The sequence below is a fragment of the Falco rusticolus genome, chromosome 4 (genome assembly GCF_015220075.1).
Source record: "Falco rusticolus isolate bFalRus1 chromosome 4, bFalRus1.pri, whole genome shotgun sequence".
NCBI lineage: Eukaryota > Metazoa > Chordata > Aves > Falconiformes > Falconidae > Falco > Falco rusticolus.
The window spans coordinates 43,861,931-44,137,338 of record NC_051190.1 but is presented as its reverse complement, the minus strand read 5'-3'; the positions used below and the strand labels follow the sequence as shown (position 1 = coordinate 44,137,338).

Sequence of the window (275,408 nt, the reverse complement as noted above, 5' to 3'; positions counted from 1 at the left end):
GTTTCTTCTTCTGCTCCACCTCCGCCTGCAGCCGGGAAGGAGCGGGGGTCAGCGCCGCCCACCCCCGGGGAGGCCGCGGGCACCGAGTCCCCCCCCCCCCCGCCCTCCACCGCTCTTTTCCACTGCCAGGCCCAGCCCGCGGGCCCCGACTCCTGCCGCGGTGCGGCCTAGCCCGGCCCGGGCGGCCATCGCCGCGGCAGGGCCCCGAGGAGGCCAGATCCCGGGCCCCACGGAAGCGGCTGGGCCGGACCGCGGTGGCAGCAGCGCCCCCGGCCCCGGGCAGCCGCCGCCGCGGCGGATGGAGCCGGATGGGAGCCGCCGGCCCCGCCGCCCGCACTCACCATCTTGGCCGGGTCTCCTCGGAAAGGACCGTGCTTGGGCCGGAAGAGGCGGATCTCGCGAGAGCGACGATGGGGCGGAAGTAGCGAGAAGCCCCGCCCCCTGCAGCCTCGGGCAGCGCTTCCGCCCTCACTGCCCTTAAAGGGGCCGCGCCCCGCAGCGCAGTGGGGGAATCGAGTTTCATGGTGGGGAGCTGGAACTCGCTGCTTCGGGCTGGGGTCCTGCTGGAGGGGCTGGCCCTCACCCCAGCAGCTCTGCCCGGGGACCCGCCTTCGTGCAGGCTCTGAGACACGCTCCAAAGGGCCCCGATCCTTCTGCCAGAAAAGCTTTCCAATAAAGCTTTTCCTCCAAAACCGGGGAAAATAGATCAAATACAACCTAGGCACGTCGCAGAGCAGCACCCTTCTACCAAGGAAAGTCTCAGGAGATGCTACAAGGGAGGGACGACCCCAAGTAATCCTTAAAACCACAGGATTTTAGGAGTCTGGATGGTTTTTTAAGTGCAAGACAATTTTGGATGAAGGATGAGGATGAAAGCTGCTGTTAGTCTAACCTCCAATGGAAATAAATGGATTTAATTTGTAAACCTGGAGCAGGCTCCACATCTCTGTGAAGAGGGAGCAGGCTCCACATCCCTGTGAAGAGGGAATCAGTCCCCGCGGCAGGGGAGGGAGGGGGGGGGGAGCTGCGGGCAGCGGGCACGCTGCTCCCACACCGGAGCATCCACCCCAGCAAGAGAGGAGCAGCCAAAAAAGACTTTCCCCCAGGGCCTGAGCTGCGATGGTGGCTGGGAACCGGCCAAGAAAGCTCTGCTACAGGCTGGGGTTTGGTGGTGAATATCCATCTGGTCTCCTGGAAGGCTGGAGTCAGGTGATCAGGTACCTCCAAGGAGCAGGGAAAGAAAAACGTGGGCCATATGCCATGGTGAGGAGCCCCAGTGTGGGGAAATACCCAGCCAGAGCATCATCCCTGCTGTGGGAAGCTCATACTGGGAATTGCCCGCTGTGCCGGGAGACTGGCCATCCCCAGCCACCACAGGGCAGCAGATCCCAAGCTGGGACCTGCCTGCACATGCCTTCAGTGAAGGCAGCCAGGAAAATTCCAGCAGATGCACAGCCGGGAGTTCTGGTGGAAGCTCTGGGGAGCCCTTCAGCTGTCAGAGGGTGGGCGCTCCAGCACTTTTGCTTGGGCTCAGCTTTGATTTGCGAGCTGGGAGAACGCGGAGGGTGAGCAGCCTGCCAGCTGGATGCTGTCCAAAAATCCCACCTCATACACGAAGCGTCTGAGGAGTCAGGGAGGAAGAAAAGAGGGGAAACAGACCAGGCTGTTACAAGGAAGGATTAAGATCTATGAGGAGCCAGTTCGCCAGAGATCTCCTCCCTGGCTCTCTGGATCTGCAGCCAAGGAATCCAGGTGGGATGCTCCACGATGAGCTTCCTTGCCCCCAGCCAGCCAAACTTCTGATCCCTTCCTCCGGAGAGTTCTAGCTGCAACATGACCTCATCACCACATGGCTGACCCAACCGTGTGACATCACTCTGGAAGCGCCACCTTGCAGGAAAAGCTTTTCACCTTATAAAGTGAATTAAAATGAGGGTGATTTCACCAGGCTTTGGCTGCCAGGAGGAGCTGTCTCCTGGCTCACCGGTGAGGAAGGTCTCAAACCCCCCCAGCGCCCATCACATGCTGGGTATCGGTGGGTGTCATCAAAGCTCCATCTCTGAAGAAAGGGCTGGTGAACTCAGCAAGATCGCCATGGCAGCTAAGGGGAAAAACCATTCCCGGCTCTAGGACATGAAAAAAAAGACAGAGAAAAAGCAGAGATTCAAAAGGAACACTGAACTTTGCCTTTCTGATGCCTCCTCCAGCCACAAACCGCCATTAGCTCTGCAGACCGGGAGCCTGGTGAGTCATCACAGCCCCGCTTTGGGACCAGGACCACCGCCTGACCCGCCAGCCCCGTCCTGCCTCGCTACATTGGGCTGGCTCTGAGCTTTAGCCCTCAGTCGTAGCCAAGCTGCTCCTCCTAGTAATAAACACAACATCTAACCTGCTCCGTGTGTAGTCCCCGGAGCAGCCAGTGATGGGTGAACACTGAATTGCCGATATCCTTGGTGCAACCACCACTCGCGTTGCGGGGACCCAATGCTGTTCCTTCGCTGCTGACAGCTCCTCTCCTCCTAGCTCTGCAACATTAGAGGTGGTGAAAGCCGGGACCACAAGAAGCCCCCAGGACCAAGCTGAAGCTGTTGAGGCAGTTGTACCTTCAAGGCTGTCCCAGTCCAGGCTCCGGCCTGAAGCTGTGCACCATCCGGCTGTATGGCAGCACCGTCTGGCGGCACCAGCCCTCCTCGCCACTCCAGTTTGCTCCCAGTCAGGACCAGTAGCAGCAGAAACAGGGTTAGCAGCCTGAAAGCAGCCAACGCAGGATTTCTGTCTGTCCTCAGCCAAAGCCAGGTTGTGTCACGTCCCAACTGTAGCAGCCAGCCTCCAGCGGCACGCAGCAGATGATGGAGCAGCCCAGCCCAGTGAGAAGATGCTCCTGGGGGAGATGGGGAGAGCTCCAGGGCTCACAACTTGCTCTCTAGGACAGCAGTACGTGACAGTGCTTGAGTTCAGTGCACCCAAACAGCTTCTGGACACGCTGCTCATCATCCCACAACCCTCGAGGGAGCTCTTCCTCTGGAAAAGGAGCCGTGGCAGAAGAAATCAGGCTAGAAAATGCCTTACAGCAGGTTCCTGAGCATCTGGGGAAACTCACGAGGGATTTGCAGCCTGCAAATCAAAGTCAGCTTCAGAATCACAGCAACGCCTCCTGCCAGCAGGTCACCTGCTGCATCCCACCAGGCTTCATTGCTGAAATCCCCTTTGGTCAAGATGACATCCTTGGAGATGGGGAGAACTGCTGCTGCAGCTTAAGGCCACGCGAGAAGAGCAGAAGACATGTAAAGCAGAAATACTTTATTAACTGCCAGCTCTGGAAAAGTCTGAGAAGATTTAGGGTCCACTGGGCAACGCAGACTTTGCACAACATGCTATGAAACTCAAGTGAAAAAGAAAATGGAGGAAGTCAATCGATGAGCTGCGATCAGCAGCTCCTTCATGCATCTGACATTGGCATGCCTTGCTTTTTCCAGACTTTAACACTGCCCCCCAGGAACACGCCTGCCTGTCTGGCCCTGCAGGACATGGATATCTCCAAAGAAGATTTGGGAAGATTGTTGAATGCTGCCAGAGCGTGCGATTCCCCTTCTTGTCTTCGGAACAGATGGCTGCAGACGGACCCACTGGCTGGCAAGTCCCACAGCCCGTCCAGCCTCGCTCTTCACTGACATGCAGCACAGCCTCTTGCTCCCGCTGCTGCGGATCCCAGAGCTGCTGACGTGCGCAGGTTGGGCTATACAGGTACCCCATCCAAGAGCGAAGAAGGAAGAGTTATTTTTGTTTCTTTAAAGTAACACCACGGGGAGGAGAGGGGATAAAACCAGTGCGTTTTGTCCCAATTCCAGCTTAGGATGCACAGAGGCAACTGATTGTTGGAAGACTGTGGCTCCAAACTCTCCAAGACTCAGAGGGCTTCTATCAAGCCTTTCCTCCTGAATAAAAATTTAAAAAAATCTGAGCAAAACTGGTGGGTTTTAGCCCCTGTACAAGGGGGGGTGATTAATCAGATCCTTTCACCACTGCCTCCTGGAATTATCCAGCTCTGAATTAAATGGGCAAGTCTCAAACTCACGAATCAAAACTGTTAAGGAGGTTTTGCTCCCCAAAGGTGTCAGGATTACAGGCTCTCAGGAACTAACTGTGCTGCTGCATGCTTTGATGAGTCTCCGTTGAATCAGGGGAAGGACACGCTCCTCAGGCCTCTGTATCTTAATAGTAGTAAAGTTTATATAAAATTTGTTAAATATTTCGGTGCAGCACACTGTTTAGAAGGGCATCTGCTGCTCTGTTAGGCTCTGTGGTCTAAGTTAGGGCTGGAAAATTCACCTCAAAGAAAGAGCATAAAAGAAACACACATACATGATGATGGCAAGAGAAAACTTCCAAATACTTTTCTGAATAAAATTACTCAGACATCCAAGACATACGGTCTGAGAGAATGAGCCTAGCCAGCATCTGTTCCCATTCCAAACGAGAGCTACACAGGACGTGTAGTCCCAGGGCTCATCTCCAACGGCAGCAGGTGCTTCAGGGATGGTATAAAACCAAATACGCCGTTATCTGGCCAGTCTGTGATCATTGGTAAGTAATTACCACCCTACAAAAGGCATCTTTAAAAATTACTTCTTCCCACAACTGTTAAAGACAACCAGGAGTCAGAGTTAAACTCTTTTATTTACTTTGAAACATCAGTTTAAGTTTTCAGTTACAAAGTCCAGTCTAGCAATAGCAAGCTGAAAGAATGTTAACGGTTCTTTATTACACAGCCCTTTAGTGACACACTAGATTGTTTGGTTTTACAAGGCACTGCAAGAACACACTGGGAAAAACAGAAGCCCCAACAGATTTAGAACTGTAGCTCCAAGAGTCCTGGTAAGCATGAGATCAGCAACACCTGAGATACCCAGACAGACGACTGTTTATTTCACCACAATTAACGAACAGAGGACCCGAGAGGCTGAGTGACACTGTAACATGCATAACAGAATCCGAATGAAACACCTAACCTTGAAGAAGAGACAAGACAACCTTCACAAATTGGGCCAACCCAACCAAGAGTGACAAGGAAGTAGCAAACACTTTGTTTTTTCCCTTTGTCGGGTCTGAGCGGGTGTCAGAAAACCTCGAGAACTCAATTCAGTGCAGTTTCTGAAGAGCATCCTTGGATCAAGGGGCCACTGACCGAGCCCAGCAGTTTCTCCTGGTGCTGAAAGCCCAGCCTTTCCCTCCACCTTACGAGCAAATGGCTCGTCTGTCCCCATCACCACCACTCTGCTTTCCAAAAGTGAGCCCAGCACAGGACAAGGCACTCCCTGTTTAATCAAAGTAAACATTTGCGATTTAAGCAGCTGGTGCAATAGAAAACCTGAAACGTGTATTTAAGTAGCACAGAGTTTTATTTAAGGGCAGTGTGTAGTTTCATTTCCTATATTTAATTCCTATCTAGGGGGAGGCATTTTCTTCTCTACTTTGTCTTAAAATAGACTGAGCAGAAGTGGATCTCAGCTTTCAATTAATATGCAGAATTAACAATATCCTCAGCTTTGGAGGTTTGGCAGAGTATCACTTTCACCATGTAAGCCACTAATCTGACATGAATACAAGGGTTTTTTTTAAGAAAAAGTGCACTTTATACTGCAAAATGTTAGGGTTTCTGGTGCATAAATAACAAATCCATCTACATCAAGACGGGTACTTATGCTATCAACTTGGGGTGTTTTATTCAAGCTGACAGATAAGTTTGAAAGGAAGCCTTCGGAACTCAAATTCCTCTCATTAAAATATTATTGGATAGCATATTGAAGGAGACAATAGGAATGAAGTCACTTTGTGAAAGTACGCACAAATTAATTGCCAACAATTTCATTATCTGCACTGTGGGATGGAATCTGAAAATCATAATTAAAACTCCCAAATACACGTGTACTTTCTATGTCTAAACAATCCAGTCAGCTTCCAAACACTACCACTCGCTCGAAGAAGTGCCGGAGCATCAGCTGTGTGGTTAGAGAGTTAGAAAGAGCCTAGAAGTTAAAAAAGATGCACAAGTCACAACAAGTTAAACCATGAAATAACATGGCCAGACCATAATCGCCGCTTTAGCCTAGCGCTAGCTCTCCTGTTAGCTGGGAATTACCAATTCAACTCGTTTATATGGTTTTCACATTTTTGGTTTTAAGAAGCTCCTCCTCCTGCCGTTCCTTTTATACGTTTCGTAAGGAAGCCTGCATGTGAGGTCAATGAATCATGCACTCCTTCACATGAAGATTATTTGAGTATCAGAAGAAACTTCAGTGGATTATTTAGACTTTTCACTAACAAAAATAACGACACTGGGAGTCTGTGCTGTCCATTTGCGAGTCTACAAGCCTGGAAGCTCCCGGGCTTTTCTTCCAGGCATGGCACTGTGTGACAGTGGCCTGGAATAATCCCCTTTGCCAGCTGACCGAGGCACTAAAAGGTTAAATATTGCCTGCGCATCCGGCAGGACAGTGAGAGACAGGTGGGAGTTTGAATGCTACATCTAAGCGTAACTGTCTAGGTAAGTAAATACAAACAGCACGGTTTCCTACCCGACTTACCACGGTACATGCTGCACAAACCCTACGGAGATAAAGTTGACGTATCAGCTCAGAGCCCTGGTTCAATGAGGCTGTTTTTCTGCTACGGGCAGCAGGCAGTACCCATCGCATCAGGCTATGCTTTGCAGCACGACGCTGTGTGCAAACGCCTTCTCTGTTTCCGCAAGGAGTCAGCCAGGAAGCATTTATCTCAAATTTACTCCAGACGCCTTGCTTTTGAATCCCCCTCCTCTTCGGGGTGAAAGCAGAGCAACCGGATAGTTTTCATGAAGTCTTAAACTTTTAAACACGCTCAGTCAGGTCCCTCCTGGAAGGACTCTGGAAGCTCAGCAGTTCTTGGCTGCAGCCTCATGTCACAACCACACTCAACACCTCTAACCATCTTCATGACCTTTTCATCCTTTCCCATGCCTACCACATTTAGGAGGAAGCCATCAGGTTGGGGAATACTCCAGATAAGTGTGAGCTGCTCTGTATGAGCTTAGAGATTCCATCATCTTTTCCAAAGCTGCCAAAAAAATTACAAATAGCTTCTGTACAACGGGTGTTCACCTTCAGCCATACCATAAAATCACAGAATATCTCAGGTTGGAAGGGACCCATAAGGACCATCAAGTCACCCACAAGTCTTTATGAAGAAACTTTCGAGTTCACAGTTTCTTTTTGCTGTGTTTTATAATGTAGATTACCATGTTTAATTCAAAAGAAATATTTCCTGACAGCAGTGTTGCCAAATTATGAAGGAGTTTACGAGTATCTGGAGTTCCCCAAAATCCTCCGCAGCATCCAGTAACTGCAACAATTACACTGTCATCACCAAACTTCACCAACACGTTAGCCAGTTCCTACTCCAAGCTGTTGGCAAGCAGATAAAATGACATCAGACCCGATACAGTGGAACCTCCCTAATTCTCTCTTCCCCATAAAATATTCTCACCCCCGTTTCTCCGTGAAGCGTATCCCAGAGACAATTTTGCAGTCACAGGATTCTAAAAACTTTACCAGCTTTTACATTTTACAAATTGCAGGCACAGTAATTAACACTAAACCTGAACTTCCTACACTTACTCACTAGCACAAAGTTTTTTGTGGTTGGCAACAGGTCTCCCAGTCAGTGCAAATTAGCAAATCCTATTTATTGATGATCTGGAAGAGAAAGCAGATAGTAAGCATGACACAAAACATCAGCTTTTTGAAGCTCTGCATCAGTTTGACATATTTCCAAAGAAAATATCCACCTATTGGAAAGGCATTATGAACTGATGAATTTAACAAAAAACTTTCAAAAAACCAAAAGTATTTAATTTAGGTCAGATTAAATAAAATTAGTTTAATGCCATTTTTAGAAGTTTCACTACACAAAATTTCTCTACCACCAAGACACCCTTTACAAACATAATCTCTGGGGACTAATTCTCAAAACCTCAAAGAGATTATAAAATAAATTATGTTTTCTAAGAAACTGATCAGACGGAAGCTTCACAAGAACAGATTACAAGGAAACGCACAGCTCAAAGTGACGCCCAAGGCAAAGTATTTCCAAAACCGAGATTTTTAACGCTGACACATAGGTCAACCACTGCAGTCCACAGATGAACAGCAGTCACAGAAATTGGCTCAAGACCAGAGAGCACCCAAGAAAGTATCTACAGGTGTGGAACAGGCTGAATAAACCAGCGTGGAAACCTGCTCTCTCCACACAGCCGCCGCCGTCTACCTTCCCCAGATGAATTTGGAGCCACTCCTCCTCAGCCACATCCAGGGGGGTCTCTGAGGCTGCCCGCTTGGATGCTCAAAGGAAGCACAAACATTTGACAAAGACAGAGATGGCACATCTCGCTTAGAGACATTTATCACCACCAGAGCCCGACCAGCGACCTGCTCCAGCCCTCACTGCTCAAGGGGAGGGACAGCCAGCAGAAAACCCTCCCCACCGCCGGACCAAACAGCCCTTCCTACAGCCGCTTCAATCCCATACTCTTTTTTGTTATGGTCTCGCTAAACTGTTGATCTTCCACCCCTGTGTTGTTCACAACTACATTACACGTAAATTAAATAGCATTACTAAAAAGTACTTAATTGCCGAACATAGCAGGATACGTGAATTACTCCTCTTTTAAAAGTTTAGCAGCTAAGGTACACTGATGATGAAAACTCTTTACCAGATAAAGGAATAAACATACAAGATAAGTAGCTCAACTATTTGCAAAAATGTGTCAAACCACAAAAAATTAAAACAAAATATTAAATATAATAAATTACTAATCAGAAAGTCTGCGTGCCTGCTGACAATCTGACAAGTGCTACTTCATAGCTGAATGCAAAAGAGAATATTTACTTTGAAGGCAAACTCTTTTGACCAGGAGAGCCTGCAGAGTAAATACAGCGGTAATTTCCCTGGTAAACCAGAAGTCTATCCCAACATTTTCATACACAGGTCCCCTTAGCAAAGTTATCACAACTGCAGATGTCTTCGTCCTCTCTGCAGGGTTACAAGGAGAAGTGGTGTTTCTTTTGTTGCTAGACTTCTACTGGAAAACAGCAAGTTAACGGCAGCTCTCACTGAGAGACAGTATAGCAGAATCATTCATAATGAGAAAGATGAAAATAATGGTATTTTAAAACATTTCAAAATGTTGGGGTTTTTATATATATATATTTATATTTGTAAAAGTCTCAGAATCAAATCACCACCCTCTCCATTTAAATGGCCCCCTCAATGAGACCTACCGGTCATCAATTATCAATTTTGTGGCTGTTCCCACTGTAACATCATCCGTCTTTCACTGGAGCCTTGTAATTTGGCAGCAAACCTACACGCATGACTAGTGTCAACCACTTGAAAAGTCCTGCTTAGAACCTGCATGTACACTTCCCCAAATTACTGGGAAAGTTCACACAAGAAGCAGCACTTTGTACCCTCCCATTGGGAGGGAGACACGAATAAACAGCCTGGAATACTCATTCTAAGCATAATCCCTAGTTTTCAAATAATTGCCTCTGGTTTACAGACAGTGAGACTAAGTTTAAGATTTTAGATTTCATTTGGCAGAGTGTCTTCAAATCCACACTTTTGCATATTTACACCTATAATAAATCAAGGTGGCAACTTAGAATTTAAGTTAAACAGTACTCTTCTAACCTTTAACACAAATGAAAATTTGTAACTAAGGAAGTTACAAATTACTCAGCCTTCACCTTAAAAATAACAGCTAGCACCAAGAATCTAGGATAAAGATCTCCCACGGAGAAAGTGGCCTTTAGCAAAGCTATTTAACCGCTAATGATTTGTTTTATACACATATGAAACAATGTGTTTTGTACAGGAGGTATATGGTTGACTTGAGTGAGGAAAGTGGCATCGAGAGCGTAATAAAAAAGACATCTGGAAATATTTGGCGCAAGTTAGGCTCACACTGTGTATAAAAGAAGAAAAAAACCAAACAAAACTATCTCCTGCTCCACAACAAAGGGAACCCAAAACACATCCCTTCTATTTGCAGCTACCAGTTAACCAGCACATTACAGAGGACCCTACAAATATTAGGACCATGTGGGGTGAGAAATCAGTGCCTAAAATATTTTTCCACTTCAGCAAAACAATTTCAAAGACTCCTCGTCTCCACCGAGCGCTGTTTTATAACCGACAAACCCACACACCATTCCAACGCTTTTCAGATGTACTTTGATGTTATAACCTATAATTTGGGACAAAGAGGGGAAACAAACTGAACAAACTGAAAGCAAACCTTTCAACTTAAGTCTAGTCTTTAGACAAGTCATTAGAAGACTGGGTTATCAGTTCCCTGCACCTGAACGCCAGGTCCAGATGAGAAACTTTCTGTCTGCGCTGTATTAGACCGGTCAGTAGCTGTCACTTGGCTGACAGATAAGCTCTGGATAAAGCACAGCACACACACTTCAGTCACTTCAGAAATGAGTGGTTGCAGGTGTTTTAAAGAAGAGATTTTGAATCCTTTGTTGCCTAGGCTGAAATGCACACATTTGACAAAAAACGTCAATTTCTAGAAGTGGAATTTTCCTTTTTTGAAGTCTCCAATTCTGGGTGTCTACGTTTCAGACCATTTTCCCCAGTACTTCAGTAGCAGGGAAAATTATGGAAGTGCAATACTAGGACAGCTTCTGCCCCCTTTCAGTGTTCATGCTGACAATTTATTTCATCTTTAGAATGCTCTAAAACATCCAGCATTTCTTCTATTATAGCCTGTAGTGCTCGACCCAGCTGTTCTGCGCTATATGGTTTTCCCAGCGGAGGCACGTGAACAAAAGCTGACCTCCCGTGGCTCTGATATAAGGAAGTGTAGTAAGTGAAGTCACAGAGGTATCTGAAATACAAGAGTAGAGCTCATTTAGCAACAAGTGACAAACACAGCATGCAAACTGCAGGACAGGGTGGACTGTGTATTCTTATCATTCAGCGTTACAGCAACATCCTGCAATCACGAGTCGAATACAAGCTGGGTACTGTGCATCTGTGTGGTTACTTTAATCAAATATAGGACAAAGAAGCTTAAAAGATATTCCCCCCCACCCCCGATGACTGGGTGACCACTGAAAAATAAATGATATTGCCAGCCCCATGACAAGTGAAAAGCATGTGAATTTGAACGTGAATTTGGACACGAAAAGCCTATGAATTTGAGTACGACTGCAACATGCACTGCAGAGTGAGTCTGTTTTCCCCATCGATCCCATACCTGCCGGCATCCTTAGATATAGTGACCGTGACATCCAGCCCCAGTGCTGAGACTCTCTTGCAAACCGTGTCCATGTCAATAATGGAATCGATGCATTCGGGGCCACCTTCTACGCAACACTGAGAGCCTGGGCAGAAACGGCAGTTGTCTAAGCCTTTATAACCTACATTATGGCCGCACTTCTCCAGAGTTACAGTCGTAGCCATACCCGAAACACCCACATGAACCACCAACTACAAGAGAAAATAAAAAAGTTAGATCAACCAGAATACAAACGGTAGAAAAGCAACTGCCCACTATTCCCAGTTAAAGACTGATGGAGTTCTTCATGTGAGAGCTCCTGTAATATACCACTGTAACAAGTCATTTTACCAATGAACTCGTGGGTCCAGTACAGAACAATTCTTGTTTCACCCCCTCCTGGCCTAAGTTATAATTTAGGCAGGCTGAAAATGAACGTTGGCACATTCACAGCCACTGCTGGAACAGCCCAGGTGGCACAGACTGACTGCACGCTGTCTAGACAGCCCTTTGCAGTGGCCTCTTCACACCCACTGCTCCCATTAATTAGAGCTCTATTCGAGCTATAAAATTCTACACGTTCACATGTTCTCACGACAAAAGAGGAAAAGATCTAGCGAGGGGCTACCAATCTGAACATGCATTAAAAATGGGACTTCACACTATGCTTGTTGCTGTAAGCATGACAGGTTTCAACTGTTTGCTGTCCTCCTCCCTTTACCCACTTACTTGGGGACTGTGCTTTTTCCATAATTCAGGAATGAGACTTTGCACTGTCTGGTATTCAACTGGGACTTCATAGACGTGCAGATCCACATCATCTCGCAACCCTAGCTTCTCCAGCTCCTAAGAACATAAAGGAAATGAACAAAATCAAGATGGTCAGGCATGAGCTCAGCAGAAGATATAATTCTGGAGGGTTTAAAGGCAGAGCAAGTCTGCTGTGAAGGACTAATGTCAGCTTACACTACAGGCTGTATATTGTAAACAGCACTGCAAAGAAAAGCCCCCAAATCAAACATAACGGGGAACAACAAAGGCATCTCTCCACCTGCGTTAACAGTTCACCCACAGGACCGTTTGTTTTGCTCTGATGTGTGCATAACAAAGAACTCAACGTTTAACTGACAATACTTATCAGCAACACCCACACTTGAAAGGTTGGCTGCATTATTTATATATAGTCATACTTACTTCTTGAAAGAACTACATATGATGCAGAGAAAGTAGAATTGGCAGAATTGTATTAATAGTCTTATTTGTCCTCTTCTCAGGACTGCTGGCCTGGAGAGCAGGTTCACATTTGTTTCCTGATCGAGAGCTCTCAGGGTTAGGTGACGGTACTACCAGGCTGTGATTCTCCACAAATATTAGCAAACACTCCCCATATGAGAAGCTGAAGCAACGTTGGCACGCCCTCCTCAACATATCTGTCTTATTTTGGCAGAATCTGGAATACAATACAGCCCGTTTCCCAAATGTAGAATGGGTTTCCATTGTTAGCTTTACCTATACCTGAGAGATTTTACTTAATTCTGCAACGCGAGCTGTTACCATTGCAGTGATTCAACTAGTGCAGTAAATTATTTCTCCCTCTGTAATGTTAACTAAAGTCATGCCTTGAAAACATCCCAAATATCCAGGCAATACACTTAAGCAATTTCCTTTAAACCTTTTAAACCACAAAGCGTCAGTTCAATACCTTGCAAAGACTTGTTTAAAACCAGAGGGAAGAGGAAAGATCTTTTTTCCCTCCTGGTATACCTGACTGGGAAGCGCACAGTTTCATCCCAGCAATGCAGGTTCCCCCTACGTACAGCCCACGGTCCTGGCCGCTTCTCCCTTGCTCTTCTCTGGTCTCAATTTCAGCACTCTCTAGTCTCACCAGTAAAGCTTCAGTTCCAGGTTTGTCCATTTGGTACTTCAGCCTAGCCCCAAACCAAACCTTTCAGAGCCATCAAACCCAAACTTTCAAGAACCCAAGGAAAGGATACACACATGGTCTGAAGGCTCTGAAAAAACCATGTTCTTAAAATCATCAGCTGAGCTCAAACCTAGGAGCCTCATGCAAGTCTTACACTGGGAGGCACTTTTCCAGCAGCTGAAGCAACTTCAGCTATTGTGTTTAATGACTTCCAACAGCATCTAACTCAGACCAAGGTTCTTTCCAATGAGGACAACATTTTTTGGCACTCTGGAAAAACTTTACAGCTGATTTTCAAGTCCAGTAAGTGACTGTATATGCCATAAAGTGCACAGCCTTAGTCAGAGTCTGCCCACAGGTCTGTCTCCTCTGGAAAGAAGCTGCAGGTGCACCCTTTCCTCTGAAGGCAGGATCCGTGTGCTCCAGCATCTCCGTCACCAGGTCTGCATTTCAGCTAAAAGAACCAGCCCCAGCTTTCCACAAGTTAATACACAGCAGGAGCTTGTCATCTGGGGCTGCTCTTCTCCTCCGAGATGTACATCAGCTGAAATATGCAAGCTTACTGGCACTAAAAGCTCGGAACGATTACTTGTGCTAACATCAAAGGGGCTGCACGCACAGCAAGAAAATAACCTGCTACTCTCACACCCCTAACCCCTTGTTCTTATGGATCTGAGGTAGAAACAGCAATGTGAGAAACCATCAAACTATCAAAATCACTCAAGAATATTCTGAAATGTGCTAAGTTATCTCTATTTCGGGTTTGGATTTGGTGATCAGAGCCAAGAGCTGCTCTTTCATGCAATTCTTAGGCTTTATTTTCCCTCACATAAGAGATACTTGCAAACTTCAGGCTAAGTTAGCTATTTTCAATGAAGCTTACTCAATTTCAAAACTTGTATTTCCCTAGGTTTAAAATTATTTCAAATTTAAGACAGTTGAGAGGACAAGTTGAGGTTTTTGGACTACCCCATTACAATCCTACCTCCTCTATACAAATGTGAGCAGTACCTGAGCATCCTTTTTTCTGTAGTTATCAGCATCAGTCGTTTCTCTACCAAGAAAAAAACCTTTCACACTTGTACGGACAGACCAAAGTGTAACAAGATTTAAGGTGGCTAAAAAATGCAGCAAAAGCAAGAGTAAGACTTTCACGGACCAGCAAATATGAGCAACAACAATGATAAATCACTTGCTCTGGCTCTGAGGGCAAGTCTGATATTAAAGGCTTGCTGTATTGATTAGTGTCTGGCACACACAGAAGTTCATTACCAGAGATGGATGCTAAGTGATGTTTCATCACATCTTTACACAAATCTGCCTTCAAAACATTAGCTGGTTTATGTAGTGCGTTAATAAAGTAAGTAGTTTACAAATGAGAATATTCAAATACAAGTTGAAGATCTCCAGAGTGTTAATTGGTAGGAATTCATCATCACTTCTCTAAAGAGCGCGAAACACAAATACAAGTTGAAGATCTCCAGAGTGTTAATTGGTAGGAATTCATCATCACTTCTCTAAAGAGCGCGAAACAGCTCCTAAAGATGAATTTGATCACAGAAAGTTCTACCGGCTGTGCTGAACGAGCATCTAGAGCGAGTAAGAAACCTCGGGCCGTATGAGCTGCGCCACCCCCGTGCCAGCTACCTTCTCCAAATGCAGGCACGTTAAACCTCAGCTTTACAAATTCACAACCTTCTTTTAACCAAACACAGCGTTCGCACGCTTCCATTCAATAATAAAGATGTATGCTGGCCCCCAGACAACTTATTACCCACAGCCTTGTATACCTGACAAATACAGAAAAACGAACATGTTTGACCGATTCCCTGACCCCTCAACAATGGTCGTCTTTGTGAGCCTTTAATATCCTTATCAGGTCTGTCTAGACACCCTGACAGCAATTGTCCTTAGTAATGTCAAAATGCACTCTGACCTCTGTCCTCCTCCTCCGGCTCAGCCAGAAGCACTCCGGGGGGATGAAGGCAGAAGCCCGTGAGCTTCACAGTCCACAGGGCACACCTGTGTCTACACCTAAGTCACACCGGGGAGGCCAGAAAATGCGCTGAACAGAAAGCCTGTTTCATTACCTTCTTCTGGCAAGGAAGGTCCCTCCCAAGCGAAAACTGCAGCTGAAAAAATTCCTCCAATAAAATACCAAAACAATGAAAACGCAGAACAGCAAATCCACATTAACACAGTATATTTTTACTGTAAGCCTTAAAAAAGAAAGCAGAAAGAAGTTATTCTTCCCTCTGAATTTATAGGAAATCTCTTCCCCACGTGTAAAAACCTCTGAACATTTCATCTTCACATTACTAGGTTGCTACCGCCACTACTATCTAAGGTACGCACATGTAAAAATAGTTAGCTTTCAAAACCAAACAGCTACATTAGAAATCCACTGCAGTTCAAGGGAAAAGACATACCATATCCACGTTCTACATAAGAAACCAAATAAAACCAAAAAGAGGACTGGAAAGAAAAGCAGAGAATTTTATCCTCCGGATGTGGGATAATAAAAGATGTAATAAACCAGAACTACCTTAGCCCTAAAGCTAGGAAGGATTTACAAAGATTGTTTAATTGATTTTTCTTCTATTAAAATGCAGATCACACTGTCTGGGATTCAGAAACTCAGACACGCCTTTGTGTCCACTCAGCTCCATGAAGTCCCCTGTCTGAAACTTGCACAATGCCCAACTCGCATGTGCTCAAAGACATGCTGTTCCTTTTTGTCTGGGCCTCTCAGGGCTGAGACAGGGTGAGGAAAGGCAAATCCTCCCTGCTGCACCAAAGTTGATGATTTTAGTCAGAAGCCATCAGCTATTAAACACGACTCAGGGGAAGATGGGTTCCAACACGGCACATCACACACCACCAACTCTAGTTTTATACTCTCTAAACACCCCCAAGCCCATAAAATGAATTTAAAATGCACGTGATTACTTCATCTATCAGCGATGCAGCTGAGCAGCCATCAGTGCCTCGAGTTGCTGGGCTGAAGGAACAACACGCCATTTCTCTTGATAGGAATTATACATCAGGTTTGTTTGCGTAAGCAACATCAGAATACCCACCACTCTTCCTGTTCCAGAAGCACAATACCTTTTTGTCCATCTCCTCTAGAATAAAAGTAGCTGGCTTACAATAACTGACATTACATGAGGAAGAACGAACCAAATCAATTAGCCTCACCACTAAATTTCAGTAACGTGCATATTTCCCCCCCCCCCCCGTACACAGCTTGCGTTTTTCCCCAAAGTTAAACCAAGCAAACCCTAACTCAAATGTATTCATTTCCAAAAGGCTCTTGGAGGCAAAGGTTTCGTCTTCTTATATCAGACAACACATTAGACATCTGGACATCAGTTGACTGTAATTGATGAGAGTTTGTGATTTAATTTAAAAGCATTCTAAAGAAGATATTAATCTCAGAGCCCTGAAGGGAAGAGAGATGCATCAGGGAGAAAAGTAGATTTAATTCCCTGGGCAACTGTACTAAAAGGTACCCTTGAATTCCCAGTAGCTTTGTCATAAACCACATCCACAAGTGCCAAATGAGGAAGAAGCAGGATAATGTGGCAGCACTGTCCCTAGCTGATGTTTTTACAACAAGCAGCCTTGATACCTTAGGTTAGCATCTAGCATGAATGTGATTTCTTCTTCTTGCCTCACTTGTGAACCTATCGGCGTTACAGACGAACATGCTCACGCAGATACACAGCTACAAGTGGTATAAACTTGATTTTTTCGAGCGTGTACGATCTGCTGGAGCAACGACCCTTCTCGAGCACTCCTGGCTCCAATAAGGTCCAACCCCGCCAGTCGAGCATCACTTGCTGCTTTCTCAGCAGAGAGGGGGCTGGCTCCGCAGCCACAAACACTGCCTGATCCCCCCACACCTCCTGCTTCACCTGCCACAGCCCACTGCCCAAGGCCGGCAGCTGCAGAAGGAACCAAGGGGAGAACAGAGGCAGCAGCAGCTGCTTTGCCGTGGAGTCAGAGTCCTGATATTCAGAGCCATGTTGGACAACTCCGCGGCACGCTCGACTCCACAAGGCTACCAGGTGGAAGTCTTATTGTGGATGAGACTTGGCTTAAAGGTTAACCAAGTTCCCCAGATTGAAGCTAGAACTGAGAGAAAAACATAACAATTCTTCTGGGTTTGTTTGTTTATTTATTTTTAATTCTCTACAGCAGAGGAAGATTCCAGGCTCCCTGCCCCATTTAACATCTTTCAAACCTAGGGAGTAAGCCTATGAATTCCTTACTTGCCTTAGCTACATTAACTCAATCTCATTAAATTCTACTAGCTAAGGGATTGTTTTCCGAGAAGTGAATAAAACATTATCCAGCTGACCATCCGGATATCTGGAGCGAGCTGGTTTCAGTTAATAAACTGGGAAGACAAGTTATAAAAGAGCTGCAAACTAAGATCTGTATGGATACGTTATCAGCACGGCTCTCTTAACTCGCTAAGAACAAAGTCACAGCATTACCTGAACTGCAATCCAGCTGGCGTTAACAGCATGCTCTCCAAACGGACCAAACCCTGGAAGAGAAGTAAGAATTCTGTGATGAAGTCACCCTTACAGGTGTTACTAAACTTACAAGTTGCAAAGCAGCCTGTGCTTTCCTGCTTTACATATCCTGAAAGAAAACTCACTTCTTCTAATGCCCAATCCTTATTTACTTCACACCCAAGTACTAAATAAGAGACCTTCATGGAAATATTTGAACTATACACCTTTTATTGTGAAGGAAAACAATAGCTTGCCTCAGAAGATACTCTTTTTTTTTCCCAACAGATGCTGGGGAAACATATTCTTTTCCTTCCTGACCAGGTTAGAAAAACTTGCTATTAACAGCTAAGTTGACCAATGTCACAGAATTAGAATCATTATTGGATTTTCTGTTCCTGATTGTTTTAGCCCACAGCAGATGCTTCCACAAACGCAGACAAGCCTGTCTCAAACAGTTCTTCTCTGTTCAGCTCTTCACCAAGATCTCTGATAGTGTCAGTTACATCTTACAAGGAAATAAGCAACACAGTTGATGACCCACCTACACCAAGCAGCAAAGGTTATGATAGCATTATCAAAAATTCCCACCACGTCTACATTTCCTAATGAATAACTTAGAGTTAACTAGTAATCCATAACATCTTTTCCTGAGCAAGCACAGAAAGGTTAAGCAATTTATCTGGCTGCAACGTCAATATGCTTTAATTTAAAATGTCAGAGTTACCCTATGAGCCTAATGCAATTAGGAGACATAAATTCTAACTCGTGAAAGGATTTGAGAGGGACTACAAATATTATATGACACGTTAATGGAAACATTGTATTTGCTATCAACATTAAGTCTGAGGTTATACTGCACACGATGACGTAAGGAATTTGCACAGCATCGGCATGTCCACACCAATGGATCTCCTAGAACCTAACCAGCGTCGGTATCTCCCCAAAATAAATCTTTGAAAGGTTTCCACAAAATTAAAATATAGGTGTGTCCTCCTGTGAGCAAACCTCTGTCTCTATGACCGCAGCACAGGCAAACAAGTCAAGTCATCAAAATGCACAATCGCGACCTGCCAGGTTTCATTCCTAAAGGAACCTAACAGTCTTACAAAAGAAATAAACCACATAGATTTCTTTTTAACAATTCAGCTACCAGAAGGCTGAAATTCTACAGGTGCCCACGCACCTAACATACCCCTCTCACTCTGAAGCCAAACGCAAATTGGCATGAACACAACTGTGGGCTACTGCTCCTCTGACTCATCTCCTAGACAGATCCCCTGTGTTATCTCTTTCACAGAAGATAAGCAACTTTGTCAGCAGCAGCAAACTCCACCGAGCATGCCCAGGAGTTCCTCTGCATCCACAATAGGGCCCTCCAAGGCTCATTAGCAGTAAACCAGCTGCAGAGATCTTTATGGGATTATCTCCTTAAACAGTTCTAAAAAAGAAATTGTGCACGAGTAATACTTATCCTCAGCAAGTACATGCTCGTAACTCAACGGGAACACACCACCTCTCCTAGTTTTAAAAAGGAATTTAGCATGACATTGCCGACAGATTATGAAACACGGGTAGACCTGACAAGATAACCAATGCATTTTAGAAACAGACTTCCCCTGAAAACGGGGGAAGAAGAGAGAGAAGTATTGCAAGCAGCAGAGTATTTACTGACGCAAGTTTTCTGTTTAGTCACCACCAAGCAAGCGCAGCTGCTCAGCACTAGATACGGGTTTGGGAAAGGCAGAATTTGCCACCTGCTTCCTCGCTCTCCGCAACTGTTCTCTGCAAAGGCACTGGCTTCCAATTAAAACCGCTCCAGCGCATCAACGACAACGCACCCCTCACTGGTTATTCAAACGGCCTCAACTTCAGCTGCCGAGGGGAGCCCTGAATAGTTTCACCGAGTTCCCCATTTGTCACAGGACTGCCTTCCCCACAAATCAAGCCAGCCGGCCTTTGTACCCCGGGCAAAGGAGCCTGACAAGCTCTCGCCTGCGAAGCTGGGGCCTTTCATTCCTTCACTTATTCTTCCCCCAGGCGCTTCGGCCGTGCTGCGTGAGCGATGTGGATCACGGCTTCGACACCTCAACGGCTCCGGACGGGGCAGCCAGCGAGCGAGTGGCCCCCACTGCGCCTCAACCGCTCATCCTGCTCCGTGGGGATTCCGTCCCCTTCCTTCCCCCAACCAGCAAACCCTTGGGGGAGGATCAGGGGTGGAAGAGGGGGATCCCAAAGCCCCTCTCCCCCTCCCCGACTGGCTAAGCATTAGGAAAGCCCCTCACCAAACAGCACCACCCCCCCCCGAGCCCCTGGTACCATCACCCACTGCAGCCCCTGTGCTCCCCCAGACCCTGCCTTCCACCCCCAGCGCTCCCGCTTATCACCCCACACAGGGGACAGCCCCCCACCCCCTACTTAGGCACCCCCTGACAGGACAGGCCCCCCGCGCCCACCTGAGTGAAGGGCTCCCCCATTCTCCCCTCACCTCCCACCTCAGAATCCCCCTCCACCCCTGCCAGCTCCCCCCCCCCCCCCCCCCCGTACCCGTCACCACCACCGCCCGCCGCGGTTTCTCCATCACGGCTCCGTCCCGGCCCGCCGCCGCCGCCCCGCACTCAGAGCAGCCCCGCCCCGCCACCGAGCGCGCTCCGCCCCGCCGCCTAGAGCGGCCCCCCACACCACCGAGCGCGCTCCGCCCCGCCGCCTAGAGCGGCCTATACCCGCCGCTTCCGCCGTCGGGCCGGAAGTTGCTCAGCGGGAGGCGGCTTCGGGAAGGGCTGGGCCCAAAGCCGCTTCCTCAGTAAGCAGCGCCTCCCGGGCCCAGAGGAGTCTGTAAGGGGCTCCGGTGGATGTTGGTTAACACCGTCACAAAACGCTCAGCCTGACCCACGCGCAGGGCTGTCCTCCCCCCAGGAAGGGGGCCTGGGGAGAGCACCAACCAGGGCCTGGATCCGCGGGTACCGGGAGGGGCCACCGGGAAGCCGGCGCAGGGCACTGCATGCGACACCGCTTCCCGCTCCGCTCTTCAATTTGCGGCGCTGTCGTAAAGACGCGGACCGGGAGGCGCGGCGTTGCTTTACGGCCGATGCCGTGTTCCGCGCTCTGATTGGCTCCGCCGGGCCGCGGCGCGCTCTGATTGGCCCCGCGCGGGGCCGGGGGCGGTTTGAGCGGTAGCGCCCGGCGCGGTGGCGGCTCCGCGACTGAGGCACGATGGTGAGTGGCGGTGGCTGGGCTGGGCCGGGAGCTTGGGGGGGGGGGGGGCAGGAGCCGCGGGGAGGGGGGCTGGGCTCAGCGCTGCCCGCCGCCGCGGGCAGCGTGCCCGGTGTAGCGGTCAGTTTTCCGGTTCCCGGTGGTGCCTGAGGCCTCTCTGCTCTTTTCCCCTCTCGCAGCTGCCCCTGTCCCTGTTGAAGACGGCGCAGAACCACCCTATGGTGAGTACCGGCAGTACGGCCCAGCCCCGGGCCTGCAGCCTGCCCCGGCCTCAGGCTCACCAGTGCCGTGCGGGTGACACCGGCGCAGGTCCCTGTACCGGGGCTAGACCAGCACCCCGTCACTCCTGTCTCTTGCAGCTGGTGGAGTTGAAGAACGGAGAGACGTACAACGGGCACCTGGTGAGCTGTGATAACTGGATGAACATCAACCTGCGGGAGGTCATCTGCACGTCCCGGGTAAGGCTGGGCTCCCCCCTCTGCCCCGGGCAGGGGGTCACCCACCCTCTGTGAGCCCTCGCACAGTGTCCCCAAGGGTGCCCGGCTGTGCAGCCACGGCAGCTCTGCTATAGCTCAGAGGTCCTCGCCTCTGTGGAAGCATGATTTCTGCCTGAAATGCAAATATAATATAGTTATTTATAATATCCGTAACGAAGGAATGCACTTATGCACCCACTCAGTTGGAGTGGCTTTCTACATGCATCCCCCTTGCAAAAGCATTCTCAGTGCGGGGATGGGGGCCACAGGAGAGGGTGCCACAGCCTGTACTGTGATGCTGAGCTGGGTTTCCCAAATGGAGCCTTCATCTGTCAGACGCTGTCTGAGAAGTGAGGTCTGCTTCAAACACTGCGCTGACTTTTATTAACGTGCTTGTCTCTCACACTCTTAACTCTCCACATCAAAACGGAGGAGCCTGTTTGCCTGCGCCGAGGCTCTGCACCGTCTGGTACTTTTGCCCTTGGCCAAAGTTGCTCCAGAAGATTGTGATCTGTGTTTTGGGCTTTGACCTCAGTCAGAAATGTCTGGTCTTGTCCCTACCAGCATATGCTGTGGGAAGCAGCAGCTGGATGGATGTTGGCTGTCGCTGCTCTTTCCCTGCCCCAGAGCATCAGAGCTCCCTGGGAGAGATCCTCGTTCTTCTGAAAATCTCTCTGCAACCCCCCCATACCTGTTGTCTCCACAACAGGAAAGTTTTGGGCGAAATTGTTGGGGCATGGAGGCACATTTGCATGTCAATATGACAGAGTAAACATTTGGAGCGAGGTTTGAGAGGGACCTCTGGGGCAGAGCAGCAGGGTTAGATATTTGTGGGCGCACATTGAGTTGTGGTGGGACAGACAGGAAAGAACCGCTGTTGAATTTAGCAGGAGAGGGCCTAAAAGGAGGTGACAGGCAGCAAAGCCTTATCTGTGCCGGTAACAGGTGGTGATCTCCTCCTCCTTGGGATGTCGCTTCCTATGCACAGTGCTCTGCTGTGGAAGAGCAGTGGCTCAGGTTTTATTCCCTCTGAGCGATCTAGAGGGATCCAGTCACCCAGCAAAGCGGCCGGACTCATCAGCTCTGCATCCACCCACCTTAAAATGCCTCCGGAGCCTGGGTGAAAGCCGAGCTGGAGCCGCTGCCAGGGCTGTACTGGTGGCACTGGTGGGACTGGCCGCTAGATGGCACGGGGCGGCGGCGGACGGGCGGTCCCGGCCCGGGAGGCGGTTGTTTACTCTGGGGAGGCCGGAACGAGGAAGCAGGGAGCCTGGCTCCATCCCTTCCTGCATCCCGAGCCAAGGAGCAGCCAGGCAGATCCAAGGCAGGGTGGGGTTTGCTGGGTGTCTCTTGGAAGAGGGCTGGTTCGCTCTGTCTTGTCTTGTGCGCGAAGGACTTGTCGGTACAGGCAGAGGTGCCCCAAATAACTCCTGGGTGGAGGGGGGGAACCGACTGTTTTATCCCAGGAGAGGAGGAACGAAGTGTTCTTGTTTAACCCACTCTCCTGGGACATGACAGATGCCTCGTCCACATGCTGCCTCTTGAGAATCGCTGGGCTCAAGCGATCCCATCTGCAGCCAAACCCTGACAGAGCCGCTGCTGAGCCGGGGCTGCAGTGGCGGAGCGGGACAAGGCGGGTCCCCATCCCTCCTCCCAGTTACATCATGGGCAGCTGAGTTGTTGTTCAGCTTCAGACTCGATTCGTATTCCCACAGCTGCACTCGGGACGCAGGAGCTGAAGCCCTCATAGGTGGTGTCCTAGGAAAGCCCCAAAACTGCGTTAAACAACACACAGAGGCAGCTGCTCTGTAACTGGGCACCTGAAGACTTCTTTTTTTTACATATATACATATAATTTTTAAGCTTATTTTCCACAGCTGCATTTACTGTGCTCTGGTGGCACACACCCTGCAGCCAGCTGGCTCCAGACCTGCCTTGCTGCTCCATCCACACCCCAGAGGAGGGAAGGAGTGAGGTGACTCCCAGCTGAGGCTGCTGGAGAAGAAACCCGGCCATGCTCACGCCTTTGCTGCAGCTGCATTTTCGTTCGTAGCCGTTTTAACTTACCACGCTTGCCTCTCTAGCCCCGCTTTCGATTCCCTTCTTACACAAGAAGGGAAGGGGGCTTGTTTCCTCAGCCTCTTCTTCTTTCATTTTCTGTGAGTGTTAGAGGCAGTTGTGGAAAAACTTGAAACCACAGTTGCTCGTGGCTCAGTGCCCTCCCCACCCAGGTAGTAGGGCTACATGTTTTGGATGGAAAAAAAACCCACAACACCCTTTTTTTTTTTTTTTTTTTTTTTTTTTTTTTTTTTGCAACTAGCTACAGATAATGCTTTCAGAAAAGATTGGTGGAGCTGTCACATGCTTCAGAAGTGGCAGAAATACTCAAATGTCCCAAAAGTGATACAAAAGCACCGGGGTTTTGTTCATAGCCTAACACGTTGCTCCCCAACAGGATGGAGACAAGTTCTGGAGGATGCCAGAGTGCTACATTCGTGGCAGCACGATTAAATACCTGCGTATCCCTGATGAAATAATTGACATGGTGAAAGAAGAGGTGGTGTCCAAGGGCAGAGGCCGTGGTGGGATGCAACAGCAGAAGCAACAGAAGGGCCGTGGTGTTGGAGGTGCTGGACGAGGTAATGATCCTGTTTGTTTTTCAGCTCGGAGAGGGGTGAAGGGGATCCCTGGCTTTAAATTGCCCCTCTTGTGCAAGGAATGGCTCTCACTTCTTGGCTTTAAACCCAGGACCATGTGTCTGGGAGAAGCTGGAGCCGCTCCTGCGCAAGATCTAGTCGAGCAAGTGTCTTGCCTCGTTTGCAAGGCAGCCTCTGCCAAAGAATAGAAAGGATTTGTGCCAGGGATGTGCCTCCCTCATTATTGGGGTTGGGCAGGAGCTTAAGAGAGTCTGAACTTGGCTGTTTCTACCCCTCCTGGCTAGTTTGGGAGCCTGGCCCTACAAAACTGGTGTCTGTTAGCTTAGCGCATCAGGAAGGGAAAAACAAATGGCTATTCTATTTGAAAATAGACTGGGCTCTGACCATGGCAGTGATAGGAAAACATCATCTTTTCTGGCATTATAATGAGGCTTTTGATGTCCTGACTTGTTGATTTTATTTTTTTTTAAACATCTGAGTGTTTGTATTCCTCCTGCTCAACACAAATAATTCATGTTTCTGGTAAAAGGGGAGGTTGCCACTTACGAAGAAACAGGTCACCAAAACAATGCTTCCTTCCCTGTCCCACTTCATGGGGTTAGGTGATCTCAGGGTGCTTCAGCTGGGGGGTATGTTGCTCTTTTCTCCCCAAACTGTGCTGCTGGAAGCCCAAGAGCCGTCGCTCTCCTTTCGTGCTCGCCCCTCCTGCCACATCTTTGCGATTCACTTCGTGGTCACCTTGCTCAGCCCCAGGGTTGCTGTCGGCGCAGGCTTAGCCTGCAGTAGGAGCTTAAAATCCCAAGTGCGCTTCCTTGCTACAGCGGACTCGGGTTTGGCCCAGGAAATCTTAGGTTTTAAAAGGAGTCCTGGGGACCGAGACACTGGATGAGCAAAATCTCTGTGGAGCACCCTTAAGGAGCTCCCTGAGCTTTGATTATGTGAGGAATCCTGGTAGGACAGCTGGGATGTACCTGGGGCCATCTCACCATACTGGGACGCATGGCGTCTCCAACTCTCAGGGACTTCTGGAGGAAAAAACCCTGCGATTTGTGCTGCCTGTGCTACCTCCTGGAAGCTCCGAGCATGCAGTAGTGACCTTTACAAATCTGAAGGCGCCTTTATTTTTCCTCCTTCCCTTTTCAGTGTCCAAAGCACTTGACATAACAGCTTTTTGGATATGGTTATTTGGACAAACATTTTAGCTGAAATATTTTCTCTGCTGTGGAAATACCCACCTTGTGGAGAGCAGAGCTGAGCTCTGTTTGAGGTGGAGTTCCCTGCTGTTTTGATGTGCAGCTTAAATTCGCTGATGGAATATTTTAAAGGGAAGCTTCAGCATTTGCTAATTAGCTAAAAGGTTTGGCTCTCATTACTGAGACATGAAGGGAGGGGGGGGGGTTGGAAAGGCAGGACAATTTTGTTGGGAGGCCAGCAGGCAGAAGTAAAGCTATAATTGTGCACACAGTTGAAAGGATTATTGTTTCTGACACTGGTAATCCTTCGTCTTTTACTTCTCGGCTTGCCAAGTGCAGAAGTATGGCAGTCTTTGCTCGGCTTTGCTGGGAGCAGCTGGAGCCCTGCGAGCATCCCGAGCACTGCAGGGTTAGGAGCAATTATTTTTGTTTTGCCTCTGGTTTAGGCACATCGCCTCAATGAGGCAACCAGAGCAGAGGGCTCCAGAGAAGCTTTTCTGCCTGGTGCCCGGACTGGGTCTCCTTTGGGTTCTGCCATTTGTGTGGAGGTTGGTTGGCAGGGTAGATCCAGAGTCCCTTTATCGCTTGCATGCCAAGATAAAAACAACTGCCAAGAATTGCTTTCGGTTTGGGATGAATCTGAGCAGGGAGGGGAGAGTGGGGGTGGGCTCAGCAGCTCCCATGACAAAGACAGCCACAGCTTTTGGGTACAAGGATGCTCGTATGTCTGCAGCGGGTCTCAATGCAGCCTCCTGCTTCCTGCTGCCTCCCTGGTGGCGTGCTGTACCCAGCGCCCTCTCCGCAGCGCTGGAGCACTCCGTTGCGGCTCGTAGCTGAGCGCTCTTCAAACAGATTTGTCCTCTTCATTGCTTTTGGTTTGCCCTTATGGGTTTCAGGGATTGCAGTATCACCTACTCATCCCACTGGATTTAACATGTGGTATTGCTTCTTTGGTTCCATTTTTCAGGAGAATTCTCAAATCATGGAGTGGGTTGGGTTAGAAGGGACCTCAAAGACCACCCAGTCCAACCCCCTGCCACGGGCAGGGACACCTTCCACTCGCCCAGGTTGTTCCAAGCCCCATCCAACCTGGCCTTGGACACTTCCAGGAATGGGGCAACCACAGCTGTTCTGGGCACCCTGTGCCACAGCCTCACCACCCTCACAGTGAAGAATTTCTTACTAATAACTCATCTACATCTCCCCTGTTTTAATTTAAACCCATTACCCCTTGTGCTATTGCTACAGGCCCTGCTAAAAAGTCTGACTCCATCTTTCTTACGAGCCCCCTTCCAGTACTCGGAGGTTGCTATAAGGTCTCCACAACCTTTTCTTCTCCAGGCTGAACCACCCCAGCTCAGCCTGTCTTCATAGGAGAGAAGAAGTTAACGTCAGTTTAGGATGATGGCACAGCTCTCACGTTAACACACCAGGGAGGTATTGCTGGGCTGGTGTGGGGGAATAAGTTTATGCACCTCGTAATTGCAGGGTCTGGAGCTGACAAGGGAGAAATAGAAAAGTTCTGTTACTGCTTGTAAGACTAGAAAATAGGCGTATGTTCGGGTAAAACGTGAGTAACCGTGAAGCTCTGAGCGGTTGGGAGATATTGCTGGCTTACAGTGATGCTGTTACATCTGCGCTCTTTCTTTCTGCCCCGTAGGTGTGTTTGGTGGCCGTGGCCGAGGAATACCAGGCAGTGGAAGAGGCCAGCAGGAAAAAAAGCCAGGCAGACAATCGGCAAAGCAATGAGAGGTTGTCTGCGCCTTGGCCGAGGACAGTGCTGCACCGCTGTTTGGTTTTGTCACCTCAGGATTGCCATGTGTTCAAAAGCATTACCTTTCTACTCTTCCGCCAGTTGATCAGTGCCCGAATCGTGTCGTTTGGAAGCCCCTCGCAATTTAATCTGGTAAAGGGGAGTTATTTGCTCCTTGTAGTCAACAAGTCATTGGCAATACTTAAAAAAAAAAAAAAAAGTCATTCATGGGTAAGGACTGAAGTTCTGCCTTCTCCTGAGGGTGAAAATACTATTTAATTTTTCAGGGTCACCAGGTTTAATTTAAAAGATCATCCTGTACAGTGGTATAAGAACGAAGGCACACACTTTCTGGATTGGTTGGATATTTTTTTTTTTTTAACACTTGAAACTTGGGAAACTTGTCACATTTGTAACAGGTGCAAGTGTTTTGGTTTAAAAACACTGAACTTTGAGGATGTTGTATCTTTACACGAATAGTCTTAAGGGTTTGGGTTTGTTTTTTTTTAAAAAAACAACAAACTTTTAAGCTATTGCTTATCTTCTTTTTCTGGCCAGCTAGTTCTGTCTCCTGTCTTCTGGCTTGAAGGAGAACTTAGGATGAACATTGCATTGGCCTTCAAGGGTTCTTTCCAAGGGAGCTTTGTGATAAAAGGTTTTCCCAGTTAGTCTATTACTAATTTGACTTCAGATTAGAGGTTTCCTTTACAGGAAAGGGTTTTCTGTGTTTTCTTGCAGAAGGCCGATGTGCCCCTTAGTCTTCATGGGTGGATAATTTTTTTTTTTCTGAAAAGCAACCTAGCTGCTGATTTTATTTTTTTTTTCTCCCCGCTTTGAAAATTCTCTCCCTTGTGCCTGTGACACAAAGTCCTCCTGAACCCTGACAGTATTTCTCAAGCTTATTTCTTCTGGTACCTAGCGACTGACTTCACTATACGTACTTGTCATTCCCTTTTCTAGTCACTGATTATCCTTCCCTGGGGACACAGACCAGTGTGTGAGCATGTCCCCCAGACCAGTGTGCGAGCATGTCCCCCCACCCCTGTAAGTTAAAGCTCTCGTGAATTCCCAGGTCGGGTTGATCCAGTCTTCCATCCCACGGGGTGCCAGGGTCCCAGGAGCAAAATGCACCCGCAAAATATCCTGGCTGAATTGAATGGGGTGCCTGCATGGGGGCACAGGGGGAAGCCAGAGGCTCTGGCTGTGCCTCAACCCCCTGAAAGGATGAAATAGCTTCATTTTAGGGGACAAGCTGATATTGTGACTTCTTCTGAATGGATTTTTTGAGTTTGGTTTGGTTTTGGTTTGCAACCTATTTTGAATTCCTGTATTGAAGCCTACTCTGCCATCACCACTGTGTTGAAAATGAGTAAAGAACATGCTTTTATATATACTTATTTTTTTAATGTTTATAGAACTTGTGTGCAGTGGTGAGTAGGAATAAATCACCAACCTCTACGAAATGCCTTCCTCTCTGTCTGCAGCAGTGCTGAGCCCTGCCCGACTCCGCGTGCGCTCCTGCAGCTGGCTGCTGCCTAAACCCGTGCTGGACCCCCGGTATAAGTGATGAATCCCCAAGGAGAGGCTCCATCTCTGGTTCCTAATGGTAGCCACATGTTTTCTGTGGCCTTCTTTCCTCGTGAGGCATTAACCGGCAGTGCCGGCACTCAGTCCCCATCCCAGGCAAGCTAGCTTCCACCAAGGAGCCAATTCCAGGCGTTGGGAACGGGGCACATGTGTCCTCCCTCCTGGAAACTTGGTCTCAGCATAAACACCCGTGTGGCATTTGAGCAAAGCCCAGGCCGAGCCCTGTGTCAGACTTTCCCTTCCCAACCTGCTCCCTCCCTTTCAAGTCCCTCCAGCTGCAGAAACGCCATGTGTTCCAGCTGCCTGGGTGAAAAAGGAAGCAACTGTGGTGCTGGCTGGATTGAAGGTCTGTTCTGGCCAGATAAATCTTCACCGCAACAATGGGAGCTTTGGCTTCGGCTCAGGGTAGAGTCCTCCAAGTATGCCTTATCTCCTGGCAGAGCTCTGGGGACAGAGGTGGGAGCTCGTTAAGTTTTGCTTTTGTTTAATGACAACCACAGGCTTTAGCAGCCTTCCCTGCTTGTCTTCCCCTCCCCCCCCCCCCCCTTCCTTTTTCCACCTCTGGCAGGAACATTTTTGTCCTGAGCTGTGGCACAATCCCCCGCGAGGGCAGTCGGCCCCATGTGGCAGCAGGTTGGGTGGAAGATGGCTCTGTGCAAGTGTGGGATCAAGCCTGGGTGTTGGTACATGCTCATCGGTGGCTTTGAGCCTTTCTGCCCCAAAAGCGAGTGTCTGGGACCATCAAGCAACGTGTGCTTCAACCTTGCCCCATAGCAGCACAGAGAGGGGTGGGGGGAGGTGAGCTGCAGCTGAGGGGGGGGGAAAAAAAAAAAAACCACCACCACCTCCAAAACAGGGAGGAGCGAGATAAAAAGCAACAACCAGAGAGGAGGAAAAAGTTCTGGGCCTGGCTGCCGGCGTGGGTGGCTGTGCGCAGCCTGGCAGGGCGAGCGTGTCCCGGCCAGAACGACGGGCAGGGCTGGGGGGCACCCAGCAAAGGCCACCGTGGAGACCCTCCCCACGCCCTTCCCGGGACTTTTCAGTGGTGGCCGTGCTGGTGGCTGCTCTGGCAGCCATGGGGCCATGTCAGGCGCTGGTGCCACTGGCCGCCCCGCGGTGACTCATAACTTCTGTGCCTCGCCGGGGAGGCAGCACAGGAATAGTTACACACCAGCCGCCTGCGACGCGGAGGGAGTGGCTGCCAAAATATTTCAGGGCTGCGCTAAGCAACTAAAAATACATGTCAAACCCTCCTCCTCCTTTTTCCTTTTTAAAGTGTTTTCTTTCCTTCTTCTTTTTTTTTTTTTTTTCTTTTTTTAATTCTTGTTTTTGATTGTTGGAGGCCCCTGTGCCCGGGGGGAGCGCAGCCCCTTGGGGGCAGGCACTGGTGACCAGACACTTCTTGTTTTCCCAGCTCGGTTCCTCTCTCCCTCTCTGCAGCGATGACTAAGAGGCGGTTTCCCCTGTGTGCCCGGTGCCCGCGGCGCAAATCCTGGGGTGCCAAACGCTCCCTTGCTTTTTCCCTTTTCGGGGTACGTGGGTGCATCCATGGCAGCTCATGAGCATCTTGCTATGGGTCCAGCCCGCGTCCCCGGTCAGGGCGGTGGCACAGCACCTTGGCTCAGCTCTGCAGCAGAGCGGGATCGGGCACCACCAGTGTAATGGAGCGGGTTGCGTGCTGGGAATGTTCCCAGTGGGGCCAGGGAAATGGGGAGAGCAGGAGCCATGTGGGGACCAGCCGCGCTCGGAGGTGTGAGGATGCTCTGGGGAGCATCGTCGTGCCTCGCCATGGTCTGGAGGCGGCGTGGGCACAGCCAAAATCCTTGCCGCCTGCTCCGGGGGTAAATATAGCCTGGCTGGCAGGTGGCAAGGCGTGGCGTGACTCAGTGGGTGCTGGCGGGACCCTGCAGGGCTCCGCTGCCTCTGGGAACAGCAGCTTCGGTCCCCAGCCCCCAGCCAGGGTGATGGTGGCACTGCCACCAGCTCCGCAGATGGGGACCGCCCCACTCGTGCTCCCCACGGGTCTGCCCTCCTGCAAGGCGGAAGGGGCAGCTGAATCATGACCCTCATTAAACACTCATTAAGAAAATAAAGCTGCCGGCTCGCCGCGGGCATCAGGCTACCACCGGCGAGACATCCTGCGGCATCTTTGGTTTGGGGACGAGGGACATGCTAGATGAGCACCGGTTGGTGATGGGGTGGGAGCACGTGGGGACACTCAGCAGGCCGAGCCCCGGGCGTGCTGTGACCCTTAGGGAAGGACACCGAGGGGGGTGGGGGGGTTACCAGTGGGTGCTGGCGGCTGGGCCCGGCGCGGCTGGTGGCTCGCGTCCCTGGCCACCAGCCAGCCACGTTCGCAGGACGGCTGTGGGGCCGGTTCATTCCTCCCTGCAACTGGTTCAAGCATCATGGTGGCGTGGGTGGCAGTACGTCCGTGGGTGCCCGTGGGGCGCAGGCAGCCATGGCCACTGGTACGTCCCCAGCTGGGGGGTCCCCATGCGGTGCTGGGGCAGGGGTTGCCACCCCTAACCGGGTGCCTCTGTGTGTATCATGTCCCCTGCCATGTCCCTGTCCCTCGCCAGCTGGGTTTCGTCAGGATGGAAAGTCTGAACCTGCCGGTCCGGCTGCCGCCGCACCCCTAATGACAGGTTTGCAGCGGAAACGGGAACGGTGGCTTCACCTGGGAGCTCCCGCCGGCCTCCTGACACCGGCGCTGGCACCGCCACCTCAGCCACCCACCCCGGGCCAGGGCACCAGCGGGGCCATGGGATGGGGACCCCCGGCATGGGGACCCCTGCTGTGGGGCTCGGTTGTGCTCTGGGTCAGTTGAGGTTTAACCCAGTGGGTTTATTTGAGATTTAACCACGGCTGTGGGGGAGGGGAGGGCCCTGTTGGTCCCAGCTCCCTCGTGCCTCGGTTTCCCCGAGGCTGGCAGCGTGTGTCGTGGCCCTGGGGGCTGTCTTGTCCTGGTTGTCACCTGTGTCCCTTGTGGTGTCCCTGCAGCCAGGCCCGAGCCGTGCCATGTCCTGTGCTATGCTGTCCGCATGCCTGGTGCTGTGCTGCGCTGTGCCCCATGCCATGCTGTCACTGTGCTGTCTCTATGCCATGCTGTGCCCCACGCTGTACCCCGCTGTCCCTGTGCCGTGCCCCACGCTGTGCCATGCTGTCCCTGTGCTGTGCCCCATGCTGTGCTGGCCCCATGCTGTGCCCCACACCATGCCACACTGTCCCAGTGCTGTACCCTACTCTGTGCCTCACTGTCCTCATGCTGTGCCCCACTCTATGCCCCACTGTCCCTGTGCTGTGCCCCATGCTGTGCTGGCCCCATGCTGTGCCCCACACCATGCCACACTGTCCCCATGCTGTGCCCCACACCATGCCACACTGTCCCAGTGCTGTACCCTACTCGGTGCCTCACTGTCCTCATGCTGTGCCCCACTCTGTGCCCCACTGTCCCTGTGCTGTGCCCCACGCCGTGCCACACTGTCCCCATGCCGTGCCCCACACCATGCCAGTCGGCTGCAGTCGGGCACGCCACGCCGCGGCTCGTCACCACCCTTGCCCACGCCGGGAGATCAGAGGGCGTGGGGCCGTGCGGCACCGGCACAGCCGTCGGTACGGGTCCCCCTGCGCCCCCTCCCACTCGCGGGGCTGACACCGCCTTCGTTAGCGCAGGCCTGGGACCATCTGGCTGCAATTAGAGGCAGCTCGGCGGCACCCCGCCGCTGCGGCCCCGGCGGCCCCGCCATGCACCGCGTGTCCCGGGCGAGCAGCGGCGGGAGCCCTGGGCCTGCGCGGTGGGGGCCGCATCCTGCCCACGCGGGGGGTTATCGTCGGCCATGGCGCTGCTCCCCCCCACCCCCCCCCGCGCGCGGCCCTGACGTCAGCCGTGACGCCGATCCACCCCCTCAGCCGCCCGCGGGCTTGGCCGGCCGTGACGTGGGCCGCCGCCGCTTAACTCCTTCCCCACTACCGGTTGAACGGGGGAGGGGGGGTGGCCCAGGCCCGGCTGACCCGCCGCGGTGCCGGAGCCATGATGGCATGACCCCCTGCCACCGGCGAAGGCTGGTTGGTCACCTGCCGTGTGGCCGCCAGGCAAACACCACTGTCCCCGGTACCGGTGGGACGCGCCGGTGGCAAACACCGGGGCTGTGGAGGGTGCCGGGGGCCATACGGGGACAGGCTGGGACCGGGAGGTGCCGGGGGCGCGTGGTGGCCCTGGGCCACCGGAGCGAGGGCTGGGGGCACGATCCAGTCCTGCCACCAGTGTCACCGCTGGCCCAGCCCAGGTCAGGAGTGGCCATCTCGGAGGGTGCCACCGGGGCCCGGCCCGGTGTGTGCCTTTGTTCATTTTTTGTGCCCTTTTACTGCTGGTGCCCGGTGCCGGTGCCCAGTGCCCCGTGCCTGCTCAGTGCTGGTGCCTGATGCCCGGTGCCGGTTCGGTGCCCAGGGCCTGGTGGCTGGTGCTGGTGCCCAGTGCCTGATGCCCGGTGTCTGCTTGGTGCCCGGTGCCTGTCCAATGCCCGTGCCTGATGCCCGGTGCCTGCCCAGAGCGAAGCGCCCAGTGCTGGTGCCTGCCCGGTGCCGGTGCCTGCCCGGTGCCTGATGCCCAGTGCCCAATGCCGGGTGCCTGATGCCCAGTGCCTGGCCGGTGCCCGATGCCCGGTGCCTTCCCGGTGCCTGATGCCCAGTGCCCGGTGCCAGTGCCCAACGCCCGGTGCCTGCCCGGTGCCAAATGCCCAGTGCCGGTGCCTGCCCGGTGCCGGTGCCCAATGCCCGGTGCCAAGCACCCAGTGCCGGTGCCCGATGCCAGGTGCCCGGTGACTGCCCGGTGCCCGGTACCGATGCCCGGTGCTCGCCCCACCCCTCCCCTCCCTTTGTGCCCATCAGCCCTGTCGGGGCGCGCGGAGCGGGGCCACGTGACCGCCCCTCCCCCGCGCTGACGTCAGCCCAGGCGCCCTCGCGCTGTTGTCCCGTTTACTCGCCGGTCGCCCCGGCGACAGCGGGGCCAGGGGTGGGCGGGGCGCCGTCTCCCCGGGGCGGAGGCCCCGCCCCTATGCAAACGAAGGCGCGCGAGGACGTCATCCGGAGCCAATGGGGGCTCGGCGCGATGAGGTCACCGCCGCGGCACCGCCTATTTAAGGCGGCGCGGGGTCGCGGCGGTGGCAGATGTGTGTGTGCGCGCGCGCAGGAGCGGGGCCTCAGCCGGTTCCACCGGCGCCTCTCCCCGCCCTCCCCTCCCCCCCGGCGCGGCGCTCGGCCCCGGTTGTTCCTTCCCTCCCTTCCCCCCCCCGCCCCGGCCCCGTTCCCCCGCAGCCGGGCGGGGGAGGAGGATGGAAACACCCTTCTACCATGATGATGTGTTGAGCGGCCTCGGCAGCGGCTTCGCCCCGTCCTCCGGCAGCAGCGGGCTCCTCCTGCCCTTCCCCGGCGGCAGCATGATGAAGAAGGACGCGCTCGGGATGGCGCTACAGGAGCAGGTGGCGGCGGCGCTGAAAGCCCCCGGGGCGGCCGGCAGTGAGGCGGCGGGGCTGCTTGGCTCGCCCGAGCTGGGGCTGCTCAAGCTGGGGTCCCCCGAGCTGGAGCGGCTCATCATCCAGTCCAACGGGCTGGTGACCACCACGCCGACCAGCGGGCAGTTCCTCTACCCCAAAGCGGCCGCCTCCGAGGAGCAGGAGTTCGCCGAGGGCTTCGTGAAAGCGCTGGAGGACTTGCACAAGCAGAGCCAGCTGGGCGGCGGCGCGGCGGGCGGCGGCGGCGGAGGCGGCGGCAGCGGGGCGGGCGAGCTGCCCGCCGCCGGCCTGGCCCCGGAGCCGCCGGTGTACGCCAACCTCAGCAGCTACCCGGCCGTCAGCTACGCCGCCGAGCCTGGCCCCTTCGCGGCGCCGCCGCCGCGGCTCCCGCCGCCGCCGCCGCCGCTGAAGGACGAGCCGCAGATCGTGCCGGAGGTGCCGAGCTTCGGGGAGAGCCCGCCGCTCTCCCCCATCGACATGGACACGCAGGAGCGTATCAAGGCGGAACGAAAGCGGCTGCGGAACCGCATCGCCGCCTCCAAGTGCCGCAAGAGGAAGCTGGAGCGCATCTCCCGCCTGGAGGAGAAGGTGAAGAGCCTCAAGAGCCAGAACACGGAGCTGGCCTCCACCGCCAGCCTGCTCCGCGAGCAGGTCGCCCAGCTCAAGCAGAAGGTCCTCAGCCACGTCAACAGCGGCTGCCAGCTCCTGCCGCAGCACCAGCACCAGGTGCCGGCTTACTGACGGCGGGGGGCCAGGGACCCCCGGACCGCACGAACTGAGGGGCCCGGACTGAGGGGCCCCGAGGGGAGGACGGTGACCCTCGGGGGGGGAGGGGGGCGCGAACGGACTGAGGGGGAGCCCGGGCCGCCCCCGCCGGGACTCGCAGGCCAGGCCTCCACCCCCCCGTTTCCTTTCGCCTTTCCCCGGCCCGACACATTCCAGTCAGGCCCCAGTAAAACCCCGCGACACGGAGAACCGCCTCGCTGTCTGCTGCGCCGGGGGGGCGGCGGGGCTGCGCGGGCAGGAAGCGGCGCGGCCGGCTGCCATCTTGGGGCGGGGGGGGAGGGGGAAGTGGTGTGGGCCCTGTTGGGGCGGGGGGGGTCGGGGGTGCTGGGGGGGGGTATCATCAGGTGTTTCGGGGGGTTCCCTTGGGCTGAGGGACGTTGCGGGGGGTTGGGATCGGGTTGCTGGAGCTCCCTTGGGCTAAGGGGGGGGGCCTCAGGGGTTGCTGGAGCTTCCGTAGGTTGGGGGGGTGTTACCGGGGCCCTCCAGCAGGTTTGGGGTGCTGGGGGGTATAAGAGGTGTTTGGGGGGGCTGTCTTGGGCTGGGGGGGGGGGGTTACTGGGGCTCCTTGGCAGGTTTGGGGTGCGGGGGGCTCCCTTGGGCTGAGGGGAGGTTGCTGGGGCTCCCTGGGGAAGGAGGTTTGGAATCGGGTCACCAGGGCTCCCTTGGGCTGAGGGGGGTCGGGTGGGGTCACAGGGGTTGCTGGGACCGAGTGGGGGAATTCAGGGGAATTGGGGCTCCCTTGGGCTGTGGGAGGGTCAGGGGTTACTGGGACACAGTAGGGGAATCTGGACTTACTGGGGCTCCCTTGGGCAGAGGGAGGGAATCTGGAATTGCTGGAGCCCCCGGGGAGGTGGTGGTGGGGGGGGGGGGGCGATGTTTAGGGCTTACAAGGCTCCTCTGAGGCTGGGGGGGACGACTCTGCACTTACTGGGTCTCCTTTAGTAGGGGTTCGGTGTACTTACTGGGCTCCCCTGAGGCTGGGGGGTGTGTGTCTGTGCAGGTGGGGAGGCGAGCCCAGCTGCTCGTGGGGCTGCTGACCCTGGCTGGTGCCTCTGGGGGGGGGGTTGTATGTCACTAACACCCCCCAGGCCCTGCCCTGGCACCCTGGGGTCACCCAGGAGCACCCAGCTGGGCTCCGGCGGTGAGGCTGGGCCTCCGCAGCTCCTCCTCAGACTTGGGCAGCCAGCCATGGCTTCCCGGCACCACCATCGCTCCCCTTCCGTGGCCCCCACCTGCGGGGCTGGGTACGGAGCAGCACCCAAGGGACGCACCCTCTTTCCCGGGAGCGTTTGGGGACGGTGGCACCGGTGGCAGGAGGGCAGCCCTGTGGCCTGTTTGGCTGCGGCATGCCGTGCCAACGCCGAGGATCGCCCTGCTCCCGGGGAGGCTGGTGGGAGCCTGGCACACGGAGGTTCTGCCGTGGGGGGTGCGTGGGCTCCCCCCGTCCCGGCTGCGGTTCGCCGGGAGGAAGCGCCTTGCGCCGCCGTGCGGAAGTGTCCCTGTCCCGGTGCGGCCGCGCTGCGCCCCGGGTGTGCTGCTGTCACCGGGTGTCCTGTCCCTGCCCCACGGCTGCCTCCAGCGCCAGGGCTGGTGTCCCCGTGTGCCCGGGTTCCCAGGGTCCAGTGTCACTGCATCCCTGTGTCCTCAGATCGCTGCGTGCCCAGGTTCCCATGTCCCCAGATCCATGTGTCCCTGAATCCCCGTGTCCCTAGATCCCTTTGTCCCTGTGTCGCCATGTCCCCAGACCCCTTTCTTCCTCACATCTCTGTCCCCCCCCATCCCCAGATCCCTGTGTCCCCATGCCCACAGAACCCTTTGTCCCCAAGTCCGCATGTCCCCAGACCCTTTTGTCCCCATATGTGTGTCCCCACAACTCTCTGTCCCCATACCCCCAGACCCATTTATCTCTGTGTCCCTGTCTCCCCAGACCTCCTTCTCCCCACATCTGTGTCCCCATGCCCCCAGACCCCTTTGTCTCCATATCTCAGTGTCCCCCTTTGTCCCCAAGTTCCCCACATGCGCCACCCCGTGTCCCCACCGGGACCCTTGCCCTCCCCGTGCTCGGGGTGCTCCCACGCTGCGGGGGGCGCTGAGGCGGCGGGGGGCGTGGCGGCTCGAGGGGACCCTCCCGGGGGGCCGGGGCTGCGGCGCTGCCCGGTGCCGGCAGGGGGCGCTGCGGGCGGGGTCGCCCCCGCCTCCCCCGGGGCGGATAAAGGCGGCGGCGGAGCGTGCCCGGGGCGGCGGCATGGCCGGGGCCGCGCTCCGCCTGCTGCTCTGCTGCGCCTCTGCCTTGCTCGCGGCAGGTACCGGGGCATCGGCAGGGGGGGCACCGGGGGGCACCCGAGGTCGGGGTGTCCCGCAGCACCGGGGCGGCTGTGTGCTCCCCGGTGGCACCGGGGAGGGGGGAGACTGAGCATGGGGGTCCCCCGGGGTGGGTCCGTGACCGCTGGGAGTCCCCGGGGTAGGTCCGTGCCCGCCGGTGGTCCCCGAGGTGGGTCCATGCTGTCCAGGGGTCCTGTGGGCGCTCAGGGTCTGTGCCGCTCCCCAGCACCGGGGGGGCCGTGGCTCCCCAGTGGCACCAGGGAAGGGTGAGACTGGATATGGGGGTCCTTGGGGTGGGGCTGTGACCCCCTGGAGGTCTCCGGGGGGTCCTGTGGGCGCTCGGTCTCTGCATCCTGCTGCACCAGGGGGGCCGCGTGCTTTCTGGTGGCACTGGGGATGGGGAGACCAGGCATGGAAGTCTTCTGGGTGGGACCGTGCCCCATGGGAATCTCTGGCGGGTCCTGTGGGCACTCAGGGTCTGTGCATCCCACAGCCCCCGGGGGTCCCAGGAGGCCGCTGGGGGCTCACCAGGCCGGAGGCAAGCACCCCGCTCCTCCTGCTGCTGGCAGCACTGTGGGACAGAATGCGGCCCTGCTGCTGCCAAACTGGCTGGTATTCGCGGCAGTGTGGGTGCTCCGGCACCACTTTGGCACTCCAGTGGCACCCCGGTACCCTGTCCTGCTGTGGGCTGTGCTGTACTATGGTCCCCCTGTTTCTATCTTGGGACCCCAGAAGCCCCCCCCAGTGCCCCGAGGTGCCTCGGCTCACCCATCTCTGCACGGGAGCTGGCACCCAGCGCTGGGTGCTTGGCCCTGGGTTCACGGCCATACTGGCATAGGGTGGCAGCTGCGCGGGAACAGCCCGCTCTGGAGGGCCTGGTGGCTGTGGGGACCACCAGGACCCAGCCACGCTGACCCCCCTGGGTGTTGGCGCTGGGTGCCAGCTCTGCTGTGGGGCATTTTGCTCCTGTGTGCCCCGTGGGGCTGGGCTGGATCTGCTCCTCCTCTTGTGCAAACAGGACTTTGGCAGGTAAGGGCATCACCGGCACTGCCTGGCACACACTGCCATGTCCTGCATGGCCATGGCAGAGTCCCCCTTCACGGCCTGGCCCCGAGGGTGGCTGGTGGGCGCTGCAAGGGCTGGGCTGGCACCTGTCCCTGTGCCATGGCACATGTCCCTGTGCTGTGGCACGTGCCTGCCACCACTGTGCTGCTCTGCTCGTCCCCGGCAGTGCTATATCTGTGCTGTGATGGCTTGGGAGGGTCTTCCTGACCCTGAATTTCTGGGATCCGATATTTGGCTAAATCCCAGTTTTCTGATGCTCTGTTCATGGTGAAACCACCTGGAAAATGAGCCCCGCGAGGCTGGGATTTGGAGCAGGTGCCACTGCCCTTCCCAGGGCACTGCATGCCCCTGCCGGGGCCTGTGTCCTTGCTCACCATCTCTCTCCTCCACACTTTAGACGCAGGACATGGCTTCAATGCCAGCAGCACGGTGTCCACAAGCAGCTTGGGGACAGCCATGTCACCATCTCCATCCAGTTCAGCCACAGCCACCAGTATGGGGACACTTGATGTGTCTCTGTCCGGCTCTGACTTGGGGGTGGCTGGTGTGCCTCCATTCAACACAAGCATGGTAGCATCTCCATCCAGCAAAGGGAGCACAGCAGCACCTACAACACCTCCCACTGCAGCCATGGCAGCATCTCCGTCCAGGACACCGGGCTCAGAGGTGCCTACGACACCTTTGGCTGACACCGCTGCAACATTGACTCCAGCAGCACCTACATCTTCATCCACCCCAGCCACAACATCATCTCCCTCCAAGACAACGGGATCAACAGTACCTCTGACACCCTCATCCAACTCGACCATGGCACCGTCCAGGACACCGGGCTCGACTGCCGCAACATCTCCATCCAGCACGACCACGGCACCATCCAGGACACCGGGCTCGACTGCCGCAACATCTCCATCCAGCACGACCACGGCACCATCCAGGACACCGGGCTCGACTGCCGCAACATCTCCATCCAGCACGACCACGGCACCATCCAGGACACCGGGCTCGACTGCCGCAACATCTCCATCCAGCACGACCACGGCACCATCCAGGACACCGGGCTCGACTGCCGCAACATCTCCATCCAGCACGACCACGGCACCATCCAGGACACCGGGCTCGACTGCCGCAACATCTCCATCCAACACGACCACGGCACTGTCCAGGACACCGGGCTCGACTGCTGCAACATCTCCATCCAACACAACCACAGCACCATCTCCGTCCCACCCAGGTGAGCCCAGCTGCCTGGCCATGGGGCATCCATCCAGCTCAACGACACTGACCATTGGCACCATGGCCAGCAGCTCGGGTGAGAGCCAGGCTTTGGGGGCACCATGCAGGTAGCAGCCCCTGGGTCCCCCCTAGATCCCCTCAGTCAGGGGTTGCGCTCACAGGGTGGGGCAGGTCCTTGAAGAGCCCAGAGCCCCCCTGGGCTGCCCCACCCTCCTTTGGGGGTGGGTGGGAGCTCCCCTGTTTTCCCCCAGCCTCTGCGTTGCAGGACCACGGTCAGGGAGGGTGGGAGGGCCCTGGGCTGGTCCCCTACGGGTGGAGGTGACATGGGAGCTGGGTGCCAGGTCTGTGAGGGGTGGGATGGTGATGGAGGGGGGAGTTGGAGCTGCTCTTGAGTCCCCTCTCGCCCCAAGAGCCACCACCGGTTCTTGGAGCCCAGGCACGAGGCTCGGTGGTGCTGGAGGGTAACGGGGTGCCCATCTCGCTCCCACAGCGCAGCCCCCCACCATGCCCAGCTCTGGTGTGGTCATCATCATCTGCATCTTTGTCTGTGCGCTGGTGGGGGGAGCAGCAGTGCTGCTGGTTTGGCTGTGCCGGCGCAACACCCCCAGCTTCCACCACCTGGACGAGGTGCCAATGGTGAGTGGGGGGGGACGGGGTTTGGGAGGGAGCAGCGGGGCCAGGCTGTGGGCACTCACTCCGTTCTCCCTCTCTTCCTTAGAGCAAAGCGATGGAGGGGTCTCCCACCACCAACCACACACCCAGGTGACCCCCCCCCCCGCCCCCCGCCACAGCCGCCCCGGGCTCCCTATGCTGCTGAATAAAGAAGCCGCTGCCTTGTCTCTGTTTTCCTGTCTACACCCTGCCCAGGGAAAACCCCGGTCCTGGGGGTGGCCTTGACGGCTTTTGGGGTCCCCGGCCCTGGGCAGGAGCCCCTGGGGTGCCCCCCGGCTGGGCAGGGTGGGTGCAGGGTGCGGTGCGGTGGTGCACGGGGTGGTGGGGGCCAACGCAGCCCCCCCCGGCGAGGTGGGATGGGAGGGAGCGAGCAGCCAGGCACGCACGTCGCCTTCCTTCTGCTCCGCTGCACTCGGCCGGGGCCGCGGCACGCTGCGAGGACCGGTGCCGGTAAGGGGCTGCGGCCGAGGGGGGGGGGCGCTGGCGGTGGCACAGATCCCCGCGCTGGGGCTTGGCATCCCCCGGCCTTGGGCTGTGGCTGCTGCCGGTGGAGGCGTGGGGGGCTCAGTCCTGGGGGACGGGGGGGTTGTGGGTACAAGTGGCCGAGCAGCACCCGGTGTGCCCCAGTTCCCCGGAGACGGTGTGTAACGGGTGCCCCTGGTTGATCATTAACGGGGCATCGGCGGGTTCGGGCTCGGCAGGCACTGGGGGCGGGGGTCCATCCCCGTGGCCTCGGGCCCGCATCCCGCGGGTGGCCCATCCTCATCCAGCCCTTGGGGGCACCGGGGAGGGGGGGGACGACACTGTGCTGGGGGGTCGGTGTGGGGTCCTGAAAGCCAAGGTGGCAGCTGCCACGGCCAAGACCCGGTGCCCATAAACCACGGGTGGGACGAACCAGCGTGTCCCGGCCCCGGGGTGGGTGGGGGGGTGTCCCCCGCTGCAGACCCCCCCACCGGCTGCTACTCCCGGAGCTGCCCCCGCAGGGGCGGTGATGCGACGGAGCCGAACGGCGCTGCCCTTCCTGGGCGCGGAGGTGAGACCGGCACCGGCACGGGGGGCACCAGGGGGAACCGGGGGGGGCGCCGGGGGGTGTGTGTATGGGGTGTCCCCTGTACGAGCGTCCCAGCGCCGGGCCCCCGGGCAGCAATAACCGGGATGGCGGCTCTCAGCGAGAGTTAATTATCCCCTTAATGGACGGTTAATTATTATTCACCTCTGCGTAATTGCGCGCCGGCTTCTGGGTTTTTTCCAGCGGGGTCCCGGGGGAGGGGGGATGTCCCCCCCAGTGGGGTCCCGAGGATGGGGGGCGGGGTGTGTCCCCGGTAGGGTCCCGGGGATGGGAGGGGGGTGTCCCCTCCGGTGGCGGGGGGAGGCGGGGGGGGCGGGAGGGGAGTCCCAGCGGCTTCATGCGCTGCGGGCCGAGCCGCTCCCGGTGCACCGGCTGTGCCTTTGGCCCCGTGCCCCCCCCACCCGCCCCCGGTACCCCCGGGGTGCAGCGCGCCACCGTGCCCGGCAGGGGGAACCCGCGTGCTACCGGTAACGGCGCGGGACTGGGGGGGCTGCCCCGGGGGAAGGACCCCCGTGCTGCCGTTGGTGGGGGCACACACGGACACTGGGCAGCGCCCCGGGACCGCACCCTGCAGAGCTCCCCGGTACCGGTACCCGCGACCATCGCCGCTGCCCCCTTTCCCCGCAGCGCTGTCGCGATGCCGCCGATGCCGCCCCGTCGGGACCGGGAGCGGGAGCGGCGGTGGGCGCCGTCCGCCGGCGTTTCTCCGGGAGCCCGTTGCTGCCGCCGCTGGGCTGCCGGTTGGCGGAGGCGGCCCGCGGCCCCGAGCCCGAGGGCACCCGGGTGGTCTTCACCATCGAGGAGAGCGGTCCCAGCAGCGGCGAGGAGTCCGAGCCCCCCCGGTAAGAGTGGGACAGTGAGGGGGGAGGTGTTTGCTCGCCCCGGTGGCACCGGGGTGGGGTTACCGGCTGGGGCGCTGCCGTCGGTGCCGTTCCCGGTTTCAGCACCGGTGGGCGGACAGCGGCACCGGCACCGGCACCGGCACGGGCAGCCGGTGCCAGTGGCTGCTGCCGCACTGCTGGACTTGGGACAAACCCTTCTGTCAGTGTCCCCTTACTCTGTCCCTGTCCCCTCTGTCCCCATCACCTCCATCCCCATCATCCCTGTCCCCATCATCCCCATCCCTGTCACTCCTGCCCCCATCATCCCCATCCCCATCACATCTGTCCCCATCACCTCCACCCCTATTATCCCTGTCCCCATCACCTCCATCCCTGCCATCCCTGTCCCCATCATCTCCATCCCCACCACCCCCATCCCTCTCCCCCCCAATCCTCTCCCCACTACCTCCCCATCACCCTATCCCCACCACCCTGTCCCCGTGACCCATCCCTGTCCCCACCCTTGTCCCCATCTTCTTCATCCACATGCCCTGCCCCAGCCGGGTGTCACTGCAGGGCTGGCCTGGCCCTGCCCAGAGGTGACCTCGGTCCCTCCTGCTGTGGCTTGGCCATGCCACTGCGCGGTTATTTTTGGGCCATTCTACCCCCTGGCTCCGTGCCTGTCCCAGTCCAGCTTGCAGGGACAGCATGGGGCTGGCACAGACAAGGGACACGGCTCCAGTGTCGTCCACCCCTTGCACAGACACGTGTCCGATGGGGACAGCCACAGCTTGGGAGGGGACAGGGACTGGCTGTCCTGGGGACTGGGACTGGCTGTCCTGCGGCCAGTCCTGCCCCAGCTGTCCCCAGGGGCTGCTGGCTGCCAAGCAGCCCAGGGGAGGTGGTGCTGCCCCCACCCCACTGTCCCCTGATGTCCCTCTGTCCTGATGTCCCCATGATTGTGCTTGCGGTCCCTTGGAGGCAAGGGGGACCCCTCCACCAGGACTGCTGTCTGGTGGGTTTCGGGGTCCCAGCAGGTGCTGCCATGGCAGGGGGGGCCCGTTGCTGTCTTTCCTGGACCCCCGCCAGCTGCTGGATATTTCTGTGGCCGTCGGGAACAGCAGGTATCCATCCAGCTGTCTCAGCGGGGCCCTGGCGTCAGGCTGGGCAGGCGCCAGCTCCCACGGCCGGGCCAGCAGCTCTCCTGTGGGTGACACTGCCATCAGCCGGGCCTCATCCTGCTGCTTCCTCTCCCTGTTGGGCATGGCCCCAGGAGGGGGCTCGTCACAGCAGCAAGGAGGGGCTGGGGCACGGTGTGAGCCTTGGGGCAGGTTTGGCTCTCACAGGGTCACTCAGTGGCACTGTGGCATGGCCACACCATGTGTCCGGGATGCTCTAGGCTCAGCCATGTCCCTCAGTGGCACCATGGTGTGTCTGTGCCACGTGTCTGGGATGTTCCATGCTCAGCCACATCCCTTGGTGGCACCATGGTGTGTCCACACTGCATGTCCGGGATACTCCATGCTCAGCCACATCCCTTGATGGCACCATGGTGTGTCCACACCGTGTGTCTGGGATGCTCCACGCTCAGCCATGCCCCTTGGTGGCACCATGGTGTGTCCACACCGTGTGTCTGGGATGCTCCATGCTCAGCCATGTCCCTTGGTGGCACTGAGGCACAGCTACTCTGTGTCTGGGTCACTCGGAGCTCAGCATGGCATTTCACCCTGTGTCTGGACAGACCACCCCTGCCCTTTCAGGAGCAGCTGCCTCCTTGGGGACAGCAGGGTGGCTGGTGGCACGGGGCCAACGAGGGACCACGTGCCTCAGCAGCCGGGTGCACACCGTGCTGGCGCAGCCGGGGGGGACCCACTCCATGTGCCGACTGCTGGAGCCAGACAGTTGTTTAATTTCCCAGGCGCGGGCGGGAGGGGGATGGAAAGTTTCCCGAGGCCGCCGGGGCTGGGACGGCCGCACGCTTCCTGCTCTGCACCAGCGGGCAGTGTGGCCTTGCCGCTGTGCTGGGGGGTCCCTGAGCTGTGCCATGCTGCCCACCGCACACTGCTCGCCGGGGGCTTCGCCGGCGGCATCCCCCCGCAATTCCCCCCGCAATTCCCCCATCCTCTTCAGGAAGCTCCTGATGAACCAGAGCATCCGCCTGCAGCGACGCTTCACCGTGGCGCATCCCCTCTGGTAAGGGGGGGGACGCTGGCGGGTCCCCCACAACGGGCCACGCTCAGCCCCGGGCGGGCGGGAGGCGACCCCCGGCTCTGCTGCCGGGACGAGGTCAGTGCGGACCCCCGCAATGCTGTGGCATGTCCCCAGGGCTGTGGGCCCACAGGGACACGGGGGATGAGCAGGGGACAGCGGGGGTCCCATATGAGCCTGGCAGGCGGGAGCCACCGGCTGGGTATGGCTGAGCATGGACACACTCATTGCAGTGATGGCTGCGCAGGGACCCGGCAGGTGCAACTGGTGTCTGCCCCATGGCAGGGGGCTGTGGCAGGGGGAGAGAGGGGCTTTTCCCTGCGATAGCAAGGCACTGATCCGCCCACCGTGGCACAGCCAGGCACCTCACTGCCCTCCCCACCTTGGGGCTATATAGGGTTTGTTTTGGGGTGCCCCCCTGCCCGCACCCCAGGGTGCTGGTGTGTGCCAGCTCCACCTGTGTGGGCGCCATGGGGATCAGCAGATCCCTTCTCAGCAGCAACAACATCTATTTATAGTGGCCCCCAGCCCCCCCCCGCCATCCAGCCCCGCATGGTTGGTTATTAATGCCGACAGCCCGTCACTGAAACAAGGGGGTTTAACTTGGCATCAGTCCCATGGCAGGGGCTCGTGTCCCCCCTGCCCGCCCCAGGGGCTCCGGGCTGTCCCCTGGGATGGCAGCGGGGTCAGAGGTGGTGGCATGGGGCCGGGAACAGACACGGGCATCACCCGCGAGGCCGGCAGAGCCACAATGCGGCTTTGTGTCCCCGGTACCATTGGGGACACGAAGCAGAGGCAGGAAAACAAGGGGCTGCGGGACAGCATGACGCGGTGCCTGGGCAGCGCTGCTGCTGCCGGGGACAGCCACGTCGCAGGGACCAGGACCACTGGCAGCATTGCCAGAGTGGGGAGATGCTGCCAGGCAGCCGGTGCCCGTCTCGGAGGCACTCCTGCATCAGGTAGGTGCTGGGCTCCCAGCGGCACAATGGGAACAGGGTGGCCCTGGTGGCACCTGTGCTTTCCCAGTTCACCCAGTGTTCTGGGGTGGCTTGTCCCTGTCCCTGTGGCGGTGGCGGCTGCAGGAGGGGACAGGCGCTGGGTGGCCTATGCGCAGCTTTTCCCATGACCCTGGGGCTAGCAGAGCCAGAGCGGGGGGGGGGGGGGGGGGGGGGGGGGGGGGGGGGGAAGGGGCGGGGGGGTGTGAGGCAGCTGCAGCCACCACGGGGACAGCACAGGGTCTGTCCCCACATCCCTTGTCCCCCCACGGACCCGCATGGCTGCCAGGTGGCTCTGGTTGGGGTGTCTCCAGGCCACCAACGGCATGTCCGCAAGGGCCAGGGCTTGACTTCCCCAGTGGTTTCTGTCCTTCGATGTCCCCTGGCTCTGTGCCATAGCTGGGACACTGTTCCCCCCATGGGACATGGTGCCCCGAGCAAGGGATGATGGAGGCTTTGGGGCTTTCGAGGACTTGGGGCAGTCAGGGACTGTGGTGCTGGGGACAGGAACAGGAGGGGACGGGCCCTTCCCGGGGTCTCTGGAGCCAGGGGCTTCAGGGCAGGAGGAGGTCCTGTCCCACTGGGTGACATGGGACATCCTGCCTCCGTTAGCTGATGTCACCAGTCCCAGACACTCCTATGGCGAAGGGGTCTGTGTGCACAGAGTTGCACCCGTTCTCAGCATTGGGGTGAAGGAACTGGCAGGCCAGGCTAGCGGGTGGCTGGTGTCACCACAGGGGCCACGGAGCTGGGGTGTGCTGGACCGAGTGGGACGGTGGCACTGAGAGCCTGGCAGACCTGGCGGCATCCTCCTGGCTGCACTCCCGCACCTGTGGGCTGAGGTCCTCAGGCCACCCACCCCGTGCCAGCCTTGTCCCCTCTCCCCTCGCAGCTTTGACCTGGAGAATGGCCCCCCGGGCCGGGGCGTGCTGGACCCCCAGGCCAGCCCGGGTGCGGGGCTGGTCCTGCAAGGCACCTTCCCCCACGGCCAGCGCCGCGAGTCCTTCCTCTACCGCTCCGACAGCGACTACGACCTGTCCCCAAAAGCCATGTCCCGCAACTCCTCCATTGCCAGCGACCTGTGAGTGTGTGTGTCCCTCCCCGCCGAGTCCCTCGGCACCCCTGTTCCCCTCCCTGATGCTCCCTTTGCTCCCACAGGCATGGAGAAGACATGATCGTCACGCCGTTCGCCCAGGTAGGTGCTCTCCCCATGCCCTGGCAATGAGGGGACACGGCCCTGCACCCAGCGCTGGTGTGGGGGTCCCAGGGGGGTCCTCCCAGCCCCAGCCCCCTCTCTGCCCCCAGGTTCTGGCCAGCCTCCGCACCATCCGCAGCAACCTGACCCATCTCCAGGACCGTGCCAGCATCAAGTGAGTTGGCCGTGGGATGGGGAGGGTGAGGGTCGTGCCTGGGTGGGGGACTCTGACCCACGGCAAGGGATGGGGCACTGCCCTGGGGGTCCCAGCTGCTCAGCCCCCCGTGTTTCGCAGGCGAGCGTCAAGCAGCAGCCTGCCTTCTGGGAGCAAGGCCAGCCTCACGGGTGAGTGCCAGAGGGGAGATGTGGGGATGCTTTCAGGGCGAGCTGGCTGTCCCTGTATCCCCAGAGATGGGTCCCACTGGGCCTGGGGGGGTGCAGCAAGTGCCCTCCCAGCCAGGGCAGAGCTGCAGTTTTGCCCTTTGGGATCCATGTCTGGTTTTCAGCAGCTCCTCCCGCCTGGCCGCCCTTCGCGCTGTGGCGGTGGTGGAAAGGCTCCCGTTGACGTCAAACCTTCCATTAATAAAACCCCGGCAGCGAGCGAGGCCCTGCGGGAGCCCGGCTGCCCCGGGGCTGGCTGTCACCCCACGGGGATGGCGTGGCATGCCGTGTGCCAGGGCTGTCATGCGATGGGGACAGCGTGACAGGGCTGAGCCCCACCGCCCAGGGATGCTTGATCCCCAGCCTGTCCCCTGCATCCCCCTGTGCCCCCCTTTGCCCTGCTCAGGGGGGGCTGTGAGTAGCCGAGCTGCTGAGCCCCCGGGCTCACTGCGGCACAGCCTGCTGCCAGGGCTCGGGGTGCCACGGCTGGGACCCTGCATGCGCCCCCGTGCCGGGTCGCCGTGCCATTGGCAGGTCCCTTGCCAAGCTGTTGGGTGCCCCCGGCAGAAGATGCCCACCAGAAGCTCTCGCGGGAGACCCTGGAGGAGCTGGACTGGTGCCTGGACCAGCTGGAGACACTGCAGACCAGGCACTCGGTCAGCGAGATGGCTTCCAACAAGGTAAGAGTCCGTGGCATGGAGACATCCCCCATCACCCTGGGGCCACGGACCCCCCCCCCGGCATGGGCAGCGGAGGGTCCTGCCTGCCCCGCGCACTGCTGAGCCCTGCCTGCTGCCCGCAGTTCAAAAGGATGTTGAACCGGGAGCTGTCACACCTCTCAGAGACCAGCCGCTCAGGGAACCAGGTCTCTGAGTACATCTCCAGCACCTTCCTGGGTGAGGACCCCCTCAGGGACACTGCCTGGTGTCACCTCTCTGCCAACAGCAGGGTGGGCTTCGCACCTGCAGGGACCTGAACAAAAATCCTGTGGCACTGGGTGGCTGTGGGGATGGTGCCAGCAGGTGGACCCACTTGGTTCTTGCAAAGAAATTAAATGGAGGGAGCAGGGGGAGGCTTTCCCAGGTGTCCCTGTGAGATTTTCTGCCTTCGGGGTGTCACAACCCTTGTCCTGTCTGGGAATGCTGGTACATACTGGTGCACTGGGGCTGTTGGGGCCATCCCTGTGGCCCCAGGGGGGTGCCCAGGGCAGGGTCTGGGTCCCACAGCAGGTGGGTGGCCCTGTACAGGAGGGTGAGGAAAAGCATTAGGCATCCCCCACGTGGCTCCCCCCTCCCCGTTGCCATGGTGTCGCAGTGTTATCCGTGCCAGCTGACATCATCGGAGTGACCTGGGGGATGCCGGAGTAGGGGATCGGGCTCCCACCCCGCTCACGGCCTCCTGTGATGGCCCAGACAAGCAGCACGAGGTGGAGATCCCCTCAGCACTGGCCAAGGACAAGGAGAAGGAGAGGAGGAAGCGCCCCATGTCCCAGATCAGCGGCGTCAGGAAGCTCACGCATGGCTCCAGCCTCGCCACCACTGGCATCCCCCGCTTTGGGGTGCGGACAGACCAGGAGGGGCTGCTGGCCAAGGTAGGACACAGCGTGGGTGACTCAGCTGGCTGTGGGGTCCCCAGCGCTGGCCACACATGGACCTCTGCCCCTCTGGTCCCCAGGAGCTGGAGGACACCAACAAGTGGGGGCTCAATGTGTTTAAAGTTGCTGAGTACTCAGGCAACCGCCCGCTGACGGTCATCATGTACAGCATCTTCCAGGTGAGCATCCCAATGGGATGTCCCTGTCCCCATGTCCAGATAGGGACGAGCCACCTCCCACCTCCCCACAGGAGCGCGACCTGATGAAGACCTTCCGCATCCCCGTCAGCACCTTCATCACCTACATGCTGACGCTGGAGGACCACTACCATGCCGACGTGGCCTACCACAACAACATCCATGCTGCTGATGTGGCTCAGTCTACCCACGTCCTCCTCTCCACGCCCGCACTGGAGGTAAGCCCTGATCACCCAAGGCCACCAAGCATGTCTGGCGGGGGCATAACACATCTGCAATGTCTTTTTCCGCCATTCCCAGGCTGTCTTCACAGACCTGGAGATCATGGCTGCCATCTTCGCCAGCGCCATCCATGATGTTGATCACCCCGGTGTCTCCAACCAGTTCCTCATCAACACCAGTGAGCTGGGGGGCAGGGATGGGACTGGGGGTGTGTGGGGGACTCAGGTGTCCAGGAGCCATCCCAGGGTGACCAGTGCCATCTTTCAGACTCAGAGCTGGCGCTGATGTACAACGATGCCTCAGTGCTGGAGAACCACCACCTGGCTGTGGGCTTCAAGCTTCTGCAGGAGGAGAACTGTGACATCTTCCAAAACCTGAGCAAGAAGCAGAGGCAGTCACTCCGCAAAATGGCCATTGACATGGTACGGAGGGGCCTGGACCACTGCAGGGTGAGGGGTCCAAGCTGGGGGGGCTTTGTGGTGGGGTCAGGCTGAGTCCCGTTCCCGGCTTGCCCTGCCCAGGTGCTGGCCACAGACATGTCCAAGCACATGAATCTGCTGGCGGATTTGAAAACCATGGTGGAGACCAAGAAGGTGACCAGCCTGGGGGTACTGCTGCTGGACAACTACTCCGACAGGATCCAGGTGGGTGCAGGGATGTGGGTGTGGAAACCTTCCCGGCATTGCAGGTGTTGGTCCTGGCTCCAGCCATGGCTGCCAGCATGTCCCGTTTGCTGCCACCACCCCTCCCAATCCCAGTTGGCCATGGCCAAGGGGGTTCCTGGCACAGGGGTGGTGGCCCTGGGGGACAAAGGACTTTGGGTAAGCGACACTGTGGCTGTGTCTACAGGTCCTGCAGAACATGGTGCACTGCGCTGACCTCAGCAACCCCACGAAGCCGCTGGAGCTGTACCGGCAATGGACTGACCGCATCATGGTGGAGTTCTTCCACCAAGGCGACCGGGAGCGGGAGAAGGGGATGGAGATCAGCCCCATGTGTGACAAGCACACTGCCTCCGTGGAGAAGTCCCAGGTGGGGCAGTGGCGCGGGGCTGGGGCAGGGGTGGCGGCACTGGGCTGGGGGCTCAGCTCTCCTTTTCCCCAGGTGGGTTTCATCGACTTCATCGCCCACCCGCTGTGGGAGACATGGGCCGATTTGGTGCACCCTGATGCCCAGGAGATCCTGGACACACTGGAAGACAACCGGGAATGGTACCAAAGCATGATCCCACGCAGCCCATCCCCACCACCCGAGGGACCTGGAGTGTCCCCTGCCAGCACTGACAAGTTCCAGTTCGAGCTGATGCTTGAGGAGGAGGAGGAGGGTGAGTCGGACACAGAGCTGGAGGGGGCTGAGAGCCCCTTGGATGAGGACAACAGTGGCTCCAAGACACCAGCCACAGATGACTCTGAGTCGGCCGACACCAAATGCCTGTCACCCAGCCCTGGGGACCAGGACTCACCTGTCACCCGGCCCAGGGATGTGGACAACCGGCGGGCACTGGAGGGGACGCTGCCGAAGGATGCCAGTGGTGGTGGGTGCTCGGTGCCAGGGCCAGAGGGCAGCCAGGGGCTGTGCCTGGACAGAGAGGGCAACGTCACATTCTTGCCCCTGGGCACATAGTAGCATTGACTGGTGGGTCCCCTCGCTGCCACAGGGATGTGGGACTGGATGCTGCCCTGGTGAGGGCTGGAGACAGTGGACGGCAGGCAGTGGAGAGCACCAGCACCACAGGGACCAGGGCAGCCGCTGGGATGTGAAGGGACCCAAAGCATGTCCCTCTGCAAGAGCTGGGCAGGTCCTAATGGGCATGAGGACGCTGCTTGCCTTCTCCCAGCAACTGTCCCCTGCTCCTGCCCAGTGGCCCCAGCTGCTGAAGGTCCCTGTCCCCTTCAGACAGTGGGGACACTGTGCTTCTGCCCCATCACAGCCTTGGGGACATCATGCCACACAGGGCTCCAGGAAGAGGTCCTCCACGGGGCAGGGCACAGCTAAAAGCATTTTGGTGTCTCTCTGGGTGGCCCGTCGCAGAACAGCAGCCCCACGACAGGACAGCGAGGTGGGCAAAGGGTGCTGGTGACAGCCCCCAGCACAAGGAACCTCAGTGCAGCCAGGCACCGGGGCACAGCATGGGCATGAGTCAGTGGTTTATTTATTTGGGGACATGTCCACTTTTTAAAGCCTTTTATAGCTCACTTTTTAATACAAGCCTCACCTAGGTGCACTCACATGCGTTCTGGTGGCTGAAAGACGAGTTTCTGCTCCGTGATCAGCACGTGAAATGCTGCGTTTGTACTTTGCACTGCGGGCCCTGGCAGGTGCTGCATCCCCCTGTGTCTCTGCAGGGGCTGGGGCAGCCCCTGGGGTCCTTTCGGTTTCTTCTTTCACCTTCCAGAGATTAAACCTGGTTTGTTGCCCCACAAACACAAGCCTTGTAAGCGCCTCTTCACCATGCTGTGGCCACGGTTGCCGCAGTCCTGCTGGTTGGGCCAACATCCCCAGTGTGGTTGGTGCCCCTGTCTCCTGCTGGGGCACCAGGGAGGGCCCTGCTCCGTGTTTGAACAAAAGCGAGCTCCTCCCTGGAAACGTCGATCCATCACTGGCAAACACAACTGGCTAAGGTAAATATTTAATCGCCGGCTTGGCGCGGCACAGAGCCCATTCCCCCGCTCTTCCGCATTGCTCCCAACGGTGATTTATATCTGCAAACATGTCCCCACCCGAGGCACTGCCCTGGCATGCGGGGCCCTGCCGGCGCTCCCCCAGCGGCAGCGGGGCCACGGGTGCTGGGTGCTGCTTTCCCAGCCCAGCCGGTTTCCAGGGCTTGGCCAGGAGTGCTGGGGTGCCAAACGGGCTGGCGGGTGGCTCCATGCCATCCATGCCTTGCGGGAGGTGCTCGGCATCCCTCTCCTGATGGGGAGGGGCTGGGTGCCGGCAGGTTGACAGGGACCAGATGTGCTTCCAGAGCTCCCTGATAGCCTCACGCTGCATCCAAAGCCGGCTCCATTCTCTGCCAGGCTGGAGCTGGGCAGGAGCCAGTTGAAAAAGCCTGTTTCATCCGTTGCTTGGCCGAGGGGCTGGATCCATCCCTGCCTCCGGGGGGAGGCTGGGCCGTGTCCCCACTGTGGGTGCCCCTGCAGTGCCCACCCCAGGGGTGCACAGCCATGGCTGGTGGGCTCCAGCCCCAGAGAGCCAGGGGTGCCCGGCTCCGTCCCCCCACGGGCTGTGGCACCCTCGGTGAGGCCCCTCACTGGCCAGGAGCTGCCCCAGGACAGAGGCCGCCAGGCTGGCACAGGCAGGGCAAGGCCAAGCCGGGAGGCGCCTGGGGCCTGCCAGGCTGCGGCCGTAGCAGGGGCAGGCCCGGCTGAGGACAAGGCCGGTGGGCAGGGGCCGGCCGCTGCCCCTGCCACCCTCCCGTGGGGCCGCCATATGCCGCCTGCCCCTAATCCCCGCTGATTGCCTCAGGGCGAGGGAGGACGCAGGGCAGGACATGGCCGCCCACCTGCGCGCCCTGCCCCAGCACCGGGCCTCGCCTCAGGGCAAGGAGCCCCTGGCAGGAGATGGGGGCAGGCTGCCCGTGGCTGCAGGCGTGGAGCAGAGGGGCGCTGGCCGTCGCGATAGGCCGTCATGTCATGACAGGGGAGGCTGTGAAAGCTCGTCTCGCCCCCACCCAGAAAGAATGGTCTGCCCCACGCCCCCGCCTGAGAGCAGATGGTTCAGCCCACGGCACCTCGGGCGCCGCCGGACCGCACCACCGCGCGCTGCGACGGGGGGGATCGGCGCCCACCACACCTCCAGGAGGGGGGCGTCTCCTCTCCCCTCCCCACCCCACCCACCGTGGGACTCACCGGATGTCCATCACAGCGCGCTGTCAACCAATCAGCTTTCTCCCCTGGGGCCCAGCGCTGACGTAAGAGCTCATTTACATGCCTCGCCCCACCTAACCCCCTCTCCCCTCCCCCCCCTCTCCCCCCCCGCAGCGACGTCATCCGGGCTCTGCAACGGCCGGGGCGGCGCGCGCCGCTGCTGCAGTTGCTGCAGGAGGAGGCGGCGGCGCGAGCGCGGGGTGAGGTGAGCGCGCGCCCCCGGTCCCCCCCCCCACTCCCCCCCCCACTCCGGTACCCCCCGCTCCCGGTATCCCCCGGGTCCCCGGCACACTGAGGGTGGCGGCTGCAGCGCGGGGAGGGGGGGGCGGGGGGTGACGGATGGGGGATGCAGCGCGGGGGGGCTGCACTCCCCCCTGCAAGGCGGGGTGGGGGTGGGGCGCGTGTCTCCCACCGGGGACCGGCCGGGTGCGGTGGGCTCGGGCCTGTGAGGAGGGGCAAGGGTTGAGCTGCCTCCCTGCAGGAGCCTGCAGCCCCCCCCTCTCGGCAGAGCACCCTGCAGCAGCCCACGCCCCTCCCCCAGCAGAGCACCCTGCGCCCCCCCAGCGGAGCACCCTGCAACCCACCCTGCAGCATTCTGCGCCCCCCCAGCAGGGCACCTTGCGCCCCTCCCAGCACAGCACTCTGCAGCCCCACCCCCGGTAGCACTCTGCGCCCCCACCCCAGCAGCAACCTGCAGCACCCTGTGCCCCCCCCCAGCACCCTACACCTCCCTGCCCCAGCAGAGCACCCTGTGCCCTGCAGCACCCACAGCCCAGCATCCCTGCGCTCCATTCTGCAGTCCTGGGTGAGCACCCACCTCTGTGCACCCCAGCCCCTGCATCACCCCCCCCAGCTCTGGGCACCCACCCCACCACAGCACCCTGCCAAACAGCCGGAGCAGCAGCTGGGCTGGGCATGGCATGTGGGGCACGGCTAAAGGTGCCATTTTGCAGGGGGGGTGGCATGCAGGAGAGGCTGCAGTGCTCAGCTGCACCCCTGCCAGGGTCACAGTTCCCCAGGCACCAGGGGCTGTGCGCCCCACATCTGCTGCAGGTGCCTTGGTTGGGTCGCTGCGTGGGGGGTGACAGGAGCTGGCCTGGCAGAGCCCTTGGGGACTGAGGGACCGCACCGGTGGCGGCACACCGTGCCCGCAGTGATGCTCACCCATCCCAAAGCGATGTATGGCTTAACCATGCCCACACTGGTGGGAAATGGCACGGATTGTGGCACCAGGGCCTGGCCCTGCGTGGGTTTGCCACCCCCAGCCCCACTGCATCCCTGTCACGGCTTGTCCTCCACCTTGCAGATGGCGTCTGCTACCGACTCCCGCTATGGGCAGAAGGAATCCTCAGACCAGAACTTCGACTACATGTTCAAGATCCTGATCATCGGCAACAGCAGCGTTGGGAAAACCTCCTTCCTTTTCCGGTACGCCGACGATTCCTTCACGCCCGCCTTCGTCAGCACCGTTGGCATCGACTTCAAGGTCAAGACCATCTACCGGAACGACAAGCGCATCAAGCTACAGATCTGGGTGAGCCCCTGGCACTGCCGGTGCCCCTGCACGGCACAACAGTGACCAGTTGCCATTTGCCAGGGCTGGAAGCACCGGGGGTGATGCTGGGGGGTGCCCCCGGCTGGGCTGCATGGTTGCTGGGGAGGGGGGGTCCCCACCTGGGGGTGACGGGTTGCTCTCCCCCTCATTGCACCCAGGATACGGCCGGCCAGGAACGGTACCGCACCATCACCACTGCCTACTACCGCGGTGCCATGGGCTTCATTCTGATGTACGACATCACCAACGAGGAGTCCTTCAATGCCGTGCAGGACTGGTGAGCGCCTGGATAGGGCTCTGGGGACCCCCAAACCATCCCTCCCTCTTCACCGGCAGCCCCCCTGTGCCGTGCTCTGCCCTCTGCTTGATTTCCCTCTCTGCTTTCCAAAGGTCCACCCAGATCAAGACCTACTCCTGGGATAACGCCCAGGTCCTGCTGGTGGGGAACAAGTGTGACATGGAGGACGAGCGTGTCGTCTCCTCGGAGAAGGGCCGCCAGCTCGCTGAGCACCTGGGTGAGTTGGGGGGGGGGCGGCCTGGCGCAGCCATCTTCCCACAAATAATTTAATTAGGGGCTTAATTCCCTTGCTGTAATCCTTCCGCTTCAATGGCAGCGGTGACTTGTCACCCAAGGAAAAAAAATAAGGTGTAATTAACCCGCCAGCGCCGGGCTGTGATGGTGGTTTCTGTTACTGCCTCGTAAACCTGCTGCTGGCTGCTGAGAGGTGCCGGGTGGGGAAAATTGGGGGGTCCCGGCGGGGGGGGGGTCAGGTTGCAGCCAGGTGGTCCGGGTATGTGGCACATGCAGCTCTTCAATATTTCACAAGGGGAGGAGGAGCTGTGGAAGGTTTCTGATGCTGGGCAGCGGGATGCAGGGTTGTAGCGGGGTGGGGGTTTGCCGCTTTCATGTGTGTCCCCCCCTCCATATTATTCCCCCCGCTCCCAGGTTTTGAGTTTTTTGAGGCCAGCGCCAAGGACAACATCAACGTCAAGCAGACCTTTGAGCGGCTGGTGGACATCATCTGCGAGAAGATGTCGGAGTCGCTGGACACGGCTGACCCGGCGGTCACCGGCGCCAAGCAGGGCCCCCAGCTCATGGACCAGCAGGCCCCCCCGCACCAGGACTGTGCCTGCTAGGGCCAGCCCCCCCCCAACACACTCCAAAAATTGGTCAGTGCACCCCCCACCCCTCCCCGAGCCCCTCTTCTTGGGGTTCCCACGGGGGCTTTTGCTGCTGATACCTCCGAATGGGCTGCTGCCTCTCTAGGAGCCCCCCCAGTTCAGTTAGGCTGTGTTCCCCCTGTCGCCCTCCCCCCCCCGCCCCATTTATTTATTTTTTAAGCCTGGGCTGGTAGAAAACTCCCCCTGTTCTGCTTTTAATTGCTCCACAAGTCTGAGAAATATGATTTTCTCTGTCTGCTTGCTGCCACTGGCTCCCATTGCCCCCTGTCCCGTCCCTCCCTGGGGAGCAGGGATGGGCCTCCTCCCCAGCGTGGGGGGGCTACGATGGGACCCCTAAACCTCATGTCCCAGCTGGGACTCCCCCCACCCCCCTCCCCAGCCTGGTTGTGGTCCCACCTGCCCAAAATGCTCCTGGGGGCTTTCTGTGCCCAGCTCTTCCCTGCCCCCTCCCCCCCACATGGATGGATATTTCCTAACTCTTGTTTATTTGTATAAATAGATGCTAATTTATGCTCCCGCCGTCTTCCTCCTTGTACATAAGAAAAACTTGTAAATAGGTGTAGGAAGTGACGCTGTGCGCGTGACCTGCTGTGCTGTGGCCGTGTTGGTGCATTTATTCTTTTTTTTTTTTTTCTCAGTGTGGTAACCTTGCTTGTGAATATATCACTTTTAAAAAAAAAACAAAAACAAAAACCAAAAAACAACCAAATCTATTATTTAAAGGTTAAAAAAAAAAAATACATGAGCGAGGCCAGCCAAGCAAGCTGTAGCAAACTAGTCCTAGTTTGGGGATGGGGACCGCTGTAAAACCCCTGGTTTTGGCTTGTGGGGGTGTGAGCGGGGCTCAGAGGAGCATCACTAATTTGCTGCAGGGTGTTCGGCTCCTCATGTGTTCCTGTAGTACCGTGCTTCTGTGGAGACTGTGAATAAGTGGATGTTCCTGTAGCAATGATGGACCTGGAGGTCTTGCTGCCCTCTTATTTATTTTTTTTGGAGCGCTGTGTCTTTGTTTTACAGATTTCCCCCCCTCCACCCCCCCCGACCGTGACACCATCTTCCTCCCTTCCTCTTTCCTATTTTTTGTGAAGTTTACTTATGGAAGAGTTACACTGTACTGTACAAATGTCAAAAGTGTCAAAAGAGTACAATTTCCTAAAAATCACTGTATTTAAAGAAATGTTGTGAAGAAATAAATCAATGCTGATCACCGGTTCCTCAGGATCATTGCAGGCGCAGAGGGGTCAGCATGGTGGTCCCTCAGAGCCTCAGCTCTGCGCAGCCCTGCATCGACAGGCTCGTTGCTAGAGAGGAGCAAAACCGATCTGGTTTCTTAATTAGCAACCACCAAATGGCTCCTGCCGTGGCTCAGCAGCTTGGCTGGCTGTGGTGGGAGGGCTGCTGTCCCTCCGGGGGTGTGTGGCAGGAGGGATGAGGATGGAGCTTTAAGGCACCGCTTTAAAAGCTTTAGAAAAAAAAAAAACTACATTTAGGCAGTTTTCATTGGTGCTGGTATTAAATAAGTTCCCAGGTTACAGAGCAAGCATCCAGCTTGCCCAGGAAGCTGGGGGAAGAGAGATGCCATGGTCCAAACCCTGTAAAAACTTTGCCTTAAAAACCCCTGACTGCCTCCGTGCCGATCAAACGCGGCGGCGAGCAGGCGGCCGCGATCACGCCGCTATTTTTATCAAACCAGGGTGGCTGCAGCCCAGCCCAGCATAGCCCACGAGTGGTGCCAGGTGGAGTGAAAAGCAGCTGAGGCAGCGGGTTGGGGGGAGCTGGGTGACGTCTCCCTTGAGCTCCAAGGCAAAAAGCAAGGAAAGGGCTGGGGAGGTGCAGCGTCTCTCTGCCACGCAGCCGAAGGGGGTGCCCTGAGCGGCTGGCTCTGCGCAGAAGGGTGGTGGAGGGGAGCAAGGTGCCAGCCTCAACCCTGGAAAAGGGAAAGAAAAAACACTACAGCAGAGGGGTGAGCGCTGGGGACCTTCCCTGGGGTGCTGAAGGCGAAGCGCAGCTGCAGCAGCTCCTGCCCGCCCCAGCAGCATGGGCTCTGGGGGTGAATACAAAAAGAAATGGTTTTAGAGGGTAGCCTGCAACCCCAGGGTGGGTTACAATGGCAACCCCAACCCATCAGTGCAGTCAGATGAGTTAATCAGCCAGATCTGCGCAGGCTGCGGCAGCCGTGGGGGTCTCCAGCCATCGCTTGCGTGGGGTGGGTTGAGCCACGTTGGCCACAATGCCCAGAAAACCACTCACCACGGGCAGGAGCCTTCGCAATCAGTGAGAGCCTCTACGTCCCGATACTGTGCTGGTTCTCCTGTGGCAAGTCCTTCTCAGTGCTCGGGGGGCTGCCAGGCTAGAAAATGGGAGAGACGGCGCGTTCGGCACGAGCCCAGCTGGCCGTGGTAGCGAGGCATGGGCGCGTGGCACCGCGGTGCCGGTGCTCACCCTGTGTTTGAGGTAGGAGAGGTAAGTGTCCCAGCCCAGCGTGATCACGTTGATATAAACCACCCGGTACTTGGGCGGGACGAAGAGGAAATTCATGAGCTGAGCCACAGGCCAGATGCACCAGTCAGCCTGCCGATAGCAAAGAGCGGCCAGGCCCTCTCCACCGGAGCTCGGTCTGCACCGGGGGCAGGAGGGAGAGCCTGTGGGGGGTGTATTTACCTTGTAAAACTCCCAAAATTTCTCCTTCAGCTCCTCCCAGCTCTCCTCTAGAGACTGGCCCTCCAGAGTGCCCATGCCTGTGGGGACAGATGGACGTCAGTGGGGATGGGAGCGCACACAACGCTGGGGATTGTGGATGGGAATTACCATCTTGGCTGTGCCAGACACTGAAAAATACCAGAAAAACCCAACGTGAGAGGAAAGGGCAGCACCAGCACCAGCCAGAGGGAGGGAGCTCTAGGAAACCCACATCCACCCCACCGCGGGAGGGTGACGGGCGTCACGCCAGCACCCGCACACCCGCAACACGTCACTGGCAGCGTGGGCCACCCTCAGTATTCAGCGGCATTGCCACAAGGCGGGTGCCACCGCGTACCGAGGAAATACCAGGCGCCCAGGGTGGGCGATGTCACCAGCTGGTCGATCAGGACTTTCTTCAGAACCGTTTTCAGCCCCCGCACGCCCCGCGCCGGGAAGGCAGCATCCAGCCAGAGGTACCAGTAGTGCATCAGCGGACCCATGCTGCAGCCGATGGCGAACATGCGTCCTGCAACACAACACCGCCCGGTGACCCATGCATTATTTATGTGACACCCTCCCCCTGCCCCCCCCCCGACCCCCGAAAGCGGATCCAGCTCTGGGGAAAGGCACAAAGGGAGTGTGGCTCCAGGGGCTGCTGGGCAGCCGGACCCCAATTCCCCCACCGTGCTAACGATGATGAGTGAAACGCGTACCCCCTCACGTGTACTGCCCCCCGCCGGGTTGTCACCTGTGCGGGCCACCTGGATCTCCGTGTCTGGGTGCCGGCGGCGGTGCCAGGTCTGCTGCAGTGTGTCGCCGGCGGCCAGCAGCGCGCCACAACTCGCCGTGTTGGTCAGCAGCAGCAGGCGGCCGGTGAAGAGCGGCTTCCAGCAGCGCAGCAGCCGCCGGCCCCGCGCCAGCATCCTGCAGCCAGACACCCCCCTGCCAGGGGCTCAGTGGGGATGGAGCCCCCCCCCACACCACCCCTGTCACTCCGTGCTCCCCAGTCACACCTGTATGTCCCCAGATCCCCCCACTGACCCCAGTTATCCATACTGTGTTCCCCAGTAAAGCACCACCGTACCCCCCCCAATTATCCATGCTGTGTCCCCCAGTTACCACTGCTGTGGCCCTCAGGTTTCCCATGTGCTTCCCAGTTACCACGGCTGTACCCCCCCAGTTCCTTCCATAGCCCCCAGTTAGAACTGCTGTACCCTCCCAGTTCCCCCCATAGCTCCCAGTTATCTATATTGTGCTTCCCAGTTAGCACCACTGTGCCCCCCCGTTCCCCCTTTGTCCCCCCCATAGCCCCCGTTATCCATACTGTGCCCCCAGTTAGCACTGCTGTACCCTCCCAGTTCCCCCCATAGCCCCCAGTTATCCATACTGCGCCCCCAGTTAGAACTGCTGTACCCCCCGAGTTCCGACTTTATCCCCCCCATAGCCCCCACTTATCCATAATGTTCTCCCAGTTAGCACTGCTGTACTCTCCCAGTTCCCCCCACAGCCCCAGTTATCCATTCTGTACCCCCAGTCAGAACTGCTGTACCCTCCCAGTTCCCCCCATAGCCCCAGTTCTCCATACTGTGCCCCCAGTTAGCACTGCTGTACCCTCAGTTCCCCCCATAGCCCCAGTTATCCATACTGTACCCCCAGTTAGAACTGCTATACCCCCCCAGTTCTCCCCATAGCCCCCAGTTATCCATACTGTGCCCCCAGTTAGAACTGCTGTACCCTCCCAGTTCCCCCCATAGCCCCCAGTTATCCATACTGTGCCCCCAGTTAGAACTGCTGTACCCTACCAATTCCCCCTTTGTCCCCCCCATAGCCCCCAGTTATCCATACTGTGCTCCCCAGTTAGCACTGCTGTACCCTACCAGTTCCCCCCATAGCTCCCAGTTACCCATATTGTGCTCCCCAGTTAGCACCGCTGTACCCCCCGTTCCCCCTTTGTCCCCCCCATAGCCCCAGTTCTCCATACTGTGCCCCCAGTTAGAAATGCAGTACCCTCCCAGTTCCTTCCATAGCCCCCAGTTATCCGTAATGATCTCCCCGTTAGCACTGCTGTACTCTCCCAGTTCCCCCATAGCCCCAGTTATCCATACTGTGCCCCCAGTTAGAATTGCTATACCCCCCCAGTTCCCCCCATAGCCCCCAGTTATCCATACTGTGCCCCCAGTTAGAACTGCTATACCCCCCCCAGTTCTCCCCATAGCCCCAGTTATCCATACTGTGCTCCCCAGTCAGAACTGCTGTACCCCCCAGTTCCCCCCATAGCCCCAGTTCTCCATACTGTGCCCCCAAAGAGAACTGCTGTACCCTCCCAGTTCCTTCCATAGTCCCCAGTTATCCATACTGTGCCCCCAGTTAGAGCTGCTATACCCCCCCAGTTCCCCCCATAGCCCCCAGTTATCCACACTGTGCCCCCAGTTAGAACTGCTATACCCCCCCAGTTCCCCCCATAGCCCCCAGTTATCCATACTGGGCTCCCAGCTAGAACTGCTATACCCCCCCAGTTCCCCCCATAGCCCCCAGTTATCCATACTGTGCTCCCAGCTAGAACTGCTATACCCCCCCAGTTCCCCCCATAGCCCCCAGTTATCCATACTGTGCCCCCAGTTTCTCCATTTATCACTACTGTACCCTCCCAGTCGTCGGCCCCCCCGTTACCCTTGCTGCCCGCTACCCTTGCTGCACCCCCAGTTCCCCCTGCTGCACGCCCCCCACTCACTCCAGTTACTCTCGGCCCCTCCATTCACTCCCTGTCCCTCCCAGTCCTCCCAGTCCCCCCCATCCCCCCGCCCCGTGCCCTCCCGCGCCTCCCGCTCACCGCCGCGCGCTTCCGCCCCCCCGCCGGCGGAACTGGGGGGCGGGTCGTCACGGGGTGTTTCCGTTTCCGGTGTCCCCCATGGCACGTTCAGAGGCGCAGGAGGCCGCCATGACACGTACAGAGGCGCAGGAGGCCGCCATGACACGTACGGAAGCGCTGTCGGCCGCCGTGACCGCTATGGCGGCAGCTGGAGGAGGCCAGGCCCGCGCCCCTGGGCCCTAGCTCCTGCTCTGCCCCAGCCCCGCGCCCCGCAACACACCACTCCGGAGCCTCTTGTTTTACCACAAAACTATATTTTTTATTCGCCTCTCGCTTGGTGCTTCTACGTCGTCCCTCAGTGCCTGCAGCTGCCTGCGGCCTTGTGGGCCCTCGAGCCCTCACAGGCTTCGGGCTTCTCCCCCTGCCAGAGAGCGGTGGTAAGGCCATGCCCCCCAGCCCCGCCAGCCCCCCCCGGCTCCCCTTCCCACCTGGTAGAGGCGGCAGATCAGCCCTAGCAGCGAGGCCTGCGCCTGTGCCTGCAGCTCGTCCGTGTGCTTCTGTATGTGGGGGGACGTGGAGCAGATCAGGGGGGCTCCCTGCCATGACTCGGCACTGCCCAGTGCCCCGGTGTGTCCCCCACCCGCCCCCACCACCGTACCCCATTGATGACGATCCAGGGTACGTATTGGTGTGGGGGGTTGAGTGCCTCGGTCAGCTGGGCGTTGCGGTGCATCAGGGCAGCCCCTGTGTCCCCCTGCACGCAGGCAGTGATGCGGCCCCCATCCAACTGTGGGGCATAGACCTGCAGGCACTGCCAAGGAGAGGGGGACACACACAGGGAGGTCAGGGGGACTGGGACGTCCCCATAGTGGGGCACGGTGGACGGGGCGGGGGACACATACGGCCTCCAGGTTCTTGGTGACGGAGCTGCCTGACTCCAGGCAGAAAATGACGGGGAAGTAGGTGCTGAAGTTCTTGGCCTCATGCATCAGGCAGGTCTATGGGGGGAGGGCAGGTGGTGAGGGACCACCGGACCCCCCATGTGCTAGCACCATGGGGATAGGGACTATCACCGTCACCTCGATCATGTTGCCCAAACACTCCTCCGGGCCGTGCTGGCACTGGAAGTTCCATTTCCCGCTGATGTTCCTCTCCTACGGGACCAACTGGTCTGAGCAGGGCTGGCGGTGCTGGGGTGAGCGCCTGCGGCACTGGGGCAGGTCAGCTCCTACCTCAGCGTTGCCATAGGGCACCAGGGTGATGCTCAGGGCCTCGGCAGGCAGCAGCAGCCAGGTGGTGAAGAGCTCCTGGACCAGGAACTCACGGCATGCTGGGCACAGGCTCTCATAGTACAGGCTCAGCTCCACGGGAGCAGCCGCTGGACGCGAGAGGTTGGTGCAGTGGCTCTCCACCTGTATGCGGGAAGGTTTTGGGGGGTGCGGGGCAGGGCTACAGCTGCAGCCGCCTCCCCGTATTTGCAGGGGATGGGGCAAAGTTGCTGGGATGTGGGGCAGGAGGGGGATGAGGGTGTACAGCGCTGGGAAGGAAGTGAGGGCAGCTTTGTGATCCTCTGTGCTGCCAGCATGCAGCACCGGGGCTTTCCACAGGAACTTCCCCAAAATATTTTGGTACAAAACATATCTGGCATGGCCGGGACATGCCTGTGTGGGGGTGCAGCCCAGCACCCACTGCCGGGTGGTGGCTGCAGTCCTGCGGGGCTCGCAGGGTGCTGCCGGACCCACTGCTGCAGCAGTGTCACCGTTCAGGGATATTCAGGGCAGAATAAGCTGAAAAGCTGTTTTATGCAGAAAAAGCAGAAGAGCCAGTGGCACCCGGAGAAGGGGTTGGGGTCCAGCTGCAGCACAGCATTTCCCCAGGGGTGCTGGGGAGTGCCGTGGTGCCAGCGCGGCACTGGGTCTCTGAGCATCCCTGCGGCGTGCCAGCCTGTGCCACAGGGATGCTCAGAGCTGGCACTCGCACCAAGTACCACAGCCAGGCGCTGCCCCAGTGCCATCCCCCCAAACCCCAGCCCCACGCGTGCTGTTTTGGTGGGACATCTCCCCACGTGCTGGGTGACCCTGCCCTGCGTGGGTGGCCAGGGCAGCCCTGGCACGCGTGGCTCTGACCTGGCAGGCGACGGCGATCTCCCGCGAGCTGCACCAGAGGTGGACCGGGTAGTCACAGCTGGGGAAGGCCACCCCGAGCCGTGGGGCCAGCAGGGCCACAAGCACCAGGCGAGCCAGCGGCACCGTAGGGGCCATAGGGACGGTGTGGTGGTGTGTGGAGGCGAACCCGTCCCGGCAAGGTCTTTTAAAGCCCGGCTGCGCCCGCCTCTGCATGCCCTTCCTGCCCTGCTCAACCGGCCTCCTCATGTGACACTGACGCTGCTGACTCACAGGGGGCCGCCCGGCTCCGGCCACCTGGTCCCTGCTGTCCTGCAGCCCCAAACGGGGGGTTTGGGGTCACAGCCCCTCACCCACCCTGGAGCAGCTGCCGCTTCCCGACCGGTTGGGGACAGAAACCCAACTCCGTGCAGCCCAGGCTTGGCGTTCCCCAGACAAGCAGGAGAGTGGCTCCCTGCCTAGGCCCCCCCGAGCTCCCCCGCGGCTGGGCGCAGGTGCCAAAGCACCCCCAGGCTGGCAACTGTGGGTGCAGGCAGGGTGTGCTGCCCAAAACACCCCGGGGGCTGAGCGTGGAGGAAACTTTGTACTTTCCCGACGGTTTATAGCTGCTGTTTCCAGACATTTCTCACCCCTTCGGGCTCAGCTGCCACCTCCTCACCCAGCTGGGGAGCCCGGCACCGGCCCTTGAGTGCCCCAGCTCTGCAAGACCCCGGGGAGCAGAGCCCTGGCACAGCCCAGTGCGACGGGTCACATCCTGCCCCAGCCCAAGAGCTGGGGCACAGCCCCAACACCCTTCTGCCTCCGCTCCCCTGGCATAACACCCTGCAGCCATTTCATTAATTCTGTTTATTTCTTTTTTTGTTGGTTTGGTTTGGTTTTTTGTGGGGTTTGTTTTTTGAAGTACCATACAAAAATCCTCTTACAGTAACAAATACTGGGTTTACATTAGTAAACATCAACAGAAAGAGCATAGAGAACTACTGCTGGTAACGAACAGCTGAAGTGGCAAATTATTTATTATTGCATATACCTAGGAACTAAAATCTCAGGAGCAATCACGCAGCCGCCACATCCTCTCCGAGAACAAAGCCTCTGGTGACATGAGAGCCCTCGAAGGGGTTACATGGGGGAGTACGGAGCATCCCAAGCTGGACAGGGAGGGGACAAGACCCCAGCTGTGCCCCGGGGAGCAGGAACAGCCACATTGCACCCACGGGAGAGGGGTGTGTGGCTTGGCTGGGGGGACACAGGGAGGGCCACAAGCAGCAAAGCACAGCCCAGGGCCTTGAAACACATCGTTACCGGGTTCGGCCGGCGGCATGAACAGCACGAGCAAAAGCATCAAAGGACAAATAACTAGCTTATTCTGGGGGAACGGCACTGCAGGGAGCTCAGGGCTTGCAATTCTACCCCAGTGGGGGCAGAGGAGGGAAAATCTGCATTTCAGGGAGCCAAGTCAAGCACCGTCAGGGGAAGGCAGCCCTAGGGAAGGGCATTTTCCTCCTTGTCGTACACAGGACTCGTGAGCAGAGCTCTGTCTGGGATGGGCCACGGGGATGGGTGCTGGCGGGCAGGGAGGGCACTGCTGGAAGATGCAGGGGGTGACCAGGAACCCCTGCGCTCATGCTGAGCTACCCATGCTCCTGGGGAGGAAAAGGCTCCAGCTGAGTGACGGGAAGGGACATCACAAGGGAGAACAGCAGAAATTCAGCTGGAAGGATAAAAAAACCTAACCAGTCAAGAGAAGCTGGAATTTCCCCGGCCAGCAGAACCCAGGCAAGCACCAAGCAAAGTGTTGACAAGCAACAGCTTGAAGCTGGAGACTCTCCCGGATGCTTGGCAGGCCATGGCACGTGCCGGGAGCAAACCCCCTGGCAGCACCGGCCCCGAGCTCAGGCTGTAGGAGCCCATCTGCCTGCAGCCTGCCCCGTGGTGCAGGAATGAGCACAGGACCAGCATGGAGTCCCCACGCTGAAAATGTGCCACCACGACCAGTGTGGGAGCCTGGCAGAAAGCTCTGGGGTGCTGGCACGGTGCTCTCAGCCATCCTACAGACCCAGGGAGGCCCCTGCAGACAGAGCTACGAGCGCCGTGCCTCCCTGCCCCATCCTCACATGCTCTCATCTCTCACCTGCCCCAGCCCAAATTATTCCCTTAATTATCCGTAACAGCTTTTCCCAAGTGATCCCCAAAGCCAAACACAGCTTCTCCTGGGCTCTGCACCCCGCAGCTCCTATTGACTGCCCCTTCCACAGCACTTGGGCACCTGAGCTGCGATGGGTCAGGGACAGCACTGCTGCCCGGCATCCTCAGAGTGCCAAACACCAACAAACCAGAACCAGAAAACACGGCCCGGGGCCTGGAGAGGGCATGCAGAGCAGCGAATGGGGTCTGTACAGTCAAGCATAGGAGTTGAGCCACAAGCAACGGGAATGGGATGCTTGCTCCATCAATCCCAGATCCAAAAGGATCTGGGCACCAGCTCAGAGCAGGGCAAGCAGCAGAGCTGACCAGGGGAGGAGGGACAGCGTGGTCCCCGACGCAGATGGGATGTCAAGGACTCTCAAGGACAGGATGCAGGCAAAGCATGAGCACGCAGCACCCTGCAGATCCAGTGGAGCCCTAGTCGCAACACAAAACAGAAGTGGCAAAGCCAACAGCAACCACCAACCCATCCTGAGGATGCAGCCTCCAAGAGGGAAAGAGCCTCTCTGGCAAACCAAGAGGACAATCAATGCTTTCTTCAAGGCAGGCAGACAGGACAACCCAGTAAAGCAAATGCCACCACAGCCTCAACTCTCAGCCCAAGCCCAGTTTTTAAAGCTCTTCCAGGCCACCTCCATTGCCCTCGAGCCTTCTGAGCTCTGAGACACCAACCCCCTGCCCATGCCAGCCAGCTATGATGGGCAGCACTACAGCAACCCCCAGCTCCTTCACCCCAAGCCCCCATACAGTACTCATGATTATAAGTGCTTTGCATACATAGTTCGACATCATGCATATACATTTCTATGCGCTAAGGCCCTTGGCCCAGCAGAGATACCATCCTCCTGCAGCAGAGAGGTCCTTCATTTTGTGTAGGGCTCGTAGTGTGTGTTGGACTCCGGCCCCCTCCTGCTTCAGCTGGCAGGACCCGAGTCTGCAACAGCCTGGCCAGCTGCTGCCCACGCGCTTGTGTATCGTAGTGGCAGTTCAGCAAACACCAGTGCTAAGTAAGCAGCCGATTACAAAAAGAACCATATTTACAGAGCTACAGTTAGCTTCAATGGGTTACGTTTGCAGAGATTCACCGAAGACAGCCAGAAACAAGCAGCTGTGCATCCCATCGATTCTGCCGGGAAAAACACGGGTACCAACATGGATTTCACAGCTTAGTTGGCACAACTAAGGCGAGAGATTCATCGCTAACCAGATCCTCCCTCCCCAGACAGCAACACTCAAGAGGTGGTTATGACACTAGGGAACAGGACTGTGAGGTGGGGCACAGCATGGAGCAGAGGCCTCACCCAAGAAGCCCCACGGAGGATGGGGTTTCTCCTTTCTAAGTAAGTCTCTGCACGGAAGAGCAGCACCCCTCGTACCAGACATAACCGCAGCCTGCAAGATCACTGAGGGAAGTGAGAGTGGAGGATGCACACACTCAGCAGAGCCTCCTCCTCTGCTTCCTCCGGCATTCAGGCAGGGAGCCCCTGGGTCACAGCAGCGCTCGTGACTGCTCAGCTGGGGTGGTGACCAATGCCGTAGCGCACCAAGGAATTGGGAACCTAGCTCTACAGTGATACACAGCGGGGCGACCTGCCAGCAAGAAGGGGATCTGACCTGCTTATCAGGGAAGGGGAGGGGGCTGTGCTCGCCCCCAGCAATTCAATCACAACTGGATTCCACCTCCTAGAGGCTGGAGCCCACTGGTAATCGACAGCCCAGCCTTTCTGTCCCACCAGCCAACACGGGTTTCAGCTACTGACCAAAAGGGACATCAGGAACGGTCACAAACATCTCAGAGGCTCTGGAGGGGCAGGAGCACAGAGACTCAACTATACAGGGTGCAAGAGTCCAGAGCCAGAAAGCAGCGCCCTGGGGAGAAGCTGAAGGCAGCTGTTGTGTTGTGCATGGGCTGCTCATCTGGCTGGTGGCTGGGAAAGGACCGGGTGAGCCAGCGTGACATTCAGGGAGTCATTGTGCTGCACCAGGGACGTGTGCTTGTAGTGCAAGACCAGGTCCTTGAGGGAGGCGTAAAGGTTGTAGGGTTCAGCAAACCCGTAGCCGGTCGCTGTTTTGTAGATCACGCAGTGCTTGGTGTCACCATCCACCCTGCCAAGGAGACAAGCACAGGTCAGCAGCCCACCAGGGAGCCCCATTGGGACAGGGATGACAGAGGACAAGCGGGTATCACCGAAGTAGCCCAAAGATACATGTGTCCCTGGCAGGAGGAGCCAAGGCACACGGGAGACCTCAAGCAAGCCCAGCCTGCCAGCTGACGCCTCCAACAGCCTCCAGCATCTGGCGAGAAGGGCAGAGCAATATGGGGGCGCAGCCTGTGCCAGCCCCATCCCACCACGCCTGCACGGGACTACTTACACCACGGAGCAGGCGTAGCATCCCTTCTGGCTGCTCTCGCGGATCAGGAAGGTGCCGTCCCGCTTGCCACACAGCATCTCTTCTGCCTGCAAGCGGTTGATCTTCCCCACGTACCATGTTCGTTCCTCGTGGTGGGGCAACTCCTCCTCCTCATCCATCATGGAGTACTGGCTGCAGTCGAGCACAGGTGGGGTCAGGCTCTCTCAGCTTGGGCACACGGCCCCCACATCTCCCCTCCCACTGCTAGCTGCTGTCACCCTTTCCAGAAGGAAGATGTCCTCAGCTCCCAGGCAGGGCAACAGGACTGGCCCGCAGCCCTGGAGCAGGCAGAACCAGCTGCGCAGCCTTGCGCTCCTGCAGCCCCCCACAACCCACCACACGCGAGCAGGGACACTCACTCCTCTGTCTCGTTCTTGATGCCCAGCCACTCGTTAATTTTCTTCTGCCTGGCACCCTTCTGCGTCAGCCACCTGGGGAAGGAGGCAGAGCTCAGCGCAGGCGGGCCCGGCCGGCGCCTGGGCCAGGCACCACCTGCGCAGCCACCACCAGAGGGCAGCAGCCGCCCCCCGAGGGCCGGCCATGCCCGCAGGCCGCACGCTGCAGGGCCCGCTGCTGCACCCGGCCAGTCCGACAAGCCCCCAAACCCTGGAGGAGCCAGCTGGATCGCTCCCGGGCTGGGCTGGAAGGGTGGCAGGGCCCTGTTCCCAGCCCTCAGCGAGGGCAGGCACTACGTACACCAAATACTGGTCTCGCAGTTTGCGTAGCTGCATGAGGTCTGGCTTGAGGCTGTTCATGCGCTTGTCGATCTCCCGGTTCTCTGAGGCTTGTTTCTTCAGGTCCTGCTCCAGCTTCATCTTGCTGTCGTGGATCTCCGTGATGCGAGACTTGAGCTTCTCTGAGTTCATGAGGATCCTGGGAGAAAGAGGGGGGTTTAGGCTGTGAGCCAGAGTGGGGGAGGCAGAGGAGGCTGCCTGCCAGCTCCAGCCCGCAGCACACTGCTGGAGACAAGGACTGCGCATGCCTCGGCTCTGTGCTGGGCCAGGATGATCCTTCCAGCCCCCAGAGCCCTTCCCCAAGCAGGGCAGGTCACCACCCCGCCCTGTCCTCACCGTTGAACCTCCTTCTCGTTGCCCTCCCGCCGGAAGCGCTCGATGTACTCCTTGCTGCATTTCTCCTGTGTCTGACACTGTTCCTCAAAGATCTTGATCGTCTCGTTGAAGGCCTCAATTGCTGTCCTCTTCATCTGCAGTTCCTGAGAACAGAGGGGAGAGCTGAGGAAGGGGGAGCATTTGGGCAGGTTTGGAGCCCATTTGCATCCCCTCTTTCCCCCTCCCCAAAGCAGCACCATCCTTGCTGCAGCCAAAATATCCTCGTCTTCAAAGCCCCTTCTCTGGGGAGTCCCCTCAAGTCCAGCAGCAGACAAATGGGAGAGCAGGTGCCCGATCTCTGCTCTCCTCTGTGCATAGCGGTGCAGCTGCCACAGATATTGGGTGCTGTCAGGGCAGCCCGTGGGGAAGGCAGTGCCTGCCTACCTGGGAAGTGCGTGTGTACTCCTCATACAGCAGGTCATACTCCCAGCTCTTGTCCTGGTACTGCTGGTGGTAGACCTTCAGCTGCTCCCCAACGGCTTCCACGCTGTCCTCTTTCACCACTTGGTCCTGCCATACACACAGCCTCCGTCAGGACCTGCTCCTGCCCTACAGCAGCCCCTCTGCAAGGCAGCTGGTCCCACAAAACCCCAGCAGCCCCGCGGGATGGCTGTCACCCCACAAAGCAGTGTCCCAGCAGGCAGATGGACACACATGGATGGACAAGCAAATGCCCCTGGTTCAGTCTGTGCTGGCCAGCTGCGTCCCTGTGGCGCAGGCCTCACCTGCTGGTACTTGGAGATGGGGTAGAGCAGCCTGGTGTCCAGCTTGGCATTGTACTGGGCAAGTGACTCATGCCGGTAATGGGTGATGAGCTCCACCACCGAGCCGAAAGTCAGGGGCTCTGAGAAGCCGTACTTCCCCTCCCGGTGAAAGATCTTGATCAGCTTGTTATTGCCTCCCTTCCTGTAGTGGGGAGGGGAGAGGAGAGGGCACTTGTCACCATCCCAGCACCCTACACCGGTCTGACGTCTCAGCACCCAGGGGACACATGCCGACAGCTCCAGCCCAGAGCAGTGGAGGCTCTTGGGGACCCCAGCTCCCTACCTGAGTGTGAGTGTGTACTCCCCCTGGATCTTGCTGGAGGCATCGCGCACCAAGAAGGTACCATCCGGTGTGTCCCGTAGCTTCTCATTCACTTCCTCCCTGCAAGGAACGTGATTGTCACAGCCTGTGAGGTGCATCCAGAGCTCCCCTAGACAGCTTGATGGACGTAGCACCCAGCATGTGAGCTGCCAGCCCACCCCCTTACCGAGAAATGTCACCCCAGTACCACTCGGCATCCTGCAAGGACACGCTGTTCCCATTGGCCAAGCTGGCTGCACTGGGCTTTGGCTTAGGTGGTTTTGGAGGCAAGGCTGTAAGAGAAGGAGGGTTGAAACAGGGGGAGCCTAAATCCCAGCTCCCCACAGGCAATCCCTTGGAGCGCTGAGCCCCTCTCCCTGCAGTGACTGTCCTGGGAAGCCCCCTTGGCTGCCACACTGCCAGGATCGCAGCAGAGGAATTTCTCCAACTGGCCTCCAGGCACAGCTGGGCTACAGAAACACCCTGAGTAACCCGCTCGCTCACGGGGGCAGAGACTCCACACCCATGGAGCACAAATGCCTTGGGCCTCAAGGAAGGGGCATCTCAGTACCTGGAGGCAACTGTTCTGGCTCCAATTCCTTCGTCTGCAGAAGTATCTCCAAAAACAGCACGGAGAAGTCAGGGCTCAGCTCTGGGCTGCAGGGAGAGAGAAGCCAAGTAAGAACAGCGGTTGTGGGGGAGAACTTGGCACTGGCTCCTGTGCCCCCTGGGCAAAGGGGCAGCCGGGGTCAGCTTGTTCATCCCAGCTGCCAGATTCCAGGCTGACACAGAAGCAAAGGCTCTGCCCTAGCTTTGAGTCCCACCTCTGCGTGCTGCCAGCAGCTCCAATCCACGTGCAGCGAGGCAGGGGCTGTGGGCAGACCTGCTGTTACAGGCTGGACTCCCTGTACTGGCAGGCACAGCGGCCAATGCTGGAACCCAAAAGCCTCACGTACCTGGCGCCAGGCAGCCGGAGAAGAAGGGGGCCGAAGATCTCTCCCAGGGCCCGAGGGTGGAGGCTGTTGCTCTCGGCCTGCTGCGATACCTTCCCCAGATGCCGAAGCAGGAACTGCAGGGTGAGCGTGTTCTGGAGCGGGACCGCAGGCGACTCCAGGGCCAGCAGCAGCTGCTTCCGGCAATTCTCTGGCTGAGGGATCTCTGGGGAGAGAACAAGACACGATGGGAGGGCTGGGATAACCGGCACCGCTCTCCACACTCTGGCTGCGTCACAGTGCTGTCAGCAGCAGGGGGCATGTACCCCATAGGGACAGGACTTATTTTAATACCCCACACGCGTCCATCCCACCCAGCCACCCATTCCCAAGTGTGGCCAGGGGAGGCTCTTACCCTGCAGGATGCGAAGGATGTCTCCGTGCACGGACACCGGCACCACAGGGGAGGGCAGGTCCTGCAGGTAGCCTCGCAACGCCTCGCCCAGGGAGTGCATGTCAAAGGGCTCCAGGTCACCCAGGGTCCAATCTGCCAGGGCACAGATTTCCCATGGGTGATGGGCGCAGCGCCACGCACCCAGCCAGCAGCTCCAGTGCTGCCGGCACCCATCCTAGAAACTACCTCACACCACCCGGCCACCTACCACAGAACATGGCAGCCTGGCACCCCAAGAGAGGTCAGGCACCATCGTAACAGAGGATGCTTGGAAGTGCCCCCTGCACCCCAGAGATTCACTCTGGGAACCCAGGCAGGGTCCCCCCTGGTGGGGGGTAGAGGTCATTTTGGGTGCTCACACCCTTTGCTCTAAGCCTGCCACACGAATTCTGCACACCCACAACCAGGGTGACAGTTTTGTTCCGTGCTGCTGGTACAGACCAGCACAGACTGACCTGCCACTCATTGAACCCAATGGGGAAAACGTCTCCCTCAACGCACGGCACCCCACGAATGTGAGGCGCAGGCTGTCAGGAGAGCACATAAAGCCTGTCCTGCAAGCAGCGCAGCCAGAGCTGACAGCACTGCGTAGTTGGGGTTTACAAGAACGCCTACAGAAGGGGACAAGCAGCGTGGTGCTGGATGATGCCCAAGGCCAGCCGAGAGGCAGACAGCTCCAAAGGCTCCCCGGCAGAGACATCAGCTGCTGGCACAGTGGAGCCAAGGCTCCAGCCACCAAGCTGAGCTGGAAAGATCCTCCCCTGCTTATTAGTGGTGTGACAGAGCCAGAGAAGCCTCCACCAGCCCATCAGCAGAACACCCCAAGAGCGGGGCAGCCCAAAGAGACTGCAGGAGACAAGCACAGGGGTTCATTTGCTGGCCTGTGAGTCTCCGAGCCAGCACCACGTCCCTTTGCTCCAGCCCAGGGACAGTGGCAGGAATCGCCCCTCTCCCATCCCTTCCGCAAGAGACAGGGATGTGTTGGGACAGGGACGGCCCAGCCCCACAGGCAGTGTGCCGGGAGTCAGGAACTGCCGGGGACAGGCGAGCCTGGCCTGGATTGCATTACTGCTGGCGCTGTCACATCCACTAATCTCCTCCATCTGAGCCGATTCGCCTCCTCACCACGCAGAGCTGGTTCTTACCGGTTCTCAGCGCTTGCCTCAGTTCGGAGCCAGATGTCCTGTACAACATCTCGCTGTCTAACCCTGCGGAAGCGGGGACATTGCTGTTAGCTGCGAGCCGTGCAGCTCCCAGCGCACACACCATTTCACTGCCAGCTCTGCGACCACACGCTGGCCGGGCAATAGCCATGGCACAGCTAACCAGGCCTGGACGGTGTCCAAGCCAATCTCCTGCAGACACTGCTGCCGTCCCCTAGGCCCCCAGGGCACCTGGTGTAGTGGCTCCGTTTCTGCCTTCCATGGCACCCATCCGGGCTGGAACCACTTCCCAAAACCCCAGCACCCATCTGGGGCACGTAGGTGTCCTGCGTGCAGAGCCAGCACCCTCACCCCAGGTCTCTCCACAGGGTGGCACAGCAGGGTCAAGCCTGGCTCTAGGGAACAGTGGCTCAAGCCAGAGAGGAGCGGGAGGGCCTCCCCTTCTGCAGGCAGCTGCATCCTGCCTGTCCCACAGAGCTCGGTCCAGTGCCAACAGTTTTTAAAGACAGATGCCTCCCCCTCTGCCCTCACTGTGGGCTTTCAGGGGGTATCAGCCCCTCAGTGCATCCTCCCTTACCTTTCTTCTCAATAGCTTCCACCAGCTTCACCAGCAGCGGCGGTGCAATCTCGGGAGGGCTGAACTGCTCCTGCAAATCTGGGAGAGGAGATCCTAAGGGAGAGGGAAGGAGAGAAGGGGTCAGCCCCAGCTCAGCCCCTAGCAGATGCTCTGCAGCAGAGCCTGGCCAGGGCACAACCCACGCTGTGCCCCACAGCAGTCTGACAGCGAGGAAAGCCACAGCCCCTGCTGCGAGGCTGCAGCCCACGCAAACGCTGCAGGGAGGCTGCGGGGAACCTGTGAGCTGGCCCAGAAACCAGCACGGCACTTGTTGAGCCCAGCCTCACTCGGAGCCCCTGACGGGGTGTGCACAGGGGGACCCCTACGGCTCCCTGCAGAGGCCAGGAGGCAAAGCTGATCCCCCCCAGGAACCCCGGCACCCTGGGCAGGCAGTGCAGGGGTTACCGGGGCTCCTGGAGCTTGGGCCGGGTTTGGTCCCTGCCCAGCACAGGGGCAGTGCAGAGCTGGCAGAGGAGCACGGCCAGGGAGCTCGCTTGCGGTGGCGAGCTGTGATTAATTCAGCGATTCAGACAGAACGCCATGTCAGCAAATTCCTGCCCTTGATTGCTCGTTTAACATGGAAACCAGCCCTCTGCCTCCCCCTCCCTGTGAGCCCACAGCCTCCGTGCAAGCAGTTCCAGGGCGCAGACAGCCCGCAGCACGGGACCGGGGTCCTCCCCTTCCCAAGGGATCTACGGCCCCCCATCGGGTGACATGTCACTGCCCCTTCCAGAAGATCCCGAGGTCCCACTGTGGGATCCCCCCTTCCCCTGTGCTGGAGGGGTGACACATGCTGGGGCAAGAGCACGCAGGCCTGGCGAGGCAGCTGCCAGCGGGAGGCTTGCCGAAGGACGAGCAGTGCCAAGCTCCGTCTCCCTTCCAACCGAGCACCAGCCGATGCCAGAGGCTCCTCCAGGCCGGTCCACAGCCCCAAGCAGACCCTGGGGAGCCCACGGTCAGCGAGGACACCCAGCACGCTCCGCTCTGAGGAGGCAGAGCCAAAAGGCTGCTCCCCATTGCAAAACACAGCTCTGCTGTCATGGATCCGACCTGAACTCGCCTGGTGTGGTCTCGCCACGAGGCACAGCAAGCTGAAACTCTGCAGCCAGCTGAGCCTCCTGCACCCGCAGCCTCACGGGGAAGATGAAGCCGCAGAAAGGGGAGCAAATGGGGCAGGCACCCAGCGGTTCTGCAAGGGCCTGTGCTGCTGGGGTGCAGTCCCCCACCAGAGAGATCCCCTGGGCAGGGGATGGGGCCCAGCATGGTGCTGGTTGGGGTGGGGAAGCTGCAGGCAAACTGCCAGGCTGGCAGCTCCGAGCCTGACCCTTGGGAAGGGCTGAAGGGAGAGTAAATACTGGTGCTGCCCACGTGGCCCGGCCGGGAATGTGCTGCTTCAGCAGGCAGCAGCTTGCCTTTTTTATCAGGCAGCCTGTGCAGGAGCCAGCAGCGGCTCCCGAGCCTGCCGGGCCTCCGGGCTGGGCTGCGGCAAACAAGGCTGCTCACAGCACGGCCGGGGCAGCTGCGGAAATATTTCCGAGCCGCATTTTCCGCTCGTGTTCTCTGTGGAAGGCAAACACCAGCAGCTCATAAATTCACCGGTAGAAACTGCTGGGTCTTGCCGCTCATCAGGGCCAGCCCTTGCTCCCAGCCGTGGCACTGGCCCTCCTCCACGGGTGACACTGGGGACAAAGGGATCCCTGCCAGCCAGGACAGGACCCGGGAACCAGGGCAGAAACACCACCAGCTATGAGCTTCGTGGGGCAGCCAGGAGACATCTCTGCGCCTCCCAAAGTGCACAGACCACAAAGAAATAACACAGGCTTGGCTTAAATACAGTTTCTTGGTTGCAAAAACGTGCCTCCCCACCAGCATTCCAGCAGGCTGCGGGTAAAATGGCCCTGGGGGTTTTGAATTGCTACCCATCGGGTCCCAGCTGAGCCCAAAGGGGAGGCTGGCTGTGGGGACATACCCACAGGGGACAGGGCTGGCACCCCCCACGCGTGCCCTGGTACAGGACCCTCACTCTGCTCCACCCCCAGGCGGGACACAGACAAGCCGGCTTTTGGTTTCTTTCCCAACCTTTTCTGTGTGTCAGGAGCTTTGGCGTTCATCATCTTCCACATCCCAAAAGATTCCCCCCCCTGCGCTGGGTTTTGACCACCTCAGACACACCTCCACCAAGCCCTGCTTGAAAAGAGGAGGAGGAGGAAGCCCACGAAAGCAGAAATAAAGCCCCCGAGGGAGTGCAGGGCTGGATGCAGGCAAGCTCGATGCATCCACCGCAGAGCATGTCCCGGGCTCCCAAGGGGAGCTGCTTTCTTGGAAAGGCAGGTTGTGAGCGGGATGACTCAGGTCAGCAGCTCTCGCTGCCAACCCAAACGCACATCCCAGCCGCATTCCCACCCTGCGGAGACATTTTCTGGGGCCACCCCTCCAGCTCTGGGAGCAGGAGCATGGGAGGCAGCTGCGGGGAGCTGCATCAGCCCCACCACCCTGGTTTCTGAGACAGGGGCTCCTTTCCATTCCTTAAGAGCCCAGAGATGTTTCACACAGCTAGAAGCTGCGGGTCCCAGGCAGAGAAGGATGGGGAGGACGTAGGATTGCCAGCCGGGAGCATGCTCTGATGTCCACCAATGCCTGCTACTGAGTACGTCCCATGTGCACCGCCACGAGGTCTTCTGCAAGGCATGGGAAGGCAAAGCGTGGCTATCACCCTTGTCTGCCCTCTCAGAGCACCCAGGGGCTGCTGGGGCCCTGCCACAGGGTTGAGGTGCCTGGGAGCAAAAAAAGTAGCCAAAGAGAAGGCAGCTGCGGCAGCTCCACAGGCAGTGCTGAGGCACAGTGGCTCTCCCAGCTCCCGGACCAGGTCCGTGCCAAGCCCAGCACTGACTGGGAGGCAGCCGCAGGTGCAGGACAGCCCATGCCTTGCCCGAGGGTGGCTGCGCAGCCCCAGCGAGAGCTCTGCGATCCGCAGGGAGGGATGGGTGCCAGGCAGACAAGCAATTAGCTCCAGTTCTCAGAAGTACTCTTTTAGACCCTGACTTTTCTCCTCTTGCCCAGAGACAAGTAATTGTGTGTCTCAGTGGCGCTGAGCAGCTCTTGGCAGGGAGCGGTGCCCCAGGCGCTCCAGAGGCAGAGGCAGGGAGGTGGTTGGGAGAGGTCAGGACATATTCCTAAAGGGAGGGAGCTGGGCAAAACCCTCAGCAGAGCAACGAGAGGGACCAAGGACCACGGGGATCCTGGCTGGTCACCCGCCAGAGAGGGAGAAGGATCTTGGAGAGGTAAGAGTGGGAACAAGGCTCGTCCCAAGAAGCTCTGCTAACCACACTGATAAGCTGGAGGAACAAAGTGTTTTTCTCTTGGCCAGGACACAGCGTGAGCCCACACCCCCAGGCAACTCCACTGCATTGCTGCCAGCTTCACCGCTGCCCTGCAAAGCCACTCACACATCCTCATCCGCTGCACGCTGGGAGTGAAGGTGTCTCAGAGAAACACGGCACGCAGCAGGGCTTACCTTGCTCCAGAGCCTCTGGCAGCCGGCAACCACTGGCCCCCGGCGTGGCTGGCAGGGGTCTTTGCACTCGGGGCCGGTGAGAGGGAACGGAGATCTTCACAGGCCCCACGTACTCCACGTACGTGCCAGGGAAGTCGCCCTTCTGCTTGGTCCGCTCGTTGACACCCAGGATCCACCCAATCTGATTGGGGGTCTGCTCATCCCCATCTTTGAAGCCCAAGGCTTGCAGGGCCCCCTTGCTCACCACCAGGATGTCCCCAGGTAGTAGATCAATGTCCTCCTCACGCTCCTTGCGGTAGGGGTAGAGTGCACGGTACTGGAACCCATCGGTGCTGCCCATTTCTCTGCCGTGGGGAGAAGGGTTCTAAACGCTGAGGCAGCACGTTTCACGCGGGAGAGGAGAGGCCTCAGAGGCAGCTCTCCCCCATCAGCACTCAATGTCTCTGCATGAACCAACACCCCAGGAGCCTGGTCTGGGCGCCCTGGCGCGCTTAGGTGCAGCCCCTTTTTCTTAGCTTGAAACCACGATTCAACCAAATTATGGAGCAAAGGGAGAAGGAGACAAACATAATCCAGCACTTGTGAGTGGGCATGCAGCAAAGAAACAGGAGAGCAGGATCCGCTTCACCAAAAAAGAAGCAGGTTTCTTGGAGTCCAGGGGGCAAAAGCACAGCAGGCTTCCAGCCCAGAACGGTGTGGCATGCTATGTCTCCCTTCCCAGTGCCTGCAAAGAGAAGACTTGTCACCACGCAGCAAGGCACCCTGCATCCTCCTGAGACGCCAACATTCAAACCAGGGGTGCAGCTGAGAGAGGCAGGACTTGTTTCTCTCCTACCTACCAGCTGATGCTGAGCCCTAGATCCAACCAGGACATGCTAATATCAATTTACACTCCCAAAAAGCAAGAGAGGAGCCAGCGGCTGCAGGCAGGAATGCCACCTCCTTCTGCTACAGTCAGGCACCAGCTCTGCATCTTAAAGAGTCTCACTCCTGCTTCTTCAGCTTACCCTCCTCACAGCACTTACGCAAACAAGAAGACAACAAGTGGGACAAAACAGCCTTTATGCAGGAACTTTTGCATACAGAAAAGGGTGACCTTGCAACCACCAGCTGGAGGCCCTGAATAGGAACAAAAGAAAACAGATTTAACCTCTCCTTGTTAAATCCATTAAATTTCACAGGTCACCTTTACATCTTCCCATACATTCCCCCACAAAGTCATTTTCTGAAGGTAGCTGCCCACAAATGTAGGTTAACCGAGCTTTCAGCAGAAGGCTTTTGAGATGCTTTGCTATTCCCACAGAACAGCACTTCAAAGCTTTGCTCTGAGCAAAGCAAATTTTTGAACTTTTCAAAAGCAGTAAGAGCATCAAGTGCAGGCATGGGTTCTTTTTGCAGAGATGGAGGTGAAAGGAGTTAAAAATAATCCTTAGAAGCCTTCAAGTCTACTTAAAGCTGCTAACTGCCTTTCAGCTATTCAGAGAGAAATTGAAGAGTATGCTGCCTGCCCTGCCCAGAAATCCACCAAAAAGAACAAACCTGGGTTATGACATGTTGTTGAAGGGATGTATGAGCTGGGGCATTCCCACCAGCCGAGCACGTCCTCTTTTCCCATCCCCTCCCAGCCGCACGGGCCAATATTCCACCTCCTCCAGGCAAATCTCAGTGTTCCAGTTCCCCCAGCCACAGCATGCAACTGAGGACTGGACCTACAAGGCACTGGGGCAGTCAGAAACCAGCCTTCCCAGGGACACCCTAGGCCTGCTGAAATGCTGCAGGACCTGTTAATGGCTTGAGCTGTTTTGGCCCAGAAACCACCAAACCCAGCTCAAACTCTTGAGTCTCATCTGAAAACTATTAGTGAGCAGGAAGGTGCTTCTCAGGGCTGTGGGAGCCTCTGCAGAGGGAGGTGAGGAGGCAAAGGGAGCCAGGCCACCCCTCCCAGCGGGGTCAATGCACAACCAAGCATGGCACGAAGCCAAGGCTGCTCTGACCGCTGGTTGGACTCTGCAAAAAGGCACTAATGTTGGTGGATCTGCAGCATTTCAAAATAACCCTCCCAGGCTGGCAACATGCTACAGCTCACATCAGCTACAAACCCCTCTTTCCTCTTGCACGTGCTACCACCCCTGCAAGTTATCAGAAAGTCTGAGGTTGGTGCAAGCCCCCCAGAGGAGCCAGCTTCACCTCTCTGCAGCCAGGCTCTCCGGGACAGCACCACGCTGCGGGCTCCTTCCCTTGACAAAGAGGAAAGGCACAAAGAGGCTGTGGCACATGAAACCCGTGCAGCAGCCAGGGCCCGCGCTAGTTGCCTGAGCTTGGGCAAGCGTCCCAGCTGGGCTATCTTTGCCATGAACCAGCAGGCACTGCCCTCGGGGAGGTAAGACGCTTGCAGCCAGGCTCTGGTGGGCGGGGAACAGGACTGAGCCTGATCCGAGTTGCTGGAGAGCTTCTCCGGAGCTCCGGGAGCAACATGAGGTTGCCGGATTCATGAAGAGACCCCGGGGAGGTCCCTGGTGTTCACAGGAGAAGCAGCACATCCCAGCACAGTTGCCGTGCAAGCTCCCACCACGCCGGGATGGCAGCCGCAGGGAATTCGCAGCACAGCCCGCGCTTCCCCAATCCAACCAGCCGCAGCCAGGAAAATATTACTTCATAATCCAGAGTATAAAGAGAGATTTATGACCAGGCTCACTGCCTGCCCCTCGCCCCTCTGAATGTTGCCTGTCAAGGTCCAACAGAAACGAGCTGGCAGTGCTGGGGGCACTGTCTGACTGCTGGGGGGCCACTGGGAAAGGCACCAGCAGCTCCTGCTCCTCCCAGAGAGGACAGACCCCATAAGGCACCCGGGGACAGCAGAGCCCAAACCCAGTGGGGTTGATGCTGCCCTGCAGGCACCTCCCCAGCTTCCACCCGCAGATCCCAGCCCCGACTCCAGGCGCCTCAGACAAGCCGGTGCAGCTGAAGAGGCTGGAAGGACAAAACGTTCAGCCCTGGCAAACTCGTTCAGTAGCTTTTAAAAGCAGGCCTGCGCGGAGGGGTGAGAAGAGGAGACAGTCGGTATGGAGCACCGAGTCCCTCCAAAGAGCGGGTCCCGCAGCTTCTGCTGCCCCATGCAGCTCCACCAACTCCTTCCAACCTTCTGTGGTGGGAAAGCAGAGACACAGCTCTGTGCCACCCTGGTTTCCACATCCCAGCGCATCACTGGGCTCATGGAAAAACAAGGATAATTTAAGAGCCAGCCTGGTCCTGGAGCAGTCTCACCTGCCTTCTCTGCACTCAGCCCATGTGGGGATCAAGTGCCCACGAATGTGGGTGAGGAGCCCCTCAGGAAACTCGAATCCGCATGGCTAATGCCGGCACTGTCCTCTCCAGGGGAAACAGTTGTCTTCTGTCCTGCCACAGATCCAGCGAGCAGCTTCCCTGGCTGAGCTCTGCATGCAGGGTGGCAGCCGCCGGTCAGGAAAGCTCTGCACCCCACAGACAGCAGCTGACTGAATCAATGTGTCTTTGGGGAGAGGCAACACACACTTCGCAGAGCCCTGAAACAGCTCTTTAGAGGGAAGGCAAGTTGGGGAAGGCAGCACTGAGAGGCCAGGACACGCACAAGCCTGTCAGATGCAAGCACACCTCTGAGCTGGGGTTCTGTGTGTGCACGAGAGCGGAGCAGCTTGCCAAAAGATTTCAGTGGGCCCAGCTCCAGGTTTGCTCAGCTCTCGGAGAGGAACCTCGTGTGTCCACACTGGCAAGCACTTGCTTAGGCTGCTCTGAAAATCTCATGCATCAGACATCTAAATACCTTTGGTAAATCTATCTCAGCGCCCAGAAACAATCCCTCGATTCATTAACTGCTGTCAATACTTTCTTTGTTTAATACATCGGTTTGAAACAAAAAACACATTACAAGTCTTTTTGTGTGTGCCCAGCGCACAAATAAAAGCATCTTAACATTTTAAATGTGGTTCCTGTGCTTTTTAACCCAGTTCCAAATGCAGTTTAAAGTGCAGCTTGACTTGAAGGGAGACTGAGTGTTACTGTCCCTCCAGTGAGGCAAAAGAATGCATAAAAATATTTAAAAGAAGACTATGCTTACAACAATCTACACAGCTCAAGTCTTTCCAAGTTACACGAGAGCCTTAGCAAGCAAGAAAACACCAAATCAAGTTTTGACAGCAAAACACTACATGCTAATGGGTTACAAACAACGAGAACGAACCTTTTTTTAAAATCAAAATAGAGAATAGGACAATGCAACAAGGGATGGAAACAAAAATGGACACAGAGCCGCCTGCCACATCGTGCCCTATCATGACAACTGCTGCTGCATGGAGCCTTTCTGCCCTACGCAGCCAAGGCAGTTCTGCTGGCTTCGCACCACGCGAGAGTGGCAGCAGCCTGCAGTACCAAGCACATGGTGGGTCATGCTGCGCCCACAAGCACCCAAACCACCGAGCAGCATCAGAGCCGAGGGCCAGAGCTTGGCAAACCGTGGTTTATAATTTGGGACAAACAGCACAGCAACCCCCCGTGCTCCTGGGCAGCCTCCCAGGCCAGCTTCCTCCCCTGCCCAGCCGAAGAGCCTGAACAACTCTCAAGGCTTGAGACACAGTGGAGGTGGCAATGCCAGGGAGCTGGCAGGAAAGGGAGCTGGAAATACTCTGCCAGATGCCTCTGGGGAAGCGGCCAGGGGAGTGGGGAGAGCTGGAGCTGCGCTGGGGGTTTGCACTCCCGGGCTGGCACCAGCCACGGTGCTGCCAAGGCAGCTGGTATTTCCCTCCAAAAAGGAAAAAGCGGCAGGGGAGGCAAGTTACACTGTGAGCCATGGCCAGGCCAGGGCTGCTGTCCTGACAGTGACCACATCCCAGCAGAGGCATGGGGCAGTTGAGGCCATTTTCACTTCTTTTCTCACCAAGAAATGCTTCCTATGCAGCCAGCAACAGAGCCTGAGCTACAGCAGCCTCCTGCCCACAGCCACCAGCTGCCCTTTGCCAGGGATACTGAGCATTTACTGCTCAGAGTGAAGTTTCATTAAATATTTTTCTTTGTTCACTGAAGCCCAAGGAAGTGAAGGAGTATCTGAAACATTTCACTGAAAAAGTAAACGTTATGGTTAGTAGGGATCTGAGGAGCCTAATAAATCACTGCCTTGGGATAACTGATACCTTCCTCATTTTTGGGAGACAACCGGAGGTCTCAGCAGCCGCCTCCTCAAAGGCTGGACAGTCCGAGAGCACCTCAGGCAATCTGCAGACCTATTCCAAGATTTCTCATGCTGTCCAGAGGCTTCTTCCGATGCTGGACCTTCTCGCTTCAGCTGAAGCTCGTCCTCTCTTATCCACCTCAGAAACTTTCTCCTCCCCACAAGACCCTTTTACTTGGCTGGAGACTTACACGCTGGCACCGAGTGGAGAAGGGCCAAATGCCTTATACCAGCACCATTGCTTCACTCCCAGCTCCTTTTACACTAGCCTCCAAGCAGCAAGAGCACATTACTTCCATTTTAGGAGCATTCACGCGGCGGGGTTTAGGGACTTTTTTCAGAAATAAACCCAGGAGCTGTATTTTGGCTACTTCCCTCAAAAACTACAGTTCTAAAAAAACTGAGTACATAAAAAAAATATTTAAATTGCTCTTGCTAACTTATCTGCTTAAAATCACATTCCCCAGGGTATTTGGAATTTATATGACGATTTATTAGCAGCTCTACACAGTACAGCAATCACATGAAGTAACCTACAAGGTGAGAAGTAACCACGTTAGCAGGCCAGCATTACTCGGGTATGGGTTGAAAGAGGAAAGACCTTCCAACTTGAGAAATCCACTGCCCCTTCCTCTGTTTGCTTTTTATCTTCCACTAGTCGGTTACTTTAGCTCCAAGCTGTGGCTCCAGATATTCCCAGAGGAATTAAAAGAGCCCTCGATATTATAAATACTCTTTTTCATTGTAAACACACCCCAGCACTCAGAGCAAAGCGCCAGAGCTCTGACACGGCTCCAAACTGGCTCTGCAAACCGCTCTGCTCCTCACCGCATTCCAGCTGAGCTGCGGTTTCTCTTCCAAGCCAGAGCTTTTGTCCAGCAAGACCCAACTGCGGGCAGAAAGGATGTTCCTGTGTGCCTAAAAACTTGTTCTAGTGAGTTAAAACCCGAGGGTTTGGGGCAGCAGTCACCTTTAGGAAGACCAAAGCCTCACCACGAACTGCACAGGCAGACTGAAGCACGATCTGCCCACGTCAGAGAAGAGAGTCACCAAAGAAACCTAACCATGGCTTGGATTTTCCCACATCATGGAAGAGTTGATGACTAGAGCAGAGGCCAACCCAGCCTTGGGGACACACCAGCCCTTCGCATGTTAGGGAAGGGTGGGGAAATGGCCAGGAAAGCAGTGATTTAGGCTATATTTACTCAGCTGTCTCCATTCCCTGCTCTCACAGAGAAAGTCACAGGGCCAGCTCCCCAGTGGCTCTAAGAGCTGCCCAGGAAATAAAAGCCATGCATTAATGGAGAGGAGAGACAGCCATTCTTCTGCCTTCCTGGCCACGGGTGCTCAAAGGTGCAACACTGGTGCCACTGCATCTTTTCACAGCTTTCACAGAACTCATTTTAGAAAGGTTTCCCCCCCGGGTTTTATTTCCCATTGAACACAGACCCCCAGGCAGGGAGGTATGGGACCGTGGGAATCCTCCTCTTCAAGGGGCAGAGAATCATCCGCAGGATTGAAAGAAACACAGCACACAAACCTCACTGGGAAGAGGTGGGCTGGCCACCATCCCCGAGCCAGGGTCTGAGGGCAACCGTGTCCAGAAGCAGCAAAGCCACAGCCACCCCCAGGCTGGACTCCAGCACACCCAGCCAGCCAGGCACATGCCTGGGCCGTCCGGACCCAGCCTGGGGGTTGCTGGGGAAGAACCGCGGTGGGGCCAAGCCCCCAGCCCAGGCTGGAGCCGTGCAGCCCTGACGGGCCGTTTTTCTCCAGCTCTGCCACCCAGAGCGTCTGGATCCTCGGCGACGGGGGCTGCACCGTGCCAAGGTGGGGGTCCCTGCACCAGTACCGCTGCAGGGGGAATGGCACAGGGGTCCCCGCGCTGGCACTGCTGGGGGGCACAGCCCTGGCACACGGAACGCACAGCCCAGCCCTGGCACCCCGGCGTGGGGCATGCAGCTCGGGCACAGGGGACATGCCCTGGCCCCTCGGGGCGGGGGGACTGGGCCAGCCCGGGGGTGGCACGGCGCGGGGGGCGGGCGGCACGGCCCTGGCAGCGGGGTACCCTGCGCTGGCACCGCCGGGAAGGGGACGGGGACAGCCCCGGTGCTGCCCCCGGGGAGCAGGCAGAGGCCCAGCCCGGGGGACACGGCGGGGCGCTGCCCCGCGGCGCCTCACGCTGAGAGGCCGCGCTCACCGCGGGTGCCGGCGCCGGCCCGCCCGCCAGGCCCCGGCTCTGGTTCCGATCCCGGCCTCGCTCTCCCCCGGCCCCGCTCTCCCCTGGCCCCGGCCCACCTCTTCGCCGTCCCCATCCGCCGCCGCTCGGCTCCAGCCCGCTCCTGCCTCCCAGCCCGGCGGCAGCCTGGGAAAGGGCCCGAACCCCGCCGGAACGGCCCGAACCCGCCCCGGAAAGACCCGACAGAGGCCAGAGAGGGACGAACCTGCCCGAAGCCTCGGCGGCCCCGCCCCTTCCCCCGATCGCCAGCCGCGATCGGGACCACGCCCCGAGCCCGAGCCGTTCCGGAAGGAGCCGAGGGGTCGCCAGCGCCAACTGCCGCGAGGCTCTGAGGAAGAGCGTGGCGGCGCCCCCTGGCGGCGGGTTGGGACCGCGGATCGGGCACGGCACCGGGCACCGGGGATGCACCGGGCACCAGGCATCGGGCACTGGGGCTGCACCGGGCACCGGGCACCAGGCACGGTGGCTGCACTGGGACTGCATCAGTCACTGGGTACCGGGGCAGCACCAGGGTTGCACCGGGCACCGGGCATTGCATTGGGCACCGTGCACTGCACTGGGCATGAGGCACGGGACACAGCACCGGAGACTGCACTGGGAAGCGGGTGCTGTGGACACGGGCCACTGCACCGGGCACCGGGTGCTGCACCAAGCACTGCACACCGGGTACTGCACCGGGCACCAGGTACCGGGTACTGCACGGGGCGCTGGGCGCTGCACTGGGCGCTGCAGACACCGGGTACTGCACCGGGCACCGGGTACCGCACTGGGCACTGGGAACCGGGCACTGCACACCAGGTACTGCACTGGGCACTGGGTACCACACTGGGCACCAGGCACTACAGACACCAGGTACCACACCGGGCACTGGGTACCGCACTGGCCACCCACAATCCTAGCCCAGGGCTGCAGCCAGGCTTGGTGCCAGCCGTGCCACCGCCAGGGCCCTGTCCCCCCACCCCTCCCCACCCAAGCCAAGGCAGCTCTGGCACCCACCAGCCCCCACTGACCCCCCGCCATCACCCTGTGCAGCGGGTGCTCCTTGCCCAGCCAACCCCCAGTGCCGGCACCGCCAAATCCCCCCACCCGCCCCCGGCTGCAGACACCATGCCGTGGCTCATCGCAAGGAACAATTTTAATGCAACATAAAACTTCCCAAAGGTAAGAACAGAGCTGGGCGCTGGGCAGGAAGACATGGTCCCCTTGGCTTTTAAGACATTTTCCATTAAAAAAACCCGTTTCCCGCCATATTCGCACCACCAATGCACGGCTGAGCCCCGCTTCCCACTGTGCTGGTGGTCAAGGGTTGCCCGGTGTCCCCCCCGAACCTTCCCAAGACCTTAATACAGACGGTGGAGGAAGAAGCAAAAGAAATGTCGAGCAGCTCCAGCTGCTCATTTTTTGGGGTTAAGTGGCCCCGGTTTCATGGTGGGAGAAGCAAAATACGGAGCCTGGCACAAACCGCACACGCACAACATCATCTAACATGCAGCCAAAAAATCTGCCGGCTGCTTCGGGGTAGGAAACGCACCCGGTGGCGGTGGCACGATGATGCCCGATGGCAGGGGGGGTCGGCAAACCGGGGACGGTCCCCCCATCACCGGCACGGTGCTCAATGCACCAGGGTGGGAAAGAGCAGCAGGGGGAAAAAGCCGGTACATGCATTATCAAATGGAAATATTTATATCATAGAAAACAGTAGAAATAAAGGGGAAACGCTGGGTCGAGCTGTAGTTTGTTAGATAAAAAGCGAGGGGGGGAAAGGAGGGGGAGAAATTTCCAAATTACAAATGGAGAAGCAGCACAGGCGCTTGCTGAGTCAGGGTTTTTTTTTGAAAAAAAAAAACCAACCAAAAAACTGGCTTTTTATGGATGTCTGTCTGCACCGACCAACGACCACCACAGGGTGTGGTGCCAGGAGAAATGCAAAGAGCAAAAACCGACCCTAAAAATCCTGTTAATACTTGCATCCATTGCTGACCCCATGGGGAGGTCTCTGCTTTTCCCACCTGGAAGGGCTGATGGAGCCAAGTGGCTCCAAAAGGCTCCAAATAAAAATATTAAAAGCTTTACATCTGCTGCACGCTTATAAAATGACTCATATGCAAATAAAATCACCCCTATGCATCCCAGCTTGGACCGCCAGCATTCGGGGGATGTTGCTGTAGGTTTGGGCTTTTTGGTTTAACTTTTTTTTAAAAAAATATTAGAATTATCACCCCAGCAGGGGTTTCTTAGGAGATTTGGGGTGTTTCCAGCTAAAACTGAAGTTAAAAAGAGGGGAAAAAAACAAGTGGGTCTTTGCAAGGTTGGAAAACAGTGTGTCATCTGCCTGGGAGATAGATGCATGGAAAAGCCTGGGACCCCCCGGGGCCAGGTGGGACCCTGCGACAGTCCTGCACTGCCCATTTAGCTTATAAAAAGTAATAAATTAATTAATGAATATTTGCATCAAGTCCTTTCTATACACAGAGGCTGGGGCCCTGCCAGGGAAATGCCACCGCCGGAAGAGCTCCTGCGTCTCTATAAAAATATGAGCATCTTTCAGGGAGTACAAAAAGCCTTCGGGGGAGGTGAAGTGCCAGGGCGCAGCCAACCCGGCCAGCGCCGACATCCAAAATGGCTCCGGGGACGTGTCTCTCATGGATATGTCGCGTGGAATGGGTTTTTCAGGGAGGTGGGATTCCGTGGGGAGCCAGAACTATCCCCAGATGCTGGCATGGGGCTCAGGTGTGCTCAGCCCCACTCCATGTGCTGCCGCGGGGTACAGAGAGCTGAGGACCCCCCGGCTCCTGGCCCCATGCTGGCAGCACCCGTGGCAGCTGCCAAGGACCAGTTGCTCCAGTTGTTCCCTCCCCGCAGTTCCAGTGCTGCTGGGAGCCACGGTCCCGATGCTTGCATCCATCCCACCGTGGGGCAGGGGTGCTGCCAGCCGGCTGCTCGGCGCTGCTGACAGGGTAGGAGCCCTGGCATTCCCACTCGGCCACCACCGGCTCCTGCTCGTCGCTCTCGGATCCCTGCACCGCGATCTGCGGCACGGGGCTGGGCTTGGGCTTTGGCTCTGTGCTGCCCACGCCACCACACTGGAGAGCCGTGCCCTGCCCGGCTTCGCTCTTGCTGCCATCTTCGCTTGCCGGCACTGGCTCCGGCTCATCGAAACTCACTTCTTGAACTGCTTCTTGCTTCTTGAAGGAGTCCCGGCGCTCGGAGAGGTTCAAGCGCCGCATGACCACCACCTCCTGGTCCCGGTCGTGCCTTTCCCCCAGGCGGGAGGCAGCAGGGTGGTAACCATGCTCCCCGGGGTATAGCGGCACTTCGCCCTCCCCAGTGGCCTCCCCATCTGCCGCAGGCATCTCCATCCCCAGCTTGCGGCCACCGCTTTTCTTCTCCGCCAGGATGGTGACGATCTTCTCGGCCGACTGGACGCGTTTGAGGAGGGGGGAGCGGGGGCAGTCAGCGCTGCGGGGTCGTGAGCTCTGCCGGACGATGGTTGGGGGGGACAGGGTCTTGCCCTGGAAGGAATGGGGGGGTTTGGGGTACCCGGGGAGCGGAGATGGGGAGCGTTGGGGAGAAGGTGGGCGCTGGGCAGAGGAAGGGGTACAGGCGAGGGGTGAGGGGGGGATACTGCTGGTGGATTTGCGACGTCCCACTTTGTAGCGTTGCCCACCCAGTTTGGGTGCCAGCCCGTGCAGGGAGCTGGGGCGCACATGGCCAGCAGGTGATGTTGGGGTACTGGAGGCGGGAGAGGTGCTCTGCGGGGACACAGCATCTGCCGTACAAAGAGAAAGAGGTCACCGCAAGGGATGGAAGGACACGTGGCATCCCCACCCTGCCAGGAGCAAATATCCCCCCTTGCCACGGGTTGCGGTACCTGGGGGCAGGTCAGGCGCGGGGCTGCGGCAGGGTGTCGCAGGACCCGGGGACAGGCTGTGCGTGGGGGACTCAGGAAGGCTCTCGCTGGAGGACAGTGAGTGATGGAGACCAGAGGAGAAGCTGCGGCTGGTGTGCAGGACTGATGACTGCTTGGAGATCTTCTTGAAAAGGGATTTCCTCCTGGGAGGGGGACACACAAAAGTGGTGGGGAAGCGAAAAGCCTTGGTTTCTCCTTGAAGCTGGTGGCCCAAAGTCTGTCGAACCAGGGCTGGCAGGACTGGACCCTGCTGGACATGCTGGTATGGCAGAGCCAGAGCATCCCTGCAGGTGTGGCACACAGCAGGACAAATGCCATTTTATCCCACTCCAGTTCCACTCACCTGTCCTGGCCATCCCTCTTCCTGCTCTTCTTACTCCTCCGTGCCATCCTCGTCTTGGAGCTGTTTTTCCGAGCGGGGCCGATTTTAATGGAGGTGTTCTCCAGCGCGGTGGTCCGCAGGGCCACTTTATTTCCGCTCTGGGGGACAGAAAACAAATCACTGCAGCGTGCTGGATCCAAGCACCGGATCCAAACCGGCTCCTGCCTCAGCTGCTGGTGGACATGATGCCAGGGAGCTGCTGGATTGACGCAGCGGTTCCAGGCGAGCTGAGCAGCTCCCATCACCCACCTTCAGCAGCAGCTCCACGACATCCCGGTGAACCAAACCCAGCACTGACTCGCCGTTCACATGTGTGATGAGATCACCCGCTCTCAGCCCCGCTTCCTGCGCAGGGCTCCCCTCTTCCACGCTCTGCAATCCAAAGACCAAGATTTTAATCCGATGCAAATGTCAGTTTCCTCCCGGGGTTTTCCCATCGGGAAACAGTGTCTGGCACTGCTGGTGCCTCCCCACGCGGAGCCCAGGCCACGTACCCAGACCATATGGTGGACAGTATAGACGTCGCTGTCCCCCATGTAGACGCGGATGGCTCGCAGGGTGAAGCCGTACTTTTTGCCCGAGCTGTGGATGATGATGGGGGGCCGCAGGCTGGTGATGGTGAGGGATGAATCTCGGCTCGGGGAGGAGTCACGGGAAGAGGGGTTGGATGAGAGGGAGTGGGGGGAGATGGGGCTCATCAGGGCGCTGCTGCTGAAGTCATCTGCAAATGGGAGAAGCCAGCTCAGCCTGGGAAAACCATGCGGCAACCACCACCCGGCAGGATAAACCGTGCGGTGCACGGACCTGATGTGATGATGAGGGACAGAGCTGAGACGGAGGCAGATTTGGGGACACGGCTGCCAGGCGAGGCTCTCTGCCTGTCCGGCACGTCCTTCCTGCCGCTCAGCCGATGGCTCCCGCCCGGCTCCAGACCCCGGGGAGTCGAGTTTTTGGTGCCGGTGCTGTTGCTCCGGAGGCGGATACGGTTCAGGCTGACAAGATCGGCTGTGCAGAGGGGAGGAGGGAAAGTTTGGGGACATGGAGAAGCCACCTCATGCCATACAGACCTCAGAGCATCCTGCACTGGCAGAGCCAGCCCCAGAGCATCCTGCACTGGTGTCTGCAGCCTACGCACCAGATAATGCTAACGGCTTCACCACACTGCCGGTGCCTGCGTCAGGGTCTCCCAGCACAAATTTGGGTCTCTCCGGCTTGGAAGACACCACACAAGGGCTTTCATCCTCTGAGGAGAAGGCAAACTTGGGCATGGTGTCCAGGCTGTAGGTGCTGGGCAGCGCGGCGGGGCTGCGGCTTCGCTCGTGCCAGGAGGTGTATGGTGTGGAGCTGCAGGATGTCCAGGAGCGGAGCCTATGCCGGGACAGCAGGAAAGCTCAGGATAATCAAAGATGGGCCAGGAGGATGGCATCAAGCCACTGCAGCATCCCGGAACACATCCCACTGATGCCTCTAAAAACCCTTGGTACTGGCAAAAAACCTTGATGCTGGTACATGCTCTCACTGCCAGCACAAACCCTCGATGTTGGCACAAACCCTCAATGCTGGTACAAACCCTCAATAGGGTACAAACCCTCGGTGCCGACAAAACCTCTCAGCACTGCCACAAACCCTTGATGCCCACACAAACCCTCAATGGTGGCACAAACCCTTGGTGCTGCCACAAACCCTCAATGCCCACACAAACCTTTGATGCCCACACAAACCCTTGATGCCCACACAAACCCTTGATGCCCACACAAACCTTCAATGTCCACACAAACCCTCGATGGTGGCACAGACCCTTGGTGCCCACACAAACCCTCCACACTGGCACAAATCCTCAGTGCCGGCACAAGCCCACATCAGCATCGCATCCCCCACCTCACCACGCACCGGGGCTCTGTGCCCACCAGCCGGCTCCTGTCCTCATCTCCTGAGTGCCTGTCCCATCGCTCCTCCTTGTCCTCACTGTGACTGCGGTCGGAGGATGAGAGGCTGAGGTTGGAGTTAGCTGCCAGGAATTCGGAGCTGCTGTACACCTGAAGAGGAGATGAGCTGTCAGCAAGGAGCAGAAATTCGGGAATCCAGATGCTCCAGCATCAGCCAAGACACTGACACTTGGCACAACTGTGCCAGCCGCAGTGCCAAAGCCTCTCCTTTCAGATGCTGGAGGAGGGATTGGAGCACCTTGCTGAAGCGATGAGAGCAGGAGGAGAACTGTCCGATCTCCACAGATGATTCCTCGTCGTTGGTTTCTTCATCCTCCGAATCCAAGTGGCGGTACCTCTCAGAGCGAGCTGGAAGCAAGAGCCAGAGCAGGCAGGGCTGTCACCCTGCCTACAACACACCGTGTCCTGCCCACCCGTGTGGTCCTGGGGGGACCTGCACCCGTGGGGAGCTGTCCTGCAGCTGACAACCTGCTCCCAAATCCCAGGGGAGTTTTGGGGTGAGAAAGTGTGGCTTTTGGTAAGGCTGAATGGTTTGGAAACGGGATGGCATCTGTTTTGTGGCTTTGGTTGTAAAGTGACCAACTTCACCCAGGAGATTTTCATCTCCCAGAGGAGCATCTGAACTGCAGCTGGGATAACGGATTGGCAAAGCAGGGGAAAGGGGATGGATTTGGCCTCACTGTCAAAGTAGCTGGTGTCATCCTCTGACTCCAGCTGGGGGATGAACTCGGCCTTCTGCCGCAGCAGCCCGTTCCAGTCCAGGTGAAGGAAGAAGGAATGGTGCTTCACCTCGTGTGCCCCCCCTGCCAGGTAGAGAAACCCACATCAGAGGATGGGGCAGGTTCCAGGATGCTCCTGCTCCCATCCCAAACAGCACAGTCTCTCCTCCACGCAGACCAAACAGCTTAAACCAGGATGGACCGGAGCCCTGTGCAGCTTTCCTGGGGTGAACCCTGAGCAGGGGACCTCCTCCGAGCATCCTCAGTGCGGCAGGACATGCTTTGGTTTCAGCACCACACAAGCTTGATCTGATTTGGGGTGCTTGGTCACCCCCCCCAAGTGCTGTGTGGGGGCTGCTGTACGTACCAGTGCCCAAGCGCTCGAGGGGACACTGTCTCAGCAACCGCATGATCAGATCCTGGGCATCCATGGGCAGAGCCTCGTCCCCTTCCGGCCACATAATTTCATCTGCAAGGGAAAAGGAAAAAGAGTTTGGAGTGGCTGGAAGAGTTTGGACATGATGGGGGCTGCGATGACACGAGGTCGCAGGAGAAGTCACTTCTGGGCAAGAGGAAGGTTCCCCAGGAGTGCAGCAGATGAAAGCATCCTCCCAAACTGGGAAATCAAAGCTCGAGGAGCCTCCTCGCTGTTCAACTGAGCATGAGATGAAGGAACACAGCTCTCCACGTACTAAGGACAAGTGAATCAAGCAAAGTTGCCAGCGACACTCACCACTGATGACCTGCCCAAAGAGCTCCTCGGGGGTGTCTCCAAAGAAGGGGACGCAGCCCACCAGGAACTCGTAGAGGATGATGCCCATGGCCCACCAGTCAACAGGCTTCCCATAGCCCTGTATGAGAATGACTTCTGGGGCGATGTACTCCGGAGTGCCACACACCTACGTGGGAAGAAGTGGCTGACACCTCTGCAATGAACTTTGCAACAAGTCCCGAGGCTATCCTGGTGTCCAGGGATGGCAGATCCACCAGGCGGGGCAGGACCTTGTACCTGCTTGTCCATGAACTCCCGAGTGTCCTTCTCCATATGCCCTTCATAGAGGTTGGTGGTCATGTTCATCAAGCCGATCTTTGACAGACCGAAGTCTGTCAGCTTTATGTGGCCCATGGAGGTGATAAGCAAACTGCAAGAGAAGATAGGTGGCCCACAACGATGCCGTTTGCTTCTGGGGAGACCTGAGCAGGACCAGCCAGACCCCAGGACCTCTAGTCTTGGTGCAATGGCACAGAGCCAGGTCTTTGGGCACCAAAACCCATGACCTCATTCTGCCTTACCCTCTTGCTTGGATCAGTCCCTTCCCTTCCCCATCCAAACCGAGCCCCATCCTTGCTCAGACCTGACCCACATCCTCACTTGTCAGGTTTGAGGTCCCGGTGGACGATGCCATAGTTGTGGAGATACTCCAGCGCAAGAACGGTCTCGGCAAAGTACATCTTCGCCATGTCGACAGGCAGAGGGCCCATGTTCTTCAGTAATGTGGCACAATCCCCCCCTGTGGGGACATGGGTCCTGAGCATGAGGGGCTCAAGGAGGTCCGTGGGCAGGGCTATGCTGCCTCTCCTGCCAAGCAGGCTCCCAACCAGACACTCCCATCCCTCCTTGGAGCAGTGTTGATGCCCCAGCATGGGGCACAAACGCTCTCCTAGTGAGTATAGCCACCACCTTCATCAAGGTGAGACTCAGCATCACAAAAGCATCTCCTCATGCTTCCCTGTGCTCCCTGGAGCAAAGCAGGGTAGATGTCCAGGTGGTGTTCCCAGTGGTCACACTGACATCCTCCCCTCCTCGCTGCACCATCCAGCCCTGAATCCCATCCTCACCTTCCACATACTCCATCACCATGCAGAGATGTCGCTTCGTCTCGAAGGAGCAGAACATGCTGACCACAAAGGGGTTCTCCGCAAAGGTGAGGATGTCCCTCTCCACAAACACCTGCTGGATCTGGTTCCTCAGGATGAGGTTCTGCTTGTTGATTTTCTTCAAGGCGAAGCGCTGCCGTGTCTCCCTGTGCCTCACCAGGTACACGGCCCTAGGAGACAGCCAGACAGCTGGACCTCAGAACACGTCCTCCAGCCACCAGCAATGTGGGGCTCGGGCAGGGAGGACTTTGGAGGTGTTTACAGGTGGAGACAAGGGCCAGGAACTTCCCAACTCACCCATAAGCCCCGTTACTGATTAGCTTGATGGTCTCAAAGTCCCCCTCACAGGGCTTCCTCCGAGGAATGGTGGCTGAAGGCTGGCTCTGAAGAAGTCACAGAAGGTTTTTAATGTTTCCCGGCATGCCAGTGCTCTGAGTGCAGGCACAAACGCACCAAGCATCATCACATATCACCTCCAAGTGCTCCTTGCTGGCAGAAGCCAACCCTCCCTCAGCCACAAACTCCAAACCAGAAGACCAAGATGCTCTGCAGATCAAGAGCCCACTCTGAGCTGTGTCCACTCAAGCAGCCAGATGAGAGGCTGTGAGATATTACACCTGAACACAGCAGTCGCCCTTGGGGACAACCCAGATTAATGTCTCCCAGCCTGAGACAGCAGAGGAGCTTGGTGTGGGGTGAGGCAGGATGAAGCTGGAGGCAGCAGCCGGATCATGCAGGTGCGATGGTGCTCACCTCACTGGCATCATCATTCTCTGGTGTGATGGTGTTCCCGCTGTCGAAGTGATCCAGCTGGACCATTTCTGCAGAAAACAAGGATGGTTTTCACCTTCCTCATGCTCAACCCCCACCAAAAGAACTCCCCACCAACCACTGTGCTTCCAGACTTGCAGATCCCACAGGGATTTAGCCACACACTTTGCTCGAGCTATCGTATGGAGAAATTCAGGTCATGACGTTAAGAGGTTCAGAACGAGTTTAAACACTTACATAATTCTTTTTTCCATAGTCATTCCTGTGTTCTTTGGGGATTACAGTTCCCCACCCCACCCCCAGGCCACGGCTTCCTATGGATTAAGCGTTCTTGAGCTTAATCTGCTTTGCCGAATGTGTCGGGAGCAATAACGGAGGATGTGGGACAGGCCTGGAGACTTGGACACCTTCCTGGTCCTGCTGTGACCTTCCTCATGACACCAGCTCAGCCCTACTGGTCCCCCAGCCACCTCCCAGTGCTCGTTCCCACTTGCCAGTGGCCAAACTGGGAGTCTGCATCCTGCTGCAGACCTCAGGGCCACCACCCCAAATGCTCCCCTACCCTCCAGTGGGTCCTTGACAAGCCCCAGTTGGCTGATGATGTATCGGGGAATATCGGTTTTAATTCCCTGGCCAACTTTGGCATGTCCCTCTGCAGCTTCCAGGAGATGGTAAAATTCCTCTGGGTCAAATTCCTGGATGGGAAAAACCAAGCACAAGTTGAGAAGTGAGACTTTGCAGGGTTAAACTTTTCCTCTAAGCCTTGCAGGTGACACCTGTAATCGGGACGGGCTCTGGATGCTTCCAGGAGAAAGTCAAACACTCTGCTCCTGTTTCTAGCATCGTTCCCCCTGTAAAGAGTTGATGGGGGAAAAAAGTAGCACCATGAGCTGGCCTTGGAGGGGAAACCAAGGAGAGCACACCAGCAGCACACTTCACCACCACCCCTCTTCCAGCTGCAGGAACCACAGCACAAAGGCGAGTGCTTTATAAATTCAGTGCAACAGCTAAAACCACCCTGAAAATGGGGGAGAAACCTGGCCAAGAGTTTCACATCTCCCTACTCTGCTAGGAAAGCCCAGCTTCTCCTCTCTGAGAAAAGGCTTCAGTGCTAGGAATGGTCTTAGCTCCTTGCTACAGCGTGGCCAGGATAGCGAGGAGCAGCAGCTCCCACAGGAGACCAGGCAAGGTGGTGAGAAGATGCCTTGACTTTCATGGTCTGTGGCCAGCCAGAGAGGACTGTGGGCATGGGCCCTGAAAGACAAGACCCATCAAGAGCTGCCAATGCCTTACCAGGCACTCCAGAAGGCGAGCCGGACGGGAGATGATGATCAGCAGCTTCCTCACCAGCTGGTCGATGAACTTCACTTCCTCACTCTCTGAACGCTCCTGAGCCTACCGGAGAGGAGACAGAAGCCAGGCATCTATTGGTGGCCTCAGGAGATGGCACTGGGCAGGGAACTGCCCCGTACTCACATCTCGGAGCATCTTTTCCAGTTTCTCCTGCAGCTCCATGAAGTAGCGGGAGGTGATGAGAGCTCCCTGGGATTTGGCCAGGCAGTCGCGGGCCAACTCAATGATTTGGTGGTGGATGAAGCCCAGCACCCCATCTGCCAGTGGCAGAGTGCTGCTCGGAGAGAAGTTTGTGATGGTGTCCTGCAGACGCTCTTCCATTTGGGCCGTGGCCTGCAAGGCAGAATGGATGGTGATGCCCAGGAACATGCATCCCCATGCCATGCGTTGGGTTTGGCCAGCCAGGATCTCATGCTACCACCTCCTGCAGCTCCAACATCTACGTGTACGTCATGGCCCCACCTGGGACATAGCTTCCGGTAGACTGGAAAAGCTCCACCAAAGTCTCCAGAGACCTCTGCCTGCATGTGTGATGAGGCAGACCCACAGGTCCCTGCCTCCCCAGTCCATTACCATGTCTACAGCATCCTCAACACCCCCTGGTATCTACCCATGCATTCTATAATCCAGCATGGAGAAGAGGTTGTTCTGGAGAAGATGCTGTCAGGACGCCATGGAGGAACTACCACGCTCGCCCCCTCCAGTCCCAGCAGTTACCTTGGGGAACCTCTCCTTGTAGACATGGTTCATCATCACAACCTCATTATCAAACGTTCCACTCGTCCGTCCAGGGCTGCGGAGGGAGGAAACCAGCTGCGTTAGGAGGTCCAACTCATCTACATCTATGCAGATAGCAAATACCCCTGGAGAACAATTTGTTCCCTCCTCCTAACTCCCAATCCCAAGCAGTTAAAGCTCAACCAAGCACAGCCATCAGCCTTGGGCCAGCACTTCCAGCAGCATCCCTCCCACTGTGCATGGATCTGGAGGTCCCTAATACCTTGTCCAGGGAAGGTTAACCTCCCGTAAACCCAGGTCTCCAAACTCAACCCCACAAAAATCCAGAGCTGAGAGGGGCTGGCACACCAGCCACTTGGCTTCAAAGGGCAAGCTCATAATTTCCTTCCTCTGGATCCAACCATTTCTTGCCATCGTTGCAGCTCACCAGCCAAAAAAAACCCACAAACACCCCAACTAAACCCCACGGCGGATGCAGGGAGTTTCATCAATCCAGGCTTCTCTCTTGTCCTCGTCCAGCATCGCCCCTCTCAGGCCCCTGCCTGGTGATCCCATTATATGAAGCAAGTCGCAGGAGCAGCCAACAGCTCATTAACCACTATATAATAAATGTGGTGATTAAAACCAGACCCAAGCCACTTGCTGCCAGCCCTAGCCCAGCCTTTGCCATGCCATGCTGACCACAGAGCTGACATCTCTTTGGTGAACACCACCTACAAAACCCTGTCAGACAATTAATCTGATTTTAATGAAGTTTCAGCAACATGCAGGGCTAGGGCTCTGCCTCTGGTATAAAGAAGGTTGGGAGTTTATTCAGAGGGAAAAGAGGATTTAACTGAAACATCCCCTGTGAAAAGCACAAGCTTCTGGTGCTGGACAAGTGGAAACATGACCAGCACCTTGTGCAGGACACGGTCTTGGAGCAGCAACGTGGAGCTTGGCAGGTCCATGGGGTCAGTTCGCACAGTGCCACAGCCACTGGCAGGATGCTCTCTCCAAATTCTCCTCTCTCCAGCCCACAAAAGCCCATCCACCTGTGCTCCTTGCTTTTTGCAGAGTCAAAGGCCAGGCTGATACTCATCCCCAGCAAACACAGGTGGGGGATGTTCCTTGACCCAAGCCCAGAAATGGGATTTTTAACCTTTTAATGGCAGGTCAGGCCAGTGGCCTCCCAGCCGTGCCCTGCAAGGACGGCCACTGCTTGGGCTTCTGCTCGGTGGTCCCCTTCTCTCCACCAAAACCTTTGAGACAATTGAGCAAGAAGCTGCAAACCAAGTATTTTGGAACAAATCCCACTTTCTCCAGCTTCAGCCCCAGGAAACCTCACTCTCAGGTGTGGTCTGCTGCCAGGAGATCAATGCCACATCCCAACAGTCGAGAAGACGCTGAGGACCAGACCCTAATGCCCAAAATCACAGAGCTTAGGATGACAGAGTCAAAGACCCATGGCACAGTTTGGGTTGGAAGGGACCTTCATAGGTCATCGAGTCCAACCCTCCTGCAGTAATCAGGGACCTCTTCAGCTTAATCGGGTTGCTCAGAGCCCTGCCCAACCTGACCTTGAATATTTCCAGGGATGAGGCATCTACAACCTCAAGCCATAGCTCCTCCACCCCCCTGCAAAGGGAAAATCCGTACAGGGGTCAGCACCTGAGGATGGGCTCAGCAGGTGCAGGACATCCCAGGAACAACTCATGAGAGGGCAGAGGATGCACTGGATGCGCCAGCAGCCGGTGCATCGTCCCGCTAGCACCATGGGTGCTCCCCACAGTGGGTGCCGTACCTGAGGCTCCGGGATCGTGGGCGCAGGCAGGGCGAGTGCCGCCCCTCCTCATCCGTGACACTCTCCGTACTGCGGAAATGCTTAGAAAGGAAATGCAGCTCGTCAGGGGTGGGCTGGTACGGCAGCTGGTGCAGGCGCTCCTGGGAGGATGAAGATGACTGGAAAGAAAGAGAGATGCAGGGGATCAGGAGACAGATCCAGGCTTCCCAGCAGCGGGGTGGAAACCAGCAAGCCCACAAGGAAAATATTCCTCAGAGTCTCTGAGGAGGCTGGAAATGCTGACGGGCAGCAGGCTCTGTACTTGGTAACATGAAATATGGGCAGCAAGGCCAGCCTGAGGTGGTTTGCACTGCCTGCTCCCATCCCAAACCCTCGTGCTCTCCTACTCCATCTGACTCCACTAAGCCCCATCCCTTGCACCTGCAGCATCCCAGGCAGCTGCAGCCTGGCCGTTCCCTGATCCACGGGATGCTCAACCCGTGATATGCATGGGTGCTGCAACGCCCAGGGATGCTGTAAGCTGTCAGCCGAGCTCTATGGCTTTCTTAAAAGGCCATTTGGAAAGCACAACACAGCTGAAGCTCCTCCGGGAACAGAGGGGCCGCCTAGGAACTGATGCCACAGGGCTTGGGGGACACGTCACCAAAATCAAGGAGTTTGGGTTCTTCTTGCCTGCTGCCATGAGAAAGCAAACGTTACCGAGACAGTGGAGCTGGGGGTGTTGGTCCCATAGCCAGAGGAGGGGAGCGAAGCCAGTGACCACCTTCTGCCATCAGCCCTGCGAGTGCAAACATGCCGATCAGAGACAGGAAAAAACCCAACATCTAAATGCAAATAAATAACATCAGAGTGATAAGGATGGGGACAAGGACACAGGTTTGACTTGAATAATAAAGCCCACAAACCTCTTTTTGGAATGGACTTAAGTTGGGTGTAATAAGAGGGGTTTACAGGTGAGGGGGACTGTTCTGCAACCCCAGCATGCCTGGGGACAGTGACAGCAAGCAGGGTCCCCACAAAGGGACAGCACTGGGGCTCGCTGAGGCAGCAAATCTGTTTCAGACGGAAGAAAGAAAACCCCAGGAGAAGCTGATTTTTAATTAGAGCAAAATTCAGCTTTCTGGGACTTTGTTCTTTGATAAATGAGGATTCCTAAAGACCCATCTCAAGACAGCAGGCGCCACAGAGCAGAGCCCGGTTATAAACAGGAAGGCAAGTGCTCATACGTAGGCGAATGCTTCCTCTTGGAGACGTTTCTAATGGACAGGGCAACCTCCAGGTCAAGACAGGCCCTTCACCTCCCACCGCTGCTTCCCAGGCAGGGCCGAGGACGGCAGGAGCTGGCAGGGTGCTGGATCTGGCACCACCGCCTGTCCTCGCTGCCAGCCGGCTCGCAAACCCCTAGCCCCACAGTCTGGCTTTCAAGTGTGAAAATCATCTGTAAGCCTCCAGCTTTTTTCCATGTGATGATCAATGGGTTAAAATCAGCCATCTGCCCCCATGTGTGTCATTAATTAATTAGTTAAAAAGGATTTTGGCATCTGGGTTTGGAGCAAGATGGGCTGGGGAGAGGATACAGCAAGGTCTGCCTCCGTGGGGACCTGGCCAAGCACCCGTCCAAGGACATCTGCTGAGCAAACGCTGGGAGCGCTCAGAGTGGGGCTGAGCTTGTGGCTGGGGATGATGTGATGGGAACAAGGATATTTCTGCTCTCGGAGCTGCAGGGAGACCAGTCCCAGAGCAAAATTTCCTGCCCAGACATGCATGCAGAGGGGGATGCTGATGCGAAGCAGCCCCAGCCCGGCCCTGGTACTCGCCTGTCAGTCCGAGGAGCATGGCTGGGGTGGTGGGAGGCACCGGCCACGGCAGAGCAAACACCAGGAAGAAAAAAAGCCAAAAAAAAAAAAAAATCAAAGCAAATAACTTGAGATTAACAGCACTGTCCCAGCTGGTGAATTATATTAGTGAATATTAATGGTCTGGGAGGGGGGCTGGGAGCTCACCTGCGAGCAAAGGGGAAGTTGATGGAGGTGCTGGCGGAGAAGTTGCGTGGGCTGTCCAAGGGGCTGCTCCCGGCTGTGGGGAGAAAGCGGGAAAAAGTCACCAATGCCCAGGGTGCCACAAGCAGCTGCTCCAGAGGGAAGAGAAGATAAATCACTTCCCAAGTTATTTCCTCCTGGAAAAGGCACCCGCAGGTGGAAGCCAGCCCACTGCTGCTGACAAGGTTCTGCAGAAGCAGAAGGGTTCCCCACCACCCCTCCAAAATATTTGGGTAATTTTGGGAGATGCCCAACCCACCCCCTTGGACATCCCTTACCTGTCGGCACGGAGAGTGGGGAGAGTGGCCGCGAGAGGGTCGGAGAGGGGGTGCCCACCACTAAGCTCTTCCTATTGCTGCTTCGGCAGCTAGGGAAGAAAAAGAGAGGGAATTAATCTGGGGAAGTAAAGGACGGGCAGGGCTGGATGGGCCTGAGCATGTAGGTCCGCTTGTACGTGATGCCCTGTGCCAGGGGACGTGGCTGCTTTCACCCCATCGATTATGGATCTCTGGCCACAGGGAAGATCTGTCCCTGGTTCAGTGCTGCCGGAGACGGGCCGACGGGGTTATTTTTAACGATGAACTGTCTCGTTGAGGTCCCACTTCTGGTTTTGGCTCGCTGGGGAGGGCAGAGGGAGGCAGCCCCTTGGGCAACAGGCCAAGGGCAGGAATAGCAAAAGGGATGTAAAAGGAGGAAGGGATGGAAATGCCAAGCGGCTGCAACCAGACCTGCTCCATCACGTAGAAAATGTGACACACATACCCCCCCGCCCCAGTCCCTATAAACCTCCCTATGCGTGGGGGTTCCCATGTCACAGCAGAGAGGACAGCTGGTCCCCAACCCCCTGAGACTTTGCGGTGTTGCTGGGCACTTGTGATGCTCCAGCAGAGATGCAGCTTGGTTCGGCAGGAGGAATCCACATGCACTGGCACCGGCTGAAAAGCAGCAGCAAGGCCATACTGATAGCAATGGCATCTCAACACCCTGAACACCCCAAAACTCCCACCCTAGTACCCCATCCCAGCATCCCGCAGAGCTCCTCTGAAACAACCAAAAGGCCACATCCCCTGCTGCCAGGTCTCTGTAACACCGTCTCCATTCCCACCCTCCCAACTCACAAGATTTCAATCCTTCTTGCAGGAATTTCATTTCTCCTTTCCTTGCAGCCCTTCTCCACACCCTGAGACCAAGGCTGTCTTGCAAGCATTGCACAGCCTCAAAAAGCTCACCTGCAGCCCCCTCCCACTGCACGCAGCCCATTTCAAGCCCATTTGAAATACAACGGGCACATTTACGTTCTCTTTCACTCGCCAAGAGCAAACTGCAGCTATCCACAGCACAGAGCAGAAGTTCAAGTGTGAGAACAACCTTCCCCTTCCTCTAGCTGTGCTTCCCCAGCTGCAAAATCTGCAAAAGTGTTGCTGAATTTCTCTGCCAAGTTGGGAACAGGAACCCACATGGATGCCACTAATTAAAGGGCATGGTTTCACATCATGCAGTGGCCAGATACACCCGCAAAATCAGATACACCAGCGCAAAGGGATTCTCCCCAGATCCCAAAACCAGAAACCAGCTGCAGATACATATCTGGGGTGAAGAGGATGGTGTTTTGCAACACTCCGTTCCTCCAGAAGGATGTCCATGGCACTGATGCACAGCCAATGCTGGCAATGTGTGGTCAGGGCTCCACACACAATGCCCAGCACCCCAGCACCTGGCATCTGCCCCACTGTGGGGCTTCTCCTGCTCCCACCCTAAAACCAGAAGCCCTAACTCTTCTGCTAGAGACTGAAGGTCCTGACCAAGCTGGCAACCGGGGAGGCTGCTTCCAACCCCCCAACCCCCCCGTCTGCCAGCTGCACCCTCCCTGTATCCAGGGTGAGGGGTCCCTGGGTGCCCCCCTGGGACATGCACCCTCTGAGCTCACCCAGAGCTGCAGTGGCTTCGGAGGTCTCGGAGCCTCCTGCTCAGCGCTGGAGCTGAGCCACGATGCTGGGGTGGGGGTGGGGGGAAAGCAAAAACCTCCCCCCCCCAGCCACTCACCCCTTCCTGTCCCTGCCTGGCCCCTCCGTTTGCTTTTCAGGCTTGAACACAGGCTTGAACACGAATTGCAGCGCCTACAGCTGCAAACTCAGCCCAGCACCCACGCCTGGAGCAAGAGCAAACCACAGCCTCTTGCCGCTGCCGGCTCTGCATGCCGGATGGGAAACTGAGGCACTGCACACAAACCCACCCGCCACTGAGGCAGCACAGGCAGGGCTTGGCTGACCAGGAGGGCTGCAGAGAGGTTTGGCATCGCTTCACCGTTCAGTCCTGCCGTGGGGAACGGGGTGCATGTGCATCTGTGTCTGGCTGGGGCTCAGGGGGGACATCCCAGGGGACGAGGGGCTCGCTCGTGCTTGCTCAGTTTCGTTTTGGAAGTGAAAACAAACCTTTAATGAAGCAAGTTCCAGTAATGGTGACACAGAGGGAGGCCGACGTTTCCTGTTTCCGTGCGCTCCACCCTCGGCTCCAGCTCCGCAACCATCTTGCACCACTTTAACCCCCCTTCGCCTGACGCATCATCTACAGCTGGTTCCCATCCTTCACAGCATGGAAACCTCAGGCTAGAAACAAGCCTCAGGGTAGAGATGAGCTGCTGAGCCCTGAAGGCAGGAGCTAGGGCTGCTGCCCTCTCTGCCTCCATCACCTAATTTGAGCATTTGGTATCAAAAATGGAGTGTTAAATTGCCGGCAGCATCTCTTGTGTGGCTCACGCTGAGGCTGCCTCGGCCCTGGCGCTGCCATTGCCATCCAGCACTTATTTCGAAGGATGCAGAAAGTGTGTGACAGCCGATGTGACCCCAAAGCCTGGAGTAAAATAATGTGTCACCCGTCCCGAGGCTGCCTGTGAGGAGGAACCGGCACCTCCCACCACCCACCAGCACCCAGCCTCTGCACCGCACGGCCAGGATGTCCACAGGCAGGAGACAGAGCAAAATCCGGCAGCTTCCTGCAGGCTGCCTCCTTGGAGCTGTGGGAAGGGCAGAATCCAGCTGGGCAGCACAACACCGACATTTCAAACGGCTCCGCCAGGATCTGGACAAGCAGCGCCGGGTGGGGAGTCAGCACTGTGCAATGCCGAGGGTCACACTAAACCTCCCAGCCACAGACAGGGCCATCACTGGGACGTGAATTCACAGAGGGATAGCAGCATCCCACTCCTCTCCCACAGAATCCGACCCCTAAAACTTCCCAGCACAGTAGGGCATTGCGCGTCAGATGTCAGCCCGGTGCTCCATGTGGAAAGCCAATGGTTTGGGGCAAAGGGGGTGCAGGGTGGTGGGAGCAGCGTGGCTGTGGTGGCAGGGTCAGGCTGGTAAGGGAGCAGGTGCAGGCTCAAAGGGCAAGCAAGTGGCTCCGCTCCCGGCTGCGTGACTCAGAGCCTGAGGTGGTGCTCCCAGCTCCCTTCTTCCCATGTCTGTGGGTATTTGTCCTCCATATCCCCCAAATGGGCACAGGGTACTGAGGCGCCTGGAGGTTTGAGGAAGTGCCATGGATAGCCACATCCTGGAACAATCAGTTTCCAGTGGGATAAGTTTGTGTTTAACATCGAAACCTGCTAAACCAAGCAGCTGCATCCCAAGTTTCTCCATGACATTTCTCCTCCATGGCTTGTGATGGCACTGAACTTGGCTGCCTCCAGGGATGGAGGCTGGGATGGGGGAGGTTGGGGAGGCTGGGATGGGGGAGGCTGGGGACCGAAGTCTGGATGGTAAAATGCAACATGCTGCCTGGCACAGGCCACACACAACCCCACCACATCTTCTCAACCCCACCAGGCACCCGGCATCGCTCTGTGGAGCCGCTCTGGCCCCTCATCCCACCCCAGCCGAAAGCCTGGCACTGCGGATGCTCTTATTTACCACCCCCCGCAACCAGCACCAAGCAATGTGCTGGGCACCTCCCAAGAGCAAAATCCCAAATCCTTGCAGGGAATTGTGGGGAAACAAGCTGCACAGAGACTTATTTCTTTGCACTACAAGAAACCAGCCTAAAAGAACTGCCCCGCACCATGGGATGCATCCCTGCACGTCCCCATGCTGCAGTTTCCCATCAGTGGGTAGGAAATGGTACCTGTCACATCTGCCGGCACGTTTTTCTGCGGTGTGCAAGGTGTGGGCAGCCACAGGCAGCATCCACGGAGAAGAAAAGCCCCATCAGCCATCAAACCACCAGCCCTCCTGCCCTGCGCCGGCCATCTCAGCCTCCCGCCACGGGAAATTAGGATTCCTCAAACCTCTTAATCCCACTAAAAAACATCATATGCTTTCTGCCCACTGCAAAATAGGCCAGACTGTTTCTCGCTGTGGATTCTAGGAATACTGATGAAAGAAGAGCAAATCCTCTGCCCTTCATGAGAATTATGGCCTCATCATGCTCAGCTGGAGACAGATGACTGCCTAGATCATCTTTCCAATTACACATCTCCCCCAGGGCTCCCCCGGCTCAGCCACCCCAGGCTGGCAAACCCCATCCAGCGCCTTCTCTTATTTATTAAAAGTCCCCCGGGCCCGTCCTCGTGCGCCGGCAGGAGCAATTCCCGCAGACCAGGTGAAGCAGGCACCTTCCCGGGATGGGCTCGGTGCTGGATGGATTCGTTTGCTAAGCAACCGTGTGTCGCTTTGTACCAGCCCACAGGAATATTCAAAGACATTCACAATGGGAATATCTCCCCACTGCCTCCGCACTGTCTTAAACACCTTTATTATATAAAGTCATGGAAGGGGTTTATGCCTCAGCTGGCTGTGGCACCCCAAAACTGCTGGATGGATGTGCCAGCCTCTGCCACCCGCATCCGGGGGGCTCAGCAGGTGCTCAGCACACCCCTCTCAGGGCTGCCAGTGCTGCCTGTCCCCCTCCTCAGGGACACGTCCCACCTACCTGCCTGGGTAAAGCCTGACGTTGCAGCTGGAGACCTGGGGTAGCCCACCCAGCACCCCATTTACGCAGCAGATCCCCACGCTGCCCCAGCCGTGCTGCTGAAGAGTGTGTGAGCCCTTTGCCTCCCCACTTTGCCCCCCAGCCCATGGCTGGCTGCAAGGGACTGGCCCCATCCCACCCACCCCAAGCCCCCTGGCGACCTTCACCCTGGCTCAGGACACGCACCACATGGGACATGTCCCATCAGCATGGTGCCCACCTTGGCGCAGGGGCTCACAGGGGTGTTCCCCCCTTCTTGTGCATGCAAGACACCCCCCCCCTCAACATGCACCCTGCTGCAAAGAGCCCCAACCCACACACACTCCCAGGAATGGCACACAGCACCCCAAAACGTGCATCCCCTAATGCTCCGGGACCCTAAAAGCTGCACCCCCCATGGCAGTGGGCTCCCAACCAATGCAGCCCCACCTCTGGCAACCCCAGCTCTGAGGATGCACCCTCAGTGCACAGCACCCCACAAAAAGATGTACCTATGGTGCACAGCCCCCCCCCCCAAAACCACACAGCTCGTTGTGCAACCCCCAGTGCACAGACCCCCCCAAACCCATGCACCGTGGTGTGCACCCCAGTGCAAAGACACCCCCAAACCATGCACTTCAGTGCACAACCCTCCATGCATGATGTTCCCACCCTAACCCAAGCACTCCCCCGGTGCAAAGCCCCCCCCCCCCAACCCACGCACACCAGTGCACAGTGCCCCCAGACCCATGCACTCGAGTCGCCCGGGGGCAACTTCCCCCCCCCCCACGCACACTGGTGCACAGCCCCCCCAACCCACACACCACTTCCCCCCAGCTATGCGCACCAGCGCACAGCCCCCCCAACCCACACACCCTCCAGTGCGCCCCGCCGGTGCAAAGACACCCCCCCAACCCAAGTACCCCAGGGTGCCCCCCAGGTGCAACCTCCCCTGCCCAGCCATGCACACGGGCGCATAGCCCCCCCGAACCACGCACCCCAGGGTGCCCCCCCGGTGCAAAGACCCCTCCCAGCCCAAGCACCCCAGGGTGCCCCCCCGGTGCAAAGACCCCTCCCAGCCCAAGCACCGCGGTGCAGCCCCCGGTGCGTGGCCCCCACCCAAAGCACGCACCCCGGTGCATGGCGCCCCCCCCCCGCCGCCGGCCCGGCGCAGCGCCCCGCCGGCCGGTACCTCTTGGAGCGCTGGAGGAGGGCGCCGGCGGCCCGCTGGCCCCGGTAACCGGGCGGGGCGGCTCCCCAGCAGCTCGGGTCCGACATCGCGGCGGCTCGGCCCCGCCGGGGCCCGGCCGCAGCCACCGGCACGGCGGAAGGAGGCGAGCGGGGCCGGGGCCGGGGCCGGGGGCCGGGAGCGGGGCCGGGCCGGGCTCCCGCCGCCGCCTCCCGCCCCTTCCCGCCCGGCGGCGCCGGCGTTGCCATGGAGACGGGCAGCGCCCCGAAACGGGCTCGGGTTTTCCATGGAGACGGGGGGGGGGTAGCACCCCCAAAAGGCGAGGGGGGATCAATAGGGGGGTGCCCACAGAGAGGGGGCAGCGCCCTGAGATGAGGTCGAGGTTATCGTAGGGACGGGGCCGCGCCCTAAAGGGGGGTTGGGGCTGGCAGAGGCAGAGGGCAGCACCCCAAAACCGGGGCTGAGGGTTAACACAGAGACAGGCAGCAGCCCAAAAGGGGCTCAGGGTTGCCACAGAGATGGGGCAGCACCCCAGAATATGGTCAGGATATAGAGAGGGGGCAGCACCCCAAAATACAGTCAGGGTTACTATAGAGAGAGGGAAGCACCCCAAAAGGGGCTCAGGGTTGCCGTAGAGATGGGGCAGCACCCCAAAATGGGGTCAGGGTTGCCATGGAGATGTAGCATCTGCCACATGCATTTGTGGGGCACAAATCCCTCCCCCGCAAGTCAGTGGGAGTGGCCCCAAGGCCTGGGGCTCCCTTGCGGGGAGCAGTCCCCCATAGCAGCACCCTGCCGCCCATGGCATGCCACGCTCGGAGGGCGCCCACCCAGCAGCGCCCCGGCAGCACCCTGCCACCTCCCTCCCATGCCAGCTTTCCCGTTTAATCAGGGAGATCCCAAGCAGAGACCCAGTGACATCCATCCTCCTTAGTGCCAGTGACAAAACCCTGTGCGGCAGCACACCAGGGCTGCTGGAGCTTCCCAAGCCCAGTGGGATGGCATCGCCATGCCCACCAGGTGGCCACCAGCCAGTGCCACGGCCACAAGTCCCGATGCTGGTGGGGTTAGGCAGGGTCCCAGCACGGCAAAAGGGCAGCACCAACCCCAGCAGCACCACGCTTCTCCTCGACTCCTGCCCGGCAGCCGTGGAGGCACCCATGGGTGCTGCCAGACTACCTGTCCTCATCCCTGTCCTTGTTCCCATGTCATCCCCACCACGAGCATCCCCCAAAATGCTCTTCCTGACACCTCAGCTGAGCAACTGCGTGGCCACGCTTGTTTTTTCACATGCCACAGCCATTGTGGGCAAGGGGTGGCCATCCGGGACTAGCGACAGGCGCGCGGCAGGCAGGGACTCTGGTGTGCAGGCAGAGCACAGGCAGCAGCCTGGCTCCTGCCTGCCCGCAACAAATGGCTCTGCCTGTTGCTGAGCAGCAGCAGAGCTCCCAGACGGTTCCCTCTTGCCTGGTGCCAGCTGCTCTCCCCAGCAGATGGATGGAGGCATCCAGCGTCACCCATGGGTGCTAGGCAGGCCATAGCTCTGTCCCTCAGATGCCATGGGGCGCAGGGCCGGGGTGTGACTGCTGGGTGCCAGCACACCCGCTGCACCTTGTCCCCAGGGCAAAGCGCAGCCAACACCTGCCACGAGGTCTGGCCACATGTCTTCTGCGACAGCAGCACCCAGCAGGGCACCGCAAGGGGCTTGGGCTTTGAGTGGGGGGCACCCATCCCCTAGAGCAGTTCCCCACTCCCCTTCCCCCTCGGTGGAGCAGCAAAGGTGGATAGGGAGGTTTCCCAGCTGGGATGAAGGCACCATCCCCACTCTCACCCCACTCCCATCACGGTGCCCTGCCCTGGTCTGATTCCAAGACAATCCTCCCTCAAAACAAGGATGCTTGGAGCCTGAGCTTGAGCTACTGTGACAGCATCCCTGTAGAGGGTTCCCAAAATGCACCAGACGGTGGCAGAGACAGAGCCCACTGGCACAGCCAGGTCACTTTTGGGATGTGTGGGGCTGGGGACAGACCCCAGCCCTGTTGTCCCACATGCCCTGGCAGAAGACAGTGTTGCTTTTGGGGCCCTCCAGAGCATGCCTGGGGGGGGGACCCACCTTGCTGTCCCCATCTCCACCTCTCCTTCCTGCCTTCCCCAGAGCTGGCAGCTGTGATGCCCGGGGAGGGTCTGCGGGGGGAGTCTTACCTCCAGGGGTGCAGGGTTAGTAAGGGGCTGCAGGGGCTGCAGGGGCTCAGCAGCGTCGGGCTCTGGCTGCTCGGAGACAAGCTGCAAGGCAAGACGGGCCGGCACGGTGTCAGTGGCTGCCGGTGGGTGCCCCGGTGGCACAGCTCCCCAGAAGAGCTGGGGGGGGGGGGGCGGAGGGGGCCAGGGACCAAGGGCAGAGGGGGCAAGGGCTGGAGCCAGGGGATCAGGGCTCGGGGGCCAGGCAGGGCAGGGGGAGAGGGCAGTGGGGCAGGGCTGGAGTGGAGCACAGGGGACAGAGGGGGCACTGGGGGGTCTAAGGCTGTGGCGGGGAAGACATTGGGTGGTCTGGTGCTGCCGGAGGTGGCGGAGGGGTGGGTGTCACCGGGAGAGTCCCGGGGCTGGGGATGCAGGAGGAAGGGCTGGGGATACTCCAGGACGGGGATGCTCCGGGATGGGGATGGACCAGGACAGGGATGCTCCGGAACAGGGATGATCCGGGACGAGGCTGCCCCGGGGCCCCGCAGCCCGCCCCTGGGGCTGGTACCGGCGCGGCCCGCCCCAGTTCCGACTCACTCCAAGGTCAGCGAGGGGATCTTCAGCCTGTCCCGCCGCGACTTCATCCCGCCGCCGCCCCGCTCCGCTCCCGCTCCGCTCCCGCTCCCCGCGCCGCCGCCGCCCCGGCTCCCCCCGCGCTGGGCGGCTCCTGCGGGCGGGCGGCAACGGCGGCCCCGCCGGGGCTCCCCCTGCTCGGCCCACGGGCCCGGGCCCGCCCCTGCGGCACGGCACGGCTGAGCACTGCTTGGCTCGGCACGGCTCGGCATCGCAGCCCCCGGGCCGCCGGTGCACCCGACCCAGAGGCAGCCCCGATCCGTGCGGTTCCCAGGATGTGCTGGGGCACTGCTGGTGCCCAGACACCACAGCCCCAGCACAGCTCCAGCACAGCTCCAGTACAGCCCCAGTGCTATTCCAGTGCATCCTGAACACGATGGCCCCAGTGCCCCCCCAGTGCATCCCAAACACAGCCCCAGTACAGCCTCAACATAGCCCCACCTTCCAGTGCCCTCCCAGTACACCCCAATACCACTTAGAACACCCCAACACACCCCAGCACACCCCAATACACCTGCAGCAGAGCACAGCACACCCCAGTACACCCCAGCACACCCCAGCACATGTACAATCAGGTCCCTCCAGTGTCAGAGAACAGAGTGATGCCAAGCCCCAGCGCCATCTGCCACCTGTCCCTGCTGCCCCCCCGTGGTGCCGGTGCCACATCCCTGAGCACATCCCTCCTGGTGACACCCCACCCCACGCCATGGGTGGCCCCACACGGGGACTTACGCTCTTCCTCGGCGCGGCAGGCTCAGCTCCTTCTGCAACAAGAAAAGTGAGAAGCAGGGTCAGAGAGTGGCCCCAGCCATCAGGGGGTCCCCATGCGTGGGACCCCACCTCCTGCCAGCCCACAGCCATGCACCAAACAGTACCCCCACTGCCTGCAGCTGGCCCCTGACACCGCAGGATCGGTCCGCACTCACCGTGCCCAGGGTCCCCCAGCTCTACAAACCACCCGCCCAGGGTCAGCGAACGAAGTCCCCAGGGCTGGTGGCCCCGTGGCCGGACCCGAGAGCGAGGGCAGGAGGGTGGTGGAGCGGGAGCAGCACCCAGCCACCTGGCTGGAGCATGGCCCTGGGGTGGTGGCTGTGCCCTGTCTCCCTGATCCCAGGTGTGGGGAGCCGCTGGCAGCCCCCACACTATTTTTCCAGCCATTGGGAATATTTCTTGCAAGAGCTGTTTGCTTGCAGGTGATGCAACAGGGCAAAGGGCAGCTCTGCAGGCAGGTACCTCAGCCCACGCCATCCTCTTGGCGCGGTGGGTACCGGCCAGCTCCGGCGTAGACTCAGCACCCACCCATGTGCCACCGGGCATGCCACAAAGAGTGGCACAGATCCCACTGGCACACTGCGAGGGGCATGGCATGAACCGTGGCACACCACAGGATGCTGGCATACGTGGCGGGGGCATGTGCTGGCTAATGCACCATCATCGCTCTGATCCTGCACCCACCACTGGTACCCACCGGCTCCGTACCCCTAAGGAGCTTACACACATTCCTGACCTGGGCAGGGAGCTCCCGACGGGCAGGGGCTGCTGCCACCCATCTCAGGGCACGCAGCAGCACCCATGCACCCCACATCTCCTGGGGTAACCTCGCCCTGTCCTGCTGCCCACACCACGCAGCCCCTGTGGAAATCCCGGGGTTGGGGCACGCTGCAACGCAGTGATGCAGCATCATCACCGTGGCAACAGGTGACATCATGCCTGGGCGCACAGGGACTCGGCATCCCCAGGGCCCACGGGTTTGTGTCTGCCCCCGGCGTGGCATGGGTGCTGGGGGTGGGTACTCGGGGTGGATGTGGGTGTCCCAGTGCACCCAACAGCACTGGGTGACCCCAGGCCTGGGTTGAGGAAGGGGGTGCACGGTCCCTGTGTAAAGCAGGAGCCCCCCAGCACCCTCACTCAGCCCTGCCCATCACCCAGCCTAGGTCCCCACTCACACCTGGGGCTGTGCCACCGGCCGCCATCCCCAGAGCAGAGGAAGAGGCAGTTCATGAGGGTTTTACTGCCCAGCCATGTGCAGATGGGACAGAGAACAGACACTCTTGTCCCCATATCACCCCTGCCCCATGGCACAGTCTCCCCACCCATGGGTGCAAGGGCACAGAGAGGTCCTGTGGCACCAACACCCATTGCTGCTGGGGGCTGCCATGCTGCCATCCCTGGGGACAGCCAGAGCATCCCTCGAGGGCTCTGGGGACCCATGTGGGGCAGTGCCACAGGGCCAGCACCCACAGGGTGCCTGATGCACCCACCCAGCACCCTGCGTCTCCTACCAGCAGGTCCTGGTGGGAGCCAGGATTAACCATCAGCTGATCCCTGTGGGGACGGCATCAGGGATGGCATTGCTGCTCAGCGCTTTGGGATTAGCTCACTGGTGGAAGCCCCTTCCCACCCCTCCTGCCATGGGGATGCAGGCACACAGCCAGGACCCCTGCCCTCCCCTGGGACCACCAGGAGCAATGCCCGCAACCAAGAGCCCTGAAGCCCGAGGCCGTGGCTCTGTCCGTCTGCATCCGTGGGGAGGCAGCTCACATGCAGGGCCCTTTCCCGGGCTGAGCGTGCGGCGGAATGTGGCTGCCCTGCGGAGCTGCCAGCTCGGATGAAGGCAGCACTGTGCCATCCTCCAACCGCCCCGACAGCTCAGGCTGGGCGCCCCGGTTACTGCAGCTCCCCGCTGCGGATGGGGACGGAGGGAGACATGAAGTCACCCGGAAAAATCAGGCTCAGCACTCATCTCTGTGAGCCAGGGCGGGCTGTGGTTGTCACCCCTCCACACATGGCAGTGGGTGTCGGTGTTCCTGTGGGAAGTGGGTGCAGGGTGGGCAGGGAGGATGGATACCCCTTGGCCTGCCAGGAGCAGGAACACAGGGTGATGGAGGGGGCGGCTGTTTGGAGGGGCAAATCAATGCTGGCACAGAGGTTTGGCATGGCCGGCATCGTGTGCTGGGCTGGAGAGACCACGACATTCTCATGAGAGCACCCAGCACCCACACAGGCGGGTGGCCCCCCAGCACGTCGCAGCATGGCTGGGGCTCATACCCTGCCCTGCTCCCGGAGCTGGGTGCCCGGCTCCTGTCCTGACCATCCCACGCTGCCCACACATAGCCCCCATCTCTCGCACGGGCAGCACCCACCCCTCACCTGCAGCACCCACCTCTCATCTGCAGTACCCACCTCTTGCACACACCCCCCCAGAGCACCCACCGCCCACTCACAGCGCCCACTTCTTGCACACACCCAGAGCACCCACCTCTCACCCGCAGCACCCACCTCTTGCACACGCGGCACCCCCTCACATGTCCCCAGAGCACCCATCTCTCACTTAGAGCACCCACCCCTCACAGACCCGCACCCAGAGCACCCCAGGCTCACTGGGGCTGGGCTCTCCCCGGCTCCCCCCTCCCCCGCCGGGCTCCGAGCCACCGCCGGTGCCCCACTCGCCGTGCCCGGTGCCCGGGAGCCGCCCCCCCGCTCCCCGGTGCTCCTCACCTGGAGGCCCCGGCGCCGCAGGATGCTGGGCTCGTCCATTCCGCCGCGCCCGCCGCCGCCTCCCGCTGCGCCCGCTCCGCCCGGTGCGCCCGGTCCGCCCCGCCGCCGCCGCCGCCCGGTGCGCCCGGTGCGCCGCCCAGCGGCCCTGCCGCGTCACCGGCCGCGCATCGGCACCGAGCCCGCGGCTGGCACGGCACGGTATGGCACGGCACGGGGCTGGCACGGCACTGGGCTGGAATGGAACGGCACAGGGCTGGCACAGCATAGCATGGGACTGGCACGGCATAGGGCTGGCACGGCACAGTATGGCACAGTATGGGACTGGCACGGCACAGCATGGCGTGGGGCTGGCACGACACAGGACTGGCACGGCACAGCATGGCGTGGGGCTGGCACAACAGTGCATGGAACAGCACAGGGCTGGCACAGCATGGCACAGCACAGTCCATGGGTAGCACGGTCTGCTTGGCTCTGAAGAGCTCAGCACGGCAGGGTCCAGCATGGCATGGCATGGGGCTGGCACAGTCTGCCTGGCTCGGTAGAGCCCAGCATGGCAGAGTCTATCATGGCACGGCACAGCATGGGCTGGCACGGCATGGGGGCCTGGCATGGCATGCAGATGGCAAGGCACAGCACGGGACTGGCATGGCACAACACAGCATGGCATGGCACGGGGCTGGCACAGCACGGGGCTGGCACAACATGGCATGGCATAGGGTTGACATGGTCTGCTTGGCTCAGAAGACTCTGGCATGGCAGGATCCAGCGTGGTATGGCATGGCCTGGGGCTGGCACAGTCTGCCTGGCTTGGTAGAGCCCAGCATGGCAGAGTTTATCATGGCACGGCACAGCATGGCATGGCACAGGGTTGGAACAGCACAGTACATCGTGGCACAGCGCAGCATGGCATGGGGCTGGTACTGCACAGAATGGAACCACCCAGGACTGGCACAGTCTTCCTGGCATGCCAGACCCAGCATGGCAAGGTCAGGTATGGCATGGCATGGCACAGGGCTAAACCAGCATGGCACAGCACAGAATAGCCTGAGGCTGGCTGGCAGAGTCTTCCTGGCTCAGTACTGCCTGGCACGGCACGGCCTGGGGCTGGCACAGCAGTGCACAGGTAGAACAGCCCCCCTGGCTCAGTGTGGTCCAGCCCAGGTCTCTCCTGTGGCTGGCATGGCACAGATGGCCCTTATGGCCTGGCGCAGACCAGCACTGCCCAGTGCAGTCCAGTATGGTATGGCATGGTCCAGCATGGCACAGCTTGGCATGACATGGTCCAGCATGGCCTGGCCCAGTTTAGCACAGCATGGCAGTCCAGCCCAGTCGTGGCACGGCAAAGCCTGGCATGGCTGAGTTTGGCATGGCACAGCACAGCTCGGTGTGCACCCCAGGGCAGGCTGGCAAGGGCACACAGTGAAGCAGGAGGTGCTGAGGGACCCTCTGCGCACCCAGCCCAGCCATGCCCACCACAGCAGGATGGTGGGGTCCCTGCAGTGCCGTCCCGGCATGGGGACACTCCCGCCACCACCGCCCTCCAGCCCTGAGCATAAAGCCACACAAGGGGACACTTTCTGTGGGAACAAGGGGACTCTGTGCACAGCCCTCAGTGCCACCCGGCTCTGCTGCCCGGGGGTCACCCACCCTGTCACGCGGCTGCCAGCATCCCAGTGACACCGTTCTCTCCTGCCTCACTGGGGCTTTGTTTGTGGCTGCAGGGGACAAATTGTGCCAGGGATGGGGACAGGAGCCTGATTTGGGCGAGAGTGCACACACACATGCTGCCAAAACCCCAAACAACCCCAACCCTGGAGCAACCGCTTGAGATTTGCTCCATTACAGGCAGGGGAGCAAAAACGTGCTGCCAAAAAAAAAAAAAAAAAAAAAAAAAAAGCCACACACACCCCAGCCCCCCCGAACCACAGGACATCTCTTTTGCTTACCTGGCACTTCTCACCAGCCCGAGGCACATGGTGTGGCCAGGACACACAGCGCAGCGGTGGTGGGGTTTGGCTGAGGACCAGCAGAAAAAGGGGGATATTTTGGTTACTTTCTCTTTTGCTTTTGGTAAAAGTGAGGCGTGCACTCCCGCCCTGCGCTCTGCCCGCCCAGGAGCAGCCACCCCTGAGCCAGCTTTTAGCAGAAGAGGAAACACTGGGTGCGCAAAGCTGCGCTGAGGGCCAGGGCTGCCGCCGAGCTGCGGGGGGCACCCACCGCGTGCCGGGGGGAGCGGGCAGCCAGGAAGGGGAGCGGAGCCTCGGATCTGGCGTGGGACACCTCGGGTGGCTGATGCTGGGGTGGCTGCTGGCAGCACTGGCGGTGCTGGCGCAGGGTGGTAAGTGCTCCTGCAGTGCTAGGAGATGAGAGATAATTTCAAAAGACTTTCACTGAACGATCCAGGGGCGATAAGGCCCACGGAACCAGCGCGGTGATGGAGATGGTCGCCCGAAACCGCAGGCACGGGGGAAAGCCGGGTGAATACCCCCCAGCAGCGGGCAGGAGCCAGAGTGAGTGGCACCAGGCGGTGCCACAAACCCAGGGAGCAGGAAAATGGTGGTTTTTGGGGTGGGAATCACCCGTGCGGCTGCTCCGATCCCCTGGGCAAGCAACATGGTGATCGGGTGATGGCTACAGCCTTGCCCAACGCATTGGGGTTTGGGGTGCGGGACCCCCCAGCCGCTGCCCTCTCCCGCAGGCACTGCCACGGGCCCTGGTTTCTCCTGCTGGAAACGCTGCGGGTCCCGCTGGTTCCTCTGCTCCTGGCCACCCCACGGCCCAACAAGCGACACGTCCTACCTTCTGACGCTCTGGTGAGTGGGGTACTGTGGCAGGGGTGGGCACCACGTCCTGGGGAGCCCTTAGGCTGTCCCCTGAGCAGGACACATGGGACACTTGGGGATACGTGACCGCCGCATCCCAAACCCACCTGGATCCAACCTTGCACCTGCTTCCCCCGCAGCTATGCAATGCCCAGGTTGTGCCAGCAGTTCAAGGCGGGTGCAAGGACGACATACACCCTGAAGCATCACCATATTTACGTCCTCACCAATGTCACAGCCTGGGTGGAAGCGCGCTGGGGGGACCACATCCACAGGACCCCCAACCTCACGCTGTATCTCAACAAGGCCGGTAAGCACACCGGGGAGGGGGGGGGGGGCAGGCTGGGTGCCAGCACTGGCACCAATAACCACCTCATCTTTACAGTCAAGATGGACCCACCCCCCACCACAATGCCATTCACCAAGACCGGCGGCCGGCTGAGGTTGCAGATGCCGAGGTCATCGTGCCACCATGGGGACCGGCCACCACAGCGGGAGGCTCGCTTCCGGATGATGGGCAACAGCAGCTGGACGCAGGTAGAAATGCGATTTGCCAGAGCTGGTGGTGACCAATGGCACAGTCAGTAACATCATGGCAGCTGGGGGAGTGTGGGGGGCTGGTGATGCCACCATTGTGTCCCCCCCACAAACCTGGCCGTGTCCCATCTGTTTCCCTGCGTTATCGGCTCTGCTGCATCCTCCTGGCCACGGGCTCCTGCTGCTGCCCATAACAGGATCAGGCTGCAATTTGTGGGGATTACACAAGCAAAACCCCAGATTATACTAATGACGACAACAGATGAAATCTGGACACTCATCCCCAGCGAACCCCCCCTGCAGCAGGGGACCCCCCACCCCTCTCAGTTGCTGCCAGGAGGGTCTTGGGGCTGAAGGCATGGTACCCCAGCCAAGGGGACTCTCCTGGCCACCATGTCCCCTGCACCCCATTTGGCTCTCCCAGACCCTGGGATGTTTGGGGGGGGCACAGGGCAGCATTGCTTTCACGTCCCAGTAACATACTGGTTTGACTGGTTGGGTGTCTTCATCCCTGTTCTCTCTGCAGGTGATGTGCGAGACGGTGATGGATGAGGATGACTCAGGTCTGTTTGGCCTGTGGGGATGCGGGGGACAAGTGTCTCCTGGGGGTGCTTCTACGTCCTGACAGTGGGGCTCTGTCCTACACTCCCTCCTGGCCTCCCAGCACCCCATGATGGCCAAAAGCTGGGGGAAAGGAGGGGGGAACCCACCGCCTGACCCTGCCACCCCACTCTAGTGACCTGCACCCTGGGGGGGGACAGCGCCTTTGAGGTTCAGCTCCGGCACAAGCCCTCCCACTGGAGCAGCTACTGGAGCGACTGGAGCAGCTCCATCTTCATTCCTGAGGGTGAGGAAGAGGGGAGGAGGCCGGTGGGATCCCAACGGCTCCCAAAAATGCCGATAGCCCAGCCAGGGTCCTTCCTCTTGCAGAAATCCTGGCTAGCCCAGTGCTGAGCTACCAGCTGGGAAAACTGGGGAGAGATGGGCAGCGGGTGCTGAGGCTGAGCTGGCAGGTAGGACAGCAGCAGGGACCCTCCTGGGTGTTGTCCCCCCCATTTCATCCTCCGAGCCGCCCTTTCTCCCTCCCCCAGCAAGCCCCCAAGGAGCAAGGGGATGTCACCTACACACTGCGTGTCCGCATGCTGGTGTGCCGCTGTGCCAAGCTGGCCGAGGAGGATGCTGTGGTGCTGGGGGGGGAGGTGATGGTGCACAACCTCACCCTCTGTGGTGCTGAGTATGAGATCCTGCTGACAGCAGCCAATGCCGCCGGGCCAGGGCCAGCGCGGCAGCTCCGTGTGCCAGCAGAGCACAGTGCAGGTACCAGCCCCGCGGGAGGACTGAGCTCCCTGGCAGCCTTGAGGGGGTTATTTTCCCAGCCATCCTTCACATTCCCTGTTTCATCCCAGATCTCAGCTTCAAGGACATCAGCATGGATGGTGGCACCATGACGGCGCAGTGGGAAGCACCAAGCCCTGGCTTCGCCTACTGCTTCGAGCAGCAGCCACTGCCAGGAGCACCGAAACAGGGCATTTGCATCCAACGGGATTTCCCTGCTGAGAGCATCCACGTGGAGAGAGGCAAGGGAGTCCCCCAAGCTGCCCACCTGTCCCCCCCCTACCTGGAGCTGGATCCTGGCATGGGTTTAACTGGTATCTTCAGTTCCTGCCCCAGGAGCGTGGGAAGCACCAGCGTGTTACCGCCTCGCCGTGCACAGCTGGGCCCCGGTGCGGGGCTGGTCTACCTTTGCCTTGCAGCACCACTATGCCAGCAATGGTACGTATGGAAACATGGAGCATCTGCGCCCCATTTAATTGCAAAAAGAGGCTTTCCTGAAATGCCACCCCCTTTTTTTTTTTTTGCACCCACCCCCCATCACATGCAGCCTCGCTAGCTGTGCCCATCCGCATCAATGCCAGCGCTGGGGATGCTGCTGCTGTCCTCCAGTGGAGCCCATCCCCCCGTGCTGCCTGTCCTGGGGCGCTGGCCAAGTACCTCATCTGCCATGCAGCTGAGGGTGACAACGTGACCTGTGAGTGTGACACCCCCCCCCCCCCCCATGGGGCAGGAGGAGGGTGCTGCCTGCAGGCAGCTGCCAGACTACCACCAGCTCCATTTGCCCAGACGGTGAAGCGGACGCCGCAGCATCGCACTACATCCTCCAAAACCTACAGCCTGGCACAGCCTACAGGGTGGGCGTTTGGGAGGTGACAGGGGAGAGCGAGGGGACCTGTGGTGCTTGGTGGCACTTCCAGACCAAGGCACTGGGTAATGGCTGGAGACCCCATCCCCTCCCTGCTCCCCATGGGGTGCTCGTCCTCACCCCAAAACAGCTCCCATGTCCCACGTGGGGTGCCGGGGACAGAAATGCCATCACTCAGCTGTGCCCATCCCCAGGTGCCCAGGGAGCAGTGTGGAAATACAACCTGAAGTACCTGGGCATCTTGCTCGGTCTCCCCACCATGGCTGCCATCTACCAGCTCAGCAAAAAGAGGTGACTGCAGCACCCTTGTCCCCACCCTGCTCTGGCTACCCAGCTCATTCCCCACCTCCTCACCAACCCCCACCTCCCCAGGGCTTGCCGCCTCCTCTTCCCACCCCTGCCCAAGCCCATGGGCAGCAAAGCCATCCAGTTTGCCACTGGCGAAATGAACCAGGTGAGATGCAAAGTGCAGGAGGGGCTGGATCCCGCACCTGGCACGTGCTTGTGCACAGTGCTGGCATGGGATGTTCCCACCCCAACTGCATCTGACCCTTAGGGTCAGCACCGGCCAGGCTTTGTGGAGCCCTCCGAGAGGTTCAGCCCAGCCGAGCTGCTGCTAAAGGAGCTGAATCCTGGGAAGGAGCTGACTGACACCAGCACGTGGCCTGGCACGCCACAGCCTGGCCCTGGGGCTGAAGAGCTGGCAGCAGCATGCCAGCCAGGTGGCCAGAAGGAGCTGCCGTTTGCCTACCGCAGGCAGGAGGTGCCGAGCCCGGTGGGATTTCCATCGCCTGGCAGCACCAGTTGCACCAACCACCCACCCAGTGAGAAGGAGGAGGGGGAAGAGGAGGGGAGGCATGGACTACACCAGCCGCTGGTCCCCATTGCCCTGCTCATCTCTGACAAACCCATCATCATCAGGGATGAGGAAGGATAGGACCCATCACTGCAGAAGTCTGTGCTGTAGCCATCGCCAGGCTGGGAGAGTGGGGATGGATGGCAGGAGGGGGATGGGGGGGGGTGTGTGTGGTGTCCCATGGGATGCCAAGCGTCCACTCTGTGGGGTCACAGTCACACTGGCACTTTGAGGGGTTTTTCTGGTTTCCAGGACACAAAAGGCTATGCCTCCAGATGCAGCGTTGCATGGAGCCAGGATCTGGCCATGCGCTTTCCAGCCTCATCATTCCGCAGGTGATAAATAACAAGGGAAAGTGGTGGAGTAAAGCCAGGGCTGAGGGTATTTCCTTGGCTGGATCGGAAGAAGAGGCAAAGCTTCACCCCAGCCAGCTGCCTCCTGCCACTGCAGGGGCCAGCATCACCCTGGCAGGACAGAGGCACAAACAGCCCCAGCACCAAACACTGGCTACTTGCAAAAAACCAAACCAAAACAAAACAAAAAACCAAACAAAAAAACCAACCAACAACACTTCACAAAATAAATACAAAACCAAAAACCATAAAATAAATGCATGAAGCAGCTGGGCTGAGATGGCTTTCTTTGCCTGACCTGGGCAGACTACAGCGATGATTTAGAGTTGGGGGCAATCCATGGCACTGCATAGGATGCAGCCAGGCGGTGGGGCTGGATCTGGGGGGGACCCGGGGTCGCAGGCTCCCCCCCAGCAGCCTCACACGGGGCTGCACTGCTGCCCCAGCCCTCATCTGGGGCAGAACTGGAGCCGCTGCTGAGGCTGAAGAGCGATGCATGGTTTTGTCTACCTTGCATGCTGGGGCTGGAGGTGTTGGGGTTTATTTGCTGAGAGCGCAAAACATAAAACAGGGGAAAAAATAATTAAATGGGGTTAGTAGCACGGGGAAGTCCGGGAGGAGTCAGCACCGGCAGAGCTGTGGTGCGGCAGCCGCAGCCGCCAGGGCTCAGCCTCCTCGCTGCTGCTTTTAGCCCCAGTCCTGCCTCGCGAAGGATTTAACCCAAACGCTGCTCGCGGCACCGGCGGAAACCGCGCTGATGCCGATGGGCGACAACCGATAACGCGCCGGGACGCGGGGCCACGGCCGCGCTCCTGCGCCTCCCCGCGACCCCTCCAGCCAGGGCGGGCGGCCCGGAGGGCAGGGGATGGAGACGGCTGCAACGGTGGCACCCTCATGGCTGGGGGTCCCGGCTGGCTGTGTGCACGCAGGACCCCTCACCGCTGTGCCCACCGGCACCGTGCCCACCCGTGTCCGGCACCGCACGTCCAGGGTGTCTCAGCTGCCGGCGGAGCCACGAGGTGGCACCAGCCCCGCGTCCCCACCTCCCGGCTGAGAAAATCCATCTTCCCTCTGCCCACGGCCGTGCATCACCCCGTGGGCCCCCATGTACCGGCAGCCTCTATCCCTGGTCTCCAGCACCCCAAATCCCTGGGGATCGGCTGGAGGCTGGGCATCTGGCATCCTCCCAGCCCCAGCAACCCACGCGGAGGCAGCAGATTTAGGGATTTTACTGGGATTTGGGCAATGCCAGGCTCGCTGCTGGAAACACCCCAGGCCAGCCACGTGTGGAGGAAGCATTCAGTCACCAGCAGGGCGCCGGGGCAGGCGCACATTCGGGGTTCAGCCCCTGTTTACGGCCCGTTTTTGGGGCCAGAGCAGCGAGGGAAGGCCAGGCAGCAGCAGCAAACACGCAGCTGGCCTGGGGCCAGTGGCACTGCCGGTTAATCATTCCTGGTCATGGAACAAGTTCACGCCAGGGCAGCCAGTCCCGGTTGCTGCATTAAAAACAACCCAGGGAGAGGCGGGGGATGGTAGACACCACCACCCCCCCCTCCATCACCCCCCCATGGGGGCATCTGCTGGGGATCCATCCCACCCGTGGGGCCACTTGAGCCCCCCCCCCCAACACCTTCAGGGACAGCCCCATCCCCACCGACAGCCCCATGCATCCTTGCCCACACGTGTCCCCAGTTGGCCAGTGCTCCGCCAGGAACACGGTGCTGCACAGAGCCCCATGGGCAATGTCTTGGGGAAAACTAATTAAGCCAGCTGTGCCAATTAGTGTAAGCGAGCAGCTCAGGACTTTCTAATTAAAGTTTTACAGGACTGTTTTCCAAATGAGTCTCCGGGAGCTGCTCTGAGCCCAGTGACCTGGGGACAGCCACCAGCCCTGCTTTCACAGCCAGGACCTTCACCACTCCTCCATCCGGATCTGACCCTGCACAGGACCCAGACGCGCCACAGGGCATCGGTGACACCCGGCAAGAGCCGCTGCCACTCACAGCCTGAGAATGGGCACATCGTGACACCCAATGGGAGATGCTGTCTGGGACGGCGCTGGGGCAAGCAGCAAAACGCCATCGCAACAGGGGAAATAAAACTCATCCCAGCATGGGGAGGCTGGTGGGAGCACGGCCGGGTCAGCATCAATCCCAAAGGCACCCTGAGCCTGAGGGTGCCCCCCGGCTTTGGAATCTCCCTGGGCAAGCAGAGCGGAGCTGGCCCAGCTGTCTGCACACACGTACCCCGACACCTTTACAAGCAGCTAATTTAAGACCTGTTGCCTTTTATTTTTAGAGAAGGACATCTGATTACGCCCTGTGGCGCCTTTTTATATTGTCTGATACACTGACTTTCAGCATGGCTGTTTACACCAGCAGTGCCAGTGCCACCTGAAGGTGCTGTTTGCCAGGGCAAGCGCAGAGTATCCCTGCCCTAAGGGGGAAAAACCTCTCCCTATTCCCACAGGGTCCTGGCAATGTATCCCCAAAAGCACAGGGGATTTGCAGGGGTGCATTTACCCCATGACACCTCTGCTTACTCATGCTAAGCAGAAAATTCAGCGCCACATCCCGAGAAAGCATGCAGTGCAGCCAGCTGGGGTAGCAGGAGGATGCTCGGAGCCTGGGGATTTGCTCCAGGCTCCCTGATTTTGGGGGATGCGAGCTCAGCTGGCCCCGAAGGAAAGCCATAAAAGAGCTGGAGGGGTTTGCTACAGCCCCACATACACCGACTCTCAGGGGTGCAAGCCCCTGAGGAAGGTGAGGTCCATCCCTGTGGGTCTGGGCTAAGTTTTGCTCCCAGATGGAGAAGTTTAACTTGTTTCCCAGCCTCCTCAGGGAAACAGCCCGGATTTAGCCTGAGCAGCAGAGAAGGCTGCAACCCTGCAACCCCTTCCTTTACCTGCCCCTCTTGCAGCCCCTTCCCTCATCCAGCCGTCCCCTCCACAGCCCCTTCCCAGCACCCAGCACCCTGCCCCCCTGGCCCAGCCCCAGCCCTGAGCAGAGCTGATGCCAACAAGGTGTTTGAGCCCAGCCCAACCACCAGCCGTGCCAGGGAGAAGGATTATTCGCTGGGCAAAAAGCCACCCCTGCCACTACCTACACAATGCCACTCGCTCCTGGGGAGATTAGGTGACCATTCAGGAGCTGCTTTGAGTTAATCGCTAAGCAAACAAACTGATCCCTAGGATTATTTTTTATTATTATTAATTATTATTATTATTCTGTAGGCAGAATTCAATGGCTATATCTCACCCAGGGGCAGACACGCACCCTCCCAGCACTGCAAAAGCCCGGTGGCCAGGATGCCCAGCAGATCCGGGGGGGAGAAGGACCTCTACATCTGGGGGATCTTTGCTTTTCCTCTCTAAAGTTTCTGGGGTTCTTCCCCCCAAAAAAACCTGCAAACATCACTGGCACCATCACCTCAGCCATGCCTGTGTAGCAGGGAAGGGGCTACAGGGATTGCAGCCAGCCACCAGCTGCAGCTGGGCTCAGCTTGTTTTGAAAGTCACGGGTATTTCAGCGCTGGTGTTTTGCAACCGTACAGTGTCACAACAACAACTGCAGTTTTACTTTGCAAACAGGGCCCGCAGCTGCCCAGCACCCCTGGCTCTTTCCTGCTCATGTCAGGCTGAGCTCGCCTGCTGCAACAGCTTCACCCGTGTGTTATTTCCAGACCAGAGAATGGAAAATTACTTGAAGCACCAACAAAATTGAATATTTAATTTTTTTTCCCAACACAGAGAGGCTCAGAGCTGCCCCATCCCCTGTGGGGCTGGGCTGGATGCTCAGCTCACTGCAAAATCCCACCAGGATGCTGTGTGCCCCAGCACGTGAGCCAGGAGAAGCCATGTTCTCCTTCTGCCACACGAGAAGCACAGGAAATATTTTGTTTCTGCAGTTTTAATGTTTTCAGATGGCTGCTCGCAGGGCCAGCAGCCCCGGGGGCAGCTCAGCCTCTGGCACCTCCGAAGCTTTCCAGGCTTTGGCAGCAGCCTGGTGCAGCAAAGCCACAGCTATTGATTTATTTTTATTTTTTTTCAACCAAAACTTTATGTAATAAAAGAAATGATAAAAGGACGTTGGGAGGCAGGCAGCTGCCTCTGTGCACTTCCCCGGCTATCAGGTGATCTGGAAGGAAAGGACGTGGCGCCCTTATCGGCGTACACATTCCCCTGCCCGCTTGGCAGCGGAGCCTTCCAGAGGTTTGCGGCGTAAACATATTTTGCTCAAGCAGGCAGCCGGAGTTGAGCTAAGGATAGCTGGCTCAGTAGCAACCAGAGAACCCCCCCAAAATGCCATTTTTGCAGTAAACACCCATCTGTGCGAGCAGGGAAAGGGCTAAGCCCAGAGCCAGCAGCCAGCCAAGCTTTGCAGCAGTAAATACAGGACCAAGAGCAATTCCCCCCGCCTCCTCACCCCAGATTTGCCGCCCCCCATGTGTTTACCAGCTCTTTACAAGCAGATTGACTCTCCCTCATTTTTTCACACACAAAACCCACTGGGAAAGCAGAGAGAACCAGCTTGGGGCCCCCCAGGACCATCCTGCAGTGCTACAGCTGCCCACCCGCCCCACCAGCGCTGCTTACCTCCAACCAGCTGGGACCCCCCCAGCTATCACTGCCTCTATCCACACTGGGATACAGTGGCATTTACACAGCTGCTTAGCAGGAAAATGCCTCTCCCTGCTCTACATAAACCCTTGCATTTGAAAAGTAATTGGGTACAAGCTTGCTAACAAGGTTGGTAAGTGGAGGGGGGGTGTTAATTGCAAGCTTGCAATGTATGTGTATCCCTGCAAGCTGGCTTGGATCCTTCTCCCCCAAACTGGGCTCAGACTGAGGGTTTTTCTTAAAATCAGCTTAAAATTACTGCCTCTTGCAATGTAGTGGGGGAAGAAAAAACGGGCCACAGCCCTGTTTCTGGAGACTTTGAGATTGGGGAGCAGGAATCAGTGCCATGGTGTTTGCCAGGGTCTTCCCTGTTGCGGGAGCTGCCCTGGGATGGGGCTGAGATGGCAGGGGACGGAGAACAGCAGTGGTGACAGCCCCCTGCTCCTTGCCTCTTGGCTGGGGACGGCTGTATCCCCACCGATACCCGGAGCAGCCCACCAGCAAGGGCAGCAGTGCAGCTCGCCTCCTCCCTGGTGCCAAACACTCGGCATCAGCAAGGCTTTAGCTGCGGGGAGATGCTGCAGTCAGGGCATGGGATGCCACCACACTGTGTCCCCTGAGATGTGGCAGGGGACAGGCACCCCATGCTGGCCAGCCGCTTCTGCACAATATGTGAAGCAGCACCTGGGAGTGATGGCAAATGTGGCTGGGAGGGCAGCAGTGCTGGGCATGAAGTCCCTGTGTGCCACACTCCTGGCACAGGGCATGGCTGTGTCACCCACAGATCCCAGCCGGTCCCTGTGTGCTGGCATGGGTGCCGTGCCGTGTCCCTGGCTGGGCGAGCGCCATCCCCACGCGCCCTGTTTGTATGCCAACACATCACGCGCTGCTGTTGGATGACTCGGGTGGGGGGATTTTTTTAGTGTTGTTGTTTTTGGGGGGTTGGGGTTTTTTTCCCAACAAAGCCAAAATATTTGCATCCCTCTGGGGATGGCTCTGGGTTACTGAACCTGGGACGCTGCCCAGGGGTCCCAGCAGGAGAGAGGACAATGAGCTTGGTGGGGAGGGTCCCCACCGGCACCCAGCACTGGCAGCTCCATCCCCCGCCGCCGTCCCTGCTGTTTATACATAGACATGTTTATGCGCGGCACCCGGCTCCTTCCTCGCTCCCAAACAACTAGATAAAAAGTCAAAAAGTCATAAAAATTTTCCATTGCCCAAGGGAGGGAGCAGTGACCATGCAAGGAACCAGGCAGCCCCACAGCAAGGGACCATGAACGGGGGGAAGGTGTGGGAGTGGGGGGGTATGGGGGGTGGGAGTCGGCCCCAGAAAAACAGGAGGCTGCGTTTGATGTAGTGAACGAAGGTGGCAGTTTGGTCCCAGCAGCCTGTGGCATCAGCTGGCCCTGTGGCAAACCCAGCGCCGGCACCAGCAGTGCCCACTGCCATCAGGGCTCATGGGGTGTCTTGGTGAGCATCGCGATGCCCCCTTGCACTGGCATGATGCTCTCAGGGGACGGGACATGTGGCATGTGCAACACATCCATCTGGCTGCTCCAGATCCCATTTTTTGGCATAAGCCACCCCTGGTTTCTCTGCAGTTTTTCCCTGCACCTGGAGCGGCTCGCTGCCTTCGCTGGCTGGCTGCTGCTCCGGGAAAAAGCTGCGATTCCTGTTGAGCTGGCGAGGAAAGCCCCGGCGCAGGGATGTGAGGACTTTGCCTGTGGTTTTCCGTGGGTGGGAGCGATTCCTGCAAACAGGCAGCTGAGTCAGCGGGCGGAGGACGGGGCCGCGATGCCGCCCTGGCATGTTGGGGTTGATGGCTGCTTCTCTGTGCCCTGGCAGAGCTCTGTCACTGCCACGCGAAGGGGGACCCCAGAGATGTGGCCAGGGCCAAGCCGTGCCGCTCCCAGACCTGGTGCTTTTGCAGTGCTGGAGACTGGAGCAGAACCAAAGCAAGGCTCAGTGCTGCTGGGGACCATGTGTGTGCTCCCGAAGGTGCTTGGGGACCCCCTAGCACAGCACGGGTCCCCTACTCTGGGGACGAGCAGGTCCTCGTGCTCTGGAGCACCCATCTGTGCAGACTCACTGCTCCCTGAGGTGCAGGCGGTGTGAGCCCAGCATCCCACCAGCTGCAGAGATGCTGAATTTGGGCAGCACATTGTCCCTGTCCCCATCGTGGGGACAGAACAGGGCATCCCCACTCAGGCAAAAGCCAGACTGATCATCCCCCATCACCCCTCCCTGCAGTAAGAGCCGCTCCCAGTGCCCCCCCCCCCCCCCCCCGGTTTTGGGGCAAGCTGCACCCCACAGGGCTCAGCCCAGATGGGATGGGGGAAGGCAGAGCTTGTTTTGGGAGCTGGATGGATGCCCGGGCTGGGAGGCAGCAGCCATGCAGCTAATCCCTGGCCCTTGCAAGGCTGTGCCGGCACATTCTGTCCCTGCCAGCACTGGGACGGCCATGAATTTTGCTTGTCACCCCCTCCCTGCGGTACAGCCGCGCTGGCCCCTGGCTGCTGACCATCCGCTGGGGTACAACAGCCTCAAGCAAGGACCATGGCCACTGTGCCAGGACTGAGCATCCTCCAGAGATGGGGAAAGCTGGGGGGAAGGAGAAGACCCCCAACATGCTGCAGAAGGGGGCTGCAGAGCCATGAGCTGTGGCAGGGGGGAGCCTGACACCAGGCAGAGCCAGGGCTGCAGGGTGGGGGTCCCAGCACCCCAGTGCCTGGGGCAGAGGGGTCCCACACTTTGGTACTGAAGAGGAAAAAGGAAAAGAGAGAGGAGCTGGGTGGGGTGGGGGCAGCATTTCCAGGCCTCTCGCAAGGAATAGATTTTGCTGGGTGGTCTAGGAAGCATTTTCCAATGCGCGGGGCCAAGAGCTATAAATACTCCTGGCACTGTAATTGCGTAACGCGCCTCCTGCCCGGCATCGGGTCTCTGTGCTGTGGCCAGCATCGCCAGGCTCAGCAGTCCCCCAGGGAGCCCCCGTGTGCCCCAGACCCCCCCCCCCCGTGTCCCAGGGGAACAGTTCGGGCTGTGCAATAAGGACTTTGGAGCTGTGGAAGGTAAACAGCAGAAGGTTGGAGGGAGCACCGGCGGCACTGCCAGTGGTTGTGAGAGCACCGGCTGGGGGGGGTCTGTGCCTCGCCCCAGCTCCAAATATCCAGACAAGGTATTTTTAGCCCCTCCAGGGATTCAGGAGCTGGCACCAGACCCAGACTGGCTGTGCCCCCGGCCTCCCTGTGCTACTGTCTGGCTTTACGAGAAAAACCTGGAGTTGTCGGCAAGAATTCCTGCTGGAAAGATCCCTCTCATGTGGGGGACCAGGAGCGGTGCCCACAGGCATTGGGTTCCTCAGCACAGCATGGCCTGTCACCACAGCTGTCACCGTCACGGTGTGACGCACTTTCCCAGAAAGGTGCAACAGGATGGATGGTGCTGGGTGGCTCTCTTTGCCCTCCAGCACCGGGAATAAGCATCCCCTTGTGTGGCTGGGGCAGATGATTGGGGTCTGACTGACAGCCCCTGGCCATCTCTGCTGCTTGGTGTTTGCTGGTGCAGAATGGCTCCCTTGTGCCGTGCTGGAGTTGGCTGGCGGGGGGCTGATCACAGGGTTTCCTTTGGAGGCATCTTTAACCAGGGGGTTGCAGCGCTGTGGTTTGTGCCCTCTTTGATGTCACCGAAAAGCCCCAGTGCCGCTGAACCGCTAGGCCACGCAGCACCGGCTGCCACTACTGCAAGCGGCAGCTCTGGGGGTGCATCTCCCACAGCAAGGATGCAAACAAGTTCACTGTCAGGCCGGGTAATCCTCTTCTGAGGAAGATTACTTGCTGCAGCCAAGGATGCCAAATAAAAATCAGATTTGGATAAAGGTTGCATGAGCACCAGACTCTTGCAGGCAAACACAGGGTCGAGTTATCTCACTGGGTTGCGGTGGAGTGCCTGGCCTACCGCAGGAACACATGCTCCGGACACAGCCACGGCACTGAACAGCTCAGCAAACAAAAAGGAAAAAAAAAAATGTGTGTGGAGGGAATCACATTCCAATGGCAGTATTTTTAAACAGCAGAGTCTGTGGAAGACGTAACTAAAGCCCTGCTCCAAGCCCTGCTTTGCACGCACCAGGATGTGCTGTGCTCAGCAGAGATATGGAGCACAGAAATGCTGTTAAAAACCAAATCCCAGCCTAAGGAAGCAGGTGAAGGAACCTCCCTGCTCCTCCTGCACGGCACCAGGTGTTCCCAGCTAGCCCAGCATGGGGCTGATCCCAGCCCTCCTTGGGAATGGTTGAGCCACCATGGGAGTGTCCCAGCTCCCAGTTGGATCTGCCAGGTCCATGGGATGGAGAGTGCGTCTGTCCTCTGACAGCTCAGACACAAACAGGAAGCAAGCACGGAAAAATTACAAGCTCACTCGCAGCCTTGCTAAGTCGGTAATGGGAAAAGGGCCAAACCTGCACAGAGGTGGAGGAGTCAGGGGCACAGTGCAGAGCATCGCTCTCAGCATTTGCTGGGGGAGCCCGACATCCAGGCAGGGCACAGGGGATCAATCCTGCTGGGGAGCAGCACTGGCCAAGTGACCCAGTTAATCCCAGTGCAGAGTGGGACTGGGCACAGGGTGGAGCTGGGTGCCCATGGGGCAATGAAGCAAGGGGAGGGAGCACTCCGCAACCCAACAGCCACGTGAGCTGCACGGCTCCAGGCAACAGGAAGCAGAGAGCAACAGAAAAATATCCAGGCAACATCTGAGTTTAAAGAATTTATTTCCAACAAAAATTTGTACAAAAAGAATAGAGACAAGAGTGGTCATTACAAAAGTGTTCACAGATAGGAAAAAAAAAAATCATCTGAGCAATCCCCAGCAAGCAGAGCGCAGCCACAGCACGGAGGCTAAGGCACGCTTGGCTTTGGTTGTGAGTGGGGAAACAAGCAGCTCCGCAGGCAGGATTGTCTCAGTGAGGGAATGCAAAGGTCCTCAGCACCCAAACTCTGCTCAGGTCACGCTGGAGCAAGTGGGGTCAGCCCCCAGCATGCAGGCTCCAGCGATTCTTGCTCCAACACCCGGCTCACCAGCTCCTACATGGCTGAGTGCCGGTTGCTGCTGTGTCCTCACTGCACTGAGGCCACTGACCCCTCTACGCATGCAGGATCAAGCCCATCCTGAGCAGGACTCCTGGCCCTGAAGGACTCCTTTCAACTCCACATCTCTCACCAGCATTTGTGGCTGCCACCAGCCCTGGACTGGGCTTCCTTCTCTTTTCCTTGGCCACCGGGGAGATGGCAGAGCGACAGCCTCCACAGCCATGTGGCAGCACCGCAGTTTGGGCGGGGGGTGGGGGATTCAGTCCCATCACAGGGGAGGCATCAGCACATTGTGCCAGTTTGGTGCTGACACACAGCAACCAGCTTTCCTGTTCTGGGTAAAGAGCACCAAAAGAATGCCACAGATCACAGATTCCCCCAAGACCTCGGAAACAGCCCATGGAAGCCTTTTGTTTCAGTGGACTAGTTCAAACTGTTCCCCTGAAGGCATCACCAGGCTGGTAGCAAGGATTATTAGCAGCAGACAAAGTCTCTGCTTCATCTGCCCAGAAAAAGACCTTTGACTTTCTTAGGGAAGTGCAATCCTGGTGAGCCACTGCGGGAGAAGGGCTCCACCTGCATCACCATGGGACACAAAGCCCAGCAATGTTAAATTATTCTCTGCTAATCCTGAGAAATACCTCCAAGCTCCTGTTTTCCATGACAGGAGTTGTCAGAGCACAGCCACTGCAGGAATCTTGGCTCATGCTGAATATCCCGTTTTAACCCCAAAATCTTGGGGCAGTTCTTAACCCTCCGTGTCCTGCCCCATCACACATGGAGCCGCTCCACACCATGGAGTCTCACGTGTTCTACCATGCCCAAGTCCACGCCCAAGTCCACACCATCACACTTAGTGGCAGTCTGTAGGACAGTCACGACAAGAGCAGTTGAGGGCAGTGAGCGGAGCCGGGGTCTTGGTGCCGCAGGGGCTCTGGTCTCACAGCTGCCACGTCCCCATTTCCAGACCGAAGTGCTGTGAGGGTACAAGCTTTCATCCCAAGGGGTCGCCACGCTGTCAACTGCATCCCATGCGCTTCTCTCAACAGGTCATGCAGCGTGGACGGATGTTGTCTGAAGGGGGATTGGGGTCAATCTGCAAAGCCATGTTTAAAGTAAAAAATCTCAGCAGTGGGCACGTACCAGCTGCCTCCACCAGCCCTCCCAGCCCAGGGGAATTTGTTACCTCTGAATACAGCGGAGGTGGTCGGAAGCGAAACTCCTGGATGTAGGCAAAAAAGGGACCTTCTAGGATGCCACCAAGTTCACTGCGGCACGGTGGAGCCAGGCTCTGCTCAGCCTCCGGGCTGGACACGACCGCAGAGTATTCAGGGGGAGCTGAAGAGAGAAGAGAACCATCAGGGAACACAAATACTCTGCGTTCATGGGAGACACACAGGTAAAAGGGCTTCAAACCCACTATTTCCCAAACCCTCCCAGCTCCCTGGAGAAGGAACCCAGGAGATGCAGCACCACAAGCAAAAATTGAGTCAAAACTACAAAAGCTGGTTCTGGAGCAAGAAGCACTGTTGGCAATATGCTCTGACCCTTGCTACCCAGCACAGGATGGCCAGGGGGTTTTGAAGCACCCAGAAAGACTCCCGGGAGAGGGAGATGCTTACCCTCTGCCTGCTCCGGGATGGAGCTCAGCCAGTCCAGGTTGACGCTGTACTGGCTGCTGACGCTGGATGTGCGGCTGCCAAACGGATGCAGCGGGATGGTGCCGATGACAAGCGGCAGTTCAAGGAGCAGCTTGGACGTCCCAGGAATATCCACACAAACCTGTAGGAACAGGAGATGGCAGGAAAGCTTAGCTGCTGGGGTTTTCCCAGTCCGGAGGGGCAGGTATCTCCCCAGAGCAGTGGCCTCAGCTGGCCAGGAGAGAATTCCTGCAGTGGGATGCAGAGGGAGATGCAAGTGGTCCTGCATGAGCCCTTGCGCTGTGCATGAGTGGCAACGGGGAGAACCCAAGACCTCATACAAATCACCAGCCCCAAAACGGGCACAAGCACAGCTCTAGCGAGGAGAACACTCCACACCGAGCTGAGCCGCCTGCAATGCTCCTCACAATGTCCCTCACCTTCAGAGAATATTCCACCTGGATGATGCGGCACTGGAGGATGGATGGCCCCACCGGTGGGATCTTCAGCGCCCGCCCATGCCACACTTCCCGCTTCCCTGCTGCAATGGAATCACCAACGATGCTGGTCACCACCGACTTCTTCTGCTTCTTGGTGCCCCGAGCGATGAAGGTCTGAGTCTGGATGATGGCCGCCTTGGGCACCACCGCCCGGCTAGTGCAGTTGTCAATCTCAGCAAAGATAGGGATGACCTCACCTACCCAAACAAGACGCACATGTTGGAGGAGGGGAGACAGAGCTCAGATCCTGCCTCAAGGAATTCCTGCATAGGATCACCAAGGGTTGGTCACGCTATCTGGCACCGCGGGCCAAATCCAGCAGGAGTGTGTCCTGCAGAGGCTGCCCACATCAGCTGCATGCACTAAAGCTCTCTGACTGATTTTGTGCCAGAAGTCAAGAGCCCAGCTGACAGTGACCCCACGTGCCCTCCCACTGAGGGCCACCCCACGGCCTGCAGAGGTCCAAGGGCACCGGTATGTCATCTCACCTGGGGTGTAGCCTTTTCGGTCAATCTTGGCGGTCACAGAAACCTGGCCACGATTGCAGTACCAGGCACGAGCAAGTTTCTCCTTAGCACCTGCCTGGGGAGCCTGGAGAAATGGAAATGTAAGTTATTTAGTATGAATGGATGAAACTCAAAGCAAGCACCTCCCTGGCACTGAGAACCTGCCAGGGAGCATCAGCAACTTCTCAAGTATCTGATGCAAGATGCTGTCGCAATGCATTGAAAGTTTCCAAAAACTAAGAGAGACAGATGACCTCTACCCAGTCCAGGTAACACCAGAAGGCACAAGTTACAGGGGGGCAAATAGTCCCTCTGCAAATCAGGCCTGCATTATAATGCCAGAGGGGAGGCAAACACCTTCCCCATAGGCTTCCCCGAGGTGGAGCCGGGGGAGCTCACCAGCAGCGCAGGCGTGTTGATGTCTATGGGTTCAATCACAGTGAACTCCTTCTTCACTTTCTTCACTGTCGACCAGGGTCTGTGCAGTTTGGCTTTCACCCAGTAGCGCACGCTGCCGTGCTTTCCCTCAAAGGAGGTAGCCAGGGTCCTGTGTGTAAGCAACAAGCAACTTAGAAGGGCTTTGCTGATAGAATCTCTTTTTTGAGGTGCCCCATCCCTGCTCCCAGGATCTGTGGCACACAGCAAGCAGCTCCTCTCCCTCTTTGCATTAAGGCAACAAAAAAATAAAAAAAATACCAACTTACTCAGGGAGCTGGAAGGTGAAGGGGAACTCGTGCCTTCCTGCCTGCAGGACAGTGACTTCACCGTTGTCTGTGGACAAAACAGATTTAAGACTGTTGGCTCCCTCCTGCAAAACTTCCTCTCTGGGCAAATCGGTGGCAGACATGTAGAGTACGCAGCTAGAGAGCAGCACGACGGCATGGGAATATTCCTGCCAGGGTTAAATGGCAGCAAGGCAGCTGTGACAGGACAGCTGCACACCTCCAGTGGGTGACGGGCACCCTCTGCTTTCCACAGGTCTCCAGGCACGCACCACCCAGCGACGCCTCCTCCCAGGGATGCCTCCTCGGAGAGCCGGGCAGCTTCCCTGGGTGGGCTCTGCTTCAGCCTGCACCCACCCTGCACCGTGGCTCAGGAGCGAGAGCCCAGAGATGCCCGATCAAGCCAGTGTGGCCAGCCAAGCCCCCTGTGCCCCCCAGGGTTTGCACCTCCATCCTGTCTGCATTGCACAGAGCCGCTGGGGTTGGAGGGGACCTCTGGGAATCATCCAGTCCAACACCCCCGGATCAAAGCAAGCTCCTGAACCTCCGCAGGGATTTTCCAACACTGCTCCCCTGCCAAGGAGCACCCACAGCAAAGGGGGAGTCTTGTGTGGGGCCAGTCCCTAAACGGGGTACCCTGACCAGCAGCAGGGTCCAGCTGTGCACCCCAGGACCCCGAGGAGGGACTCGGCATTTGCAGTGTATGCCGGGGACCTGTGTACCCAGTCCCCAGAGAGTCCAGACCCCAAGGCACCCCATGCACCCAGATTTCGGCTGGCTGGGGTGTCATGCACTCAGCAGCTGGGGTGTCCCAAGCACCCAGATTTCAGCTGGCTGGGGTGTTGTGCACCCAGATTTTGGCTGGCCGAGGTGTCCCAGGCACCCAGCCGGGGTGCCCCCGGCAGCCCCCCGCCCCCGTTACTTCGGCCGCGGGGTGTCGCGCCCGCCGCTCCGCTCTCCGAGCGCCCCGGGGTGCCTCCCCCGGAGCCGCCGCCCCGCTGGGGTGCTGGGTGCCCTACCTGGGGGTGCCAGCAACGTGTCGCGGTGGCTGAGAAACTCCACCTGGTCGCTGTAGCTCTGCGTGTAGGCGGTGCTGGAGCCGGCGCTGCGGGACTCGCTCCAGTGGACGCGGGCAGCGCCCATCGCCCGCAGCCTCAGGGCTCCCAGCCGCGCCGCCGCCGCCAGCTCCAGCACCACGCGGCCCGCCACCGCCTGCCCGGGGCTGAAGGCGGCCGGGGCATCCCCCCCCGTCCCCTCCAGCACGATGGAAAAGCGTTTGAGCCGATCGAAGAGCATGGCGACAGCCCGGCCCGGCGCAGCGCGGCCCTGCCGCCCCCCGCCTGCTTTAAGTGCCCGGCGCGCCCGGGGGCGGCCCCGGCGGGGCGGGACGGGACGGGACGGGGCGGCCCCGCCAGGCCCTGCAAAACAAGGCAGGGAGCATGTGCGGGCCGCCCCCCCGGCGGCGTGGGGCTCTCGTGGGGGGCGTGGGAGGGGGGATGTTGGGCCCTGGGGCGGTGGGTCGCGTCCCGGCGCGGTTGCCCAGGGCCTCCGGCTGCCCACAGACCCCGATCCCGCACCGAGGGACCCCGATGGGTGTAGGGGCAGCGGCAGCCCACGGGAACGTGTGGGGAGTGGGGTGGTTCACAGGGCTGAGCACTGCCGTGGATAACCCCCTGGCTGATGCGGTGGTGCACAAGGCCCCCCAAAACCCCCCTCCAGCTCCCATCCCTCGGTCCCATCCCATCCACCGACTCCGTGTTCCAGAAGTGTTCCCAGGGTCGCAGCCAGCGGCTGTGCCAGGGGAGTTTCTTGCTCGGAGCATCAGCAACTTTCGCTCCAGGCCCGCATCCTTCCTTTCCCAAGAGCCATTCCCAGCACTCGGAACAGGCTGCAACTGGATCTGGGCTCCGGGCGTGGTGTGGCCGGGCCAACTGGCAATGAAGGGAAAACTGGCCTGGGCCATCCTTTATTTCTAAGAAATCCAGAACTGGCTCTTGTTCAGCTTGTGCAATTACAGAGTGAGCAACACATCTTCCCTGCGCTCTTTAACCAGGCGAGTGCTGCTTTTCTACCAGCCTGTACTGGGGTTTGCGTAGTGCCGCCCCAAAACCCAACAAATTACACCTGCGTGTAAGCACGGAGTGGGGACTCGCTCTGTTGGTGTCATCTGCTGCTGCCGGTGCTCATCAGGGTAAAAGCACGCAGGCTGAGCACTGGCGATTCTCTGGGTGGGCATCAGCATCAGCAGTGCCCTGAGATGTTGTAAAAGGATGGAGATAGGGGTCTACATCCCCCCCAAAAGGTTAATGCAGCTTTAGAAACTTCCACTTTAATAATGATTTCACATTTGCACAGCACCGGAGCTCTCCACCCTAGGCACGGGCTGGGGATAAGACAAAACAGGCATTAAAAATGTTACTCAGCATTTGACTGCCGAAGTTTTGAGGATTTTCAAGTTGCTCCGAGCCATGCTGGGCAAGACCTGCTGTGCTGAATAGGGTTGATCTCAGCCACGGAAAATGAGCTGGGCTGAAGCCTTGCAAAGCTTTAGCTGTCTCCAAAGCCTAACTGGAATTGTCTGTCTCCCTCCCCAAGGGAAGCGGACCATGTTTTGTTTTATGTGCACGACCATTTTCTGCCACAAGCAAACATGAATCATAGCAGGCTGTAAAGGGAGAGGGAAAGAGGGAAGGAAGGCACATCACAGCAGGAGATAACGGGTGACGCCAACCCTGGGAAGGTGCCTGGTGTCCCCACTGTGATGCACAGTGACATTAGAGGTGGTGGGGCTCAGAGGGGCTGGAGCCTTGGCCTGGCTAAGGCAGCTCCATCCCGCGGTTGGCATCTTCCTCCTCCCGCTGTCAGCACACACCCCTCAGCCCATGACTCAGCCTTCGCCCACGGGATGAGCATCTCTGCAAACTTCCCTCCCGTGTCAGCCGCACGAGATACCCACAGCTACCCCTCATTGCCTCCACGTGGGGTGGGAAGTCCCTCTCTAACGTCCTTGGGACCCCAGCGCTGGGACAGGGTCTCTCCTCTCTCCCAGGATCTCCAGGTGCAGGGGCTGTGGGACCACAGCCAAGGGCTTTCCATTCAAGAATGCTCCTGGGTGCCCAAATCCAACTAAAACCCAGACCAGGCTCGGTGCCGGAAGGATCTCCAACTCTTCAGCCCCACCTACAGTCTGGCCAGTCTTAAGCTGGTCCCAGCAGGAGCTGACACCCTGCCCAGCTCACAAGGGGCTTCTCCTTTCCTGACCCGCTGCTTGGAACTTGGTGGCTTCTTCCCACTGACCCTGGAGCCACACGAGGGTCCCTGGAAAGCCAGAGACAGGGGAACGCAGCAGATAAAAAGGTGAGTCAGCAGCTCTACCCTGCCCCAATATGCGACAAGCTGGACAATGCAGAGCCTTGCCACAAGTGCATACTCCCAGCTTAAGGAATAAGCTCTGTCCCTCCTGGATTTGCCAGTGTTGCCTGTGCAGAAGGACTAAGGCGCTGATCGAGGGCCACCCCATGACTGAATAAGAGCCCTGATGTGCTCTTAGCACAGGTGCCGTAACTCTCCTCAGTGTCTCCATGGAAATAAAATGGCTTCTAGATGTTTGCCTCTCACCGGGGCAGGATCTACACCTCTGGGAAGTGCTGCAGGATCCTTGGACAGAAAAGAGCACTGCACAAAAGTAACGTACGTTTCTGAGGGCTCTCTCACATCACCTCATGTAAAAGAGTCCGGGGCTTTCCTTGCCTTTGCGCATTAAACCACTGTCTTCTCTCTTCCTGCTCCCTACCAAAGATGATTACACAATACACATTGAGTGGCCCTGCCATGCAGTCAGAACATCTTTCTTTCACCCTTTTTCTTGTCTCACAGCGCAGCACCCCGGGTGCCGGTGCTTGCCACCCTGCCAGGAAACTGCAGATAAACTCGCAGCTCAGGGGAAAGCAGAAGAGAGAGCTCTTATCGCTGCGAGCTTCCCTCCTCTGCACTGCCTTGTTACCATGGCAAAACCTGCATTTTTGAAGCACCAGGCAGACACGTTGATCTCATCGAGAAGCAACAAGAAGGGAGCAGTCACAGGGACCTTTGGATGATGGCACATTTTCAGCAGCCTCTCACCAGCTGACATCAGGAAGGTCCTCATGCTGCTGCCGGGGACAGAGCGGGACCCAGCGGGATCCAAAGGAAGTGATTTTGGCTGCAGAACAGCATCCTTCACAGCCCACAGCCTTTGCTCCCTTAAACACTCCTGTGATCACATGCCCATGTCCCTCTCACAAAGCAGAAAAGGAATCCTCATGTACGGACCGAGACAATAAAATCCCAGCCCACAAGTTCTGGGAGGCTCTCTGCTCCCCACGTAGCCCAGTTCAGCTCTCCCCATGCAGTAAGCGAGGGCCAGAAACCATCAGCTCCAAGGTACCGCAGCGTGGGATGCTGGTGAGGCTGAGCAGCTCACGCAATTCCTCCAGCCCCTGGCCAAGTGCTCTTCTTCAGATGGCTCCAGGGGCTTCCATCACACACAGTCCCAGCAGCAAAATCCAAACCTTGCTCACAGCAGCCTGTGGTTTCCCTACAGACATTCACTGTAGGGATAACGGGGGATAAAATTCACCCCGTAACCTTACAGCTAATGTGGACACCATCCAAACACTGCAGTGACCAAGTGCTCAGGGCTTTCTCTGCTGGGGTTCAGGGCAAGGGCTTGTGCCACACCCTTAATTGTAATCGGTGCACTTAGCACACCGGCAGCTGTGAAGGGGCCATCCTTAGGCACGGCACAGAAAAGCCACTGCTAAAGGACAGAAACTCCAGAGTAATGTAGGTGTTTGGAGCAGCTGGCAAGATACAGTCATGCAGAAATAGAGAATATGACCCCCCAGTGCAGTCCAGAGACAAGAACACCTCCAGGAAGGCAACTCACATCCTCTTTCCATCCATCACTCCAGTTTCTTCCTGCAACCTCTACATTTGCCAGCTAGGGGTAGCACCGCTTTCTGGGTTGCGCTTGGCCACTGAGACAAATGCCCTAAGTATGAGCAGAGTCCTACAACCATCTCCAGGGCCAGGCAGCACATAGCACTGTGTCACAGACAATAACAAGGCCATCAAGAGCAAGGAAAAGCCACAGAGCCATGCCTGTAACACTAGCACAGGAGGGGGGGATGAAAGACAGGCACTTTTATAAGGAAGGACAGAGTTAATGAGCAGATGGACAGCTGAGATTTCCCATGTCCCTTGGCTCTGGGTCATTTCATCCCAACCACACAAAGAATTCAAGTGGCTTGTCCTTTTGCAGTAGATCTAAGCAACATGCCAGCTGGACATGCGGTCCCAGCATCAGGAAACCTAAAACAAATATTTACTGAACTGCTAAGTGGTCTTTCCACACTTGTGAACAGACACTTCTATTTGCACTTCCTTGTGCAAACAGAACAAAAGCCACAACTCTTTTGTGCTCAGTGCTCACCAGCCCTGAGCTCTCAGGCAGCCTCCTAGAAACCAGTAGCAGAGAAGCCCTCGGAGAAGGTGAGAAAAAGGTGTCCAAGAGGGACCACCCTGTTTGGGTTGGTAAGCACCAGGGCAGAGGTTCACCCAGAGGGGGATGTCTGCAGCCCAAGGGGGTCCCAACCCAACATCCTGGAGCAGAAGAGCACCCCCATACCCCAGCCTTACCAGGGATGAGCTGGCAGCGGCGGTACAGGAAGGTCTGGTAGGCTGTGTAGTCACGGTAGATGATACTGAGCCCCACGCTGCTGCTCTCCAGCCAGTGCACGGCAGCGCAGCCGCGAGCGTACACTTCCAGCGCCCGTAGCTGCAGCGGGCTGCGTAGCTCCAGCTGCACCCGGCCATGCAGCAGCTCCCCGCTGCTGTAGGCACCCCACACCTGCCCATCCTCCAGCTCCACTGCCAAGCTCTGCACGCGCCCCAGGGGCTGCATCCCTGCTGGTCCCACTTATCCAGCAGCTCCAGGAGGTCAGTCCCTGCCTGGGCCGAGGGGAGCGGGACAGGCAGCTGTGCAGCCCTCCAGGGAACGGAGGAAAGATCAAAGGCTACACCAAGATCCCCTAATTTATCTCTGCCTCTAACTGGCCTAATCTTCCCCAGGGCTGGACTGAGACCCTGCTTTGCAGTGATGCTTCAGCGTTGACCTCACATGCATGAGGCTGATGCTGTGCTGAGGATGGGCCCGCAGAGACGGGTGACGTGTTTTTAAACTGATCGAGAAATAACGTGACTTCATCTTATCTCTGAGTCACAGACACTGTCGACGTGCTACTGGTACATGCTGGTGGCTCTGTTGGCAGGGAGGGGTGTCACGCACCACCCAACCGTGCTGGCAGATTCCACATAGCTGGGGGAATCGCAGGCAGGCTGTTTGGCCCTCCCAGTTCAAGCATTCCTGGGGCATAGCTGGAAGGTGTGGGAGAGGAGTTTAGAAAATGAAGACCCTTATCCCAAAAGCTAGTTTTACTTTCTGCGTCTGAAGTTGCATCAAAATAAAAAAAAAAAAAAAAAAAGGAAAAGGAAAAGACAGTGAATAATTACAGGGTCCTCCCAGGAACAGCTCTCCCAGCCAGCTGTTCCACCAAAGGGTGCTGTTCACCATCTCCCCCCAACAAACACCACCTCAGGGTCACATAAAAGCAATGGGGCAGATCTGTAGCAGATGCAAGTCCCTGTTACTACACCAAATGATGTCATCTTGGTGTTTGAATCGAGGTGTTTGCAACGTAGCGACGTAAGATACCAATGTGAAGTGCCTGCGTGCATTTGCAAGACTTGAGTACGTGACTTCTTTGAAGTACACATGAGCAAGGACTGTCCCTTTCCTGAGAGACGCAGAGTCAAATCCCAAGAGGAAAGCACGAGGGCTTGTGGGCCCAGCCACTGCTCACACACAAACTGCAGCAGTTGGAAATGGTTTAGTAACCCGCACTCAAATGCTGTAGCGCTGGCTCACAGCAGATGGGAATCAAGCCGATCTGCATCAAAAGGCTGAAAAGAGCTTGTGAAGTGGCAGCTGTGACTTTGCAGCAGCTGACCCTGCTCACTCGGCTGCCTGGGGAGCGGGCTGACCAGCCCACGCTGATCCCTCCTTAAAATACATATATCCCAAAAAGAGTTAGCGCAAGCTCAGCATTCAGGAAACCCATGTAAGTTATCAACTCAACAAAAATACACAGCTCACCTCTAAGAAAACAGCCCACTCATCATAAGCTGGGGAGAGCTACCTCTCTGCCCTACTGTTCACTGACCTTTGGTTTCAGGCCTTGACACCAAAATCCAAACAGATAATAAAGGAATATTTCAGCCCACACACAGCCCCGACAGTGCCTCTCGTTTTGCTTCTGATCTCTTGCCCTTTCTCTGAGCTTCCCCCTACTCCACCTGCTTCCTCCTGCCCCAGCGCCTGCCTAGAGGTGCTCCATGGGTCTTGCGATCCAGAGAGATGTGTCACCCACATCACTGCACTAATCTCCCAGTGTTTGTTCTTGCTGTCACAACACCTTCTTGTGTCCTCATTCAAGTCAAATTGAATTGCTCAAGAAATAAATGTTCCCTGTAATAACACATAGAGGGGCCAAGAGCAGGGCACCAGGATGGTAACATGATGTGTAGGGAGTCCGCAGTGCAGCAAGTTCTGGGTGGTCAGTGAAGAAGGGAGAAGATCACGGTGCGAAGAGCATCTTCCTCCAGGGACACTATTTTTTCAAGGTTCCAAGGGGGACGCAACTCACTTGGGAGTTTCCCTTTTGGATTTCTGCTGGGACCCCTGGCTTGGACATGAACTTATCTTTCTGTTCAGTCCTGAAGCGATCCTGTGTCCTCCAGGGTAGCTCCAGGTGTGAGCATTTCAACTAAGAAGACAAAATGGCTTTCAGCACACGAGGACAGGGCTGAGGAAGAGGCAGGTGGTTACATGGAACCTGGCAGCCCCAACATCTGAGCGTTGTGCTGCTACCTGAAGGGTCACCCCCTGGGCAGCTGCGGTCTGTGCCTGCCTGCCTCCTCTTTTCTCTGGCAGCTGTACAGCCTTCTCTGCTGGTGGTGCAAAGAGATGTTTACCTTGGCTGGACGCCTCTAGCCATGCCGCTTTTCCTCCTCTGATCACCTGTGGGGGACCAGAATCACCTTCCCCCTCCCTCCAATATCCCTTGGCTTAGGGATTTGGTTGCATATCCTTCCTCTCCCCTCAAAGATTTTTCTCATCTACGACTCTGCTCCCCACAGAGCATTTACTTGAGAACTGAAGGCAGACAGGATTTGGTGCATGGCTTATCCCATCTTAGGTAGCCCAAGAGCAACACACCAAAACTGATGATGTCAATGGGGAGGCTATAGCTTTGCTTCGTATAAACCCACTTCCCCAAGCCGCCTTGTGGTAAATCCAAGACTACTAAGGCTATACCTGCTGTAGCATGTCTTCAGAGAGTCGTTGTTTCTGCTGTCTGTGTGGGACCAGCATGGCCTGTGTGGTTGTGACAGAACTTTCATCTGCTGACAGATGGAATTTAAATAAAAATTCAATTCAAGCCAGTAAATTAGGAGGCAACATCAGAAAAGCTTTGTAGTTTGACTTGCAGTAACAGATCTGTGTGTGTTTCCATTAACGAGAGGAAAAGGCAGGCTTTGTCATCAGCTGAAAACCTTTGCCTAGGCCGAAAACAATTCTCAGAGCGAAGAAGTAAATCAAGAAATTCACACAACAGTTGCAGGAATATCACTCCATATGCTAGTTATGGAACTCTCCAGAAGTTTGGGGCCAAGGAAAAGCTCAATTCAACTGTGATCTGTTTCACATTTAGTAAAACAAATGCCTTTAAAAACAGAAGTGACCTCTCTCTTAGTTGCAGAATACTGGCCATCAGAACCAGGATGCAACGTCAGAGGAGGATTTTCTTAATGTTTCCCATGACAAGCTCTAACCGCATCCCTTCCTGAGGTTGCATAGGCACAGTTTTTGATCAAAATCCTCTCCTTCATCCCACATACAAATGTAAAACAACTTTTAAAAACAAATGGAGCAAGGGAGAAAGATCAAGCCACTAGTTCTTGTCCCAGAAATCATTCATGCCACCTCAACATGCTAAACAGCACTGCATGATGGCAGTGAATGGCTACAGCTGGCACAGGCATCACAGTGGCAGGCAAGATGTCATCTGGGGAGGTGAAAGTGCCTGAGATTAGAAGCCACTGTGAGATCCAGCAGCAACATGTATAAGCATGTCTGTCCTGCCTGGTTTTGGGGTTACAGTCTCATTTTACAAAAGATGTGCCTTCCTGCCATTTCCAACACAAGATGTCTGGGCTGCCTTCCTTCCCAGAGCAGCAGGCATTGCTGTCCCTTGCACGGAGCTAGGAGAACCTCAGCAGGTTTCATCTGGCACCACAACAGTCTGAGCAACATGGCCTTACTGTGGTAGTTGAAGGGGATGTGGCTCTCACGGTGTCTCTTGCTGTCTGCCGTCACCCTCTGGCTCTGGCGGGGTGGCTGATAAGTGTGACTGCTGTGTTATGCTGAAGAAACAGGAGCCTGAATGCTCATCTCCCAAGCAGATGTTGCTTCGATGTTTCTGAAGTGGCAAGTCAGGCTTCGGTGCAAGGTTCCACCTGTCAGTCTGCAGAACACAAGAGCTGCTTTAACAGAAACAGGCTGTGGCTGAGGAAGGCACCCTACTGCACGGTACACTTTGCATAGCCCAGAGTAGAGTGTTGCCACACAGTGTGGGGAGGGAAGAAGGGACAACAACATCTGCTTTAGGTGCCAGAATAGTGTATGTAAAAGAAGAGAGGGTCTCCACCAGAGAAACACCTGCACAGAAAGCTGGGAACAGACCTCTGGGTAGGAGAGCTTCGTAGTAGTAGCACTTGCCGATGCTTTATTTCTCTCAGGGTCTTCATCGCCTCTGGGGATGGATGAGGCAAACATGTTTGGACGGGCAATAGTTACATGCTCTGGCAAAAGCAAGAGTGAAAGATGTCAGAGCACTCCAGTCTCTGAGCAATTTATAGCTACAGCATCTTCTCCTCGTGCACTAGAGCCCAGGAACGAATACAGCTATTTAACCTGCCAGGGAAGCAGAGTGAGGATGAAACAGAGCCTCACAGCGATGACACTGATGCTGAGTACGTAAAAACTGTAAAACATTAAAAACTTAAAATAATATACATATTATAGGAATGCATTATATCTTTAATTATATCACTAAACCCAAGTGATAAAACCTACTGTTCAGCTTGTTATAAACCTCAGCAGTGGACTGTACACGTTGCCTCTGTGTCACAGGCTTACCCTACCTGGATCGCGTACTGGGAAGTGCTCTGACGTCGAGGTGGAGAATCCGATGCAGCCATCCCCCAGCTGCAGGTTCATGCGGTAGATCTGCGAGGCAGCATGTTCCTTGTCATAGACTCTGCAAGATATCAGATATGAGCTGCTTCAACAGCAATGTTCATCAGAAAGAGCAGTTGCTGGGGATGTCTGTCAGGTTCCTGCTGATACCTGTGTGTCCTCTTGTCTGGTGCACCGTAGGCATGTTTCTGCTTGCTCACAGCTCCGCTGCTTCTGTGATCCCCAAAATTAATATGAGACACGTGCTGAAGGGGAGCCAACAGAGCTACAGAACAGCCACTTAAAGCATAACCCCTTTGTTTCCCCTCTCTGTCTTTCCATCCATCTGGTTTTCACTTGCACAGATCCCACCCCTTTCAGGACAGGGTTCAACATCAGAATGTGCTGCCCTTTCACTGTGTTTTGGTCCTCCCCAAAGTCATGCTGTTACCTTTTCACTTGGCTTTGCAGGTGGGGTCCATTCACCCTTAAACTGTGCTTGATAAGAAGTGTGGTAATAGGGTGCTCCAGCCTCATCAATAATGGGAACACATCCTGCCAAACAGCCAGAAGGGAAAATGTTATTTGTAAAAACACATTTTACAATAAAAAAAGTGTTACTTCTAAAAATACTCCATTTAACCGTAAAAGGAAATATTAATGATATTGAAGATGCGATATTGAGGCAGCTGCTTTTTCAGCATTTTACTACTGAATCTACTTCGTGTAATGAAACAGCAAAGCAATTAACACCATACTGCAGTAAGGTGAGCTGCAACACTGCAGAACATGGACACAGTGCATCAGCACCGATGTAGCTCTGGTGTGAAAACTGTGGCATCTGAGGATACAGCAAGTACAGAAGACAGCTGGAAAGGCTGCACAGCAAAAGCCTGGCTGGCTTTAGTTAGTGCTGTTAACCTGTGTTACGAGATTCAGATCGATTTACTCAGCTACAAAAAGAGAAAGCAAAATATCCAAATAGTTGTAACAGTGTTAATTGCTCACAGCACGACCCTGAGCCAAGGCACACAACCCCCCAGTGCCCAGGAAGCCTGCGCAGCCCCCCCGAGGACTGCAGGGAAGGTGTGTTGGGGACAGAGCAGGCTGTAAAACAGCTCACCCCTGTGCAAATGCCATGGCCTGGGAGGGGGCTGGATCTCATGTGCTGGGCATGAGGAGGTGTAGATGGATGTAGGGAGCCTTATTTTCTCTCTGTCTCCACAAGGGAAGTTATCCTTCCATTTCTTGGCTGTGGACTGCGGGTGTCTTTGAAGGGGGGTGGGGAAGCTCTGCCTCATCATCAAGGTGAGGATGCGGATGCTGGGGTCTGCATGCATGCGGACATGTGACTTTGGGGGATCAGCCAGGGCAACCGGCTGCAAAAGCCTGTTTGGAAACGTCGAGCGAGTTTTCGAGCAGAATTCCTCACCGCCACCCCAGGACGGGCCTAGCGCCAGCCCCCTGCAGGGCGGCCGGCCGGTGCCGGCCTGTAAACCCCCCAGTGAGGGGGGAACTGGGTGTGAGAAAATGGCTGACAGGCGCTGGCCGGCGCCCAGTGCTTGGTCCCCAGCTGGACGTGGGTCGCCTTCAGGAGGGGAAGGCCCGCGAGGGGCACCGGGATCATCGGCACGGCGTAGGCCGCCATCTACCAGCAAGCGGGAGGCTTCGGGCGAGCTCCAGCAGCCACCAGGCCGCGTTGCCACGGCGACGGCTCCCCGCCTTCCCGGTGAGCCCCGCGCTGTGACATCACATCCCGGAAGCGTTGCTATGGCGGCGGGCGCTCTCAGCGGCCTGGTCGCCGCGCTGGAGACCTACCGCGGCCGCGACCGGGTGGTGAGTGGCGGGGGCGGCCCGGCGGGGCCCTGCTGTACCGGTAGGGCCGGGCCCTCACCGGGCTGTGCCTCCGCAGGTCCGTGCGCTCTGCTATGGCTGTCAGCTGGCGGGCGGGGCGCTGGCCGGGCCGCAGGCCCCTCCGTCCGGGCTGCCCGGGAGCCTCCTGGCCGTGTCGGCCCAGCTGAGCGCCTGCCGCACGGCCTTGCGCCTCTTCGACGACTTCGCTATGCTCAGCTACAGCTGTGGCTACGGGCTGGGCCCTAAGGTGAGCTCAGGGCACGGAGGGCACCGGCAGCCCATCTTGGCCATGCCACAGGTGCCAAGGTGCGTCCCCCGTGCTCCCCGCAGGACGAGGATGGCCTGGTGCGGGGGCTGTCGGTGCTCTGCAACCTGGCCAACCAGCTGTATTACCCCTGCGAGCACGTTGCCTGGGCGGCAGACATTGGCATCATCCACGTCGGCTCTCAGAAGTGGTGGACTCTGAGCATGGTGCTCTGGGCCTCATCCCTGCTCCTGAGTATCCTGCGGTAAGGCTGGCTGGGGTGCCGCAGTCTGCGGTGGGAGGGAGGCAGACAGGGAATGAGCCACGTTCTCTGTAGTCGGGCTAAAATGAAGGACCCTCTTGGCTGCAGGAGGGTGCTCTTCTGCACAGATGCAGTTAATGGTACAGAAAAACCCCCTCCCCTTTGCTGTTGGAGAAATAACTGTTGTCTTGTTTTCAGATCCCTGAGAATCTTGTTTATTTTAAGAAGAAAGCTGAGGCAGCACAAGTGGTATGATTTCTCCTCTTGGCTACACAGCTAATTTAATCCAAATTTATCTGTTTTCATTCGTGAGCTGTTGCTAATAATTATGTTATGAGCTATCACTAATACTACTTTTGCTTTCAACAGTATATCTTTGCCTCTGAGTCGAAAGGAAATGAAAGCCCAAGTGAAGGCTGAAGTTTTGAGCATCATCACAGATGTAGCAGATATCTCCAATGCAATCCATTGGCTACCTCCTGGATTTCTTTGGGCTGGACGGTTTCCTCCATGGTTAGTAGGTCTCCTGGGGACTGTATCTTCCCTGATTGGTATCTACCAAACATCTAGAGGAGGAAATTCTGAAGCTGTATAAAGTGTAATTATGCTTCAAGAGCCCAATTTTACATGGCAAAAATGCCTTTAGTGAGGCAGGGTAGTTTCCCTGGGTGTTGGTGATTGAAATTCACGCATCCTGTAATTTGTGCTATAATCAAGACATCTATTACAGAGAGGATTGTTGCGGTTAACAATTTTTATTACTCCTCATCAGAGAAATCTTTCAGGCAAATCCTCTGAAAATCAAGAAATCTCCTAGGACTGGTAAAATAGAGGGGTGGTGGTGGTGGAAAATCACTTCTGTCCTTCCTTTCCATGTCCCAAAAGACAAATGCAACCCTCCAGTCTTCATTATCACTTAAAAGAGCACAAAGTCAGGGTTAGGCAGAGGAACAACCACAGTTCTGTCACATAAAACTTCTAAGGGTCGGATCCTGCGATTCAAGCTCTGGGCTCAGCACTTGGTGCCTCATCTGAACCAGGGAGGTGACGCATAACGAGTTTCTCCATCAGGTATTTTGGCGTTTGAGGCCAGAGCAGATCCCCTGAGCGCTAACTGGAGCAAGCGGCTGAGGCAGGTTGCTGGGTTATTTTGTTTGTGACGGTTGTGTTTCTTTAGAATTGAGAGGGGAAAGAAACAGCAACTGTAAGGAGTGCCTTGTGAAGCTTTCTTCTAGTCTGTGTGCCTCATTTAAGGAGAAATACTGTAAGTGGAGACTTCCTGGGTTCTTCACAAAGCAGCACTGCGTCTCCAGCTGTGCCTTTACGGAATGCCACCGGGTGGAGCTCTTCCACCAGGCTCTGGCAGCGGCCAACGGACTTTTTATTTTTTAAAGAAAGTAGCAAATTTGTTAATCGCTTTTCAAAGGATCAGTCAAACCAATGCCAAGATGAATTTACAGTTACATTTCTAGGCGGTGCCAATAATAAACGAGATGAATGCTTCAAAGGTGGCCTTGAGTGATCATTCCTTCTGATAACTAGGCAAATGCTCTTTATCTGCTTCTAGAAAGCTCTAGACAGTGCCTAGGCGACAGAAAACATTTGTGATGCGTTAGCTACAGCTCCCCATCTGTTACCAGCCTTCCTTCTACCACAATAATTCAGAGCCCCTGATTAGCTGTCATGGAAATGCATCTTTTGAAACCAGTTCTGCTTAATCTGCACGGTGCTCGTGCACCCTGCAGCGCAGTATGGCGCACACTGCGTTTCTGGAAGGTTTGACCTCTATTTCTGTTGTCTTTTGTTGGTTTTGGCACAGAAATGGGAAACTATTCCCTGCCTGTGTTCAAAGAGAACAGTGAGGTCTTGATACTCTTTACCCTTTGCCCCATCCTTGCAGTTTATCTGGACCTTTACACTGCTAAGTGCCCCAGAGGATGCCTTCCTGACTGGGCTCTGAATTTGGTGTCAGATTTACAGGTTTTGGTACAACTTGGGAGTGTGGGCAGGCGTTAGACTCTTTGTTTTTTCTCTGCTCATGTCACAGGTCCTGTGCCCGAACAGGCAGAGTGCCCAGATCCTGCTATTTAGGGACAGCTAAAGACTAATTTTTTTAATATATATACACACAAATATATACATTAAAAAAAAATATATCTGTAAGGGACAGACAGGAGTCTTGCCCACTCTCGTCACTCTCTGTGGTGGCTCTTGTTGCAGTTTAGTGGGTTTTTAAAAATTAATTTAATTATTAAGAAATCAGATTATGTCTTTTTTTATTCTTAACCTTGTTAAACCGTTCCTTCAGAACACACTTTCCTGCTGAGCATGGGACAACGTGGCTACAGCGATTTAAAAAAACCCCAACCAAATAGACATGCCTCCAATGCCAAATCAGTAAAACTCTAACCCATGCTTTTTAATTTTAAACTGCAGAAAGGATGCTGTAAACCACTCTAGGCGCATTTGCTTCATCCGCTTCCTCATTAAGCGATTTTAAATTGCAGCCGGTGAAGCACAAAGATAAGGCAAAACCTGGTAATTCAGACTTTTTGAAATGTGTATTTTTCTGTCGCATGGTTTTGGTACCCACTGACACAGTATTTAGGGCTCACCTATGATGGCTACTTCTGCCTCTTTTAGGTCTCTTTTTGTCTATTAGGTCTCTTGTCGCTTTTTTTGGGTCTCTTATTTTGGTCTCTTTTTTTTAGCGCGCTCTCTTTCTTGTAGCTCTCTCAGCTCAGACCTTGTGTGGGCAGACCCCACCCTCCCAAAATCTGCCTTTTTTTCTCTCCCTTTTTCTGATCTGGCCATCAGCCCAACTCGGCTCCAGCTTTGCTCCATGCAGGAAAGCATGTGCTGAGCAGGGACCTGCTCGGCCGTGACCTCCCTTTGTCAGCAGGCCGTTAGCAGCCGAGCTGCTGACTCCAGCGCGGAGCCCGGGCCCCGTCGGGCGGGGGGGACACGCCGTGACCAAAGCTGCAGCCGGCCTTTAGCAGCGGCAACCCTCCATTTTGGGCTACTAACTGCCCCAAGCCGTGGTGCTCCTGCCCGGGGGCAGCCGCGCTGCAAAGCGGGGGGACACGCGTGGGGACAGCCACACGAGCACACGCTGCCGCCGGGCAGCGAAGGGTTAAGGGGCGGCGCATGCGCAGCGCCCGGCCCCGGCTCCCTTTCACAGAGTGCGCGGAGGGCGCTGCGGACGCCGATTGGCTGCTCCGCCGCGCTGGGCGGGGCGGGGGGCGGGACTGGGGGCTGAGCGGCCACGCGGCGGCGGCGGGGTGCGGCGGGAGAGCAGGCGGCGAGCGGCGGCCCCGGAGCGAGGTGCGGGACCCGGGAGCGGGGCGCGGGACCCCGGGGCGGAGGTCTGAAGCGGGTGGGTGCGGGCAGCACCGGGAGCACGCATCACCCTCCCGGTACTACGCGGGGCCCGGCCAAGCCGTGCCCTGCACCGGTGTTTGGGCCGGGACCACCCGGTGCCCTGCTGCGGGATGTCCGCCCCGAGCTCCCCTTACCGGCTGGGTACTGAACTCCTGCCGCCGGCTCCTCTCCCGCTGCACCCCCGCTGCTCCCCGGTGACCGCTCTACTGGGTGTTCCGTGCCGACTCTCTGGTTCTCTCTTGCAGAGCAGCCTCACCGCCATGTCTGTCAGCAGTCACGAGAATCGGAAATCCCGCTCGAGCTCCGGCTCCATGAACATCCATCTCTTCCACAAACCAGGCCACGCTGACAGCCTCCTCACCCACCTCAATCTGCTCCGCAAGCGGCACCTCTTCACTGATGTGGTTCTGCGAGCGGGGAACCAGGCCTTCCACTGCCACCGGGCTGTCCTGGCCTCATGCAGCCGCTACTTTGACGCTATGTTCAGCGGAGGCCTGAAAGAGAGCAGAGATGCTGAGGTCAACTTCCATGATTCCCTCCACCCCGAGGTGCTGGAGCTGCTGCTGGACTATGCCTACTCGGCCCGGGTGCTGATTAACGAGGAGAACGCGGAGTCCTTGCTGGAGGCTGGGGACATGTTGCAATTTCAGGATATTCGGGATGCTTCGGCTGATTTTCTGGAGAAGAATCTCTACCCAGGGAATTGCTTGAACATGCTGCTGCTGTCTGATGCCCACTGCTGCCAGCGGCTGCTGGAGCTGTCCTGGAGGATGGCATTGGCGAACTTCACCTCACTCTGCAAGACTGAAGATTTCCTCCGACTGCCCAAAGACAAGCTGCTGGAGCTGGTGGAGAGCGAGGAGCTGGAGGTAGAGGATGAGACGCTGGTCTATGAAGCTGTTATAGGTTGGATCCGGTACGATTTGCCCCGACGCCATGAAGTTCTGCCAGAGCTGCTGCGCTCTGTCCGCCTGGCCCTTCTGCCCGAGTCCTACCTGCGGAAGCAAGTGGCCTGCGAGAAGCTGGTGACCAGCCACAAGCTGGGGGAGGAGATCGTGGCTGATGCTGTACGATGCAAAATGAAGATCCTGCAAAACGACGGCCTTGTGACAGGGTGCTGTGCCCGACCCCGCAAGGTCAGCCAGGCCCTGCTGTTGCTCGGTGGCCAGACCTTCATGTGCGACAAGATCTATATGCTGGATCATAAAACCAGTGAGATCATTCCTCATGCCGACATCCCAAGCCCTCGTAAAGAGTGCAGTGCCTGTGCTATTGGGTGCAAAGTGTACATCACCGGCGGCAAAGGCTCCGAGAACAGCGCTTCCAAAGATGTCTGGGTTTACGACACCCTCCATGATGAGTGGGCAAAAGCTGCTCCCATGCTGGTGGCGCGGTTTGGCCATGGCTCTGCTGAGCTGGACCACAGTCTGTACGTGGTGGGGGGTCACACAGCAGTGAGTGGTGCCTTCCCGGCCTCTCCTTCCGTCTCGCTCAAGCAAGTTGAACACTATGACCCGCAGCTGGATAAATGGTCCTTGGTGGCTCCTCTCCGAGAAGGTGTAAGCAACGCCGCTGTGGTGGGAGCCAAGATGAAGCTGTTTGTTTTCGGTGGCACCAGCGCCAACCAGGAGAAGCTGCCCAAGGTGCAGTGCTTTGACCCCTGCCAGAATCGCTGGACGGTGCCTGCCAGTTGCCCCCAGCCTTGGCGGTACACGGCTGCCGCCGTGGTGGGCAGCCACATCATCATCATTGGGGGGGACACGGAGTTCTCTGCCAGCTCCGCTTACCGTTTCCACAGTGATACCTACCAGTGGTCCAAATTTGGGGATGTCACCGCTAAGCGTATCAGCTGCCGCGCTGTTACATCGGGTAACAGACTGTATGTGGTGGGGGGCTACTGCGGGGCTCAGCGCTGCAAAACACTGGACTGTTACGACCCATCATCCGACACTTGGAGCAGCATCACAACAGTGCCTTACTCCCTCATCCCCACCGCCTTCGTCAGCACCTGGAAGTACCTGTCTGCCTGAGTTGCAGTGTGATGAAGAACCTGAAGGTAAATAGTTGCAGATCAGCCCAGAGCTTCTCTGTAGAACTTTGTGCTGTGCAAGGGTTAAACCCTGAGGGGCAGATGTACGTGGATCCGGACTGGAGTTGTCCTAGAGAACAGCTTTGTGTGAGCATCAGCTCCAGAAACGTGTTTCTAGGCTGGTAGTTTAGGATCTAAAAACCCTGCAGAAGAGAGAATGTCTCTTTAGGTGCTGAAATGCTGTGGGGAGAAGATTAGTATAAATAACAAGACACTTAACCTGGCATCCTAGCCTTTCCACTGAGTCTTGGCCTGTGCAAAGATTTTGGGGAATGCTCTTTGCGAGGAGGATTGGGGTGTCGTCGCTGGTACAGCAAGCTCGTGGAGTCAATCGTTATGTTAAGAGGCAGGCTGTCTGCAGGAGCTGGGATAGACCGCGCGGTGCCACTGGGGCCCGGCTGCTGCATTTAGCACAGCCTCCTCCTCCTGGTGCCACGGTTAATCTGCTAGTGGCACCCAAATGTCTTGTGGGACGCAAGGGCTGTGAGCTGGTGCCAGAAGAAGATTATAGCTGGGATTTAGTCCCAGAATGGTTGGTAATTGCGTTTGTAAGACAAGCTCTGTCTACATATAAACACAGGGTTTCTCCATTTCTAATTATTCTCTGGTGTCCCTTTCATGCCATTTCTTTCCTGCTACACAGTGATTAACTTGTTAAAAATGTGCAACTGGAATTAAACCTTTCTAAAGGCTCTTGGCAGAAAAGATGCTGGTGAGTCCCAGGTCGCTGCAGGTTTTTTTCTTTTCCCCTTGCAAGAGATGTACTGCCCAAATGAACTTGTTTAACTTAATAAAATACCCAGTCAGTGATACTTATAGAAAATTCCTGTATGTAGAGGGAAATAAGCAGCCGTCACTCCACTAGAACAGCGTTCTCTGTTGGTTTTGAGGCGTGAGGAGTGTTGTCAGGTTTGCTGCACACTGGTCTCACAATACTCTCTTCTGCAATACAGGTGTCACACCTGATTTTGCCGGTGTCTTGCTTCACTTCACCGGGGATCCAGACTGAAGACATGAGCAGGAGAAGCGAGTGGCTCCTCCTACTTAGCAAGTCTGTGAACTGGATGCCAGCCCTTCTGTGGATCTGATTAGCATCAGCAGGGCTCAAGGCAACACAGCTTTGGCTTTGAACTGCTTCTGTAAATCCCCTTCGTTCAGGACCAGTTATGGGACAAGCACGGAGGGACCTCCTTGGGCTGGTGGCTTGTGCTGTCCCTTGAGACTGCAAAAGGTTTCCAAGTTTTCTCCTGACTCATGTGATCTCGGAACAGGAACCAGAAGAATATTTTAAGTGATATTTACTAGACAGGACGAAGGAAGCTCCTAAGTAACAGGCAGCACCAGAGGCAGTTGCCTGAAATGTCTTAACATGTGACAGTACTTTGCCTGTGGGCTGGTTCTGTACTTTTTTTTTTTTTTTAATATATATACAGCAGTTGTGTTTATTACTCAGCCTGGAGCTGCTTTAATAAATCTGAATAAAATCCTGTGTGTCCCTTGCCTGCTCCGTATACTTAAGCTGCAAGTTTCCCAGGCCATACTTGTTTAGCAAAAGAGAGAAGCACATTCCCTGCTTCAGACCATATCTTCCTCAACTGTCAAGGGCTCAGATCTTCCTATATCTTTGTAAAATGTGACTTAGGAAAGCTCAGGACTTGTACTGCCTTCTAGCTTTGAAGGACCCACAAATCTGTTTGAAACTCCAAAGATTAAGCTATTCTCTGCCTTTGCCTGGTCATTGTCCATGGAGTTGGTTTTCCTCCCTGCCAAAAAGACTGGAGGAAAGTGCTGCCACTTCTCTCCCCAAGAGAGCCCTGGGCCCTGCTGCAGGTAAAGGTGGGGGCAGTGGTGGGAAGGAAAAGCTCTTAAAGGTGGGAGGTATGAAACAGGAATCAGCATGGTCAGAGGAAACAGGCATCAACAGTGCAACCAACTGTCTCACCACAGAAGCATGGTTTGGGTGTGATCCATTATTCAATTTCACAGCTAAATAAATCAATGTCACAACCCTTCCTAGCTGCTAGTAGAGGCAAGAACTGGCAAGACTGGAAGGAAGCAAGCTGCCCTGCTGCTGGTGGCCGAAGCAGATAAATTGACTTTGTTTCCATCCTGTTTTCTGATGCTTCTGCCGTTTTCAGCCCCCATTTCAGCCTTTTTTCATACACCCTCGCTGTGCTGCCTTTCCATTGCTTGCCCAATGGAAAGCGTGCACACCAGGCTGCAGTGAGACGACCCACAGATCTATTTTCACCTTTATTCTATCTCCAGCTATTCCTGAGGGTCGGACAAAGTCCGACTTTGCTCAGCAAGTTAGAGGAGCGGAGGTTTCATTCATGGCCATTTGAGCAGCAGCTGTTTTATTTGCGCTGCCAAGCAATAAATGTTGGCTTGCAGCCACATCCGCCTTTTGCACCAGGGACAAAGTTGCTTCTAGCAACACGGGTCTCTGCCTCTGGCGCTGGGGTGTTATCTGAGCCAAGCTCACTGCATTTTCAGCTAAGGGAGTGAGTGGCCCTGCTGCTGAAGCCCTTGGTGTCTGTGAATTGTTTCATCCTTTCAAACTATACTTATAGCTAACTACCTCTCAGGGAAAACCGGCACTTCAAGCACACCTGGGCTTGGCTGCTCCGTAGTGGCTCCCCACTGCTGCCAACAAACAGTCAGAGCTGCGTTTCACTGCCTTCATCCTCCTTCATCTGGCAGAAAGCCCCATGCTGTCCCTCCAGCTCCACCTCCTCACAGGAACCAGCTCCCAGCACAGCAGGGAGCACCCCTGGGGAAAACAAGACACCTTTTACTTGTGCATGCTTGACATAGTCCCAACAGACCCGTTTTCCCAGTTTGACATTTCCATGCATTGATCCACTCACTGCTTCAGTTGCTGGGGCCAGAAATTTAGGCCAAATGGGCTGCAGGTGAATTTGGTTTTAGGGGTCGATTTGGTTACTGGGACAGAAATCCTCCTGAATTTAATAGAATTGATTTAGAGTCTCAACGTAGCTCAAACCTAGGCCTCTCCTCTTAGCCCAGAACCCTGCTTCGTAGCTGCACCCCTCCAGCTGCAGGAGCTAGACCCCAGGCCACAATCACACCTGCAAGAGGCAACACATAGAGGCATCACCAAAACAAAGCCAAGTGTGATATCGCTGTCCCATGATGTTCCTCTTCTCAGACAAAGCCCACAAGCCACCATAGCCAGAGAAATACGGTATCAGACTGACCCACCTCCCTCTCGGCCCCAGGATATACAGCCAATGTTGGTTTTAAGTGAATTGCACTGCTTCTTGCATTCATTCATAGGTGCACCCTGCTCAGCAGCCCCTGTGGGCAGAGTGCCATGGCAGCACACAGCCTTTCGCTCTTCTCTGCTGTGGATGGCCAGCGCTGTTAATCGCAAAAAAACCCAGCACAGCAGTAACTGAGAATTTCCCTTTTCTGGCTAAGATGGGATACGGATCATTCAAATTCTGCAGTACACCCACCAGACATCTAGCAAGAAACTGGAGCACACAACGTTACAATGACAATTTACAGCAGCCCGGGAAAAACAAAGCACTAACTACACCCAGTGTGATTTGTGTCTGTGACTTCAAATGTTCAAGAAGGGAAAAAGGACGTTACACATCTACTGGGGCTGAAATTTCCTGAAAGATCTGCATGTCACATGCAGTCATCTGAGACAGCTTCAGCTCTAGCAACACACTGTGCCCCATACAGTGAAAAAGCACCAGCTACTGCTCTGACACCAGAGAGGCATGGCTACACGGTGCTGCTCAGGAGCCCTGCAACAAAGCCCTGTTTGAGCCTCCTGTGCATGCGACACTGTCCCGGAGCCAGGGACCGTGCATTGCACACTCCAGCTCTTAAGAGGGTTTGGCTTTGATCCTCTGCCAGATCCCATGGTCCCAGAAGCAGCAAACAATGCAGGCACCACACAAGGACAGGTCCCACATCCCTTCTCTGTTGAGCCTTGGGCTGGCCCCATTGCAGGGATGAGAAATTAAACTGCATTTGAGTCACAGGGGTTTGGAAAGGGAAAGGCAGAAACCAGCACATTCCCACTGTCAGCACACACTACGGAGCCAATATCCTTTGTGCACGTTTGTCCTCAAGCATCTGGCTTGCCAATAAATCTCAGATGCACGGATGGGAACCATCAGCCATGTCTCACCCACATGAAAGAGGAAGGTTTAGCATAAAGCTGGTCATTGCCTATGGCCTCAAAATGATTCATCCAAATAGAAAGAATGTGGTTTGGGTTTCGGGTTAATTAGCTACAGATTTTAAAGAGAGACAAGGCAGGGTGGAGCTGCTGGAATACTGGTATGAGCAAGTTAACAGCTCTGAAGGCACCGCGGTCCATCCTGAAATCACACCCTTCTCGGAAAAACAGAGAATGTGCCTCATAGAGGAGCGACAGCGTTATCAATGATACTGTCAGTCAAGGTGCTGGCAATCACCAAAGGAATGCCTACCCTGCTGTTGCGGCAAAGCCTGAAGTGTAACACGGAAACACCCACACTCCTTTGAAGACTGATGGCCGCAGCAGCACCAAACTTGTAACAGATGCAAATTCTGCCCAAGATTTAAACTTGCCCAAGCTGAGCTCTGGGCTGCCTCATCCAGGCAGTTCCCAGGGGGAATCTGTGCTGCAGGGATCCCTCTTGGACACGTTAACCCTGGATCTCCCTGATCCAGGCTCTTTTGTCTTTCTTGAAGTAATTCCTACTGGTCTGACACATGATTATGGCTGCAGCACAGTACAGTGCAATTAGAAAATAAAAATTAAACCCACTTCTCTGGAAGCAGCTCCTCCTAACTTCTGGCCTAGACTGTCCCTCTCAGTTGTCCCCCACTTTGATGCCATTTCTTGCTGCTGAAAAATACGTAGAAAGGGACATGACATGACTTGCCTTGCTCTAGCAGCAGACAGCAAGGTCTGAAAGCGCACGGGGGCACTGACCTCCAGCGGCCGCGGCAGCCGAGCTCCCTGCAAGCCGAACAGAGCAGAAGCAGACAGTAAGAAATATTGCCGTAAAGGAATTGCAAGCAATAGCTTATACACACACACTTTAAAACTTCATGCGCTAACACATCAGTCTGTTACTCCCCATAAAGCTCAAGTCTTATTTTAAACACTGGTGTGCCTGTAAGTTTTCGATTATTTACATACATCAGGAAAAACAGAAAAACTTCTGGTTTTCCACTTAAGTTCCAGTTTGTGCCACAACCCAGATGTCAACTGCACTTCAGAGACTGACAAATGCAGACTGTACCCTGCCGACTCCTGTACACAAAGAACCTGGGTCCTCCAAAGATTCTTTGATAGACAAAGTCTTATCACTGTGTGATTCCCAGGCTGCGCCACTGGCACTGTCATCCAACACCAGGTGAGGGTTTTCCTCAGCACTGACTACAGCCCCGGATTCTGATGACAAACATCATCCCTCTTCCTTTAGAGAGCACCGACCCAAGTCCCAGTTCTCCTCCTTTCTCCCCAGTTTTGCATCTGTTCTAATCTCTAGAAATTATTTAAGGTTACAGCTTTTGGGCTTCCTCGGAGTGGGGATTTTACCAGGAAACGCAACTTGCTGACTCTGGAGCTGGGAAGCACTGTACCAGCCAGAGGCTATGGGATGGTGTAGGGAGCGAGGGCTGCCAAACTGGCACAAGCACTACAGAGAAAGTTTCTATTTTTGTTATACTTGTTCCAAATAGGAACTGATACTGTCTGGGACAGAGCCAGGCATGTCTCAGACTGGCACCATGCAAAGTACCTACTTGCTAATTACAAGCAAATTTGTTAGGTTCACTCTCTTGCTAGCATGCCGAGTTCAAACATTTTGAGACCAGCTGATTTCTTCCTAGGTGCTCACCTCACTGGCAAGGTCTGCAGCTATTAGCATCCTCCACTTAACACCTCCTATGCTCCATTCCTCTCCTTTGGAAAACCATCGGAGTGTTGTTCACATGGCACGTTATTTCTGTCCAAGGTAGAAAACGAGCAGCACATGAGAAGTGGCTGCTGCCTTGAGATTTAGTTCAAACAGAAAATAATAATAATTTTTTTAAAAAAAAAAGATCTAAAGGCAGTCAGTTTTTAAGTGTTCTTTTTTATTGCTAGAAGTTGGTTTCAGTCCTATTGCAGCTCTGAAAATCCTTCAGTGGAGAAACATTGCAATCATTGTAAAAATCATCATTTGGTGTGCTAAGATCAAGTTTACAATTAATCAAGAGTGCACAGTTCAACATAATATTAACATTTAACCATCAACTTTACAAATAAAATAAAGACTACAAAGATGTTGCTACTGCAGTATGAACAGTAAAGGAATTATTTACAGTGTTTACACCCTAACAAAAAACAAAACCAAACTCTTCCCCAACAAAATGGTCAATTTAACCATGGACCATGATTATTTATTAAACCTTTACAGTGCAAGGTGGGCCTAGAAACCAGACCTAAGACTAAAGAGCATCAAGAGAGTTCACAGCTCCAAGTGAGATGCACGCAGTTATGCTGGGATCTACCTCCATGAGAGATTTCCTTCCAGATACACACACAGAAATGGAATTTGAAATAAACATTTCTAAAGTGCTCCAATTTATTTCAGTACAAAAATATAAAAAACTGATTTATAAACATGGCACAAATGTTATGAACCAGAGCTCACACAAATGGTATTTGATGAAGCACACACTGACGGTAAATGATAAAGAGCCGCCAGTGGTTACAAAGTCATTGGGTCTGGCCTCAAAAGAGAGAGCAGGGGAGAAGGCTTGTCTTTTACCTATTCAGCAAGAACGCCAGGCAAGGATAGCACACACGTACCCTGGCGTCAAGATTATTTTCTTGTAAATGCGAGAACTGCTGGGGAAGACAACAAAACGCTCCAAATTCCCTTGCACAGGGGTACAACACACAGGGTCTCCACTGAGCAGCACCGGGGAGCCTGAGCTCCTGTTCTGAAAAGTTCAAAGTAGAAGTGAAATGAAGTATGTATTTTTAACCCTTTCCCAGTTTAAGTTTCAACTTCCATTGTAAATGCAAATGACAAACACCAAGTTCCATGTACACAGGATCATCTGACTATTACTCAGAAAGACAAAACTGTCCGCAAATAATTTAGAATTACTCCTACCTTTGCACAAATGATATTACCTTGATGAGCAAGCGTCTCTAGAAATACCAATTCTTCTGCCTCACACTGGGAAATGATTAGCAATCTCAATTTGTGGGACATGCCACAACTACAATCCACAGATAGCACAGTTAGAAACTAGGAAAGCATTTACAGTGCACACAGGGCAGATGTGCTCAGTACTAGTGAACATGGAGGGATCCTCAGTCTGAAATACAAAATGACCATATTCCAGATGGGAAGGGAAAGAGGAAGCATCCTTTACACCAGTTAAAATGGAAAATCAGAACCACAGAGACAGCCTCTACATTGCAACATCACAATACTGAAGGACAAACATGACAATAATTTTAAGGCTGTGACACAAAGCAAAGAAGGTGGCAGTTCAAAGCTCGTGCTTTCTTCCACACCCCAGCTCAGAAAGAAGCCAAAAGGCACCTGGGAGGCACAGAATTTTGAACTGTCTAATCCTCAGGTATCACTTAAAAGGAATCTTTATCTGAAGTAATCAAAAAGTCAAATGGAAAGGATATGACTCTGAATCAACAGCAGGTTACTTAGCCCAGGACACAGCAGTATTTTGCAAACGACTTCACCTAGAAGAGTTATTTTTGTAGGAACGAGATTTGAGTAGACTCCAAAACTAGCTCACTCAGCTGGAGTAATCTGATAACAGCTTCACAGACTCAGTTTTGCAGAAGCGATGACCCGTTATTCATCTTCCCCTCAGTCTTCTACAAATAATTTTACCATGCTCTGGTGTGGTAAATGCTGCACTAGCAATAAGATATCACAGAATTCGCTAATTCTACAACCTTCTCCAAGCTGGGTATGGTACTGAACAGGATGCCACATGAATACCTAGTATGGCACTTCAATGATTTTGACCCAAGTGAAAGAAGATGCAGTCCCTGTTCCAGGTGAAAACAGTCTTCATAAAGCTAGCTGCAGCTAGACATGTGTATTGAGGACAAATAATGACTTTCAAGGTAATTTCCCAGTTACAGATTGAAAACCCATATTTCAAGGAGCTCTTGGGGTGTTGAACCAACAGCCTAGCCTGTAACAGTCCTGGATCCATTTGCTAACAGCCGTAACTTATTTGAAGCACTGCTGACTGAGTATTAAAACAATTATGTTTTAATTAAAACATTAAAAGAAATGAGGCCTTGCTGCAGACTTTATTTTCTAGATGTCACTGTTTTGTATCTAAGTTCATTCATTGCACAGAAGAAGAAGACGACGACAGTAGCCAAACCAACCTCTTCAGTCCATAGAACACTCTGTCCCATACTTTAGGACAGACACAAAATTAAGCTAAATAAATGTTTCAAAAAAATTTTTTTTCCAATACCCAAACAGAGACATCTCTCTTTGGTTGAGGTGGTTTAATTCCACTGATGCAACTTAGCTTTCCTTCTAAAAACCTGGTAATTTAAGGCAACAGGATCATAGTTTACACTAGGAGTGGCCCCAACCACAGCACAAAGGAGAGAATGTACAGTGAAACAGCAGAATGCACAGAATGTTTACAGTAGAAATTGCATGGGTGTCAGAGATGACTGGAGTCTCCCCATCAACCAGCTCAAAAATCAGTCCTACAGAGCTGCTGGATCTCACAAGCTGGCTTAATCAGAAGTTACATTCATTTTAAGAAGAATTCCCCTCCTTTCCAACCTAGCTTTTAAGGAATGCAAAAAATGAATCCAGGGTAGAACCATGTTCTAACCATCATCAACATCGTATCATAACAATGCAAAAATCATTATGTTCCCTACACTGTTTTCTGCAAATCTAGCCGCTGATAATCTGTGTAAATTCTGCAGTGCTGATGATTTACCAAGCAGTCCTTTGGTATGACAGTTAATCATGTCTAATTTCAGAGCAATAATTTGCTCGGAGGTGGGGGAGTATCACCAGTGTGGTAAGAAGCCAGATGGTTTGGAGTTCCCTCTCCTTGAATTCAGTGCCATTGCTTCAGGTTTATACCAGCATCACTCAGTGAAGAAAAAACCCCTTAAATCCAACAAGTGTTACAGCAAGGAGTGCTTGCTCCCTAAGACCAATTCAGTATTTTCTAGCTTATCTTTCCCCTCACACTGACTACTAAATTTAGATTTCTCTATTTCTTCTCTGAACACAATAACCCACATTATCACCACTTGAAAATAACCGCTGTATTTTTTGCTGAAAATTTATAATGTTTCCTGCACTACAGAAATATTTAAAAATACTTTCAAGCAAAGTGAAGTTAAGGCCTTAAAGAATTTTACTAATGTCACATAGGGCCTAACTGCTGAGACAGCATCAGTGATTTAAGGAGACTGACACATTGCCATTCGATGCCATTCCCACATGACTGGATGGAGAACTGACTAGGCATTCCATTCACTGGTGCTAAAAATCACTTTAAACCAGAGTTAAAGATACAGAAAAAATATATTCTCAATCGTGTTCTGAAAAGTATTAACCCAGGTTTTTAAGCTCTGAGATACTGATTCCTTTAATTCTGTAATAAAACCCTCTAAAAAATCTCTCCTGTGCACAATATATCTGACTGGTCACATTCAACATATATTGGAATACACATCCTTAGGCGATGTGTGTAATAAAGAGCTGAGATACAGAGTGAAGTAATACAACACAACAAAATGACTGTGCAAATTACTACAAAGAGAAATAATGCCTTTTGCTCAGAACACTTAATGTCATCACCATTCCATGATTAAGAACTGACCCATTTAACAAGAGGTATCAAAGCTGGTTTAGCTATAAGCAGCTAAACCAGCACAGGTTTTAGCCAGGAGTATTTTTTTTTTTTTAGTATTTCTTTTTTTTTTTCTTTTTTTTCCAATTTTAAAACCAAATAGTTCTGATTCCCTTCATTCCTAACACAGTGCTGCAGAGAAGTCTCTGCAGTAACAGCAGCTTTGATATCTTCCTAGTACTTGGAGTAAAGTCCCAACAAGTTAACAAACAAAAGATGCAGAAAACTTAGGATTAAACAAGACAATAAATTACTGTATTCAAATGTTTCTTATACATGTCTTCAGCAAAGAATAAAATCTAAGTCTCTAAGCCCATTCTGAACCAGCTCACGAGTTTTGCTTGGGAACCCGTACTGCTGTCACTAACATGAAGAGCAACCCAGTGTCTCCAAGGAGACAGGTATCCCTGCAAGCTAATGGCCAATGAAATGTGCATTTAGTCCAGCTCTTCATTACCGCTGTATATTCTCACATGTCCAGCCCTTCTCATCCACAAGCAGGTGGAGCTCCTGACCCTTGAAGACTCTGTAAAGAAGCTTACCTTCTCTCTTCCACTGTACCTCGCCACTGAGCATGTCCTCCACTGAATTCACTAAAGAAACAGACAGATTAGTCTAGCTTCTCTGAGCCGGTATCACAACATCTGTCACGCCTGGCTGTAAGGAGACTGGCTTACTAGTCAACTAGTTATCAACACACTATTAGCATTACCCATTACTGACCGTTTACCTGTGAAAATGGTTTTAAAAATTTGCAGCCATTTTTGGGCCTACTACTAAAATTTTTACATAAAAATCTGGGCAGTTCAACCAATATAACAATGTACAAGATGGTGCCCACGAAGAGTGTACATTCTCCAAAAAGAGCACATTACAATAAACGGCAGCATTTTGATATGCTCTGAATTTATATACCCATGCCATGTGTCAATACATTTCCACGTCTGGAGAATTTTAAAGCAAATTGTTACTACTGTGTCCTCATTCTGACCTGCTGGCAGAAAAGCCAACAAAGTAGAATGGTAATCCTGGTCTGGTCCTTGCTAGTAGTAACAGGGCAGGGATGAAAAGACATCCATGTCAGGTCTGTGTCACGTTGCACACTGGGGCCTGAGTTCTTGAAACAGTAAGTCAGAAGATGAATCTTTAAATGGAAAGAATTAGAAGAAAATTACATCTTCTTTGCTGGTATCATCTTGCACATTTAACAGACTCGGCTGAGGGGTCACCAGGGTCTGAACGTTAACGTTACTGGGTTTGAACAGGTTCGCTGAGGCAGATGAAAGTGCTTCCGGCTGAGCATCTGTAGGGCCATACAATTCTATAGAAAAAAAATGGAAGAAGACATATTCATGACACTGCACAGAGACATGCATTTCCATGAGCATGCAAGTTGGGCAAGACATACCTGGCTGGAATGCAGTGGTCTGGCTGCTTGGGAGAACTGGACTTGCTGATCGCCTGCCTCTCAGGACACCCTCCTCTCGTCCAACAAGCCTCGGGGGAAGTAGCTGCTTCTGATCAACAGATGCTAAAGAAAATATTTTACCAATCAGTATTTGAGGCTAGCAGTAATTCACCAATTTCACTATTTCATGCTGGGGCCCACTGTACTGAAAATTTTACATATCCAAGGAAGCTGCTATACCACACAGAGCTGGTGCTTCTCTTGCAAGTTACTTAAATTTTCTCTTCAGCTGTTTAGACCATTAATACTTTCTCTCTCCTCTCCTTGAGGACTTCTAATTCAGTTACTAGCAGGCCCTGACAATCACAGATTTAAAACCTAGTATTACAAAGCACAGAAGAGGGGAAAAAAATATCTTTGTCCCTAGCATTCAAATAGCAACGGCTATCTGTGCTACTTTTAACACACAGGACTGTGATGAACTTCTCTCTGTGCTCTCCATTTCACAGCTGCTCAGCAGCACAGTACATTAATTCTGGTGTTACAGCCTCTCAGTTTCTTAATTTCAACAATAAAAGCAATTCATTAAACAGTTACTCTGGATCCAAAGAACTCCTCTCAGTACACATTCCTTACACATCACAAAACCCAAATTCAATACACAGTATTTTGCCTCTGGTGCAGAAAGTCTTGTTCTATTTTACTGCAAGATCTGCAGACAGGCGTAACAAGCATGCACGCCACTAATGCTCACGAGAGAATAGAGACCAATATATTTGTGTTTTATATCTTTCACATAAATTACAGAAAAACACCATTAAGTAAATTTCCACTACAGAGATCATTATGTAAGAGCTATTAAAAATAAACTTGGGGAGATGTGGTATTAGAGCTTTATTTTCCCATTTAACAGCATCTGGTATTCAGGGTAAGATCCTATGAGGCTTCATTTATGTGCAAAAACATAAGCAAGTTTGCAAATGTACTAAACTTTAGGCACAACAGAGACAGACATTGCTACAGTAAGCGAAAGACTTTCCCCCTCCCTTCCTGAGCCAGGTTTGGCCCTGAGGCTGCTGTCGTAGCATAGGCTCAAGTGATGGGTAAGCCTGCCAAGTCTGAACCCTACACAAAGCTAAAAAGATAGTTTTGTAACTTAAAATTAGTCATTCTCCTAAGATGGCAGTAAGGCTATTTTAAGCGGTAGAGAAAAAATGGTTTTTACTGCATCTGTCATTGGCAAAGATCACTACTTTAGTACCTAGCAGTTAGCAGCAGAAATTACATCATGACAGCATGACTGTATTTTTACTTGCTTCTATTTGTGACAAAATTAGCCCTTTTGAACTCTACAACATGGACTACACCTCAATTCTGGCCTGGAAATCTGTATTTAATGACTGACTGGTGCTAAGAAAGGCATCGCCTTCAATGTTGTTACAACTCCGGACAGATAGTGAGAAAAGGGTAAGCCAGCCTCAAAACATTTTGCTCATGCAGAACAAGCTTCCCGCTGCACCGTTTTCCTTTAACACTACAGTTAGGCAAGAGGATTTTACATCCAGATTTACAACCTCTCATCACCATTCTGTCCCGTTGGATTACAGAACTCCATTGTCCACATTATCCCTTTGGGCTATATTTCCAATTTATAGAGTATACACATGGAACTCCTAACTTCAAGATTTTAAGAGTCTACTGACTGCAGTAATCACACTAACAATTTGTAGCATATTAATTTCTGGGTTCCACAGGGGTAGCCAGAGGTTTAAATGGCAGCATTCTTTCTCCCTGTGATGCTGGTAAAGATTAGAAATGCATTTAAATACACTTACCTGAACTGTCTGTCCTATGAGATGCTTTGTTCTTCCCACCTTTCTCTTTGCTTCCTTTTACAAAAGTGGCCAGTTTAGTAGGAATCTGCTGCTGGACTGCAGCTGGTTTCTGTATCTGGTTAGTTGCACTCAGAAGATGTATTGGCACTTCATTCTTCAATGCAAGAACTGGACGATTCTCCAGGGTGGTACTGTCCCTGCGAACCAAGTCTGGCCGTTCCAGGTAATCCATCCCGGAGACGCTCACTCTCACAGAGGATTTCAAGATGGGGAGAGATGGTTCCAACCCTTCTCCATTGAAGCTGACAGAATGACTTAGCATCTGGTTCTATGTGAGGAAAAAATCATTCTAGGTCAAACAGGTATCTTCACCCTCTCAGATACAAGGAGAGACCACCCTCAGCCCTGAGAGCACAACGCACTTTCTAGTGAAAAATATGACAGGTTAAACTAAGCCTAAAGCATGCTGGAAAACAGAAGGAAAAGCAAGATTGTAAGACCTTGAACACTGAAAAGAACCTCAGCAGCTCCAGACTGCTTAATACTGCACCTGGCAAAGGAGTGCAGGAGCAGACAATACTAGGTGATGACAGGACGGACAGAAAGCAGGACTTTCAGACAGTAACGAATGAACCAATTTAATCAGACCCCAAAATTCCTATTTTCAAACACAAGAAATGTTTTTAGAAGTCAACTGTACAAAATGCTGTCAATGTAGCACATCTTCTGCAATCAATTGTTTGCAATAGGGCAGTTCCTGTATTTAAAAAAAAATAATCCTCAGTCAGCCACATTAAACCCCCCCCATTCTCTGTTTCTATGTTTTTTAAAAAAGTACTCTCTTTACAAAATGTCTGGGTGGAATTTCACAGACACTGGGGAACTGCCAAGCTCCGATCTCTCTGACAGTAGCCATCACCAGCTATTTCAGATGATGGTTCAAGGAGCCCAGTGAAAAGAAAACATGTAGTAGTGCCGGAAAAAGGACAACCGTTGTTCAGAAGCAAGCAGGGTAACAGAAGTAAAACTCCAAGAAAATTAATTCCTCACCTGTCCCATTTCTGGGGAGAACGTGCCTGACACTGTGTTCTGCTTCTTCAGCTTCCTTAGCTGATCTAGACGCTCCTTCTCTTTCTCGACCGCTCTCTGAGCTTCCCGCAGTCTCTCCAGGTCATGCTGATAGGCCTCTCGCTGCCTCTCGAGTTCTTCCCTCTCCTGATTCAACTTCTCTCTCAGTTGCCGAGTCTCCTCTTCACGCTCCTGCAGCCAAGCTTCTGTGCTTTCAAATTCCCTCTGCTGCCGACTTCTTTCCCGTTCCAGGCGTTGCTGCTCCAGCTTCAGCTGGTTCTGAAGTTTCTGTACATTCATCAGTTCTTCTCTCTGTTTTTCAAAGTTCCGCTGTTTCTCCTGCTCTAGCAGCAGATTGCCTCGTGTAGACTGCAGTCGATACTGCTTCTCCCGGTCTACCATGGTGGCACGCTGCAGCTCAATGTAGCTATCCTGCTGAGATATCACTGCCTGGAGGGGAAATAAGATGTTCGGCATAAGGCATATGGGTTCAAAAAACATGCACAGCTAAACAAAAGACAATGCCATCTACCAGGTTAGATCACAGAGACTTTTGTCTTCATGAGCAGATCAAACTTCCAGCTTGTACAGCCCATTGTGACTAACACGATACTGAAGATGGCTAAGCAAGTAAGTTACACTTATGTGTATCAAAATTAATTACTTGCACCTCGAATTCTTACTCTGAATCCAATCAGTCAAAATATTGCTGACTACAAGATTATAGTAAAAACAACTAATACATACACATGTGTATATCAACAACAATTTAAAGACGAAACGTGCACAGAGAGCAGATGGAGCTCAAAGTAGCAAAAGAACAGCATTTAAGCAAGTAGGAAAAAAGAAAAAATTACTTAAGACAACAGATCTAACACTTCCTTCAAAATACCGGACACAATGTTTGTTTCCTTGAGTCTCAGGTCTTAAAATCTGCAGCTCACTCTAGCTTTAGGGGATGTTTTCAAGGTAGCTCCTCTCAACACCTGCATAAATTTGATTACAATTAATACCTAACAAACCTCTTGGATAATAAATAGTGGTTTACCTGAAGACTGAAGAGCAACTGTAACAGCGTTTGTATCCTTTGGACAAGCTGAAGAGGAGGGGAGGCAGGGGGAAGAAAGACAGACATTAGACACTTGAAGAGAGCTCTGCTTTGATGCATGACTTTATTATTTTTAAGCAGTGAATGTAAACGGTATGTGTACAAACCCACACACAATGGGTGCATGGTTACAAGAGTACTCTAACACAGGAACAGCCAACAGAGCAATATGCAGGCACAGTGAATTTCAGTGTATTAGTCCTTGCACAGATGTGAATCAGTGCCCAGCAAATATCACTGGGATTACAGCGTGCAATCTTCATCATCAGTTTTCTTCACATGCGCTACTTAATGATAACTTCCTCCCATGCTCCAGCACTGAATCACTACGCAGGTATAGCACTCACGGGAAACTCAAGAGGCAAGTTTTGTCAGTGAGCTGCGAAGCCAGCTCTTTGAAATGCTTGTCTACATACCCAGAGCCCGGCTTTGTTCTCTAATGGGCATTTTATCTCTGTATTCATAATCATAGAATCATAGAATGGTTTGAGTTGGAAGGGACCTTAAAAATCACCTAGTTCAAACGCCCCTGCCATGGACAGGGAGTTAATAATGCATTGAATCATGAGGTAAAGGATGTTAATGTGCCTGTGGTTCCATAGATATTAAAGATACTAAGATTTTTGGTGGTGGTTTTGTTTTGGGTTTTTTTTTGTTTGTTTTGTTTTTGCATGCTATAATATGGCTATTTGCCATTCAATTTTGTAACAGCAGAAGTAATGTACCTGAGACTCTATGGTCAGCTGAAAACCACTGCTGTCATCCAGCCTTGTTACATCACTCTGTAAAAAAGACAAAACCAACATCTGTGCTTGAGACACTTGTCGGGCATTGGTAGTGCTGCCAGAACAAGTTGGAAGGGTTCGTCTCAGGAGGGAACAGATTTACTGACGGAGCACAGATTGCTCCCATACTCTGAAGGACACACATCAAAAATACTTAAAGGCCAGGCTGAAACAGGTGCATGGTGATTAAAGCTAGCATTAATGGTACAGCATCAAATGAACAAATCTGAAACCCAATTAGCATGCCTCTCAAGTGTTAAGCTATCCACTCGCCCCACAAAACATCCTTAATGGAGCCTAGTAATTTGACAGACACAACTCTGTTACAGCCTAGCCCTACCAGCTATTACCACTTTTAACTTCGCAAGATGTGTCCTGCACCACTCTTATCAAGAGGAACATGAGGAAATGCATTTAAATCATGCGTAAGCCCAACGTACGGTTTGCAATCCTTCTTCTGCATCAGAAGGGAGGTCAGGGAGCTGCACATCTGAACCTAGTGCAGGGCCTCGCCAGTCCCACTGTCTCTGGTCACCACCACTGTTCTTCCTAAAACCACCACCTGAGGGAAGAGTGGAGGATGAATAGCTCACAACAGCACAGGGCCTGTGACAACTCACTGCACAACAGAGAAAGCAGAAAAAAATTGTGGCTTTGAAGTTAGAGCCAATATGCAACTGCATGGCTTCTCCATGATGATTCAAAATGGAAGAGCAGATGACAGTGATGAGGTAGGACTGCTCAAAAAAGTATAAAACCTGAAGGAGAGTGGGTTAAGATAGAGTGACAGTGAGTTCAGATTACGTTATAGTATTTTAAGCAAAGCAACCACAATGCACGCATGAAAGTGATTGTCTGTGGCTACCAGAAATGCAAGCTCGTAACATGGAATAGTTGTTAGCAGAAAAATTCTATTCAAAGCAGCACCACTGGAAGCGTGGAAGGAGGTAGGGGGAGATGGAATATAAATATACTGTATAAAGCACTTATGGTATGACATACATATATAGCCTTTCAGAGACAACAGAAAGTATTCTACAGATTAACAATCACTGAAATAAAGATCATTTTATTTTTCAGTAATGCATGAAGCAAAAATAGAGATAAATAGTATCTAGTGTTTCCATTCAATTAATGAACTGATAAATCATGTGTGCTAAAAGAGCAATTTATATTATCTAAGGTTTTGGCAACTCTTTAGTGACTGTGCAGATACAAAAGAAAGTAGAAAAAAAGTTTTTACGATTCAATAATAAAAGCAGGCAGCTGAAATCAAATTCCCTAGCTTTTCAGGTCAAGCTTATTTTTAACAAAATTAGAATTCTGTGTGGAATTGTGTTATTTAAAAAGTATGGGTTAAGGTAACGCCCTCAGTGTTAACAGAGAGGCCTACTCTGCTCCCTAGTGTTGGTATCAGAAGCAAAAGATACAACATGCTAATACTTCATGCTAGAAATTTGCTCTTATCCTCCTTTCAGAGCCTGGTGAAGCTTCCTTGTATCAGAGCCTCACTTAATTAATTGTTCTTATTTCATTATCTGTACAGAGAAACACAGTAAAGAGCTAAGAAGCTCAGAAGAATGCTGAATGGTCTGTTTCTTACTTTTATTTGAAATTGAGGGACTACTGTCATATCCTCCAAAGGTCTCTGCTCTCCTGGGGAGTCCTGACCCAGAGCCATCTTCAGGATGACAGGATCCACTGCCTAGGTGAGTGAAGATAAAGTTCTGGAGGTTTTCAGCTAGGAAAGAGGAGAACATGCCATGTAAACAGCCATGTCTTATGCAGTGAGGCAAGTGCATCATGCTAACAAGGTAAAAAAGAAATATTCAACCATCAATTACATTAAAAGATCAAGCAGTTTGAGAGATTTCCTGCAAGACAGATGAATTTTCCTTTGTGACTAGCTCTTTATGACATACTCTTCGTATTGTGCATATAAAGATGACCTCTTCCTTGACTGCAGGTTAGATTATCAAGCCTTGAGTGTTTGGGTTTTCTTTTTTTGTCTCCAAAATAAAAATTATGTTTGTCGTTATTTTCTGTCTAAGTATACTATCTTTAGACAGGCTATTTTAATATATGAACCTCATATAATATTATATTTCAGGATTGGCGTATTATTAGAGCACTCAGTTACCCATCTAAATAGAGACATCCTAAGACTCCACTGGTTGATCCCTGAAATTAAAAAAATCCAAGCTTTGGAGGTTCTCTACTTATAAATACAGGTGCACTCTACGTATCTTGCAGACCAGTTCTGTGAATAAGAGAGTCTGAACAGCGTTACATAAAAGTATTACATTATTACAGGATGATTTTCAGGACCTGTACTTAGAGATCCTGTACGCTTATCCACACCCTTGCATCTGAGTGAATGCATACGCCTTCCCACATTGCATTTACCTTCTGTCACTGCAGACTTCAAAATCGCCTCTCCTTGCAGATTTTCTGAGATATCCCCCCGAAGAAGTAGCCTAGATCGCGATCCTTGGGAATGGTCTTCAAACCCATTCATTTCATACATTTCTAGATAAATCTGTTGCTTCTCAGTTAGACTTTGTATAATCAGGTCATCTTTCATGTTCAAACGCTCTGAAGGAAGAAACAAACTCAGTTCTGCCTTCCTAATCACTGTCAGCATACAATGTTCAGTTTAGAAGATTATTATTCATTTTATGATTACAGCATCAAATGCAAAGATATAATTAATAGTTAAGGGGAAAACTCATGGAGCATACAAAGCTTATTAGACATATTTAACTTACTATTTCTATATAGCACTACCCTGAAAGACTTGTGAAGGAGAAACTTGATCATATCATGGGATAAAAGAATAAGACAGTCATAAATCACAAATGATTCTGAGAAGCAGTTTGTGAAACATGTAACTAAGTCATTACCTTGAAATTCTTTTAACTTAGCAGCTCTTGCTTCAGCCAGCCTCCTCTCTGTTTCAGGTTCATTAAATGTTCCTCCTTCTTCATCAGGACAGCTGTTCAAAGGGGGAGACAGATATACATTTGGATTTGCATCTCAGGATTCAACCTGAAGCTTTTGCCTAGGATGTGGTTTACCTTTGTGTATCAAAATTCCTCCCTTAACCAAAGCCCTGTTGCACTGTACATCAGTCAACTAAATTTTTCGTTTGTTTTTTAAAAAAAGCAGAATAAAGTCTTTGGCTGGTTTCTATTGCATCTTTATAAGTGGCTTCCCAAAGAACGCAAACAGATTTGCAAGCTTTGGTCTTACAATGAAAATTTGAAGAGAGTCAAATGGATTTTTATTTTAAGTTTACACCTATGAGTCCTGCAAAGAGAAGACAGACAAACAAGAAATCAAGCCTTTCTGCTTTCATTCATAATTTACCTTTCTACAGCTCTACGGATGTGTGCCATCCAGGAATTCCTCTCCTCTTTCGAGCTTGTGTGAATTTCATACATTTCTGGTCCTTTTAAGGAAGCACTAATTAAGAACATTGCCTTTTCCTCATTAGCTACCTCTCTTACAATCAACTTTTGCAATGAGATAACTGGTGGTTTAGAGTCCTGTAAAACAAAATATAATTTATTGCACTACATTATATATGTTCTTTAGGGTTTGTGTTACCCAGTTCCCCCGTCTTCCTACTTATACAGGGCCACCATGAGCCATAACATCACAATGCTGTAACTTTATTGCTACGGCCTCTTCATGTGACCTTTGACGTCATTTTATACTTATCAACTACAGATGAGAACATGGAATGAAGAATGTACCTTTCAAAAACAAGAGGTCTTGGTAACTGAATATTAAAGCATATATTGATTTAAAGACCTGAAGACTCCCACTGGGTCCCAGAAGTCAAGAACAGGGTCAAAAATTTTGATCAAAGAGAGGCAAAGCCAAAATTTGAAATAGAAAACAACAACCCTAATGACACATGTGAAGTGAAAGAAGAGAACAAAAGGAAGTGTTAGAAGTTCCAAGCTGGCAAATTAGAAAAGAAATAAAAACATAAGACAGAGGTGTTACAGTGTGCCACCAGGTCCTGTGAATAATAAAACCAGGTGACAATTATTGTATAACTAAGGATTAACTGCTTTAGCTGTCAGCCTTTGCAATGAAAACAAATTTACAGAAGGGATATTAGTTACTAAAAACCCATCTATGCTTCGTACACCATAGGTCCAACATACATAGCCTAGAAAGAGCCTTCCTAGAAGAAGAAAATGGCTTTTGGTAACTGCTGAACCTTCACAACATAATCTAGAGGGATGAAAAGAAAATTGAACTGTGAAACAGACAGCAGGAACACCAGGTTTTGCCAGCGTCTTTGAGCAGCTGTATTGCAATTCAAGCCATGAACAGAGGTCACTGGAAAAACAGAATCACTTAGCAAATCCGTTTGCTCCTCTCATTTGCTTGATTTATCTATGAAGAAGTACAACAGTCAAGATGCTGGACATTAACAGTATGTTCTTCCCCTCTGTGAACTTGCTCTTCTGCTCATAGCTCAGATTTTTGTTTATTTGGAAAACAGGGCAGAATTAGTCTATCAGAGGCAATGTCATAAAATTAACTATTGTTCAAAGATTTACCTAATGCTATTCAAAAGGGAACAACTTGCAGCCATCCTGATTTATGAAAGCATCGATATTCTGTGCATTAGAAGAAGGGTAATTTGAAAAGCAGTTGCTTTTACAGCCCTGAGGTCACCAAAATAGCTTTTGCCATTAGAATTCAGCTTTAATGTTAATGTCTTGAAAAAAATATGTCCAAGAAAACAATTACATAAAATAGTTTCTCTGTTACTGGTTCTATTACAGCCATAACTGAACTACATCAGGACAAAATGTACACAATTAACTACTCTGAGGATACCTGTGGAAATGCCCTAGAAAAGCAAGCAAATCCTCTGAGTGTTCTAGAGTGCTGCAGTAATTACATTTGCATTTAGTACTTATTACATTTACTTCAGGAAAGTTCTCTGCCCCCAGTAAATCTTAGGCTATGTAACCATGGTTACCACGCCCCTAACTGAAATGGAAAATTATTTCCCTGCACATTAGCAAACAGAAGCAGACCTTATTGGCAAGTCCCTTTCCAAGCACAGTTCTAGTATGTTCATGACTTGTATAAAATAGCAGCCTAACAAAGTTCAGCGAAAGGGAAAGTCACAGCACCAGAAAAGGAGAAGCAGTGAACCTCAGAACATGTGCAGGGCATCAAAAAACTGCAGACATGGCAGCTAGAACCAGCTGACGCAAAGGAACACTATTTTGCACTAAGAGATAGTGGGAGGGATTCAACGTGTACCAGAATTACTTCAGAAAAAGTGATTCTATAATAGTTGTCTGGTTTGTTAACTTAATTTTCCTTCTGAACCTACCACAACAAGTATCTGACATCTCTTAACCGTATTTCTTCTGTAATTACTATCACTTTCATAAATACTCTAAGTGAATGTATTAAACAAGGAGAACAATACTTACCACTGATGCAAATGTGTATTTTTGGTCCTTTTCTTGTAAGAGCAACAGTACATCAGTTAACAGGACTGCCAGAATATCTACAGTAACAACAGAGAAAAAACAAAAGCCAGGGAGGGAGAAGCAGGTCAGGTTTTAAAGCAGAAAGACTGCTCCAGACTCAAAAAATCTCGACTTAAATTTCCTGTGAGTCAGGGAATAGCACGTCAACATTTGCAATATTGGGTCTACTACTGCCTTCCAATTGCGCTGTCCACAGACAGATTGTAGTGCAGAACCAGCACAACACAAATGGAGTGGAATTAAAGCTTGAGAACACCTACATAGGCATCCTATGCATTGACTCAAACACTCGTGAGGCAACACGTCTCCCTCAACAGCAGATTTTTCTGGAACTGCAGCCATTCATGGTACTACCTACTCTTGGCTGCATTTTGTGTGCCATTGAAGCTTCTCCTTGAATACTTGAGCAATGAAGCTGTTAAAACATTCACTGGCAGACACCGTTTTGATTTTCTGGCAAAACAGACATTATGCAGAACAAAGGTGTCATGGGGTCGACACAACACAATTTTTTCGAAGTGTGAAACAGAGCTCGCACAAGATAATGCCTTTCCACAGGAGACTAAGTTGGTATGACTCAAAGCTTTGTCATCTATCTAAAGACCTCCCTCTTGAATTGGAAAGCAGATCAGGCAGATAATCAGCAAACAGCGTAAGGAACTTATCATGCACCATTATAGAGATGCTTATTGGACAAGCCAAGAATAGAACAAGTGCTATTTCCTCCAATATCCTATTAAACAGGCAGGTTATTCTCGTCTTACTTTATACTCAATTGATCAGTAATAAAGTTACTTAAAAAGACAATAAATAAAAAGTTGTTTCCCCACTGTACTTTTTCTCTTACTGGTCCTTTCTCTACCTTTGAGTCGTCCTGATGCAGCTTTCCAGTACAGCATCCCATCCAGCAGAAGCCGCCTCTGTCCCATGTCATCCTTGCGGAAGAAAAGTCCATTTTTGCATTTTCCAGATGATTTTAGCTCCATTTTATGCATAATTTCTTTAAGGCGCTGCCCCTTCTCGCACTCATTTACCATGGCATCTACATGAGTGATTGTGTCCTTAATTAAACTAAGGGCCTGAGTCAGCTCTTCATAATCTCTAGTTCCAGCTAAGAGAAAAGAGTAGCAGTCAGTCACATTTTCAACTCTGGAATGCAAGATACAAACCACCCAAACATATTTTAACATGAAGGTTCCATAATGAATATCTAACAGTATTTCTTAAGAGCTGAAGTTCTAAAATAAAATAAAATAAAACACCCTAAAGCTCTAAATCTCTAATGAACTGACAGGCTTAACCTACTATGGTTTTGTGGTTGCAGACTTGAAACTGAATGCTGCTTTTGACCCTCTGATGAGGTGAGACTGATCTGGATCTGCATCTAGAACAGCATCTTCAGCTAACAAAGAAGTGAGAAAGCCAGGTGTAAGGCAGTAACAGCCTGTCCCTTCTTGTCTGAGGAACGAACACTCAAAATATGGGAGAAAAAGAACTGGCAGGCAACTGTGAGGCTTCTGGGAAAAGTTAAACAACCTACCTTCTGTATTCTGAATAATACGTTCCACCAAGACTGGATATTTGGTGATGCGCTGTGTAACTAGAAGGATACACTCCTGAACACCAAGTCTCCTCACAATGGAACAGTTGCCGATTTTCTAGAAAACAAGACAGACTCATCATATCCATTGTATACATTGCTCTAACTCTCTCACCCCTCCATTCACACATCTTGTGTCTCAAAACATTTTTGTACATTTAGGCATAGCACCACAAAATTAGCTGCACTTTTACTAAAGCAAAACTCCTGATAACATTAAAATTTGCTTTTATCACTGGAAAATATTTTAGGTATTATTATGGTTGAACTAAACCTGGAGCCAAGCAGAGCAAGTTCCAAATCTAATGGCCTATTTCCTAACTGATTGCCTTTCATAATGTGATTAGTCCCTACATATACAGAGAAGTACTATATTTCTAAAACCTGACCTAACAGCCAAATTAGGTCAATAATGAATAAGCTAAGTGTTTATTTTACCACAGCAAGCTGATCTACAGAGATACATTTCTGTTTAGAAAGGGAAGACTGTAAAGCATCAGAATCCCACTAGTCTGACTGCTAGTAGAGCACAATCCTGGCAGCAGAATGCAGTACCAAGATCTTTCCAAGTACTGGAGCTATATATTTTAAAACTCTGGCCACTCACTTAGTTACTTGAAAGTAAAGTGTTCTCACTTTTAAAGACAACTAGTTAAGAGAAGCTGTAAGCATAGAACTACGTTGGAAAGTTCACACAGTATCACTTACTGATGACTGGAAAATGAGAATACTTAGGACTGTGCCATGCCATCTGAGATTCAGGTTACAGGCTTCACTTAGGCTGTGTCTTTCCAGTCCTTCCTATTAATTGCACATTACAGTGTGCAGGAGACAAACAAACCACCCTGGAGCCAATCCTCTGGTTTTGGAAAGACGACGTAGTGGGTAAAACTTGGCTGAAGAGTACCTGCTTTTTCTATAGTAGTTCATCAACAGCATTTATCATTGATTTTATTTATTATGAAGCCAATTTACAAAGACGGCCACACAGCAGGGCTGTCAGTGATAGAGCCATGAATAGAAAAAATACTGTTCCCTAGTCCTATGTGCTCTTAAGAGCCTGCCTCAAATGTAACACCTGCTAATCGTGGCTTTGTGTCCAAACAGTTCAAAAGTCATAAAATAAAAGAAGCTAACAACTCATCAAATAATGACAACATGACTCTAACCCTGCTCATTCAAATTTAAGGAATCTTTTAAGTAAAAAATAAAACCTGAATTAGTCAAGTATATTATGGACAGTCAGAACGGTAGACTTCTGGTTGTTGTTTACCTTTATTAAGTTTTGGAACTTCTTATTGCTTTGGAGCAGGTCTTTATAGTGACTAACAGCTTCATTGTGTCCACAACAGAACACACCATATTTTTCTTTCATTCTCTCCCCATTTTCACCTGAAAACTAGTTGGAAACATAAGAATGAAAGACGTGAACAATTATGAGCAAAGCTACCTCCACTGCAAGACCCAGGTTTAACATGGTTTTATGGTAACTGATTTCTGAGACACTTCTTCGGTATTTCAATTTCTTCTGTACCAGAAATGAGAGATTTATGCAGTGTGACATATGAGAGCTTGGAATACCACAAGATCACCAAACATTAAATGATGGTTGTCATTATGAGAGTTTTTAAAAGGATTTCTGGGCCTCTGCATTTAAAAAGACTGAGGGACTGTAAAAGGTGAAAGGTCAAAAATTGTCATGATATATGAAAGAAACTGTTGCATCCACTCCATACCAGAATGGGTGCTAAAGCTGTAATGACTTCAAAGGATCTTTACTGCATTTTTAAAAGGTCAGAACCAAGAAGCTCGGCATTAAATGCAGGAAAGCCATGGACACCAGGCATTGACATGGCTCCAGGAATGCATTACTTTACTTTTGAAACAGACCAAAGACAGAACCAAGCCATCTGCAGACATATCCCACAGCATGCATACACACATGCCTAAAGAACACTTAATGAACATCTCACATTATCTGTGACCCTGTGTTCCTGGGAGTTATGCTCACACATTACACTGGGAAGATCATCTTAAACCCAGTACTAAATCAATGTTTACATAACTTTAACCTTACAGTTAGCTTTTCAGAAATTAAATAGTGTCAACAACATTAGTAGAATTTAATTCATACCTGTTTTACCAAGAGGTCTCCAATGTTCTGGATTATATAATTTTGGTCACTGCCTTCTTCCAAGGATTCCCTTCGTCGCTCCTTTAATTGGAGCAGAAATTGCCCATGCATCTCCAACAGCTCATCCACACAGGGGAAGAGCTTGTTGATAACTGCATTTGGGAACTGCAGTTCCTCTCTCATGGCTTTGGAGTATACCTTCAGCATTATTTTCAGTGTCCTAACATGGTGCATTTCAGTCTGCATTAGTTCTGGGCAAGGGGAAATAATAATAAAAAAAAAAAAATCAAAAGTCATTTATATGCTGTGCAGTGACTAGTGAGATGTAGAAGAGCAGACTCCAAAAGCCACCATCTTTTGCACCACCTTCTTCTTCACCACAATCTGCATCGCTGATGTGAAGCTCCTAAATTTGCCCTGTTAATCTCCCAGCCAAACAGGGATGGACCCTACTCATTTAATGACATCTCCCAGCTGCAGTTGAGCCATTCCCTAATTGTATAGCTGGGCTTTGCTGCTGACACAGGCATACTGAAAACTATGGGTTGCTTTAAATCATTAACAGGATGACTTATGCACACTAACACAGGTAAACAAGACCTGAAAATCTTCACTCATTTTTAGTTTCCAAGCACAAGTCAAAATGGGAGCCAGTAAAAATGATTTCTGCTTTGTTTCAAAACACTGGCACTATGAAATAGAAAAAGTTACAAGAATAACAAATACTCTTACCATAAATGACATCTTGCCTTTTTATAACATCTTTCTTTTGCCTTTTTGCATAAGACTGTTCCACTGCAACACTCCAGGACTCTGCCTCAAACTCATGAGCATCTGTTTCTATTTCACTTCGGAGGGATACAGAATATGCATCTAGACCAAAAGCACATTCAATTTCAATTATTGTTGTTTCCCACCGTATCCCTCATTATCATCATTAACAACAACAAGGGTAAAGACATTTCAATGCTGCTTTAAGACTGTGTCAGAAATTGAATAAAAATCCTGAAAAGCACAGAAAATTCCATACCTTCCAGAAAAACGGAGTCTGCTGTTGAAGGTGCAAGCGAGACAACGTCATCTGAAGTCTGCTTAAATTTTATAAACACTGAATCCCCTTCATCCATGTCTCCTGAAATTAGTCTAAATGGCCAAAGAAATTAGACCAAGGGACCAAAACAGAACGTTATTTTTAAGTTGCTTGACAAAAAAAAAAAAAAAATCCAACTACTTTAACAAGCATTTTTCCTAAACTACAGTGAAATTAACTTTAAATATATAAAAACTACTGTTGCACTCAAATTTTAAACAGTCAAATCAATTTAGCAACTCCATCACTGAAATATTACAGTTTTAATTAGAGCAGCATGAGCAAGTATGCAACTTCTAGTATGACATTTTAAAAAGACATCACCTGGTGACAAGCCATAGCCAGTTCAGAGTACAAAGGGCACTTTCACTACGAAGGAAGCATAACCGTGGCACATAAAAAGTAAACTACTACTTAAAACAGCAGACAGCTTTGAATCAGTCTACTATTTTAATCATAGTATCCTGCAATTTAAAACACTGCTGTCTCCTACACTGGTCAGAACTAGCACAACCTAGAATAACTGAACTTAGAAGACATTTCTGAATTTCCACAAGTCTAAAGACAAATATACCCACAAAAGCCATAATGTAGACAGAGGTACTCAAATACTGCCCTATTTGATAGGATATCTTTTGTTTCATAGTACAGAGGGACTACAGACAAGGTGATTTAAGCAACAGAAAAAAGCTTACTTTTCAGGGAAATTAATTTCAGCATTAAAAGCTCAATAAATCTTTTCTGAGCTTGAAAACCAACGTGAGTTCTTGCTTTAGTTCTGTAACTGTTTTTTGTTTCACATTGCCGGGGGCACGGGACAGGAAAAGCTAGTGAAATAGAAGAGAAGCAGTTTACTTACCCAAATTTATTAACGGCTCCAGCAGTATTCAATGAAGACTGAGAATTTCCTCTTTGGGTGATAGTCATACCGAGATTCCGTGACAGTACTGGGGTGCCATCCGGTCCCAGGAGAAGACTTCGGGGCTGCTCCTTCAAAGAAGTGGCTAGAGAGGCAAAAATTGAATTGGTACTCAGAAAATGAGGTGTACACTGCAAATCGCCTGCTCTCAAACCTCTCTCTGAATGTGGACGGAGAACAGACAGGATCTTGGATGTCAAAAGCTCGTTGTCCAAAAAAACATTCTCATTCCATTTTCTTGAAAAGGAACCACAAAAAGACAGCTCAGGATGAGCTGGAATTGTATTGCTTCTGCCGCTGCTTTTTGAATTTGTATTCCCCATGCTCACTACTGGCTGCCCTCAGACTTGGCACAGTAAAGTGGCCCCAGAGATGCACTGTTTTTATACTACCTGTGATCCTTCTAGAAATGTAAAGCTGCCACTTAACTTACTGTATTGGCTAAATCAGCAGGTCTGAAGTGCAGGAAATTGGTCCCTACTGTGCCCATTTAGTGTGGAAATTGCAAAGTATCTTCTCCTTTAGTAAAACACCAGAACCTACACACAATTATTCACACCCTACCGTATAAGGGCACAGAACATTTCATGGCAAACAAGAAAAATCTGAGATCACATAAAACCCACAAGTTCTTTGCAATGCTTATTGCTACACAGTGATTTATATCTGCATGCACACACACTGAACATAATAGATACCAGAGCTAAATTTAATTTTAATACTGCAGCTTTTTAATGCTTTTTAAATCTAGACAGACTGTGAACTGGAAAGATATTTAAAACTTTAATCACTATTACACAATACATGGAAGCCTGTAATAGAGTTATAAAAAATGGATATAAAAAAATAATTATTTAGCACTAATGTCTGTAATAAATGATAAGGAACAGGAGACAAAATACATCCTTTTAAAAAGGAAACTTCAGAGAAGTCAAAGATGAAGAATCAGCCAGACAATCTTTAAAACTTATCACTAACAAGGTCTGCAGCTGCCCTTTTTTCAAAGTGCTTTTAAGGACACGGGAGTGGAAGAGATCTCATGGATCCTTGGACCCAGGGCTCTGCCATTGCAGGCAAGCTTTGCCTTAACACCCAGATGCAACTCTTCCTTTTGTACTGGGTCTGAGAGGCTGCTTCAGGACCAGGCTGTTGCAGCAGCTCAGATAGTCCTCAGTTCCCAGCCAAGGTGACGCATCACCAATTTACAACTATTCTTGTAAAAACACTGGTGTCTACCCATCCCCAGAAGTTCCCCCTTTCTTAGTCTGCACTCCTTGGCGTACCTCCGCTAACAATTATCTCTCACTCTACTTCTGCCTTGCTCAATAAAACACAGCTAAATCAAGGTATTCATGTTTCTTATGAAACAGGTTTTTCCACATTTCTTGATATCCCATACTCTACATCTGCTTGTCTCTCATTTCATCTTCCTTGAAACAGTTGACTAGAATTGTATTAGAGCTGCAGGGGAGGTTTCATCAATGACATGTAATAGAAATTGTATCACCACATCTTTTCTTGCTGGAAATACCTTTCCCAAAACCTGTTTGGGTTTGAAATCTGGCTACGCACATGCACATTCTCAGTCTACAACAAACTAGGTAAACTGAGTCCTCTTCCACTATCTCCAAGTGATGAGACCCAAGCCCATTGTCCTGAAAGAGGAGACTAATCAGATATTAGCAAGATTTGTAAAGGCAGGTTTCCTAAACAAAGGCTTGGTGATAAATGTTCTCCTGTTTCCATTTGGGAAAGTATTGAAATCACCAGCCATCAAGTTCTCCTTCTGTGCTCCAAAAGCCAAGAACAAAGTTCTGTTTCACAATGGTAGGCCAAATCTAAAAATCTCCAGAGGCAATACATGGGGAGAGGGATGGGACACATACACACAAACACTACATGTTAAAAATGTGTTTCTCTTTTAAATTGATACAATACCTCTGGCTTTTTTTTTTGCTGTGCACTGCAGTCTGTAGTGGATGGGTAAAGACATACAATGCTCACGCTATTAGCTGTTCCTTTAATTTCCAGCTTCTGCTTTGGACTATGGAAAATAAATACTGGCTGCCTAGCAGAGTCTGCACCAACAAAAAGCCATTTTCTGAGTTCAATTAGCACTGTCTGCACACTGCTGAGAGACCATATTGATCATTGTTAACCTATCACACCAGACCAGACTGTATACCACAGAGATGTTTCAACGACAAGCCCTACAGCCAACTTTTCCTATTTTCATTATTCCTTACTGTTTCCTATTTCAGTCTCTGCACTTTCTACTAAATGCAGAAAACCATTCATGGTAACACAAACAGCCACTTATCTTCTTATAACAATTACTCCCTTTGTGCTACCTCTTGGTAAGAATCATTTCATAAGAAAGTACACCTTTGCAATGGAAGTCAAATACCTAACAAAAACACATGAAACATAGTAATACTCAGACATTCACATCAACTTTCTTACATCCATCAAAGCAACCAAACAGACCAAATGCAAGGCAGAAAATAATTCTGCTCTAGTTACGGTCAGTCACTGGAGAGTCAAAAAGCCTGTTCTATTAATGCAGACCTTGTAACATCTACAAATTAAAACACCATTTAAATTATACACCTGTGACCATGATGGTCATTTCCAGTAGCAAAAAGCTATTTCAAAGCCTATGCTGTAATAAAGCTGTTCATTTTTGGGTTTTTTTTTTCCTCCCAGATCCCTTTTCCCACTTTGTTTCAACAAAGATTTATGTTCAGACCATTAGTGCCAGCTTGTCTTAGAGATTTCTAGCAACCACTAGCTGCAGGCAAGTTTTAAATAGACAATTATGAAAATCTGATGTAAAACAAAGTTCACAGTTCTAGTCTTTTCAGAGGCCAGAGAATAGACAATCAATGAAAAACTAGCTTATTGATCCCTTTTCACCATGATATTTTGAGGTTACACAGCAAGAAGGTATAAAGAAAAATAAAAAGATAAAAACACACAGGAGATTGCTAGGAGCCTCTAAGCCATTCCCAATAGAAAAAAAAATGAAGCCTTCTTATTAAAAGAGACCTTTTCTATACTTCAATAACACACTGTGTATAGCCTTTAAAACATATTAAAGAAAAAAACACAATTGAACAGATAAGCCTTGAGCACAGAAATCATTCTTTAGTACAAACCTGGGGAAATACACTGGGGCGAACTCTGTGGAGATCCAGAAGGTCTGTGCTGAAAATCTTTCTGCTATAGGAAAAAATACAATATTCTTACACATACAGACCAAACTTCCAGTCCAAAATGAATCATATTTTTCCTACCATATAGTACTAACTGTAAGTGAAGCTGTATACCGAAAGTATAAAAGATTTGACACAGTAACAGTTTTTGATTTTTTTCACATTCCAGAAGAATGGCATATAGACATTAACACTTTGTATAAAAATGCCATCAAGTATAAATCAGACTGATATAGAACCAAAACTGAAGTCACAGCTGAATTACATCTATGATAATAAATAATTTATTAAATGAAAGCAAACCCTTTACGAAGACAGTCTTCACCTACACTTTGTTTACAGCAATACTAACTAAACCCAGCCAATTTCAACAAAAAATTGAGATTGCTTCTTTAAAATGGCATCTTCGGTAATCTGTACAACTTTCTCATTCTTGCAACACCAGGAAGTTACAATTCATTGAGCTAGAATTTATCAAAGATGCAAAGAAATTAAATAAGTAAAACAGTCTGTGACAAATGGCTTTTGGGGAGTCTTGCTTCACTTTGAGGATCTAATTTCTGACTTCATTCCTCACACAATTTTGTGCTACTCTCTTCAGGAGTGGTTTGTCAGGGCTGATTCAACCACGAAAATTTGGGACATGGTAAAGAGTGGAAACAAAAGCATCACAGCAAGTGAATTTTTTGGTTTAAAAGGAAAATGCACAATGCCTTAAGAAGTTTAAAGCTATACATCAAAACCCCCACAAGAATATTTCTGCCCTCAAAAGAGTTACATTCTAAATCACCAATGGCTGAAAGCACTTCCTCTAACCTCTAATTGCCCAGGTTTGAGCTGTTCTGCTCTCTCTTCTCTCCCTCACAGTACTCCCTAATCTGCTATCAGTCTCTGAAATCATCAACACTTGCAGGTTAAAACAAAGTAAAACTCCCTCAAGTGTAATTAGTTATCAGGAGGAGGAAATGATTTTCAAAACCAATACCAGAACAAAGAAACCGACAGATAGACAGCTATCTGAAACCAGCCTGTGACCTTACATGCAGTCACAGGCACCACAGTGACACAGATAAAAATGAACAGCTTAGCAAGACAAAGTTCATCACAGTTCAAAAATGAAATCACTTATTCTGCATTGCCTAGCTTATAAATAATATGTAACTGTTATAACCAAATTCCCCTCCACCCCTCACACTCTTCCATTAGCTTTGAGATGGCACAACCTATTAAAGTATAGCAGCATAAAATTCAGAGGTACCATATAATTCAATTATGTTCCCCCAAAAAATGATGGGTTTGAGCATTCCTAAAAGGATTAGTCACAGTTCTGACAGACTCAAGCAATGGTAAGTAATTTTCAGTACAGCAATAAAACGTTTCACTATTTTCCCTACGTACATTGTCATAAATTACTATAATGACAAGTTAATAACTATTCAATGTCTTGAAGATGTAGGGCAAGATTCTGTCCTGATGTAAACTAAAATATCTGCACTAAATTAAGCTTACTATGTCAAGCACTGTTTTTATAAAAGAAGAGCACATTTTAGAACCTACCTTGGGTCTGATGCTGCTGCATTCAGCCAGTAAAGTCTTGCAGTTCTTATGGACATTCACTGCACAATCTGAAACAAGACACAACAAAGAGGGGCTTTAACTTAAATTATTCTTGCCATTCTCATCTAGGGAAGAGTGCCACACAAAAGATCTTAATTTTGGAAGAGATGCAGAGTAAGCTCAGGTGTTTCAGCAAGCATCCTTGTTGTGCATGTTCTGTTCTTGACTTTACAGCAAATACTCAAGTTCTTTCAAAAAGACTCAGAATCACTGATAGTGCAATTCACACATGCAAGCACAAAGAGACACTATCGAATGCACTAACAGTATTCTGCCTAACCTCCACTCAACCAGAGCAGTTTTCCTCAGATTTGCAAAGGTTATTTCCACATCTTTCAGTTCAAAATTGATACCATTCAGGAGGGTTTACTTGGCTCCACAGGAATAGCTGCCTTTCTGCATAATTGGTAGGAACTAAAGTAACTACAGTCAAAATGCACCACAGAATCATCAGAGTATTACCACCATCAGAGCACTGCCACTTTCCGAGCTTCACAAAGGAACTGTTTCCAGATAAAGGAACTAAAGCAGCTCTTTTTCACCCAAGGCATAACACCATTAACAGTATAGTAAAATCCATTTTTCCCCCTTATAATAATGACTGCTTGAGAAAACAGGATGACAACTGGTAACATTAAATATTTTCTGCAGTCTTTCTGTCCATCTGTAAAATAAGATCTTTCACCAAAGCAGAAGCTGGACACCAGCAACCTAGACAGTAAAGGAAACCAGGATTTGTTTCTTCCCATGTATTTCAGGCATGCATGTTAGAAAAGAAATAGAACAAAACTGGGAAGATGAACACCGTATCTGCTAGAGAAAAGCCTGTTTATGTTTAAAGCACAGAGGAAAAATTATTTACAGTTTCTTCCTCCAAACAGAACTATCACCCATGCCTGGCGCCAAGACTGGTGATCTGTTTTAAGGCTCCTGGCTAATGTAGAGCAATACTCACTTATAAATGTTTTCCATAATTACAGTAAAACTCTGAGAACAGGAGCAGCAAAATGCTTACTTGGCCTTAAATACAAATAAATTAATAAAGGTATAAAAACAAGACTGAGAAAAAAACTGAGTGCAGAGGCCCAAAAGACACTCAGATGTTACGCAGCTTCCTCAAGTGAGGGAAATAAAAGCAAAATACTGCACTTTGAGTGCCAGCCACACAAAAAATTTCACAAAACCAATCACCTTCTATAACTGCTCTCTTATTTGTGATATTTCTTCCACTACCACACCCCACGCAACAAAACAAAAGGCACTATATGTAATTTCAAATGTACATGCTTCTGCGAGCATATGATAAAAATGTATCAAAATTATTCACTTGCTAAAACTATGTAGAGAATAACCAATATATTAGCTATTTCAACATTGACAAGGCCTCTACCTATCACCAGAAAATGAAGAGCTTGTTAAAAGACATGTCACAACAACAAACAACTAGCTGACAATGGAAACCTCTTTCTTCCTGAGACAAAGGAGCAAACTGTAGGGCAAAACCCACCACATAAAAGGAAATAGAAAAAATTCTCCGTGACATCAAGCTGGGTTGGATTTGAGTCTAGCTTACAGACGGGTCCCCTTCAGGGCAGGACCATGATGGAGGGAAGTGTTCATACAGCCACTGCCCTCCCATGCGGCCCCGCAACATCACCTCTTGTCTTGAAATCACTTCATTCCCCTAGAATTGTGTAACATAATTATCTATAAACACTTTATCAGACTTCAACTAGACATTTATATTCTCTGACATTAACCTATCTTTAGCAATTACATTAGATAATTCCTTTGCTATTAATGGTTAGCAGGACCAATTTACTTCAAAAACTTTGGTACCTTAAGGTAACTGTAATAGGGATATCAACTTAATGTATTTCAATTTTAGTATAATGCACTTGCTCTGTTAAAGACAGCAGCTTGTTTCACTCTCGGTAGGTATTTTTCACTTAATCAGCTGATGTATCTAATAGCGCTGTGTATTAGTTTTCCATGCTGTTGAAAAATTCTTTACACAACAGGAGAGAACATGCTGGAAACCAGGAAAATGCTACAGAAAAGCCTCAGAAAACTGCAGCTGAATCTGAGGCCTTGGTTCTCTAACAGACTATCTGAAATGCAATTAGCTTAATGATTTCCAGGTGGCATTATTTTTTGTCCACATAAGAGACGAGAATTTTGAAAACTGACAAGAAGAATCAGACTGTTTTATAAGCATACTTCATTTTATAAAATATGCTCCAGCTTTCCTTATTCAACACACTTGCAGACAGTGCTGAACCAAGTACACTCCAATTAGGCACGAGAACAAGCATTCAAATACTAGTGAACGTGATTTCCTTTCGCTGTTGAGACCTTTTTGCATTCTTTATTCTTCTGGACAGCCTCTCTGAACAGGGTATTAGAGAACTTCAGGGTTCAAGAAAACAGTGAAGAATGAGAGCCAGAGGACAGCAAAGAAGTGACAGGAACCTGCACACATTAAGAGCAGAGATACATGTGGAGGGTTGTTATAGGTGTATAGAAATAATAAATATCTAACCTTAGAGAACACAGATGGACATCCAAAGAAAAGGAGCATTGGTAACCTCACAACTGACAAAAATATTTTTCTATGCATCATCAGTAACTGGTAGTATTTGGTATTACTCAGATCAAGAATTTGGGAAGGTACAAAAATGAAATGGACAGTTATGTCAGCAAGCTTGTCTCAAACTGGAGAGGCACAGAAAGTTTTCCTGAGAAAGACAAAGCTAAAAACTCAGAGGCCTGCCACCCAGGCTCTTCCTTTCCTCTTCCCTGTCCTCTCCTCCCACAAGCACTCACTGGAACTGCAAAAAGATTAATTTAGTGAGGAAAAAAACCAATCCTCCAAAGGATTTCATTTCAACACAGACTATGCAGAAGGGCCATAGCTCTGGCTAGTGCTGAGAGCACCAGTTAAACTGCCTACACGCCCAGAAGGTCCAAGGATTTGGGCTACCCTGACTGGATGGGGACAGGACCACCACTACTAGAGCTAAAGGCACAACAGCAATCAATGCCACACATAGCACGGAAACTAAGCAAACCCACCATAGTTGCCTCTGGGCTTAAATCAGCAGGCTTGGAGTCAAAAGTGAGAATTTGGGGAGCATCATATTATCCCCCATCTGCTTACTACAGGGGCTGTCACTGCCTCTGAAACATTCTGCATGGGCTAGTGCCAGCGATGACCTAATAGGCTAACTGAAACAAGGGCCTCATCCAAAGACATTTTTAAGACCAAGAGACTCACAAACATCATAGAAGATCCTGTTCATGACTGAGGGTAGTGAAATTAATCTCTGGTATAATAAAAAGCCTTCCCTTATTAATGAGATGCTTTCCCAAAGGCTCACAGAAACCAATTTACAACTTAAGAGCATTTTATTGGACAACACATTACAATGCCCAAAAGCATAACACTGATTCACAGTGTGCAAGAGGGCAGTGAACCTAGCTGAAAAAGGGCAGGCAAATACATTTTCTCCTCCAGCTGGAATATCTTCCACTGGATCAGACACCGGCAATGTCCTATAAATGTCTTGCAGAATTGGATTCCAGGACAAATCTATGACTCATCAGATATTATGAGTATTATGACCCTGACCTTTAGTCTGGAATGGCACTGCCCAATAAAATAAATCTTAAAAGGCCATTTGCAAACAACTACAAACAACAGACAGATATGCTATGATTATTCTAAAACTGAACTACTAACCCCCAGCCCACCTCCCACTTACGTTTTTTTTCCCATTTTTTAAATGACAGATTAAAACCCCCCTTTAAAACAGCTAAGTTCAGGCAGGGACACCTTTTAACAGTGATTCTATTGATACAAGAAGTTCAAGCACTATTTTAAAGCTAAGGATATATTTACCACCTATTAAATCCAATCAGCAGAAGAGCACCATGGTCAAAATAGTTTTTTTGTGAAATCAATATTTTTTCTGTTTTCAAATGTCTGATACTTCAGGGATCAAAGAGAATTTCTTCCCTCTTTCCTCACCCTTGCACCCTACAAGGTAATTCCTCTTTTTTGAACTGACAAAGGAAACAACTTGCCTATCAACGATTAATACAGAATATAAAGTTTGAATTTATACATAGAGATAGACAACCCAACAGCTGAGAAACATTTCAAACCACAGCATTCCAGAAGAAGCAGAGTGATTTTGTGACAAATCTCCTCAGGAAAGAGGAGGAGTTTCAGCAGAACATGAAGAAGTTTCTGTATTCGGTAAATCCAGGTCAGGTACCTTCAGGAACTCAGAGCAAATTTAACTTTGTCCTAGTGGCTTTGGTGACTGCTGTTTACTTGTTTTGCTAACTTGCCTAATTACACAGAGGCAGAAACAGAAAACTGAAAGGGTACAGGGTGATAACTTCACACTCTGAAATAGGGACAGACCATGCAAGAGAGCAATAGCACTAAATTATCAAGTTTCAGCTTCCCTGTTAAAGTACTCCTCTTTGTCACCAAAACCAACTCGTAATTACTTTCTGACTGTATCTGCTTTTATTTGCAAAATATCAGATGGATGGGGAGCTGGGGCTGTGTCATTCCCAACACTGCAAGTTCTGGTGGCCTTGGGATTTTCTTTAAGCACAGAAACACAAATCAAACAAATGAACAACTGATGTTTCTGGTTTTTAAATAATGCAAAGTAAAATTAGCATGTTATCCTAAAAGAAATATGAGTACCACTTCAAATCTCTTGTGCTGCACCCTTCCCCCATTCTACAGGAACGCTACAGAACTGAAACAGCAACGATGACAATCATAAAAGGTATTTAAAGTATTTCATAGGTAAACATTAGGTGGAACTACAACACAAAATGTCTGGTGGCTCCTGTTTGAGAGCCATGTGTTTCATTGGTTGGTTTCTTCTACCGTATCAAAGAGAAACTATTACCTTATAACTCTATGCATTTTTTTTATGCCATATAAAAAAGCCACCTACAAAACTCTCAAGAGGGGAGTGAGAAGGAATGGAGAAGCAGCCATTTCTTCCCTCGGTTTTACACAGAAGGCACAGATACTACAGTAACAAAACCACAGCACAAAATCTTCAAACAGTATTCAGGAGTTTTGCTTATTTATTAGAGCAGCAAACCCAAATACAGTACCAGAAGCATTTTGAAAGCTGTTCGTTTAGATCACTCTCTGCTTCCCTCCACCTCCTCCAAAACCTGTCACCGCTCCTCGCTTCTACCAGGGTTTACCTTTCCAGCACACACAAGCCAAGCCTACAAGGTGGTATTATCTCCTGCTCCTCTCCCTGATATGCCAGGGCTGTGGAATAATTAAAATGGGTCAGTAATCAAAATTGTGGGAAAGTTTTCACCGGTTTTTTGTTCCTTAATGCATTTAAAGTCTTTTTATGTACATCCCAGACTCCTCTCACTGCTGCAGTACTACCTGTGCAAGCAACTGAGATGATGAGGTGCTGGATTTTGTTATCACAAGCATAAGGATGCTCAGACTCCAGCGGTGGCATAAAGCGAACCAGGTCCACATCAGGCAACATCAACTTGCCTGCCTAAAGTGCATCGCAGTATTTCAGCTCTTCCTTTAGCACCTAAAAGAGGTTTCTAAGACAAAGCCTGGATCTTCTCAAGCTATGTACAGTCCCCCAGATTAAGCCCTGATCCGCTACACCGGGACGGCTGTAAACCCTGCGGGGATCGTCACGAAGGGGACGACACACCGGCTGCCCGGGCTGAGCTCCGCAGCCCCTCCGCGCTGCCCGAGGCCGCCGTTGTGTAACTGCCCGCTGCGGCACGTTGCTAGGTGGCCGCGGCCGGCGGGCAGGCTCCCCCCGCGGCTGCCCGTTGAATCCCCCGCAGCGCGGCCACTGCGGAGCCCCGGGAGCGGCACTGCCCCGCTGCAGGGACCGGGAGCGGGGTGGGCACCGGGCCGCGGCCTTGGGAAGGGGGCCTCCCCGTGCCGGGAGGGCTCGCTACGGCCGGGAGGGGATAGCTCCGCGGGGAGCCGGGGGCCGAGGCTCGGGGCGCCGGCGGGCGCGCTGACACCCTGGTCTCTTACCGGACTCCCCCGGGAGCCGCCGGTTGCACTCTCGGTCCCGGGAGCCGCCGCCACAGCAACAGGAAACGCCCCGATGTCCCGGAAGCAAAAGGAAGACGAGGGTGCGCGCCTGCGCGCCGCGGCCCGGCCGAGGGAGGGTCCCGGTCCCCTCGGGGAGGGCAGCGACCACCGGCGCCAGCCCGGGATTCCCCCTCAGGGAGGGCAGCGACCACCAACGATAGCCCGGGCCTTCCCCTCAGGGAGGGCACCGACCACCAACGATAGCCCGGGCCTTCCCCTCAGGGAGGGCAGCGACCACCAACGATAGCCCGGGCCTTCCCCTCGGGGAGGGCACCGACCACCGCCAGCCCGGGCTTCCCCCTCAGCCCGCTCCCGGGATGGGGGAGATGGCTGGAATCAAGAGCCGCCAGGCCTCTCCCCTGCCCCAGCCATGGCGGTGAGTGTCCCGCACCACGGGGCATTGCGGGGGACCTGCCTTCCATCAGCGTCTGCCTCTGGTGGGAACAAAGACTAAACAGGCCCTTAACGGATGGGATGTAGCATCCCGAGTGACAGCTTTAACACAGTATTTCATGTGTTTGCGCAGCGCCTGGGACTTACTCTAAATACACAATTTGTTATTAAAAGCCTGGTGGGATTTGTCATTCAAAACATGCTGAAATGTTTACAGCCACTGCTGCCAAGGGGAGGTTGGGGTCCCCAGCAGGTTGGCAGGACACTGGCTTCCTTATCAACCCTGTGGCTGCAAGTGCCTGCCTGGGCCTTCGCCAACGACCCCTGCACAGACAAACACCGAAAGAAAAGGAGAATTATCTTCACTATCAGCAGATTTGTACACTGACTTGTATAACTAAATCACTTGCTGGAAAAATTACCGTTTCCCTGACTCCAATAAGGTTTGACCTAGTACTAGCACTGGGCTGCTGAAGTACTCTGCAAGGAGGAAAAATGAGAAAAGCTCATGACCTAAACCTTACCTCCTGATCTGTGAGTTGCTCTGAGGATTTACGATACTGAACTGATCTCCATCACAAGTTTGTCACATCCAAGTTGCCTGTCAAGCTTGAAAATGCAACGTACACAATTATAAAACAAACTTCCCTCTCAAACTCCACCCTACAGCTTTCCCACGCTGTTTTGAAAGAACCCACCACTGTTTGGGCTGGAAATGTGCTGAAATCCTACACCACCATGGGACCAATATCATCTCTGGTTTCCACACTGCAACCTGTTTGATTTTATTTTTCTCTGCATCTTGTACTTGCAAGCTTTTCAGAAATGTACCCTTTTGTGCTGCTTCTGTACAGGACTAAGCACAACAAGGTCCAAGTTGTTTACTGGGGCCTCTCAGCACTACTGAGAAATAATCATTAAAGAAAGTGGTTCGGGGGTAAACAGCTGGCTGTCACTTGGTGAATGATTCATCCTTAGACACTTCAAACTTTGTGCTTTGCTGTAATATAAAAGTAAAGCACTGCAGATTGCCCAACTACAGCTGTCATGGAGAGAACGTGCTGTGCTTGTGCGGCTGGCCTCAGGGCATCTCCACAAAATCAGTGCAAAATCTGGCACAGCAACCAGCTGAAAGACTGTAGCTTAGAGCTAAGGTTTGGATTGCAAAGAAGAGAATAGCACTAACTTTCTAATCCTGTGTAATTCTGCAATAACAAAAGATTTTTCACTGAATGAATTGCAGGGAGATTACTGTCATACAGCCTTATGCATTTGTCAGGCCAAGTGTACAAGATCCTGAGGTCTTATCAGGGAATGCAAAGAGCAGCACCTTGGACATGTTCCAGATGAAGGCAGTACTGCCCAGATATGAAATGGAAGTGAAAAGCAGAAAAGGAGAAATGCTAAGAATAGTATATTCTTCAGCTTCCTTTTCTAAAATCTCTAGAGTTCAGTAGAGCCAGCTCTGTGTCAGCAGACTCATAGCTCAGTGTTTCCTCTGAAACCAGTGCTGCAGACCACTTTCACATTTACTTTAGATCCTGCTTCATTGGCTCTTAACCGCATTAACCCACAGCCTATCGCAGTTGCTTTGGTTTTGCCTGTTTTATTTGGACTCCTGTCGATAATAATTTATTTCAAGTGGGACTCCCAGTCCATTTATCCCTGTCATCATGTTACAGCAGCCACACCTCCTTTCCCCCCCCAAAATAAAAGCTTTTTGGCAGCTGTGTCTCCCTCCAGAAATGCGAAGTTCCAGGTTGCCTGCTGCTTTTCAGATTTCTCAGGACTCTGTGTGGGCTATGATTTTCTATGCTGAAATTTCCGCTCAAACAATTCCTTCTTACTACAAGCCAAAACCGCCCTTCCCAATTAGCTTATTGGTGCTGCACTGGGAATCCTAAAAGCAAAAGCATGCAGGCACAAGTGCCAAGTGAGAGGTGAATTTCACACCGAATTTCAAGTCAAAACCAAAAGCCACTCTGGCCTCCCTTACAGATAAAGAAGCATGGGTGGAGGATGTTTGCCTGACAAACGCCAGGAACCTATGTCCTCCATTTTCCCGCAGAACTGTTGTGAGAAAGAAAATGGTTCTCCAGATCTCTTTCGCAACGTGCCTTAAATAAGTCCTGGAGACTAGTCGTTACAGCAATTTCTTATAAATCGACCTGTATACTGAAGCAGCCAGCAAGGGTCAGCCTAGGATGAGTAGACAGTCTGATGTCCAGCCCAGCCTGTATTATTCAGGAAGATTCATTAAACCGAGCACTTTCTCTTAAAGAAGAGGAATTTGTCTGAACCCTACCAAACACTTTGGTTGCAGCTATAGGTTTCTTGAAGGGAATGGTCCATCTGACCCCCCCCTAGGGGGGCTCCACCTTTCCCATAAAGTAATAGAGATGTAACTTTCAACTAAAGAAGATGCAGAAGACCCACTTCTACTGGGTGAGCACCTCAGTGCTCAAGCACAAGTCGCTAGGAGGGAAGCAATCCTCCTGCCATCTGTATTCCATGGCATATCCTTGGCTCACCTCCATGGCACAGCCTGCTTGGAGAGTTCTCTTCCTGTCAGGGCTTTCCTGGGACTCATCTAACTCCTGTTGCATAAACTCTGAAAGCATGTTTATAAGAGAGGATTAATTTAGGCACAGAACCTTCTCTACTCTTGACAGCAAAGGCTGAAAAGGAGCTTTCTCCATTTCCAGGTGAACAATAAACCTAGAGACTCACAGCTCAAAGTTTACGTAACAGCGAAGTTTGGGTGGCCACTGTTGTAGAGATTCCAGTGACTGCAAGAATTCCTCTTTGTTTTTCATCCCTGCCAGGCTCCTAACATTACATCTGTGAGACTCCAAAACTGGAGCTGCAGAATGTTTCCTGCACTTATACTCTCAACACATATCACAGCCTCCTTCCCTGGCAGATTTTGTACTGTGTGGCGTGAGGATAGATGGGAGGAATCGAGTGGGAGAGGGAAAAAAGTGACCACCAAACAAGGGCCACCTGGGCTGCCTACCTTCTTCACAGTTCACGTGCATGTTTCTAGCAGAACAATGGTTCCTTGTTCTGAATTAAAAGCAGAATTCCTCCTGCTGTTACTTTAATAAGAAGATCTCTTGCTCCTCTATTTCATCACAGCTATGGAAGCCACCAGACTTTTTGTGTCTACTGGACAGTGGAAGGACCTCAGGCAGGCTTCCTAATCATTTTCCCATCCTTCCTCCTCCTGGCTTCAGCTCATCCCTTTCTTTAACTACCATCTTTTCTTTCTATGAGCCTTTTTGTCTTCTACCACGTGGTGGTGCTGCAGTTAAAAATACCGTAGAGAGAACATAAACCGCAGCACCTGACCGTGAGATGGACCGAGAGCTGGCCGAGGGCCAAAGCGTGTAGATGGTGAAATGTGAGTTCATTATGAGAAAACAAGATCAGCAGCCAAATACCTTCAGATCTTGGCAACAACCGCAGCTCAGACTGAGCCCTGACAGAGCAGTTTGCTCTTCCGAAAAGTCGGCCTGCCGGTCTGGCTGCACAGTGGCCCCGAAGCTTGCTTTTCAGGAGCCCTATCAGTGGCTAGTCAGGAGACCATGCGTTGCTCCTAGCTGCAATAACAGGAACTAGTGATATCAACTATCAGCTCTGCTACCCAGAAGCAGCTTGCAAAGGGTTTCAGCCCAGCAAAATCCAAATATAGTCACTCTCGGGCTAACAGCTGTCACACAACAAGTCTCAATCCAGATCTGATCACAGACAGGCCATTAATGAACATCTCAGAACCCTGCCCAGTTGTTCAGCCTCAGTTCAAGCACTGCAAAGGGAACATGCAAAAACCAGCTTTGCTGCCCTGCCACCCATGTTAGCCTGGGCAGTGTACCCTTGAGCAGCCCAGAAAGCCAAAGGAGATGTTACAGAGTCTCAAACACAAACCAGCTCCTCGGCCACCTTGGAGGTTTTTCTCCTGAGTGTTAGCAAGACTCAAGAACACAGATTCCTCACGGAAGGGCTGAGAAACATGGTAGAAATTACTATAACTCATGTCCAGTCCCTGTGCATTTATGATGGATGACAATAGGCCGAGCTATATTCCCATTTCGATAGCTAGCACTAACTCCTTGCGCTCCAGATCACAGATCTCCATAGTGGCTGTCCAGAGAAGAATCACTCACACTGGCAATGACCTCAGAGTTCCCAAGACCATGCAGAGCATGGCTGCAAGCTCTTAGTGTACTGGGGATCAAGGACTGTCTGGGTCTTCTCAGGTTCAGATATTTTTTGTAGAGCAGTGTGCAAAACTGCAAACTGAGCCTCTTCTAGGAGGTTCCACAGACAGGAGTGACAAGGCATAATTCTGCTCCTCCTTTAATGTTTGGGTTCTCTCTAAACACCCATAAAGCACTTGCTCTTATTCAGCTCCCTGCTTCCTACTTTTTTTGCTGTGACACCTGAAAAACGTCCACTAATAGCCAGGCCTGTGGTCCTTTTCAGTTTCCCTCCAGCTGCCCTGAAGGGAAAATATACTTCTCACAGTGCGCGTCCAAGGGCAGCCAGTTCTTTTATGCCCTAGGAAGGTTTTACTGACCTTAAGAGCCTTTGAGAGACCCTTACTGGAGAGCGAGCATTGCTTGAGGATACAGGGTAGAGAAAGAGAGCAATTGTCTCATTTCCAGAGGATTTTCTCTGCCCACAGACAATCCCTTGGGAATTAAAATGTTCTTCAGTGCCCTGTGTACCTGCTCCAAATAGGAGGGGCGGGGTTTGTCCATCAGCCAAAGCCATGCAGCAATGCCACAGTGAATGCAGTGCCAGGACAGAGTCCCATGCACGCTGGCAAAGGAGCAGCTGCCATTCCTGTGCACTACTTATATCTGAAAAGCAACAAGCTCACCCATGCAGGTCCTAGGAGGGTCTATTTGACTTTTATGTTAGATAATAAAGTTTTGGATACTCCAGAAATTCCTGTGCCCATGCACAGGGTAGATGCTGAGCCACTCTGAAAAACACCCTAAAAGATTCAGCTTCGCTCAGGCAGCAGGCATATTTGCATGGAGAAAGCAGAACTTTGAGTGAAAAAAAAAATTAAAGGAAAATTTGGCCTAGAACCCTCCTTGGGGGAAAGGGGCAGGAAATGGTCAAGTGGCCAAAGAAAATGAGGATAAACTATTGCCAGGCAAGATTTAGAGATCATTTTGGACTATTTGGAGAAACAAGCAAGCCAGGCCAAGCAGGGTGATGGGGTACAGTGAAGCCAGGCAGAGAAGTGAAGCAACCCGTGAGGCTGCTTTAAGCAGGGGAATGGCCAGCCTGGGCTGGAGGGAAGGCTGGGGAGTGGGTTTTAGCCAGGCAAAGCCAGACAGTGCCAGCAATACTCACTCAGGCACTGCAGACCACTTTTATTCACAAGAGGTTTGGCACACAGTGAGCAGCTGGTGCAGCTGGAGAAAACCCCTGGCACAAGCTGGTGTCTATTGATCTCTTTCCACCTCTCTTTTGGCTCCTTTATCTCTTTCTCCTTCTCTCTCTCTTTTGGCTGCTCTTTGTTCTTACCCTGGAAGGAGAGAAAAACAGAGCTCCATTACAGGCTTTGCACTGCTCACACATTGTTTTCCCCACCAGTAAAAACGAGCATGCAGGAAGCTGGTGCACAGCAAGTACAGTGGGCACCTTTCTGCCCAGACCTTTGGGATGGTAGTGCTTTTCCCAAATGCCTTCCTAAAGGCCCTTTAGTCTAGGTCCATGTGCGACGAAGGGCAAGACCCAGCACTGCAGCACATGTCTGTGCCTCTGCAGGCTCTCCCCCTTGGCACAGCAGGTGATCCAGGCAGTCACCCAGCCAAAGCACTCCTCTCTTGGTCTGCACAGCTCGTGCTAAGACAGCAAGAAAGCAGCCAGAACATGCCCTGGAGCAAGGTGGGCTGAAAGTCAGGGATCATTCTGTCCAGCGCATTCTGTTAGGGGTCACAGCACATCTGCGGACCAATATAGCGGCCTCAGCCATCCAAGGGCAATCCAAGTAACTGGTCCCTGGGGTTAGATCCCCTTGAAGAATTCAACAGTTCCTTACACAAATTCGGCACCTCTCCCTCACCTTATCCTTCTGCCAGGATCCGGTGACTCGGCTCCGCAGGGAACTCAGACGTCGCATCACCTTCGTGCCTCTCTCTGCTTTATCGCTTTTTCCACTGTCCTCATTTCTGAAACAAGACCAAAAACATCTTAACTAAGGGGAATTTAACTGCCCAGGCACAGTTCATGGAGATCACTGATGAAGCTCATCTGAAGCGTTACTTTAGGACCCCATCTCTGAGCTTTCCATCTCCTGGCGGATCTGGTTCAGCACCAGTCATGTAATTTATTAATGGGACACTTGCAAATAAGGAGCTGAAATTTCCAAGTGTGCGAGTTCTGGCTGTCTCTGTCTTTTTGCAGTGCCATGTACAATGAGGCCCAGATCCTGGCTGAACCGCTGCACATACCAGTGTCTTGCATGCAGTATTAGCAGGGCAGTAGAGTTTAGATGGAGGGGGGCTTGAAATCAGTTTGTACTGGGAGCACAAAGTGCGTGGATTACTATCTGTCTCACTTACTCATTAGACAGGAACTCAAACCAGGTGAGGTTCTGTGGAGAAGAATCACTGCCTTCTTGCACACAAGCTCTCTGCTTTGCCCTGTGCAGGGAAAAGACGTCAGATGCACAGCAAAGAACACAAGAGCAGGAACTTTGGGTCAGCAGAAAGGCTCATCTTTGGAGACAGGGCAGGAACATCTTTAGAGTTACAGAAGAGGCACATGAAATGCTACTTCTCCTTGCAATTCTGCCTTAGTTTCACTGGAAGAATACAGTGACTCTGGTACCCTGGGGATTTGCCCCACAGTGTCATTTGCCAGGTGAGTCCTAGGCAGACCTATGGCCTCCCCACCCTCATCCCTCTCCCAAATACTCTTACCCATGATAATGTTTCAGCTCCTGAAGTACTTGCTGGACAATTAGCCTACCAGGAATGGGACAAAAGAAAAGTGAGGGATTAAAAAATGTCCTTGCAAAGACATTCTGCACCCCACAAAGCATCAGGTGCTGGTTTAAAACCAACTTCTCAGCTATGCCCCAGCATGAGGTGGGATCTCCTTTGCTATTCAATCTCCACTAGCTCAGATATACTCAAGAATCTCTGCCAGCTCAAAACAGCCAGGACTGACAATACCTACACGTGGTCTGGGGACACGTGGTCCTTCTCCAGCATCTCCAGAGCAGGGGGTTCAACACCTGGAACACAAAACACTCTCAGCAGGGATCCTGATTTGCTTTTGCAGAGCACCATGTTGCAAGCTATGCATTTGGATCCTGTTAATCTTGCCGGGCTCTCACTCTGCCTTTAATGGGCAGGGAGAAGTGCTGGGAGCAGTTAGGGAGGGAAAGGCTGCACTGCAGTTCTGTGGGGGAGTTGGAGGCTACATCACTTTTCTGTGTTACCCCTCCCTTCTCCAGCCTGTATTACATTAAGTTCTGAAGATCCTGCTTGCAGCTAAAGGGTGGAAGTTGATACCACCCCAGAGACCCTCCCCATGACAGCCAGCTTTACTTCCACTTCCCAGGCTGTACTCTTAACAAGTCTCTACATTTTGCTCTGGGGCAGTCCTCACAGATGGGAGGTATTAATGGATTCCAGCAGCACAGTGAAGGCCAAAATGAATTTTACAGGAGCTAGGGTGCCTTTGTTTTTCTAAGGCTCTTTGGCTTTCAGTGCAGGAACCAGAATCTGACAGCCTTGTCCCAAAGCCTGCTCCCTGCCAGCTGGGCACTGTGGGTTAGTTAAGGGCACCGCTGTCAGAAGGGGCCTGCGAACAGACCATGTTTGCTCCATTCTTTGGGGGTACAGGAGAAAGGGCACACTTAAATCCAGGCAGATGAAGCAGTGCTTTTTGTTCCTAGGAAATCATCTTTGCCTGGTGCGAGTAGGGAGTGACCAGTGCACCAGCCACAGAGAGGTTATATGGCAACGTGTCACTGGGGATGGGCATGTCTAAGATTAGACTGCGCTGTTAGCCAGGATCAGACTCAAAGTCAGCTTGACTTTTTATTTCAGGAGCTCCTGGAACCATGTAGAAGGGAAGGGCAGAATATGTCTGGGCTTGCAGAGGCTACATCTCCAGCTTTTTATCTTCTTAATTACAGACACCTTGAACTCATTTAATGCCATATATATAGTCTATACCAACCTTCCATGGCTGGAAGAGAAGTGTCAAAACTGCAGTGTATCTGAGGGGGGGCAACCGTCTCGCATGCTGATGGGACAGACTTTGACCTCAGTCTCTTCCCGTTGCTGCCACATTCCTGGAGCAGTAAAAAGTCATGGATATCTTTGGTCCTTTGTGCACCAAGGGAGCCCCCATCGAGTCACAGTATGGCTGGCAAGGTGTAATGCAAGGAATCTCGGCTTAAGTGCCAGCGATCATCCCTGCCTTCCCACAGCCTCCTACCCTGCATGCCTGCCTTGGGAGCCTGAGGGCCGATTCCCTTGCTGTGTGGTTTGATACCTGTGCTATGTCGGAGCACAAGATGAGATCAAGACCCAAAATGTCACTGGAAACAGACTGACTCCTCAGCCCTTCTCTCGTTTTGTCAGGGTTCTGATGACAGCAAGCCATAAGGCCCAGCTGTTTGCTGGTTTCAGGTGTGGGCTCCAGGGAGGCTGGAGTAAGCGACACTTGTAGCTGAAACCTTCTTAGGCACTTCTCACTTTTATAGAACACGTAGCACTGTGATGCAATTGTCCTTTTAATACTAATTGAATCTAAAGATACTCCCCAGAGGAAAGCAGTTTGAAAGGGGGGTGATACTGCTGTCTTCAACTACCCGACAGAGGATTATAGAGAGGGTGGAGCCAGACTCCTCTTAGAGGTGCACAGTGACAGGACAAGAGGCAACAGGCACAAGTTGCAGCATGGGAAACTCCAGCTAGATTTATGGGAAAGAGGGCTGTGCATCAGCCAGCTCCCAGGGCCTTTATCCTGCAAGATGGGGCAGTTTGTCCCAGAGCAGAGAAAGCCCATCCTTGCTGACATTCCTGCAGACCTCCTGGCATACCTGGTTCAATGCTGGCTTCAAGGGAGTCCAGCCTGCAGCCAACACCTGCAAGTGTTGCATTCTGCACCCATAGCTTGCCCTGCTGCCAATATGCGCACAGCCCTCGCAAACTCACCGCCTCCTCCAAGCCAGGGCTGACCATGAGGTTCGAGCACAATGGCTCTATCTCCACTTTGATTACCGTGGCACCTCCACTGCTGCTCCAGGTTTCCAGTTCCCCTTTGGGCAGCTGAAGGGACACGCAAGGCTGTGGGCAGGACAGGCTCCCCTTCTCCACATCCTCCTGCTCTGGGTCACTGCCCATCTCTGTGGCATCCAGGCTGAATCTAAGACAAGGAAGAGGAACAAGCCAGTTTAGCAGACCTGCCCATTGTGTCAGGCATGGCACAGCCCCTGCAATGTCCTAGCCTTGGGTGGACAGTCCTAAAGAGGTCATGCAGCTGGAACAATGAGGGTCACCACGGCAGGCACACGGAAAAGAAAATGCCAGGAAGCGTCAGCCTGGACGCCAAGTCCTGAGCCTCTTAAAAACAGTTTCTCTGGCTGCCATCAGCAAGTCCACCAGCTCCTTGGTCACCCGGGATGTTTAGGCTGGACAGCTCTCGCTGATCTCTTAGCAACCCCTGAGACTGTGCAGCCACCCAGACAGCAGCCTGCCTTGCCTGCATGAGAGCTGCTGCCCTGTTAGCTGCAATGCCAGAAAAGTCCCTCTGGACATTTAGAAGTGGCAGTTGTCGTTTATCGAATCATCACTGTAGCATCGTATCATAAATCCTGCTCTCGCTGGGGCCCACCTTTGAGGAAGGAAAAAGAAATCCTTTTCTGGGAAACGAGGGGTGGACCGGCTCCCCCAGTGCCCTATGGTTCTCTGAACATCAAGTGCTGCTGCAGTGCCAACAACATAGAAGCAAAATGATGGATAGGGCTCAGTGGAAAATCTTACTCCGCATCAGTTCTGTCTGCAGATCACTGTCAATTCATTCCTGCTGCCAGAGACAGGCTTCAGGAAGCATTTGCTTAAGGGACAGTGGGGCATATTCCTCTTCCCTGGCCCTGCACTCACACATGCTTAATCACCCAGCGAGGGGTCCGAACAAGTCCCTGACACTGACAACCACTCTGTGCCGCCATTGCTCACGTGCCTGTTACGCAGCATAAACCGTGCACGTGGCACATGGTACAACAATAGGTCTGAGAACCAAAGTCTGAGCTTGATAAAGAACTGCCAAGATCTCAGGCCGAGATAATTTTAGGGTACCTTATAAGGAGGAGAGATAAAAATAGTCCTTGCTGGCTTGCACCTAACTCCCAGTCATCCTGGAGATCAATACATTTGTCAGCAGGGAATGCATGTGTGTAGGATCCTGGAGCCCAAGGCATTCATGTGGCAGGAGTGGAGAACAGCAGTAATGCCAGGCCTGGAAACCACTCCCAGGCAGAGCTCAGCATCATACTTTAAAATATGCTCTCCTCTGCAGCCATGTGGAGGACAGAGGGCTGGAGGACACTGCGGCGACTGCAGGCACAGGCACCACCAAGCCAATTCACAGGCAAGAAGGAAAAGGATTTGACAGAGCTCTCTTGATCCCTTGGGTGGGCCAAGTTCCTTCGGAGCCAGAGGATGGACACCATCAGGGCAGCTTATGCTGTTCAAGGTTCCCTCCTGACAGAAACAAGCACTCTCCAGATGAGAGATCATCTTCCCTGCCCCAAGACTGGGAAAAGAGGGTCTTCCTACTGCCAAGGAGACTTAAAAGCCTCTTGCTGCCCTAGCATCTGTTCCTCCACATCCTACCCAACATGAGCAGTAGGCATCCAGCTGCTCTGGCAGATGCTGGCAAGCGAGGGAGACCATCCAGCCGCAGCTCGAGCTCAGGGAAATGTGATCACTCCAGCCTCATGTAGCATCATTGTACCATATATATCAAATATCGCTCATCGTTGTACCGCATATATCAAGTATTGCTCACAGTTCTGCTGTACCTGCGCTTGCAGTCCATGGGTGATAAAGGGCTCTCCCAGCTGTGCCTTCGAGAGGTAGACATAGATCTCACCAGCGTGGGGAAAGACTCTTCAGCTTCCTGCAGGTCCAGCTCTTTGTCTGCATCTGCAGGACACTCAGAAGTGCTGGCACCATCTTCCCACGCTGCTGAACAGGAGCAAATGTGGCCTTTGTTCAGATAATGGCAGTCAGCCTTGCCGTAACGTACTGAGCAGGAAACAGGATTGGAAAAAGCAACATCCACAGACATTTTGCTCAGAGCCCCTGGTCTCTCTTCCAATAAGCAAGTGGCAGACACAGCCTGGCTTGCTTGTTCTGGCTGTGCTGCTGTCTCTGGCACTGTTTTGGCAATTGGCAGGCTCAGGAGTCCCAGATCTCTGTAATACTCTGTGCCGTGGAGAGTGGAGTCTGAGAGAAGATCCTCTGTGCTGCTGTGTGAGTCTGCTGCTGGGGCATCCAGCTCTGTGGAAGATGAGTCCTCCTGCAAAGGCACTGACAGCTTAGCCTGAGGGCACAAATCCCCCCTGAGAGCTTCGCACCCACCCTCCTGTGCAGAGCTAGAGCTGCTGTTCTTTCCCTTCTCATGGCAAACAGCCCACCTGCAGCTAGCAGGGCCAGGCCTGCAGCTGGGTTTTCCAAACTAGACTTTCTAATAGTAGCGCTCTCCTACTGCACCTCACAGCTAGACCTGCCCCAGCCCCACCGGCCTGGCTTGCTACAGGGGTCTGTGGATGCTGCCTCCAGTCCCTGAGATCCCTCTGTGTCTCATTCCCCCTAACACCAATACAAAGCACAGAGGTATGATTTTTCCCAGCAGCAGAAGCAATATAACCTTGTATTCCTTGGTAATCTGGATCAGTACTCCTTTCCCCCACTCTTACTCCACCACAGACCCCTCTGAGTATGATGCTGACCACTCATCTTGCTGACCTTGGCTCCTGCCTCACACGGTGGTAGCAGAAGGAAAGAGGATACTTGCCTTTTCTTCAGCCATGCTGGTGCAGAGGCTGCTGTCATCCTCAGCAATCAGGGATGGGAGGAAGCTTTTGGGGTTGCGATACTCCAAAGCAGGGGTGCTGTGGTCAGTGAATTCCCGTAAACATGGCTTGCAGTCGGATCCTGCAAGACAGAGGTCACAGCAAGGTAACCAGATGGCTAAGAGGGATGTAAAATCAGCTACACACAGACAGGTGACATTAGGCAGTGCTGGAATGCTCCACGTGGCCCTCTGGTCCCTCACCCTTTGCAGACAGGCACTACCAGGAAATCTCAGGACCTCAGCAGCCTCGATCCTCTGGGAACCTGGTGCAGGCATTCTCTAACAGCGGAAACCTCATCCTTCGAGCCACAGCATGTGCACAGCAGAGACCAGGCTTGCACCATCCCAGCCAGACCCTTTTAGGATGTCCGGTGCTGCAGAGTCTGTTTCCACAGTAAACCAGAAGAGTTAAGTATATTTTTATGGCTGTGCTTGACATTATGGGACTTTAAAACAGAAAACTATGACTAAAAATACTGACAGTGATTTTATTTTCCATAAGGAATAAGGGATGCCACTGGGAGGCCAAATTGGAGGCACATTAGTGACTCCAGACAACATTGAGTATGCGGAGCAACAGCGGGAGTGCATAGTTCTCATGGTGCCGGCTCACTCATGAGGATTTTCCCCGCCCAGGATTGCTAAGCGAGTGTGAACCTGAGTGTGTGTACACCATCCAATAACTCACTGAGAAACAAAACCAAGGTCTGGATGTGCCTCATGCTACAATAGATTGTCCAGCTGACTGAAGCACATTCCGATGTAACAAGACACACTGTAAACTTTAGCCACAATCTCTAAACCATCGCATGACTCACAGAGGCCTTGTATTCCTTTGGATACATACAGCTGAGGCAAATGGAGAAAAGCCAGGCTGCTGGCTGCAGCACCATGGTGGATCTCTGAAGATGCAGAGATCAATAGCAAGAGACTGTAAGCGGCTATATCTGTCCAACAGGAAAAAAAACAGCAAGAAACTGCTAGAAATCCATCATACTCCAGGAAAGCCAAGTATAAAAACATTAATATGAGGAAGACATTGTTAAAAAACACACTCTTGGAAACCTTGCATCCTGCTGTGGGTTTTAATGCTATGCAATGCAGCCAGAAATTGCGTAGTGCCAACTAGAAAAAGGCAGCAAACGTGAGGGAGAGTTTGGAGCTTTGTTCCTTGGATCCCACTGCACGCTGAAGATGCCAGATTTTCTGTTTTAAGAAGTGTTTGGTGTGTTTAAATGTGTGCAGTAATTTCAAGTGAGGGTCTATAAATAATAAAGAAAGCTAGCACTCTGTGAAGGCACTATTTTAATTAAGGGTTTTCTAACTATAAGAGCAGGGAAAATTTGAAACAGGCTTTCTAGCAAGGCTGTAGAATTTACTTCACAAGTCATTTTTAATTAATAGGCAAACTCCTGCCCAGGACATAGCTGCACCTATAACGCTCTATCTGTAAAGCTGGTGGAGGTTTAGTGAGCTATTGAACATCGCCTTTTGTTTTCCTCGGATGCATCTGGATTGCCTCCATTCAGCTTGTAATAAAAAAATCAGCATTTTGAAGTGAATATACATTTGAACCAGCTCCAGTTTTGGCATGAGCTTGCAGGAAAGAGCAGTCAAAGATGCCAGTGGGCTGTAAAAGCCACTGAGTCTCCAAAACTGGCTGCGATGAAGGCTGAAGTAGAACGGACCCTAGGGGAGCAACGAGATGGTGGGGAGGGTCCCAGGGGGACCAGGACAAATGGTGTTTCCCTCATACCAGTCCAAGGAAGGAAGAAAAAGGAGATTCCCTGCTCTCGCTATCACTTGCAGCAGTGAACTACCTGCAGAGGAAGCAGCAAAGCCCCGAGAGGCAGCAGGGACATAGCTGCGGGAGCTGACAAGCATTGCGGCCTCACGGAGACCAGAGCCTTGGCCCTCAGGTTTAGCTAAAACAAAGAGGTGTTTTCCTCCCACACAGGGTCCGGCTGTCCTGCCAAGGCTACTCTGGGCCTGCATCAGGCTCCAGTCTGCAGCTCTGAAGCAGATCCCTGGAACAGAGTCAGCTCCTTGGAGGCCTGGAAAATATTCCCCGTGCTCTGCCTGTGCCATGCAGGGCTCAGGATTTGGCTAAGACGTAGGCTGCAGTCAACAGACCCCCTCCAGGCCCACCAAACAACTTCTATTCTCCTCAGAGACTACAGACACTCCTGTTCAACACGCAGTAAATCAGATTTGCAGCCAGCCTCCGGTGAGCTTGGCGGCAGTGGCTGTTAGGCAGCAGTACAGAGCTACAGCAATGGGGAGACCATTTTAGGCAATGCATGAGTATCAGACATGACAATTCAGGGCTCCCCACATCTAACACCTCAGTCAGTTGATGCTGGGCTGGCACCATGTATAGAGCCAAGCTGTGTGGATGCTTGGGCAAGGGGGGCTGCTGGAGGGGCTTATGGGGGAAAAAACACTTTCAGGCATCAGATTCTGGCATGATGGGGAAAGAAGGACCAGCATGAAGGACACAGAGGAGAGAGGCAGGTCTGGGGGTCTGCGGACATCCCTATATCCACGATCGAGGTGGTCACCTGTATATCAGCATGTATGGCAAGCTCTGGAGCCTCTCGAGTCTCCTGGACTGTGCTCGAGCCTGGTTGGAAGGACCCATGCTCCGTCTAGCTGCAGCATGGTGGTAAGGGGATGGTGCGTCTTGGCTCTCTAGGCACTGGCAGATAGCAGCATTCACCTTTACTCAGCTGAAGCTGAAGATAGGATGACAAAATGACACTTTCAAGAACGTATGCTGTTTGCTTTAGGAGAACATTAAGCAGATTAGGTATTGCAGTTGCTTAATTCGCCTCTGGCCAGGAACCATAAAAGGTTATTGCTGGAGGGAGCAGCCTCATGAGAGGAATTCCCAGGGCAGAGCTGGGGAGGAAGCATTGCTGGCTGGGCTGGGCAGGTCGCTGCACACAAGCGGGGCTCTGCTGAACTTTGCCAGGGCTTCCCGGCAGGCAAAACATGATGACTCCAGGCTCCTGCGTGGGGAGGAAGGAAGTAGTGACCGATGTCCGCTGCATGTGATGCTTTGGGTTAGTCTCGGGGGGTTTTGGTGCTGTGGGGACAGTGGGATCAGCCAATTGAGCTAGTTTGTCTCAAGGAAGAAAACTCCATGCTGCTGTAACTCTGTGCAAGGCCACTGGGACCCCAGCAAAGGTTTTAATACTTCCTATTCAGACCTACAGTCAAAATCTCCCTCCTGCAACTGCCTTTGCTCATTTTCCTCAGACAGGCCATTCACTGGAGACATACCCACAAATGTCTTGGCAGGACAGCAGAGTCCTGAGGACACCATAGGACACCAGAGCAGCCAGTGCTGGAACAAGCTTTGCCAGCAGTGGCCCATTCTCAGCTGCCTGCTCTGCTGCTCGGCGCAGGATGCTGCAGGTCCCTGAGTGACCCTGGAGCCAGGCTGGCGCTGGCAGGGGAAACATCAAAGGAAACGTGGATGTGAGCTCTTGCCATGCAGATCACATCCCCCAAGCATCAAACACTCTCTGCACTTCCAGTGGGGAAAGGCCACACCAAACGTGGCAGGACAAAGGCACTGGTCACTTCTACTATGTGAAACAATCCTAGGAGGAAGGAAAGACCAGAGCATCTGGGCATTTCCCAGCAGTCATGGGTAGAGACTGCTGGGAAACCACAGAGAGCAGCACAAAGAAGAAACAAAAATTATTCCATCTTCTCCTGGCTCCTGCTTTGCTGGCCCCACAGCAGCTGCCCTTTACATACTGTCCTGCAAACGCCCAGAGCTATAGGGTAAAACCTCAGTAAAGCAAGTGCTAAACTCACTGTGCCAAAATCAGATGAAGTGCAGTCCTTTGCCTGGTCTGGGCCCCACATCATCAGCAGTTGGCAGCAGTGGGGATTGGCTCATGTGGCCCAGGCTGGAGGAGGGGAGAAGATAAGCTGTCCGACACTGTAACATACTGTACAGCAAGCTGCTGTCTTATCACTGCGTTTGGGGCCTGTTTTTTGGGCGTGAAGGGCCAGAGGAGTGGGGAGCCAGCACAGTCCTCAGCCCGCTCTCAGCTGAAGGGTCTTGGCAGGGCTGAGGGGGGATTTGCAGCCCCTCTGACACTGTCCAAGCCACAAACTAAGAGTCACCGTGCAGCTTCCTCCAGTGACTGCCAGGCACGGAGGGAAGGTCCCCCATGGAGCGGCGAGTGCCACGGTGCAGAAGGCCAAAACAAGAAGAGCTGAGCAAGACCCAAATGTTTTGTGCCCACAGCCCAAGCCCCAGCGGGACAAAATGCTCTGCAAGCACGTGCTGGGGGGAGAGGGCTCTACAGAGACATTCTCCAAAGCAGTCAGTGCTTGCAAACACTGTGAGGCTGACTAACTTATTATAGACCTTAGCCCACCTGAGCCTTCCCAGTGAGCCCGTAACTGTACCAGCAGGCATGGCACTTGGGAGGCTGGAGGGGGGTGTCCTAGCCGGGGCTCTGGGGAGCTGCTTGAGGCTCACCACAGATCAGAGCCTGCACGACCCTGCCTCCTGCTCTGAATTAACCTTCCTTTGACAGTTCAGTTTGGATATCGATCTCCTGCACATACACACCAGAAGAGAACTGGGTGGGTGAGGGGATAACAAGGGAGAAAGAATATCAAGAGCTCTAATACCACAGATAAAGATACCCAAAAACATCAGTCTGAAGTTAGTGCTTGCAGGCAAGGACAGCAGTGTCCGGCTCCTCTGGGACTGCAAACGTCCTGCTTTCTGGGGCTCTCACTTCCCTCTTTCCAAGTCACGGCACTGCATGCAGGAATGAGGCCAGTTCACACCGTTGCTGGCATTTCCCATCCCTGGTGTCAGACACCGTGAAGCCCAGTCAGTGCCACACAAACCACCACAGCTCAGACTGTGCTCCAAACACAGGCGTTCTGCTCGTCAGCCCTCTCTGAAAGCCTGGAGGAATCTTTTCCCCAGCATCTGCTCAAATGCCAAACTTTCAACATAAGGCTCAGCCATTGCTGGGCAGCCACACAGAGACAGCTGTCTACAAACACCAGGACCTCCAGCTCACTGGCAGCAATGAAACAAATTTATCACAAAACCAGAAGGCTGATATTTAACCCGTTACCCAGCTCCTAAAAGCATTTATGTGCCTTGAAAAGAAGATGAAACGGAAGGAAAAGTGTTAACCAACACTTCGCAGTGTCCCCTGCAGAGAGGAGCGGGGTGCGCCCACCACCAAGCTCTGCCCAGATGCCCCAGAACTCTTTGCTACCTGCTGGTCTGGGACAGGCTCTCCCGACTGCCCTGCAGCAGCCCAGCTCCCCACACACAGCTCAGACAGCTCTCCCCGCACACAAGGCCATTACCTCGCTTAAAGGACCATCTCTTCTTCCAGCGCTTTGAAAACGATGGCCAGGAGTGGTTGAGCAGCGAATCTGACATTTGGGAACCCTCTGAGCCCTGTGCAAGGTATAACCCCAAGCAGGAGACGACGGCACAGAGCACAGCAGAGCTCAGCGCGGTCTAAGGCAGCACTGCAGGCTGCAGCCCAGGGGCTGCCAAGGGGGGAGTGGAGAAGCCAAGTGTTTTGTCAGAAGTATCAGCTGATGGAAGCTGTAGCCAGAGAGAAATTCCTGGTCTCTGGCGTTCCCACCTGTGTGATGGGTCAGTGACTTCCTACAGCAGGGCCTGGGGTTTAGTGGCCTTGGAGCACACAGAGCCCCTCAACGCCACTCGAGGATTACCGACAGAAACAGAAAACAAGCTGTTAACACACCATAACCCACTTCCCCCTCTGCCAAAACCTCCCTGCTTCCATTCATGACCATGAGCTGTCAGCCTGACAAACCATCATCTTTAAGGCAGTTCTGCAGGTGCAGAACGTTCACCTGGGTAAGAGTCACCTTCACCTTCAATGCAGGGTAAGAGTTAAGATCACAGGCTTGATATCTGCACCTTTGGCATCGTTTTCAAGTGCCATGGCAGAGCCTCTGCAAGAGAAGGCACAAGACCCTGTCTGTCTGCAACATCACTGTCATCTTGCAGCTCACAGCAGGTCCCCATCCCCTGGCAAGGACCTTTCTCCAAGCCCTTCTCAGCTCTCCCAGGCTGGGAGGCAGGTGGGAGCTATTTTGGCTATCTCCAAACCACCCCAAGGGACTGAACTCCTCTCCCTGAGGTGCCCAAGCCCACTGCTCCCGATTAGCACCAGCCCCACAGCTCAGACTGGCTCCAAACTTTGCTCCCAATCCCACGATGAGGCTGAAGAAGCCGAGTTTTATCTCTGTGTGGCTATTGGGCTCCTGGGCCAGACCAAACCTTCTCCCTGCTGTTCAGCTCATGTTTGTGGCCTTGCTGAGCAGAGCTCAGCCGGTTTGGGAAAGGCCACAATCACCTCCATGGCATGGAGCCCACACTGGGCTGGTATTATGCAAAGGCAAGTGGCGAAGGGCATTCCCCTCGCCTGGCCACAAACCCCAGAACGTCACCTGCCCAGCACTCCCCTTCCCACATCCGCTCTGCCTCGATCTCCCCGATAAGCCAGGTCCCCAGTCCTGGGGTGGGCAGCTGGGGGAGAAGGTTGGAGGTATCCAGGCATGGACCCATCTTGTGCCCAGCCCAAGCCCAGCCGTGGGCAGTGCCGAGGTGTCCTTGCAAACCTTCTGCTGTGGCACAGCAGCAGCAGGAGCCAAGAGCAGCACCCGCAGAATGTTCAGTTACCCCAGCACTGCCCAAGACCAAACACAGGGACAGACTGAGTTAACCCCTGACCTTGTCTCCTCCTCTTCAGTCACAGCAGAGTGAAGGTCCTTGTAGGCTGAGGCTCCCCCAGCCCACGTTTCGCCTTCAAGCGTGTGCAGGGAGGAGGCCAAACAAAACCCAGCACTTGGACTTTTGGCTTCAAGACAAGCTGCTTCCTCACAAGGCTTTGAGGAAGAGGAGCAACAACTCTGTTGTCACGGGATGGAGCTCATGCAGAAAGTGACTTACCCTGAGGGCTGCAGGCATCTCTCTGGCAGGTTCCCTGTGCATGCTTGCATCTGACAGCCCCGGCTTCTTCTCCAGCTGCTGGATCAAAGCAAGAAGCGAAGACTCATCAGGGAAGCAGCAGCCGTGTGGTTGGTTTGCTCACAGGGGCCTCTGGCTCAACCACCTCACCGCTTCCCCTTTCTGATGGCACAAACACACCTGCACCTCCCATGCTGCAGTTCCTTCGATAGCAGTCCCAGTGCTGCCCTGACGCTCCCTCCCACCCTCAGGGGGGTCGGGGCTCTGGGAGGTCCAGCAGAGTCACGGGGAGGGGGCAGGTCACAGACGCTGTAGGCTCAGTGCAGGGTCCCTGAGAGCAGCTGAACCAGTGATGGCTGCGAGGACAGCAACTACCGCAAACTGCTTCCTGTTCCGTTCAGAGAAAAACCACTCTGTGTGTGCCATGAAAGATCATCAGGCACAGCTGAGCTTGTGGGCTTGTTGCACCATTACTCATCAGCCTCCTGCCAGGGACAGCGAGGCCTCACGCAGGGCTCCTGTTAACTAGTCCTTTGTTTTTGCTGTCTTGGGTTGACCTTGGGCAGCAACAGAGACCCCAAAGACCAGCAGGTCTTATCTTGCATGGGGTGAAGTTATAGCAAAGCACAGAAACGCGTGTGCTGGCCATGTTCATGCATGCAGGTGAGAGACAGGCTCTTCAGCTCCCAAAGCGAGCAGGGTGAGCCCCACACCCTGGCCTTGCTGCCTGCAGTCCACCAAGCAAAGCCCCCAGCATGGCCTGGGCTCAGGTTTTTCAGCACGGCCATTCGTTCCTTCCCAACAAACCCCACGGGCTGATGAGCGCATGCTCCTCATCCCACTGCCCCGAGCACGCATCAACCCCAGCCAAGCCCTAATCAGAACAAGATCCACTCATACTCCAATTACTCAGAGACCGCAGCTTTGGCAGCACTTGGATAGCAATTACCCCATGCTCCAGGAAACCACAACAGCAAAGAGGAATTAAGGTTTAATTTCTCTGAAGTCCACAAGAGCTTGATTAGTATCAGTCAGGGCTGCTCCTAAATACCAGGCAGCTGCTTCAGCTGACGGGATGGTGAGTTATCCTCAGCCTGAATGAGGACAAGATCTTTTCCTCCTGCCCCGTGTCTGACAGGGTTTGGAGGTTACCAAAGGAGAGCTGTGCAGGCAACCTGGAAAAGTGATGAAGGATGATGGCACGAGAACTGGCTGAGCCTCAGCAGTGCCTGCCCAGCATCCCACAGAGCCCAGCAGGCAGCAAACCTCCCGTGACAGCAAGTTCAAGTTTTGTGGCTTTGCTTAATTTTGAATTTTAGCATCCCCAGAGAACAAGCCTGTGCTAGAAGCAGCAACTCCAAAACATCTTCAAATACCAGTTTGTTTCTTATTCTCACGGTAAGAGAACTGCAGATGGGCTTAGGAAAGAGCTGAAGTCCGGCTGAGCTCCTTGGTGTGCCCGAGCAGGCGTGGGGCAGCGGGCAGAGCAGGAGCTGCTCCGGCTGTCGTGTCCAGTCCCACGTTCAGAGGCACTAGGTGGCATCAGCACCGCACGCGCTCTGCTCAGCCAGCACCACCGCCTCCCCCCCAGCCCAGCCCAGCCCTGAGGAAACAGTTACTGGAACTTGGCAGGGACAGGGGCAAGGATTCACCTCGACCCCTCTGAAAAAGCAGCACGTTTTTGCGAAAGGAAAATCTCGCTACTCGCTTTTATGGCAATTCATTGCACGAGCGCCAGGCGATATCCCTGGGTCCTTTTGAGGGGCAGGTGGCAGAGCAGAGCCCCACGCGGGTCCGGAGCAGCCCCAAAGCACACACGTTCAGGTCGGGCAGCGAAAGACCATCAGCAGGGCCGGGGCATGAAGAGCCAGGGCTGCAGAGCAGCCTGTCGGCCGCGGAGCTGAGCAAATCATGCTGTGGCTGGTCAGAATCAGGGGGAAGGAGATATTAAGCCAAAGCTATTAACTCCACCAGCTGCGTGGCTGCACCATCCCACCCGGCCATCAGCCCCGGTGCGGAGCCTGCCCCAGCAGCAGCTCCTGCAGGCGTGTGCGGCGGCAATCCCAAGGCTACAAGGATCAGCACAACACAAGGATTTTGCTGACTGGCAGGAAAGCACAGTCTTAACTAAGTGCCTAAATACAGTGAGAAGAAAAATAGCAACAGTATGTCCCCTACCTCATTTGTGCAGCTGATCAGGATGGAAATCTCACCTTTGGTGAAAAACCTCAAGATTTAAGTCAGGAAGATTTCATGCTTCCAGAGCAGCTGCAGAACAGAAGGTGAGGTGATTCCTGGTGCAAAGCCGGTTACAGCTGCTCAGCCGCAGGACAGGGATGAAGCAGATCCTCCAGCTTTTATTTTTTAAAACTGCCAGCACTGGAGTTTATCCCTGCACAGGGAGGGAAGCCCGGATCCGTTCATGGGGAAATAACAAAATTACATTACAGAGAAGCAGTTCTCAATGTTTCAGGCTGAAGGAATCCCTTTACCAATGTTTATGTAATGGCATCAGGCTGCCGAGAACCCCTCACTGTGAGGACAGAGCCCAGCACGGATTGCCCAAGCCACCAGGCAGAGGAGTTCAACGGGCTTCAGACCACAAGCCTATAATTGGCAGATCTGGTTGGGGTTTTTTCTTAACACCATTCATTTTGCAACTGAAAGTATTGCTTATTCCAAGATATAAATTTAGTGCTTTCTCTGTGGTAAAGCAGCATTCAGTGCTGCACAGACAGCAGACAAAAAATGAACAGTTATTCTTGGATAATTTATTCAGAATTTTAATAAAAACAGTTAATTGTTCAATATTCTGACACACAGCAAGATTTTTTTTCCCTTAATATTCAAAGATGTTTTCTGTACATGTCACTGCTTGGCTCTTATTTACAAAAACATTGAAAAAATAAAGGGGAAAGGGTTTTTTTTTTTCTTCCTTTTAAAAAAAATGGCACATTTGATCCTTTACTTCAACAAGAGGTAACTGCAATACTATTTGTATTCTGGAACCTTAGATATGCAGAGAGAAAGGTGGGAGCAGCAAGATTAAACAGAAAAAAAAAAAAAAAAGACTTCACAGAACATCACTTAACATGTAACTGAAACTGTCTTTAGTTTATTTAAGTGCAAGCAGAAAGCATTTGCTTTTGGCTGTGTTTGATAAAGCTGATGTCCGGTCCCCCCATCCATGCAGGTCCTCAAACACAAACTAGTTTTGATACTTCAAGAGTAGATTCATTCCCCAAACTAAAGCAAAAGCTAATGCTTTTCCTCATTAAATAACATTCTCCCTTTTCAGATTGAGAAGTGGCCTTTCTAAAATTGTCCATCAGCTGGTTTTCACGGGACTCAGTTCTAGGAAAAGTATTCAGAAATTAAGATGGTAGATGTTGCTGGGAGAATCTGGATTAAAAGAGGAGCTTTGCTATTGAGTCCAGCTCAGGTATCTCAGGTAATTAGTCCTGAGCTCAGGATTTACTGGTGACACTGGGACTTAAGGGGCTGGGACTCAGCTAAGCAAGAGCACCTATGCCCATGTTTAAACTCCACTGATGGTTCCTCTTTAGCTGCCAGAACTGCCCCAGGGCCTCCCAGCTGGCCAGACACCACTCCCACAGGGACCTGGACTCAGAAAAAGAAACTATTTCATACCATCAGTTGAAAACACTGGACTCAGAACAAAACTACTACCAGAAACGTAATTTCTTGCTGATTGCAAATCTGTTGGCAAAAAAATAACAACGCTGTAGGAGTTAATACTAACTTTATTATACAATATTTAAAAAGTAATTTCTCTACCTGTCCCCTTATAGCTTGCATTGTGCTACAGTTTATTTGCTGAAACTGCAAGAATAAGTGCTTACTTTTAAGAAGGACAAGCAATTTCATTTAAAAAAGAAATACACATTTAATGACAGAAGATTTGCTAGAAATGGTAGCTTTAAAATTGCTTTTGAACAGTCAGGTTCCTCTAAAAGTCAATTGTACGATTGGCTTCACTCTTGTGATGCTCATAACAAGGCAAGCCAGAACAGAACAGGCTGAACATGTTAATGCTCTTACACCAACGCTCACATACAGAATCCAAGCAGAGTTAACACAGAGCCAAGCAGAAGGTAATAAAATGGCCAAATTCAATTAAGTTCATACAAATACCAAACTAATCTTATTTTGAATGTCATGTCTTTCTGAAGCGACTATTTCTTGATTCCAATCCATTCAACAGCTCCTTTCCCTCCCTGGACCACACGCACAGGATACTGCGAGGGGCATTGGCTCTTCCGTGGAGGGGCACGGGTTCCTGCCGTGGCCGTGCCTGTGAGTCTCCCCATGGCAGCAGGCAGCGTTGAGGGAGGCTGGGACACAGCGAGAGGATCACAGGGTTTATCTGCAGTTTCTTGCTCACTCCAGGCTCTGAAACGACCTCGCATGGATCACGGGAGCACCTAGCACAGCCTTGAGAGTAAGGTTTTTATGGCACAAAAATATTTTACTTCCTGATTTGTAAAACAAAGTTCCAGTCTTAGTATCAGGAATCACTGCTTGCAGCGAAGGGCCTGGAACACCTCAGGGTCCATCTTCGTGTCACAGTGACGTTAAGAGGGAACTGGATTGCCTCTCTCCCTCCCCTAAAAAGGAGGCTCAGGAATATCCGACACAGCACCCTTCTTGTTCCTGCCTTTTCCTATTTGCCCTCAATCATAGTTAGGTCAGTAATGCAGTAAGCGACTCTGAGATTTTTCCAAAGAGATACCAACATTATATGCAACATACTAAAATTAAGCAAAGTGTCCCATCGCTACAATACAAATTTAGGAGGAAAAAGAGATACTACCCAGAAATTCAGAGTACCCTTTAGCAACCTAAAAGCAGCCTCTTCCATACCAACACTTTATGATCTGCTTTATGATCGACAGAAAATATCCTCGTCGCAGCATGGTCTAGTTCCTATCACCCTTCCCAAGCCAGTGCTGGCACAGAGTTTATATTATTAGCTCTTCTATTTTACAACACAATAGAGTATTTACAAGCAGCCAAGAAAGACATGTTTTTAACCTATCAGCCAAGCTTTGCAGTGCTGCACTGTACTGCAAGAGAAGTACCAGATTTGCAAGAGGCGATCAGGAAGTGGCAATTGAATTTAACATGCAAACGTTTCTGAGAAACCTCTCCAGTCTCATGCTTCGAACATTTGCTCAGTGAAAACAAAGCAGAGCACAGAAAGCTGTTTCTTATACCTCCTGCTTCACCACCTTTAAGGGTAGTGAAGTCCTGGCTACTTGTTGGTACCCTCCCTGTCCCCAGACTGCGCACAGGAGGTCACTGCTGCACCTGAACAGGATGAAGCGTCTGTCCTGCTGCCCTGTGCTGCGAGCGGGAAGTTCTCTGCCCACAAAAGGCAGGATCCAACCCTCCAACAAGCACTACCCCAAGAAAAGAGCGAGCTTCCCACCTGCCGGTCAAGGCTGCCCTCCTCCAGCCCTTCTACCTGCTTTCCTCTGCTATTGCTTGGCTTGTGCTTCCCTTGCAGCAGCGGTACCCTCACCCCGACATGGAACCTGCCAGAGCAAAGAGCAGCAGCTCCCGCCGATGAAGGCGCAGCACCTGCTGGCACAGCACACCTTCCTGGGCAGGAGTCCTGCGCAACACCCTGCAGAGAGGTTTCATCCAGCACATGCAATCTCAACTCGTACGCAACCCTCGGCGTCCCTGAACAGGCATCGGCAAGATCCAAGTGAGGGACCTGGGCATCCCCAGGGCGAGGATCTTCCAACAACAGAGACCACAGTGTCAGCTACACAGGCTGAGAGTAAAGGATTTTCCAGAAGTGAGAGCTCGGCTTTACAGGCAATGTTCATTTATTCATCCTAATTCTATCATTAAGTGAGTGTAATCTTTAACAGCCGTGAGTGGCAATAGCTAGTGTAATTTTTTTGTGTTTTTAAAAAGGGGAAAAACGATATTCTCGCCACCAGTACCATAAATGCCTTTCCTCACCCTTGGCATAATGTAGAAAGGATAACTGGAATAATCTTTACGCACAGTATTGGGTATAAACAACTGCTCCGTTTGGTGCAGAGTGAAGATGACAATATGAGCCGTGTGAATGGACTGCCTGCCCACAAAGCCAAACACACATTCCCTTGTTCAGTGATCTGAGTGTTGCAAATCACGTGTACTCAGAGGGCCAACCAATATCAACTAAATTTAAAAGCCAGACCCAATACAAGGTTCCCATGTTTGTTTGTATAAAAGATCTTCTATTCCCACAGTTATAGCACTGCAATTTAAAATGTTATCAAAACAAGGCCATACTGGGAAAAGTTTGTTTCAGGAGGTCACATCCTACTGGCAGGACTCCGGATTACCTGTGCACAGCGAGGAGGGCAGTGACCAAGGTACCCCAATCCAACTCCAATAACAAGGGCTGGTCACAGTCCCTGCTCCACGCCGGCAAATACTGCTCCAGGAGGAAGCCTTTTAGGTCATTAGTTCACTGAAGTCCAAACATTTAAATGGCTCTTTTGTTCCTTTTTTTTTTTTTTTTTTTAAAATCACAACAGAACCAAGAGGATGATATCAGAATATCAGATCCAAATTTATAAATCGGTTCCTTTGGTCACTACTGCTCAGATGAGCGATAAACAGTGACGAGCCGTTCTCCTACCCATTCCTTCGGTGAATGGTCCCTAGTATTGGAATCAGCTGATATTGATTTTCCCTGATCCACAATAGGTCCAGACCAGAATATTTAAACAGGTTTAGAGGTGCGTAGTATTAAAAATATCCTTAAGAAATACTGAGGTAGACTGCACCAGAACAAGACAAAAATAATCCCACCACATCCACCTGCCAAGATTTTATGGATACAAATTTACACGTTCTGTGTGTTTAAGAAAACAAATTGTTGGGTTGGTTTTTTTTTACACTGTTTTATATATTAAAATAAATTAAAAAATTCTAATAAGAAAAACTTCTCTTCCTTAGAAAAGTGTGAGAATATGTCTTCTTTCCTGCAGTGTAGCATAGAGCTGCTGAACAGTTACTACTTTGTAAAGCAGAAGAAATGTAAACAAGGCCTTTTGAAATCGAAGGTTCTCACCCATGTCTGGACTGTGTATTTTCCATTTAACTTTGCGAGCAACCTACACCCTCCACCTTTGTCTGAACTGGCCAGATTCAGCCAGCGCAAAGGCCCGACAGCTCCTGGTGGTGCACAGAGTCCGTCGTCCTCCCCTGGTGTGACACTGACTGGTTTAGCTACAGCGTGGCTGGGTGGAGCGGGCATGGAGAGGAGCCTCCCTACGGACTCCAGCCCCTTGCATTCGGTTACAGGGAGAAATCAGTTGCACCGCCTGGGCTGGAATAAAAAGCCACACACCAGCTTGGCATCCCCACTCTCAGCGAGGCAGAACCTTGTTTTCTCTTGGCAGGGAGGACAAAGTGGCTCTTGGACTTCTCCAGCAGGAGAAGTGGAGGACTGAGCATCTCTCCCCCCTTTTAAAACCACCTCCTGATGACAAGGGCCTGCAACATCGATCACCTTCATTTCTTGCTTTAGCACTCCTCCCTGCCAGCACACTCCCTCATCACTACAAGACACGTTTAGTTTCACAATTATTTTCTAACATCTTCATGCTAATCAGCTCTGTCTCTTTAATGCAAACGGCAGCAAAACAAACCACGGTCCAGAAGACAAAAGCTGACATCCCGAAGAGCTGAAAGCAGTGGCTAACGCACACGTCCCAGGAAGTCTGCAGGACACAGCGTGGGTATCTCAGGAAAACATCAAAGGCCTGCAGGCAGCACGAGGCCAGACGCCTGAGCAGCAGCAGACAGGCAGCAGGTAGCTAACCACAGTCACGTTCAGCTTCTGCTTCACACGCAGAGCCAAGAGCCTTGTGCTCTCCCCCCTTTACATTGGCTTTAGTGTCTTTCTTCAGAGTTCTTGCTCATCCTCTCTTGCCGGCTGCTTCCGCGGCACAGCGTGCACAGAAGGCAAAGCAAGGGGTGCAGGGGCAAAGGAGTAGTCGGACTCGGGATCAGGATGTTGTGGTGTCCCTCAGCCCCCAACAACCATGTGAAGTCCCAACTACTTCATCTCAGGGCTTCGACTAGAGCCAGCTGACTGCATTGTATAAATCATGAAACTGTATTGTAAAGCCTTGTCAAGTATAAACTTAACATGTGCTTCACAGCTCCTAAAAGGGTCATCAGCTAAAATTAGTTCATTCTGAAATCTTTGGACCACTTTAAGACCAAACAATCCCCCAAATTCTCCCTTCCCCGAAAGGATCATAAACAGTCAATAATTTATATGAAGTTAAAATTTAAACTAAAGACACTTTTAAATATGTTACAACAAACAATATATATACTCAATGCTGTAAGGACAGAAAACTCCGTAGCTCGGGTCAGGGGACTCCTACTTCGTTTGGTCTTGAAAGTACCCACAAATCTCAGATTTCTGCTCCTTTGGCTCCCAGCACATTTTCCTCATTTGTTAATGAGAGAAAACCTACTCCCAAGAGTCCTTAGTATAAAAATAATCTGTTTAGGATTCAGTCACTCCAGGGAAATGGGAAAAAAGATTACACACTTCCGAGAAGAGGAAAGCTTCTGTGAGAACATACAAAACTTATGTACAAAAAAAAAAAAAAGGGAAGTGTATATTTTGCTATACATATACACCCCACATATATATACTGCGCACACACACACACACACACACGCACACACACACACACGCGCGCGCGCACCCTGGGATTTAACCCATTTAAAAAGTATGAAAGCAGCAGCTATTGGTCAATTTGAGGATCTGGCGCGTCTGACTGATGTGTTGAATCCTTCAGCTGTAGTGAAAAGTATGCCTGAAAGCCTGGAATTCTACTGGAAATGCTTTTTTCCTGCAGAGGTTTTGTTCCGCACTGTTACATTGGAGCTCAGATACCAGTGAATTTCACGTCTTTTGTTGGCAAACGTGAACGCTCCTCCTTCAGTGTAACTTACAGGGTGGCTTCCTGTTTTGAAACCATGGTTACAGAAGGGACAGCAGCCATGGAAACCTCTTCCATTTATGTTCACAGATAAGTCCACTGACAACCAGTCAACTTGGCAAAAAAAAAAAAAAAAAAAAAAAAGTATTAATCATAAGATGATTAAAAATCTGAAGTTTGTAGATGTGTGTCATACACTGTGGCAGCAATAACAAGAGTCCTGAGATTTGTGGAGGGGAAAAAAAGTAGACACAACCCTTGGGCCAAACAGGAAGCGTTAGGAGGGACTTGACCTGGGCATGGAGAGAATCCGCCCGTTTTTCTTGCCACCGTTCATGTGAGTGTAAGGTATGTGCTCTTCGTAGTTCCCCTTGAGGGCCATGGAGGGCCCATTGTCCCGCCCCAGCACTTTGTCCCTCTGCGAGTACGAGGAGGGATCGAGGGGAATGCTCTCCATGTTCTCAAAGTCCATCTCGTACTCCTCTGTTTCCAGAGGTTTGTTCTCCTCGCTGTAGAAGAATGAGACCTCATGGAAGCTGGGGTGCAAATCCTCCTTCAGCATCTCGATGATCTCGATGAAGGTGGGGCGCATTTTTGGGTTGTACTGCCAGCACATCTGCATCAGGCTGTGCCTAGAGCAGGACAAACAAGAGCCAGGGGTAGGGAGAAACAATTTCATGTGGGCAGCGCGGGCACAAATCAAGACGGGTATCCATGTCAGACCACCCACCACCTGCACCACTCCTCTGACACTCCAGGTTGTCTGTTCCCTTTCCAGTCTCCATATTTGCCTGTAGATCCTGACAGTCCTTTTTTTTCTCTATTTCTGTCTAGATCAAAAATTCCTTCCAATTCCTTCAATTGTTCTTAACTTGGCTTCCGAAGGAAACAGGGCTGCAGTTCACACACTCTGTGTATGTGCACACACGCCTATAGCCAGGTCACAATTTTTTAATTAATTCGATTTTAATTTTAACTCAGCCTGAAAGATAACAAAGCTCCTACAACTTCAAGGAAAACAGGAGGCTGTGCAGAGGACAGAGGTCCTGTACACATCCCACCCAAAAGACTGGCTGCAGCAAGAGGTCATGTGTTATCAGACACCATGGAGAAAGAACTCACAAGTACAAATAAAGTTTCGAACTGGAGTTTGTATCTGGCCGTGAGAGACAGATGTCTAGGACAGCAGGCTTTTTTCATAAGGATACGCACAAAACATGTTTATTTTTTGACCCTGGAAGCGCTGTTTTGGCCAGAAGCGGGCTGGGGTAAGAGGTTACCTGAACCAGCGAGTTACCACCTGTGTTCCCTCTTCCAGCCAGGGCTCCTTCCCCTCACCACTGTGTGCTGCGTCAGCAGTTCCTCCTCACACCCTTCTGTCAAAATGTGTCAAAATGCCCTTGCTCAGTAACGGGACTTTTTTAATTACTCTGACAGGGAGGGTTTAGGGAGCATCTGGTTATGCAGCCAACCTGGGGCTGCAGTAGCCTCCAGACAATAAATGTCATGAGCAGCTGCAGAGAACAATCCGTAACCCCAGCGCAGGAGAATGCCTGGTGTCGGTTTGTGATCTCCGGGAGGTGTTTTTCACTGTCTTCACACAGTGCCCCCTTTTCTCCCAACCTTGCAGGCAGCCCAGCCTTGTACTTTAAGTGAGGCAACGAGTCTGCAGCAGAAATGAAAAGGTCTCAGCCACGATAAACAGCTCTTGGCTCAGCACCACGGCGTTCTCCTGCCTCTCCCTCCTCATTAACCATAAATTGGATTTCTGAAAATCAGTGGTAAAAAGCTGTAATTCCCAAGACTATTTACGTGGTACAGAGAGATGAATTACAGAAAAGCTCAGCAGACCTTGGACTAACAAGCTGCTCTCCAGCCTCTGTAGCCACATGGATGCAGTCGGTGGCCAGGCCTTGCAATGTTACATGAGCCAACTGCTATCCACTAGTCTGGAGTGGAGGAAAAACATTTTGTTTGGGTAGTTGATACAACGCTTATTTGTAATTTAAGCTTTTCCTGTGCTTTGTACTTCCATCCCTTAAACCTGTACTCACAACATAGGGCCCAGGGTGGTTTCATTTCCCTTCTAGTGAAATAGGCTGGCTCAGGTCTTTAATTCCTGGATCACTAAGGATGCTTCAGTTGCATTTCTTCGAGAGGTGGCTCGCTAAAGTCTGTTCTGTCCCTCCCCGACGAGAAGGGGTTAGAGGAGGTGCCACGTGTCAGGCCACTTTTGCTGGCCACACTTTAGCTAAAGAGTGCAGCTTGGACAATTGTCCCCTGCTTTACTACTTACAGCCTCTCCGGGCAGTTGTCTGGCTGATCCAGGTATCCTCCATCCATTACAAACTTTAGCACCTGCTCGTTGGAGAGTCCCTGGTATGGCTGCTCTGCTAAACTGCTGATTTCCCAAAGGACAACACCAAATGACCTAAGAAAGACAGAGGACTCCTGGTAAGAATAAAACACCCCAGAGATCTACAAGCTGTAATTCTCACTTTGGAGAACACATACTTTAAAAGAACACGACTTTTATTTTTAAGAAGAGGGTTTCAAAACAATGTTTTTGCTTTGTCGGTACTCTGAAGAAGTCAGCAACTCACAATTTAAACTATGTGTGTTAAAGTAGTGAGCTCTTGAGCTGGAATCGTCTGGGATTGCAGAGTACAACTTACCACACGTCGGAATAAGCAGTGAAAACACCATCCTTTAATGATTCGGGTGCCATCCACCGCACGGGCAGCAGTCCTTTGCCTCCTTTACGATAATAGTCTGTCTCATAGATATCTCTGGTCATGCCAAAGTCTGAGAAAAGCAATTTGGATGCATTAAATGCCTCTCCTTCCATGCTACTTTGATTGTGCAACATCTCCAGAAGAATGTTTCCTTCCTTTGATGCCAGGCTGTTTTCGTACACCCAGCAAGCCTCCTATGGCCCAACCTGCAGTCATGTCACCTCGTGATTAACATTCAAAACATTTCCCTTTTCCCCTGCGTTTTTTTCTACAGCGCTGTGATAGACACTCCAGAGTTAAATTTTTTAGTGACAGCTTGTATTCTAAACATTATTTTTATTCATCCTCTGTAAGCACAACAGAGCTCTCTTTGCCTTGAAATCCCACTGTCTTGGCTTTAAGTCCAAAGAGGTCTGACAAACCACCACCCTGTGGGGATTTGGTTTATCTTTAAATGTTAATTTACTTATTTCCAAAAGGGTTTGGGTTAAAAACTGGTTCTTGTGGAAGATAATTGACTTTTAGAAGGCACCTGACCTAATGATAGGATTATCAACACCTGGTTTGTTGGAGTGAACACCTTCTTTGTCGTAATTCCCATGAAAGCAAAGAACAGTGAGATAACCCTAGGCAGCTTAGGCTGGAAAGGCAACAAACCTTTTGGACAAAGGTTTGGGAACAGAGAAGGTGCCAAAAGCTGCTCTGGCTCTGAAGGAGATGCTTACTGAAGTCCATAAAATACTTTCACAGGGAAGAAAAAGCAGAAAGTTTGCTGCATTTCCAAAGGTAGCCAGTGAAAACCACCTGTGTTTGCCACATTGGTCTCGGGCTTCACGTATTTGCCTTTACAACAAACCTGACTCACAGAATTATCTTCTGATCACATGCTACCTACCTCCAATTTTTACAGTGAAGTCTTCTGCAACCATACAGTTACGAGCCGCAAGATCTCTATGAACAAATTTTTTGGCGTTCAGATAGGCCATGCCATCAGCAATCTCCGCAGCCATCTGGATCATTTCTCTCAGTGTTGGTGGTGGCCGACCAGGATTATTCTGTAACAAATGAAGAAGTACTAAAACCCAAATCGAGTTACTCTGTTGCGCAACAGACTCCCTCTCTCCTATCTTTACCTCAGCATCGGGTCTCAAAGAGCGAAGGTAACTTTTCAAATCTCCGTGTGCCATTAACTCCATGACCACCAGAGTAGGTTGCCCTTTTGAGACCACCCCGAGGAGGCGAACCTGGAAAATAAACGAGAAATTCCCTCAGGGTTGTGCCCAAACACGCTGGGCAGAGCCCAGCTATGCGGAGAGGGGGCTGTAGCAAAGCCAACACCCCCCTAAGAAGAGCTCAGAACAGCACCGCAAAGCCTTGTTACGCTGAGAGGTTTTGGAAGAGCAGAAGGGAAACGGTGCAGGCAGATGAAATTTTTTTTTTAAACGAAATTTTTATTAAATGTATGAAATAGGACATGGGAAGATCCCATCTCTTTTTGATCAACTGCCTCTGTGGACAGGCTGCTTCTGTAAGCTGAACATCAAGCTCTGGAAGCGCTAAAGAACTGCTATGGGATGGGACTTGCTGATCACCCAAGGTACCCAGTGATGCCTACCACATGATGGCAGCTGAACCCTTTCATCACAGAAGCTTCATTTAAGAACTCGATGCGCTCACGGAGGCTGGCGGATTCGTTAACGGTTTTCACAGCTACTCGAGTCTCCGGCTCTCCCTTCACTATGTCCTTGGCGATTCCTTCGTACACCATGCCGAAGGAGCCCTGTCCCAGCTCTCGGAGGAGAGTGATCTTGTCTCGTGGAACCTCCCATTCGTCGGGGACATAGACTGTTGAGCAGAGGGAAACATTTCTGAATTGAGCAAGTATCTTTTGAAAGCCATTTCTGTAGCAGCCTTGTTTAGCACTGCCACAGGACACTGGGGGTACAAATTTAAAAAAAAAAAAAAAAAAAAGACGAGAAAACTCCATAAAGACAATGCCAATCCCAAACTGCTGTGCTGTCTGAATGACTCCACAAGAAATAAGTGACGGATGAAAGCCCTCACCATCACTGGCACTGAGATATTCAGGGTTAGAGGATGCGTAGAGCGGTCCAGTTGGTCCTTCGGTTTGTCTGGAAGAGAGACGCAAATGCTTCAGCACATTTGCAGCCTTTGACACATTAGAACCGAAGGCAGTTTGATTAATTCCCAAAGCATGCAGCAAATACAAACTGTCCCAGTTTCCAAAGGCACAGAATATTTCCTAAACTAAATTAATGTTGCCATCATTATCTAAATTAGAAAATCAACACAGGCTTATTCCCAACAAATAAACAAAACATTTGGATAAGTTTTGCTTGGTCTGGTGAAACCAACATAACATTACACTCACCTCTTTTTCACAAGCACATAAGCAGCTCCAATAATCCCAGCAATTATTATGGCAAAAATAATCGGAACAATTATAACGGCAATATTAGGCTGAGCATTCACTAAAAGAGAAAGAAAGAGTTGGAGATAGTACGCAGGTCCAAAATCCAAGTATTTTCCTCAATAAAATCTTCCCCTTGAATCAACTGGAACATTCATGGCACTAGAGGTGATTTCAGATACAGAATGCAGGGCTGGTCAGAACGAGAACTCACACAGAAAAGCCAGACATTTCTAAGTAAGTTCAGTTTCTTGAAAATCCGTGTATCGGTAAACATTTTATGACCCCCTACGTTTCTCTGTGTGCTGTTTGCTAAACCCCCATCTTCCCAAAATAACCTGGGTTTCTACCAGGCATTAAATATTGTAAAGTAAAACGGACTCACAATAATCAGCCACATAAAAATAGGTAGGTTCTGTCCAGGAGCCGTTTCCAGCCAGTGATGTAGCTCGTATACGGACGCTGTAGTTTCCAGGCTGCAGTCCACGGAGTTTGCAGCCCTGCTCGCTGGCAAAATGCTTACGGGAAACGCAGTAGTGTGCTTCCTGCAGGAGGAGGAAGAGGAAGGCTGCGTTGCGCTACCTCTGCAACAGCATGCTAGGATTTCTCCCTCGCCTCCTTGTCTGGCAAACGCAGCTGAATCGGGCTTTCACATGCCCGGGTCTTTTCCAATATAGTGGTTTGTCCCAGATTTGCATTTTACAGTGCAGCGGTTCAGATTACAGAGAGCATATGGCATTTGCTGTACCAGAGCTCAGCCCTGAAACCCGACCGGGGCTGGCAAGGCCTCCTACCCGCAGGGCACAGGCACCCTGCACAGGCAGCGGGGCTGCCCACAAGCCCTCTGGCCGCTCAACACTTTCTTAATTTCTCTAAGCAACTTAAATTTAGGTGTATTTAGGTTTCTGTCCTTCTGTGAAATAGAATTCCTAAAAACAACACCTGCAGCAAGTCAGCTTATTTATTAGACAAGCTTATTTGGCAAACAGGCATCACTGGGGCAGACTTTTATTTCTTGATGTCACCCCAGAGAGACTTCCAGAGGATTCACCAGTGAAGTTTCATGCCACGTCGGCTCATGCACAAGGAAAGCAGGCAGGACAGAACACCACAGGCATGAGGACTGTAAAGACTGAATAGTTCTGGACTCCCAGGCGGAGCTACTTCTCCACACGTGCTGCTTTAAGGGACCAGCAGAAATTCTCACCTCTGTCTCCCCGAGACGTCCGTAATTCACTTCATACAGCACAATTAGACCATTTGGCTCCTTTGGTTCTTGCCACTTCAAGTGCACGGTATTTTTCTCAACCAATTCATGGCTAACTGGACCGACGATGTCATCAGCCTTAGCTAGAACCAAGTTCATGGTTAATAATAATTTTATTTCAGGTCTTTGGCAGAATTCAAAACTGCCAATACTTCATCCATCATCCTTTCCTAACAGGACATAAAGATAGCACCAGGCCCGCACAATGTTTCTGTACTGCAGCTGGCTCCCGTAGGAAAAGCAGCGTTTTGAGAACACTCATCAACCCAAAGCAAAGCTCAGGAAGATAATTACCTTCTGGCATGGTCCTGGCACTGACATAAGCGGCCACACTGCATCGGGATTCCTGAGCATCATGGTTACAAGCGTGGAGCTCAATGCGATACCCAGTGAAATGCCGCAGGCCTGAGATAACCAAAGACTCCTTTGACTTAACTTTTTCAAAAGGTTTCTGTTCCTCTGTGTTCTCAGATGCCGCTGCAGAGCTGTTTGGAGAGGATGCGATGGTGGGTATCACCACAGTGGCATTTGCCACAGAGCCGAGGTCTCTTCGTTTTCTCGATGGCCTATGAAATAAATGTTAATCGTTACATTCAATGTGAACACATTCACCTGAAAAGGAAGAGTTAAAATGGGAGAGCTCAGAGTGCCACTGAGAACTCAAATTCAAGCCTCATATTTACAATGCAACAAAGAAATTCAGGACTTTTTTTTTTTTTTTAACAAGCAATCTATCGCACCCCCTGTAATGCACAGAGCTTGTTAACATGACGTATCCCCCAGACTGACTCCTTGCACAACTTCATACAGGGGGGAAAAAAATAAAGTAAAAAAATCTAAGTCTAAAGTATTTGCCTGAGAATTCAAATTCCTCTAGGTCCTCTCAGCTAGATACAGCTTTACTAGGTTGCCTCATGGATGCTGTGTACAGTGTTGCAATGCTTTGGAGTTCATCTCCTACACATTCTAGCCTGGAGCAAATGAGGTCATACCACAGCCCCCGACTCTGATGACCTTAGATGTGCCACATATTCCAGGTGTTGTAAACTTGCATTTATAAAGCATTTATTGGCATACATCTGCCCCTCGGAACCCTAAGGCTGAATCTAGATAGACAGATAATTTTAACCTTTTCCTGAGAGACCACATCTATGACGTTCTTTTCAACAGCCACATTTAAAACTCACTGATTCAGATGACTTACTAGTTATGTAGTTGTGCGGTTCTGCTAACCAAATATTGCCTCTCAAATTATTGCACTTCGGTCTGAAAATCAATTTCTTGCAGTTGTAAAAACAGAACCAGCAGTGTGATCGTGTCAGCTCCCCTGTTTGCGAGTGAGCGCTACCAGCCAACTCTAACGTCAGATTTTGTCAGTAAATAAACAGAATAAATTCACCAGAATCAAGAACCATTCACAAATTTCATTTTCTGAGGGGGGTGGGGTGGGGTGTGTGTGTGCGGTGAAGAAGCAACACGTACCAAAAGAAAACTCCTCATTCTAACACTTCACATCCTACCACACATTTGCCACGAGGAATTCCAGGTTGGGAACTAACCAACGTGGTGAATCAGTATATAGTATTAGGTTACATAAAAGGAATTAATGACATTTGAAAACTGGACCACGCGTTTTAAGGGGAGGATGATCTTTTTTTGTGCGTGCATGTGTGTGCAGCTATTAAAGGGTACAAAGAGTGACCTGAACTGAACCCACCCTTGAGGCATCGCCAGTCTCTAAAAATGTAACAAGCTGTTGAAGCAAATCTTTGCTGCTGAACTGAACTTTCCACTGCCACCCTCTGACGACCAGGCAAACGACTGGCCAGCTGCAGCTACCATGGGGGACTGCGCAGATCAGCTCTTTGCAACCCCCAGCTTCATCCCCTGATGTTACTTCTCCTCGAACAGTAAATGCAACCAGCTGGAAAGCAGATTTTAAGATTTTCTCGAACTAAACATCAGATTGTACACAACAACATAAACGTATTCATCCACCTGACGAAAACCGGGATGCCAAACAGCAAGTTCGGCAGAGCGCATCACAGTTTTTAGTTTTCTCTTTCTCTAATTACTATTTAACTCACTTTGGAGCTGCTGTTATCTCAGCTTGTGCATTGTTCTGAACAGTGTCCCCTAATAACGGGGCAGAGTTCAGAGACCCAGGTCTGTGTCAGGCCACCTCCCTCCTTTGGAAGGATTCTTTACGGTCAACCAGAACTGTGTTTGGACTTAAAAGCAAAGCTACACGCCACTGTTTACAAAGTGTGGATTCAGCTGTTCCTCACGTTTAAGAGAATTTTGTTTTTCACAAGTAAAACAGTAATTTGACCACTGATGCAACACAGAGTAAAACGCAAGAATAACTTCTTCCCTCTCAAGTAAGAGAAAGCAAGAAAAACTTTTGAAGCTCTAAACCCCAATCGTCCCATATTTAATATCCTGGAATTACAGCAATTTTCTTGCCAAATTCTCTGTATTTTCAAACATCTGATGTCTTCCCATAGTTGTTTCAGAGAAATTTTCATTATGGCCAATTCAGTAGCTCCAATAATCTTCCCTGTGAAACACCCAGATTCAGGTTCCTTCTCGTCCTACTGCCAGAGATGATCAGTGTGTGTGAGGTTCCCAGGAGGATGGAAGTGACAACTCATCACAAGCAATACGGCCTGTGCTGGGGGATTTTAATAATTCCTGAGCTAGCTTGGGCCAAGTTCTTCCACACACCTGAAACTAGCCCAGGAACAGCTGGCCTGCCTTCCTTGTGCTGGCAAAAGCCTTTATATATTTGCCTGTACAATTAATTGAACTCGGAAACCCAGGAGAAACAGTTACTTTTCATGTGAGTCATTTCCCAGATCTTGTTCGCTCTGTAACCCACTAATATTTGTAATGGCACGAGTGTGTGTGACAGAGACAGGATAGAGACGGAGAGAGGAGTGAGACTGCTGCTTCTGCAGTAGTGGTGGTGGAGAATATACCTGAAACTACACCCTGAATTGCAGCCATTTAGTTCCCCTCTGCCTCTCAGGGCTTTTACATGACTTTTGAAATCTTTCCATGCTTTCCACAGCATCATGGAGTGGTTGAGGTTGGAAAGCACCTCTGGAGACTGTCTCATCTGCCCCCCCTGCTCCAAGCAGGGGCAGCTAGAGCAGGCTGCTCAGGACCACGTCTGGTTAGGTTCTGAATATCTCCAAGGATGGAGACTCCACAACCTCTCTGGGCAACCTGTTCCAGCATGTTTACCTGTTTGCTCCAATCTGTGCAAGACTTGTTCCGATAGAAGAGCAAACAACACAGGAAAGAAGAAACAAAGCATCAGCTTCTGATGGCCACTTTGTTCAGCTACAAAGGGAGGTTATGAAGCATGGGGTGTGAAGATACCTGCTAGCTCTGCCTGCGAAGGTGGGTATAGCAAGAAGCATTTAGAAACTTCAGGTTTGCCTTGCCAGAGCAAATTAACCCACAAGACTTGTGATAGTATCTCCTTGAGTAGCTAATCAGCCGTGCACATGGGGAGGGAACAGCTTCTGTGACTTCCAGAGGGGTTCCCAGCAAGTGAGATCAGACCTGGCCTGAGGCAGAGCACGGCAGATCCGTGGCAGAGCTTCGTACGGACCGGATACTGCACGGGACCAGAGAGCTGGGAATGGGACAGGAGAAGATGGAAAACAAGGAGACAAGACATCGGGGGAGTAACTTCTCAACTGCTCTGTCTTCTGCACCCCTGCCATCTCATATTCCCTGCTGACCTCATCCGTGAGGTTCCTCCCCGTGACTGGCAGAATGCTTGGTGTCTCAAGGGGAGTCCACGCAGTACCTCCGGAGAGGTCAACAAATTATCGGGAGCCACACAAAAAGCGCTTGAAGTCAAACACACTTCATGTTCAGTTGCCAGGCTCTAGACAGGCTGCCCTGCAAGCAGGCAACAGGCACAGGGGGAATATTCAAAAAATACACACTATTCACAGGAAAACTAATTATAATTTATGCTGTGACAGCCTGGAGCCTGTCAGAAAAGACAAGCAGGACACACATCAGCAGGAAGGTATCTTTACTGCTGAGTTGTAACAGCAAAAGAGGCTTGTATTAAAAGGATTAATTAGCCTAGGGAAGTGGAGATTTCTTCCTTAGCAGGCTGACAAGGTGGCGATCATCCTGGTGATTGGTTTCTTCCTAAAATACATACCCCAGAAACTGGTCTGAGAAGCATCCTGGGCTGGCTGCACAATAAAATTGGGGGGAAAAAAAAAAGAAAAAAAAAAAAAAGAAAGTAAAAAAAATCAGATTGTCAGAATTGTCCGCCTACAACAAGAGGAGTTTGGCTTTTGTACATGGCTTGGTTCTCCTCTGCTTCTGACTACGTTGTGTCCTGGCATCATTCTGCACACTGAAACTTGTCCTTCTGATTGGCACTAAGAGCAAAGAAGGAGCAAAAGGAGCGACTGCACAACTTCCATGTGTTGGCTGCAGGCATCAAACCAGGCTCGCAGAGAAGAGACACTGTCTAGCAGTGCATTCAATAATAAAAAACATTCAGTGGAGTAACACAGCTTTTGTCAAGCAGCTACAAATAAATGTTTATTAGCTAAGGGTGGTAAGCAGAGAATAAATTTCAAGCAGAAAATGCATGACAGCGAAGAGGGTAAATCATTACAGACTCTAACCTGATTCCCAGTGCTTCCTCTGTAAGTTGCATATGAAGTGTGAAGACATTCAACACCACTTAATGTGACACTGTGTGTGCCATTCAAAACAGGACATTCACCACCCACAGCAGCTGCATTCCTCATGGTATTGGAGGTATTTCCCAGACTAAGTGCAAGGACGACCGCAAATACCGTGCTAAAGGACAAGGCTATGGGATGGTAAACTTCCCTTTTTCTTTTCCTTTCTTTTTGACTGAGTGAAAAGCTAGACCACAAAATTTTAAGAGAGAAAAAAATAGCTATTTTTGGCATCACCCAAGTTTAAATGAGCTGCAGGCATTTTGCTATTTGTTAAGGATTCTCACTTTATCCTCAAGCTGAGGAGAATTCAGAGAAAGGAAATAAAAGCGGGATTTTCCCAGTCTGTAATAACAGCAGCTGTCGGTGCTCAGCTCTCACCAGTCTCCGACACACATACTGAGCTGGACTGTCCATCTCGTGGAAGCCCAGAGAGACTGGCAATACACCGCGTCTGGCATTTCTGCTTAATAATCAATTACATTCCCCTACCCCCTGGCCACCTAGACGATATTGTTGGATATTTGTACCTGGGGACAAAAACCTCATTGTGAAGATAGTTCTCAAACGTCTTGCGGAAGGCAGATTCTTCCAGCTCCTTTTGTATTTGAGAGTCTGTTTTAGGACAGGAACAACATTCTCCACTGACATCCTCATTTTCACTTTGATTATACTTCTGCGAGTCTTCGGATTCAAAAGGAGGAGACCACGTCCTTGAGGGCAGTTTTAACCCTGTGGACAAAACAATTTTAGTATCACTCAGGCTTGACACAGCAGAAGCAGATGTTTGATCCTACAAAGATCCCAGACTAGCATATACAAGATCCACAGCACATGTGAGCATCCTGAGCTTTGGTATCCAGGGCCGAGCAGCTTTTCCTTTTTTATGACAGGTCTTGGAATGGAGCTCAGATGCTGTTGTGGCCAGAGTTCTACCCCAGTTCATCTCAGTTTAGGTAACAGGTGAGATTTTGGGAGTCCTCAGTGAAGTTTTGTGCTCTGAAAGAATTGCAAAACAGGCACAGGATGCCTTCAAAAATTAACTTGGCCACTGATCTCCAGAAGCACTGAGATTTTTCCCCTTACTGTCTCTGTAGCTGTTATTAAACTTATTACTAAGTTTAAAAGGAACAAGTGCAGAAGTGAGATCCCCAAAGGAAAAAAGAGCTGATCACTTTGTAAAAAAATGGTTTTGGAGACCTTTTGCACATAATTTGGCAGTAGCACCTCACGTATAATGTAACTGAACAGTCAGAGAACACAGCTGCATCTCAGCCTGCTTCTTCAACAACAGTCTGGGAATCTGCAAAATTAGGCGTCCAGAGCACCTCCGAGCTGCTTGAGGAATGCCCAGGGAATTCTGAGAAAGCTTGAAAAAAATGCACAGAGAGAAAAACACACACGCACCTTTTAAGCAGTAATCGAGTTCATACAGCTCACTATCTTCTGCCTGCTGCTGCCAGAACACCAGGTAGTGCGTGATGTTCCCGTTGGGCTCCGAGGGTGGCTTCCACTTCAGAATGATTTGGGATGAAGAGTTGGAAACAGATATCGGATCTAATGGGACTGACGGAACTGTGTGGGCAGGAAGAGACAGAGTTCGACAGAACGAGGGACAAACACAGGCAAGTTTCCACTTCTACGGGAATAAGCAGCGTTCTCCACAGCGGGTCTGCTGAGAGCCAGCAGTGCTGCTGCAGGTACAGCAGCCTGCACACAGTCTCCTACATGCGGCCACCGGAGCCTGACAGAAGGGGGGCACGCTGGCACCACCCCCCCACGCAGGGACGCACACCTCCTTCCACTGGGTTAGGAATAACTTCCCACCACAGCAGAGCAGCAACGGCAGTGCCCGGTTTCACAGATATGGGACTATCACAACTACCAGTAAAAGACTAGATCTGTTTTTCTTTTCCACTTGCAAGGCAACATTATTTTAACGATACTGACCAGTAGCGTTGGTCTGGACGTAGATGATTTCACTCTTTGCACCATATGTTCTTCGTTCATCCGAGAAGGTGACCAGAGTTTTAACAAAGACAGCATACTGTGTCCATGGCTTCAAGCCCCTTAGCAGCCAGCCTGGCTGAGCCTGGGCTTTGGGCTCATTTGACCGTGGAGGTGGGTCGACATCTACAACTGTCCAGCTATTTGACCCACAAGCGTCTTGGCCATCAAACTCTGTCACATTTTGGTATGGGCTGTAAAAAAAAAAAACAAAAAAGCCTCAAACTAACAGAATCCTGATTCAAGCTTTTAAACCCAACCTTTTTAAATACATCACTGAAAGTGATAATCCTTTACCCTTTGCAGAAAGTATAGCTACCTCATTATATGTATTCTCAAAATGAAGCATAGGGAGTTTTGCAACCCAGTCTCCTAACAGCATCACAGGACAGGTACTGTTCCACAGACGAACCCAAGAACTAAATCCAGGCTAATTATTTTCAGCTTTATGAAAATCAGCTTGGTAACCCTCAATTCCAAAACAGTGCTCCCCACCTCAAAGGGAATAAAAACCTCAACATCCCATGGAGATAGTGGGGAGATGATAAACTCCATGGTTAGAGTATGTATGTCTAGAATAGCTGGAACAATTAATATTTGGATTCTTCTTAAATAATGAATTTTGACTGTACACAGCTCAGTAAGCCAGGGATCTTCATCAACACTTTTATATAAGGGTAAAATCGGAAACTGAAGTGTAGGAGCCAGACAGCCACAGAGACTAAATAGCTGTGCCTACAGCAAATCTAATACCTGCTCTTCAATGCCAACTGCCATTCGCGGAATCCCAGCATGGCTATTATTTGGTAACCTAACAGTGGATCACTTACGCTTCTTTGTAAAAAAGCATAAAGCCCAGGAGATCACGGAAATCTGGAGGCCAGTACGGCTCCCACTTCAACAGGATCTTGTCATGAGAAGTTCTAATGGATGAAAACTTCAGCAATTCATTTTCACCTGTAACAAAAGAGAACCAACAACGATTTCGTTAATGCTAATAAATAAAAGTTTTCTATTTTTAATTATCTTTGACGTTTATTTTCTCCACAGATGACTATGAGAAAGTTGGCACTGAGAAGAGCTGCTCGTTAAAGCCTTATCTTACTTCGAAGCTATTCCTGCCTTAAGCCGGGGTTGGACTAGATGACCTCCTAAGGTTCCTGCCAGCTTAAATTTTTCTATAGTTTTATGAAAATGACCCCGTAGAAGAGCTGAACTAAATTCTAATAAGTGGGACACCTAAAGGCCACATATTTTAAAATTCACCATGATCTATGCAACTGAACCCAGCAAAATATGGTTTGCATAGAAGGCAGAGGCTACAAAAACTAAGTGTGTGGATTCCCAGCCTTGCCTGGGAGCAGCACGGTCCCTTTGCGAACAGGAGGGAAGGACAACAAGTAGTGCAGGAGGGTGGAGTTTTGAGGGTAGCGTCACGATATGGTATGTCCAAGCAGCCCAAGAAGGACTGACTGTGTAGCTCAGATTGGATTTGCCATTCCTGCAGTAACTGCACAAGGGAGGAAGAACGTCCATTGCACTGGCACCACATCCGGAACAAACAAGGGCTTTTTTTTTCTTTTTTCCCTTTTTTTTTTTTTTGGTAAACAGGATGCTGCCAGTGTGAAAACAAGACCTGAAATGTAAAAACAAACAAAAAGCCAATCACACTGGCAACCTGTGTTTTGAGGTGGAGGGGCGGCACAGAGAACAGCTCAGCAGGGTGGAGTTGAAGCTGGCGAAGAGAAACGCAACCATCTCCTCCAGGTGCCTTTAAACGAATCAACCAGCTCCCCGGCTGGGAGCTGCACACAACCACACAACAGAGCTGGCTTTGAACCCCAGATCCAGGCTCATCCCCAAACATGGGAAGAGCTGGTTAGTGTCTCACAGGAGGAGATGACCTTTACAGGCAGCTGATTCCCTGTCCCCCTTCACTCTGCCCAGGCTGGAGTGGTGTACCTGAGAGTATGGCTCTGTGTATGTTTTTTCACTGGCACAGCCAGTGTTTAGGTACAGTCATTAGACTTCCTTCTCCCTGCTGTGCTGGCACGGCTGCATGTGTTGATATGTGGCAAACCACATCAGGAAACTGATTTAACCGAAAGATCTTCACTTTTGTTCACAAATAGCTACGTCAGCATAATAAGGGCAGAGCTGGGGAAGGGGCTGCTTAAGCAGCGCTGTCTCCAGATGCAGAGAAGCAGGATGATCTAAGATGCACTGCAAGCTGTGAAAAGAGCAAGGAACTGAAATGCAAAGAACTGAAATCATAGTTTAATTAATGCTGGGTTTTTTGGTGGCAATACTTGCTTAAGCATCTCGTGTGTCAACCTGTGTGTGCCCCTGTTCCTGTGCACATCTACAACTTCGCGGGGCTAGGCAATAAATCAAAGCAGAGAGACGACACGAGCTAGGAACAACAAAGCCTGCCATCTTTTATCCCAGATTAACTCTACAATCTGGTTCACCATGCAGACCTGTAAAGAGTTTTACTGGCACAAACCGGGAAGGGGGATTGTGTGTGGCACCGAATGGGAACAAACAGCAGGGCTGGGGGTGCGGAAGAGATGCACTTACGGCAGTGTTGCTGCCAAAGTATCTGCAAAGCTACCTCTTCAGTAGCATGACTTTAGTTAAAGCATAAAGCAACACTGTGTGTTTGCTCCTTAGCCATGCTGACACAGGCATTGTCTTATCATTGTTCTTGAAGAAAGCTGTTGGCTTAAAAACCTCTGAGAAGCACAACAGAAATTGTTGGAAAAATGTCTCTGACCGTTGTCACAGCAATTCTCTCACATGGCTCCAGAGACGGGTAGAAATCCTGTTTCTCTACTATGTTTACTCTGTGTGCGGACTGTCGGCTCATGACACGGGAAAAGAAGATTATGACTATTAATCAGGTACTCAGCTGTAACACAAAGTCCCAATCTGGACTGAGGTTAAGTTGTGCTAAACTCTTCAAAAAGGCACAACAATACACTGAACCCTGCAAGAATCACAGCTGAGCACACAGTGAGCAAACTTCTGAAAACCGCAGTTGGCCAGGTAGGCTCCTGGCCAGATGGAGAACCCGTAAGTACTTCTACTTGTGGCACAGTGACAGTGTTGCCCCAGTGCACAAGCAACCAGCGAGTCTGGTGCTTCCCCAAAAGGACAAAAGGACAGTCCCTGGAAAAACATCATAGGCTGGGCTGAGAGAAATAAGAGCGTGAGGTTAGCAAGGCAGATGAAAATGATGCAAGTCTCGCTGCCTCCTAAGACGTTCTTACATGAGGCTTGATCACCATTTGTCTTCAGGGCTATGTCATTCCTTTCCTGACGGCCCTTAGTCCCAGAGATCTCCTCCATCTTGTGGATTTCTGACAAACACAGTTTGGGATTATAATGGAAGAAGAGTTTGCCTCGTGCAATAGTGAGGTTGTGTTTACTCCAGTCCCAGAGTTGGCGGAGATTCTGGTTGTCCAATGCATAAAATGAGTAATTCCTGAAAGCAGAGAATGAAAATGTGGATTGGGAGAGGATCCACTGAAAACTTTTTCCCCCCCATGCACTAACCCAGACACCAAAGAAAAATGAATGCAAACTCCCTTCCCTAGCAGGCCACAAGCCCTGGGCAGAGGAACATTTAAAAATAACTTGGAAATTGTTTACCAATACAAATGACCCTCATAGCACTAGTACTCCTTACACTTCAGTGTTAAAATGAAGTATATTTTGAAAGAACTCACCCAGCTTCTAGTGTTTCTCCCCTAATCAGATGTAGTTTACGAAAAAAAGAAAGAGAAACCAAGGCATAAGACCGGCGAATTTTTAGGTAACCTGAGATTTCTTCTATCAAGCCAAGATTCGCTTCTAGCTCAGCTGCTATGTTATCTACGGAGAGGAAAACATGGGTTTTAGTTTTCTGATATCACAGAGAGAAACACTGATATCGGAGCCCAACCATATTAAATAGAGCTGCTTTACATTAATTCATAATTCATAAAACCTTATGAAAACCTCAAACGAACATCACAAGAGCCTTTGCTTTGCGCTTATTTTTCTGAATCACTCTAAGATTCAGGGTGGTCAAAGCAAAAGCGAAATGCTCCAGCTCAGGGATGGTGTCACATTCACCCATCTAACAGCCAGCACTCCCTGCCCCCTTCCACAGACAGAACTTACTTCCTCCACGGATATTTATAACTAAGCTTCCATTAACAACTGTGCAGCCACGGAGCTCCTGCGCCGATGTCACTGAATCGATTGTCTTCTCCTTCCCATAGTCACAAACCTTCGGGCAGGGCCCTGCGCAGGGTGTACAGTGCAAGCTGGAAAACAGGAGAGGCAGGAATGCAGATGCGATGCTTTTGCAGAATGCCATCTCAGGCGTCCTCAGCAACTCTCAAAAGCTGAGTAATCAATGCAAAGCGACAGCGTCCTGACAACATGCCATGGGATCCACTTGCAGTAAGCAGCACACAGCTCTTACGAACTCCAAATAACTGATAATTCTTTAAATTGTCATTTCGACATTTCAAACACTAATCATTCTGTCCCTTCCTACACAACAGAAACCAGAGTGAATTGATTTTGATGATTTTAAATAGCCCACCCACCACGATGCTCTCAGTCCTATGCATACCAGGGGTTTCAAGATCAAGAAATCCAGCCACAGTCTCCATGCCAAGATCATTAACCAAACAGGTAATTGATGAGCAGAGAGCAGGCCGTTCATCTGGGAATCCTCTGATTAAGTACTGCATAAAATGTTGCTTTAAAGAAAGGCAAGCAAGCATGTGCTTTGTGCTCTGGGGAAATACTTCTTAAATAGCAGCAAGATGATTGCTTGCCCTGGTCACAACACCACAAGAATGTGTTCCCAACTAGTTCAGAGAAATAAATACTCTAGGAAAAGCACGGACTAGTGGTGTAAGGTCCTACTGACAGCAGCCTGGAACAAGCATAGGAGGGAGGTGATGGCTGCTGTTAGACAAGCAGCGTATCGACTCCGGGGGCTGCTAGTTCGCTCTTTTAAAAAGCAAAACAGGAAATGGAATAAAAAGTCCCGTTGGAGTGAATTCCCTGAAATCATTATGGCAGGAGCAAATACCTGTGAGCACAAAGCTACCAATATTCATAGGAAATCTGACTCATCACAATATATAATGTTATTGTGGGACAAACAACAAAGTTTTCAGTGATAAACAGCTCAGCAACATAAATTATTTAATTCCTTTGTCGAGAAACCCTGGGAACAGATAGAATGGCTGTTCGCTGCTTTGATTCATGCTGCACTTGTTTGTTACACTGTCCATTTATGTCTGGCACAGCTTGAACCTGCTCAATGAAAGTAATTACAGGGACAAGGGACAGAGATTCTGAGAATGATCCACTCAAAATGCGCTACGCTCTTTTCATTAGACATGACTTTTCCCTATTCTGCTTAACAGCAAGGCGTTCCAGTCCGAGGTGTGCTTTGGATGGGAAGGGAAGCAGGGCTACTAAAGCCTCTCCACTGCCCATCTCCCTCGTCTCACTTGGTTACAGAAAGACCCTTGCAGCTTGAGGGTGCTCCTCTTCCTCGTCCTCCATCTCCCTTTCCCACTTTTTCCAGACTTGAGGGGAACCAAGGGAAGAACAAAGTACCAGCACGTGGTAGGTCAACCCGTCTGCTTTTAATGGCTTCAATTAGCGAGGTATTAGTTTGCAAATCTAATTAAACCAGGTAATTGTCACAGACACGCTGACGCTGGAAACTTTTCTTGGTCTTGACACAGGACACAAACCTAGAGCATGGTTTCTCTGCCTGCAGACACTGGTACTTACTTGCTGGAATTCATGATGTACCCTGACGGGCATTCATGAATGCATTCGTTATTGTGGATAACGTGACACCCCGACTCCCTGGCATTTTTGCATTTGTTGTGTAGTTCCTGGCAGAAGCTGAAGGTCACACAACGCCACCCCTCAAAGCGATAGTAACCGGGTGGGCAGGTGTCCACACATTTGCCCTCAAGGTAGAAGTTGCGGCAAGACACGCATTTTTCAGGGTTGTTTGGCTCTGTGCAGTCCCCAAGACATTCGCTGTGACAGCACTGACCATCAGAGGTGCAGCCTTGGGACTTGCAGGCAGGTGGACAAACTGTGAAGAGAAAAGAGAAAAGGCAACTGAGTACCACAGGACAACCCGATGCGGCATGACCGTGAAGGGCTTACAGCAGTGACACGTCACCCTGCCTGGCCTGGCATCTTTCTTCTCAAAGGGCACGAGCCCGAGATGCCACAAGCGCAGGCATCTGCATCATCTCCACTTTGCAGTGTAAACTCCAAATTTTAAAAACATTTTTTGGAGAGTGTTATCATTCACTCTCACAATTCATTAATGCTCATCTGCAAAAAGAGAAAAAACGAGTCTCTCGGACCTGTACTACAAGGCTCCCAGGAGAGCTCCAGCGACTCCGTCATTATTCCTGAATCCCAGAAGTGATGAGACTCTACAGCAAGAGTCTCCCAGTCTGGGACAGCCAGTTTCAGCCAGAAGAATGTAGTTTCCCACAGCAGTGCCGCAAGTAATGCACGTCCAACAATACTTTTACATAACCCTTCAGCTTTATCAGGATTTGCTTTCCATCTGCCTACCACCCTGTCAGAAGGTTCCCCGGAGGAAGCCTGCTGCCCTGGCACCCCACACATGCCTGCTGGTGACTCTCCCAGCAAGTCCAAAAAGAAGGGCACCCACGAGTGTTATTGCTTGAGGCTTTTATGGTTTACTTTCTAATTGCCCATCACTTAGTGCCTCACAATACTTTCAGTGAGCCGTTTGGGCTTTGAAATAGAAACCGAGTGGCAGCGTAGCTCAGAGCAAACCCCATGACCAGCACTGGGCAGGGAGCGGGAGGGGAGGCTGGGCAAACCCAGGGGAGCTCGGAGGGAAAGGATGGTCCTGCCCCTCCGCTGCTCAGCACCTTCTCCCTCAGTCTTAACGGTTCAAATGAGGCTGAACCAATTAAACCCAACTGCTTAATCTGGAACACGCCATCAGGAAAGATACAACAAAGCTGAAATCTCCGCTACAAGAGCGAGCACCAAAGCCAAGCGCGGCTTTGACGGAACCATTTAGGGAGCAGTAGGAAGAACTTTAGGTGGGGGATGGGGGACATGGGCCTGGATTTATCCGCACAGTGACATCCAGCCTCGGGGCTACAGCTGTGAGTTGCTGACACGTAGATCAAGACCCCAGCTCCTCAGCGAACACAGCGTTTGGTCAGAGGGCACATCTGAACGGCTTCTGACGCGCCACCCACGCGCCCTCGGTGGAGGAAGGCAAAGTCCTCCCGCGATCTGGGCTGGCCAGACCAAGCAGCCTCACACCGAATTACCACCACCTGCCTTCACAGTTCCCCAGCTTTCTGTCCAATACTCAGCACTGAAGCCAGAGGGGCTTTATTTGGGGACATCCCAGACACACCAATGTCTGGGGGCTAAAATGTTATTTTTAATTACTGGCTAATGTGCGTGAGCAGACCCATCACGGAACACGGTCTAGTTTTATCAGCTAAATGAGCAGCACCCAGGATCCCTAGTACAGCGTGCTGCTAAGTACTGACCATCACATCCCCAGCTGTGGTTAGGAAGAAAATCCCCCTCCATCGTGTCCCACCCCACGTTAAAGGATTGCAGAATTAAGTGTGTTAAAGTGGTTAAGGCCATTTGTGGAATAAGCAGCAGTAGCTGCAGTAGATGGGACAGTAAAGATGAGCAGTTTCAGGTTTGTTCCAGCCTGATTAATCCCTTGAAGAAATACAAAATGGGTAAGGTTGAAATTCTACCACAAGGTCAATTTAATCTCAAATATCTTACTGCTTCCATGTCAGCCCTTCACTGCAGGTATTTCCTCTGTGCATCCCTCAAGATTAATCTGTTAACAAGAAACACGGGAGTGTATTTCAAATTTAGGTCTTGTTTTGGGAACCTGCCACAAACAGTAACTGAGCAACAGCCAAACAGAAGCAACTTGCAGGTGATACCTACAGTCTAACTATAAAATGAGAAGCTTGCTATAGAAGCACAGTTATATGTTCTTTACCAGGCCACAGATGAAGCACAGTCTAGCAACAGATGTCATGGCTGCAGTTTATTAGAAGTACTGGCAACAGAAAAACACATGAGAGAAAATTCCAGAATTTAGTCCAAAACACTATCAAACTTGCTAATTCCAGTCTAAAATATCAAGGTTTATGGGGGAAAAAAATTTTCTGGGCTATTTCTTACACACCTCCCTGTGTTCCTAATGAGCACCAACACACTGATGTCTTGCAAGGACTTCTACGCTTGCTAGTACCAGCGCTCCCTGCAGCACACACCTCCCTAGGCTGAGTTAGCATCCAGCTGGGAAGTAAACTGCTGCGGCGAATACATGCAGGAATGATCTCCGCAAGCTGGAGGGCAAGTGATAGCAACATCAGTCACAGCGCCTCCTCCAAAACAGTATTTTTCCAGGTCTGTTTCATGCCTAAGAACTATGAAGTTCATAATATTCAGGAGACAACATTTGTATCTCAAGGAGTCAGCGGAGCAGACAGGTAATTTGGAAAAGTTGTCCCTCATGCAAAACACCCAGTGACACATGGCACCTATTTAACATTATACCACCCAGTATTTCTTCTTTCAGTTTGTTATGGAAACTAATCTTCCATGTCCTGTGCTTATTTACACACTTCAAACTCAGCTGCAAATATTCACAGGGCAGAAACTGTTTAAATTCTCAGCTCTAAAGGTTTTTAGAAGGTACAATTAAACCATTTTTAAACTGTTCTGAACTTTCTCTTTTTCCTGTTCTACCAGCTTTTGATGTTTCAAAGACGGCTTGAAGAAAGCAAAGCAGCCAAGGCAACATCTTTTTTCCATTAAGCACTCAAGACCAGAAATTGTCAATCACTATTTCGTGTACATCCTCATTACAGAGATCCTGAATAGATGTCATCTTGACATGTCAAAGTACGCATGCTAGAAAGCACGTGAAAATCACGTAGAAACCTCTCCAGCCGATCTTCACTACCACTTCTTACAACTATTACTACAGCATCCAGGTTATGTGACTCCAGATGGGTCAGAAGAGGGTTTTTTTATTTGGTTTTTTTTGCTGCCACCTTATGCTTTCACTGCAGGACAACACTGAATAGGTTCGTGCTGAAGCAGTGCACCCCATCACCCCTTCATCATTGGGGTTTGCAGACTCCAGTAATCACCACTGGCCCGTGTAGACTTGCCTCTTTGCAATGAGACCGTGCTTTGGGGAGCTGGGGCAGCTTTGGGGAGCTGGGGCACGGTTCGGTGCAGACCGAGGAGGCACAGGGTACGCTCAGACACAGCAGCTATACAGCCCCAGCCTCTGCACAGTGCTGTGGGACTTCTGGACAATGCGGTGCCTCCCTCTCAGCCCAGGGAGCAGAAGTCAACTCTCGTCATTCCGCACAGAAGAGAAGAAAGTCAAAAGTGAACTTTGTAAATCCTAGTTAGAGACAAGGGAAGAGCTGTTTTGGGGTAGGGGCAGACACCCCCACACTGCACCATAAAAGCTACTTCAGGGAAAAGTGCTTCAGCACCAGCACCAGCGCAAAACTATTCGTCACTGCCATGAAACCGCTTCAGCAGGTCTTTAAAGACAGGACTTTCAAAATCCCTGTCCCAAAGATGACAAACAGCATAGCACTTAACCAATCTGCCCTGGATGAGGGAGAAACAGAGCCGACACAGAGGTTCAAACCTGTAGTTCCAGGGGTGAATAAATATTTAACTAGCTAGCTCGAGTGGCTCCAAAGACTTGGGAAACAATGCATTTTACAAACTTTTCTGATTATAGATTCAAACTGACGTTTTTTCAGGCTGCTGAGGCCCAGCTGGGGGGGACAAAAGGCAGCAGAGTCAGCGCAAAGGAATGTCTACCTCTGTGGATCAGTCCCGTAGTTTCACCACTTCCCTGTTCTTCAGGTGGAAACAAAACACACTGATATGGTAAACACATTCCCAAGCCAACACAGGTAACCAGGAGATCCATATTTAACAGGCAAGTCAATTAAGCATTAAGTTGTTCAGCTAGTAAACACAGTTTGAATATTGAGGTATGATTAAAAACATTTGTGTTAGGTCTTGTTTCTTGCTTTCTGCTAACAAATCAATAGCTGGGAATTGTCAGAAAAAGAGGAAAAAAAAAAAAAGATAAAAATCACTCAGAGTAAGTTTTCCTGTTCCTTGGGGATCCTCTGCCACTGGATGGGTTTAAATAGCAACGTCCTGGGTGGGCTGAACTGAGTGTTGAAATGGATGGTGGCCTGGGTACGACAAGGGGTACACAGTTCTTTAAGACAAAATTCTAAACCACACGTGTGAACGTCAAAATGCTGCATATATACACAGATGTTCCCACATGGTTCTGGGGTTGATTTGTCGTGAACTGACATGATCTTTCGCCCATGCAATAACAAGCCCCATCCATGTGAACGTGGGTCAGAGGCGGCAGCCCAGGCCACCATAGGCCATCCTGGCCGGCCGGGGTCACCAGCTGTGTCCCGCGCAAGCCGCTCCTCTTGGCCACTGAACCAGCCAGTGGCAAGGAGCAAACTCACCCTGCACCGTCAGGTCCCGTCTCATTTACACAAGCTGTATTTTGATTACAGACCAGGCAATTAGGAGGCTCCAGATCCAATGAAATCCAGGACAGAAAACAACAGCGGCAGGAGAACCGCCCTCAACCTCAGCCAATGCATTTGCTGCCTGCACAGGGAGGCATCCAACCGCTCCGCTATCTGCACAGGGCAAACACGCCTGAACCCCTTGCCAGCTCCCCAAACAAGCCCTCGCCTCCCACCGCCTGCAGCCCACGATGCCACCAAACTCATCAGGATAATGCAATTTCACTGGCTTTTTGCAGGGTTTTTCTCACAGCAAGCATTTTGAGGCGTATATAGAACCAGGAGAAAAATGTGGGAGGAAGCCAGTCTGAACCCAGCACTGACACGGCTTAAAATGGCTTGTTTTGGCCGCGATACATATCGCTCGATGCCAGAGCTTAAGTTAGTGTAATGTTATAAGACGTGCACATGCGTATAATTCAAGCCAGAGTCCCACAGAAACAGTATCGGAGAGCTCTGCACTTCCCTGTGTTTTTTTTTCTCTTACTGTAAATGGCTGCAGTATCTGGCATACAAATTAATCCAGTCTTGCACACACACCCCCCCACATAGAACCATACTCCAGTTACAGTTGCAGTGGGAACCGTAATTTAATTTCCTCACTGTACAGTCATGACAATGACCTCCACAGAAATGGGTTCTTGTGGTTCTAAACAAAAACAAAACCAACAAGAAAAAAAAAAAAAAAAGGAAACCCAAGGACTAATTGCCCACGGCAGTAACTCCTGAGTGTGTTGCAAGCATGTGATCTTAATTTAGCACTGCAGAGTTTGTGCTTGTTTCCTGAATTTCTGCAAGTGCTGAGTGGCATTGCTGCTCTTGAAATTCGTATTAATCTTACCTCCTTATAGAATTATGTATTGAATCATGTTACATGTACACAGCATTTTTCACTTGATCACTGTTCCTCAAAATTAACTCATTCTCCTTCTGTCAAGAAGACTCCAAATTCAGTAAGTCATTAAGCAGTGTTTGTTACAGAGTTCTATAACATGATTTTAATCCATAAAACAATCTTTTTCATTTTTTTAACATGTTCACCTATTTTCTTCTGAGCATTTATGCGATCTGAACACATTGAGATGACACCTCATCCAAATGCATTAATGTATTGTCAGGTTGAAAACAGCTATTAAAGATTAAATAAAACTGCATCCAGCGAAAACTAGGTATAAATCTAAAACTCTATAGCACAGCAGGTTGACAGAGGGTTGCTGCAAGAAAAAGAGTGTTCTGCCAACCCCTCCGCACTGTGGCTTATGTCCTTCAATTATTTCTTCATGTCACCGAGACCAGAAAGGCAGAAACGTAAATCCTAAACCCCAACAGCGGCATTCTTGGGCTGCACAGGGCAAACTGCTCCCAGGGCATCACAATGGCAGTGTGCCGGGGAAGAACATGGTTATAGAGGTCTACCGGACTGTAAAGAACACAAGGACTTTTGATTGCCTTAGTGACTAACAACAGTAGCTCTCCCAGACCTTCTTAAACCTACAAAATAAATAGAGCAACTAGAACAGAACAAAAAATAAGAGGTTAACATGCTTCTACAAAAAGATTGCCAGCAACGCCTGACGCCGGCTGTAGTTATCAAGCGAAATTCAGGAAATATCACAAGATATTCAAGCAAACTTTATGACACTTATTCACAGTGTTCAACTGCTCTAACAACACTCATCCCTCCCTTTTCCCCAACGCCAAAGACATCCAAGGAACAACCCTCCCAAAACGTATCGACTCCAATGCTGGTAACCGCACACAGGATTTCAGTTTTTAGCACCAACTCGGGAAGGAGCAAGTGCCAAATAAATTCAAGGCTTTACAACCAGCACAAAAATTAAAGTGTTATTTATATAATGAGATATTATAGAACATAATGCCATGACCCCACTGAACTGCGAGTTGGAAACGTTAGGAGGTCTGTATTTACACAGGAACAGATAAAATTAACTGCAGGTGCCTCCCTTCCCATAGACAGTGACTTCCAAAAACAACACGCTGTTACTCAAACAGAAAGGAAACTCTTCCCATTGAAATTTCTCAGGACAATGTTACAACTCTTATCTCATCTATCAGTAAGGATAAGAAAAAACGTGTTTCACCTCCCAACCCTTTCACAAGTTACGTGCTCATTTGGAGCTACGGGGAATGTCTCAAATATTCCAAAATGGGACTGGTGCCATTTGCAAACCCCCTGTGTTTGGCTGCTCCCATGAGGCATCCTCCCAGCCAAGAACAGCCACCACAGCCAAAACCGACGAAGATGCTGGTACTGTTGTGTGGACCTGTTAGGGTCAGCAAATGTGAGTTTAGTGAAGATAAAAGGGCCTGGAGATGTCCAGTGGTTCCTTGTCCAGTGGCGATAATGGAGGATATGGAGGTCTGCGAAAGAAGTGGGTGAATGGAGATTAAGGGGAAAAGGTTGAGCTCTGCTTTTATAGAGGAGGAGAGCAGTGAAGGCAGATGCCTCTCGAAACGCAGTCTCTTCCATGCGACCTTCCACTCTTGAGGCTGCGAAGTAACCTGCTACCTCCTGCATTACAACTGCTGGTGGGGTATTTCTCTGGAAATAGAGACATTTACTCATGTACGAATTATGCCAAAGAATACAGAAAACTTCCTAAGAGGAACTCATACATACATATAGACACACATACTTTCATTTATATGATACATGAAAATATTTTTATACATAAGTCATATGATGAAGCCTGGAGGAAGTCATCAGCCACAACAGATCCACAATGCCTTTGATCACTCACTCTTCACCCTCTTAAAAAGTTGTAACCTTTGCAAATGAGCTTCTCCAGCTACCACACGAAGGACACGAGGCAGGACCCCTGCCCAGGCGTACAAAGCCCTGCCTAACGTCAGACTCAATGGCTCACCTCCGTGGCTAGAGAGGTAGTCAGGCAGCCTGACCATCATCTCTTATTTTGGGGGACAGAACTTCTTGGGCTACAAACCTCAGCTACGAAAGTCCCTCACCTTCTCCCACTGAACCTTCAGGACAGACCCTCGTTTCACCAATATCCTACACCTTTCTGTTTCTCTCCCTTGAAGGTTTTCACTCCTGCTCTTGTCTGTCACCCCAACTATTCGCATGGAGAAGTGGATGCCTCCACTCGAGTGTGCCTAATATTGCCCAGATAGAATAAAGATCAAAGAATCATTTTCCTTTCATGCATTTTAAGTGGTGCATGTGGTGTTTACACCATGGCTGCAAGCCCCTTATGAAACGAACTTACAGAGCCAAGCACGTCTCTGATCAGAGCTAGGGGACAAAAGTGAAATAAAAAAAAAATAATTAAAAAATTAAAACTCAGGACTAGGTCTGTTTTCACTCTCCTAGTACCTTTCAATCAAGCTGATTCCCCCAAGCAGGTAAAAACAACTTGCAGAAATCTGACTAAACTGTTGGCAACCAAGCTCAAAATACCAAAACATGGAGTTTGATTTGAAAACACAGCAGCACTGTTAAAGGTGGAACAAGTGTCACAAAGTGCACACAAGGATAGCGACGAGAAGTTGTAAATACTTTACCTAGTGTCTACAATGCTGCTGTTGTGCCACTCTCTGGCAAGCAGATCAAGCTTGCTCCTTGCATTTTGTGTTCAAAATTACATGGGAGCTTAGCGCAGCATAAGGGTTTGGAAATAACCACAACCTCTGCTTGCTTGCTTTTTTCTTTAATAGGCAAGCCCCAAAACTGACACTACATCTTCAGGCAAAACCTGGAGTCCCCAGGCAGTTACCACGAAGTGTAACGCTCCCATGGACATCTATCCTAACTCCAGGCTTTCCGACTGCCAGTGCCTCTGGTGCTTGTGATGGAAGATGAAGCAGCCACCACACCCACCCCGATCCCTCAGCTACCTGAGGACTGGGAGGCATGAATTCCCCGAGATTCAGCCTTTCTGACAGTAATTTGCAAAAGAGCCACTATGTGAAATCTGTTTCCCTATACAAAGGGGCAGAGACGCTCAGCATCCCTAACCTCTGGGAAACATGAGGATCTGTAAGGTCTAGTTAATTTTAAAGTAGTTTGCACATCTGCCACCTCATACTGTACTTGATTCTGTACATTGGAACAGACTATCTGTAATTTAGACCAAGACCAGAATCTTTAAAGTTAATTTGGGGAAATTTTCTGTAAAGCTTTGCTCATAATTTTACTCACAGCTATGAGGGTGCTTTTTTGTTGTTATGGTTTGTTAAATGCCAATCCTTATTACAACCTAAGGATTTGTTTCTATCATTCAACAGCCGACACACCACCTGGGAGCCTCATGAAAGCTTCATGTTAATATTTAACTATATATTGCTCTTTCTGATGTACAGCATCTTGAAAACATCCCTGTTCACTTTAACCTACTCCCATCAAACCTGCTCGCTCAGACTGTGATCCCAGCAGACCCAAGAGAATCAGTGAAGTGGTCCAGGCAGCCACAGGCATCCTAAAATAAGCGTAACTGCACGTGAAGTCTCCGTCCGTGCTGTATTACAGATCTGCACTCTGGATCCCTGAACCAGCAGGATGTGAACCACCTCCCTCCCCAGCCAGCTGACTGTGTCAGCACAGTGCTGGGGGCAAGCTTCTCATCAGACCAATTTATTTCTTATTGACTGAGAGCATGGAGTGACCAGAATAGAAGTCAGCAGCTTGGTGCTGAACGAGAGATGCTGCTGCATCGGGACAAGCCATAGAAGAGAAGGATGGGAGCTGGTGTCTGCCCTACTGAGAAACAGAGATGAATGGAGACACGCAGAAGTGCTTCAGCGTACGGTGATGGTCTAAGAACAAGGTCCCTCTAAATTTTTCCAAACGTAAGTCTAAGACAAGCTATTAGTTTTACCTACAAATCCTGTCCTGAAAACAAGGGGCAACACGATCAAAGCATGAGGTGAAACGTATAACCTTTGCTTTCTGCAAAGATAAGAGAGGGCTAAGACTGCTTTTCTCAAGGCCACAGAGAAGAATGTTGTAGTAAACAAGGCATGAAACAATGAAAGCTAAGCTAACACATTCAGCTGCGTGGGGTAAGGAAGATTGTATTTTACAAATGTTAGGTGAAAAGATGTGCAAAATGTAACCCGGACACACAAAACGACAGCAAATCTACACCAAAAAGGACACACAGTTTACAGCAAACACGAAAGCGGAGCTGTCCATAACTGAGAAAGGTAATGGAATGGGTGGAAGTATAAGATTAACCACAAGGAGATTAAGCCGATAGCTAATGATCTACACAGAAATGTCAGACAGAGGTTAAGATTTTAATCTGGACATATTTCATGGCGTAGTCATGAACTGTAAACACAGATGCTGAAACTGAATTTGTGTTTGTGGATGAAGATGCTGCGAAGAAGCAGAGAGAAAGAAGAAACATGATTTATTCCAGATTCCCCCTTCCTGCCTCACCTCCGGAGAGGATGAAGAGACAGAAAGGTGAAGTATTCCCTGAAGGCCAGTTGTGCAAAGAAATATCTGGAGGTTGAATTTTCTTGGGAAGCAGAGCTAACTAGCTCCACCAATCAGAATTATTTTTCTTAAGTTACCGGGATGCATAAACTGGTTTTGAGCGTGGTCATTTGGCACGCTGCCCAATTCCGCGCTGGACATAGCAGGGCTGTGGTGGGAACCTGATCACAACGCCGCTCTCTGTCCCGCTGCAGCCGCTCCAAGGGTAAGGGGTTTTGCTCTGTGCCAAGAGGAGGCTTACTACCAGAGACAGTAGCAACGGGAAGGCGACTTGGGGTCTCCAGCAGCCTCTCCAAGCAGACAGCGCCCTTGGAAGCAGTGCTGCTCCCCAGCATAACCCCCGGCTGGCAGCAGGCAGCCCGGCAGGAGCCAAACCAGAGCCCTTACACCCCACGTGAGCAGCCAGTGCAGGAAGGATCCACCCCAGGGCTAACGTGTACATCCTTCGGTTACCAGATTTATTTCCCATGTAGATACATCCAGACCTAAATATCGTAAAGCCTGTCTTTCAGTACTTTAACAGGTGTCATGGTTTTCCCTGAACCTACAATAATATTTTTTTTTAAAATCCTATTTCAACTGTGGAAAGGAGAAAACTACGCAGTATCTTCTTACTAGGTATACTAGTATCAAATGCATAGGTCATATGCACCCATATAATATTCTCTCAACTACTCTAGTCATTTTGGCCTCATCAGCTTGTGCTCACTAATTTCTACACCTTCCTCTCTTTGCCCAAAGCTGTAAGTATGCTCTCCATGGTTTATTTCTAGGTATAAGAATTTACTTAGCAGTACTGAAACAGATACTGTTTGCTTGCAGTCCCAGAGCCAAGCAGTTGAGACCTCTCTATGAAGTGTATTTTTATTTACTACTTGCCCTTGCCATCTTCAGCACAGCAGCAATGCCCGTTTTCAAGTAACTCAACATAGTAAAGCAGTACGTGGCCCTGCACAAACTATCCAACTGTGCTCTATCCAGACATATATCTGCTTAATGGCTTCTCACTGCAAACATACTGATCCCTATAGTTCCTGATCTATATGATGTGTGCTATGCCACATTACTCTGCTTCTCTAATCAAAGTGTCAAATAAGAAGTGACAAAAATGACCAAAAGCCACACAAATACAACCCTAAGGAAAAACAAAGGGCGATAGATGAGTAAAAAACCATTAACTACATTGCACAAGCCACCCTTAGACGCTATTAATCTATTTCTCCTTGTAAATTATGCAAGAGAAAGCTGTAATCTGAAGGAATTTAAGCCCAAACTAGTCATGCCATCCCAACAAGCAGAGGCCAACAACAAGGGAATTGAATCTTCTGAAGTTACATTAAACTCAGGGGAGATTCTTCTTCTTTCTTCCACGACAGTTAATGGCTTCAACTGAATCAGAACGGTGAAAAGTCTGGTTCATATCATGCCTCTACCATGGTAAACACTTAAAAATAACACTGAGCATCACTGAAGTCACTTTGTTCAATAATAAGGAAGTACAGTAGTAGCAGAGGTCTCACTATCTGCCCGTTAAACTATGTTCGGCCATGGAGAGGAACAGGATCTGCTTACACTATGTGAACTGTGCAGGCGTGTGCCACGATCACCAAAAAGCTTCAGCTTCGTGGATGTTTATCAGCACAGGAGTCGAGATAATGGTCTAATCACCAGCTACTATCAGCATTGTCCATTTCAGAGCAATTAAGACTGGTCTAATTGACACCATAGCATGAGCTGTGACACCCGCCAATCCCTAAATGGTGCAATTACTGTGTGTGCAGGGGAAAGTTATGGAAATAACCTCACAATGGACAGAATCCTTCAGGGAAAAAAACCAAACCTACACAAACTAGTGTTACCTAGCAAGAAAAAGAGATGGGACTCTCCCCTACGAGAAACCTGAAGCTGTATCAGTTTCTCCTGGGACAAAGAGTCTTTTTCTTAAGCAAACTACAGAGGTTTCAAATCTCTGGACAGAGCTGCCGTTACTGAAAGCAATCTTTGAAGGGAAGGGAGCTGCAGAAGCATTTGAGATGCTGTACAGTCCATCCGCCTGTCCATGGGCAGATCAAATATTTTACCCAAGACGTTTCTGACAGTTGTTTGCCTAAACCCATTTAAAATTAAATTCTGCCCCAAGGCATCTCCTGCATTTGCCGTCTGAAGTTTATTGAAGTCGAGCTCGTCAGCAGGTCGCTTTGAGCAGCTCCACCTTACAGACAACCACTGGGGCATGGGCAGGGACCCAAGAGGCCAACAGCAGCACTGAGAAGAGATCTGTGGTATCCAAGTCCACATCCACTGCCCAATCCTCTGCACAATACTTAGTACAACGCAAAACACTTGACAATTTTGTGCTGAGTTCTGCTCAGTCTCCTTCCGTATCAAAGCAAGGCTCATATTTGAAACCACGCCACTTTAAATTAGGCTTTGGGTGGATGGATGTATTACCACAGCGGATAGTCACTGGCAAATCTCAGCACCCAGAGACCTAAAGCGTGTTTGAAAAACACAATCTGGAGTTCTTTTTGTTATCACAGATTAGAGCATGTGGAAAAACAACACGCTCTTCCCTGGTGCTGACCAACAAGAACTGTCATGCAGCAACTTCTCCTTCTGCCAATGGAGCTGTGCAAAACACGAGGACATTTTTCTTATCACACCCACCAAACTCACACACTGTACAGGCTCAAAGGAGAACATTTTATATGCCCCGGAACAAAACCTGACACTTGATGCAGATACGTAGTTCTAATAGACTTCTAGTTTTGTGGGCTAGAAACCCGATATCTAAGCACTGAAAGAACAGCCAAACTCTACACAAATTATTTAAGCGGTCCTGGAGATAAGGTTATTGAGGGTGGAAGAGAAGCCTAAGGTAAAGGTTATCTACACGTGACTCTGCTTTTGCTAATTTAATAATTATAGAAGCCTGCTTATGAGGTTAGAAGTTGTTTCATATAAAGCACAAGTTTCCACACAAATGTTTTTTCGTTAAGTCTCCAGGTAAGGCTGCTACTGCATGCTGTGCTTTCCCTTCTGGCAGAAACACAGAGCTCCAGATTCCCCGAGCCTACCACCCATGGAATTGAATGAACAGAGAAATGTTTATTGAGCTTTAAAGGCTTTGCTTCAAATACAGTTTAAAAACAAAAGCCTTACTCCTTTAAGCTGCATTAAGGCTCCACTGGGCGAGACTTTCAGACAGTCAGACATCACACCGAGGAGCTCCATTTCCTCCCTGGCTTTTGGGAGCTTTTGAGGGGTACTTACAAGGGAACTCTTGGACTCATTCATCCCGAGCTGAAGCTGTGTAAACACATCCAGCGCGATCAGCCTTACTTCAGAAAGATGACATACAGAAAAAACTGAAGACCAGAAAAAACAAGTCCTATTCATTTTATTAAACCACTGCTGTTATGTTTTCACTACCCATAGAATAGAATTGGTTTGTCTTTGCAGAAAAGACAAGAAAAACATTTGACACTCTAATTTTAATGAATACTTTCATTGCTCATGCAGTATTACAATCCTGGCAGCATGGTAACGCAACATGGATGCCTAATGAAGTTTAAAACGGTAACAGAAAAATGCTTAGTTATGCCATGATGTCTGCTGAATTGCACGTGTCTTATCCCTAGGAAACCCAATATGCTGGCAAAGCTTCCTGCATCATTCCTAAGATTTTCTAATTGTGTCTTTAACAGTGCAGCAGGGTTTGAGCCCACCTTCAAGTGCCAGCATTCTTTACGTACCTTCTCAATCATAAAAAGTTGACGATATGACACAATTTGAAGTTTCTGCACAAGAGATTTCCAGATGCTCAGCTCAGTGCAATAGCTGGGACTTGATTTTTTTGCAGCAGGTTGCTTAGTAAAATCTCAGTTACTATTTTCAGATATTTCAGAACAAACAACTCAGAAGCTAATGGCATCACACTCGCATTGTCAAAAGCAAAGCTGCCAAGTTCAGCAGCTCTCCCACAGACACCAAATAATCCTTCCCTTGAACACTGTATCGAACTTGGCCCTCTTCACATCAATAAGTGGAAAAAAAATCAGCCAGCACACAGGCAAACCCATCGTATGTCACGCAAACTGCCTTAAAGTTTTGCCACACGAGAACGTCACACCTCAGCACTGAAACCTTTCCCCTCGGCAGGGAAGGCGCGTCTGCTCCTGCATCTCCGAAAACCCACGCAGAGCCCAACCTCTACCTCACCACATGTGTGGCTCTGCTGTCACTGCTGCTCCTGCCCACAGGTATTAAAGCCTGACATTGCAATAATGCTGTGTGCTGTTCATTAAAGCCTCACAGCTACTAAACCAGAAAAAATATCAAAAATTGAGTTAGAAATTATGGCTACACCACTCCAAGCCATGCCTGTTCCCTTGCCCTAGAAACCTTCCCTTCCTTACAATCCTACAGACCGGCAAGCTTTATTTTGATGAATAAATTGAGATCAACCACCTCCCTCCCTGCCCCAAACAATTCACGTTTTTTTTAAAAAGCACTAAATGAGGACTTATGCTCAGGGATCAGGCTAAAGTGAACTGAGAGGCACACAAAGAACCAGAAAGCCACCAACCTTAGGTGTTACTGTGGCTCACTCAGGATGCAGATCTTTACTCTGATCTCTGACAAACTTGCTACCTAAGTTGCCTTAACTCAGTGGGTTGACTTAAAAAACATCAGTCTTACCCTGTAACGTGAGCTCAGGCTCAGTTCATCACGTCAGGGCCCTGAAATTCCAGCGTGGCCACATACCAGCAGCAGCAGCAGTTCTGCAGGAGTCCCAAGTGACCAGCAATGAGATCTGTACATCTCCAGAAGCCTTCAGATTGCACAGGAAACAGAAGACTGGAGCAGTTCTATGAACAGATTAATGAAATCCCCCTTCCCCAACTAAGAAGACCTTGCAAATTTTACAGTCTTTATTGCACCAACCTTGCTAAATACCTGTCCCCCTCATTATGCTTGCATATGAACAAGGCTCATAATACTTAACAGCTTAACTGTTCGACACCTGCCAGTGCTTCAGTGACTGCAGTGTGGGAGCTGATGTCTTCAAAAGCTGAAACTGCCCCATTTACATTACAACAGAGCAGTATTTCTTGACATTCTTGAAAAAGGGCACCTCTACCCTGATACACAAGATTAAAATCACATTTATTTTTCTGGAGTGCACCGAAGTGATGCCAGTGAAACACCATATACCCGAAGTTCTTTAAAAATATGTAGAAGGAAATTAATCCCAGCATTCTGCTGAATGCTGTTCTAACTGGACTTTCTTTCCAACTCTTTTGTCGGATTTCCTTTAAAACATCATCTTCCTCAGAGCCTCCAACCTCTCAAGGTGCCCAGGAGGCAGCCTCTGGTCAGGTAAATCAGAAAGTGCATTCTCAAATTAAGGAATTCACACTGAGGGTACTAAGCTAGAAGCTCCTTGTTAGTACAGAGCATCCTCTTGCTCTGCCTTCGTCCTTCTTGACAGCAATTCTGACCCTGTTTTGAAGAAGGGAGAAGGAAATTCCACATTGGAAAACTTTTTGGACATGAACAGGTGCTGAGCATCCTGCCCTGTTTTTTCCAGTTCATTTAAATACACATTCACAAGGAAGCCAGACTCTTCATCTGAAAACCCTATACTCACTTAGCCAACATTTAAGCACTACCAAGAGCCAAAGTTAATACTCTGTTTGTTTTAAATGTCACGAGCCAAAATAAAAGCAACGCTGACGACTCTCAAACAACGCCAGCCCAGCCAGCCCAGTGCCCCCCGGTACCCTCATCTAAAAAAATCTAGATAAAGACGATGAACGCACACAGTTGTAATCTACAGTATTTCAGTGACCAAGCCGCCACGTGCTGGTTTGCACACTTATGCAATGCCAGCCACGAACCTTGGATCAAAGCAGCAACTGAAATAACTACAGGCATGTACAGCTCAGCCTGCTGCCAGGCAGTCCAGCCAGTACCCCCACCACCTCCCCCTGCCCAGCACGCCAGGTTTTTTTCACCTAACCAACAGCCCTAATGAAGAAGCATAAACATCCCAGCAAGTTCATTCACATCCCTCCAAAAGGAACTTGTGGACAATTATAGGATATAATTGGGAAGTACAATCATTGAACTTTTAAGCAGCTATTGTTACAAACTGAGAGAATGGTTAGTGGTGCTTCCTCCAGGACATGGTTGGTTATTCACCAGCTCTGTAATTAATCAAAAGGTCCCGAAATCCTCAACCTTCCAGTCAGAAACTATCTTTGTGCTGGTCACACCTGGGTTTTTTTGAACTTTTTTGTGTTTTGTTTTGTGGTGGTCGGGGTTTTTTTAAACACAAAATTTACTGACAGAGGCAATCTCTGTCAAACCCAATTCCTGATAGAGAAAGATGTTTCAGAGAGCTTTGCCAAGTGACATATTTCGGTTGGTCTTCTCACACACTGAATACACTTCTTTGTATGGACTCAGGGGTTCACAATCCCTTCAAAGCCTTCTACAACAAAGATTTCCAGTTCCTTCATCATAAAATGAAAGAATGCTATACCATCATACACAACTGAAATTTAATTTGCTCTGCTGAAATCTGGGAAGGGGCATCAGAATTGCGTTTGATTTAGAATACTTTTACAATCAAGTAAAATTTTTAAGATTTTAAATACAGAATCATTGCTATGCCTTCTTTAAGGGGGTGTTGAAGGGAGGAAAACATACAGAATCTATGAGCTGGCCAAATCTTTATCTTCACTTACAGTAACAAAGCAACCCCAACATGCAGCAGGATTTTCTCTGAATGAAACAAACTGAGCAAGACCATCACACCAGGCTGAGCCACTTGCAGCTCTCCCATTCGTGCATTACTAACGCAGGTTAACTCTTGCTCAGTGTTATTATTATTTTACATTTTGTGACTTCCCGCTTCTACATCCATGCCCAGACAAGAGCAATTTCCAACAAAAGTGTCTGATAAGTGTTGTCATTCTTGTACATTTTATCAAACCAGGGGCAGTGCAGGTTCCCTTGTTTAAGCAAATAAGGTCGCTTGGAACTGTTCTTGAAGTGGGAAAAGTAAGTATTCTATCTGAAGTACCCTCAACTACCAGGCAAACCCTGAAAATCACGAGCAGTCAACGTCACCACTGAAGATGAGAGATCTTAAAACATCTTCCAGTAATGTCAGCGCTGAACTCCTGCATGTGAAGCATTAAACTCCTCTCAGCCTCCTCAGTGGCCCAGAGACTGACTTAAATAACAAGTGTTTTGGGGAAGGGGCTAAGGATGAAAGAATTAAAATGGCAACTCAGACCAAACGAGATGGAAACTTTTCCAATTTTCACTGTATCAGCAGCAAAATACCTCATTCTCCTTTCTAACTAACCAAAAAGCTTTGCCTTGACAAGCCCTCTGTACAGAAATTAAGATATCTTAACTTTGGGGGAGGATTCTCTGTATTTACTGCTTATTAACTGTTGGATGAGCTAGGAATTCATTCTTGTGCACATGCTCTAATGACAGAACAGATCTGACAGTGGCTTCTGTCTAAAGTGCTGGTCAGGAATTGGGGTGGGGGAAGCAAATCCTCAGTCCCCTGCATTTGCGTCAAGGTGCAGTGGTGAAGAAGCCGAAGACACGTACATGTGGTGAGACCGCAGGAGCTGCACGCATGGGGATTTCTCAGCAAGCTGAAACTGGTACATACTGAAATCCCACAGTCTTGCATCACCCCAGGTTGGTGGAGAAAAGCCTAATAGATACTTCTTCACAGCCCCAAGTTTTGTTTGGTGTGTTTAAGTAGCATACTCTTAAATAGCCATTTGTATGGAGCGATTGCTTCCACCCCTCTTCCCCCAATTCTGGGCTGTATCACACCATCAAGCACCATAAATCTCTTAAGTCCTCTTAATAAGCTGACGTGAATTAGTTTAGGATGTCTAGCCATTTGCAAGCATCACAATAGCCCCAACCACAAGCACTACACGCACTCAATAAAGCTGTCGCTTGGCAAGGTTCAGAACAGACGCCCCAGTGAGATTATCGGGTGTCAACTTCCATCTGGCATTTGTCAGAGCTAGAGCTGGGGAAAGGCAGCTCTGATAAGATCTCCAAATAAAAGGAGCTCTTCCACTTCATGTGGTAGCAACTGGAAAAATTTCTTTTGTGTTTGAAGCTTTAAAAATATCTTGCCCTTGAGGTTGGCTAAGTCTGTTCTGTGCTTCAAGACCCCTTTCCCATATGAAGGTAGTAAAACTAAGCTTATGGTCACAGAAATTCCAAGCACATAAAAATTACAGGAAGCTGTTGCTAAGTAATATTTCTACCTAAGTAAACATCACAAAATGTTTCCCACATACACCTCTGAACTTTGTTATTCAAACCTGCCTTGAAGATGCTCATAGCTGCAGATTTTCTCCTGGCACCAGTGCTATTTCACAGCAGTTGAAAGGTATTTCAGGCTGAGCAACGTTTTTCTAATTTGCTTTGTTGTGTTGCTTGTCCTAGGAAACAAAGCAAGCTACTAAAGCCACTCTTCAGTTCCTTACCTATCCCCTACCCGTCCCAGAATTTTCCCTGGATAAATCACAGCAAAATTAAAGAGAGATTCCATTGTATCACTAGTCTCCAGACCTGCTTCCCCAACGTCATAACAAAATCTGGACAAACATTATTATTTTCATACAGTACCTTCCTTTAGCGGCTCCTTTGCACGTCACTTACTTCAGACCATCATCCCTTCTATCAGCTCTGTCTTACCGTCCTCTTTAACTGGCCCAAATGGTTTCATGTACTTTCTGCTTTCTTTCCATGAGGTTAGTATTTTGCAACAAATTCTAGATTGCACCAAGTGAGAGACATGGCTTCTGTTTTTATCACATAAAGCAACAGATCAAAGAAAGAGTCTATCGACAAACCTGAAATGGCCCACACTCTTCATAACTCAAATTTCCTGGTAGTGTGAAGTCCCAAGGTCAAGAAGACAACAGACTCCCACAAAGGTTTTATTCAGGATGAATAGGAGAACTTGAATTTCATCATATCCTCTACGGAACAAAGCCTGTATTTCAGATATCCATCTTTATATTCCAGGAATGCGTGGCCCTTTGATATTCACCAAGGGACTGATATTGCAGATCATTTTCCTGGTCTTTTTTATTTGGCCATTCCATTTTTCCTTCCTATTACCTTACTCCACCTCCAGATGACCTAATATGCAAGAAAAAGGCTGAACCTGCCCTTATAATTATACTGCCAGAAACATCAGACTGCTTCAAATTATGTATGGACAGAGAAATCTGACTGCACAGAGAATTGGCAGGAAATCCTGTTTCAGAGGGAATTGTTCCTTCCGCAAGTGAAGTGACAGACATATAGCATTTTTATTACATAAAAAAACCCCAACATCAACATGTGGAAAAAAAATGCAAAATATGAAAATCATGTTTGGCAAATCTAGACTGAGGTCTAGGACGTGGCATTTCCAGCATTTTTGTTGTCTGCATTCTTCAGCAAAGACACTCTCTGCATGAACATGCTGCACCGAACCCAGAACTGCATTTTTATGGCAATAAAAGTAAGTATGTATGTAAAAAAAAAACCTTATAAAAATGTGGGCTGGAAAGGTACAAAACCTTCAGAACAGGAACAGCACTTGGCTGCCATAAACAGCATAAGGCTAGACCCAAATTCCAAACCAACTACATACTTCCCTCTCTTCCTACCTAAAATATGAGTTGGCCTTAATTGAACCAACTTGCTTTTCACACCAACACATGTAATTTAGAAAAAAAAAGAAAACTTTCAGGACACACATCCTGACCAATCTCAATCTATGGCATACCCACTTACACATCTTTGCAGTCAGACCCAGATTCCTCAGTATTGCAACTGTTTTTTCAAAGCATGCAGCTGCCCACAAATCATTTCAGTTCCTCCAGCTGTTTTCATCCACAACCTTAGCTCTAACATCTGTAAGAAGATCCTTCACTTTGTTGTCTTGAACATGTTATCACAAACTAAAAAAATTTCTGGGCTGAAGTTATAGCTGCAAGCATGATTCAGAGACTTGGATATGTGCCTCAGAGGTAATTATATGCTATAACTGAAAGCTAGTTTTGGAGTTAAGTGGAATATCTGTGCTGATTAAAATAGAGAAATAGCCAAGATGCATCGTCAATATGAGATGGGGCAGGGATAACGTGAAGGAAGCCACCACAATACAGCAGGCAGGGGAAGGTCTGAGACCGGTGTGGAAGAGATGGGGGACACCCAGGACCCCACTCCAACTCCAGCCATCTCGCCCTTCTCACTCACACAAGACCCTTCTGCGACATCTTTCAGCCTTCCCACACCTGCTCTCTTGCCCATCTCCTAATCTTCTTCAGCAAGACTCAAACTTAACAGGCTGGAAAAGCTTGCCAGCTTGGGACTTGTCTTTGTCAACTGACACACACTGTAACATCAAAACAAAATATCTACATATTCTTTAAGGATTTTTTTTCTGGTAGACAAAACAGCAAACAAAATATCCTGGCCAGCAGCCCCAGGGCAGCAGTGCTACCCATTTAGGCAGCGACAACTTCCCGCACAACAAAAAAGTAGCAAATAGGAGATTCTACACCAAGTTTTATAAAACAGGCTAGAGGTACAAATAACCTCTGTTGAAACAACACACAAATGCAAACTTTCCCCAAGAAAATTATACTGAAATGGCTACGTTTCATTCCAGCACTGGTTAAAAAACAAGGAGCAAAACTAAAAGAGAATACACTTAAAACCAGAGAAATGGGAGACTTCGGCACAGCGTGAGCCACTGAAGATTCCCAGATAACCTGTAAAAATGCAGAGGGAAACGTTTCATGACATTAATGCCCTCAATACTGGGAATTGCTACGAGGCTCTTCAGGCTAAGGAAAGCCAAAGTACAATTCACACAAGCCCTTAATAATCCCGACAAAACCATTACACATGCTAAGGATATGTTACGGCTGGCACGAGAACAGAGAAGGCAGCAATTCCACCAATAGGTTCACTAAATAAATGTCACTTAACCTCTACCATAGTTACTAGAGTGTGTGCTGAAAGTCTAAAGGCTACTCAAAAAAGCCTAAAAAGTCTAAAAGACTACTCAAGCTGTTAAAATAACTTTAGAAGCACACAGGCTGGTGTCACAATATAATAGATACCAGCTTGCTGAAAACACCAGCTCCCAATAAATAAAAGTAGAAAACTTAGCATTCAAAACAAGATAAGTGCGGCTTGTTAAGTGGTTTTGAAAACACATACCAGTTACAGCCAGAATATGTAGGAGTATTGCTTCTCTAAATCTTCCGCAAGGAACACAGAAAGCCAGATGGGAGCATCTGTATATAATTACTTTCAAAACCATTGTCAAATTCAAATTTCAATTTCAAATGCAAATCAAATGGACTTACTAGCTTGGCTCCTTCAGGAACTAAGCTCAGATGGTGTGTGATGCTGTATGGGTATCCTCTAACAAATTTAGCTGAACCTGTACGAGAGGCTCAGGAGCTGCGATTTCTGCCCCAATGGTAAAAGACTACATTCCTACAGGTTTCATGGGAACAGGCAGTTATATAAAGGAAGGAAACCACACATTCCAACCTGCTGCAGCACAGCCCCAGAAAATTCACAGGAGTGAGGGACATTATGAGTAGTCTAGCTACTGAAATAGTTTCACTTACATCTTTAACCTTATGAAACAGCAGAAAACATAAAACATGAATGCATAAGAAACCAGGTTTCAGCACTGATAACAACTGTGTACTGAAAGAGTTCATACATTAAAATGCTTTATAACCTTATTTTTCACTTTAAAAAAAGGCACACACATACATGCTTGCATCTTCCTGCTCATACCCTGTTATTCTGGTGACAAAAAATAACCACTTTCTTTAAAAGGAAGCTAGATGATTTTGAGGTGAGGAGTAGCAGAGGGGAAACCACATTAATTTCATTAGTTTATGCATACTGGGAGGAATTCCTTCTCAAATTTGGCACTTAGCACTCAGAGTTGCCCTTTAGAGCTTGGCAAGAAATTCTCTCCAGCCCACAAGTTTCCTAATTTCATCTTAGGACACACTGCTTCATTGGGATGCACTACCTCCAGAAAGACAGTCAACTCTAAATCTGTCAGTTTTACCTCAATTCACTTTGCTCCCCGTCAGGTCAGATTTAACATAAATCACAGTAAATATATAATTAAAACTAAACTTAAGGTCAGTTCCAAGTCTGGAAAAAACAAATCTGTATGAAAGCAAAAGCAACCCTAAATACAGTTTAAGAACTGGAGTTCAGGGGTTGCAACAGTGGCTAGCTTTCTGAACATACCTTCTGCCCTGAATTAAAACCCCAGGCTCAAAGCCCAGTTATTTCACCCTTCCCAGGGCTCCTGCTACGGGTAACCCCCATCCAGGTCCTCACTCCTCCTTTCCCTTTTCCCTTCAGGTCTGACTCAGCTTCCAGCTTCTTATTCTGTGCAAACATTGCTCACTTATCATCATGTTCCTTACACCTTTTTATGGCAGGAAGGTTTCAGTAAAAATGTAATTGCACCTTTCTAGTGGCAGGTTTATTCCATAAAGACTTTTCCCTGCCATTCTGTTCCCACCTGCTGTGGCTCTTCAGTCAACCTGGACTTCTAATCCTCCACCCAAGCCCCAACAGAGACACTAAACCATCAAACTATTATACAAGATAGCAGTTACACTCAAGATCTGTTGATCCTGTGAGCTCTAGGCAGTCCCAAACTTTCCAGAGAAACCAAACACAACATTTTTAGATACATTATTCACATAGGTAAAAGAACTGCTACTACAGCTCCATCCCAAAGGTTCTCTCACCTGTCCAGCGTCAATTTTGAGCCTTGCTTTCAGGAACCTGTGCTTAAAGGTAGCAATTAATAGGTAGCTATTAGCCCTCCAACAGATACGACAGGTTAAAAATTGACAGCAAAACCGTAGTCGACATACATCACCCGGCAGACTCACCTCTCTGACAGCGATCGTGGGTCCAGCAGCGTTCAATGAAAATGCCATTTATCACAGTAGGCGGACAGTTGCTCTTCCCTTTCACAGTTCCCGGACACACATCTCCACACTCTTCTTTGTCATCCTTGTTGGCCACAATGTAATTATCTTCCACAGAATCCAAAATCCTTGACCAGTCGATCGTGGACAAGTAACATAATTCGTTGTTCTTCTCAATCCGCACAGCGCCTCGAGTGATGTTCATCAGGTTATAGAGGCCAATCTCTTTCAAGTGAACCATCTCAAAAATGACGAGCGCATAGTTAAAAAACAGATGAGTTCCCCGAATCACAGTGAGGTTGGGGAAAAGTCCCTTTAAACTCTCCAGGCCATACACACGAAAAAGCAGCAAGTAGTCTGTAATCATTGTCAGTTTAGGAAAGCTGAGCTCACGGAAATCTTCAGGCTTGGTTTTAAACATCAGCAATATTTGCAAGTGGCCCTCGATCACAGTGCAGTTCTCAAGCATGTTCAACCGGGTCAGATTGTTGCGAATGTCCATGCTTCTGCAAACTGGAAGGCAAAGAACAACCTAATTTATTCAAGAAAAGGTAATTGTTTTCATTTTCTAAATACACAGTTTTGTCCAACCGTACGGTAATATATAGCTGCACTCAGAGCATGTGGCTAGGGCCTTCTCAGTAAAGCATGCTCCCAGTGTTAAGAAATATACTGTGGGGAATGTGCCCTGGTATATTATTACAAAATAAAACTATTGCATCATTTTTTTTCTGCCATCTTGATCTTCCCTGTATTACCTCTGTCACGACTGCAGCTGTAACACCAGTCCTGAGACGTCATTTGGCATTTACAAAAGTAAGAGACCTCTATGCAACTGAATCTGTTTTCTTTAGATAGTTGCCAGCGACACACCTACCTCATCTCAGATTGTGCAATTAATGCCAGTGGATTAGAGGGAGTAATTTAGAATGGTTACAGGGTGGGAAAGATAGGAAGAGAATGATGGCTAGGAAATGGTAACGCTTCAGAAGAGAGCAGAAAAACCTGGAAATACACACATGCAAGAGTACAGCCTACACTCTTGCCCAGACTTTGCTGACAGGAGTTATTTACTACACCAGTAATTTTTGCCCTAAGCATTCTTTTCAGATTAGGTGTTTGGACTTTTTTGTTATTATTTTCTCAAGGTTGCAAATCTCCCTGCCTTGACTATCTGGACAGTTTATTTAGCAGAACCAGTAACCCAAAGAATTGGCAAAAGGAAAAGTCACATAAATTAGAAGGTAAACAGAATAACACGAATCCAGGCACCCACAAAAGGAAAAGACCGGAAGGAAAAAGTTTGACTAGGGAAATACTGGGGTTTTTTTAAGTCTAAGCACAGGTAAGAAATCAAGAAGGAAATTCTGAACCCTATGCCTGTAAAGCACAATGGAAGTCCCAGCCATAACCCTTTTAAAAATCAAACTTCATAGAAATACACAGACAAACCTTTTTTTTTTTTTTAAGACTGCACCCACTTCCCCTCTTTTGTCTAAGGCTGAGATAGCCACCCCCCCCCACCCCCCCCGGATTAAAAGCACAGGAACTTTACTCTTTTTGTCACTGCATGTAAAGCTCACTGACTAAAATTACCGCATCGCAGCTGCAAGAAATCACCCAGCAGTGATCAGGCCTCAAAAAACTGATGTAGAGACAGATGTTTAATAGTTACAATTGTCTGACTCCTCATGGTTTTACACAGACCACTGCTGTGTGGGTTAAAAATAAATTCTATGCAAATGTCTTAATGATTATTCAAAAAATTGTTCCAGTGCAGTAAAAAAACCCCAAATCTGGCAACACTAATATAGGATTTGAAACAATGTTATTGCCCAATGGGATTTTTTGGCACTATATCCAAGCCATTTCATAAATTGCTTTCTGGAAGAAAAAAGCTAATGTGCACAGTGCCTCAAAGATCAAGGATGTACTTTTTCAAAGTGGGAAAGGAAATCTGATGTGCAGCTAGCAGCAACCTCTTTGCCCCATGAAAAACTGCAGCCAAACTGGAAGCAAGCCAGAAAGCTGTCTCGCTGCACATCCCAACCATGGGCTAAAAGCACTGGGAGAGCCACAGATCTAGTTGAAGTATTCTAAATTACTTATTTAAAAAAATTAAGAGGTATTTCCAAGGAAGCAAGTGTATGACAGGGTAGGCCAGTGGTTTCTTCATGAAAGGAGAAACAACAGAAGGACAAATAAAAGTCGGACGCTGACATTCAATGCACAAGTCACCAGTGCAGCTAAAACTATCCAGTAAATTCAAAATCCAGCATCTTGGTTCTTATATACTGGTTGCTGAGCACACAGGCAAAATACAGCATGCCGAAGTGGTACCTACAACCAGCTGCTGTATCACAGTATGAAGTACTACCTTGAGTAACGTGAATGTATACAGCTGACCTCAAGGAAAAGGAAAGGTCAAAAAATACAACTCAGCTCTACAGACTAAGAGTAAAAGCTCTAGGCTTTTATTGTGGCTCAAGGCCACAACATATATATACATATATATACACACTAAGCATAATTACATCAGTCTTACATCATTTTGACCAGAATTAAGTCACTAGAAACAAGCCACAAGCTGGCCCCCAGACAAGCCCTTAATCCACATGGCTATCCCTGTTCAGCTCCATAGAAAGAGAAGAGAGCAAAAACTTGAGCACGGATGAAAAGAACTGCAGTTTGGTAGTCAGGAAGTCCCGCAAGTGCTGTGGCTGCACTTCAGGCTACAAAAAACTTCCTATCACCTGGTAACGCAGCCAGGGAATGGGGTCTGAAGGAGCTATCCCGGGTGGTCAGCTGCTGCATCAGCCCCATGCCACGCACCAGAGGGTAGGGTGCCATGCACCAAGGAAGATCATGGTCCTGCTTGGCTGAGGAAAGGTACGCATCCAGCAAGGCTTCACAGAGAGTGTTCTCTGCTTCTACCTAGCACCAGGCTGATCATCTGCGCTCCCAGAGGTCGCAGCGCTCACCACTTTCCTACAGACTCAAAAGAAGTCAAATTACACTGCTTGTGAATCTGACCCGTACCGCTACAGGCTTCTGGAGATCACTACTAAGTGCTGCTCCTGGCCCAAAACAGCCAGCAAGCCCCTCAAAGATCTTCCTATCTCCTCAAAAAATGCAGTGACTGAAACACCCACGCAAGGTACAAACCTCCCTCGCCTTCAGCTCTCCCCACCCTGAAACACATCCCTCACCGGAGATCCGTGACCAAAGGCTAAGATAGCCAAACATTTTGACCAGGTGACTTGAAGAAGAAAGGTAGCTGAAGCTGAATCTAAAAAGAGATAGGCAAAGCTTGGGAGTAAGCAGAAAAGCATTTTGAGGAGTTAAATAATCATCTAAATCCAGCAGAGCTGGAAGTGCACATCCACAATCCACCAGTTGTTTGCACTTTAGAACTATTCCTGTATTTTTCACCTGTTCCAAACTCTGATACAGAATGCATTATTTGTAATTAGTGCTGCCGGCACAGACCAGACAGGAGATTCCACACATCCTGGCAAACCAGGATGTGACCTGAGTTACTCAAACTCTGCTTCTTTCAAAGCTGAGCAACAGCAACGTAATAAACCTGTCACGCTGTCTGCTGTGCTTAAGGGGTTCCAACACCGGGGGCTTCTGCACAAGTCCTTTTAACGAAGGCAGTATCAAACAGTGACATTAGCCTGGTATAGAAACGTAGGAGGAATTTAAAACAAATTAGAGGTTTGGTTCTGAAATAAACAGTTGAATAAAAAGCTAATACAATGGTAACTCTACAAAGACTAAAAGGGTTTATACAGATTTTTCCCACATTTAGAAAAAAAATCACACCTAAGAACTGTTCTTCATGTTCTACTTAAGTTTAGTTTTTCAGTGATAAATACTGCCCCAGTATCTGAGCTCCTTTTTTTTTTTTTACCACCACAATGATCAGTGAGAATAATGAGTTAAGAATACCTGAAACAAAATATGTTTTTTTGTATGAGGGTTCTCAATCTTTTCACGCTTTTGAATTCTGTTCAGCAGTTTGTACCTTCTGCTCACGCAGTAGCTGCTTAAGTCACCCCATAAATTTATTGTTACCAAGACAACAAGAAGCAGTTTTAAGCAAAATAGTAAGTGTTTTTCCATAGCTTCCCTTGATAGTATTTCTTCTGCAGGGACAGGGGAATTAATCAACAATTCAGTATGAAAGCTAGGCAGGTTTGATCCCAGAAGGAGAACAAAGTTGAGCAGTCAATTATGCTACAGACAACCTGGTTTCAAAAAACACATAAATCAGCTTTCAGGGAAATAAAAATCTCAAATTGATTCTCCAGTAGTAGGCCCAAAGCTATTCCTGTTCAAACTGCTGGCAAAATCTCTACTAAACATAAATTCCTAAATTTCAGCAGAAACAGGCTCCATGTCCAGCAGCACAGCACTACACTGCCAGAGAGGAAACACTCCTCCATCCCTAGTTACCAAGCTATTCAAAGCAGCTTAAAAAAAAACCAATAAAAATATAATTATAGATATGTTTCATCAGACCCCCAAGAAAATGTTGTAAAGCATGCATTTTAAAAACAAACAAACAGAAAAATCCCAAGATGCCAAAGCCTCTTGAACAAACTAGTTTGGTAACCTTAAAGTACTGAATGAAGAAACTGGATCTGATGTCAGAGGTTAGTGTTCAAGATAAAAGTCCAACCAGGGGAATAGCTGGAACTTAAGGCTTGTTTATAGTAAACCATGTGGATACCAAACCTTCATGATTCACTGCTTCAGAGCTCTGGCCCTTTATCAATCAAGACCAGAACAATGTAGCACTGCACAGAAAGATCACAAACCATTTCAGGTAACTATTAGTTAATTCTGCATTTTTATAGCCTTTGCTGCCTACTTGAAGAAACTAATTCTTTAAGAAAAATGACACTCACTTTGGTCAAGTCAAAAGCCTTGCAATTCTATGTAAGGCTGACTTCTAGAAGCAGTATTAGGAAACTGGGAAAAGGATTTGGGATAACTGCTGGGAGAGGAAAACACCCTGTTAAGCGACCGGTTAGTAGAAAGGACTGTAAGACAGCTTCTAGCCTACTGTAGCAATAGTTTCACAGATATAAAATAATTTAATTGTGAAATATTAATTTTTAAACTTCAGTTTTCCACCTCAGCCATTGAGATCTGAGCAATGAAGCAAACTGAGATATGGACTCAGAAAGAAGCCCATGTATACACCTCCGGCCCCCTCCGACAACATCTCTGCCTGTTCTCTTCCGTTACAGAAGACAGCGCTGCCGAACCAGGGCAAACCTCTCACGGAGGTCGCTTTCCTTAATGCCAAAAGCATGGATAGCCTCACAGTCTGGCCTAGAAAGCCTGGTTTGCTATATCATTATGATCTCTGCATTCAATTTAAAACATAAACAGAAAACACAACTCATGCTGCTGTGCTTCCCATGCAAAGATAAAAGGCAGCGAAGCGACTGCATCCCAGGACTGCAGGAGATCGCGCAGGGTAACAGGCAGAGATCAATGCCGACAGACCTTCAGATCCCTTTACTTGAAAGGGAGAGAGAACAGGTTTTACACGTTGCCAATATCAACGTAATTTATAGTCCACAAGACAGTCACCCCACAACTGACCTCCAGAAAGCTTACGGGTTCTACAGACTATTCAGAGACAGTTAGTGTACAACCACTCTTTAAAATAGCAAGAGGGCATGCTGGGACAGCTGACAGACACAGTTGTTGCCTGGTTTTGAGACAGCCCTGGCCTGCTGCACCTACTCTTTCTACTTGATACTCTTGGGAGCAAAATTTCACTCTAGACCGAGTCTCTCAACGTCAAAAATTAACACAGGCTTGAGGTGGAACAAGGGACCAGCTTCTTAATGAGTTTCTGAGCACATATGAGAGGTTGCACTATTTTAAATACTTTTAAATAAAAACCTGCTATGAGCTAGAAATAATAAAGAAACAAATTATTTTCAAAGGCTATTACTACAGAAAGACAAAGTGAAATCTGTCCCACCTGCTGATGTAGGTAAAGAGATCTGAGCTACATTTCTAGCTCCCACCATCAGCAGCAGGCAAAGGAGTAGACGTGTGGAGCCCAAATTTAGGTGAAGAGTTTAGAAGGGGAGGAAGCATCCTCTAAATTCCAGTGACTATTGACTATAATTTTCTACTAATCACAAAAGGAGCCCAAAGCTAGCTGCTGAGTTGGTAGCTGCCTAAAACTAGATGAGGTAAATCCCACCCTAAATACCACAGCTAATGAATTGACGTGCATGAGTCATGTGTGAGATTTATTTCAAGCAGTTGCAGTATGTTTACACAGTGATAAAAAAAACACAACACACAAACTGGGTTTTCTTCATAAAACAAGATATATGTATCATCAGTTTATGTGCAGGTCAGGTCTCCTTTCCTTAACCCTTGCTTCTACTCCTCTCAGTAACTTCTGAACTCACCAACTAACTTCATTCACATGTAAAAGAGGAAGAGAGTTCTCGCACATCATGATCCTGAAAGACTTAGGAAAACGGGATGGATTAAGGAGGAAAAACTCAGCATCTCCATCCAAAGGATGCTTTAAGTGTGAACTCAAACCATCCCCCAGTTCGCCTGCTGAACCACCCATAGACATACTACATGATGCTTTCTTACTTGACATTGCCTAAAAGTAGTAAGGGGAAGAGAAAGACATAGGGTACAAGAAAAACTGTGCAAGGTTGGGCTCAGAGGTGGGGGGGTCTATTGTCGCTGGAGAGCAGTGTGATCACGGGGCACGTCTGCAGAGAACGCAGGACACAAATCTCCAAGAAAGCAGACTTCATTAGTTCCGTTGCTCAGGGAACAACTTGTTTGCTTATACTATTGTACGTGCATCTACCCTTCCAGCCATGCTGATGCAGGCCTTCACATTTAGCGTGTTGTTTTCCCCCCACACTGTAGCGCTGTGTGATCTAATCATTCTCAGAAAATGGAGTCAAACATCATAGCAGCTGAAAACCTTTTTAATTAGGGGCCTTATAATCTAAATTGTCTGCAAAATAGAAAGTATTTGCGCTACATGAATGACATAAGAACATTCCACCCCAGATTTTACTTGGTCTTGTGCATCATTCCTGTCTCTCCATCCATGAATTGGAGAGCAGATTTTTGTAGTAATACAACAAAGATTAGGGAGTTAAGATCACAAATACACTTGCAGCCCAAAAAGCAAGTATGATACAAATAAATAAATGAGAAGATTCACGGTAGTAGTAGTAGTAATAATAATAATAATGTTTTAAAATTAGGAACTGCTGGACTAAAGTTGTATATGTATTTATTACTAGTGTTTTATGTCAACTACCTTTTCCATTTCTCTGTTGTAACAGGCAGGTTTGTACACGCTTGCCAGCTGGAACCTACCCTCCCAAGTTAAAACCATACCACTGGTCTCTTTTAAGGCTTCCAGCATAAGAACATGACTGAGGAAGAAACTAGGCTATTTTTGCAGTATAGAACTTGTCTGATTGCTGGGAAAAGGAGGCTGTCTTAAGGATACATCCTGCTTTATTCCCCGAGTATCACACACATCTCAAAACCGCCCCTCATCACACTGTCCGCGCTTGCACTGATTCTCTTGCTATCAGCTCTTCCAATGGGAAAGCTAAAAGGTAGGCTGTGGGGTCGTCTGCAGGAGAGAGAATTTATTTATCTAGTCAGCTCTCTTTAAACAAACACGTGCCTTTCATTAAAGAACATCTGTAAAAATCACCCAGAATTAAGACCTCTAACTAGAAGACTTTCCTATGCAAGTTTATTTAACGTGACCCATCAAAAGAGCTCATAAGGCTGAAACTTGCCGCGGATTTAGCAAGTTTGTGACCTCCCGTACATCAAACTCCGTGGATTTAGCGCACTTGCGGCCTGCGGTGCATCATTACACCCCTACCCGGCGCCCCCGGGGACCCCGCTGCCCACCTCGGGGCTCCAGCCCCCCCCCCCCTCCCCCGCGGGTCCGAGGCAGCTGGAGGCCGGGCGGGGAAGGAAGGACACCCCCCAGCCCCACCACACCGACACCTCCCGACAGCGGAGTGGGATCGGGGGCCGCGCCCCTCCTCACACCTGAGCCCCTCCGGTGCCGGGTGAGGCCCCAGCCTGGCACACCACCCCCCCACCCCGCGGCCCCGCTGGCCTCAAGCCCCGACGAGCGAGAAACCGGGGACGAGCGACAGCCCTCCCGCCCGGCGCCCGCCGCCCCACCGCCACCGTGGGGCTCAGCCGCGGGGTGAAGGTCACCCGCGCCGCCCCCCGCGGGAGGGCTGTGGGCCCCGCAGGCCCCGCCACAGCCGCCGGCCCCGCTCCGCGGCCGACGCCGCCGCCTCGCCCCGAACAGGTACAAAGGGTAAGCGGGGCCGCACCGCCCCGCGCCGCCCGCCTCACCCCCTCCGGCGGCGGCCGCGGCCCCGCCGCCCGCCCGGGCCCCATCGGCCGCCCAGGCCGCGCCCCCGGCCCGCACTCACTCTCCCCGCGGCTCCGGCCGCACCAGGCCGCCAGCACCACGGCCACGGCCAGTGCCGCCGCCGCCGCTCTCGGTCCCATGCCCGCGTCGCTGCAGCCGCCGCGGCTCGGCGAGTCCCGGCGGGGGCGAATCAGAGGCCGCGGGGCGGGAGCGGGGGCCGGGCCCGGCTTCGCATTGTCGGTGAGACACCCGGCGGGCGGCCGCGGCCCCCTTTATAGCGCCCGGCTCCTCCCTGCTCCTCGGCGGCAGCCCCGGCGGCGGCGGCCCCTTCCAGCGCAGGCCGGGCTGGCGGCGGCCTCCCTGGCCAGTAAACAAGGGGCTGCCCCCGTCAGCTGGGAGCGGAGCGGAGCGGGGCGGCGGCAAGAGGCGGCGCGGAGCCGGGCAGGGGACGGGACGGGACGGGGGAGGAGCAGCGGCATCCACCTGCCGGGGACGGCCCCGGGGGCTCAGCCCGCCGAGGGGGGCAGCGCTGTCGGCCTCCGCGGGGCTGGCCCAGCCTCGCCTGGAGCGAGGCACACCGAGGAGCCCGGGCGCGGGCGGCGGGCCTGAACGCGGCGGGAGAGCGGCCTTGTCCCCGCGGGCCTGCCCCTCCTCCCCTACACCGCCTGGGCCTCAGAGCATCGGAAAGGGGGCGCGGGGGGGGGGGGGGGGGGGGGGGGGGGCACCTCCTGCGCACCGCCGCCATGGCCCAGATCAGAGCCACTTCTAGTTTCTGGTTGTCTTTTTCCCGGTGGGATTCAGCGTTCGCTGCCTTTGCCTCCTTTTTTAATCACCTCTGTGCTGTAGCGGTGCTAAGCCATGATAGCAGTTACCTGGCGCTCGCTTCCACCCATTTCTGCAAGATACTGAGTTACAAACTGCTGCATTAAAGCTTTTTTAGTCCAAAAATACTTGGTAAATAAGCATTCTTTCAATGCTCTCCTCCACCATCTTCACCTTACAAGAGATTCTGTATTAGGTGTCTTGCTTGGTAGGCCAGCAGGCAGGCCAGTGGTGGCCAGCAGGGCACTTGGCATGGGCTCCTTTTTCTAGGCACCAAATTGCATGAAGAGAGGTTGCACTATTTAAAATACTTTGTGTTACTTCTCCGTTTAAAGAATAGCTGCAGTTGTCACAGGGATATTACACAGTCGTGAACGGGAGGAGGACTGGTCTATGAAATCACATCTATTTTGGTATGGTTCCCTCTGACGTTCTTTGAGGTTTCCCAGTGGGACAGGGAGAAGCCGATGGCCCGATTCGACTGAATCACCGGAGTTTGAGCAGTATTAGCTGTGATGGTACCCATGTAACAATAACTACATCTTTGCATTTGCAAACTATTTAAGATGAAAGGCCCTGCTTAAGTGGCGGCGATTTCTCTGTCACCATTACAGCTGGAAAAGATGTGTGTCTGCACAGCATGTTCACTATCGGTTCAGCCTTTGGTGCATCAGAACTGCCATTGTGGGAACACATCCCCCACATTTTTGCTCGTGCTGCCATTTTCTCAAGAACAGACGACTGCTTAGGACGCACAAGTACAGCAGAGACTCAGCACCTAACTCATTTCACAACACTTCAGGAAGTCAGGGCAGTTAAGGAATGGAAATAAACAACAAAACTATGTGTTCTCTGCTTGCAAATTAACCTGCTTTATGACTATAGACTTTGCACAAAACACACAGAGCCAAACAGCATCTAGACAGCTTGGGCCATGTGGAATTTGTAATGGGACTGTAATAGCAACCTACTTTTGCTTACACACTTATGTTCTTACTGCCTTTCATATAATAATGATATCACCTTACAGATTGGCACCAGAGGATTAAAGGCTACAGATTTATTATCTTTCCATCAAATACTATTTTTAGTTTCTAATTACTGATTAAGAATATCAGGGTGCAATCTTTCCAGCATCTTTCCCATAAGTTCACTGCTACATATTCATCGTGCTACAGTACACTAGTTTTGCAATCAGATAAACCAACAGCAGCAATGTGGGTGCTGAGAAACTAAGCCAGCACCTGCTTACTCTTTTTTTTCTCCTCTTCTCTCTCCTAATAGCTGCACTGCAGATTCTTCTCTAATGTCTGATTCAAGAAACCACTAAGTCACTGGTTTGATATATTAAATAGGACTCCTTTCTTCAACAACATTCTTTCTCCCCTCCACAGATGTTTCATGGTTTAGTTAAAATAACGTGTAACTAAGCAGTGGTAAGTATCTGCTATGAACTGTAACACTTGCAAACTACTGGGGTTCAGTTCTGAATCCTCTGAAGAAAATAAATAGAGACTTGAAACAGAGGGTATCTACCTATCTGACGCCACAAAGACTTTTTTTCTGTTTTGATCCATTCCTTAAATAAATCCCTGAAGTATCAACTGCCAGGGAAGGAAAGGAAAATGGGTACGGAACTCTGAAATAATACTCTGTTTTCTAACTTTCAATATTTTTTTAATCTTTGATGCAGAAGATTATCTATAATTACATACCTGAACAGTGTGCACTTGCTGAATAATATTCCTCACAGGACAAAATTGTACAAAGAGTATCAGCCAGGTTACTATTTCTGTCTAAAGAATCCTCAGTGCATGTGGAAGGCAGGGATCTTTTAGTCTTGAAACTATTTAGAAAATTAGTGTGACAAAATTTTTATTGTGATTTCAGAGCTGGAACCCCACTGTGGTGTTTTCATGAAAACACACTTCTGTTTTTGTCATCTATGGCATTTCAGCTGAGGTAATACCCAGTAAAAGTGCTATATACTATACAGTATGAAAGCAGTACATCGCAAGATAATGCAGTAAGTTTACGGGCCCCATCAAAAGCCCCATTCCTTTTGAAATCCCCAAAAAAGAGCCATTCCATGGATTCCTCTTTGCTCTAGTCACTTCACAGCTGCCAAGAATCACAGGATGGACTGAAAGGGTACCAAAAAGCCAGAGAAACAGCAATTTAAAGCTGTATGTCTAATGCCTCCTCATAAAAGGTGCATAAAGTCTGTCTGTAGGGTCAGTGCCCTCCAAACAATGGCATTCACCATTTAAAAAGAAAATAATAAACACAGGCCCTTATTCTTTGCTCATTCTTATAAATATACAAAAATATAAAGGTTAAAATAGCTTAGGGCTATGGACATGTTACCATGCCCAAAGATGTTTCAGATTATGCTGCTTTTACATGGCACATCTAGCATGGCTTCAAGTCCTGGAAAAGAACTTTGACATATATTGTCACCAAAAAAAAAAAAAAAAAAATGTTGGGGCCCAAACCTTGCACTAGTTTTTGCATTCCGTGTGCACTGGTCTACTCTAGCCCACAAAAGTTGAGGGAAAAAACAAAGAAACCCAAACAACTTTTGGGAGCAGTGTCCCAAGCTTCCTTTTCTGTGAGACTGGAAACACAGTCATACTGCTCTGCCTTACAAATGCCTCCACACGAAACCAGCCTAAGCATACCAACATCCTAAGCAGATTCCAGCTCCTCCAGATCGATGCTGCTAGGAATTGAAGCCCTTGGAAGCCCACCCCTGGCAGCAACATCCCTAGAGGAGGAACCACCTTTGCACAAATGAGTACGGAAGATGACTTTGTAGACCAGCTCGACGTTACTCCCTACCTTCTGAAAGGGCTGAAGCTGCCAGCTTTATCATAATTTTCATTGAGCTTTCCCCTGCTCAAGTTAACAAAAGGTAAGAGACAAAGTTGCTTAGGCACCAAGAACACAGTTCTTCAAAGTCTTATCTGCAGGGCCTGCTGTCTGCAGCAGCGTGGGGACGCTGAATGCATGGGTGTTTGCATGCTACCCTTGGATTGCAGTCATCCTTGTACTGATGCAACTGCACATGAGAGAGAACACAGCTTGGCTTCCCCATCACCGAGACACCGCGCTTGCTGAAAGCTGTGCGTCTTGAGAACGAAATACATCTTTCTCTCATGAAATATGCACTGGAACCAAACACGTGGGTGGGTTACAAAAGTAAAGTTCCATGCTAATTAATCAGCCCTGGAATATTCAAGGAACACAAAGCTTTGTGCCCAAAAGGAGCTTTTAGAGCAGTTGACTCACTAAGAAGATACATCGGTAGTAATTCTAAGTAATTTTAAGAACAACAGAGCTGAAATTCAGTGAGCCAAAGCTACGCAGCAAGCCAGAAGGCCGAGCTGAGAGTCAGAATTCTCACTTTCTGCTTCATCCACCATTCAGCACTGCCTGATCCTCACAACAGGTCGCAACTGCCTAGGTGAATAGTTACACTGTTGCTCAGATTGCTCTATTTTTATTGTCAAACATATTTGCCTGCTCACAAGTTTCTCACCATGAAGTACGCACGTTATTCAGCCTCCTGTCCTTTGAAGATGCAAAAGAATTGCTGTTGAAGCCCACAATAGCCAAGTCTCTGCAGCATTGGCAGGATGTTGCTGTAAAGGCTACGGAATTGACTTCTCAGTGACTAAACCCAAAGCTGAGAGTACAGGAGAGCCAATTTTGGAAAATGTATCTCATCCTGTTTGGAGTCACACAGAACCATTTGCCAAATTTCTTAATATAAAATACTTCACGTCATGGATTGACAAAGTTTCTTTCTTACCCTTCCTTCCGTCCGCACCAAATCCAGTAAGTGACTGCTCCTTTCTTGATGGGAGAAAGCTCAGAGGATGAAGATCCGGTCACTTTTTGTGCTAAGGACAGTTTTTTACTGTTGAAACAGGAAACACTGTCAGATCCTTCTGGGGAATTCTATTGTTACATTAGCAAATACAACCTTTGCCCAAGGTGAAAGTGGCAGAGGGCATCTCTGTCACATGTGGAAAGAAACTGGAGATGAAGGATGCAAAAGAAACCACAGCTCTCCACGGCCTACTGCAGCATTGCCTCGTCTTATCATCTTTTATCCAGTTTCTGGTTTTGTTCGGTTTTTGGATGTCACAGAGGCAGATGCACTATTGGACTTTGTTTCCATTCCTTGTTGGAACATCTTTGTTCTAATTTGGCATCAAACTTCTAAACTTAAAAGAACCTCAGTTTTTCTTCATTGCTACAAAAACCACCCTACAGTTCAGCATTCCCAACCTGTGTCTAGCAAGCAGGGCCCAGCTGTTACACAGCCAGAAAGATCTGTATCTGGCCTTCAGCCCCCTCATCCAGCATTCTCTCCTACAGCTTCTCACAGGTACACCTAAGCCAACCCCACACCTAGTTTGCACAACCTACTCCCCTGCTGCCAGGCATGCTGTTCTCTATCAGCAACCACGTGCAAGTTAGCGGCTGCAACAGCGTCACTCTAATACGTGGTATGGGCATGCCACGCTCCAGGCAACCAACTGGCTACACCAGTTCTAACCTACAACTTGCCACCCCTTGCTTTGTCTCTTTTTTTCATTTCTTTACACTAACGCATGTTTTTACTGATGCAGAGCCAAATTTGGAGGGACAGCACTCCAGGCAGCATAGGGGAGTTCAGCAAACCACAACTGTGTGCTCCATGCTGCTTTATCTCATATTCTGTATTTTGAATGACACAGAACTTCTAGTTCCCATTTTGATAACCAGTTCTTTCTGTAGCTAGGAGACACGCCCTTTCTTTGTAAATGTTACAAATCAGGCATATCTGATCCATTATTCACTAACTGCTGCTGCTTCCCACTTCCACCTCCTATTAGGAGGTAGCGCGCATGCCAGAAATGTCACGGCAGCATCATGTGACAGGTGGTATTGATTTAGCTAAGTTGGGTTTTAATGTCACTCCTGTTCAGTGGGAACACATGGTGAGCACACACCGAGCCTCAGCAATGTGGCACATCAGGACAAGAGCTACCTGCCCTGCACTGGGGTGTAGGACTGTGGCATGGCATCAGCACTCTGCTGTAGACCAAGAAATTCGATTATTATTTGCTGCTCCTATCTGCTATATTATTGTGGTTAAAATTTTTTTCGTGCTTGTGACTATTAATCATAAGACTTTGCTGCAAACCTGACGTGAAACTTCATAATCAGAGACAGAACAGAGGTGACTTGCCTGGTATTGCATGGTGAGCAATACCACTCTGTTGTTTTTGCCCTTTTACAAGATACCCCCTCTTTTGGCAGAACAGCTGCCAGTTTGGAAAAGCTGCGTGTCAGGCTTTACAGGCTGCGAGCAGAGACTTTGCAACGTAAAGCCTGGGCAACATATGCCCAAAACAAGCTGAGATTACCCAGCCACAGGAGCTGTTGTATACAGCGCTCTGCTCCTGATATTCCCGCATCTTTACTGACAGACTATGTACTGTAAACAACTCTTCCAAAACATCAGATCTAGCTGTGATGGAGGACACCACTTAAACATTAAGTATTATAATACAAGGAGTCTATATCACCAAGGATGTTTGCCAGAAAAGCTTAGACTGACCCATGGTTACTGTTGCTGCCAGGCTCGGAAATGGTGCATTCACCGTCCTGACGTGACCTAAGTCTCCAAAATTTTTTTTGGTAGGGTTTTTTTTTTGTTTTTTTTTTTTTTGTTTTTTTTTTTTTTACTTGCTCTCTGAAAGTAGGTAGTCTGCCAAGAAGCCAGTGAAGGCCCAGCCCTATGCCTGATAAACATCTCTCCATCTGGATTTCCCAAGCTTTTGGGAAAGTTAAGCAATTCTCACTTCACAATGTTTGCAACTCTCACAGAAAGCTATTTCTATATATAACGTTATTCTGTAGAGGGAAGCACATCAGAGCCCCATGCTACGAAATGGAGCCGAGGGCTAAAGTGACAGATCACACAACCCCTGCCCCCCCCATAATTAGTCAAAAATAAAAACTGTCACTCCACCTATGACATGTCACAAAGCCTTGGGTGATTGTTTATTCTAAATACTACCAGAACCCATCTCCAAAGTGCTTTTGAATGACTATTAATCACTAAAGGAACTCAAGAAAAGCAAAAGACTGCAACTGCCAATTGACAACACAGCCATTGCATGCAGGGAGATTGCTGGCCACTGAGGCAATTAATCCGTTGGGTTTGCCAGGGCAGAAGGTAACATTCTTCCACTGGGTCAGAGGTAACCAGAAGCTCTGTGCAGCACTGGAGGCACTGCGCTCAACAGTCATGTGAGATATCACAAAAGGTGCTAGTAATTACAGAATTCAGTCTCAGTTCTGGCAGTTTACCCTTCAAAGTAACAAACGCTCACAAAATGTCAACAGCTAAACAGCATGTGTTTCTGAACTGATTTCCTAGCAGGCTTCTTGGTAAAGGAATGGCTGTTAAGTCTTGGAGGGGTGGATATTTTCCTGTGGGCGAGCTATCACTAGTAGTTCCCCTTCAGGTCTTTCCAACTGAACTTCTAATTTCTAAGTGCCAAAAAGCAGAGCCAACACATGGCTGACAGCAAAATTCAGCTGCAATGACAGCAAGTCTTTTGCAAGCTGGAAAAAAAAAAACCAAACTCAAGTAATAAAGGGGAAAATATTATTGATGATGAAGAATTACTGTTGTATCACAAAAATCATTCCGGCACTACATACAACCTCTGCTCTAAGAGAAGAGCTCAGCACTGAGATGCCCACAGGGAGAGTAGTAACCAATCAGAATTAAAAAATAATTTGGTGACAGCATTCACTAACAAAGCACAGTGAGATGTCAAATGTTACAGTTGAAGAAAAACTGCTGAGAAAAATAGAAATGCCCATAAATGGA

General features: G+C 51.8%; 17 protein-coding genes across 43 annotated transcripts in view; 7 read left to right on the top strand and 10 right to left on the bottom strand.

Annotated features, from left to right (window-relative positions):
- Positions 1–464, bottom strand: part of RPS15 (ribosomal protein S15) — a 1,866-nt gene extending 1,402 nt beyond the window's left edge. The window contains exons 1-2 of the mRNA XM_037386539.1: positions 342–464; positions 1–25 (exon numbers count right to left, since the gene is read on the bottom strand). The exon at positions 1–25 is cut by the window's left edge and continues 61 nt beyond it. Coding sequence (XP_037242436.1) covers positions 1–25; positions 342–344 — 28 coding nt within the window. The 5' untranslated portion in view covers positions 345–464. The remainder of the gene's footprint in view (positions 26–341) is intronic.
- A 4,194-nt stretch (positions 465–4,658) lies between these two features.
- On the bottom strand, positions 4,659–20,798 carry PGPEP1 (pyroglutamyl-peptidase I). Of its 4 annotated transcripts, none has more exons than XM_037383244.1 (5): positions 20,713–20,798; positions 17,750–17,802; positions 12,053–12,169; positions 11,303–11,535; positions 4,659–10,930 (listed from the first exon to the last, which is right to left on the bottom strand). In XM_037383244.1, exons 1-5 carry the CDS (start codon positions 20,771–20,773, stop codon positions 10,738–10,740), a joined length of 657 nt encoding a protein of 218 aa, XP_037239141.1. In that variant the 5' UTR covers positions 20,774–20,798; the 3' UTR covers positions 4,659–10,737. The 4 variants fall into 4 exon arrangements, with proteins under 4 accessions (XP_037239141.1, XP_037239143.1, XP_037239142.1 ...); XM_037383246.1 differs by lacking the exon at positions 20,713–20,798 and adding an exon at positions 20,318–20,390; XM_037383245.1 differs by lacking the exon at positions 20,713–20,798 and adding an exon at positions 19,736–20,031.
- Positions 20,799–20,872: 74 nt separating this feature from the next.
- On the top strand, positions 20,873–28,455 carry LSM4 (LSM4 homolog, U6 small nuclear RNA and mRNA degradation associated). Its single transcript, XM_037383249.1, has 5 exons — positions 20,873–20,986; positions 21,163–21,204; positions 21,343–21,441; positions 23,915–24,098; positions 26,970–28,455. Exons 1-5 carry the CDS (start codon positions 20,984–20,986, stop codon positions 27,056–27,058), a joined length of 417 nt encoding a protein of 138 aa, XP_037239146.1. The 5' UTR covers positions 20,873–20,983; the 3' UTR covers positions 27,059–28,455.
- A 5,348-nt stretch (positions 28,456–33,803) lies between these two features.
- On the top strand, positions 33,804–35,137 carry JUND (JunD proto-oncogene, AP-1 transcription factor subunit). The gene has a single exon (XM_037386920.1). The coding sequence runs from the start codon at positions 33,983–33,985 to the stop codon at positions 34,901–34,903; it is 921 nt and encodes a 306-aa protein (XP_037242817.1). The 5' UTR covers positions 33,804–33,982; the 3' UTR covers positions 34,904–35,137.
- Positions 35,138–40,653: 5,516 nt separating this feature from the next.
- On the top strand, positions 40,654–51,351 carry PDE4C (phosphodiesterase 4C). 5 transcript variants are annotated; one of them, XM_037386255.1, is made up of 17 exons: positions 40,654–40,690; positions 41,224–41,273; positions 41,937–42,151; positions 46,226–46,414; positions 46,492–46,528; positions 46,639–46,703; positions 46,824–46,873; positions 47,444–47,589; positions 47,712–47,805; positions 48,322–48,500; positions 48,584–48,682; positions 48,754–48,918; positions 49,001–49,100; positions 49,190–49,344; positions 49,444–49,566; positions 49,772–49,954; positions 50,027–51,351. In XM_037386255.1, exons 2-17 carry the CDS (start codon positions 41,232–41,234, stop codon positions 50,543–50,545), a joined length of 2,361 nt encoding a protein of 786 aa, XP_037242152.1. In that variant the 5' UTR covers positions 40,654–40,690; positions 41,224–41,231; the 3' UTR covers positions 50,546–51,351. The 5 variants fall into 5 exon arrangements, with proteins under 5 accessions (XP_037242152.1, XP_037242151.1, XP_037242150.1 ...); XM_037386254.1 differs by lacking the exons at positions 40,654–40,690; positions 41,224–41,273; positions 41,937–42,151 and adding an exon at positions 42,607–44,323 and having other exon boundaries at positions 47,480–47,589; XM_037386253.1 differs by lacking the exons at positions 40,654–40,690; positions 41,224–41,273; positions 41,937–42,151 and adding an exon at positions 42,607–44,323 and having other exon boundaries at positions 47,477–47,589.
- A 1,537-nt stretch (positions 51,352–52,888) lies between these two features.
- Positions 52,889–56,281, top strand: RAB3A (RAB3A, member RAS oncogene family). 2 transcript variants are annotated; one of them, XM_037386271.1, is made up of 5 exons: positions 52,889–52,988; positions 54,095–54,322; positions 54,502–54,620; positions 54,734–54,858; positions 55,290–56,281. In XM_037386271.1, the coding sequence occupies exons 2-5, from the start codon at positions 54,095–54,097 to the stop codon at positions 55,478–55,480; spliced, it is 663 nt and encodes a 220-aa protein (XP_037242168.1). In that variant the 5' UTR covers positions 52,889–52,988; the 3' UTR covers positions 55,481–56,281. The 2 variants fall into 2 exon arrangements, with proteins under 2 accessions (XP_037242168.1, XP_037242167.1); XM_037386270.1 differs by having other exon boundaries at positions 52,892–52,993.
- Positions 56,282–56,668: 387 nt separating this feature from the next.
- On the bottom strand, positions 56,669–61,053 carry MPV17L2 (MPV17 mitochondrial inner membrane protein like 2). 4 transcript variants are annotated; one of them, XM_037386272.1, is made up of 7 exons: positions 61,038–61,053; positions 58,956–59,149; positions 58,563–58,733; positions 58,187–58,263; positions 57,968–58,096; positions 57,776–57,875; positions 56,669–57,452 (listed from the first exon to the last, which is right to left on the bottom strand). In XM_037386272.1, exons 2-6 carry the CDS (start codon positions 59,128–59,130, stop codon positions 57,810–57,812), a joined length of 618 nt encoding a protein of 205 aa, XP_037242169.1. In that variant the 5' UTR covers positions 59,131–59,149; positions 61,038–61,053; the 3' UTR covers positions 56,669–57,452; positions 57,776–57,809. The 4 variants fall into 4 exon arrangements, with proteins under 4 accessions (XP_037242169.1, XP_037242170.1, XP_037242172.1 ...); XM_037386273.1 differs by lacking the exon at positions 61,038–61,053 and adding an exon at positions 60,939–60,955; XM_037386275.1 differs by lacking the exon at positions 61,038–61,053 and having other exon boundaries at positions 57,968–58,036; positions 58,956–59,198.
- A 257-nt stretch (positions 61,054–61,310) lies between these two features.
- IFI30 (IFI30 lysosomal thiol reductase) lies at positions 61,311–63,366 on the bottom strand. Its single transcript, XM_037384892.1, has 7 exons — positions 63,143–63,366; positions 62,249–62,428; positions 62,096–62,170; positions 61,919–62,014; positions 61,675–61,827; positions 61,505–61,573; positions 61,311–61,437 (listed from the first exon to the last, which is right to left on the bottom strand). The coding sequence occupies exons 1-7, from the start codon at positions 63,353–63,355 to the stop codon at positions 61,372–61,374; spliced, it is 852 nt and encodes a 283-aa protein (XP_037240789.1). The 5' UTR covers positions 63,356–63,366; the 3' UTR covers positions 61,311–61,371.
- Positions 63,367–63,970: 604 nt separating this feature from the next.
- PIK3R2 (phosphoinositide-3-kinase regulatory subunit 2) lies at positions 63,971–84,279 on the bottom strand. 4 transcript variants are annotated; one of them, XM_037384889.1, is made up of 17 exons: positions 84,108–84,235; positions 77,635–77,728; positions 76,610–77,333; positions 73,057–73,149; positions 72,462–72,524; positions 71,278–71,409; positions 70,887–71,088; positions 70,502–70,587; positions 70,118–70,223; positions 69,913–70,011; positions 69,591–69,771; positions 69,250–69,375; positions 68,827–68,969; positions 68,453–68,629; positions 68,116–68,187; positions 67,718–67,888; positions 63,971–67,450 (listed from the first exon to the last, which is right to left on the bottom strand). In XM_037384889.1, exons 3-17 carry the CDS (start codon positions 76,947–76,949, stop codon positions 67,258–67,260), a joined length of 2,184 nt encoding a protein of 727 aa, XP_037240786.1. In that variant the 5' UTR covers positions 76,950–77,333; positions 77,635–77,728; positions 84,108–84,235; the 3' UTR covers positions 63,971–67,257. The 4 variants fall into 4 exon arrangements, with proteins under 4 accessions (XP_037240786.1, XP_037240788.1, XP_037240785.1 ...); XM_037384891.1 differs by lacking the exons at positions 77,635–77,728; positions 84,108–84,235 and adding an exon at positions 84,254–84,279; XM_037384888.1 differs by lacking the exon at positions 77,635–77,728 and having other exon boundaries at positions 84,108–84,240.
- An 886-nt stretch (positions 84,280–85,165) lies between these two features.
- Positions 85,166–112,105, bottom strand: MAST3 (microtubule associated serine/threonine kinase 3). 5 transcript variants are annotated; one of them, XM_037385791.1, is made up of 29 exons: positions 112,007–112,098; positions 109,241–109,272; positions 107,900–107,980; positions 99,846–99,934; positions 99,532–99,604; positions 99,346–99,366; positions 98,228–98,306; positions 97,529–97,686; positions 95,725–95,800; positions 95,131–95,340; positions 94,948–95,049; positions 94,217–94,349; positions 93,637–93,704; positions 93,181–93,266; positions 92,845–93,053; positions 92,378–92,516; positions 92,015–92,147; positions 91,739–91,904; positions 91,373–91,474; positions 90,967–91,089; positions 90,525–90,634; positions 90,231–90,376; positions 89,476–89,708; positions 89,145–89,345; positions 88,835–89,061; positions 88,590–88,712; positions 88,302–88,438; positions 87,920–88,101; positions 85,166–87,817 (listed from the first exon to the last, which is right to left on the bottom strand). In XM_037385791.1, the coding sequence occupies exons 1-29, from the start codon at positions 112,043–112,045 to the stop codon at positions 86,775–86,777; spliced, it is 4,521 nt and encodes a 1,506-aa protein (XP_037241688.1). In that variant the 5' UTR covers positions 112,046–112,098; the 3' UTR covers positions 85,166–86,774. The 5 variants fall into 5 exon arrangements, with proteins under 5 accessions (XP_037241688.1, XP_037241690.1, XP_037241689.1 ...); XM_037385793.1 differs by lacking the exon at positions 107,900–107,980 and having other exon boundaries at positions 112,007–112,105; XM_037385792.1 differs by lacking the exons at positions 109,241–109,272; positions 112,007–112,098 and adding an exon at positions 108,473–108,551.
- A 2,050-nt stretch (positions 112,106–114,155) lies between these two features.
- Positions 114,156–118,556, top strand: IL12RB1 (interleukin 12 receptor subunit beta 1). The gene is made up of 15 exons (XM_037387167.1): positions 114,156–114,344; positions 114,705–114,819; positions 114,969–115,138; positions 115,214–115,365; positions 115,892–115,928; positions 116,102–116,212; positions 116,296–116,378; positions 116,457–116,682; positions 116,772–116,942; positions 117,037–117,138; positions 117,248–117,387; positions 117,462–117,630; positions 117,760–117,856; positions 117,938–118,019; positions 118,122–118,556. The coding sequence occupies exons 1-15, from the start codon at positions 114,299–114,301 to the stop codon at positions 118,500–118,502; spliced, it is 2,082 nt and encodes a 693-aa protein (XP_037243064.1). The 5' UTR covers positions 114,156–114,298; the 3' UTR covers positions 118,503–118,556.
- Positions 118,557–128,140: 9,584 nt separating this feature from the next.
- On the bottom strand, positions 128,141–138,057 carry ARRDC2 (arrestin domain containing 2). 2 transcript variants are annotated; one of them, XM_037385448.1, is made up of 8 exons: positions 137,524–138,057; positions 131,827–131,893; positions 131,522–131,669; positions 131,105–131,207; positions 130,557–130,813; positions 130,099–130,258; positions 129,663–129,814; positions 128,141–129,572 (listed from the first exon to the last, which is right to left on the bottom strand). In XM_037385448.1, exons 1-8 carry the CDS (start codon positions 137,786–137,788, stop codon positions 129,519–129,521), a joined length of 1,206 nt encoding a protein of 401 aa, XP_037241345.1. In that variant the 5' UTR covers positions 137,789–138,057; the 3' UTR covers positions 128,141–129,518. The 2 variants fall into 2 exon arrangements, with proteins under 2 accessions (XP_037241345.1, XP_037241344.1); XM_037385447.1 differs by lacking the exon at positions 137,524–138,057 and adding an exon at positions 132,864–133,167.
- A 1,463-nt stretch (positions 138,058–139,520) lies between these two features.
- On the bottom strand, positions 139,521–143,719 carry TEX45 (testis expressed 45). Its single transcript, XM_037385609.1, is given in 9 exon segments — positions 139,521–139,709; positions 140,261–140,349; positions 141,268–141,352; positions 141,354–141,470; positions 141,689–141,807; positions 142,150–142,265; positions 142,355–142,449; positions 142,635–142,738; positions 143,307–143,719. Coding segments are annotated over 9 exon segments (1,131 nt in total). The 5' UTR covers positions 143,524–143,719.
- A 225-nt stretch (positions 143,720–143,944) lies between these two features.
- Positions 143,945–148,280, top strand: PEX11G (peroxisomal biogenesis factor 11 gamma). Of its 2 annotated transcripts, XM_037385821.1 has the most exons (6): positions 143,945–144,019; positions 144,096–144,284; positions 144,368–144,546; positions 144,742–144,792; positions 144,913–145,056; positions 148,170–148,280. In XM_037385821.1, coding segments are annotated over exons 1-6 (630 nt in total). In that variant the 5' UTR covers positions 143,945–143,953; the 3' UTR covers positions 148,171–148,280. The 2 variants fall into 2 exon arrangements, with proteins under 2 accessions (XP_037241718.1, XP_037241716.1); XM_037385819.1 differs by lacking the exon at positions 148,170–148,280 and having other exon boundaries at positions 144,913–146,050.
- LOC119147175 (ectoderm-neural cortex protein 1-like) lies at positions 147,824–151,490 on the top strand. Its single transcript, XM_037385818.1, has 3 exons — positions 147,824–147,867; positions 148,170–149,980; positions 150,967–151,490. Exon 2 carries the CDS (start codon positions 148,185–148,187, stop codon positions 149,952–149,954), a length of 1,770 nt encoding a protein of 589 aa, XP_037241715.1. The 5' UTR covers positions 147,824–147,867; positions 148,170–148,184; the 3' UTR covers positions 149,955–149,980; positions 150,967–151,490.
- A 4,616-nt stretch (positions 151,491–156,106) lies between these two features.
- On the bottom strand, positions 156,107–210,405 carry ARHGEF18 (Rho/Rac guanine nucleotide exchange factor 18). 6 transcript variants are annotated; one of them, XM_037384043.1, is made up of 32 exons: positions 210,098–210,405; positions 207,867–207,944; positions 200,822–200,961; positions 199,824–200,323; positions 197,956–198,166; positions 196,973–197,087; positions 195,962–196,019; positions 195,703–195,747; positions 195,343–195,423; positions 194,844–194,949; positions 194,129–194,303; positions 182,176–182,243; positions 180,562–180,625; positions 177,344–177,488; positions 176,425–176,537; positions 176,127–176,267; positions 175,395–175,645; positions 174,534–174,659; positions 173,201–173,318; positions 172,523–172,771; positions 171,601–171,677; positions 169,496–169,674; positions 169,030–169,121; positions 168,533–168,721; positions 167,730–167,867; positions 166,567–166,688; positions 166,067–166,123; positions 165,282–165,329; positions 164,216–164,683; positions 163,166–163,493; positions 161,331–161,453; positions 156,107–161,243 (listed from the first exon to the last, which is right to left on the bottom strand). In XM_037384043.1, exons 3-32 carry the CDS (start codon positions 200,834–200,836, stop codon positions 161,083–161,085), a joined length of 4,563 nt encoding a protein of 1,520 aa, XP_037239940.1. In that variant the 5' UTR covers positions 200,837–200,961; positions 207,867–207,944; positions 210,098–210,405; the 3' UTR covers positions 156,107–161,082. The 6 variants fall into 6 exon arrangements, with proteins under 6 accessions (XP_037239940.1, XP_037239938.1, XP_037239935.1 ...); XM_037384041.1 differs by lacking the exon at positions 210,098–210,405 and having other exon boundaries at positions 207,867–208,242; XM_037384038.1 differs by lacking the exons at positions 207,867–207,944; positions 210,098–210,405 and adding an exon at positions 206,243–206,333.
- Positions 210,406–211,630: 1,225 nt separating this feature from the next.
- On the bottom strand, positions 211,631–272,443 carry INSR (insulin receptor). Of its 2 annotated transcripts, none has more exons than XM_037386743.1 (21): positions 272,325–272,443; positions 259,216–259,767; positions 235,862–236,177; positions 234,218–234,363; positions 233,782–233,926; positions 233,323–233,537; positions 230,881–231,007; positions 229,994–230,244; positions 229,451–229,618; positions 228,574–228,775; positions 223,608–223,879; positions 223,254–223,396; positions 222,432–222,591; positions 222,008–222,107; positions 221,680–221,747; positions 221,231–221,460; positions 220,749–220,859; positions 220,511–220,670; positions 219,556–219,685; positions 219,177–219,311; positions 211,631–217,512 (listed from the first exon to the last, which is right to left on the bottom strand). In XM_037386743.1, the coding sequence occupies exons 2-21, from the start codon at positions 259,754–259,756 to the stop codon at positions 217,158–217,160; spliced, it is 3,975 nt and encodes a 1,324-aa protein (XP_037242640.1). In that variant the 5' UTR covers positions 259,757–259,767; positions 272,325–272,443; the 3' UTR covers positions 211,631–217,157. The 2 variants fall into 2 exon arrangements, with proteins under 2 accessions (XP_037242640.1, XP_037242639.1); XM_037386742.1 differs by lacking the exon at positions 272,325–272,443 and adding an exon at positions 267,750–268,051.
- Positions 272,444–275,408: the final 2,965 nt, after the last annotated feature.

Excerpts from the sequence above, each read along its gene's own strand:
- PGPEP1 (XM_037383244.1), bottom strand. The coding sequence starts at position 20,773 with ATGCAGTGCCCTGCGCCGGCTTCCCGGTGGCCCCTCCCGGTACCCGCG. Across the intron at positions 12,170-17,749 it reads CCAGCTGGATTGCAGTTCAG|GAGCTGGAGAAGCTAGGGTT; the intron begins GTAATGCTGTGA and ends TTATGTTCTTAG. Across the intron at positions 11,536-12,052 it reads GGAAAAAGCACAGTCCCCAA|TTGGTGGTTCATGTGGGTGT; the intron begins GTAAGTGGGTAA and ends TTTCTCTTGTAG.
- PIK3R2 (XM_037384891.1), bottom strand. The coding sequence starts at position 76,949 with ATGGGCAGCACCGATGGGTTCCAGTACCGTGCACTCTACCCCTACCGC. Across the intron at positions 70,012-70,117 it reads TACTGGGGTGACATTTCTCG|GGAGGAAGTGAATGAGAAGC; the intron begins GTAAGGGGGTGG and ends CGTTCCTTGCAG. Across the intron at positions 68,970-69,249 it reads AGTACACACGCACTTCCCAG|GAACTGCAGATGAAGAGGAC; the intron begins GTAGGCAGGCAC and ends CTCTGTTCTCAG.
- LSM4 (XM_037383249.1), top strand. Across the intron at positions 21,442-23,914 it reads AGGTCATCTGCACGTCCCGG|GATGGAGACAAGTTCTGGAG; the intron begins GTAAGGCTGGGC and ends GCTCCCCAACAG. Across the intron at positions 24,099-26,969 it reads TGTTGGAGGTGCTGGACGAG|GTGTGTTTGGTGGCCGTGGC; the intron begins GTAATGATCCTG and ends TCTGCCCCGTAG.
- ARRDC2 (XM_037385447.1), bottom strand. The coding sequence starts at position 133,140 with ATGCTCTTCGATCGGCTCAAACGCTTTTCCATCGTGCTGGAGGGGACG. Across the intron at positions 131,670-131,826 it reads TTCACCTTCCAGCTCCCTGA|GACCCTGGCTACCTCCTTTG; the intron begins GTAAGTTGGTAT and ends GCTTACACACAG. Across the intron at positions 131,208-131,521 it reads TCAACACGCCTGCGCTGCTG|GCTCCCCAGGCAGGTGCTAA; the intron begins GTGAGCTCCCCC and ends CCATTTCTCCAG.
- IFI30 (XM_037384892.1), bottom strand. The coding sequence starts at position 63,355 with ATGCAGAGGCGGGCGCAGCCGGGCTTTAAAAGACCTTGCCGGGACGGG. Across the intron at positions 61,828-61,918 it reads TCACCAAGAACCTGGAGGCC|TGCCTGCAGGTCTATGCCCC; the intron begins GTATGTGTCCCC and ends TCTCCTTGGCAG. Across the intron at positions 61,574-61,674 it reads CCTGGATCGTCATCAATGGG|AAGCACACGGACGAGCTGCA; the intron begins GTACGGTGGTGG and ends CCCCACATACAG.
- ARHGEF18 (XM_037384038.1), bottom strand. The coding sequence starts at position 206,318 with ATGTCAGATTCGCTGCTCAACCACTCCTGGCCATCGTTTTCAAAGCGC. Across the intron at positions 200,962-206,242 it reads GAGATGGTCCTTTAAGCGAG|GATCCGACTGCAAGCCATGT; the intron begins GTAATGGCCTTG and ends TCTGTCTTGCAG. Across the intron at positions 169,675-171,600 it reads AATACACATTTGCATCAGTG|GACTCTAAACCACCAGTTAT; the intron begins GTAAGTATTGTT and ends TTTGTTTTACAG.
- PDE4C (XM_037386252.1), top strand. The coding sequence starts at position 43,845 with ATGGCATTTCACCCTGTGTCTGGACAGACCACCCCTGCCCTTTCAGGA. Across the intron at positions 46,704-46,823 it reads CAGGACCGTGCCAGCATCAA|GCGAGCGTCAAGCAGCAGCC; the intron begins GTGAGTTGGCCG and ends CGTGTTTCGCAG. Across the intron at positions 47,806-48,321 it reads CATCTCCAGCACCTTCCTGG|ACAAGCAGCACGAGGTGGAG; the intron begins GTGAGGACCCCC and ends GTGATGGCCCAG.
- MPV17L2 (XM_037386272.1), bottom strand. The coding sequence starts at position 59,130 with ATGCTGGCGCGGGGCCGGCGGCTGCTGCGCTGCTGGAAGCCGCTCTTC. Across the intron at positions 58,734-58,955 it reads GATCCAGGTGGCCCGCACAG|GACGCATGTTCGCCATCGGC; the intron begins GTGACAACCCGG and ends GTTGTGTTGCAG. Across the intron at positions 58,264-58,562 it reads GGGCGCCTGGTATTTCCTCG|GCATGGGCACTCTGGAGGGC; the intron begins GTACGCGGTGGC and ends CTGTCCCCACAG.
- LOC119147175 (XM_037385818.1), top strand. The coding sequence starts at position 148,185 with ATGTCTGTCAGCAGTCACGAGAATCGGAAATCCCGCTCGAGCTCCGGC.
- PEX11G (XM_037385819.1), top strand. The coding sequence starts at position 143,954 with ATGGCGGCGGGCGCTCTCAGCGGCCTGGTCGCCGCGCTGGAGACCTAC. Across the intron at positions 144,020-144,095 it reads ACCGCGGCCGCGACCGGGTG|GTCCGTGCGCTCTGCTATGG; the intron begins GTGAGTGGCGGG and ends GTGCCTCCGCAG. Across the intron at positions 144,793-144,912 it reads AAGCTGAGGCAGCACAAGTG|TATATCTTTGCCTCTGAGTC; the intron begins GTATGATTTCTC and ends TGCTTTCAACAG.
- IL12RB1 (XM_037387167.1), top strand. The coding sequence starts at position 114,299 with ATGCTGGGGTGGCTGCTGGCAGCACTGGCGGTGCTGGCGCAGGGTG. Across the intron at positions 116,379-116,456 it reads TGCTGAGGCTGAGCTGGCAG|CAAGCCCCCAAGGAGCAAGG; the intron begins GTAGGACAGCAG and ends TCCCTCCCCCAG. Across the intron at positions 116,683-116,771 it reads GCCAGCAGAGCACAGTGCAG|ATCTCAGCTTCAAGGACATC; the intron begins GTACCAGCCCCG and ends GTTTCATCCCAG.
- INSR (XM_037386742.1), bottom strand. The coding sequence starts at position 267,828 with ATGGGACCGAGAGCGGCGGCGGCGGCACTGGCCGTGGCCGTGGTGCTG. Across the intron at positions 229,619-229,993 it reads CGTCCAGACCAACGCTACTG|TTCCGTCAGTCCCATTAGAT; the intron begins GTCAGTATCGTT and ends CTGCCCACACAG. Across the intron at positions 228,776-229,450 it reads ACTCGATTACTGCTTAAAAG|GGTTAAAACTGCCCTCAAGG; the intron begins GTGCGTGTGTGT and ends TTTTGTCCACAG.
- MAST3 (XM_037385789.1), bottom strand. The coding sequence starts at position 105,945 with ATGGCAACGCCGGCGCCGCCGGGCGGGAAGGGGCGGGAGGCGGCGGCG. Across the intron at positions 93,267-93,636 it reads AGAATGATGATGCCAGTGAG|AGCCAGCCTTCAGCCACCAT; the intron begins GTGAGCACCATC and ends TGACTTCTTCAG. Across the intron at positions 91,090-91,372 it reads CCTCGAGCGCTTGGGCACTG|GGGGGGCACACGAGGTGAAG; the intron begins GTACGTACAGCA and ends TCTACCTGGCAG.
- JUND (XM_037386920.1), top strand. The coding sequence starts at position 33,983 with ATGGAAACACCCTTCTACCATGATGATGTGTTGAGCGGCCTCGGCAGC.
- RAB3A (XM_037386271.1), top strand. The coding sequence starts at position 54,095 with ATGGCGTCTGCTACCGACTCCCGCTATGGGCAGAAGGAATCCTCAGAC. Across the intron at positions 54,621-54,733 it reads TTCAATGCCGTGCAGGACTG|GTCCACCCAGATCAAGACCT; the intron begins GTGAGCGCCTGG and ends TGCTTTCCAAAG. Across the intron at positions 54,859-55,289 it reads CCAGCTCGCTGAGCACCTGG|GTTTTGAGTTTTTTGAGGCC; the intron begins GTGAGTTGGGGG and ends CCCCGCTCCCAG.